General features: G+C 40.7%; 2 protein-coding genes across 3 annotated transcripts; one reads left to right on the top strand and one right to left on the bottom strand.

The window, feature by feature from the left end:
- The first annotated feature begins 10,017 nt into the window (after positions 1-10,017).
- On the top strand, positions 10,018-165,153 carry ano2b (anoctamin 2b). 2 transcript variants are annotated; one of them, XM_059654660.1, is made up of 26 exons: positions 10,018-10,122; positions 15,625-15,824; positions 16,882-17,220; positions 24,913-25,011; positions 34,115-34,263; positions 35,117-35,171; positions 36,046-36,097; positions 37,952-38,007; positions 39,461-39,502; positions 45,684-45,748; positions 46,485-46,619; positions 49,374-49,534; positions 53,774-53,856; positions 61,285-61,356; positions 61,713-61,799; positions 80,430-80,504; positions 81,038-81,239; positions 85,007-85,118; positions 92,438-92,495; positions 92,636-92,736; positions 95,003-95,154; positions 99,003-99,155; positions 99,271-99,323; positions 102,237-102,415; positions 103,515-103,620; positions 165,041-165,153. In XM_059654660.1, the coding sequence occupies exons 1-26, from the start codon at positions 10,095-10,097 to the stop codon at positions 165,080-165,082; spliced, it is 2,856 nt and encodes a 951-aa protein (XP_059510643.1). In that variant the 5' UTR covers positions 10,018-10,094; the 3' UTR covers positions 165,083-165,153. The 2 variants fall into 2 exon arrangements, with proteins under 2 accessions (XP_059510643.1, XP_048409619.1); XM_048553662.1 differs by lacking the exon at positions 165,041-165,153 and adding an exon at positions 117,957-118,794.
- A 30,902-nt stretch (positions 165,154-196,055) lies between these two features.
- On the bottom strand, positions 196,056-231,466 carry ntf3 (neurotrophin 3). Its single transcript, XM_048553689.2, has 2 exons — positions 230,996-231,466; positions 196,056-202,745 (listed from the first exon to the last, which is right to left on the bottom strand). The coding sequence occupies exons 1-2, from the start codon at positions 231,011-231,013 to the stop codon at positions 201,951-201,953; spliced, it is 813 nt and encodes a 270-aa protein (XP_048409646.1). The 5' UTR covers positions 231,014-231,466; the 3' UTR covers positions 196,056-201,950.
- Between the last annotated feature and the right edge of the window lie 10,909 nt (positions 231,467-242,375).

Here is a 242,375-nt window from a genome sequence, read left to right as displayed (position 1 = left end):
TTATTTATGGAGCTTTTCATACTTAAAGGTCAGTAATAAGATAATTTACTGCATTTAGACTCCATGTAACATGGATTTCATATTATAGATCACAGCCTACTCAGAAAATAAATGTGCTTTCTCTTTCATTGCTATCTATTTTGGTAGACACAATAAAAATGCAAAAATAGATGAATTAATAAGCCCATTTAGTATTTCTTTTTGCTCCTGACAAGCATGGAAGGGTGATGCACACCAATGAGCTATGTGCCAACACTGTGGGATAGATTAGACTTTGTGATCTTTGGGATGTCGCTGATGAGGTGTATATGTGTCGGACATTTCTAGAAAGATATCTGGTAAGTAGGATCTTTTTCTTTGGTGAGGTGTATTTGTACTTTAGACAAGGAAAAGAGACAAAACAATGAAGTGGTAAACTGCAAAGGGTCCTATTAAAGTAGACAAGCAGGGATTTTTAGACAAATTTGTTTGTTGCCTGGACCTTATGGCATAATTTAAAAATTGGTGTGTTGGAAGCAAAATTGGAGCCAGCATTTGGCCCATAGCCCTCTAAACCCTTCCTATCCATGTAAACATCCAGATGCCTTTTACATGTTGTAATTGTACCAGCCTCCACACTTCCTCTGGCCTCTCATTACATACATGTACCACCCTCTGCATGAAAAAGTTGCCCCTTAGGTCACTTTTAAATCTTTCCCTTCTAACCTTAAACCTATGCCCTCTAGTTTTAGATTCTCCCACCCCGGGTTAAAGACCTTGTCTATTTACCCTATCCTTGACTATCATGAATTATAAACCTCTATAAGTTCACCCCTCAGCCTCTGACGCTCCAGGGAAAATAGCCCCAGCCTATTCGTCTCTCCCCATAGCTCAAACCTTCCAGCCCTGGCAACATCCTTGTAAATCTTTCTGAGCCCTTTCAAGTTTCACAACATCATTTTTATAGCAGGGAAGACCACAAGTGTATTCCAAACGTGGCTTAACTAATGTCCTGTACAGCTGCAACATGTCCTCCCAACTCTGTACACAATGCACTGCCTAATGAAGGCAAGCATTCTGAACACCTACTTCACTATAACAAAGTGTGAAGCTGGATGAACACAGCAGGCCAAACAGCATCTCAGGAGCACAAAAGCTGAGGTTTCGGGCTTAGACCCTCTCTGATGATGCTTTTGTGCTCCTGATATGCTGTTTGGCCTGCTGTGTTTATCCAGCATAATACTTTGTTATCTTGGATTCTCCAGCATCTGCAGTTCCCATTATCTCTAACCTACTTCACTATTCCATCTACCTGTGACTCCATTTTCAAGAAATTATGAACCTGCACTCCAAGGTCACTTTGTTCAGCAATACTCCACAGGATCTTACCACTGAGTGTATAACTCATGCCGAAAATGCAGCACCTCCTACCTAAATGAATCTGCATCTGCCAATCTTCGGCCCATTGGCCTATCTGATCAAGATCCTTTGTACTGTGAGGTAAACTTCCCTGTACACTACACCTCCAATTTTGGTGTCATCTACAGACTTACTAACCATAACTCCTATGTTCCCGTCAGATCATTTATATAAATGATAAAAAGCAGTGGACCCAGCACCGATCCTTGTGGCACAATGCTGGTCACTGGCCTCCAGACTGAAAAACAACCCTCCACTGCCTCCCTCTGTAAAAACTTTCAAGCCAGTTCTGTATTTAAATGGCTAGTCCTCCCTGTATTCCATGTGATCCAACCTTGCTGACCAGACTACCATGAGAAAACTTTCAAATGCCTTACTAACATTCACATAGATCATGTCCACCGTTCTGCCCTCATCAATCCTCTTTGTTACTTCTTCAAAAACCTCAGTTAAATTAGTGAGACACGATTTCCCACACACAAAGGCATGTTGACTATGCCTAATCAGTCCTTGCCTTTTTAAGTACATGTAAATCCTGTCCCTCAGGATTCCCTCCAAAAATTTGCCCACCACCAATATCAAGCTCATCGGTCAATAGTTCCCTGGCTTTCCCTTGCCATCTTTCTCAAATGGTGGCACCATGTTAGCCAACCTCCAGTCTTCTGGCACCTCACCTGTCATTATTGATGATACAATTATCTCAGCAAGGGGACCAGCAATCACTTCCTTAGCTGCCCATGCGTTTTAAAACATTCAGCACCTCCTCCCCTGTAATATGGAAATTTTTCACGGTGTTGCTATTTAGTGCTTAATTCTAGTGTTGAAGTTATACAATGCACCAGAAGATTTCACTCTACATGTTTACATGATTGACCATGGATTTATAGTGTGAAAATTAACACCTTGCAGAATGGTTCGATGACAGTCACTGGGCTTTGGAGTTAGTTTGGTAATGATATGAGACATGATCCCGAACATTGTGAAAGAACCTAATTCCAGTTTAACAATAGTGGATTAATGTCAGGATTTAGATATCTAAACCATAATGCACAAACTAGGCTTAATTTCTCACATTAACATTTGACTTTAAGGGTTATGGGTTTGGCTTTCTAGGCCTCAAGAAACTTGGTCAGCCAAGGAAGGCAAGGAAAGTCAGATTTACCATATCAGCATTTTAAACAGTGCTGCTGTTAGGAGCGTGTCTGTCATAATTTGCCTCTCTTTCAATGATCATCCCGCCCCTTTGATCTCTTACTTGTTGCGATTCTTCACTTCCTGCTATGTCTCCCACTCAGCCATCATTGCTACCTGTGATTCCTCTTCTTCTGAAAGGGTGAAGTAGTTTCAGTTAGAAATATTTTTCAGCAAATTAAGATGTAATTGGAAAAGAACAGAATAGGAGATCAGCAGATGTGCACTAGACTGGATAAGGTATGACACTAGGCAAAGGACAAAGGGTCAGGCCAGGGAGTGGGTGATAAGAAAAAGGGTATAGCACAGACTACAATTAGCAGGTGAGGGGGCTGGGAGTCTTGGTTGGATAAAGAACAATTCCCGATGCAGGTGCCAGATCAACTGATGCTGGAGCATTTGTTCAACATATGATTGTAGACTGATAAGTTTAGAGTCGAATAAAGGTATCTTTGTAAATTTGTATATAAGTTGTGAACACTTGTGGCTTTTCAGCGTGCTACCTAAATCTGGCTCTCCCTGTGTAGATTTAAATAAACTATTATAACTTTTACCCGAGTAATCTGGTGATTTGTTGGGTCACTTTGTAACAATATTGGAATAGTCAGCAGGATCTCGTCAGAACTGGCATTGCAAACTGATGAGTATGTTTTAACTGAGATAACAAGTTGTAGAGCTGGATGAACACAGCAGGCCAAGCAGCATCAGAGGAGCAGAAAAGCTGATGTTTTTGGCCTAGACCCTTCATCACAAATTGGGGAGGAGAAGGGGGTTTCTGAAATAAATAGGGAGACAGGGGGAGATGGATCGAGGATGGATAAAGGAGAAGATAGGTGGAGAGGAGACAAACAAGTCAAAGAGGTGGCGATGGAGCCTGTATAGGTGAGTGTAGGAGGGGACGTAGGGTGGAGATAGGTCAGTCCAGGGAGGACGGACAGGTCAAGGAGGTTAGTAGGTAGGAAATGGGGGTGTGGCTTGAGGTGAGAGGAGGGGATAGGTAAGTGGAAGAAATTGCTGATAGTAAAGCAAAAGTTTCACATCCTCTGCCACTCGGATCTCAGGCATGACAGAGCAAATGAACAGGACATTAAAGAGAGCATTAGCTAAGACTGGGGAGGAATGAACTAAACCGTTACCTAGTGATTGGACTCAGGCCAATGCCATTGTCCCCCCAGTAAAGCAACTGGAATGATTCTATATGAGCTAATAACAGGAAGCGAAATGAGATTCCTAAAGGATGTTGTGGCCAGTCATAAGGTAAGTAGGAGCCATGTGAGGGAGACAGTTAAATGTTTATTTAAGAAAGAAGCAGCACTCGCACAGACTGAGGCAGGAAGTTCAGGGTTATCAGATCATAGATGGCATGGAAGTAGAGACAGCACCGGAACAGGCTGAGGTACTCAGTATAAGAGATAATACCTCAGTAAATGTTGCATTGAAGAAGGCCGGATTCACCAAAATGGATTGGGTTTTATGATGAAACCATAATCCTTGATATGTAAGCCTGTACAATGTAAAGATCATATCCCTTTATTTTTCTCTTGTTAATTGTGAACTGAAAAAAAACACCATTTTAAATTCAAGGATTATGGTAGGGATTACTGCACTTTTTAAGCAAATTACTGACCCATGTTGTAGGTGTTGTTTGTACTGCTGTTTATTAAAGTATTGGGGGCAAGTTGAGTTGTCGATGAATTACAGCTAAGGGTGAACATGAATGAGATGTGGCCAGCAACAAGTAACTAATTTTCATGAAATGATGATCTGCTGTTGATGTCAAAAGCATTCTGCCTGCCAGGCATTATGTGCTTGGCTCCCAGGTCGCTGTACAGCTTGTGGGTGTGAATGATTTCTCGGAAGCCATAAGAACCGTACAGGAAAAGAGCTGTCCTTTGTCTGCACTAAAACAAAAACAAGCACCTGTAGCCTCAACAAAACTGTCTGTTTCCCCTCATCAGTTGTGGTTCTAAAGCAATCAGCCAGAGAGAGGTTCTAAATGTGAACCAACTACCCTATGCCTCCTGCAGGCAAATGAAAGTAGCTGGAGAAGGAAGATCAAGGACATGACAAGCTAGGGCATCATCTCAGCAAACTGCATGCCAGGGATTGCTGAGCTGTCTTTTCATCTGCCAATTTCCCATGTCTTTTATTTGTGTCTATCTGCATGCAAGTGTTTGCTGAAGGAGAGTTTTCTAAGGTAGTTAGAGTTTTAACTGGTAGAGTTATGTATTGACAGTTCATAATTGTTCATCTGTATCTAGATTCTGTCCTATTTTGAGCCATGCAGTCCATTTACACTGACAGATACCAGCTAGCGTGGGTAAAGTCGAATGGATGGAGATATACAGGAGAGCAGCAGTTAACATATAGCTGAAAGAGAGCATTAAGGAAAACCTGAGACAGTATCTGAGCCAGTAATCATACTGTTGTTTGAGCATTTTTCATATATTCAAGATGATGTGCTGTGAGTGGACGGATTGTTTAGAACATAAGACACTTTGCAACAACAAGATAGGGCATTGGTTGACAATGGCAAGCAAATAGATGCCACCATTTGGTGGAAGGACCTTTGGAATCGGCGATCAAATGGATTAGGATCATTTTCCATGTTTTGGTTATTACTGCATTGGTATTGGTTCTATACTTGCAATACATGGGTTACTGCAGCAGAAGGGGCCACAAAAGGGATTAAGAGACTGCAGGAGCTGGGCAGAAGAAATGAGTCCCTGTGTGATCAATACAGACTGTATAATAAAGTGCCTTTACAAAACCCAAGATCAATATCTGGCCAGCATCTATAGGTGTTGAAATGTAAGGGAAGCAACATTCCCACTAGTTTGGTAACCTTCAGCTGGACCAAGGGCCAAAACGGTGGACAGCAAGGTTTCAGTTAGAAGTATCTTTTAGTAAAATAGAATGTAAACAGAAAAGGGTGGAATAAAAGATGAGCAGCTGTACACTGGAGAGGATTAGAAATGAGATTATAAAGAAGAGCCAGATTAGGAAGTGAGTAACAGAAACAAGATCACAATTTACACTGCATAATCAAAAGAATAATGGGAAACTCTGAATGGATAAAAAAAGTGCATGATGCGTGTGCTTCAGGAACTAAGTGCATTTTGTCAGGATATCTGTTCAACATGTGATTGTAAACTGACAAGATTAGAATTGAGTAAAGGGCTTGTGTGCATGACTAAAATTGCATATAAGGAGTGACAATTTGTGGCTTTTCAGAGTACTGTCTTAAACTGCCTAAGACTGGTGCTCCCTGTTTGTGTTTGAATAATTGATCATAACCTGTACCCAAATGTGCTGGTGATTTACAAAGTTAACTAAAGGAAAAATTGCAACCCCAGCTCTCCTTAAACTTTTCTCCGTGACCTCTCCCCCTTTGTTTCTGACTCAGCAACTTTCCCCACTATCACTCCTCTTGATGATCTCACCTTTGGAATTTTGTCCTCCCAACAAAACTTTTCCACTGTGCTATTTTCCCAATGCTCTCTCCCTACACTTGGTCACTTCCCAATGTTAAACACTGCCTACATCTTATCCTTCCCACAATCTCTTGCTTCTTGCGATCTCTCCTCCCCCCAAGGTTCTGCCTCCTGAGACCTCTTTGTCTTTGCGCTCATTCTTCCCCTGTGTTCCCCACTCTTCCAGAATTCTCACCTGTAAACTCTTCTCCTTATGGTTTCCCTCCCACAGTCTTTTCCTCCCTGTGACCTAGCTCCCATTGAAACATCCTTCTCTTTAAGGTTTCTACCATGTAATCTCAGTCCCCTCATTACCCCTTCCTTGTGAACTCTCCTCCCTTTATCCCTCTGGCACTCCTTGTGTCCCACTCAGAAGCACTCCACAAGGCTCCAATCTCCTCCAATTGTCAGAAACCACTGAGGGTGTGGAGGGCAACTTTGGTTTGGCCTTAGCTGTTAGCTACCTTCTGGATGATGGACGTCCCTATGAGACAAATGTTGGGTAGAAATAGTTGAAGAATTATTCGTGAATCTTTTTCATTAAAATTCAGCAGAATCTTTATATTTCCAGTATTCCCTGTTTCCTAATTGTAAACACTCTCTTGTTTCCACCCCTTAAATATTAGAGTCATAGTATCTAATGGTGTATTTCTGCCACCTGTATGCAAATCAGATATCAACTTGCTGTTGATATTTAATGCCAATGCTGGTCTTGGGCTGATAAAATAGATAAAGACATGCTGTATCCCTCTGCTATCTCTCAATGTTGTAACGTGTGAGAGCTTCCTGTGCATGCATCAGCTTCTATCATTCCTTTACTGGATGCTGGCTCTTCAAAATGCCATCATCAGCTGAACAGCACTTTGAGATTTCCTGCACTCATGAAAGCCACTATATAAATGCAAGTTCTTCCTTCCTTTCTTTAGTGAGCCATTTGTTCAGAGATGTTTATGGCTCCACCAGACTTATGATTCTGTTCTACACTTTTCTTTTGTGTCTTCCTGTAGTAGGTGGACTACAATCGTTTCCCCTCAATGATGAGTGACTGCTGCTTGACTGTTTTTGGTTTCTGCAAGTTCTTTTCATTACACTATTGTACATAATCCTGTTCTCCATGAGTATATCGCTCACTAGTACAGACCATTCCATGTGTTCTTCACAGTGTCTCCCTCATGACTGCTGATATCACTGTTACATTCTGATATATGGCATCTGATATCTGGCATTTAGTCAGAGAGTAGAGATTGTGGGAGAGAGATTGCACAGTGGAGGAGGCTGTGTGACATATACTCCCACCCCAACAGCATTTTATGTGGCCTATAGCTGCATCAGAAGGCACCTCAGGACCACCTGCTCAAGGGCAATTAGGCATGGGTAATAAATCAGCCCCATTGCCCAGCCAGCAATACCCACATCCTGTCAGTGAATTAATATATATTTCTTAGCCATTCTTGTTACACTGCAGTGTCCTAAGGTCAATGATTCACCATTCACTCACATCTTTGCCCTTTTCTATGGGAAAAGTCTGGACCTCTATCAACTCTTCACCCAGAGAGTTGTAAGTGCATGGAATAGTTTACCAGTGGTAGTCATGGAAGCGGAGTCATTAGTGACATTTAAGTGACTGCTGGGCATACACATGGACAGCAGTGAATTGAGGGGAGTGTAGGTTAGTTTATTTTATTTTTGGATTGGCAATATTCCACAGCACAATATCGTGGGCCGAAGGGCCTGTACTGTGCTGAACTTTTCTATGTTCTATAATACTTGACTCCTAAACGGAAATTAGCTGACTACATACACTTTGCACTAGAGGGCATTACAGTACTATTATTTAGATTACAGATAACATTTTCTGTAATGTAAAGATTTTGTACATTGACCATCTATGTGCATTGTGTTGTTTAAAACCAATCAAATATAAGGCAGCTGTATTTAGTGACGGTAAGATGATATACGCATTTAAAACCACAAACTGCTCTGAAATACACCTTGCTGGGAATGTCACTTTGTACAGATAAGGTATTATGACAGCTACCTGGCCTGCAATACCATTGGCTCTCAAGTGTGTAATGATTATGCTAATCAGCAATGGCATTATGCAAGTAAGAATCTTTAGCCAGCAAAGCCTATTAGGCTTTTGTCATTACTCAAACCAAACTTTGTCCAGTTTAGCAAATGCTGCCTTAGCTTCAAGCAATAGTGCTTCAGAGCATCTTATTGTGTGTGAACACCATTGGAGTGTTCCCCTAGTTGATTAATTCCTTAATGTTTGTTTTATTTGTTCACTTTCATGGAATTTAGGAATTCAACAGTAAAATCTTCCTTTTGGCAACCTATTCTGAGGAATTATTGTTGGATCAGGTTTATGTGGGCTGACAGAAAACATAATATGAACTTCAGGTTTCCATCAGTTGGCATCTTTTATTACCTTGATTGGGATATGAGAAAAAGGCATTTCTATTTTATACATTTGAGGAAAATCAATTTTGCATTAGTTCATTTCATGAGTCCAAATTTTGTTCTCAGTGGTAAATAAATATCAAACTGGCTGTCCAATGAATTGGCGTTACCCAGAGACTGCTCCAGCTCTCTGATTTTTTCCTAATCTAAGATGCTTCTTAAAACATATCTTTTGATTAAATGTTAGAACATCCATACCAGTACTAACACCACTTTACATAGAACAGTACATGTTCTTTGGTTGTTGTGTGTTGCCAGACTCTTACTAGACCGTAGGGTTGCTCTCTCATTGGAGACAGAGAGAGAGGCAACTGGTGGTGGTTTAACCTGAGAGCCACCATACCTCAGGTGAGGGAAGATGTTGTAAAGGAAAGCCCTTCATGGTAACCTCAGCTGGTGATTGGAATTGGACCCACACTGTTGGCATCACACTGCTTTGCAAACCAACTGTCCAGCCAATTGATAACGCTCCTGTAAAATGCATGAAGCATTTAATTCTATAAATGCCAGTTTGATGTTATTATATTGCAAATAACCTGTACTGTAGTTACAGTTTGCACACTTCCCTCTGGCTATAATTAGCAACCCAATGTAATTATGCTGGTATTCTTGTGAATTGACCTGATTAGTGCAAGACAAATAGCTTCGACAAATGTGTCTTTTTTTTCAGCAAGAATAAGATCAATTTGCAACTGTTTTTAACAATCGACATAGTGATGAAATCTTCTTGACATGTAGTGTGTAAATCAAACAGGTATTTTTATCTTCAGATAAACCCTTTATTTGTCCTTGTAATGTATTCCTAATTCATTTTATACAAAGCTTCTTGATCTTTCTATGACACACGTTAGCGGTATACCAAATTAACTCAATCCTTCTGGAAAAAGATAGGAACCGGATGTGGGATTGAAAGTATATATTTATGCTATTTTTCTTTCATCCTTCAAACCATAATCAGAACGGTAAGACATCTCAAATATTTTTGTGCACAGAGTTGAAAGTAGGACTGAGATTGACAGATTTTTATTCAGGAAGGACAGCATAGATTTAGGCAGAAGTACACTGAATGAAGTTCTTGATCCGAATTTTTACTCAGGAGCGGGCCATTCAACATGATGATTGATGTTTACCTTAATTGCATTTAATTTCATTAGCTCCATATCCACTGGTATCATTTTCCAACAAAAATCTATCCACTTCAATTGTGAAAGTCCTCATAGTATCTGCGTTGGTGGGATTCTTTGAAGAGAGGACTACAGGTTTCCTCATGGTGAGAATGAGTTCTTTTTCGCTTTTATTCCTGAAATGGCATTTAAAAGCGCTCATGTCCCCTTGAAAACTGACAATGGGGCTGCTATTATCTCCTTTAGCGTTGCCTTAATTTTGGGCGATGAATAAAGTGGAAGGTTTGCCATTTATGTTTCTGTCTCTGGCACACTACTAGCTTGCAAAGCCTGTCGCAGATTAAGCCAGTGCACAGACAGCACAGACAGAGACAAATGCACAGAGAGACAGTTTAGTCGCCTGACAGATCAACTCCACACACCCTCCCCTGCACCTTGTGCCAACATGGCAGATCACGGCCGGTCAACACCAGGTAAGTGTCTTCTTTACATTCAATGTCAAAGACACCAGCATGAAGGATGATTAGTTTTTTTTTGGGGGGGGGGCGTTGAGATTGTGAGATCGGGAAACCTAGTAAAACATTTGGGATAACGAGCAACCTGAATAGTTATTTGCAGAAATTAATAAACGCTTGGTCAAAACCAGTCAAGGGAGGCTAATAGAATGAATAAAATACCCCTTAAATTTCTCAATGAAGTTCTGCGCCTTTAATACAGGTCAGCCTTGTCAAATGAATCTAAAGATCTACGAATATCCTACGTGGCTCGCTGCATTGGGGGGCTGCAGATTGGCATTAATTCACTCCTCATGCTTATTTTCCTTAGTATAACACCAACCACAAACTGACTCCTGTAAGATACTTGCAATTAATCGGTTGACTGCCCGGGTTTATCACAAGGTGGACAGTATGCTGAGTTTACAGATGAAGCGTCCTACTTTTTAGTGGCGAGTTTGGAAACTTCACATTGAACTTTGTCTTTTTATTATCTCAGTGTTCCATGGTCGGTATTCATTCTGTGGGGCAGTGATAGAGATAGGCAGTCGATATATAGATCTAAATGATCCATCCATGTGTAGATGATGTGGAACCTAGCCATATATATATATATATATATATAGAGAGAGAGAGAGAGAGAGAGAGAAACTCAGCTTGGGAGTAATTCCACTGTAAGGTTAGGATGAAGTGAGGAGACAGGACCTTCATAAAGTGTGAGAGCTTTACAGAGAATGAACTGCTGTTTGCTTTAGATTGCATTACACTCGTCATGTGGTGAAAAGTGCAAACTGAGTCTCCAGGTTATGTGTAGATGTCTCAAAATAGGCACTTTTATTTTCTTACCTCTTCCTTTTTGGATATAAAAATGATTTTTAAAAATATTTTACATGAGAAGGTGAATGTGAGAATCTTTCTGAGGTGCGTTCAGATGAGATGTTGACACATTGGTGACACAATTGACTGTCCAACCTGCTGGTTGAATTATAATATAAGTCTTGCTGCATTTCAGATATGGTTTGATTAGTACCATTCTCAGTTGGGAGGGTTTAAGCTGTGCTTTGGAGAGGTGAGCAGGTCAACCAGACCAGTACTGTAGCATAGTGCACAGGGAGTGTTGCACTGTTAGAAATACTGCTAAGACAATGGGAAATTAGACCAACCACCTTGCGTGCACATAACTGATCCCATAGCGTTTTGCGAAGATGAACAGTTGTATTTTTGTTTGATATTCATCCCTCAAGCAACAGCTAGAGCAGATTATCTATTCATTAACCTCATTACTGGCTGTGGGACCACACTGTGTTTCCTACGTTAGGGATGTGAGGTTTTAGAAGGTATCACAGGGTTGATTCAGAGTTTTTCTATGAAGAAGCATGTCATGGCACTGCGGTGGTGCCACATTGCCATCCCTGGTGCCATTGCTGAAATTTAAACACAGACTAACTTATTGGAGGTGCACCTTTGGGCCTGTCCCCTGACATCAGCAGTGGAACATGAAGTCTGGAGTTTCATTTGGTACAAGGAAAAGGAAGGAACTTTTTGAGAACTTTAAATAAACTGACCATGACAATTTGCAAATTTAGCTCCTGTTGCAAATGCAACAGTAAAAAACATTTACACCGTGTAAAGGAAAACTACCAAACTGACTGATACTCTTCAAACTCTATTAGTAAAGGACAAAAAGAGACTTCCACTTTATTAAGGTGGACTGGACCCTCATCCAGGACACAGAGGCGAAGCAAACACTGACCCCATGTACCATCTTTTACCCCCCTCCCCCATCTCCAATTAGAATGCTTGTTTCAATGTTCTGCTTAGTTTGTGATTCACTTAGTTTACACTGAATGGCAGGTGCAACTATGTCATCCTTTTAGTTCCCGTGTCTAGTCAAATTTATTGCAATATAATTCTCATCTGATTTACAAAGAGCTTGTACCCTGAAGATGTTTAAATTTCTTATCTGGTTTTTTTGCAGTTTCAATTTGCTTATAATAGACTTGATAATGAGGAATACTACATACTGTTGTGCTTTCATTAAATGCATGTGGTAAAGGACAAGGCTATAAAAAGATCTTTTTAATCCCTCAGCAAGCAGATAGCCTTGTAATCCTTTCACATTGCCTGCACCAAGACTGCAGCAGCAACATTATAACAGAACACTGGAAATCACTGTCTCTCTTCTCCAATGCCACTGTTTTCCAATGTAGCTTGTAACTGAGCTACATGGTGCAGGAATGACTCTGCCTTGATCCTCAATCAGTACTGAGTTAGCTAATTTCAGAAGGAGTGCTAGAAGGGCCCATTCATCACCCTGGTTTTGGGAAAAGAATATTGAGCAGGTTTCACTCTCGAGACAAACAAAAACAGAAATTGTTGGAGAAACTCAATAGGTCTGGCAGTGTCTGTCAGGAGAGAACAGAATTAACTTTTCAAGTCCAGTGATCGTTCTTCAGAGCGAAATGGTAATTCTGCTTTTCTCCATGGATACTGCAACCTGCTGAGTGTCTTCAGCAATTTCTGTTTTTGTTTGTTTCAGCCTCTTTGTCTTATTTTATTCTCTCTTTTCATCCTGTGTTATATACAGGTATCTAGGCATTTTTGAGAATCTAAAACATGACTACGTTCATCTCTATTACCTTTACATTTGGGTAATCTAACAGTTTCTTTCTGTTAGCCACATATTCATTTAATGGTGTTCAGGACGGAACCCTACAACAATGAATCTGCAACTCCCAGTAAACTAACAGCCTTGGATGAGGAAATACCAATGTAGTGAAAACAACAAGGAAAGGAGAAGGGGAGGCAATGGTTTAGTGGTGTTATCGCTGGATTGTTAATCCAGAGACCCAGATAATGGTTCAGGAATCTGGGTTCAAATCCCGCCTCAACAGATGATGGAATTTGAATTAAAGAAAAACAACTGGACTTAAGAATCTAATGATGACCATGAACCCATTGTCAATTGTCAGGAAAAACCCATCTGGTTCACTAATGCACTTTATGGAAGGAAACTGCCATCCTTACCTGGTCTGGCCTACATATGACTCCAGACCCACAGGAATGTGGTTGACTCTGAACTGCCCCCTGGACAATGAATGCTGCCTAGCCAGTGATTCCCTCATGCCGTTAAAGAAGAAAAAAATTAAAAAGAATAGTTATGAGAAAATGTTTCTTAGGTTGCATATGTCCTATATTGAAGAATAACTGGGAACTTGAAATAATTAATGCTCTTCATGTGGAAAATACTTTAATTAAACAATGCAGAGCTGTCATTCTGTGTGTTAAAGTTGGAATGATTGGATTGATTTTTTGGGGCATTTGAAGCTGGCATAGTAAAGGGTCTGAATATCACATCGGGTGTTGAAGATGACACGTGAAGAAATTTAGAGCACAGCAATGATACAGTAACATTTCTTCTGGGATAAAAATAAGAAAAAATTACATTTGTGTCATGTTTTTGTAACCAATAGAAGTGTCAAACTTCTTTACAGATAATGAAATACTTTTGAAGTGCTGTCATTCTTATGGGCAGCAGGGTTGTTTGAAATATCAGGAAACACCTCAGGCAGTTCACCAGTTGCCCCAGGCTTAGGTAAGTGTTCCACATGCTCGGGGTCATGAGCCCTGGCCAGTGACTGAACCAATGAATCTTTGGTGATGATGGGGCAAAAGCTAGGACCTTAAAGGACAGCTGTTTTACAAGTAGAGGATCCTTCAGGAAGAAGATTTATGTTTCATTTAAGCACACATGTGGAGGACAATGTTCTTTCCTCCTGTCATTGATGATTGTTCTGTAAAGGTAAAAATCAACAAACAACTGAGGAGGAGAGAGAATAAGCAGATCACCAAACACAACATTGTAACGTAGGAAATGTGGCAATGAATTATTCCACAGCAAACTTGCGCAAATAGGAATGTGATGATAGACCAGATAATCTGGGTATTTTTATTATGATGATTGATGAATAAATATTTGCTATATTGTATCTCTATGAAGGAGTGACAGGGAATCTGGCAGGTGAGGTCTGTGCCATTCAAAGGCAGAGTCTGTGATGGTGCCGCCCTGGACAGACAGCCATAAGAGCATAAAGACATGAGGGTAGAAGTAGACCATTTAGCCCATCAAGTCTGCTTTGTCATTCAAGATCGTGGCTGATCTGATGATTCTCAATTTCACTTTCCCATCTTTTCCCCTTAACCCTTGATTCCATTTCTGATTTAAAATCTGACTACCTCAACCTTGGAGATACTTCACAACCCAGCTCTGACAACTCTCTGCAGTGAAGAATTAAATAGACTGACTTGCTGAGAGAAATTCCTGCTCGCATATGGGTGACCCCATACTCTGAAATTATGCCGCCTTGTCCTAGAATGTCCCAGAATGTGAAGTATGGTTTTTGTGCTTGTGTCTTGGTCTGGGCCTCGAACGTAGAACCTTATAACTTGGAGGTGTGAGTGCTAGCAATTGGACAAATGTGGCTTAATACAGCAAGTGCATGTACTTACTCTAGTTCATGTAGTTTTATGGGATCTTTGATATCCACCCGTGATGGTAGAGCGGATATTTAGTAGCATCCTACCTGAAAGATGGTTCTTCAGCCTTGTTACGTGTATACTGCACTAAAATGAGACTGAAACTCTTAAGATCTGGCTCAGATGCAAAAGCATGATCACCTAGACAGAAGTACCTTTGTATGGGAGATAGTTATAAAAGAATTCCCCTGGCACAAGTTGTTAAAGAAGCAGAATTTCAAAGAGTTTTAAAACACAAATTAGTTGATTGAAAAGATAATTATTAAGCATGTTGAATTGGTTGAGATGTTAAAGTTCAACTTTGTAGTGGAGAATTCTTTATTTATTAACGGGATTAGGGTGTTGCTGGCTAGGCAGCATTTACTGCCCATCCCTAATTGCCCAGAGGGCAGTTAAGAACCAACCACATTGGCTATGGGTTTGGAATCACATGTCGGCCAGACCAAATAAGGATGGTAATTTCCTTCCCTAAAGGACTTTCGTGAGCCAGATGGGTTTTTCCAACAATTGACATCATTAGATTCTTAATTCCAGATATTTTATTGAAGTTAAATTCCACCATCTGCCATGATGGGATTTGAATGTGAGTCTCCAAAACTTTATCTGGGTCTCTGGCTAAACAGTCCAGTGATAATACCACTAGACCATTGCCTCCCCTATATGCAGAAAGAAATACCTTTTCTCGAGCATGTTCAGATTTTATGTAACCTATTTTGTATTCTTAATTGAAGAAATAAACTAATTTAAAAATAGTTTCTTTCTAAACCTGTCCACTCTTATATTTGAGTAATGTAGTCCATGCAAAAATTTGATCTGCTAAAGTATGTGAGGTGTAATATGGTTGATAGAAAATGTAACAGCTTATGTTCTATGTGATAGATTGTTTCTCCACAAAAATGTTGCAAATGGGATGCCTTTTTAAAAGAGTTATTTGTATTTTCTTAGTGGCAGGTACACCTATAATCCTTTCACACCATGCGTATCAAGAGCCCAGAGAAGCAACAACAAAGGCTAGAACAAAAGAGTTTGAGAAGTATCTTACAGTTCCACGATGTTCACCTCAGGCAAATTTCAACTTGGCCAGTGGTGCGTCAGCCAATGTGGTCTCAGCATCACACAGTAAGGAGGAGCTAGAAAGCCCACTGGTAAGTATTACATGTGTGAAGCTGACTAAAACAATGGCTTGCTACCAGGCTTGTCATGGTGACCCTCACTAGAAGATTGCATCCCCTTGACTCAACAGTGAGTGGGGCACAACACCCACATGGAGCACATAAGCCAGAATAAAACTATCTTTAATGGTTGGCTCCTTGTATCATTGGGTGCTTACTGCTTTGCTCAATTTTTGCACCTTGAGCACAGTGAACAAAAAGCACATCAGTTACTTTGCAATGGCGCAACAAAGATAACTGGGAATAAGTGGAGAGTTATTGCCTTTTATTTGCCTTTGCCAAATAAAAGATGCTGAAGCTTCCTGTGCCAACAACCTTAAAGTTGGTTTTACAACCTGACTCATGAATCTTGTGATTCCTCTTGGTCATCCAGTGAGTATCTCAGCAAAGCATTGGCTTTAATAGTTGCAGGTCAGGCCAGTCACAGCTCTATCTCTACCTCTACATATTCCTTGTTTGGCTCTTTTTGAATGTATTTGATATTCACTGGTACTAACGACTAAATTGAACAGTCAACATTTTTTGTGGAGAATAATATAATTAACATTTGACCTACATCTGTAGTCCAGTTTGATTGCAGAAATTCATTAGATGGCACAAAACCATACAAATGCTTTTCAAGTCTGATATATTATGTCCCCCATACTTAGTTCTACTATAAGCAATGTCAGTGAACAATTTCGGTTATGATGAATGGCTAACACATTACAAATCATTTTTCATCTTGCCAATGCCCAATTTCATCCTCTTGTCTCGAATAAAAGACATTTATGGATTGCAACTATAAGATTGGATGTTTCTGATCTAAAACTTTCCCAAACTGTAGAATAGATGTTACGGTTGCTAAAACATAGTTTTGGAAAAGTTTTCCATGTGAGGTAAAGTGCAATATTAATAAGACCATCGTCTGTCATGATGTTGGTTTGCTTAGATTTTGTAATATATAACACTGTAACAATTATAAAAATGGGAAGCGCTAGTTTAGACTACTCAACACCCTTTACCCTCTCTCCTTTTTGCTTTTCCTTAGCTTATCAACAACTACTTTGAAGGCGATGAAGAGGGAGACACTAAGAAAGGCTTGTATTTCAGTGATGGGAGGAGGAAGATAGACTATGTTTTAGTCTATCAAATCAGAAAGCTTGCTTCTCAGCCCACCCCTCAGAGTTCTGAAGCCGTTGTCCCAAATGGCACTGCAACAAACCCCCACAGAAGTAAAGCCCACAAACAGTTACAAGGTCCTCTGCAAGAAGTTGTGCTAGATGTTGGCAACACTCATGAATCTGTGGAAGAGGAAAGGAGAGCTCGCAGAGAGGAGTTTGAGAAGAATCTCATGGAGAATGGGCTTGAGATCGAGAAAGACAAAGAGGTGAGAAAGCAAGAGAGATAGTAGGAGCTGCAGATGCTGGAGAATCTGAGATAACAACGTGTGGAGCTGGATAAACGCAGCAGGCCAAGGAGCATCAGAGGAGCAGGAAAGCTGACATTTCAGGCCTAGGACCCTTCATCGGAGAGGGTCTAGGCCTGAAACATCAGCTTTTGTGCTCCTATGATGCTGCTTGGCCTGCTGCGTTTATCCAGCTCCACACTTTGTTATTGAGATGAGAAAGCAAACTATCTTAAAATCTACAATTTATCACCTCTTAATTTTAGAAAATTGTGACAATGCTGCTCAGTATTCTGTGGTAATTTTGCAAAGATAAATATTGAAACAAATTTTAAACATTTTTAAGTAATTATGTTATGGTAGGGCTTCACCGAAACAAGCACAGAAAGTACTGGAGAAACTCAGCAGGTCTGGCAGCATTTATTGGGAGAGAAACAGAATTAATATTTCAAGTCTGATATTTACGACCAAATGGCTCGTCTTTAGAACCTTGGTTAGCTGTGTTTCTTTCTGTACGGATGCCGCCAACCTGCTGAGTTTCTTCATCACTTCCTGTGTTCTTTTCAGATTTCCAAGTTTCATCGAACAAGCTTTTAGTCACCTGCCCTCATGTCTTCTGCTCTAGTGTTTGTCAGTTGTCTGATGATGCTTATATGAACAATGTTTGGATGTTTCACTGTTTTAAAGAAACTGTATAAATGGGAATTGATGCTGTTTTTAATACTTTTTAAAAATTCCTTCATGAGGAGCTTGCATCACTGGCTAGGCCTGCATTTGTGGCCAATCCCTTGTTGACTTTGTTGTGGGGAGCTGCCTTCTTGAACCACTGCAGTCCAGTTGGTACATACACTCACAATGCCATTAAGGAGGGAATTCTAGGATTTTAACATAGCATCAGTGAAAGAATGGCAATTATTTCCAAATCAGGGTGGTGGTTCTTGTATATTTTATCTTATATCGCAGTAGTAACGTAGGTAAATCATTCTATTCAAAGAAAGCTGCCTGAAATTACACATGTTTTGTGAGTCATTTCAAAGTGTATTTGTACTGATTTTCCATTCCCTTACTTTGAATTTCCCTCACTAAGCACTATTGCTGGCTGAGAAAGCAAATACTAAATTCTTGTCTTGATTATCACCACTAGAATGTCATTGGGGTGACTAAGATGTTGACAGTCTGACTGTCTCATTCTCCATTTCTTTTCTGTTGCCCAAGAAGAGATTTTTACGTCCACTCAAAACCTTGTTGTGATTAGACAATTTAGACAAGCAGCAGATCACATGGGAATTCCTATACAAGGGCGGCACAATGACTCTGTGGTTAACACTGTTGCCTCACAGTGCCAGGGACCCAGGTTTGATTCCAACCTCAGGCAGCTGTCTGTGTGGAGTTTGCACATTCTCCCTGTGTGTCTATGTGAGTTTCTGCCAGGTGCTCCAGTTTTCTTCCACAGTCCAAATATGTGCAAGTTAGGTGGATTGGCCATACTACATTGCTCATAGTGTTCAGGGAAGTGTAGGTTAGGTGCATTAGCCACAAGAAATGCAAGACTACATGGATAAGGTAGGGGGATCAATCTTGTGGGATGCTGTTCGAAAGGTCAGTGTGAACTGCTGGCCTGAATGGCCTGTTCCTATGTTTTGGGGATTTTATGGTTCTATGACATGTATCCCATCATTCCGAAGTTGACTGTATGTTGAGCCCCTTGTTGAGAAATTTGTATCATTGATAGTCACAGGCGAGGTGCTAGACGACTGGCGGTTGGCCACTATTCAAGAAAGGTGGTGAGGAAAAGCCAGGGAACTATAGACCGATGAGCCTGATATCGGTGGTAGGCAAGTTGTTGGAGGGAAACCTGAGGGACAAGATTTACATGTATTTGGAAAGACAAGGGCTGATTAGGAATGGGCAAAAGTGCTTTGTACTTGGGGGATCATGTGTCACTAACTTGATTGAAATTTTTGAAGAAGTAACAAACAATTGATGAGGGCAGAGCGGGAGATATGGTCCATATGGATTTTGGTAAGGTGTTTGACAAGGTTCCTCATTGTAGATTGGTTGGCAAGTTTAGATTACATGGAATTGAGGGAGAACTAACTATTTGGATTCAGAACTGACTTGAGGTGGAAGACAGAGCGGGGTGGTAGAGTGTGGCTTTTCAGACTGGAGCCCTTTTACCAGCAGTGTTCCATTAGGATTGGTGCTGGGTCCACGGCTTTTCGTCATTTATATAAATTATTTTGATGTGAACAAAGGAGGTATGGATGGTAAGTTTGCAGATGACACCAAGTGGGAGGTGTAGTGGATAGTGAAGAAGGTTACCTCAGAGGAGTACAATGGGATCTTGATCAGATGGGCCAATGGGCTGAGGAGCGATAGATGGAGTTCAATTTAGATTAATGTGAGGTGCTGCATTTTGGGAAGGCAAATCAGGGTAGGAGTTATACACTTAATGGTAAGATCATGGGGAGTGTTGCTGAACAAAGAGACCTTAAGGTGCAGGTTCATAGTTCCCTGAAAGTAGAGTCGCTGGTAGTTAGGGGTTAGCGAAGAAGGTATTTGGTATACTTGCCTTTATTTGTCAGGACCTTGAATACAGGAATTGGGAGGTCTTGTTGTGGCTGTACAGGACATTGGTTAGGCCACTATTGGAATACTGCATGCAATATTGGTCTCCCTGCTATAGGAAGAAGGTTGTGAAAACTTGAAAGGGTTCAGTAAACATTTGCAAGCATGCTGCCAGGGTTGGTGGGTTTGAGCAATAGGGAGAGGATGAGTAGGCTGGGACTATTTTCCCTGGAGCACTGGAGACTGAGGGGGTGACCTTATAGAGGTTTATGAAATCATGAGGGTCATGGATGAGGTAAACAGAGAAAGGTCTTTTCCCCGGTAAGGGGTGTTTGTTTTTTTCCCCAATGGCAAGTCTCGAGGTGTTTGACGCCTTCTTAAATGCTGGTCCTCCACTTTGGATGGTGTTGGGCCAGTGATTCCCAGGTGTCTGTGGAAATGCTACACTCCACCAGTGAGGCCTTGAGGGTACCACTGATGCGCTTCCTCTGTCCACCTGGGGCCTACCTGCCATTTCAAAGCTGGAAGTAGAGCACTTGCTTGGGGAGTCTCGTGTCGACCATGTGGACAAGGTGCCCAGCCCATCAAGGCGCTCAGTGCCTCAACGCTAAGGATGTTAGCCTGGTCGAGGACGCTGATGTTGGTGCATCTTTTTCCCAGCAGATCTTGTGCAGGCATTGTTGGCGTACCGCTCCGGTGCTGGGAAGGTGTCTGCTGTGGACAGTCCACGTCTCAGAGCTAGATGGGAGGGCGTGAACACAACAGCTCTCTAAACCATGACTTTTTAGTTGGATCTGATGTTATCATTCACAAACACCCTTTTCCTCAGGTGGCTGAAAGTTGAGCTAGTACACTGGAGGCAATGTTGGATATCTTTATTAGTAGCTGCTTTGGTCAACAGGACACTTCTGAGGTATTGGAAGTGGTCAACTTTCTTTATGGCCTCCCCATGCACCTTGATGATAGGGGCTTTGCTCCACAATGCCAGGCCAAGTTGATAAAGGACACACATCTTGCAATTGTTCAGGATGAGATCCATGCTCACTTATGCCTCTGTAAAGATGCTGATGATGGCCTGGGGTACATCCTTTGAGACTGCAAATATGTAAGCATCATCTGTGTACTGTAGCTCAATGACACTAGTTGGGGTGATGTTGGTTTTGGATGGAAGGCAGGAGAGGTTAAATATTTTCCCACATGGTCTGTTAATTAGCTCCATTCCAGCTGGGAGCTTGTTGGTGGTGAGGTGAAGCATTACTGTGAGGTAGATTGAGAATAGTGTTGGGGCAAAAAATGATATCACCTTGCTAACATCCTTAAGACCACTGATCCAGGCACAACAGAGTCCAATGGAAGAGTAGGCTCCAGGTACTTCTTCATGATTCATTCACAAAATAACTATGAAGACAAATTCATGAAGCTAGCTCACTCCCTTAAAGACTTTTGGAGGTCTGAATCCAAAGTTATTTTGTGAGCATAGTTCATGATTCCATTTTTGGCAGGGATGGCGATTCAATTCTTTTGACAATTAAAGAGCAGAAATTATGATTTGGGTGTGAAATAACGTGGAACATCAATGGCAATGACCTCAGCATGTTGAAGTTAAGTACTGCCAAAGCATTTTGAAAGAATTCCACAAAGGCCAGTACCCCATCTCCAAGTCACCTTTCATTTACACATGCATAGTTCTTTACAGTGATCCAGCTCCCTCAGAGCCAGCTCTCAGAGAGAACAGAACCTCTGACTCTCCTGTTTATATCTGTCAGCCAGATTGGAGCAGGTTAACAGTTGAGGCTCCCTCAATCAGGGAACTCATATTTTATGAGGTCCACCTCATAACAGTCATTTAGTTCGTCCCCGTCTAAGTTTGGGCACAAAATCCTGTCTTTTATCTTTTGGCCTGTCCAGGGATATTTTCACACCAGGTCGGGTTCCTCTGATATGCACAGAGTGTGCTGGACATTAGCTCATCTCTTGTGCCCGGTGTGTCTTGGAAGAAATTCATTCTCTTCTTCAGGCAGTAAAGGCATTGAGGCTGTGACATCCACTGTATTCATTTCAGATACTGAGGTTTCTTTGATGCGAGACAGAGGGGGGGAACACGTGTTCTGACAGCCTTTCTGGGAGTGCTGAGGAGCACGGTATATTTTGCTGTTGCCCCATTTGTGGATTTGCAAATTTCCATGTGCTTGTTCAGGACCACCTCAATGAACTGAACTATGGCCTCTTACCCATGCAGGGGCTATTTCTGTAGTTTCGGCTCCAAACTTTGACTCCTAATGTAAACTGTCACTCTCGCTTAGAGGAGTCTTCTGTCTAGCATTGGTGTCCCAGCTGATGTTTCACACCTCCCCTTGACTCAGACTCCAATTGCAGGAAGTTTGAATTCAATCTTTTGTGGAGGTTTAGCCCCATTAGCAACTCAGCTGGAGCACTCCCTGTACTTGCTTGAGGGGTGGCCCTATAATCAAATGGGAAGCATGACTGAAGCCGTAGGCCGATTCCTCAAGCCTGCCTTTGGACTGCTCTTTCCGGCAGACCATTGGATGATGGATGGTATGGAGCTGTGCTTATGTGTCAAATGCCTTTTGACTTTAGGAAATATTGAAATTCCCAGCGAGCAGATAACGATCGGTTGTCTGTGACCAGCACTTCTGGCAGTCTATATATCGCAGCTTTTCTATCATCATCTCTGTGTTTGACAAATGAACTTGATGCAAGCCCAACCACTTTGAGTGGGCATTCTCAATGACTAAGAACATTGAGTTCATGAAAGGTCCTGCATTGTTGACAGCCCTTTTGTTTTCCCCATCACCACCAACTGTTTCAGTTTTGTCAGGACAAAATTGTTTTGCCTTCACAATCTGATATTGTCAGCAGTGACCAGAAGGGTGTCCAGAAAGTTTAAAACCAGAACAGATTCTTCCAGTGGCGGCACTACTGGAGTGGATCAAGGCATCTCCAGATGGTGTTCCAGCTTGCAATTATACTCTCTTAGAATGAGAGCCCACGGCTGAGTTTGACTTGAAGCTACAGTCTTCTTTGAATAACCCTGGCAGGGATTTATAATCTGTCACTATGACAAATTTACCTCCCTAAAAGTATTGGCGGAACCTTCTTCCAAAAAAGGTGACTGCCAAACCTTCCTTCAGCCAAAGTTGGGGAAGCATACATTATTGGAAACATACCAGCAGCAACTACAATGGCTTGCTGGTTTGGATCCTGAGAAAATGTTATCTGTTTGGCCGGTGGGGCGGGGGGGTTAAAATTGTTTCAGAGATGGTAGGAACTACAGATGTTGGAGAATCTGAGATAACAAGGTGTAGAGCTGGATGAACACAGCAGGCCAAACAAAATCAGAGGAGCAGGAAGGCTGACGTTTCAGGCCTAGACCTTTCTTCAGAATTTTCTGGGGCTTGATTTTGTTTTGGGCTTTTGCTGTGGGCTGACCTAGAGTGTCTCTGCTAATGACGTGTCCTGAGTGAGGCTATGCAATTGCTTTCACTGAAGTGGTGTCCCCCGAGCTCAGTCAGCCTGGCAAGGGTGCCCACTTCCATTGGAATACCCTCTAAGTCAAATGCTCTACTTGCTGCATTTTCCAATGGTAAGTTGGAAGATGCACCAAGCGGAGCATATGAGTTGTAGTTCCTGTCTGAAGCCCAGTTAGGCTTCAGCTAGTAGCCCTTTTGCATGGTTACATCTTTAATCCCACATACCAAACAGCCTCTCAGCATCTCATTGAGGGCTAATCCAAAATCACATGCCTCTGCCGGTCATCTTAACCATGTCAAAAATCCCAATATGGATTCCCCTGGTTCTTGAACTGCCAAGTAAAACTGAAAGCATCTCAGTATTAGAGGAGGCTTGGGGTCATAGAATTCCCTAATTAAATCCATCAAATTTGAAAGCTTTTAATATCTGGTGTCTTAGGAAGTGTTTGGCTCCATATGGCAGAATATTCCTCATCATTAATCAGCCATTTTGTTTATTCTTCAGATGTGAAATATGCAGTGATTGGAATGAGGTTAGCCAGGTGAGAAAGCTACAGGTCCACAAACTGTCAGGAGAATTACCCGTTGCTTTTCATCTACCCAAAGTTATTTGCCCAGAAAATATTGGCCCAGTCAGGCTTCCAAATAAAAGCATGATGCCAGAAATGTTTACCCTCAACTTAAAGACAAATGCAACTTAATTCCTCTTTCTACCACTGAAATAACTCCACAAAGGCCAGTTTCCATCACCAAGTCACCGTTTATTTACATTTGCTTGTACTAGATACAGGCCCAGCTCCCTCAGAGCCAGCTCTAAGAGTGAACAGGACTTCTGATACTCATGTTTATACCTGTCAGCCAGGGCTCACTGATTGGACCAGGTTTACAGCCCCGAGTCAGGGAATTCAGATTCCATGAGGTCCACCTGGCTAACCTCATTCCAGTCACTACATAATTCACATCTGAAGAAAAACAAAATGGCTGATTAATGATGAGGAATATTCTGCCATATGGTTGAGACTGCCATGCGTGACATTTGTGAACCATACAATATTCACACTCATCTTCTTCTGACCTGTGCAAACATAATTTTAGTTAGCAGCTGTCATCACCATATAACATTAAATTTCTGTACAGCGTATAGAAAGTCATGCATATGTCACATACCTCCAGTAACTGTCTCGTTTGCTTTCTAGTAACATTATCCCATCACACTTTCTAAAATGAGTAATCTCAGACATACCTTAGATAACATATTGGGGGTAATAATTTATCATGAATTTTGAAGTTGAGTGCTGCGAATGTGTTATTCATAGACTATTAATCCAGTTAATGTGCTGGGGTCTAATGATCACTATGAAACTGTTGTTAATTGTTGGAAAAAACTCATGAGGTTTACTCACGTCCTTTATGGGAGAAAACTATTGTCCTACTTTGGCCTACATGTATCTCACAGCAATGTGGTTGACTCTTATTTGCCATCTGGGAAATTATAGGCGGACAATAAATGCTGCTCAAGTTCTTATGTTTGTAACATTTAAAAGTATTAACTGGTTAAGGGCAAACAATTATATTTCCCTAATTTAGTTCATTAAATTTATCTTTGTTTTCACAGGCGAAAACCCAAGGCATTGGTTACGTCAGGATACATGCTCCTTGGCATGTTCTCAGTCGAGAGGCGGAATTTCTAAAAATAAAAGTTCAGACTAAAAAGGTATGTTTTCATCTGCTGATGGCTTTAATGTCCGCTGGCAGGGTATGGATAGGATTGAGAGAGAACTGAATCTACTGTCCCCTTCTGTTACTGTGCACAGCAGGAAGTTTTCTGAAAAGAAACTGGGTTTTTTTAAGGATCGTTTCTTCTCCAGTAATCTAATGCTGCCTCATTCACAGGCACTCTCTCTCTCTCACACACACATACACACACACAGCCACAATGGCACTATCCCCCATCCCTTCCTCCTCTTCATCGATGACTGTATCGGCGCTGCCTCATGCTCTCAGGTTCATCAACGTTACAGTTCATCAAATTTATTAACACCTTCCACGCCAACCTCAAGTTCAGCTGGACCATCTTTGATACCTCTCTCTCCTTCCTGGACCTCTCTGTCTCCATCTCTGGTAACCACCTGGAAACCTACATCTATTTCAGCCCCACTGACTCTGACAGCTACCTGGAATACACCTCCTCTCACTCACCATTCTGCAAGAATGCAATCCCCTGTTCCCAATTCCTCAGCCTTCGCCGCATCTGCTCCCAAGATGAGGCATTCCACTCCCGAACATCCCAGATGTCCTCATATGTCAAGGACTGCAACTTCCCTACTTCAGTGGTTGAAAACGCCCTTGACTGCATCTCTTGCGTTTCCTGCACCTCTTCTCTCACACCCCCACCCTGCAATAAAAACAAAGACAGAATTCCCCTTGTATCACCCCATTAAATTGAATTTGAATCATTTGAATGATTCAAAGCATCATTCTCTACCACTTTCACGACTTGCAATCTGACCCCACTACGAAGGATATATTTCCCTCCCCACCCTTATCTGCCTTCTGGAGGGACCACTCTCTCTGTGATTCGTTCATCTGCTCCATATGCAGGAGGTGCTACACTGCCTCTACACCTCACTTCCATCCCAGGGCCCAAAAAAACCTTCCACATCAGACAGATGTTCACCTGCACAGGCGCTAATGTGGTCCAATGTATCTGCTGTTCGCGACGTGGCCTCCTGTACATCAGGGAGACCAAGCAGAGTCTTGGTGACCATTTTGTGGAGCACCTACGCTCGGTTTGCAACAAATGGCAACACGTCCCAGTCGTGAATCACTTCAACTCCCCCTCCCACTCCCTGGATGACATGTCCATCCTGGGCCTCCTGCAGTGTCACAATTACGCCACCCAGAAACTGAAGGAGCGGCACCTCATATTCTGCCTTGGAAGCCGACAACCCAATGGTTTCAATGTGGACTTTAGGAGCTTCAACATCTCCCCACCCAAGAGCAACCCTCCCTCTTATCCTCGCCTCTTTGACCTGTCCGTCTTCTCTCCCACACACCCACCTCACTGACCAATCCCCCCCACTACCTATCTGCTATTGCCATCTCACATTGCCTTCCCCAGCCCAACCCCGCCCCTCTCTATTTATTTCAGAGCTCTTTTCCCTTCCCCCATTTCTGAAGAAGGGTCTCAACCCAAAACATCAGCTTTCCTGCTCCTCTGACACTGCCTGGACTGCTGTGTTCCTCCAGCTCCACTCTGTGTTATCACACACAGACTTACTTCCTCTCTCTTGAGAAAAAGTACAGTTAAAGTAGATAGTGCAGGTTTACAAACTGCAGACGAAAAAATAGGTCGCAATCATGTTTCGCATTACTAGCAGGTCAACTTTGTATCCTGGTGGAACAAGCTTGGTGACCTTATGATGTTGTCGATCTAAGGCATAAATGGTATTTATTTTGCTGCTGCTCCTATTCCTTCCTATGTGTTCATAGACAGACTAGCTTCTCCCTGGTTGGTAATAATGTTTTATATTTGTCCACCCAGAATTATTTACATTTCAAAGCCATTGCTACACAATGGGTGTTGAATAGTCATCATTCAACATGGTTTAAACTGGATTCTCTGCATCTCTGTTTGTTAAGTTTCTCGTTCTGAGACAGTGAGTTTAGGGATCCATGGAGTTTGAGTTTTGAGCATGTCCACAAAACAAAAGGAGGTGTGAATTCCACACGTGTTTTTGTTTTGGCATGTTGCTTCAAGAGAAAAATTCCCCCGTGGCTATTCAACGAGGAACTTTCCAGAAACCTGAAATACTTCTGACGCTGTACAAAACTTGTGAGACTCACTGGACTCTCTTTCCACCCTTTTACCGTCCACTTGAATGGGAAAGGCAGATCTAGAAAAAAAACAACACTGATTATATTCCACTTTGAAAGTGATGAATGGGGTATGCCCTTACTGGCACAACATGTCGTGTAAAAAGATTTAGAATTAGCATCTTCTATTTAGCTTCACAGTGGGATAACTCATGATCCTAGAGAGCTAAATTATTTACACTGTTTATACAATGGATTGATATATTAATATAGTCATATAAAGTGCTATAATTGTGCTATTGTTATGAATTGATTAGAGTACTGTAGTATTGGCATATTATGATATTGTTGTCTTATAATATTGTAACATTGGATATTGAGCTGGCGTTATTGCGATATTCTTATATGTGATATCGTATTGTTGGGATATTGTGCTATTGAATAGTGTGTCACGATTTGCAACATTTAAATGTGGGCATTGTCTTAATAGATAATGTAACATCGTATTGGGGTATTGTGTTGTAATTGTTTTGTCAGACAATTTGGGAATTATGAAATGGAAGTTTTGTGATTTAGCACATGTAATACTGGGGTTTTGTAATACTGGCATTGTGGGTATCTTTGTAATTCTAATACATCAATAAGTGTAAATGACACGACATGAAATTGGCTGTCTCCTGTGAACATATTATTAACATACAATGTAGTTTCTGTTTATAATTTGGGATTACAATATCTCTTTTACCAGACTAGAAACATGAATCAAAGAAAATATGTGTGCTAAAGACAGCTGAGATTGTAGATCTACACTCAGTTAAAGCATTTGGTTGTTTATGATGGCCAGCAGAGATGACCATAAACATTATGGATGTGGATTTCTCAGTTTGCAAGAATGTCAGCGTAAAGAATCATCCCAATCTATGGGACATTCATCAGATTTTTGGGGTGAATTCTTAGAGACCTCACTTAAGTTAATATCCTCAGTGATTTTAAGGAGAGTGCAAAACTGATAATGACATAAAATAAAAACTTGTAAAATAATAACTTGCAAAAATAATAATCTGTTATATTATTGAATTATTCATGAATGTCTGAAACTGTTGTTTGTGAGTAAATAATCTGGAGTGCTGAGTGATAATGTATTGGTCCACCAGGGACAAAGAGAATAGCAAGAAATGCACTGAATGAGGGTCCAGCAATTTTGAGTGTGATTATTTATAATGACTGGGAACCAGAAGCCATAACTTGATGACAGTAGGTACGTGTGGGCAGAGAAGCTACATTATATAAATTTCATTGCTGAATTATATCGAACATCAAACCAAATTAGAGCCAAGTGGAGACAGTTGTGTAAAATTAAAATGAGTACAGCAACATGGGTACACCAACACTTTCAAGTCCCCCTCCAAGCCACTCACCATCCTGTCTTGGAAATATATTGTCCCTCCTTGCTAGGTCAAAATCGTGGAATACCCTCCCTAATGGTATTGTGGGTCAACCCATAACAGGTGGACGGCAGTGGTTCAAGAATGCAGCTCACCACCACCTTCTCAAGGGCAACTAGGGATGGGCAATAATTGCTGGCCACCCAGTGACGCCCACATCCCATCAATTGAATTAAAAAAAACCGTGTCACCAACCAGATGAATTGAGAAGCTAATGATATGGTGGAGCTCTAATTTTGGTGAAATTTTTCAAGTCACCATAAAATCACAAAGAATCCTTTAGGAATATTTGTGGGACACTTGGATTCCACGGAACCCTTGGTTGGCTTAGAGAAATGTTCTTATTCTGATCTCTTATAACTGAACATAAATTTTCAAACATACCTAATATGTAAAGACATAAAAACTGTAATAAACAAGTGCTTTCCAGTTCGGGTGAAATATTTCAGTTAGAGTTGCAATTCGAGTCCTGAGCTGGCGATTTATTCATTATTGGATCATGCAGGTAGACCTTTAAACAGCTTGAGACAATTTGTGTAATAAAGATGTAGGTCAGCTCCCATGAGCGATTATCTCTAGGCTGAATCAGAAATCCTTTCCCAGAATTGACCGGAAAATTGCCTGCTGTCTTGCATATCACTTGCAAGTTTCAGCACAACATTTGTTGAATGATTAAATTCAAGTTGACCTCAAAATTTTAAACCCCTCAAAATACTTCTTGAAAATTTTGCCACCAGAATGAATTATTATTATTGAATTTTATTCTTTAAGTGAGAGTGATAGCCAATGTAAAGTAGGGCACTATAGCTGATAGCCATTGAAAAGTTCATCGTATACAGTGATAGATATTGAAGGACATAAGAAGATTTCCTTCCATTAATACAAAAGAATATGGGAGACAAATTAAGTACCATCTCTGTCACCAAAGAAACAGTAGACAAACTAATGGGGATAAAGGCAATTAAATCTCCTGGCCCCATTGGCTTGCATCCTATGATCTTAAAAGAAATAGTTACAGAGACAGTGAATGAATTGGTTGTAAACTTCCAAAAATTCTGCCTTTATTCAAAAAGTGAGGAGGCCGAAAGCAGGTTAATTAACCTAACATTTATTGTTGGATAAATATTGGAGCCAATTATTAAGGAAGTAATAGCAGAACATTTGGAAAATCATACTCTAATCAAGCAGAGGCTTCATGAAAGCTCTTTTCTCGAGCTAGTCTGAACCAGAGTTGATAGGGGGAACCAGTAAATGTGTTGTATTTGGATTTCCAGAAGGTATTCAACGAGGTAGCTCAGAAAAGGCTAAGTCACAAGATAAGAGCCCATGGGTGTTGGAGGTAATATACTGTTATGGCTAGAGAATTGGTACATGGCAGGAAACAGTGAGTGAGGTTAAAGGGTTCTTTTCAAGTAGGTGACCCTTGCCCAGTGAGGTATTACAGGGATCAATGCTGGGTACAGTTAGAATATATATTATTTATTGATTGACTGATTTATTGTCATGTGTACCAGAGTACATTGAAAACCTTTGTTTACAAGAAGTGCGGACAGACTGTAGTAAGCAAGGATGTACAGATCAAAGGTTGTAAAAAACTTGGACAGATGCATACAAATGACATTGTAAAGGGTGTATGTTAGGCGATGTCAACGTTAGTAAGATCAGCATTATTTGAGGCAAGAAAGTCCGTTCATTAGTCTAATAAGGGCAGGGAAAAAGATGTTTCGGAACCTGCTTGTGCATGTATTCAGGCTTCTGTATCTTCTGAACAACAGAGGGGGTTGGAGGAGATCATTACCAGGGTGCGATGGGTCTTTGATGATGTTGGCCACCTTTCCATGGTAGCGAACCATGTAAATGGAGTCCATGGATGGAAGGTTGGCTTCCATGATGGTCTGGGCTGTGCACACCTCCTTCTGTAGTTTCTTCCAGTCCTGGGCAGAGCATTTGCTGTGCCAGGCTATAATGCATCCAGATAGTACGCTTTTGATTGTGCAAATGTAGAAGTTGGTGAGGGACCTTATGGACAAGCCAAATTTCCTGAGCTGCATGAGGAAGAAGAGGTGTTGTTGTGCCTTCTTGACTGCCCCATCTACGTGGGAAGTCTAAGACAGGTTGTCGGTTATTGTCACTCTGAGGAATTGACCGCTCTCCACACTCTCTACCTTGGTTACATTGATCGGGGCATGTTCTCCTCCTTTCTTTCTGAAGTCAAAGATCCGTTCTTTAGTTTTGCTGACATTGAGAGAGAGGTTGTTCTCATTGCAACATGTCACCAAACCCTCTATCTCTCTTCTGTACTTAGAATCATCGTTGTTAGGAGTCCATCCTACTACAGAGGTGCCATCAGTGAACTTGTAGATGGCGCTCATTCGGAATTTGGCATCGCAATCATAGATATACAGAGAGTATAGTTGGGGGCTCAGAATGCATCCTCAATGGGATGGGGGCTCCAGTGTGAGTGTTATTGTGGAGGGGGTGCAGTTATCCATCCTCACTGATTGTGGCCTGTGGGTCAGAAAACTGAGGATCAAGTTGAAGAAGGAGGAGCCGAGACCAATGTCTTGGAGTTTGAGATCAGTCTGGAGGGGATAATGGTGTTGAAGGTGGAACATTTGTCAATGAGCAGGAGTCTGACATAGGTGTCCTTTTTGTCCAGATGTTCCAGGGATGAGTGCAGGGCTTGGGATATGGCATCCTTTGTGGATCTGTTACATTGGTAGATAAATTGTAGGGGATTGAGGCAGGCTTGGAGACTGGAGTTGATGTGGGCCATGACCAGCCTCTCGAAACACATTATGATTATTGAGGTCAGAGCCATTGGGTGGTGTTTTCTTGGGTACGGGGATGATGGTGGTCTTTGTGAAGTGGGTGGGGACTTCAGCTTGTCATAAGGAGAGCTAGAAGATATCAGTGAGCACCATTGCCAGTTGGTCCTCACAGGAGCTGAGTGCTTGGACAGGGACTCCATTCTGGTCTGTTACTTTCCTTGGGTTGACCCCCAGGGAGATGGATCTGATGGCTGCAGTGGTGACAGTGAGTACTGGTGTGTCAGAGGCTGTTGGGTCAGGTGTCACTGAAACATATCAAACATAGAAAGCATTGAGTGCATCAGGGAGGGATGTGTCTTTGTCCTCTATCTTACACTGTTACAATTTGATTCCCATAATGGTGTTTAGACCTTGCCACAGGTCGTGGGAGTCTGTTTGGCAGATTTGAGTCTCTAACTTTGTCCGGTACTGCCTCTTGGCCTCCCTGTTGACTTTGACGAGGTCATATCTGGATTTTAGAGGAAGACAATGAGTGTATTTTAGCCAAATATGCAGACAACACCAAATTAGGTGGGAAGACAGGTTGTGGAAGTGATACAAACTGTTTACAGAGAGATGTTGATGGGTTATGTAGGCAAAAAGTCAACAAATGGTGTTTAGTGTGGGCAAATCCGAAGTCGTTCATTTTGGAAGGTAGAACAAAAGAACAGAATATGTGGAGAAGAACTGCAGGGAGTTGCAGCACTAAAGGATATGGGGGTAACTGTACATGGACCACAGCAAGCTAGCACGTGGTTGCAGCAGGCTAATCAGGAAGGCTGATGGAGTGTTGGCCCTTATTTCCGGGGTAACAAAGTGTGAGGCTGGCTGAACACAGCAGGCCAAGCAGCATCTCAGGAGCACATGCTGCTTGGCCTGCTGTGTTCAGCCAGCTTCACACTTTGATATCTTGGATTCTCCAGCATCTGCAGTTCTCATTATCCCTTATTTCCAGGGGGTTGGATTGTAAGAATTAGGCAGTCTTACTGCACAAGGTGATAGTGAAACCACATCTAGAATACTATGAGCAATTTTGGTACCCCTTACTTTAGGAAAGAGGAGGTAGTTCACCAGGATAATCCATGGTAAGGAGGGTTTTTAAAAAAAAATCATTCACAGGATGAGGGTGTTATTGGCTGACCCAACATTTATTGTCCATCCTTAATTGCCCAGAGGGCAGTTAAAAGTCAGTCATGTTGCGGTCAGTTAGAAGTTACATGTAGGTGAGACCAAGTAAGTTTCCTTCCCTATGCAACAATAGTGATCCAAATGGATTTTTCCTAACAATTGAGTCATGACAATCATTTTACTATTAACTCCAGATTTTTATTGAATTCAAATTCCACCATCTGCCATAGCAGGATTTGAACCTGGGCCCTAATAACATTATCTGGGTCTCTAAATTAATAGCCCAGTCATAATGCCACTACACCATCACCTCTCCATATCTTATGAGCAAAGTTTAAACTGACTGGAGTTTAGAAGAATGAGAGGTGATCTAATTGAAACATGTAGGATTCTTATGGGGATTGACAGGGTAAATGCTGAGAAGATGTTTCCCCTCATGGGAGAGTCTAAGGCCAGAGGAAAAAAATCCCAGTTTAAAGGGCCCCCAATTTAGACTTGAGATGAGGAGGAATTTCTTTTATCAGAGGGTTGTGTGTGTTTGGAACTCTTTGCCGGAGAGATGATGAGGATAACGTGAATGGAATTACAGACTGCCAGTTGTTGTAAGCTGTTTACTATCAGGCAGGTGATGGGCATGTATGGTTCAGACAGTGGATGCTACATGATGTTTGACACCCCCCCCCCCCCCCCCCCCCGACCAAGGTCGAGCAAGTGGGATTTAAAGCAGAGCATGACCATTTCTCATCATAGAATTCCAACAGCGTGAAAACAGGCCATTCAGCCTATTGAGTCCACAATGACCCACTGAAGAGCATCCCACTCAGAACCACCCCCATACCATAGCTCATCCCTGTATCCCTGTGTTTTCCCATGGCTAATCCACCTAGCTTGTACATCCCTGAACACTACGGGCAATTTAGCATGGCCAATCCACCTAACCTGCACCTCTTTGGACTGTGGGAGGAAACTGGAGCACATGGAGGAAGCCCACACAGACACGGGGAGAATGTGCAAACTCCACACAGACAGTCACCTAAGGCTGAAATTGGACCCGCGTCCCAGTGCTGTGAGGCAGAAATGCTAACCATTGAGCCACCGTGCCATTCCAGCAGGTGGGGAACAGTTCAAACTGACCTTTTGAAGTTGACAATCTCAACTGATCCAGGGTCACAGCTGGGTGATAGTGCTAAAGTGGCAATGGGCTACTAGATAAATCCCTCAGGCCAGGGCTTAAAGCTCAGATAGTATTGAGCTCCAATTGTTTGTGAGGTGAAAAGGTTGGATTAATCATATTTTAATGTCGTCTTTTGAGGTCATAGAGAAATGTTTGGAATATTGGCCATAAAATTTGCCCCTGTAGCAGCTGTTGTTTAGGTGCATTGGGTGCTGTTAAAAAGCATAGTTTAATAGGAAAAATGCATTTAAACCTCAAAGCAGTTAAAGTTTGAAAATTGTGTCCATGACATGAGCATATTTACAGTGCAGGCTTTAGGTTGCAGGTCCAAGAAAATGCAGACTGAGAAAAACACTTCATGCCCTGAGGTAGTGATAACAATTGTAGACAGTCCTGTGTGGCTGAAATTAATTTAAACATTCATACTTTTATTTTTTTTCTCAGGCTTTTGAAATTCAACAGGAGGATGGAATCGCAGCAAAAATGAATTCCATCTGGGAAAAGTTCACAAAGCCTTTACAACCCAGAAATGAACAGTCAACCCAGAAAAGCAAGCACCTGTCATATCCCTTCACCAGAGACAAGATGTATTTGTAAGCAATGCATACACACAAAAGAAAAATTCATTGGGAAACGTTTGATAAAGTTTATTATTACTCACTTTTAGATGTTCTGACAGATCGAACATTCAAGAGATGCAATGGAATGATTCTTGCAATGAATGTGGAACTTAGCACCAAAGTCTATTGTTTTAACTTGTGGTTTCTTAAAATAATGTTTGCTTCATTCTAGACTTTGTCATTAATTGTCCCTGGCTATTAATGTTGTATTTGTACAAAGCAGTTCAGCTTCATAGGTCAAATGGCATTAATTTAGTGTGCGTAAGATAGAATGGAGCGTAATAGATTCTCACCCTGACTTAGAAATATTTCACCCTTCCTTAAGAGTTGCTTGGAAATCAGTCCTTAGTGACTTTGTTGATGTACTTACATTTCATGAACTGTGCCCGATCAAGAAGGCAGTTCGCCACAATCCTCTAAACAGCAACCACAGATGGGTAATAAATGCTGGCCCAGCCAGCGACACCCACATCCCCTGTATAAATAACATAAAACTTTGCAGCGCATTCTTTTGAAAGGACTCTTCATGCCTTATTCACCCTCAACATACCCTTGCAATCTAAAAAAAATATTTGTTTGAAAGTACAATCATGGAGGAAATATTGCAATATTACAGATGAGATAAAGTAAAAATAAAAGCATTTAAGAGGTGCAGCGTGGGGCATGATGTGAGGGCTGATGAAAAATGCTTTTGTCCGAGAGGTTGTAAGCATTTAATCAGAGGTTCCCAAAGCCTGAAGATTCTGCTTCCAAGGGCAGGGTGAAGCAATGTGGATGAGGGCAGGGAAACACACGAACCTTTAGCCATATTTCTGCTCTTTCACAGGTACAATGTGACAAATAAGGAAACCTTTTTTGACAATTCAACCCGAAGTCGAATAGTAAGTCACACTGCCAGACTGTTAGGAATATAGTGACTTTTAATTACATTGATTGTAGCATTTCCATTGTGATATTTGCCTGAGACAGCTAACTAGTATCCCTAGAAACCAGGAACAAGTTGGTGTTGCATGGCGTCACTACCTTAAACTGATATACCATGCAAATGTTTAACTGTCCCTGAAACAATGGTGTACATGTCAATTTTTACCCTTTGTCCAAATATAGTGAATATGGTTCACACCAAGTGCTGGGATGAGAGATGATAGCAACCTATAAATTGAATTTAAAAGCCTTGAAATAAGGGTTAACTGAGCTCCTATGAGACTCAATATTTGATTTTTTTTACCTTCTCTTCTGGTTCATTCTCAGCTGAAACACTTTGGCTGCTTCTACAAACCTAGCCATCAACAAAGGATTACTTTTGGTGGGGAGGGTGTTTAAGAACAAATTTATTATAATTATAATTGGTAAATAAAAATTATTGCAAAACTACATATTATTTCTGAATTATTGAAATACAGTAAGCTCCCTCACCTGCTGTACTGTAAATATTTCAGCAAAAATATTGTATAGACTTTATTCTGCTTACCCTTTACATTGAAGTTCTCTGTGTCTAAGTAAAATGGACTTTCAAGACAAAATATGGAATATAAAGTGAAAACTAGAAACTATTACAATTACTGTTTATTTACATGTGCTTATTTGCATTTTGTGAACTTGGTAAGGATATAAGACATGTGAATGTAGTTAAGACTGAATTGCTTGGGGTTCAAAAGTTGCTTAAATCTATAGGTTGCATTTTGGGACACACCTGTTCCCTCATGCAGGTGTAGTTCTAGTTGTGAGCTTTGACTTTTTCTTCATTTTTTGCAGGTTTATGAAATTTTGAAGCGGACATCTTGTACAACAGCCAGATATAACATGGGTAAGGCTATTATATTAGCCAATACAGCATCTTTCAGCATGGTTTTATAGCAATTTTTGAAGTATACACATATGTAAGACATTGCAATCTTTTTGGAGTGGTGTTTTCTCAAGTCAAACATTGGTTATTTATGTCATTCTACAGCTACAGGAGGATGTTTCCAGAATGTATTATTTTAAAAATAGTTCTGTTTGTTTAAACATAGTTCTCAAGGGATAACATCCTTTGAAGAGCAGGGTCAGAAACTGTAGGTTAAAATTCTGATGAAGGGTCTGCGTTAAAGTGATTTAGACCCCCTATATATATTCTCACTGTATCAGAACTGGCAGGCAGTAAAAGTCAGCTTGGAAACTTGTCCATCAACAATCTGCTTTTTTTTCGCTGTTTTTAGTTATTATTTGCCTAATAGTGGAGTAGCTGGAATCTAAACCAGCCTGCGCAGACACGAGTCTTCAATAAGTACACTGGTCAGACCTTAATTTAGATCATTGAGTCTCCTATACTACATTAATGAATGGCCTGGATGTAAGTGAGACCCAAAGAGGTATCTTTGCTTTTTACTTTTCCAGTGGGGTCCAGAGGAACAGGATGGAAATTATTACCTGTGACGAGGGAGCTGAGAAACAAGGGTGCGCTGAATTAGGGTGAAATTAAGGGGTGTGGTCAGGAAGCACTGTTCACACAAAGAGTAATGAAAACCTGGAGCTGTCTCCCCAGAAAGCTGGAATTGTGATGTTTTGGTTGTTTGCAGCATGGCCTTCAGAGTTTCAGATGTAAGAGAAGCTAATGGAATAAGTGTATAAACCATCAAAGGTCTAATTCAATGGCAAAATGTGTTTGAGGTGCTGAATGGTCCACTCCTCTTCTATTGTTGCTTAATGTTGGCTTGTGTCATGAACAAAAGGGACTTCCACACATCATTACTTTAAAATTCCACCTTAAGAAAGCTGACTTGATACAAATTAAAGCTTGGCCCTCAAGAATTTATGATATCACTGGTCATTGGTACTCACACTATTGGTGATACCTTACAATTTCATGTGCAATGAAAGTCCAACTGAAATATCTGTCTCTCCTGTCACCACCAGCTGTAAAGCAGAGAATTGAACGGTTAACAGAGAGCAGCTCATGGCTGTTATAATTGAAAAAGGCCTGTTCTTGAAATTACAATGTGTACATAATTCTATATGACCACTTAGGAATCTCTCATGACACATTTTGGTTAATTATTTTCACAGGGAAAATGGTTATTTGCAATCGAATTCAATGCATTAAGTTTACTTGCAAGTGTATATTGTCAAATCCCCTGTGACTAAAGTTGCCCTTAAGTCAGAGACTAATATCTGTGGAATGCCAGACACTGCCATGAAACTGGAGACATACAACTGACGGTACATTATTCCAGTCGTAGGCAGGTTAGCCACAAATGCTGTCTGTATTTTTGGGCCTGTATGCATTGATCAGGCCACTGTATCCTAATTGCTAATGCCATTGAGGGGAAGAATACTTGCATTCACTTGCACTCACCATTGAAAAATTTATCACAAAGCTTTGTACGAGGTGCTGTGGACACCTAGGACAACTTTCAAAAGTAGCTTCAGCTTCATCTACTGCAAGCAGTGCAGGCTTTTACTCCAACCTATGGGTTTAGGCTGAGATATTGTTGATTCCTGACTCAAAGAAGGTTGGGTGCGAGTGACGTCTTGATTCAACAAAATCATTGTAAGCTGGGACCTGTAAAATTTTTGACTGGAAGTTATAGTTAGAAGATGAGAGTCTGCTCAGTTTTTGATTCTATTATATGCTTGAATTTAGTTGCAAGTTTCTTGATTTTAACTGTAAATTTGTTTTCAGGTATAGCCGCTTTAATAGCAAATGGAGTTTATGATTCAGCTTTCCCTCTTCATGATGTAAGTATGTGTTATGTTTTCATAGGATATCTACAGTGTGGAAGCTGACCATTTGGCCTGTCAAGTCCATACTGACCGTCCAAAGAGCTTCCCATCCAGAGTCAACCCATGACCCTGCATTTCTTATGGCTAATCCATCTAACCTGCACATCCTTGGACATTACAGGCAATTTAGTATGGCCGATCCAGCTAACCTGCACTTCTTTGGACTGTGGGAGGAAACAGAGCACCCAGAGGAAACCCATACAGACACAGGGAGAATGTGCAAACTCCACACAGGTGCCTAAAGGTGGTATCGAACCCTGGCACTGTGAGGCAGCAATGTTACTCGCTGAGCAACCCAGCCATCCAAATTTTTCTAGGATGTCTTGTGTAGATGGTGGCATCCTTGCCTCTGAGCAAGAAGCTCTGAATTTGAGTCACCGCAGGATCTAATGGATAAGGAAGGCACATTCAGAATCTGGGTGGGATGCTCCTCGCAGGGTCAATGCACACTCAGTGGTCTGAATGGCCTCAATCTGCAATGCAGAGGCTGTATGATTCTGTGATTCTATCTGAATACGATTGACTCCTGTCACCAGGGGGCTATTGATTAATCAGATGGAGTTAGAAGAATGGCCTTTCAAGGTGAGAGAAAGCCGTGCGGCTCCTGTTTAATCCTTAAACCACTACTAAATTGGAGTGGTCTCAGGGACGATGGGCATTAATTTGATCATTAATGAACCTAATTGACATCCCACCAACAACGGTCAGAAAACTTATATCAGCCACATCCTCCCTCTGATGTAATCAGAAGAGGTCTCCTTTCTGCTTGGACCCAGAAGTTGCGCCTGTCTGTGATTATGTGACTCTGCGCTATGTTTTCCATCCCAATTGGCTGCATTAAATCCAGCCAGCGTTTGGATGTTTAACTCACTACAGAATCTGAAATGTGCTATGATGGGGAACAGCTAAGGTGAATACCATTGACTTAATTGGAAGAAAGCTAGATAAATGCAGGAGGAGAAAATGAATGGAAGCTTATGTTGAAAAAAAAATTGAGGTTTTGCCATCTCTGGCTGGATTTGTACTTCTTACCCATCAGCCATTTAAGCATCAACTGCACTAGGTATGGAGTCACATGTAGGCGAGCTGATTTCTCTTCTTGGAGGGTGTTGGTGAATGAAGTGGGTTTTCATAACAATTGCCAGTGACTACACGGTCACCAGTAAGCTACCCTTATATTCCCAATTTATTTTATTGAATTCAAACTTCACTATTTGCCTTGGTGGGATTTGTACCAATGTCCCTATTACACTATTAGTCCAACAGCATTTCCACAATATCACTGCCTTCGCTCATGTTGATGAGCGTAGATCAAGAATTGTGAGTATTACTTGTGTGGAGTGGTTGGGATGAATATTCTGTTTACTGGACATTCCATTGAATTCCATGTAAAATTTAATTTTTGAAGGGTGATAATGAAGATACTGATCCAGAAGAAAATGAACGAAAGGTAAGGCTGTCATCAAACCTATTTAGCTATCATAACATCTCTCTCATTTGTTTTCAAATGTGCAGGTGGAAGGATATCAACAATATTGTACTATTTTAGGCAGCTCTTCACTTTATGGCTCTGGGCCAGTGTGTTAGTCATCGGAGAAAGACAACAGCCAAAAGGAGAAGTCAGATATAGCTGAATTGTGCTAACTTTTGGCATCTCTGGTTCCCTGGTGCTCTGAGAAATAGTTTAAGTAAACCTATTTTCCAAGTGGAAAATTGACCAGATTCTCTTGTTGTGGTGAATGATAATTGCATGACAAGTATCATCTTGGACTTAAAATGTTAATTGTTTCTCTTTCCACAAATATCTTTCCAAAGATACTGCCAGAATGAATTTAAAAAACAACCAAGACTGCTTTAGTTGGGAATCTGAAAGAAATTTTCCTCCGGTCAGCCTTAAATTATCAGCCAAGACTGCGCACAGTGTGGATCGGAAGTCTGAACTCATTTCTCTATTTTTCTAATTTGTTGCTGGGCCTTTTATTTATCTATTTTGCTATTTTTTTCCCTAAGGCTTTGAACTTAAAGGATCTGTATCCGGGTACATTGGTACCCAAGATGGCACCATAAGTGGTGACTTCTAAACTTTTCACTCTCTACTATATGAGCACATGTGATAATAAAGCTAATTCTAATTTTAAGGTGAAGGACAGTTGTGTGGAAAGCAGTCAGATAAATTTAAATGACAATCTTTTCTGCATTATTTCTTCCCCGTACACTGGGTATGTAATGTTTTTATTTAAGGGCTGCCCTTAATGTGCATTTGCTTATGGTTCCAATACTTTTACACATTCTGTCTGCAAATTCCCAGCCCATGCCTAAGATGCAACAAAATATACACATCAAACACAGCCATCAATACAGGTCTTTGCTTTGTGTCAAAGCTAATGGTTCTAAAGAAATTATTGTTCATGTTGCAGTAAATTTTACCCAGCCTGGAGATTCTACGCAGACCTTGGGTAGACACAATTAAGTTCTTCATGAATACCTGAAGGAAGCAGATGTATTCTACAGCTCCCAGGAGCCCTTTTTAATTATGACTAGGTAGTTAATGTAAATTGAACCTGTGTTGTCATGCAATAAACAGACTTATTACTGAAGCCAAGTGCCTATTCAGTTTACACTCATCAATGGTCTATCCTCTACCATTGATAATTGAACAAGACCTAGACTCAGCATGGAGAAAGAATTGGTGACAGTTAACTTCCCAAACCAGAAAAACACATGCAGACAGCAGCAGTGTCTGAAAATACGACATCTAACACCTAAAGCCAGGTGCCTAGTTAGAGCAAAGTGAGCCTTAAGTAGGTGAGGGCAAAAGATAAACAGACATAACATACAGAAAAGGAAACATAGAAGGAATGTGAGAAGCATGTCCTGTAGAAAATTCAGAAAAGCTTCTTTACCCAAAAAGTGATCAGAATGTGGAACTTGCCACCATGGAGACCACTCTCTCCGTGACTCCCTTGTTCGCTCCACACTGCCCTCTAACCCCACCACACCCGGCACCTTCCCCTCCATGCCACCAGGGAATAGTTAAAGCAGAAAACACACATACATTTAAGGGGAATCTGGGGAAATTTGAGGGAGAAGACATTTTGTGAGCTTTGTGATCAGATGAGGAAAAATGGGTGCAGGTTCAAGTGTAGCAAAAATTCCACCAATGTTGTAGAGACGATGTAATTCAATGCAAAAACACCAAGAGAAAGACAATCCAGGTTAAATTTACAGAAGGAGACAAGTAGCGAGAACAAATCAGAAACATGCTCAACTTTAAGCAACAGCATATTTTAAAAAATGTTCACATTCTCTTTCAGTCTGTGGAATATAAAATATTTTTCCAATGGCTTTCAATAAAAGCTGACCCACAGCTGGACAAAACATTATCATCACTGTTCACCATACAGATTGCAACCCATTTAGCAAAAGCCTGTGCTACTTCGAACAGTTGAAATTTTTTGGACACTGATTATACACAACCAGAACAGAATATTGGAAATATTCAGCAATACCAACAGTTTTAAGTTTCAGAGATAATGGGAACTGCAGATGCTGGAGATTCCAAGATAATAAAATGTGAGGCTGGATGAACACAGCAGGCCAAGCAGCATCTCAGGAGCACAAAAGCTGACGTTTCGGGCCTAGACCCTTCATCAGAGAGGGGGATGGGGGGAGGGAACTGGAATAAATAGGGAGAGAGGGGGAGGCGGACCGAAGATGGAGAGTAAAGAAGATAGGTGGAGAGAGTGTAGGTGGGGAGGTAGGGAGGGGATAGGTCAGTCCAGGGAAGACGGACAGGTCAAGGAGGTGGGATGAGGTTAGTAGGTAGCGGGGGGTGCGGCTTGGGGTGGGAGGAAGGGATGGGTGAGAGGAAGAACCGGTTAGGGAGGCAGAGACAGGTTGGACTGGTTTTGGGATGTAGTGGGTGGGGGGGAAGAGCTGGGCTGGTTGTGTGGTGCAGTGGGGGGAGGGGATGAACTGGGCTGGTTTAGGGATGCAGTAGGGGAAGGGGAGATTTTGAAACTGGTGAAGTCCACATTGATACCATATGGCTGCAGGGTTCCCAGGCGGAATATGAGTTGCTGTTCCTGCAACCTTCGGGTGGCATCATTGTGGCAGTGCAGGAGGCCCATGATGGACATGCCATCAAGAGAATGGGAGGGGGAGTGGAAATGGTTTGCGACTGGGAGGTGCAGTTGTTTGTTGCGAACTGAGCGGAGGTGTTCTGCAAAGCGGTCCCCAAGCCTCCGCTTGGTTTCACCAATGTAGAGGAAGCCGCACCGGGTACAGTGGATGCAGTATACCACATTGGCAGATGTGCAGGTGAACCTCTGCTTGATGTGGAATGTCATCTTGGGGCCTGGGATGGGGGTGAGGGAGTGGGTGTGGGGACAAGTGTAGCATTTCCTGCGGTTGCAGGGGAAGGTGCCGGGTGTGGTGGGGTTGGAGGGCAGTGTGGAGCGAACAAGGGAGTCACGGAGAGAGTGGTCTCCCCGGAAAGCAGACAGGGGAGGGGATGGAAAAATGTCTTGGGTGGTGGGGTCGGATTGTAAATGGCGGAAGTGTCGGAGGATAATACGTTGTATCCGGAGGTTGGTAGGGTGGTGTGTGAGAACGAGGGGGATCCTCTTGGGGCGGTTGTGGCGGGGGCGGGGTGTGAGGGATGTGTCGCGGGAAATGCGGGAGACGCGGTCAAGGGCGTTCTCGATCACCGTGGGGGGAAAGTTGCGGTCCTTAAAGAACTTGGACATCTGGGATGTGCGGGAGTGGAATGTCTTATCGTGGGAGCAGATGCGGCGGAGGTGGAGGAATTGGGAATAGGGGATGGAATTTTTGCAGGAGGGTGAATGTCTTATCGTGGGAGCAGATGCGGCGGAGGCGGAGGAATTGGGAATAGGGGATGGAATTTTTGCAGGAGGGTGAATGTCTTATCGTGGGAGCAGATGCGGCGGAGGCGGAGGAATTGGGAATAGGGGATGGAATTTTTGCAGGAGGGTGAATGTCTTATCGTGGGAGCAGATGCTGCGGAGGCGGAGGAATTGGGAATAGGGGATGGAATTTTTGCAGGATTCCTGCAAAAATTCCATCCCCTATTCCCAATTCCTCCGCCTCCGCCGCATCTGCTCCCACGATAAGACATTCCACTCCCGCACATCCCAGATGTCCAAGTTCTTTAAGGACCGCAACTTTCCCCCCACGGTGATCGAGAACGCCCTTGACCACGTCTCCCGCATTTCCCGCGACACATCCCTCACACCCCGCCCCCGCCACAACCGCCCCAAGAGGATCCCCCTCGTTCTCACACACCACCCTACCAACCTCCGGATACAACGTATTATCCTCCGACACTTCCGCCATTTACAATCCGACCCCACCACCCAAGACATTTTTCCATCCCCTCCCCTGTCTGCTTTCCGGAGAGACCACTCTCTCCGTGACTCCCTTGTTCGCTCCACACTGCCCTCTAACCCCACCACACCCGGCGCCTTCCCCTGCAACCGCAGGAAATGCTACACTTGTCCCCACACCTCCTCCCTCACCCCCATCCCAGGCCCCAAGATGACATTCCACATCAAGCAGAGGTTCACCTGCACATCTGCCAATGTGGTATACTGCATCCACTGTACCCGGTGCGGCTTCCTCTACATTGGTGGAACCAAGCGGAGGCTTGGGGACCGCTTTGCAGAACACCTCCGCTCAGTTCGCAACAAACAACTGCACCTCCCAGTCGCAAACCATTTCCACTCCCCCTCCCATTCTCTTGATGACATGTCCATCATGGGCCTCCTGCACTGCCACAATGATGCCACCCGAAGGTTGCAGGAACAGCAACTCATATTCCGCCTGGGAACCCTGCAGCCATATGGTATCAATGTGGACTTCACCAGTTTCAAAATCTCCCCTTCCCCTACTGCATCCCTAAACCAGCCCAGTTCATCCCCTCCCCCCACTGCACCACACAACCAGCCCAGCTCTTCCCCCCCACCCACTACATCCCAAAACCAGTCCAACCTGTCTCTGCCTCCCTAACCGGTTCTTCCTCTCACCCATCCCTTCCTCCCACCCCAAGCCGCACCCCCCGCTACCTACTAACCTCATCCCACCTCCTTGACCTGTCCGTCTTCCCTGGACTGACCTATCCCCTCCCTACCTCCCCACCTACACTCTCTCCACCTATCTTCTTTACTCTCCATCTTCGGTCCGCCTCCCCCTCTCTCCCTATTTATTCCAGTTCCCTCCCCCCATCCCCCTCTCTGATGAAGGGTCTAGGCCCGAAACGTCAGCTTTTGTGCTCCTGAGATGCTGCTTGGCCTGCTGTGTTCATCCAGCCTCACATTTTATTATCTTAGTTTTAAGTTTCATTTCAGATTTCCAAGATTTGCAGTATTTTCCTTGAGTATCTGGTGGGATTATTGGATTGGCCCAACAGGGTTATAGTTTTTAAGCATATCTGAATTAAGGTGGAGACAGTTTGGACTCTGCAGCCCACTCTGTCTTTCACTAAGATTAGATTAGATTCCCAACAGTGTGGAAACAGGCCCTTCAGCCTAACAAGTCCACACTGCCACTTGAAGCATTCCACCCAGATCTTTCACCGTATAACCCACACACCCCTGAACACTACGGGCAATTTAGCATGGCCGATCCACCTAGCCTGCACATCTTTGGACTGTCGGAGGAAACCCACGCAGACATGGGGAGAATGTGCAAACTCCGCACAGACTGTCACCCGAGGCTGGAATTGAACTCGGGTCCCTGGTACTGTGAGGCTGCAGTGCTGACCACTGAGCCACGGTGCCACCCTTCAAAGATCATGGCTGATCTGACAGTCACCTCAACTCCACATTACAGGCTGTCCTAAAAAAATCTTTGTCTCCCCTATAAATCAGGAAGCTACCTCATTCCACTTTGAAAATATTCAATGATCCTGCCACCCCTGCTCTTTCAGAAGAGAGCTCCAAATATTCAGGACACAGCAAGAGAAAGAACATCTTCCTCATCTCCATCTTAAATGGGAGAACCTAACTTCTAGACTTTCCAATAAGGAGAGACATCCTTTCAGCTTGCAGCTGTTAAATCTTCTCAGATTCTTATATCCTTCATTAAGATCACCGGCCTCTGTAACCCCAACAGACACAGACTCAGTGACTCATTTCATGTCCCTATCTAACATATCTCTATATTAGAAACAATGCCTCTCACTATTTAATTTCAGTATCTTAACACTGGGCACCAAAGTACCTGACTTCACGATTATTACTGGGCCAAAATCCTGGAACGCCCTCCCTAAGGGCATTGTGGGTCAACCTTCAGCACATGGACTGCGGCAGTTAAAGAAGACAGCTCACCACCACCTTTCAAGGGCACTTGGGGATGGGCAGTCAATGTTGGCCCAGCCAGCAATGCTCACATTCCACAATGAATAAAAATACCATCACCTTACAAATAAAACACAAGAATGGACTCATTCATTTTGGGAACAAAACTCAAACTAATTAACAAGCAGAAACTTGAAGCCATTGACTTTGTGCAAATTGAGCCATCAAGATTTTGAATCTACCATAACCATCTGTTTGTGAATATACCATAAAATTATGCTCATAAAATATTAAAGTATTTGATTTACTTTACAGGTGCTGTATCAAGAATGGGCACGATATGGAGTGTTTTATAAATACCAGCCAATTGATCTAATAAGGTATTTATTTAAACATTTCTCCTTCAGAAATTCCTGATGAAGTCTCCCTAATTGTAATGACAATGTTACTTTAGTTACAACACAATTATACGGTTTGGTGTTTTAGAAAGTGATAGTTCATTGAAAATGCTTTAGTATAAATGTTATAATTATGTGTGACCACTGCAAAGTTTCATGGCAGCACATATCTAGAAATGATTTATGGAGCTTGATTTTACTATTTCTTGGCTGACATAACCTTCAGTTCATGAGAAGTAATTACTCATAAATGGTGTGTCCAGTAAATCAGGAATTCTGAATATGCAGTCCCATTGTTTGAAGGTCTACAGTAGGATCACAAGCCAATGTGTTTTCATTTGTGTCCTCTTAATCATGTGGTTTATAATTATTGAGTAATGCACAGAATAATGTTTTGTGAATTGCAAAATTGTGCATTAGGTCATAAGTTAACATGAAAACTTGTTTGATTGATGCTATTGTTCTTGGATCAGTCAAGTAAAATCAGATCTGAGTGAATGCTCTGCTCCGTGTTCCCATCAGTGGACCACTTAAACACTGGGTGAGGCAGAAATAGGTCTACTTTTGCCATAAGGATCCTTCATTGCACACAGTTCATACCTGGAGTGTTGGCCACTGAATTAATCTGGGCAGTTTTGTCTTGCCTCCTAAATCAGTCTAATTCTATTTCAATTTTACTAATTGTTTAATACTTTGTTAACATTCCCATCTTTCATAGGAAGTATTTTGGAGAGAAGATTGGATTGTACTTTGCATGGTTGGGACTGTACACGCAACTCTTGATGCCAGCGTCACTGGTTGGGATCATAGTGTTTTTTTATGGTTATATTACAATAGACAGTGATATACCAAGGTAAAGTCTTACTAAATTTATAAAAAAAGGAATATTGTTCATAATCTAATTTTTAATGACCATAAATAAGAAATGTTAATTTTACTGAAACAACACAACTGCTATCTATTGTATGGTCTTAAAGCTTAGAAATAATACTTTAATATACAGAATTAGAATGTCTATTATTAAATACTATTTATTGTTATTGCTCAGAGGTACAATTTATGGAGTATTTACAGCAAAGAAACAGACTGTTTGGGTTAACTGGGCTTTATACTCCATATAAGTCTTCTCCCACCAGACTTATTCCCACCCTATCAGCAGAGACAGTGTCTTTTGACATGGGCATGTGCGCTTATCTAGAAACACACACTTGCTTGATTCCAGATCTAACATGTCATTAAGTAAGATTCATGACTGACATCTTGCGCAGAGACGAAGCGCAAACTTTTAAAAGAGGTTTAGCAGTAGGCGGTAAAGGCAGAGGATGATGGCAACATAAGGACAGGGGAGAGTAAGTACAGGAGGGGAGTGAGTATCGGAGTGGAGATAGGATGGGACAGGAATGAAGACAAGGATAATGACAATGTGAGGACAGGGGAGCGAGAAACAGGAAGAAAGTGAGGATGGGAAGGAAGATGGGGGTGACGACAATGTCAGATGTGGGACAGAGAAGAGTGAGGACTGGATGGGAGGGGATTGAAGATGGTGTTGGAGGTAGCGAGGTGGTGAGAATGTGAGAACAGTGGGTGGACAGTAAAGATGGGGTGGAAATGAGGATGTGGGAGTTTGTCTCCTCCCCATCCCTTCCCTTCTTCCACTGTCCCACCCCCCTGCTCTCATCACCTCCTCTCTTAAGTCCCGGGTTATGACATCTCCCATCCCCATCCCCTCCTGTGTCCTGGGCTGCACCCTCCAAACCCATTTAAATGCTCCTGCATGCATTTAAGTGGTGCATAGCGTAAAAGTGCTGGTAGAGCAAACACATAACCTTATTTCTCTCTTCTACCTTACACACTTATTGAGCCTTTTTTAAATATATCTCTGCTTTTTCCTTCACAAAGCCTGTTTGGTGTCAGTTTTCACATTGGCATGACTCTGGATAAAGAGGTTACCACTGAATTCCTTGTGATCAGCAAATACAAGTCACTGCTCGTGCTAGTTAGTTGTACCTAATGGTCCGGAAATTGGTTGGCTCAGCATTTAGTTTTCAGGTCCTCCTCAGGGAATGAAGGCTGCAGTGTGATAGGCAGTGAGCACATGCACTTACCCAGATGGAAGTGTGCTCACACACTTAGTATTTCTGAGTGTGTTGATACTAGCTGATCACAATACTCTTGTCATTGATCAAAGAAAATAATGAAATTAGAAATCACATTCTTAAGTGCAGGAGCATATACCAGAACAAAGATATAACAAAATCAAAGATCATTCATTCAATGAAGCAAAATTGGATAGGGTATTGTAGTGTAGTATTTTCAGGCACAGCAAATATAAATCATGTGTTTGAGTCATTATGCTGTTGGCATTGACAGAAGATTGTAATTATAGTATGTACTTTTAAGGGAGGAAGCTTTTAGAAAATAGATTCAAATTTATCATAGCCAAGTTGACAGCAGGAAGTGAAATTTTGTCGGCGTTGTTGGGTTATGATCTTCTGTCCTGTATAATTTATCTATGTTATTTTAAAAATCTGTTGACTACATAAATGATTTCACTGTGAAGTTACAATAGATATAATATCTGCTATTTACTTATGGGGCTTTATTACTTTGCTATTGTAAAATATGGGCTCCGATTCTCAAAGGTTGTTGAAAATGCTTTCTGCCAATTAATTTTCCCTAGTAACTTAATATAAATATGCAATAAATAATTATACATTTAACAACAACGCAATTGCATTGAATTGTCTTTTAACATCTTCTGACATTATAATTGGGAGTCCCATCTGTTGAAAATCTAGGCTCTGTCTTGATTATTTTGCACAGTTCATCATGTAGTAGCTTTTGAAACCTCTTGGAGCCCCCCGTTCTCTTCCTGATTACTCTTTTACTGCGTGTGTGGTAGTCGTCAAACTGAAGATGACACTTGTTAACGACAAGAATGGGGCCAATGAAGCCTTTTAATGTTGGGTGGGTGGGGGGTGGGGGGGGTGGGGGGGGGTGTGGATGCTGTTGCGATGTAGTAACCACATGGGTCTGGCTAACCAGAATACCATCTCACTCTGACTAGCTGCTACAGAAATATGGAAAGAATTTATAGATTGAAAATAAGACACCTGATTTGTAACCATCAATTCCTGAAGTGGGACACGGACTGAGCTTTTGGTCCAGAGGTAGGGACATAAATACTGTGTAACATGACCATCTTCTTCCTTTAATAGTTAATGAAATTAGCTTTCACACGGGCTGTTGTCTTACCATCCTCTCAAACAAGAATTAGTGAGTATCAAAAATGATGAAATGGACTAAAACATTACTTTTAAAATGAAGGAGGTTAAAAAGAATTTCCTTTTTATGCAAGTGGAAGCGACACCAGAGAATTCCTATTTAAATTAAACTGACATTTATGACTCAACAGAGATTTCCAAGATAATAAAATGTGAGGCTGGATGAACACAGCAGGCCCGGCAGCATCTCAGGAGCACATGCTTGGCCTGCTGTGTTCATCCAGCCTCACATTTTATTGTCTTGGAATTCTCCAGCATCTGCAGTTCCCATTATCTCTGATATCAGAGATTTCCAATATGCTTTCTCTTTTGTGTCACTTCAGTCTAGAGATGTGTGATGAGAAGAATAACTTCACCATGTGTCCGCTCTGTGATAAGTCCTGTGATTACTGGTACCTCAGCACTGCTTGTGCAACAGCACGTGCCAGCCATTTGTTTGACAACCCTGCCACTGTCTTTTTCTCCATCTTTATGGCTCTCTGGGGTAAGAAAAATGTTTGATCTTGGTTTAACTTCTGGTTCAGTATGAGAGAGCTGATTTTTGGAATGTTTCTTCTTGTCATGTACATTGGTATCTGGAAGTGTGAGTTGAGGTGTCATGAGCTGTATGTTTGACACTTCCTCATCAGTTTTCCTGGGGGAATGAAGGGGCATGGATCATTTATTTATTTAGAAGATTAGCCTATTCCTAGCTCTGAAGAAGGGTCATTGGATACAAAGCATTAACTCTGCTTTCTCTCCATAGATGCTGCCAGACCTGCATGAGCTTTCCTAGCAATTTCTGATCTTTAAGCCTATTTTTATAGTAATTATTAAATTTCTATTGATTAAAGGCTTTCTGATAGAGTATTTCAATTTTCAGCATTCTTTGTTTTCTGTTTAAGTTACTACTCAGGTAATGATGTTGAAGCTTAACCCCTTCTAGCATGTAGAAATCTTGCACTGACTGACATTTGTTCATGTTTCAAATCTCACATATTGCTTTGTTGAGTCTATTAGTATGGCTGAGGGAGTGATTTCTTCAATAAGCCTCTTGATATGAGATATTTTTACAATTGAAAAGTCAACCAATCAAAACATATAGAAGTAAAGTTCAAAGAAATCTTGGCCAAAGCAAATATTGATTTGCATTTATAAAAATGGTTCTAAAGATGATACAAGATAACATGGTGTAGAGCTGCATGAACGCAACATTGGCAGTTCCTACTATCTCCCTAAAGATGATACAGTTCAGTTATCACGAAAGTTTGGAGGTGTTGGGGCTGTTTGCCTTGGAAAAGAGAAGATTTGGAAGAGATTCGATGAAAGTTTTCAAAATCATGACTGATCTCAACAGAGTGTATAACAAGGAACTGTTTCCACACGTAAATAGATAGAGAACCAAAGGACACACTTTTAAAGTGTTTTGCAAAAGAAGTAAGTGCGAGACAATTTTTTTTTCACACTGTAAATAGTTAGTGTATAAACTGCCTGGAAGCGTGAGAGAGGGAGTTTCAACTGAGGTATTCAAGAAGGCGGAGAATAGTTACTGAAGTAGAAACAGGGTACAGGGTTATGGACAAGAGGCAGGAAATTGGTACTCAGTCAAAATGCTTGAAGAGCCAGTGCAGACACAATGGGCTAAAATTACCCCCTTCTGCACAGTGACAATGATGTGATTCTGTGTTAACTGATACTTCGTCTATGATCAAGTAATTTGAAATTCTGACTCAGGTATCATGGGAATGGAATGTTCTGCTTTATATTTAGGATTCAATTAACCAAGTAATGGGCCCTCTGCCAGACAAGTAGCTTTACCAGTTTATCTTCTAAAGTAATTTGATTTTCCAGTTGTTCTGAGAGGTGGATTGGTTTATACATTGCCAATACTTACCATACATTCTGCTTGTGAAGGGTTAATAGAAACATAGAAAGTAGGCACAGACGTAGGCCATTTGGCCCTTCGATCCTGCGCCACCTTTCAATACTATCATGGCTGATCATGCAATTTCAGTATCCCATTCCTGCTTTCTCTCCATAGCCTCTGCTCCCTTTAGCCACAAGGACCATGTCCAGCTCCCCCTTGAATATACCTAATGAACTGTCCCCAGTAGCTTTCTGTGGTAGAGAATTCCACAGGTCCACAACTCTCTGAGTCAAGAAATTCTTCCTCCTCTCGATCCTGAATGGCTTATCCCTAATTCTTAGACTGCGACCCTTAGTTCTGGTTGGCACATGATGGGGAATTCCTGCCTGCCAGTGGCTATCTATGGGTCTTCTGACTTGGAAGGTTTGATCAAGCAATTTATTCACTCTGAAACTGCAAAACATTGTTCCTAGGTTGGTGTCCCCATTGTATTGAAAGCCACTCAGGGAAACATACACAGAGATCATCAGATCTGGCATTTCTAATTTTCCTGATGCTCGTTTTAATGACTGGAAAGACTGGAGCTTTGGAAAGTGGGCTTTCTGTCCTCTGTGTCAAGATTCTCTATGTCATTGACACTGTTCTTCAATTTTTACTAAAGATGCTTCTCTAATAATGTTGTTAAAAAATATATTTCATACATTGTATCGACCACAACCAGCCCTATTTTAAAGAAAAACTGCAGTTGGTTAATCGTGTTTTAAGATTCGAGGTAGTAGGTCAATGGTCGGCAATTGAACACATCTGCTTACATCACGTACTTGACTATAATAAACTTCATTCACACTTTTGTTAAGTATTGAAAGAATGGAGAGCATCATAGTTTAGCATAACATTTCACAAGGTCTAATTTGCCATTCATGCAGAGAATGACGTTGATTCATAGAATTTTAAAAGTTTACAGGTTTCAATGCTGCACTGTTTCAACAATAATCGTCTATCTTTGGAAGTTCCAATTTCATTTTTGTTAGCTCCAGTTATTTTGTGCTTTGAATATCACATCCCTCTTAACCTTCATATTTGAACCTGTCTAATCAATTTTTCAACCCTGCTGAAATACTGCAATTGACCTAATCGAAGTTGCAAATTATATTGTCTGTGATTGTAAGCATTTTACTTGTTTATCTCACCTGTTCTGCAGCTTTTGATATGATCAATTTTCAGTTATCTCCAAAGCCCCTCTGCCATTTCCAGTTCAGAGATTGTGCTCTCAATTCATTTCACTTTCACCTCTCCAATGACAGCACTTCTGATGCTTGTTTCTCCTTCCGTATGCAGCATTCAGATCTATGTCTCCAACAACTGTCCTGATCCCTCCACTGTCTCCATGTTATGTTGTTGCTTATTTGAGCTTCAGTCCTGGAAGAGCAGTGAATTCCTCTGGTTGAATATTACAAAGACCTAAGCCATTGCCTTGGTTCCCTGCCACCAATTCTGCACTGCTTTTCTTTCTCCTGATGGTGGTATCTCCAAATAATCCGGATTCTTCACAAAATTAGTATTCTTTTGTACATACGCTGAAATTGCAAGTCCATATCTCCCTTCATCTGTCCATTGCAACATATTTATCCATTCCTTGATTATTTCCAGACTTAACTATTTGAATATTCCTCTAGCTGTCATAGCGTGTTCCACTTTCCATAAATTTTACCTCATCTGAAATAGCACTCTCTAAATTTTAAGTCATACCAGGTTCTATTAACTTATCCATTTGATCCTCTAATTCAAAGTTCTCATCCTTGTATTTAAAGCACTTTAGCCCTGTTCTATCTCTGTAACTTCCCCCAGCCTGCAATAACTTTGCATTCCTCTGATACAAACCTTTTGTGCATTTCTTACACACTTCATCCCAGTTGTACTTTCAGTCTTGAAGGATAAACAGATGGGAATTTTCTCCCGAACGAATCTGGCTTTGCAGCTCCCCTTGCTCCTTTAACAACCTTCTTGAAACCTTCCTCTTTCATCAACCATTCAAACTATTTCATTAAATTACAAACAAAAACAGAAATTGCTGGAGAAACTCAGCAGATGTGTGCAGACAAAGCATAATCAACTTTTTGGTTCCAGTGCCCCTTCTTCAGAACAGTTCTGCCAGACCTACTGAGTTTGCCCAGCAATTTCTGTTTTTGTTTCAGATTTCCAGCACCCTCAGTTCTTGGTTTTATTTTGGTTATCAAATTGCAATTCTGTGAAGCACATGGAACTTTGTTTTTTTTATTTAAAGTTTAAAATTCTTGGTTTCATGAATATACATTGGATTTTCTTTGCGCTTTTGAAACTCATAAAAGAAATTTGTTGACGCAGATTTCTCAGTAACTTTTTCTGCATCAGTTGTCACAATGTAATCTGATGAAAAACAATGTATGAGGAAGTAAGTAGGAGTTTTGGTAATATTCAAATTGACATTTGAACACATGGCTTTCCAGCAGTCTGTCCTGCATTGAAACAACTTGTGTTTGGGTAATGCTTAAATCATACCAACAGCATGCCAGAGAACATTGCAAGGAGTAATGTTTAATACAACAGTTTATTTGCAGATCGGAATGATTATTCCACAGACATGGCCTCCAATGTCAACTGCCCTCCAAGCTGCACTCCTGCATGTTCATGCTCCTTGACGCAGTTGGTAGTTACAATGTGCACATTTATTATCAATGCCACAGCCAATTTACCATGAATAATTAAATGACAAGTTGACCTAGCTCTGTTGTGTAAGGTTGAACAAAATAATGGTCATTTTGAAACTGATTTGTAGAATATGTTTCCAATTTGAACACTTAACATTTACGTCTTACATTAAAATATTTTTCTTCGCAGCAACCTTGTTTCTTGAATCCTGGAAACGTCGACAGATGAGTTTATGCTACCGATGGGATTTAACTGGTCTGGAGGAGGAAGAAGTGAGCAAACATTAGCATATTTTTTGTTTGCTTGATATATATTTATAACTTAAGACAATGCTTTCCACACTATTTCTCAATATGACTCAATTTTAATGCCTCAGACATCATATGACCTGGGAGTGAAAATTTGGGGCATGGCGAGTGTGAGTGCTTTTGACTGGGGGAAGAGCGTCAGTTGCTAAGCCTAATCTTTCGATCTTGCCTGGAGTGGAATGGATTTGGGTTTTAGATTTTTAGGGGTTGGAGGTGTTGCTTTAGTTCTTTACTGGAGTTTGGGGAACAGGAGTTAAATGTTGCAGCAATAGCAGAGTTTCTCCAAGAAGAAAATGCCTATGTATTCACTGATTTCATTTGCAATAGCAATCAGTCTTCCGGGAGCAGTCGATCTGTCAGGAATCAGTCTGAGCAATGTGCCAGCCATCTTGTCTCACATCCCCCACTGAAAGGCTTGCAACTCTCACACTTTGAGAAATCCTGATTTAAGGCATCTCTGAAGATATTCAATAATGCCACACTTCCCAGCAGAGGCTTTGCTGACAAGAATGTAGCCAGAAATTCAGTTAGAACACAGTAACATTGATTGAACTTATTGAGCATGACTTCCCACTGGAAGAATCTACATATAAAGTAAGTGCCACGTGCGCACCCTGTAACTTATGTTTCAGAGTGCCCTTCTCTGTCTAATAGTGACAGCACTGATGGAAACTTATTCCTAGTGCTACTGTCTGTCATCTCCTTCCATTTACAAGAGATGATGGATCGGGTTATCACAAGCTACCCAGCACACTTACAATGCCTTCTCACACAGTGTGGGAATACTGAGGGTTCAGGTCTCTGAGAACATGTTTAGCTCCATGAAGGAGGTAGCTGCTGCCCTCTCTCAGGGTATCAGTCCTCCTTCTTTCTCCTGCAGCTTTTCAACCAGTGTTTCCTGTAAAATGTTGTGAATATTGTACTATAACAAAGATTTGGAGGGGATGTAGATTAAAGATTAACACTTGAATACATAAAGACAAAGCCTATCAGTGTTAATGTAATAAATCACATGATGCTAGACTCTGAAGAGAGATTCAACATCCCAGACCTTGTGCCACGTGTGGGTGTAAATATTTATTATATTATGAATAAAGAGTTGCTTTGAAAAGGCCTTAGGATTCAGCACCCATTCTTTACTAACATAGTGCACCCAACCTCCTTCATGACCCACATGATAGCAGTAGAACCTTGTTGATGCCATACAGCCAGCTGGGCTTGGCAGCCCTGGTCGAAACTGCGTTTCATCGGGCTGCAGCCAGGTTATCAATAGTCAAAGTGTTTTTGAGGCCACCTACCATCCACCTCAAGTTCCCTCAACAGTAGTTCTTATCTCTGTCTTAATCTAAGTTCTGCGGAGAAACCAGAGAGCCATCTCCTAGAAACACCAGACTAGGTAAAAGGTACACACAATGGGGCCCAAGACTTTTCACAAGGCATTTGTAGATATATGGTCGTCATATTTGTATGGTCAATAACGTATCTACTGAAAGTATGATATGTGTTTTTGGTATAGCTGTTGGTTTTTAATAATCTTTGCAATCTAACGGGAACCTTCATAAAAACGTATTCTTTGGCATATCACTAAAATGGATGGTAGGATTAAATGAAATGAAAGGAGGCAGTAGTTAATGCTTTGAAGTTAGGAAAGCTGATTATACAAACCTCTGTTCAATAAGATACTGCTTTACAACTGAAGGATCTTAATGTGCTGCTGTGCTGTGCTCTATTCTGTAAAACACTGCTCCTCTTTCCCACTGCATCACAAAACCAGCCCAGCTCTTCCCCTCCCCCCACTGCATCCCAAAACCAGCCCAGCCTGTCTCTGCTTCCCTAACCTGTTCTTCCTCTCGCCCATCCCTTCCTCCCACCTCAAGCCGCACCTCTATTTCCTACCTACCACCTCATCCCGCCTCCTTCACCAGTCCGTCTTCCCTGGACTGACCTATCCCCTCCCTACCTCCTCACCTATACTCACCTCTCCACCTATCTTCTCCTCTATCCATCTTCGGTCCGCCTCCCCCTCTCTCCCTATTTATTTCAGAACCCTCTCCCCATCCCCCTCTCTGATGAAGGGTCTAGGCCCGAAACGTCAGCTTTTGTGCTCCTGAGATGCTGCTTGGCCTGCTGTGTTCATCCAGCTCCACACTTTGTTATCTAGGATTTATAATCATCTAGCAAGCAACAATTTGATTGGAGATAATCAGCATGGATTCGTTAAGGGCAGGTCGTGTCTCACAAACCTCATTGAGTTTTTTGAGAAGGTGACCAAGCATGTGGATGAGGGAAGGGCAGTTGATGTGGTGTACATGGACTTCAGTAAAGCCTTTGATAAGGTTTCATATGGCAGGTTATTAGCGAAAATACAGAGGCACGGGATTGAGGGAGATTTAGCAGTTTAGATTAGAAACTGGTTTACTGTAAGAAGGTAACGACTGGTGGGTGATGGAAAATATTCAGCCTGTAGTCAGGTCATTAGTGTGTGCCTCAAGGATCTGTTTTGGGACCATTGCTGTTTGTCATTTTTATAAATGACTGGATGTGGGCATAGGTGGATGGGCTAGTAATTTTGCAGATGACACTAAAGTCGATAGAGTGTTGAACAGTGTGGAAGAATGTTGCAGGTTGCAAGGAGACTTGGATAAGCTGCAGAATTGGGCTGAGAGGTGGCAAACGGAGTTCAATGTGGATAAATGTGAGGTGTTTCACTTTGGGAAGAATAATAGGAAGGCAGAATATTGGGTCAATGGAAAGATTCTTGGTCATGTGGATGTGCAGAGGGATCTTGGTGTCCATGTACATAGATCCCTGAAAGTTGCCACCCAAGTTGATAGTGCTGTTAAGAAGGCTTACGGTGTGTTAGGTTTTATTGGTAGAAGGATTGAGTTCCAGAGCCATGATGTCATGCTGCAACTGTACAAAATGCTAGTGCGGCCTCATTTGGAATATTGCCTGCAGTTCTGGTAGCCCTATTACAGGAAGGATGTGGAAGCATTGGAAAAGGTACAGAGGAGATTTACCAGGATGTTGCCTGGTCTGGAGCACAGGCCCTATGAAGAAAGGCTGAGGGACTTGGGTGCGCCCTCATTGGAGAGAAGGAGGCTAAGAGTGGATTTAATATAGACATACGAGATGATCAGAGGATTAGATAGGGTGGACAGTGAGAGTCTTTTTCCGAGGATGATGACTTCAGCTTGTACAAGGGGACTTAGCTACAAATTGAGGGGTGATAGATTTAAGACAGATGTCAGAGGCAGGTTCTTTACTCGGAGAGTAGTAAGGCGTGGAACATCCTGCCTGCCAATGTAGTTAACTCAGCCACATTAGGGGCATTTAAACAGTCCTTGGATAAACATATGAATAATGATGGGATAGTGTCAGGGGAGGGGCTTAGATTAGTTCACAGGTCGGTGCAGCATGGAGGACCGAAGGGCCTGTTCTGTGCTGTATTGTTCTATGTTCTTTGTTCTATGTTCTATAAGTTGCCATAGCATAGTGTAGGAATATGGGCATGGGCTTACAGGAATTGCTGGCCAACAGTGACAAACAAGTCAGACACTGAGTGAATGGAAGCCTTCCTTGTTGACATTCGTAGTTACTCACTGATGGAGATCAGGTAGTGTGTGCAGTCTTGGAATCATAGAGTTATTCAGCATGGAAACAGACCTTCAGTCTGAATTTTCCATGCCAGACAAACATCCAAATCTGACCTAGCCCCATTTGCCAGCATTTGGCTTATATCTCTCTAATCCCTTCCTATTCATATACCCATCCAGATGCCTTTTAAATGTTGTAATTATTCCCACCTCCACCACTTCCTGTTACCTGTGGGAATCTAAACCATGCAGCAAACCTCAGTGCTCTTTCTTTAGCCTCCACAAAAAGGATAAGAAATTGCTGTTGCCTTGGAAATTGTGCGTCAGTGACCTGCTGAGCAATCATGAACAGAACAAACTCAGTTTTGTCTGTAATATGTACCAGGAGCATGTGTATTATGAACTTGCCTCTTATCAAAATTATTGAAAAAAAGTTCTTAAAATTCATTCTGGTGAGAAAGCGTATTCATATAGATAAAGTTCTCACTATATCTCAAGAAAACTAAATAATCTTCACTGTGTTCATATGAGGAGAGAGAAGTCCATCTAATGAAATTGCTTTAACATGTCGGGTAACTCAGAAAGGAGACTGTTCACATCATATTTTTTGCTTGATTATTTGTATAAAGCAACATTGGAAGAGAGCAGGATCATGTTTCTGTGCCCCAATAAGGCAAGAAACATTATATAACAGGAAACCAGCAGGTTCTTTGGAATGGCATTAGTATCATTGAAGTTTTAGTTATTCTCCCAAAGGATAAACAAACCAATGTGAGAAGAAAGCTTGAACTTGCATTTTGTATTGCGCAATTCACAATCTCAGGACTTTTCAAGGCACATGATAGCCCTAAAGTATCAGCCTTGGTTAGGTACTTACTCAGGATGGGCCTTTAGCCTCTGACCTTCTGACTCAAAGGATAGAGTACTAATTCCAAGTTGAGACTGATCCAAAATCAAAAATAATCAAAGGTCACTTTTGACAACCCCAATAATAGAAGGAAGATAAATTAGTGAGATTTTCAAACAAGTAACAAACTCTCAAAGAATGACTTTGACTTTCATTGACTTTGTGACATAATCTTCTAAAGCTGACTGTCAAGAGTTGGCATGTGAGTGTTTCTATCAGAAACACTAAATTACTTCAATCATGTCTTTCAAATTTATGTTCCCTCCAATATTTAAAACTGTTTCATAAATCTGAATGGCTGAGTAGAATATTATCACTTCAAATCAAAGAAACTCAAACTATTCCAGACTAATAGAATGAATGTATCTTGTCTCAATCAGATAAAAAGCTTTCGATATAAAATGAATCTTAATCTAATTCCTAAAGGATGTAGATTCCCATCACACAGCTACACATACCGCCATACCAAATGACAGTAAATTGATGCTAGGTTACAAGAATGATGGTATTAGAAATATGAAAACACAAACATAGCTTAATTAGGGTAAGCTGTTCCAGGATTAGCTTTAAACTATTTGCTTCAATGCAGTGGGGATGGCTTTAGTATACGCATACTATATGTACATCTATACAGATGTAGCAATATGCCTCAAGCAGTTGCTGGTCTGAGTGGGTGTGTTCTTTGTTTCAGCACTGATATTCACTTTAAAGATGACAATAATCCATCAACAATTAATTTACAATAATATTTTAGAAATTAGAAGAACTTCTGCAATTATTTATTTTTTATTTTGCTCTGCAAGTCTGTATCCTGATCGCAAGAAATAAACTATGCTGTTGATTCAGCTGGAGTATAACTTGTTGCAGCAAGTGCCAGCTAAATATTACAGAGAGTTCAAAAACTGATTATATCAGCAATCTTATAATTCAGCCAAGGACATATAAGTAGAAGTTTTGCTTCATGTATTTGTGATACAATTCATTATTTGCATAAGTATTGATCCAAACAAATTAAAAGTTGCCTGAAAATAACACATCAGGCTTTAGCATGAGTGCTTGAAATTATCAAATAAGTTTCTATTCTGTGGCTTATTCATACAAAGTAAGTCAGTGTTGTAGCCAATTGCATTCTTGAAAGTGCTACAAATAGATTATTGTCTTATGCTCAGAATGGAAAATAGATTTAAACTTTTTGAAACAAAGGCAGAAATTGCTGTAGAAGCTCAGCAGAAAACTTCAAACCTAAAGATAAATCTCTGAACTCAAAATGTTAACTTTGCTTGGTCTCCATAGATGCTACCAGACTTGCTGAGTTTCTTCAGAAATTTCAGTTGTTGTTTCAAATTTCCAACCTCTACAGTTCTTTGTCTTATTTAAAACATTTTAAAGGTCTGCTCTAATACATTTTCCTTCCTTTTTTTATTGCCAATAATACATCAAGGAGCGTATGCAGGTTTGACATACTTTGAATACAAACATCAAGATTGGCTTTTTCTGCACTTTAATGCTTACTTCAACTGATGAATAGTATCTGCCAACATTTAACTATGAACAACATACTGGAGTACCTGTATTGCAATTCTCCCTAGGCTCATGTATGCTTTCCAAGATGCATACCAGGAACTGTATACAGTACTCCAGATATAATCTAAGCAAGGCTTTGCGTAGCTGTAGAACATCTTTCTCCTCTTTATATTCTAGCTATTTTAATATAACTTTATATTAGCATTTTTGAAATTGTCCACTGTATTTCAGTAGTTTTTTAATGGACCTCTAATGTTCTTTGGCTCTTCACTGTGCCCAGCTTTTATTCATTTTAAAGAAACTTTTGAGAAAGTCCACCCATTTATAGATGAGAATAAATAGACTAGAGTATAGTCTATAAATAGATAAAATAGAATAGACTCACATGCTTGGAACCCATATGACACTAATTTGCTCTGTCATTTAGTCTATCAAAGTATTTTTGTCATTTTATACTGTTGCCTACACATTATTATACCACCCATCTTTGTGCGATCAGAGTTGGACACACAGTTCTCTAATGTGTATCATGTCGTTAATATATATACATTGAATTGTTGAAGCCTCATCATAGCTCGATATCTTCTTTATTCATTTGTGAATGTGGGCATTGCTGGATGGGCCAGCATTTTTGCCCATCACTAGTTGACCTTGAGAAGGTGGTGGCGACCTGCCTTCTTGAATCTGTGGGATTATGGTAGTCACTTTGAATATATATCGATTACACCAATCTTTCACCACTGAATCAATCTCCCAATCTTGTCAATCATTTGCATTAAGTTTAAATTTAATTCTTAATTCAAACCATATTTAATGCTTGATAGAAGTCAATAAAAAATGCATCAATCATTAAGCCCCAGTTCTATAGTTAATTCCTGGAAAATGTAATAACATTTTGCAAACATTACCCAAGCTTTTAAAATTGAGCTTGTCTCTCAATCAGCTCAAATTTGTATGAGTGCTTGGTCTGTTATTTCTTAATTATAAATTCCAACAACTTTGCCATGAAAGATATTAGGGAAGAACTCTTTGATTTCCTGATTCTTCTGGCTCGCCATTCTTCAATATAGAGCTACTTTTGCAATTTTCCAGTCTAAACCCCTGAACCAATAGAACTTTGTAAGTTCTAACTAAAGCATTTATAATTTTTTTCACCAACTTTGCTTGAGATTCTGGAGGTTTACCAGTCATTACCAGCACTTTTCTTTAACCCTATTTCTTGCTTGCTTTAACTCACTTTTTGCGACATTTAAGTGCTTATACCAGGAAAAAAAAACACCTGGCAGAGTTTTAGTGTTTATATCAGAAGAAGAATCTTCCATTAATTCAATCTTTGTGTCTTGTTTGTGTGTGGTCTGCTTTTAGGAGCATCCAAGACCAGAATATGAATCCAAACTTTTGCAGAAGAAGCTTTTAAGGGAAGAAAAGGATCGAAATGTGAGTTATTTTATAATATTTGTGCCTTAATTATGTTATGGTTGCTGTCGATTTTACATCTGAGCATTGTGCTAATTAATGTCAGTGTTTATGTTATTATAAAATCATAAAATGAATCAGAGCAGAGTTACACTTAAACCAGAGGCCATTCAACCGATCAGAGCCATGCCAGCTCACCACAAAAGCATCTCAGCTACTCCCCATCATTTCCATAAGTTCAATATTTGTCGTATTTTGATCAAGATTTATCTGGCTATGATAAATACTTCTCTTATTGCAACCAAAGTTTAATGTACTTGTACTTCTCATTACTGTGATCCTTGTTCGCCCTAATAATAACAAACATTATTTTATAGCAACTAAAGAAAGAGCAGGAAGGCTTTACACTAGGCAAAAACAAATGGAAAGATGAGGTCTTATCAGCCATGGGTGGGGTAAATCTGGTAAGTACAATTCTTCATAACGATCTGACACTGCTTAAACCATGAATTGCTAATCAAAATTCCAAAATTCATTGAGTTCCAATTGGAAATTTTGTCTTAGGGTTTAAAGATCTGAAAGGAGTACATTTGGTTTTTGTTAAAGCCCACCATTGGTAGGTAGTGGCCTATGACAATATCACAGAGCTAGGAGTCAGAAGCCTTCGCTAATTGTCTGGCTGTGTGTTTAAATCCCACAATGGTGGCTGGCATAATTTAAATTCAGTTCATTTATCACCTGGTATTGTATTGTGACAACTTTGAAACAAATGTCACAAAAGCCTGAAATAGTGGGAACTGCCGATGCTGGAGAATTTGAGATAACAAGGTGTAGAGCTGGATGAACACCGCAGGTCAAGCAACATCAGAGGAGCAGGAAGGCTGATGTTTCAGGTCAGGACCCTTCTTCAAAATAAGTTTTCTGAAGAAGGATCCAGACCCGAAATGTCAGCTTTCTTCCTCCTCTGATACTGCTTGGCCTTCTGTGTTCATCCAGCTCTACACCTTGTTATCTCCCAAAACCAATCTGGTTCACTAAAGTCCTTTTATCGCATATCCGGCCTAGGTATAAATCCAGCCTCAAGGGAATGTGGTTGGCTTTTTAGTGCTTTCTGAATTGTTACTCAGATGTATCAAACTGCTACACAGTCTAAGCCAAGAAATTAAACTGGAAATATCATCCAGCAATGACCGAGGCACCAAAGAAAGACATTGGCATTCCCAGGCCTGCTAACATTCCAACGTCCTCTTCATTAACGTTTGAGGGGCTTTTGCCAAAATTGGGGGAATGGTTCCACAGATGAGCCAAAGTACAGCCTGACATATTCACATTCATAAAATTATGTAGTTACTACCCTGACCTCCCTGCCCCTACCACTGCCCTATCCTCTTCACTTAGTGTCAAATCAATCTTCCACGTTGAGTACCAACTGGAAGATGTCTGATGGTAGCAGGGGTACAGAATATACTAATGCTGGCAGACCTCCATGTTCACCACCAAAAATAGCAGCCTGCACCACTGCAGACTAGACTAGCCAAGTCCTAAAGGACATAACCACTAAACTGACTGTATGGTTGTTTGTGAGAAGACTGTCAACAGGGAAAATCTTAGTTGACCTCATGCTTGCCACTCTACCTGTCATAGATAGATCTCATGTATCTTTCCATAAAAGTAATTTATTTAACTCTCTTGTGGGAGGTAGGTACCTGTAGCTGTGCCAGCATTTATTGCCCATTCCTAATTTCCCTTGGGAAGATGGTGTTGAGATGCTTTCTTGAACCATTGCAGTCCATGTGATATAGGTAGGTTCACAATACCCTTAGGGAGGGAATTCCAGGATTTTGACCCAGCAATGGAATGGTGATATATTTTCAAATCCGGATGGTGAGTGGCTTGGAGGGGAACTTGAAGGTGCTGGTGTTCCCTTGTATCTACTACCCTTGACCTACATGGAAGTGGTCATGGGTTTGGAAGGTGCTGCCTAAGGATGTTTTGTGAATTTCTGCAGGCCATGTTGTAGATAGTACACAGTGCTGCTACCCGGCATTAGTGGTGGAGGGAGTGGATGCTTGTGGATGTAGTACCAATCCACCGAGCTGATTTGTCCTGGATGGCATAAAATCTCTCAAGTGCTATTGGAGCTACACTCATCCAGGCAAGAGGGGAGTATTCCATTACAATCCTGAGATGTGCCTTGTAGATGGTGACCAGGCTTTGGGAGTCAGGATCTGAGTTAATCACTGCAGTATTCTTAGCCTCTGACCTGCTGTTGTAGCTAATGTCTTTATGTGATGGGCACAGTTGAGTTTCTAGTCAATGATGACCCCAAGATGTTGATAGTGAGGGATTTTATGAAGGTAACACCATTGAATGTCAAGGGGCAGTGGTTTGATTGACTCTTATTGGAGACGCTCAATGGCTTTTGTAAGGCCTGAATGTTACTCACCATATGTCGGCCCAAGCTAGGATATTGTCTAGACTTTATTGCATTTGAACATGGACTACTTCAGTATTTGAGGATTTGTCAACAGTGCAGAATACTGTACAATCATCAGCAAACATTATTACTTCTGACATTATGATGGAGAGAAGGTCATTGATGAAGTATCTGAAGATGGTTGGGCTGAGGACACTACCCTGAGGAACTCCTGTCCTGGAGCTGAGACAACTGACCTCCAACAATCAAAATCATCTTCCTTTGTGTCAGGTATGACTTCAAACAACATAGTGTTTGCACCCTGATACCCATTGATTCCATTGTTGCTGGGCTCCTAGATGCTATACTCAGTCAGCTTTGATGTCAAGGGGAATCACTTTCCCCTCACCTCTGGAACTCAGCTCTTTTGTCCATGTTTGAGTCAAGGCTGTAATGAGTTCAGGAGCTGAGTGGCCCTGGCAGAATCCAAATTGGGCATCGGGCATCACTGAGCAGGTAATTGCTGAGCTGCTTGATAACACTGTTGATGATACATTCCATCACTTTCCTGATGATTGAGAGTAGACTGATGGGTCAGTAATTGGCTGGGCTGGATTTGTTGTGTTTTTTGTGAACATGATCTACCTGGACAGTTTTTCACGTTCTCAGACAGATGCCAATATTCAGACTCTATTGGAAAGCATGGCTAGGAAAGCAACAAGTTCTAGAGGACAAGTCTTCAGCACTATTGCCAGAATGTTGTCAGGGTCCATGGACTTAGCAGCACCTACTACCTCCAACCGTTTCTTGATATCATGTGGAGTGAATAGAATTGGTGAAGACTGGTATCTATAATGCTGGGGACCATCAGAGGAGGCAGAGATGGATCATCAACTCAGCACTTCTGGCTGAAGATTGCTGCGAAAGGTTCAGCCTTATCTTTTGCACTGATGTGTTTGGCTTTTCCATCATGAGGATGGCGATGTTTGTGGAGTCTCAAAAAATATTCCAGTGAGTTGTTTAATTGTCCATACCATTCCCAAATAGATGGGGCAAGACTGTCAAACTTAGGTATGATCTGTTGATTGTAGGATTGCTTTGCTGTACATATCACTTGCTGCTTACGTTGTTTGGCATGCAATTAGTCCTGTTTGATGGCTCCGCCAGGTCTACACCTCAACTTCAGATATGCCTGGTGCTGCACTCTCCACTGAACCAGGGTTGATCCTTTGGCTTATTGAAAATGGTCGAGTGGGGAAATGTCAGGCCAAGAGGTTGAAGATTGAAGGTGTGTTGGAATACAGTTTTGCTGCTGTTGATAGCCCACAACACCTCATGGATGCCCAGTCTTGAATTGCTAGATCTGTTTGAAGTCAATGCCACACAACACAGTGGAAGGTATTCTTAATGTGAAGGTGGGACTTCAACTCCGCAAAGACTATATGGTAGTCATTCTTACTGTCATGGACAGAAACATCTATAGTCAACAGATTGGTAAGGCTGAACTCAAGTCTGTTTTTCCATCTTGTTGATTCCCTCACGACCTGCAGCAAAGCCACTTTAGTGGCTATCTTCTTGAGGACTCGAGAAGCTTGATCAGGAGTACCGCTGTCAAGCCATTGTTGGTTGTGGACATTGAAATCCCCAACCCAGAGTACATGTGTGTTCTTGCCACTTTCAGTGCTTCCTTCAAGTGTTGTTCAACATGAAGAGTACTGATTTATCAGGTGAAGGAGGATGGTATATAATAATGCTCAGAAGGTTTCCTCGCCGATGTGGTGAATAGGACATTGTCTGTAAGGTATGATTCCATGAGTATGACTACATCTGACTGTTACTTGATTAGTCTGTGAGACAGCTCTCCCAGTTTTGGCACTAACCCCAGGTATTAGCAAGGAGGACTTTGCAGGGTTGACAGGGCTGTTTTTGCAGTTGTTTTAAATGCCCGAATTAATGTCAGGTAGTCCGTGCAGTTTCATTTCTTTATTGAGAGTTTGTAGCAATTGCTACAACTGAGTAGCTTGCTAGGCCATTTCACAGGGCAATTTAGAGTCAGTCACATTGCTGTGGGCCTGTCACTTCTGTTCACAGACCAGTTGAGGATAGCAGATGCCCTTCTTTAAATGATATTAGTGAACAGATGGGATTTTCATGATCATTAGTAGATCCTTATTTCCAGTTATTTTACATTGAAGACAAATTGAATGCAGCACAGTGGGATTAAAACACAGGTCCCCAAAACATTAGCCAAGTACCTGGATTAATAGTCAAGTCATAATATCACGAGGCCATTGCTTCCCCCTAAATTAGTAGGAGTCATCTTTGCATAGTCATTTTGAGATGCATCCTGAATTGCTGAGTGGATGATCCATCTTGGCCTCGTCCTGATGTCCCCACTTTGAGACCCAGTCTTCAGCCAATTTGATTCTTTCCATGTGATTTCAAGAAATGGTTGAAGGCACTGGATACTGGAAAGTTACAGGCCCTGATAATATTTTAGCATTAGTATCCAAGACATGTGCTCCAACCTTGCTAAATTGTTCAAATCCAGCATAACATTGACATCCACACAACAAGGTGGAAAATTGCCCAGATATGTCTTGTTCACAGAAATCAGGACAAATCCAACCCAGCCAATAACTGCTACTTCGGTCTACCCTCAAATCATTCATAAAATGATTTGGTACATGTGACAATCAATCAATCAACCAATCAAAATGATGAAAGCGGTCATCAACCGTGCCACCTAGCAATAATGCTCAGCCATCACCTGCTCGCTGCAGCCCAGTTTTTAGGGTCTGCCTAATTCTGTCATGACCTGAACACGTTGCAGCCTTGGTTCAAGTGTGAACAAAACGGCTAGAGGTGAAAAGAGATTGACTTAAAGGCAGACATTGACCAAGCATGGCATTAAGGAGCCCTAGCAAAACTGGAGACAATGGGAATCGGGGAAAAACTCCCTACTTGTTGGATATATACCTCACACAAAGGAAGTCAGTTGTGATTGTCAAAGGTCATTAATCACCTCAGTCCCTGTGGGATTTCCGCAGGTCCTGGGTCCACCAATCTTCCTCTGCTTCATTAATGAGCTGCCTCTGCCATAAGCTGTGAACTAGGTACATTTGCTGACGTTTCCACAATGTTCAGTGACTCTTTGGATGCTGAAGCAGCTCATGTCCATAGGCAATAGGACATCCAGGATTGGGTTGATAAGTGTCAAAAAGAACTTGTGCCACATAAGTGGCATGCCGACATCGCCAACAAGTGAGAATCTGAGCATATCATCCTTGGAGCTGCACAATCATCCAAGTAATTCACCCTCAGAGATCTCTCCACACTCAGTTTTCTTTGTCAATTGATTTGCAGATTATCATTACTCCAGGGCAGCAATGAAAGGCCAGTGTTCCTTTTTGATTAATTTAAACAGGGATTCTCACCTTTACAAAGTTGGTCCAGATAAATATTCAAGGCAGATCTCAAAGCAGCCTGTTCAAATTGATCTCAGAGAATGAACCCACGTAAGCGTTCTGAAATGGCTGTTGACCACGTTTTGCATTTATAACTTGAAATGCAAGTTTGCTGATTTCCGAAACTTTCTTTAACAAATGTAATGTGAAATCTGATAGAAATTACTTAAAAGATGGCAGAATTAAGATTACTTAAGTACCTTTCGGTCAGCGTAACTTTCATGTTTTTATATTTTTCATTTGGATAATCTGCAAAATTTGTCATTAAAGTATACACACAGTTCAATTATAAAAAAAGCTGTCAAGTCAACTGTGAACCTTGCTTTTGAATACCACGAGTCAAAATGTAACTGCCTTTCTGCAACACAAATTGATTTTATTTTGTGCAGCATAGAATACACTTTTCTGAAATTAGGAGAGTAATTTCCCTGGACTCTTCAGTATGTGAGGACTTGCTGCAATGTGACATGAAACCAAGAATTGCCAGAGAAGTTGAATAAGTATATCAGTCTTCATGGTAGAGTGTGTGAATAGCAATAAATACTTAACAATCAAAGAACCCAAGGGTGGAGAAACATTGGTAGTGGAAAAACTATTACTACTTGGGAAAGTAATGGGGGCTAAAGAATGATAACTCCCCTGGACCTAATGTAATGCACAAAGAATATTAAAGGAATTAGCTACAGAGATAATCAATGCATTGGTAGCAATCTTCCAAAAATCATTGATTCAGGAAATGTCCTAGGGGATTGCAAAGCTATCAGTGCAACACTTTTATTTAAAAAGGGTAGGATACAGCAAACAGATAATTAATTGGCCAGTTGAATTAACATCTGTCATAGGGAAAATGTTGCAATCTATTATGAAGGATGTAATAACACAGCACTTAGCAAAGCAGTAAAAAAAATGAAATAGAGGCAGCATGGCTTCATAAGGAGGAAATCATACCTGACAAATGTATTACATTATTGAGGCATCAGCAAGCAGGATAGGTCAAAGGGTATGAATAGATATAGTATATTTGGGTATTTTTTATGTATTTCCTAACTGTACCCGATAGTCACTGTACATGTAGCTACATAATTGAATAAGAGTCCATGGTGTGAAGATAATGTATTAACATCGATCGAGGAATGGCCTGTAATAGAAGACTTGTAACTCATGGAAAGCCACTGGGATCAGTGCTGGGACCACAATTATTTATAGACAATAGACAATAGGTGCTGGAGTAGGCTATTCGGCCCTTCGAGCCAGCACCACCATTCATTATGATCATGGCTGATCATCCACAATCAGTATCCTGTTCCTGCCTTACCCCCATAACCCTTGATTCCACTATCTGTAAGAGCTCTATCCATCTCTTTCTTGAAAGTATCCAGAGAATTGGCCTCCACTGCCTTCTGGGGCAGAGCATTCCATATATCCACCATTCTCTGGATGAAGAAGTTTTTCCTCAACTCTGTTCTAAATGGCCCCCTTATTTTTAAACTGTGTCCTCTGGTTCTGGACTCCCCCATCAGCCGAAACATGCTTCCTGCCTCCAGAGTGTTCAATCCCTTAATAATCTTATATGTCTCAATCAGATCCCCTCTCATCCTTCTAAACTCAAGTGTATACAAGCCCAGTCGCTCCAATCTTTCAATATATGATAGTCCCGCCATTCCGGGAATTGACCTTGTGAACCTATGCTGTACTCCCTCAATAACAAGAATGTCCCTCCTCAAATTTGGAGACCAAAACTGCACACCATACTCCAGTTGAGGTCTCACTAGGGCCCTGTACAGCTGCAGAAGGAACTCTTTGCTCCCATACTCAATTCCTCTTGTTATGAAAGCCAGCTTTCTTCATTCTTCATTTATAGCACATATTAATGACTTGGATGATGGAGGTGAATGAATTGTTGCCAAGTTGACAAATGGCACAAAAATAGGTGGAAGACAAGTAGTGAGGGTGACACCGACAGTCTACTGAGACTGTATACACAAGTTAGTGAATGGGCAAGAATTTGATAATTAGAATATACTGTGGAAAAATGTGAGGATTTGTCAGGAAACATAGAATAACTGAATTCTTTACCACAGAATGGTATAGATGTTGTGTCATTAAATATTTTCAAAGCAGAGGTTGACAGATTTTTCACCAGTAAAAATATCAGTAAAGGAGTAAGGCAGGTGAATGAAGTTGAGGATGATCAGATTACCTATGATCTGATTGAATGGTGGAGAAGACTTGATGGGCTGAATAGTATACTTCTGCATTTTATGGTTTTATGGTCTTCCCAATACACTAAAAGCAAAATACGGTGAATGCTGAGATCTGAAATTAAAGCAGAAAGTGTTGGAAAATTTCAACAGGTTTGGCAGCATCCATGGAGAGCAAAACTAAGTTAACCTTTCTAATTAAATATGAGTCTTCATTGTATCTAAAGGGAGCTTGAAAAGTGGTTGGTTTTCTATCATAAAGAAGTGGAGAGGAGCGTGTAGAACTTGCGGAAATCATACCTTTTGGGATCTTTTTGGGAAACTGTTTATGATAGCAGAGAAGTAATATTGGTGAAGATAAGGTGTTCATGGTATGTGTTAATAGCAGAAAGTAGAACAACACCACTGATAGCAAACCCATACAAACAAAGTGGTGGTGCAGAATAAAGGGAAGGGCTTAATAAAAATGGAAATCAGTGCTCATGCTCTGATGTTGTTCAACTCATTGTTGATCTCTGAAGGCTGAAAGATGCATAAGTGGAAAATGAAGCTTGCATTGAGTTTCACTTGAATACTGTGGCAGGCTTAGGATGCAAATGTCAGCATGGCAACAGGATAGCCTATAGTGGAAGTGGCCAGGAGGTTGTAGACATTCGTGCAGAATGGTGGGAAATGTTAAGCAATGTAATCAATTAGTCTACATTTGGTCTTGCCAATATAGGGGAGACCACATTATGAGAACTGAACACGGGAGACTAGATTGAAAGAAGTGCAATTAAATTACTGCTTCACCTTTAGTGTATATTTGGAGCCTGGGACAGTGAGGAGGGGGTAGGCAAAGGGACAAGTGTAATGCCTTGTGTGAATGCAAGGGAAGGTGCAATGGGTGAATCAGAAGTTGCACTGAGTCACAGAGCAAAAGACCAGGTTGTCACAGACGGTTCCAACAGAATGCTAACAGGGAGGGGAGGGGAGGAAGGGGAAGATGTGTTTGATGTGTAATCCTGCTGGATATGACACAAATCATGGAATATAACCATTTGAAGGGGGAGGTTAATGAGGCAGAAAGTGAGGATAAGGGGCACCATATCACTGCTTTAGAAGAGGATAAGGGGCACCAAATCACTGCTTTAGAAGGAGGGTAGGGTTGAGTGCCAAAGTGTTGGAAATGGGATCAGACATGGTTGAGAGTCCTTGATCCAGAGAGTATCATCAGAACCAATGAGACAGTGAAACTGGGAGTATGTTTCTATTTCTCGTCAGATTCAAGGGAATTTGAAAGTGAATTCTGTTTCACCCTTCACAGTTGCTGTTAGACCCCTGCATCTCTCTAGACTTTTCTGTTTGTAATTGAGTTCTCCCCAGTGTTCTGAATTACATTTAGCCCTCAACCAACATCACAAAGCAGACTATGTGGTGATTATGTTATTGCTGACTGTGTGAAATTAGGCTGCTGCATGGTGACACTTCAAAATAATTTTAAATTGACTGCAAAGCACTTTGAAGCATCTTGAGGTTGTGAGGGCAACCCCTGTTTAAATGCAGGTAAGATATTTGAAGAAAATACTTCTTAATAGGAAAAATAAATGAGGGTGGAGTCAGAACTGAGAAATTCCACTCCCAACCAGCCTAGGAGTGAGTTACGTTCCAGACATAGTGAGCATTTAAGAAGCTTAAATATAAACCAACTCACTAGCTTTAATTAACCTTCGAGTATTTATCCCTCCATCTCCAATCCAAATGCTTGCTTTCCTACTGTACTTGATCCTTCGTGGCCCATTTCAGTTCTCACTTATCCCCTGTCAAATTTATCTTCAAAGCAAGAAGCACAATCAATTCTTATTAAGTTTGCAATTTCATTCGCAAAAGTTCACCCCATGGATTTTAGTGAAAAATGTAGTTTAAAAATGCCTTTTGAATTAGCATTGGCTAATATTATTACAGTCAGAATGACTGTCACTCAATCTTTGAGACAAATACTGCTTTCCTTCTGATTTATGAATATACTTCCTGCATTATTTTGATGCATGTGTACAAATAAACACAACTGCAGGTCCTTGATTGGATCTGAACCAGCTTTACTCTCTGATTACAGATCTCTCACCTTATATTTTTACACAGTTGACAGCTTTGAACTCAACATAATCAGTAATGGCTTTTATTTAAAACCCATCCTTTGTGTGTATTTTTTGATAATGAGTTGAAAATCCCTTACAGGTGCTGTAATTCCCAAGGATGAAGTGACATTTTCACCTCACTGAGGAGTACAGCAGAACAATTAGATCATGGTTTATAATGTAAGGAAAATGAGAAATAACTGTTCTTAAAAAAAAAGTTGTGCTCCTTTACACTACCTTTACACCCCTGCCATTCTACCAATAAATGCATCATCAGCATCATACACCAGGAACTGGAAATTTATCTACTGTAGTTTTTGCCCTTTCACTATGTGCCAACATTGGTTCTGTTGCAAGTGGTAGTACACAGTCTTGATACTCCTATCTGATCACCACTGATTGTAAGAGGGATTGAACTTCCTTTGTTTCCTGCTTCCTCGGCATTTACCAGGATTTAAAACTGCATCGAAAGCCCCTTAGTCAGTTGGCACGCTATTCCCAAAAATACCCAGTTTCTCTTAAAGAGAAGCTGCAGTGAACATTTTATTTTGTGGAATTCAGAATTTGGTAAATTGAACACCAGTGCAGCGTGGCAGTTCCAGGGTGATGGATACGACATTAATGTTAGAGACAGACAGCAAGAACAAACGCAGAATTCCCCAAAGAACTACCCAAAGAAGGAAATGGGAACAGGTGACCACCAAGGTCAAACTTCAAAAGTTTGGACCCAATGGCCTGGCTGCAGGACTATATGAAATTTAATGGCCTCATGAAGGTTGTCAATGTCAGGGAATGTGCCTTCTTATGAAATCACCTATCCCCTGCTCTGACAATCTCTTATATTATTCAATGATTCATGTTCTCATCACTTAACCATAATCAGCCTGAACCACTCAGGGGAGCCAGGCCTTACATCCAAGCATTCTGCCTCAACCTTTTGATCTCACAATATGACCATTTCTTCAGCCACACAAATAAAAGAATAGCCCACATAAAAAAAAGCGATGATGCCAGCCTAATATTCCTCTATCCCTGCTTACGCAAACCTGTAGCTATCCCCTCAGCCTATTCTCTGTTTCCCTGCCATTCTGCAGAGCCTGAGACCTTCTGGAGCTAAATCCTTTGTTTGCACAGGTCACCTGATGCTCTGGGTGCCCTGTGATGATGTGGCAATGTTCTACAGCAAATACAGCGATTCATCACACTACCTGCAAAAAAAAAATCCAGGTATTTGCAATAGCAGTCATACTTAGAAGTTACTTTACCTGAAATTTGGGTGACTGGTACTGAACTGTAAAGTTTCAATCTCCAGTTTAGTGCTTATTGCCTGAAAAGATATTTTTTGGTCTGGAACTATTTGGCTTAGATTGGATATTCTGGTATTGCATTAGACAGTTAGATTATATTATCTCCTGGTAAGGCTCCTTCTCAGTCTTTTGGCATGAGTCCGTGGCTGGAATGCTAGTGTCTTGAGTATGGTGAATTACTTGGGGGTTGCATCAAAAGTGACCCCATCAGAATAGTGCTAAAACAAGTGGCACTAAGCAGATGCAATTTTAGCCTTCTTTTACTTTAGTACATTGAGGTACATCTTGGAAGAAAATTATTGTCACAGTATTTTCATACTGTCTTTACAGCAATGAAGGTATAGATCTCATTGAAATTATAACTCGTACAATGGTAGAACAATACGGTGATGCTGAACGGTCCACTTTATACCTATTGAAAGGGAATATGCAACATGATATTAATTTCTAACAACACACTTTGCAGAAGCCTTGCACAACAAAGTACTTGATGTTATAATTGACTACATAGGATAGAAATAAGACAGGATGGCATGTTCTAATAATGCAGAGCCTAGGGGTGACCTCTTGCAACACCTGTCTGTTCTCTACCCTTAAATCTGTAATATCCATCTATACAGGCACCAGAGATGGGAAGCTGACCTCCTGAGCCAGCTTACATGCCAGGTTGGATGACAGGGGAGCAACATTTTGTGATTTTTAAGTTTGAAGGAACATGTATTCAGAAGCCATCCCAACATGTAAATGTGATCATTGGGCATGTACCATTGCATAAGATTTTGTTGGAAGTGTTTCTACATAGAAGCGAACAAACAAAAATTACAATGCATAAGTGACAAAAATCCTGGACTGCAGTTGCCATTGGTAAATGATAGGTATTACAATCTGGGCCATTAATGTCTTGCTTGAAAAGAGTAGCAAGTCTGTCTCAGTATCTCACAAGCCACTATTGTCAAGATGTAATAGTTTGAAGTGAACATTTTATGATGAACACAATGAGCCTCTCTACTTGATACAATGCAGTGCTGGGAAGCTATTGCCTCATTGGATTTCTTTATGGGAGCATTTTATTTCACGTCTGTCCCCAAGTCCTGTCAACATGTTGGGTTAATATTAACTCTTTGTGTTACTTCCTCCTGCAAGGAAGTCGTGCAGAGGCTGGCTGTTCTTTTTCTTCATGTCTAATGAATAAACCCCAAAGCCAACTATTCCATTGCCAAAGATATCTAGATGGCATTTTAATATTTCTTAGTAAAAAAAGACCAAGTTCCTTTTAAATCGTTCATGTGACTGCTATTCATTGCTCCCAGTCTCCACAACATCCCATCCCTGCATCAAACCCTCAACTCTCATCCACTGCTTGGAAGATCCAATGAATATTCTGACAAGGAGGAATTAGGTTTGATCCAGATATTCTGGTACTCCATGCAGAATGATCACAACCAATATTAGAAACTTTGCTGTAGAAGGGTGACCATGAAATAAATAAGGTTGAGACTTTTAGTTCAGTTCTCTAATCAGGTAGTGCCATGAGGAATGTTCAAGACAGGAAGACTAACTTATGGACCTCATCCACTTATTTAAATGATTGGATATTCTGGGGCTGTGGCCTGTAAGTTCCCAACCTCTCTGAGAATGAGACTGATCAGTTCCAAAGAGCTTGAGAGCTCCTATGGTTTATCCACATTTCACAGACATTCGTGTCTACTTATAACAAAGGGGCATTCAATTTCTCCTGAAGTGGATCTGATATTTGGGGTGGCATGGTGGCTCAGTGGTTAGCACTGCAGCCTCACAGCGCCAGGGACCCGGGTTCGATTCCTGCCTCGGGCGACTGTCTGTGTGGAGTTTGCACATTCTCCCCGTGTCCGCGTGGGTTTCCTCCGGGTGCTCCGGTTTCCTCCCACAATCCAAAGATGTGTAGGCTAGGTGGATTGGCCATGCTAAATTGCCCATAGTGTTCAGGGATGTGTGGGATGCTCGAAGGGGCAGTGTGGACTTGTTGGGCTGAAGGGCCTGTTTCCACACTGTACGGAATCTAATAAAAAAATCTCCCAAATGGCATCTAGGGTCTCCAAGGGACACATCTCATATCCAGAAAGGGTCCCTGGACTTGCCAACAAAGGAACCGTAATTCTTCAAAAACTGGAAGTTTCAGGTCTTATCCCAAAAAGTATAAAGCACTCACACGTAATTTGGATATCCCACTGGTGAAAACTGGAATTGTTTAAAGGAAGCATCACTTTAGCATGTGCTGCTGCCTCTGTGAATGGCAGATATGTAAAGGATAACCCATTCCCTTTCACCTGTGCCCTCAATAAAAATTATGGGTATCAGGTTCAGGTGTGGGGCTTTTTATTCTCTCCTTGGACATGGACGTCACTAGCTTGGCTAGTATTTATTCCCCATCTCTAGATGCCCCTGAGAAGGTGTTGGCGAGCTGCCTTCTTGAACTGCTGCAGTCAACCTGCTACAGGTTGACCCACCATGCCCTTAGGGAGAGAATTCCAGGATTTTGACCCAATGATAGTGAAAGGACTTCAATATATTTCCAAGTCAGAATGGTCAGTGTGTTAGTGGGGAACAAGCAGGTTGTGGTGTTCCCATGTATCTGCCGCACTTGTCCTTCGAAATGACCATGGTTTTGGAAGGTGCTCTCAAGGATCTTGGGTGAATTTCAGAATTGGGGCTCCAATACTACTTTAGCTACGATGGAGACCTCTCTGTCTTCAGGCTTTAATCTGTAGTCAGTCAGGACATTGAAAGAAGCAACAGTGTAGAAATGAGGAAGCCAAGCCCCCTAGAGACACAATTCTAACTTCATTTATTCCTTGGATCAAAGCGAGCCTTAATGATGTGTTTACAGTCACACGTTGGATAGCTGCATGTACACAAAATGAGTGCATGAGAAATGAATAATGTGAGACCTGTCTTTATTGTTTTCCTTTGCAGTTTGTAGTTTGTTAATAACATTTCTCAGTAATACTTTACAAATCACAATATGATGACTAGCTTAAGATGTCATCCAACTTCACTCCCTGACATTTGTGAAGTATCAATTGAGTAGCTTAAGACTTCACAACTCGAATTGACTTGGTTTTCACACATGGCATGTCAAATTTTGTTTTTTGGCTGCTTTCTGCCAATCGACTGTGTTCTTATATTCAGATCCTGCCAGTAGGGGGTATGTGTGATTCAGAAATTCTTTCCTGTTTGTGTAACAACAAAAGAACTGACCTGATTATACACAGCTACTCTCGGGGCAGTGCACTGTAATTGGCTCTACCTATTGGATGAGAAGCTGAGCCTTTTGCTTGATGAGAGAGTGGTAAGCAGTCCCTTGGGCGGAATCTTATAGAGGTCTCAGCAACCTAGGGTGTGGCTAGTCATGTGGCAGAATTCGATGAAGCTGAATGAGGCTTATGTGAATGTCAAATTCATCTTTTAGGTGGCAAAATGGGATTCTTGCCAGGCAGGAGTGAGTTGCCAATTGATTGAAATTAATGTTTGTTACGGTGTTTGTTGACAGCCTGGTTTGGCTCATGAATATTCTGGTTATGATCTTATAAATTTGCCTAGTAAACTGGCTGTTGGGAAACCTGACATGGAAACTGGATTGATTGTGTAGTAGATTGAGCTCAACACTTCCTCCAAACAGCTTTGCCTCCTCAGCCATCTGTCGAAACAGTCTTCAAAGCTGAGTCAGGGTAGCTTCCAGATGCCCGTGCTCCACATGGTTCACAATGGGCTTTCAAAGATGGCATGGATGCAAGAGGCATGCTGGTCATTGGGCAGATACCTGCTGAGCGGCAAACTTTTCTGGGAACAGTGCATGGCAAGATGGGGCAGAAATCAGACATGATAGAGACCGTAGGGGTGGGAACAAGAATTAATTTGCTGAATTTGGTAAGATACAGTGAGAAAACTTGCTTGGCCTCGTGGTGAGAATCCCTCCAACAATGTAACTCGCACTCAAAAAGAAAACTAAAAATGCATTAGGATTCAGCCCAATGGCACCATTTGAAGAAGGAAGAGCAATGGTCCGCATGTCTATCTTGCTGCTTATTTCTCAAACATTAGTGCCAGCAAAATGCCTTTTCTTTGTTCATTCCCAAGATGAGGGAATTGCAGGCTAAGCTATTGCTTCCCTTTACTTACTGTTTAAGACATCGCGCTGGATACAAGTCAACAGTCATGTTTTCCCAAGGAAACAGAACCAACAGCACCTCAGAGGTAATTCATGTGGTATTAAATACATGGGAGCATTTCACAGGCATGGGTATGTACCTCACTTTATACAATGCAGAACTGAATTTTAAACCTATTTATTGACCTACAACTCAAAGGAAAGAAGTTCTCCTTTTTGCTCTAACAAAAGCCCCCGTGATTTGACATACCTCAATCATATCTGTCCTTAAACTTGCCTGCTTTAAGGAGAGAATTTCCTGCTATTGTATCAGCATGCCAGTTCACTACTCTGTATGTCACCAGCCCCTTTTAGCTGTGTGAAATTACAGAATCTGATTGGCCTTGTATGGCAGAGGAAAACCACTTCTTGGTTCAACTAGAAAAGATTTGTGCAGTTAATAATATATAGTGTTATGTTACGTGTTAGCAACTAGTTACTTGCTACATTGATCATGACAGATGCTGTTACAGAGACTTTGAAGAGGACCAGATGTTCAGTCTTACTCTTTCAGGATTCCAAGCATCTCTGTCATTGTGTTCACATGACGCTATAATGGGTGGTGCTTAATTCTTTCAGATTCATATATAGCAGCGGCTTCTCTAGTTACTTCACACCATTGAAACTCCTCATCCCTGACATTATTCTGGTAAACGTCCTGTACTCCCTCGCAAAGCCCTTGACATCCTTCATGATATGTGGTGCCAGACTTGCGCACAATACAACAGCTGAGGTCTAACCAGGGATTTGTGAAGATTTGGCATGACATCCTTGCTTTTGTAATCAGTATCCCTATTTACAAAGCCCAAGTGTTGCATACATTTTCTTAATTGCCTTAGGAATCTGACCTGTCATCTTCAAGGATGTGTGAACATGCATTTTTAGGTTGCTCTATGCTGTATTTTATCCAAATCTACCACCCATCCACTCTGTCCCCTCAAAATATTACTATAAGATTAAACCATCTTCTTGTTCCCCCTCAAGTGCATCGTCACCTACTTATCCAGACTAAATGCACACGCCATGTGTCTGCCCATGTCAACAATCTGTCAGTATCCTCTTAAATGGTGCCAGTGTTCTACCCAAAATGTGTAAAGTTGTCTCGCTTTATATTATAAACTCTAAAATTTTAAAATTATCCTGCAGCCAAGTGCAGATCATTTACCTGCAGTGTAGGGAAGAACAATAATTGTCCCAACACTAGTAGTTTGTTGTGGGTTGAGGGAGCAATAATATGCTTTATTTAGCTTATTTATACAAGGCATGGGATGAGCAGACAAGTCATTATAGCCTTATGGAGTCAGGTTGCAGTTCTGTATGCTCTGACATCAGTACGTCATAGATCCCCATGCAAATGGCCAGAGGCTATCCTTAGAGATAAGGTGCAATCAGCCCTTGACTTACATTGCTGAGGGACATTACGCCCCCACCCCCATCAATCACTGCTACTTTTTCTCTTCTACCCCATGAACACTTATGCATCCAAGTTGTAAATATCCATTTAACTGTTGAAAAGGAAAATGTTAGAATATGGGGCTAATTCAGAGAAATAGGAATAATTAGAGAGTTCTTTCAAAGATCTAACACGGCAATGATGAGCTGAATGACATCTTGCTCTGTGCTGTGTGATTCTACAAAATTAGTTCTGCATTAATTCCCCTTTACTGGTTGATTAATTAAAGGCACCAGCAGCTCAAAAGTGGTTAGTCAAAGGATTGTCTTGCCATTGAGACCATGTACTGTATTCAGTGCAAGTAACTTGAAGTCAATAGCTGTAATTGAATTTTTTTTACTGGGTCGAGATACCAAGACAAACACTGCTTGTGGCTATTTGTGGGAACAGCCGTACTTGTAAGTGAAGAACAGGCGATGTAGTTCATATATTTAGTTAACCAAAGGAAATTATTTCAGCTTATTTGGTTATTAATTTTATCTGACTTTGCAGCTTTCTTTTAGGCGAGGACTCTAAACTGTGATGAATAAAAGGCCAGTCAAAACTTTCTTGCTCTGTGTTAAGCAAAAAGAAGTTTTGTTATAGCTATACAAAGTTATGATTTTTCACTAAATAGATTGTACCAATGTATTTAAATCAGCTAAGTACCAAATTTTTGCAGAATTTGGTTGTGTAAACGTACACGTACTCATATTTGTTTTAATATTGTGCAGTGCCTGGAAAAATAAAACAAATATTTTCCTTCATATGTATCCTGTAATTCTCCTAGTCTTTCCTGAGAAGGAAAGAGGCAGCAAGGAAAACCCTTGGATTATGAGTGTCTGAGATCAAAGTTAAACATCAATGGGATTTTGCTGCTAAAGACTTCTGAAATTTCAGAAGCCATTTCACTTAGTGTACCCATAACTTCCTGTGAAATAAGAATTCCATTATCTGATTTCAAGTTGCATGTAGGTCTCATTATCATGGTAAAAACATTCCCCCATTGTCTATTATCTGCCAGTCTCAATTAGAATCTGTCCCTTTCTGCATCTCATTCTGCTTGACACTTTACTTTTGTCCCCGTCCGTGCCTCTTAAATGAGGTTCTTGAAATAAAATGGGATTTTCATCGACATTTGAATTGTTTCTCTGTGTCTGTGGTCCTCTTCTTTACGTTTAATCTCCGAATTACAGCCCAGAACTTTGTCTCTGCTGTTACCACAAAAACTGCTTTATTTAATTGTGCGCCCCTTAGCATTTTGAAATACCCCAATGCTTTGCAGAGCAAATAAAAGTACAGATGGATGAGTAATGAATGTATTGTGATGTTTGAGTGAGGATAGGTAGTCAAAAGCAACTTTGAAAAAATTAGATTCTGAGAGGCATTTGAAGATAGCAGTGAAATAACAAAGAAAACCTTAGTTTTGGAGAAAATATCTCAATAATAGAATAATAGCTGTTACAATATTATATTTTAATGTTGCGCTGCCCTTGAGATTGTAAATTTGAGTCTTTACCTCAGTTTTTGTATTATCAGTATGGTTTAGCTATAATTAACTAATAAGTTATTTTGTGAAAAACAGCAATAGATGTACAAGTGTTTATTGATGATTAGACAATGGTAGAGCCACAGAAATAAAGTTATAGCTACAATGATCCACAGCTGTAGTCTGACAGATAATGTGAAACAAACAGCCAATGACTTCACACTGTGCTTTAAAATGTAACTGTTTTAATATTTCTTAATTGATTCAAGGACAGAGACTGTGCAGCACTGCTGGCAGTGTGAGGACTTTCCCAATTGTGAGTATGAATAGGAGGTGGAGTTACTCCACTGTAAACCCAACATGGTGTCTATCACTCCAACATGCCCCCAAGCCAGCAGCATAGCATCTCAAAGTCAGCCCTGTGCAGCATTCCATGCTAAATACTTCCTTTATTTCTTCCCATGCCCCACATCATACAGGAAGAAAATGAAAAGCTGACCTGGAGGGATCGGGTTCCTGGCTATCTGGGGAATTTTGTGTCAATTCTGTTCATGGTAAGTTTGCTCACTCCAGTTGAGGTTCAAGGAAGCATTGTGTTTGAGGGCAACCTGACTTTCAGTACTTGTCAAGTTTTCAATGATACACCTAATTGTGGATCGGTAATCTGGAGATGGTATGCACTGAGCCTATTTATCTCAAGATCACTGGTAAGATCTAAATCTGTTTCTTTTAAATAGGCTCCCACAATCTATAAAAGGAACAGAAATGCAGAAGTATACCCAGACAACCATAAAATTCAAAACAGACAATGGCAGTTAAGCACATATTTTTGCAAAACGTTGAAAGATTTCATGATTCTCACAAGCTAATCAGCTTTGTAGAAGAAGATCAACACATGACATTTCTCTTTGCAGTGTCAATTATAATCTCAGAATCTTTTATTCACAAATAAACAGTTTTCTTTTCTAATGTTTATCAAAAAAGCAAAACGCCTCAAGGTTTTACAAAGGAACATGTTATTTAGAGTCATTATTAAACACAGAGATTTGTGAATGCAGCTAATCCTAAAGTGGTTCCTTCACTGCAGATTGGCCTAACATTTTCTGCTGTCTTTGGAGTGATCATGTATCGAATCTCCATAGCAGCAGCCATGGCGATGAGTACAAATGAGAGCACAAAGTCAAATATCCGGGTCACAGTAACTGCAACAGCCGTCATCATTAACCTTCTGGTGATTATCATCTTGGATGAGATCTATGGTGCTGTCGCCGAATGGCTGACCAAAATGGGTAAGCCTATGTCATAAGATAATGGCATTTGGAGAAGTGTTTGTGAGGACGTTGTTTATGGCTTTTGTTATGGACCAGACCAAACCCCCTTCAAATATATCAAGGACATAGCCTAGACCCCAACATAAAGGCAAGCGTCGGTTGCTGTGCTCCAGATGTAATTCGACTGGTCACATTACTCAGCTTTAAGCAAAACACATTTTATTATCGCCCTAAAATTAAAATATAAACAATAGAAAGGGGAATTGTTCTAACCTTAACTCTGTTGGAAAACTTAACAGAATAATAGATTATCTAGCTACTAAAGAGCAACTGTCCCAATATAGTAACGCCCCATAAACATGCTCTTGGCAAAGGCAAAGTCATTAAAATAGATAGTGTCATATGCAATGTTTCTCCAATCCAGAGGGAAAGAAAGTCAAGAAAGCAGTGAGGCTGAGAGAGAGAATTCCAGCTGTTAGCTGTAACAAAGAGAGAGATTGGGAGAGAGACAGCTTCCATAGACAACTTGAAAACCCTAACAACTACTGACAGCTAAACTAAAACTCTGAACCTATGGGAGCCTGGTCGTATCCATTCAGGCTGCCTCTATTGTTCCAACTTTTAAAAAAACTCCAAGGCCTCGAAGGCTGTTTACTTTATTGACTTGGAACAGACCACTCTGTCTCAACCTCTTTTCGTAAACAAAAAGTACAAAATACACCTCTTTAAGCCATAATATCATCACAGTTTCCATTGTTATGTGACCTTTCATGTCAGTTGTTATCATCTTAGCTTGAGCAGCCATTAAAAAGACAACAAGAAATATTGTGTCAAAAGTGCCTGCAGCTGATGTTTTGTGAATTTTCAAAACTGTAGCAAAGCAAGCTGCTGTAAGAAGCAGCAAGGAAAAAGAAAATGCAGCGTGTAACTTCAATGCGCTGGATAAGCCAGAGTGGCTATGAATTTTTCAATCCCTGGTGCTATAGAAATGAAACACTATATGTCATTGTAGTGAAATTTCTTCCAGTCTCAATGGCACAAGGTTGAAACAGGTACAGTATTAAGCAAGAACTCTGAAATAGTGCCACAAGCCATAATGCAGCTAGGCCTCAACTAAGAACAGAAAAAGCCAGACTGGAGATGTTTTCCATGCCTTAAAGAAACACTTTGAACCCTCTAATAATTTCAGTTATGAATACTATGGGTTCAACTTCTGATCTCACAAGGTTAAGGAGACTTTTGATCAGTATGTGATAGCATTGCGTATCTAGATAAGTCTTGAGAGTCTGGAAAACTGAAAATTTATTTCATCAAAAATCGGGTTGTCTTAGAGGAAAAAGAGCTCCTGTTTTGAGAGTATGTCTGCTTAGAGGGCAGAAAAGTTTTCTCAAGAAAGTTGTCAAGAGCAAAAGCTCTAAAGCTATCAATCATTAGCTGGAGTGTTTGAATGCTAGAAAACTGAAGTTTTGCAAGACCCGGAGAGTTAGTCCAAGCTTAGCAAGAACAAATGAATGGTGGAAAAGAAAGAAGAAAATCTGCAGAAAGGCCAGCAGATCAGAGCAAGAGTACAAGATGTAAATATTGCCGAGGACAACAGACAAATGAAAAGGAAACATTTCCACCATGGGAAGGCGGTGCTCCAATTGTGAGAAAGTCACTTTGCTTGCATTTGCTTAGCCAGATCGAACAAAAGCAACTCTGTAAAAATGGCTAATAAAATGTGAGGCTGGATGAACACAGCAGGCCAAGCAGCATCTCAGGAGCACAAAAGCTGACGTTTCAGCTTTTGTGCTCCTGAGATGCTGCTTGGACTGCTGTGTTCATCCAGCCTCACATTTTATTATCTTGGATTCTCCAGCATCTGCAGTTCCCATTATCTCTGTAAAAATGGTTACTGGAGAGATTTCATATGATGATTTCGATAAATCACTACACAATGCAAGAGGTTCACAGAATTATGTCCACATAAATGGTTGAGAATATGTAGAAAGAGTTCGTCAAGTGAATGTGAAACACCAACTGTCACTATTGATTACTTTATAAATATTGCTGGGACTTTGACCAGCTCACATCAATGACCATTAATGTCACAATAGAATTTCTGAAAATGCACTTTAGTTATTACAGCATTCAAGACAATGCCTTGAGCGACAATGATAGACATGTTCACAAAGGGAAGAATTCAGTGACTTCATGAATGAGTGAGAGATTATATACCAGTAATTTGTTTACGCTATTCTCCGTAAAACAGGAAGGCTGTAGCATCAGTGAAAATTGTCAAAAGAATCATAAAGCAGACAAGCAAATCTAGCACAAATGTATACAAGGTAATCCTTTAGTGGAGAAATACATTTACTGAGGGCATAGAATGTAGTCCAGTCCAATGTCACCTAACACTTGTGCTACTGTTCCAATATCTTACAAAACTTCTGCAACCAGTAGCAGTGACAGGGTGAGCAATTAAATCAAAATAAAACGATAAGCAAATTTCACTTTATAAATCTACCAACCCATTGTTAAAGCAGCCAACTCATTGGCAACACTGAGGATTGGCAAACTAATCACAGTGCAAACAGTAAATACTCACAACATGGGTCAGCCTATGTGGCAACTTTGGACATGTGTAGAACAGTTATCACTTCACACTTCAGTGGTGAATATGAATGACCTGCTGTCACCACTACAGATACATGCATACAATTGCTCCTTCATTGCATACAGCTGGTGAGAAGGGTGTCACCAACTGTACAGACTTGTACAGACTGTCCATAGATGCACCATTCCCTAACAACAGGAATGGATAAGCAGCAACAATTTAGCATGGCACAACAGACAGTATGGGAACAATACTCCCTGGAGAAAGGACATTGCCCCAGGAATGGCCAGCTGCCAGGTAAACAGCCAACACCATTGTGCATGTGTTACCATTCGAAGACCTGAACAATTTAAATACTTTGTATGCGTTGTGTATACCAACACTGGGCATGCAATTTGTTTAGCACTTTTGAATGAAAATAGAAATTTGTTTGTATGAATGCTGTACAGTTGTGGCTTACCACAGTCATGTGACCTCTGTTACAATTTGTATTCAGTTTGGTTTGAGCAGTCATTAAATGCATAATTTGAAACAAATGGAAAGCTTCCAGCAAATAGGTAAAGAACCACTGCTATATTAATAGCATACAGTTCCCTGTTGAGATATTGGATAGATTTCATTGTTATGTCTCTCTTGGCAGTTGGTGAAAGAAGAGACCAGAAATCAATCTTTGCTCAATTTTAGATTTATTTACAAAGTAAGCATGACCACTTAAAGTGTTCTTTTATGTTTGTTCAAGTAATTTTGCATTGGAGGCAATGCCTTTTGTGTGATATCCTAACTATTTAATTAGATACTGTATAAATGCAAACCCACCCTTTTTTGTGTGTTTGTGGAATGTGGTTTATGTTGCAAACTATAGCGAAAAAGGAATGAGATGTATTTGTGTAAGCAGGGTGACAAAATTTACTGCATTTTTTTTGTTACTAAAACAAAATAGTTAAGAGTGGGTAGTGTTTACCACTGGTTAGCAATTTGGAATAGTAAGAACACTTGCTCAGATTTCATTGAACTTCCAAGAAGTTTTGTGTGTTGCTTATTATCCTATTTTTGTCTAAACAAGGGAAATCCATGAAACTTGACAAGCTAAGAAACATTCAATCCATTTGCAAGTACTGTTCTTTGTTTCAATAGTTCTGGTTTGCTTGGTTAATATACTTAAAATCTTATTTTTGTGTTCCTTTTACAGAAGTTCCTAAAACAGAAAAAATCTTTGAAGAGAGATTAATTTTGAAAGCATTCCTATTAAAATTTGTCAACTCGTATGCCCCTATTTTCTATGTGGCCTTTTTTAAAGGACGGTAAGTTTGAACAAGTTACAATACTTCAGAAAGTATTTTGAAGCAGATCTTCTTCCAAATGTAAACAGGATGAGTCGTTTCTACACTGTAGTAGTACCAAAGACTGGTAGCTTATGGTTGAGATAAAATGCTGCTACCAATCCTGCTCTCAAGCTATTTTTAATCACAATGTTTGGACAAGTTACGACATAGCTTTGGGTAGATTTGGCTTAAAGTCTGGAGCTTCTGACCCAGAGGTTAGGAAACTACCACTATACCACAAGAACCCTTTCAGTCCTTCTTCCTGTATTGTGTTCAAGGGCCTATCTAATTTGAAATGGTAGAGGCCAAGAAAACTAACTTGTTTAATACAAGATGTGTTCATTCTATTGTAGTAATATTTATAAGTTACTTGACTAATTAGGTATAGTTTCAAAGACTGCCAGGAGCCAGAGATGACATGCTCATTTCCATTGGGACGCCATGTGCTATATATTCTTCTTCATGCAAAGACTGTGTGACATGATCAGACTGGGTGGATTAACTCTTTTAGAACTATTACCTGATACAACATCTGCCAAAGAGTTTTCTTCCCCATAGTTAATATTCATACATTATCATGGAGACCTTTCATAAGTTCTCTGAATTGAGTCTGAGGTATTATAAAGATGCCTAGATTGTTTTATTCTGAAAATGGTCAATTAAATTGGAAGTTTTTTTCACTTTTTGTGATTGCAAGAATTTTTTAAACACTACATTTTATTTGCAACACATAATTCTATATAACTGCTGGTCTTTGTTACTCACTTAAGGGAAAATATGCAAGTGTTTAATGACAGAACTTATTTCTGTCACATTTGAGCAGATTACATTTTCTGGTTGAGAATTTGTGTGTGGATTTTTTGGTTTAAAAAAAATCTTCTGAAGAACAACCTGCTTAGCTCATGCCGTCTGTTTCTAAAACTTTGGCTGCGAGATTAGGGTGAAATGTTTCTCTGGAAGAGTGACTGAAAGAACTTTTCAATATCATATCTCCTGAGCCAGCTGCATCTGCCAAAACCCCAGAGTCAACCATGCATGATTGGTACCGTGAGCACATCTGCAAAGATACCAGATTGGCATATTCCACAATCTTCTACATCTTCTCCTTTTTGCCTCTTAAAATAGCTGCTATTGGCCATTTTATAAAAAGTGGATCTTTGCAGAGATAAGTCGATATCAGTCTCCTGATTGTAAGCACCATTGCGTTGGGTAGTTAAGCAGTTTGTCATATAATATTATGAAATGTGTTTATCAAACTGCATGTTAACTAAATGGTGTTTGTTCTTTAATAAACCAATAATTTGGTTGATGAATCGTTTCATTCTAAGTCAAACATTGAGCAAGTGTACAATTATCCACTTGGGTGTGATTTTTTTTATTCTATGTTATGGTGGAAAAGTGTGACTTGAATGACTGTTTACTCTTCCCATCTCGGTCATTTCAACATTCTTTTCCTACGACGTTGCGGGAATACAGTGGAATGCTGGAACACAACTACTTGCACTTTTGCCATTTCCCTACAGCTCCCAAGTCTCAGACCTCACAAATTAAAGCAGTCTAGAGTTTCACAATTCTTCCAGAATGTGCTGTCATCAGATTAGGAAGATTGCTAGGTTTTTGGCTTGAGGCCTGTAGATTCTGATCAGCTGAAAATCAGTCCCCTGCTGGAAGATCGTTCTCTTTCAGTGCTTTTCACAGCAGATTCCTGCTTCGCCCAGTAGTTCGCCTATTACCTTTACTGGAGGATTGTTAGTCACCCAAATTTATTTTGTTGAGGAACTCATCCACGCTGAATGAGGCAGTTGCCCAAAAGGCTCATCTGGGAACCTCTAATCTCATGAATGTACATCATGGAGATATTTCATCCTCACAGTACACTGGTCTTTCAGACCAGGCCATTATTTTTCTGCAGTAACCTGGATTTTTAGATAAGGCGATATCATCCTTTTGACTGTGGCCTGAATCTGTGGTCATTGATCTCGCTCCCTTAGAATTTTACAGTGCTCCTCTCCATTTTGTGCAAGCAAATCATCATTCAATCTACTAATACATTGGGTGTTGAAGTATTTGTTGATTAATTTAATTTGTTGATTAGTTTGGACTTCTTCATTTGCCCTCTGTGATTATTTTACTTGTGACCAAAACATTTCACATCCTCAACAGTTGCTGGAGGACTGCTGCTTATTAGAACTATATTTTTGTTTGAATGACAACAGAATAAAACGGCAGTCTTGAATTAGCACAGGCCTGTCATCTTGCTTCAAAGTTTGAACAACTTCCTTTATGATTCATAATTTACCTCAAGTGGGTTGAACATTTCATTCTTGTTCTCAGTTTTTTTTAAGCAAACTTTGCTCATTACAGATTTCTGAAAGTTCTTCATTAATGATAGGAATCCCAAACAATTCCACAACTCCTGTAGAGTATGTGACTTTCTTCTGTTGACAATATGAAGCAATTTTCTTTGCTGATTCAGGTGATCTCAACAGATTCTTGCATAAATTTTAGTTTCTCCATGAGCGTAGGAAGGCTAATCAACCAGTTGGCACCTGGACAATTATTCAGCAATGAATTGTTTCTGAACCAATTTTTTTTCTTGGAATAGTTGAACTCCTTCAGTTCCCACAAGCATGTTGAAGTCATATATGCAGACTCAAAAGTGAAAAGTGCTGTCTGAATTACACAAGTATTTTCAATTCCCTTATGCTGTTTGTGTTCCGAAGTTTCTTCTGGTATATCTATACTCTTAACAGATTTTCCACTAATGCTATTTAGTTGCATCAATGAGGGCTACAAATTTTGTTTCTTTAGCCATGGTATTTGATCTGATAGATCAGTTACCCTTGCGTCTGTAATGAGATTTAAATGAACAGGATGATTATTAACATGCAAAAGTTTTGTCAAATGTGAATTGGTTGGATTATCACTTTTGTCTTGGAATGCCTTAGATGTCTATATCTTTTGGAAATATATTGTCTAATGCAGATATCCTTTGTAAATGATGCAGTTCTATTATTTAATTTCTCTCCAAGAGTACACATTTCAGTTTTGTTGCTCAAAAAAGTGCCCTACTTGTGTAGATCTTCTGCAAGTGATCTGTAATTTTACAGATACAGTATTTCTGCTTATGTCTGGGAGACCTCATGTTCCACAGCACTGACTCTTCGCATGTGTCAGCTTTGCTCTATGTGTTGGTTTATCACATGGGTGTGTCAAGTTCATAGAGTATATACCTGACAAAGGTGTGTGTGTCCAGTTTCTAGCCTGCAGTTAGCTTGTATTACTCCCGAAATGTTTTTCCAACTCTTCCTGATTTCTACTCCCAGAATATTTTGAGGAGTTTTTTCTAAAGTCAAATCTTCTTTGGAATGCAACAAATTCTGACAACCTGACAAAGATTCATCAATTGTTTCAGTGACAATTCTGTCTCTTATGGAATCTGATTTCAAAGATACATCATCAGTTTTCCACTAATATGTACAGATTATCAATTAATATAATACCAATTCCAATGGATGCTAATTCTGGTAAAACTGAAGCCATCTAGACTTGAAACATTAGCTTGCGTTCACTCTGTAGATGCTGTCTGGCCTGTTGTAATCTTCAGCATTTTTTGTTTTTCGTCATTCAAGAACTTTATTTGCTGTAAGATTGAAGTAATTATCAAGAGTTAGAATTTCTTTGAAAAGTAACTATGCTTGCTTTGGCAATTCATCATGACGTCTCCTTTAGTACTTATTGAATTCAATAAAATATGTAGTTCTCAATTTGAGGCTTAGCATCTATTTTTGAATCAATTCTACACAGTTTAATATTATTGTGATCTAAGATGTCAAATTCTCTTTTTTTTTATTTGTCCCATCTATGAGGTTAAAGCTTAATGACATGAATACTTGTCTTGCCATTTTGGCTCAACGTAGTTACTTATGCTTATTCCTTTAAATCTGTCTAAAAATTGTAGAAGCTCAATACTGCTTTGTGTCATTTACCTCAAAGCTTTAATTATTTTGCAATATATAAATGCTGCTTAGTTCAAAGTTTCCAATCTTACATTAAAGAAATGCTTTAATTTTCTAGTCTTGAAGTCTCTTCAGATCTTAAAACCCTGTTATAGCAATTATGCAGTATTCTTTTTATAAGCTCTTCGGCTGTATATTATGGCAATGCTGTACTGTTTTCTTTCACTCAATCTTTAAATTCTGGATTTTGGCAATAGTTTAATACCTAAATTTCCTTAAAAGCTGCAAGATTGTTTTTAACAACAATCGTGTTTCACTGCAATATTTACTGAGATGATCCTGTCCTTTTTCAGTTTCTGTAGCTTTCTTCCATCTTCTGCAGTCCAGATAAAGGTTCTCCCACTGCTTCACAGACAAAGTAGACACTTTCTTGCCTTTCAAGGCCTAATACACAATACATGTGCCCTTGCAAAATTTTAAAACGAATTGCCCTGGTGATAGTTTAAAATAAATCTTCAAAGTAATTGTTTAAGTAATCAATGCCCCAATACTATCATAATTTTTAAATTCTTCCATCTATCATCTTCAATTAGATTCTGCTTTAAGAATCTTTTAGTCCTTTAGTCACCTTGAATGTACTCGGTGATCTTTCCCTACTGCAGCCTCAACATAAATTAATTTTCTGGCCCTTGCTGTAGCCATGCCTCATGAAGCCTGCTCACACTGCTAGTAACATTCATTTTGAAGGATACGTATTCCTTTTTACAGCCTATTCTTCCCAGCTCAGTTCTTCGCACAATATTTTAATTTTATTTTTATTTTACCTGAGCATATTTCTAACTTTAGTCTCTGAACTGCTCTCACAAATCTTTCTTTTCAAAGGACTGGTAAAGTTTTTACTCTCTTCATATCCCATACTAATTTCTCTATCTCTCTCACCAACTGAGGCGAAGGTTTTCTTCTCTAATACTGTCTGCATCCTGCTGTTGCTTCCACAAGCACTGCTGCCTGCTTGTCTTTTTTCGTGATTTCAGGTGCTGCCTGACTGAGTCTTCTCAAAATGGTGGTGACCTTAAATTGGTAAATTGACTTTCTTCTGTAGACATTTTTCTCCTTTATCAAATGCACTTTTATTCCCTTTCACCCCTTTGAGAAATTTGTGCAATGAACGACAGTGCTAATCACCCTTTTCTATGTTATGGAACTGGTGGCTTGTATTTGGGTAGAGTGCTATGTCTATCTGATTGACCTCTACCTATGTGACATCATCTGACTGGGTGGAGCTTAATGCAGCTTCGACATTAACTCTTTCAGGACCATTATCTTATAGTGCAGCTTCCTGATCGGTCAGAGAAATGTTTGTGGCAATTCAATGCAAGCCCCATCTACAGTGTGTTTCCAAGATTTGCATCAGTTCTCAAGTGAAGTCACAACTAATCCAGATACCCATTGATGCAATGTGTTACAGAAATGAAAATCTGTTAAAGCGTCTTCAAGTTCATGGCTCCTGTGGTGACGCAGATTTGGACATTTTCTAATGAACTAAATTGTGTTATTAAGAAAGAAGTTCATGGGACAAGAGCATATGCTTTAATTCATACAATCATCATTCTGGTGCTATACAATTTTAACTATTTTATATAAGCCTTCAGAAATATAAAAAAACAGTTACATATGCTTTGAGCAGAAAAGAAAATAGTTAGAATGTTGGGCATATAAGTCTGGGAAATGGATAATGGGAACTGCAGACGCTGGAGAGTCTGGAAGTCTGCCTTGGTAAATGTAAATGGGCAGAATTGTAAAGTCCAACTCTGAAACACCCTAAATGATATTCAGCATGATTGAAGTCAGTGGAGTTAGATATCAGAATGGAAGTAAAGATGTAATACTGCCTGTTTTGCACAACTGGCCACGATGACCATCCACTCCGCTGGGGTAATAGTTTTCATTTTTAGAAAGAACATAAAATTTAATTCACCCAAAACTGCCTGTCTCAGTGAGGAATGGCTGTGTGTGAAGAGGAAATGTTAGCCCTGATAATGCGATGGCCAGTTGGTCTTTGGAACAATGCAGACTGGAGTTACACATCAGGATCTGATGCAGCGACTCTGTGTGAAATGCCTACAAAATTGAAGATCCCAATTCCCTGTGTTCAGAACATCTGGCAAAGCCCATAACGTTGGGAAATTCAGAGGGTTTCATTTTTAGTTTGTTAGCAGCAATCCATGAAATGTGTGAAATGACAAACCTAGTCTAACTCCTGGGTAACAATTACACTGATCCCCTCCCCGCCAACCTACCAAATATATCCCCAACACAGCTCCTCAACCCATTCTATTCCTCCTCTCAGGCATGAAATCCTGGGACCTGACACTCCCTCTTACTGCCAACAAAAACAACCCCCTCGCCCTCCGGCCATAACATTATCCCTGCAAGGCCCAACAGCACCCAGTGATGCAAGGCACAACTCCAAATCATCATCCTGACACCAAGCTTCCACCACCAGTCTCAACACTTCCTCACTGATCTCAATACCTCCTCACAACCAGCACTGACATCCCCCTGCAGGAATCGATATCCCATTTCTGCCAACTGCCTGAATCCCCAGGACCCGATCTGAGCTCCCCCTTATCTTTCTAGCAACAATCCCACATTGCAGCTGGACCCAACCCAGTTCTTTCCCCACCACCCCACCTTGCTACTGGCCTTGACACATCCTGCTGCCCACACAACCAGCTCTAACACACCCATCAAGCTTCCAACCTACAGAAAGCACTCCATCACTTATTTGGCACCTTACCTACATGGCACCCTACTCATATGGCACCCTACCAATCTGGCACTTTATTCCCACCCTTGTCTTATATACTCACCCTTCCACAGCAGCTGTAAAAGTTTGTGGCTATTTAAATCTCAGAACACAACATATTGACTGCTACAACAGGGAGACTGATTAGACTTTCCTGGACTTTTCTGCTCGATGGGGGAAATGCTGTTGATTTCAGCTATGCTCTGCATTTCAGAAGGAACCAGGATTTGAACCCCTGGCTAGAAAGATGGTGCTCAGTACTCAGAACAAAAAAAAATTTGGAGTGGCAATCTGAACTGATTGCTGAGCCTTGGAATATTTGAGCCATGAAACTGTCATAGTTGGTTTGATCTCAAAGTGGAAACATATCAGTGGACCAAAGTGGAGAATCTTTCCATCTGCTCATTCTCCAACTGATATGCTCAAAGCAGCTGCTATTCTAACCTTGTATGTTATTTTAAAGTAAGTAAATAACTGACCAGCTCCAGAGTTATGTTACTGTTATGATTAATCGTCTATTTTCTTGGCAGGTTTGTTGGCCGACCTGGAAGATACGTTTACATCTTTCATGACTATCGGATGGAGGAGGTAAGGAGAATCAGGATTAAATGTATGAGGTCAATGTAGCATAGACTAATTCTGTTCTAGTCAACATTTTGTCATGTTTAATGATTTAAACATTGTGAGCCACACTTTGCTATTCTTATTTTCTGTTTGTTTCCATCCAGTGTGCCCCTGGAGGTTGCCTGATGGAGCTCTGTATCCAGTTGAGCATTATCATGCTCGGGAAACAGCTCATTCAAAACAACCTCTTTGAAATTGGAATTCCGTAAGTTCTGTAACAGGATCTGTTTGACTTTCATAACTTTCTAGCTAAAGAAATCTGTCAGACTGTGTTTCTCTGACAACCTGTAATCTACAATTAGACGCTACCTCATGCATCTTCCAGATGTTTTGAATCAACATATTTAAGCATGTTAGGATATACATCTGGAGCAGGTGGGCCTTGAACTCCTGGCCTAGAAGTAAGGTTATTACCACTGCACCATGAAAGTACAGTTCATTCATCAAATACGCTGCAACCAAACAGCTTGAAGCAGTTTAAGATTCAACTTGGTGAGATTATCTAGTGACCAGTTGAATTAAATAGTGCTTTCCTTTATCTTTAGTATCTTTGACATTAGCTAACTTTTTAAAAAAAAATCATTGATTGGACATGGCCATCATTGGCTCGGCCAGCATTAAATGGGCAACCCTAATTGACCAGAGGGCAGCTAATTGAGCCTAGGTCCCCAGTGCATGAACCTGGGTCCCTGTTTTAATAGTCTGGCCATAGTATCATTAGGCCATTGTCTCTCCATGCACAGGCAGTGCTGGAGGTTGGCTTTCAACATGCCATAGAAACTCCATACTACTAATATTTGAAGATGCATAAATAAACAAGTTGATTATTATGTCTTTTTTTACCCAGAGTCAGAATGAACCCCCAGAATTCCAAGTGTGAAATCTCATATAGATTCTCACTTTCTTATTCAATATGCTCTGCGATGTTCTAATTAAATCCTCAACTAATAGCATTTTATTCTTTGCAAAATGTACATTTTCACATTGCTGACTTTTATATATAATCCACCTGAAGATACAAAAACTGTGTTGACATGATACTATGCGCACAGGAAAACATGAGTTAACTCTTTGACAACACTTTCCTTTGCCTGGTTTTGTGTGAAATGATTAGGGTGATTGTGATCCCCATTCACATTTACATGGTTCTCATTGGGGCTAACAACCTTGGGCAAGTATGTGGCTTTGAAGGTGTTGAGTTGTTGTCCATTACAACGCCATGCCTAATCTTCCCCTGCCTTGCCAATTACTTATTTGGGTTTCTGTTCGGCTGGAATATCAGAAGTACAAGAGGTGAAGGAGAAGGATCAAAGGTTTGTGAATTATTATTCACCGAAAACCGTTTAGAGATCTTAAGTACGAAAAAAGAAGGGATATTAACAAAATAAAGGCTGGGATTTTGCTCCAATTATAACAGATAGGTGAATAATGCGGTCCATTATTTCAACCTGACAGCAACTTCTGGTCCACACACTTATGCCATTCAACACAAAAATCCAAAATTTGCCACCAAAGATACTTTGGTCTTTCCTGCAGTTAGGAATAGGATGTATTAGGGTTGGGGGTACTCTCACAATTGACGGGAGAAACCACAATAATTACATAAAATTGCTATATTGAAGTTGCATTAAGTTAAAAATTATAAAATACATATTAAGGTTGTATATTTAGAAGGAAGTGAGTTTTAAATGAAATTAATTATTATTGTTTTGGGGAAGCCTCTCTGTCTTTGTAATATTAAATTTTACAAATGTAGAGTCTCATTCCTTCGTAAGAAAGTTAATGTGGTGGCTATTAATTTAAAAAAAAGTTTTTTTGTCCTGTTTATCTAATTTAAATCTCTCCTGTAATTCCATCTATATTTCTCAACCAGTGTTACATATCTTTCTTTACTTGCTGGATTGAGATCCGCATGCCACAGTTTACTACAATCTGATTGGTTGAAAAGGCTTTCCATTACTTGCCTTGTTCACATATTCCACAGAACCCGTGCAGAGGATGCTGGACTGAAATAGACTCTGGATTAGTCAAAATCCCTGTTGCTAAAACTTTGTACACCAAGTGAATGACAAATTCCATTCATTGCCACTGACTGCAAAATCCAGCCCTATAATAAGAAGCTGTTTAATGAGGTGAGGCAAGAAGGTTCAAGAACATTCACAACCACCTAAACTTAATAGTTGAGGAATAGCTTGCATAATTGCAACAATCATCAAGACATGAAATTTTCAGATTTTATTTGATTTGTTCTGTGACAGTCTATACTGCAAACTGAAATGATTTTCATTATGGAGTGCCTGTTATTCCATTTACATTCAAAACCATTTTCTCATCAATAGAAAGGCTCAGCTTCCCCAAGGTGACATTTCTGGCACTTCAGATGTTGTATATTTTAGACATGATCTTGTTAATCAGCAGGTTCCTAGAATGGGTCCTTTTTGTGATATTATTAAATTGGGCTAACTTTACAGGAGAATAAAAAAGTTGTTCAGGAAATTGAAGGACGAAAGGGCTGATCCCAAAGAATTGAACAATTCTGGTCCTACTCGACAACCACAACAGTGGGAATTAGACTATAATCTGGAACCTTTTACTAGCCTGACTCCTGAATACATGGAAATGAGTAAGTTGATACGATATTATCTGTGCATTTAATTTTTCATAGATAGCTTTGAGTAATCTGTTAAGAAGTGGCAAGAATGCTTATCTCATAACATAAGCAATATGTTAAAAAATTGTCCTTGGGATACAAGCACCATTAGGAAGGGCAACAACTATTTTCCCATTCTGAATTACCTTGAGAAGGTAGTGGTGAGCTTCCTTATGACTGCTGCTGCAGCCCATGTGGTGTAGGTGCACTGACAGTGTTGTTTGGCAGAGAGTTCCAAGATTTTAATCCAAAGACAAGGAAGGGACAGTGTGATGTTTCTAAGTCAGAATTGAAGGGGAATGTTGAGGTGTTCGCATGTGTCTAATGTGCTAGCCTGTACAGTGTTTGAAATAAAAACAGAAATTTCCAGAAAAACTAAGCAGGCCTGGCATCATCTGGCATTCACTAGACCCGAAACATTAACTTTGGTTTCTTGCCACAGATACTGCCAGATCTGCTGAGCTTTTTTCCAGAAACTTCTGTTTTTGTTTCTGATTTCCAGAAACTGCGGTTTTTGATTTCTTGTTTAGGTGCTAGAAATGACAATTTTGAAGATGCTTTCAAGGGAACTTTGGTGAGATACCACCGTGTACCTTGTAGGTAATATACAGTACTGGTGTGGAGGGATTGAGTATTTAAAGTATTAAATGTCTGAAGGTTCTTAGAAAAGATTGAGACCTGTGATCAAGAAAAGGGGCCAAATTATTATTTTACAAAATCATTCAAATAAATTTAATGGGAGAAAACACATCTTTTTGAAACTGAGTCTGATTTAAGGCACAAAATAGAGTCATTTTGACTTTACATGAATATAAAATGGTCATAGCAAATGGAGACACTGATTTATACTCCTTCCTCCCCACTATTATTTTGATTGTCTTCGATGGAAAGAGAAATCATAGGAGACGTGAAATAGGCTGCTGACTCAATGTCATATATTATGAACTAACACAGAAGGTCAAAAATACTCCCAATGAAGCCACAGGGCACAAATTAGTAAACTTGAAAAATAATTGCATTGGAATATCAAATGCATCATATCTCACTTCCTTAAATGTTGCCATAACAAAGGATTAAAATGATAAGGAAATTATTTGTTTATCAATTTATCCACCTGCACATCATTTTAAGGTGAGCAAGGAATTTAGGGCCAAATTCTCATGATAGACCAAGGAATCCCAAGTTAAGACATTTCACACAGTTGCATTACTAGACTCTGAATGAAAACACATGCACAACATACACACACATATACAATACACATAACACATATATAAATAGACATATGTATAAATAAACACACATATTATTTCCCCTTAGGAAATGGGGGGACCTATAGTCGTGATAACTGATCCACTGATGGAAGTCTGAGTTAGGAACAGAGGCTGACAGGTTAGCAGGCCCACTTCTATTCACTGCAACTCCAGTCCTGTAAAGCCCCTAGTCCTCATTTCCTACTCTCCACACCCATCCTCCAACCTAATTCATTTCCCAATGTCCCCCATGCGTCCCTGACCCCTTCCATACTTATATTTCCCATTCCGTCTCCTTCACTACCACGAATCCTGTGTAATCAATGTCTCAGTGACAGCACTCATGAGTCCTAGAACAACACTGGATAATCTTTTGTGAGGCTGGATGAACACAGCAGGCCAAGCAGCATCTCAGGGGCACCTGAGATCTGCTGGGCCTGCTGTGTTCATCCAGCCTCACACTTTGTTATCTTGGAAATCTCCAGCATCTGCAGTTCCCATTATCTCTGGATAATCTTTTAAATGCTTCTGAGGTAAACAAACACTCAACAAGTCAATCCTGACTTGAAAAGTATTTCTTTCCTTAAGAGTTCAGAAAACTGCTAATCAAGCCTATAGAAATTCAAACTCTACTTAAAAAAGAACATGCTCTTCTACAAATAGTCATATAGCTATGAAAATGAGCAAACTGAAATTCAAAACTGTTTCATCTTATTAAGTGTTCATATAACTATCAAACAAAGCTTGAAGTCTACTTCACAGTTATGTAAATAATCCATACTGAGCTCCAGTAAATTTAGGGATTTGGAACTCGCCAAGCATATATAATGTGATTTTATTGCACACCCAGCACAAAGAATCCCTCCATAGCTCAATACAATTGCACATTTAAACTTGCTATAGCATATGGCTAACTATCTGTTGGATCCTTTAAAATTTTGAGAGATGGACTTGCAAGCCGAGAAGTCAGGCACCTTTTCTTTAATTATTTTTTCAAATGTTAAAACAAAATTCTGTTCTCATTTAAAATCAATGTAAAAATGAAAGTATGTGATCAAAATGAAACATAATTATTTGATTCTAAATACTGCTGAATTGAGCATAACACTTTATCTACCTGAGAAATAACTAATTCATTAGTACACTTGCACAATGATGATCACTTATCTTCTAAACACAGAGGTTTATAATCGGTCAATAATCACATTTTACTTAACTTATCATTGACATCTAAGTACGACATTTCAAATTGACGAGACCTATGAAACCTCCACAACATACTTCTGCTAAGCTTCACACACTGATTGACATGACATGTTTAACACAGATTTCAGGAATTAACCCATCTTGCTGAAGATATGAAACTCAGGGAACTTCACAACAGAGGGACCCACTGAAAAGTTTGAAACTAAAATCTCTTTGAGTGCATGTCACATTGAGTGAGTGCATATTTCCCATGCTGGTCAAATGTTGTGGGGAAAGCTGTTTATGGTCTCTGCCTTCATTTTGATGACCAAACTATAGCCTTTGGGATCTACTGTTAATTTTTTGCAGCAGCTGCCAGGGGTATATATTTCAGTGTGTATTTACTTTAAGTCTGTAGGAATATTGCTAAGTATGAATATTAACATGCAAGAGATTTATTTCATGGATTCTGTGCATTATGATGTTATTAGTGCTTCCCAATTATAGTTCTGTCTAGAGCTTCCAAATTACATCGATGTCGAACGGCATACTCTGTCAATTTAAGTACCCTACAAGCTAATTGTAGTTCTGTATCTGATAGGTTGGAACAGTCATATCGCTACCACTTGTCTATTGACACCATTGACAAAGGGTATAACCAATGCCTGCATTAAAAGTGGTAGCTATTAATAAAAGGAATTGATACTGATCAAAACGATCCCAGCAGTTTCACACCTTGGAAACTAATGGCTATTCCTGAATGATCAACAGCAACTTATTTAGGACTTTTAGATGTTAATGCTGCAATGATCAGTATGAGACCTGGGCTGGGGCCAATCACCTGAGGGTGCTGGGAAGATATCTTCAGAAGTTTTTGAAACTTTTATTGAATCAGTTTATTTCTCTTGCTTTTGGGGCTCCCCATGAATTGCACAGCTGCTAGGCTAGAAGTAAAAATTGTCTATTCCTGTTGTTTTGGCATCATGACTGGTGAGGAAGCTTGATAAATGGACTACATTTCTGGCCCACTTTTTTCATATGCTTCCATCTTGTGCCCCTAATGGGAAAACTTCCTTGAAGTGAATGTGGCTGGAGATTGACTTAAAGCATTATACAATTCACTGACTTGGACTTCTTCCAAGCTTTCTACTGGGAGAGTAGAATTGTGGAGCTAGCTCTGCAGATTTCATCACAGAGTCTGACAGCCAGAGTGAATTGTTTAAGGTTGGTTTTGTGGTTTGTGATGTGGCCCAGTATCTCTTATGAAACTGTTGTATTAGATAGTTATTACTTAGTACAGTCACTCACAGACAATTGGATTACATAGAGATACATGACTGTGCTCCTTGTTAGCATGTTTTAATGAATACTGCTTTCCCCCAGTTGTGCAGTTTGGCTTTGTGACACTCTTTGTCGCATCCTTTCCCTTGGCTCCCTTGTTTGCTCTTCTCAACAACATCATTGAGATTCGGCTGGATGCAAAAAAATTTGTTGCTGAACTCAGAAGACCAGATGCAGTACGGGCAAAAGACATAGGTATGTCAGCCACCTCAAAATATTCATCAGCATTTCAGTCAGAATGATCCACATGAAGTTGATTTGCATTAAATGTCTTGCATCTTCATTGATGTGTGTCTTCTTTGTCCATTAGGAATTTGGTATAACGTTCTCAGTGGCATGGGGAAGTTTTCAGTGATCATCAACGTAAGTGACTCAGCTTTCTAATATCTTCTTTGAATGCACAGGATCTTTATGAAGTAAAGGGTTCAGGCATAACTAAAGTTATGGGAGCCCTGATGCAATCAGACGGTTAACAAGCTAAAACTGGCCTCCCATTGGATGAATGTGACACCAGAGTGAAAATCCAAATCCTAGGAGCTTCTGGTCAGTCAGAGGTGGTAACTCTCTATTGCTAGTAATAGCACTGGGACTGTAGGCTACTAATAATAGCATCTTTCACCAGGAATCATTACTGGAAACTTGGAGATAACGTGAATATGGACAAGGGTTTTGGACAGGAGAGGGAGATGGGTTTCAGTGGTGCCTGCTATCCATCACTGGATCCATTGATCAGTCACTGAGTGCTTGTGTTGTAGTCCTGACTAGTATCATTACTAGACAACTCAGATCAGACACTGCAATCTCACTCAATAGATTATATTCTAGTTTTTGTATTTAACGAGATGGTCTACATTGAAACACCCCACACAATGCTGCAGATTTTAATAATAAAATAGAAGTTTATTGTGCAAAAGAAATGAAACTAAAGTAGAATAAACCAAACTACTTACATCTACCATAATTTGAAAGATGTTAAGACACAAGACAAAATGCAATATCTTCGATCTCAACACTGTCTCTTTATAGACCAGGGAAAGTTCTTTTCTCAATTAGATTTATAAGTTTGACTTAACTGTTTCTTTCAATTCCTGTTCCTAAGAGTTTGTTAGCCACTTTCTTGATTATTCACACAATTGAGTTTAGACTTATTCAGCTTGAAATTACCACTTCATGGTTTCGACTAACACTTCTGGTCTGAAATTTTCATCTAAAATCTTTACACTGAGGCAACCTATGTCTTAATTTTTTTTAACTGCCTCCTCCTTTTAGGAGAATCTCTTTCCCATTTAACCTCAAGTCAGGATTTCTGCAAATTAAAAGCAAAAGCTTTCAATCAAAGGGGTATTCCCTAAGCAAAATAAACATAAAACAATTCTTGATTCTGCTAAACCAAAAACGTTTGAATGATTATTAATATTTATTCTGACTGATGATAAAATTTTCAAAAATAATTAAATTCCCATTATCAATCCAGTGACTCTCCCTGCCTTTCCCACATACTGGTTTAAACAAAACATGGCTTCAGAGATACTGACAAATTAGTCATTAAGCTCTCTCATACATGCAGACCAAAACCCGATGCCACTAGTTCAAACACCAAACTCTAAAATAAATGATGTTAATGTGTGTATTTATAAATCACACGCCTTATATCACACTTGTTAATGAGGGTGCATCCTGACAAGGTTCTAAGCAAACCCAGCAGGGTTTAGCCATAACTGACAGGGTTTGCCATGTGACCCTAAGGACCCATGGTGGACCGGTGTGAAGCTTGTGAATTCCTGCATCACCATTAAATCCTGTTGGGGGAGGTTCAGGGATAATTAGTTTAAGTGGGTTATTGAATAACCTAATTGACAAGCTCACCAGTCGGCTCAATTCCTGTCAGAACCTTCCTGCCACTCAGTAAAAAATTCTCCTTTGTCGTCATGGTATCCCCTCTGACAGGCTCAGCCATGTTCAGCCTAAAGATGCACTTACTGTCGAGAGTTTGGAAAAAATAAATCAAACTGATTACTTTTTTTTTCTATACTATGGCTGGAAGATGATTTTATTTTTACTTATATAGCCACTTACATAGCAGATTTAAGTTTATAGGTTTAGGCATTTCAGATTCATATTTCAGCAATAATTAAAATGCACAACTATGTCAATTTTCTCATAATTTAAGATCAATTAAATTTAACACAGTTTTAACCTGCTTAGAGCTCGTCAGCTGTGTTTTTTAAGTGGTTATCAAACACCAAACACAGTTACTGAAGTTGAGGAATGCACCTTTACAAATCACAAATATCCATCTCCAAAATGTTGAGGCAATTCTGTGTTCTGCTGATTTAAGTTGTGCCGCAAGGAATTATTCCCTTGAGGATGCAGCATCGGCAATTTGGCAGACTTCTTTGGAAATGTACTGGTGGAAAAGTGAGGTAAATTTGGTACATTTTGCAAAGGGTTGAGATATCCTGAAGCACGTGATGATTTGGGAGACCTTTTCTTTCAAAGGGAGGTCAAGCACAGGAGTCAATTAATAGGAAGCACCTTTACCCATTAGATAGTGGCACTGGTGTTTTGACACAGAAGAAGAGGTTTGTTTGAAGCAGAAGGATGGCATGAATCCCAAGTTGTTCAGACATACAGACTCTACATCAGACTTTTCAAGGTCCATAACATTCACCTATCATCAGTCTGGACCATTGCGCCAGTTTTGCAGGAAGCCCTGCTAACAATTAAAGGAAATGTTTGTACTTCACAGGAACAAATTTTCAAAAGTTGTTATATAGCAAATATGTATTGTTGAAATGTATATTCTGTGACTTATATCTGCAGTGCAACATTCAATTTACAATGATTTCTCCATAGTGGAGGTGCCGGTGTTGGTCTGGGATGGACAAAGTCAGAAGTCACACGACATCAGGTTATAGCCCAACAGGTTTATTTGCTATCACAAGCTTTTGGAACACTAGTCCTTCGTCAGGTTGATGAAGGAGCAGCTCTCTGAAAGTTTGTGCTTTCAAATATACCTGTTGGACTATAACCTGGTGTTCAGTGAGCTCTGACTTTATCTTATTAAGAATAACTGAAATAGTTGAGCAGCTACTGCTACTGGTGATTTGTACAACCTGTTTCTCGAGACCTTAATGGAGAATTGCTTCATATGTTTGCTTTTCCATCCTCTGTTCACCATTTAGCAGACAATTGTCCCAATGTATATTAACAGTTCATTTTTCTTCAAGACTCTTGATTTCCAGTGTTAATACATCTTCTTTGTGTGTCACCCAGGCATTTGTAATCGCCATAACGTCTGACTTCATTCCACGCCTTGTTTACCAATACATGTATAGTGATGATGGAAGTATGCATGGGTTTGTGAATCATACCTTATCATACTTCAATATCAGTGAATTTCTACAGGGTACTCATCCACAATCATCACATTTCAACAATATTAAAGTCTGCAGGTAATCATATGCTAAGTTATTGCTGTTGCTTATCTTTAATAAAGGCTGTTCAGCCTGCGGAGTTCGAGTAATTAAGTCCCTGCTTTCCTTATTAATGCAGAAACATAGGATCTTCATCTGGCAGGAGAAATGCTTTTGTGCAACATTTTAGACGCAACTAGATTATAGATATGAGTGATAATGGGAACTGCAGATGCTGGAGAATCCAAGATAACAAAGTGTGGAGCTGGATGAACACAGCAGGCCAAGCAGCATCACAGGAGCTCAAAAGCTGACGTTTCGGGCCTAGACCGCTGATGAAAGGTCTAGGCCCGAAACGTCAGCTTTTGTGCTCCTGAGATGCTGCATGGCCTGCCGTGTTCATCCAGCTCCACACTTTGTTATCTTAGATTATAGATATGTCCCTTTGACCAAGGCATGATGTCTCAGTGGTTAGCAATGCTGCATTACAGTGCCAGGGACTCGGATTTGATTCCACACTTGGGCGATTGACTGTGTGGAGTTTGCAGACTCTTCCTGTGTCTGTGCGGGTTTCCTCTGAGTGCTCAGGTTTCCTCCCACAATCCAAAGATGTGCAGGCTAGGTGGATTGGCTATGCTAAATTGCCCATAATGCTCAAGGATGTGTAGCTTAGGTGGGTTATAGGGCAATGTGTCTGGGTGGGATGTCTGAGGGTCAGTGTGGACTTGTTGGGCTGAAGGACCTGTTTCCACATAGTAGGGATTCTGTAATCTATGATCAAATGTTGTGGAGATAATCCAAGTTCACTCTGTTAATAAAACAGCATGATTTAAACCAAGCTTGACTCAGACACATCAGTTTATACAGTTGTAAATAAGATTGCATTCAGTACAGAACGTGATCTTAAGGAGCACCATTTGTGGTTCTTTCTCCATAACTCAATTGTTCACAGTAGAGTCTTATTCAATTAAGTAACTACATGATTGGTTTTATTTTCAAATGTTTTTCTGGAAGCCTTCATGATCTGGGGAGGTTTTTCATGCTTTATTGCAATGCTGCAGAACTAATTAGTCATATTTTTACTTCCTATCATCCCAAACCCTCCCCCACCCAACCCCATCCTGACGTTTTACCACAGGTACAAGGATTACAGGGAACCACCATGGTCTGACCATGCCTATGATTACTCCAAGCAGTATTGGGCTATCCTAGCTGCACGCTTGACATTTGTTATAATCTTCCAAGTAAGTGAAGGGCAGTGGTAAGCAGAGCAACATCTGTGAACTATTAAATGGAATTGACATTCAAAGGTATTTCAAACAAAATCAGTCCTTGGATAATTTGGTTTGCATATCACAAATGCTGCTTAATCGAAGGCTAATACACAAGTGCCATAAGTTTAGGAAATTGTAACATTGCAGTTGTGCAGTTAAAGAGCAGATCATGTCAAACACTGAAAGACAGATGGAATAGATTAGTGCAATACTAATCAGCACTTCATCAGTTTCGTGCGATTATAACAAAAGTATGTTATTCAGTTGCTGACAGCATTCTGCATTTGACTATATGAAGGAGATAAACTCTACATCTCTCCATTGTCCCCAGATACCGTCCCCATTATCAGAGCAGATAATGAAGGTACAACATTTTTTTAAATTCGCTCTGGAAACTAGACAATAAAGCAATTCTTGTATCTTCTCTTGAGACTGAGCATCAATATAGTGGTGTCTAACAATTGCAAATTTAAAATCTCTATAAATTCATCACAGACTAATGAGATCTTAAAGCATTAGTGTTGTCTAGGGGCTACTTTTTTGCCCCAGCTGTAATTTGCTACCAACATTTGACTTTACAAGGGGTCTAGTTCTGAAAGATTCAGACTGGTTTTAGCCAAACCGATATGAATGAAGCAAAGATCAAAGGTTTGAAGCAATATTGAATGGGATGGTTTGGATGTGTCAAGGCACTATCCCATACTTCAGCATTGCCCAATTGTTAAGCTTTGCCTTGTTTCTGCATATTTACCCTCCCCCCCAAATATATAATATGAGCATCAGTGCTAATTTTTAAAGTTATTTTTTTAAAAAGTGGGCCTCACTGGCAAGGCCAGCATTTTTAGCCCATCTCTAACTGCCCTTGAGAAGGTGATGGTGTATTGTCTTATGAAATTGGTGTAGTTTAGCTGGTTTAGATACTCCCACAGTGCTATTAGGGAGGGAGTTCCAGGATTTGCACTCAATGACGGTGACGGAACAGTGATACATTCCAAGTCAGGGTGAAGAGTAGCTTGGAGAGGAACTTGCAGGCAGTGATGCTCACATGTATCCACTGCCCTTTTGTTTCTAGATGGCAGAATTTGTGGATTTGGAAGGTGTTGTCCTAAGGACCTTGGTGAGCAGCTGCAAATCAAGTTGTAGATGGTGCACTCTACTGCCATTGTACCCTGGCACGAAGGAAGTGGATGTTTAATTTGTTGGATGAGGTGACAAACAGGCAGGTTTTTTTGTAATGAATGGTGGTCAAGGTCTTATGTGTATTTGGAGTTGCACTCATCAGTCAAGTGGGAAGTATTCCATCACGTTCATGACTTGAGCCTCGCAGATGCCTGATGTCTTTTGGGAGTTATGAAGTGAGTCGCAAACCACAGAATTTCTAACTTCTAATTGTTCTTACAGCATCATCGTGAACAGTAACCTTCAGGATGTTAATAGTGAGGATTCAGCAAAGATAACGTTAGTGAATGTTGAGGGACAATAGTTCAATTCTGTTTTCTTGGAGACAGTCATTGCCTGACACTTGCATGGCACAGATGCTCCTTGCCACTTATCAGCTGAAGTTGAATGTAATCCAGGTCTTTCTATGCATTCATACAGATTGTTTCAGTATTTGAAGAGCGAATAGTGCTGAACAATGTATAATTATCAGTGAACGTCGCCTTTTTTACCCCATGATGGGTAGGAGGTCATTAATGAAGCAGCTGAAAGTATTGATTCCAGGACACTCCCCTGAGGAGCTTGTACAATGATGTCCTGGGACCAAAGTGATTGGCTTCCAAAAAACACTATTGTCTTCCTTTGTGACTCCAATAAGTGGATCCCCCTCCCCAGTAGATTTCCATTGACTTTAATTTTGCCAGGGATCCCTTTTGGCATACTGTATCAAACACTGCCTTGATTTCAAGGGCAGTCACTCTAACCTTCTCAATTTCTGCTCTCCTTTTCCATGTTTGGAACCAAATCTGTAATGATGTCAGGAGTTGTGTCATCGCAGTGGAATCTACAATAAATGTCAATGAGCAGGTCACTGCCGTACACGTATTATTTATGGAGCTTCCTCCTTCTCCTGTTAGTTGTTTAATGTATCACCATTGTGCTATGACAGCAAAGCTTTGAACTGGTTGTGGGATTGTTGAGCCCAGCCTAATGCATGCTGCTTCCACTATTTGGCACATTGTATTTCATGTGTTTTAACTTCATTGAGCCTCACTTTTTAGGAATGCCTGATGCTGCTCCTGGCATGCACATCTGCAGTCTTCATTAAGCCAGGATTGATCCTGTGACTTAATCTTAATGATAGATTGAGGGATATATTAGCCATGAGGTCATAGTTTATGGTTGATTACAGTTCTGTTGCTGCAGATAGTTGGCCCACAACATCCCATAAATGCCCAGTTTTGGGCTCCTAGATCTGTCCAAATCCATTGATTTAGCCCAGTCGCAATGCCGCGCAATGCAATGGAGGCTATGTCATAAGTGAAGATAGGATTTGGTCTTCATAATGATTCTGCTGCTGTCACTCCTACTGATCCGACATGGTTAGGTGCATCTGCAACAAACAGATTGGTCAGGATGGGATCAGAGATAATGGGAACTGCAGATGCTGGAGAATCCAAGATAATAAAGTGTGAAGCTGAATGGACACAGCAGACCAAGCAGCATGTCAGGAGCACAAAAGCTGACGTTTCGGGCCTAGACCCTTCATCAGAGAGGGGATGGGTGAGTGTTCTGGAATAAATAGGGAGAGAGAGGGAGGCGGACCGAGGATGGAGAGGAAAGAAGATAGGTGGAGAGGAGAGTATAGGTGGGGAGGTAGGGAGGGGATAGGTCAGCCCAGGGAAGACGGACAGGTCAAGGAGGTGGGATGGAGGTTAGTAGGTAGGAGATGGAGGTGCGGCTTGGGGTGGGAGGAAGGGATGGGTGAGAAGAAGAACAGGTTAGGGAGGCAGAGACAGGCTGGGCTGGTTTTGGGATGCAGTGGGGGAAGGGGAAATTTTGAAGCTGGTGAAGTCCACATTGATACCATTGGGCTGCAGCGTTCCCAAGCGGAATATGAGTTGCTGTTCCTGCAACCTTTGGGTGACATCATTGTGGCACTACAGGAGGCCCTTGTTGGACATGTCATCTAAAGAATGGGAGGGGGAGTTGAAATGGTTCGCGACTGGGAGGTGCAGTTGTTTATTGCGAACCGAGCGAAGGTGTTCTGCAAAGCGGCCCCCAAGCCTCCGCTTGGTTTCCCCAATGTAGAGGAAGCCACACTGGGTACAATGGATACAGTATACCACATTGGCAGATGTGCAGGTGAACCTCTGCTTAATATGGAAAGTCATCTTGGGGCCTGGGATGGGGGTAAGGGAGGAGGTGTGGGGGCAAGTGTAGCACTTCCTGCGGTTGCAGGGGAAGGTGCTGGGTGTGGTGGGGTTGGAGGACAGTGTGGAGCGAACAAGGGAGTCACGGAGAGAGTGGTCTCTCCGGAAAGCAGACAAGGGTGGGGATGGAAAAATGTCTTGGGTGGTGGGGTCGGATTGTAAATGGCAGAAGTGTCGGAGGATGATGCGTTGTAATGGATGGGATCAAACTGGTTTTCCCATTAATCCATTTCATCACCACCTACTACAGACCCAGTCTAGTGACTATTCCCTATGGTATCAGCCAACTCCTTCCTTAAGTTTGCTGTTGAGCCACTATTGTTCATTGACATTGAAGTGACCCCAGGCAGGGTGCATTCTGCCTATTTGCCACCCTTCAGTGATTTCTCCAAGTGGCGTTTAATATGGAGGAGTACTGATTCATCAGGCATGGGAGGGGTGTGTGGTAATCAGCGAAACATTTCCTTTGGCCATATTTGACTTTATGTCAGGAAACATCATGGGGCCCAGTGAATATTGATAATTCTTCAGGATAATACCTTCCGGACAGTGAACCACTGTGCCTTTGCTGAGTGTGTCCTGCCAATGGGAAAGAACTCTGTAATGATGACAGTGACTAGGACATTGACTGTAAAATTTGACTCTGAATATAATTGTATCAGGCTATTACTTCACTTGGCTGTGTGCTATTTATTGTTTCCAAAACCCAGAATCCTTTGGCAAGCTAGTCCCTCAAGTTTAATTCATTTTTTGATTTCTTTTTGTAGTAATTTTAGTGGAGCTGAGTGGCTTGCTAAATTATATCCAGAGAGTAGTTAAGAGTTAGAGTCAAGCAAATCACTACAGGCCTAGGGTCACATGTCGGTCAGCAAAGGCCAGATTTCCTTCCTAAAGGACATTAGTGAATGCGTTGGGTTTTTACAACAATCAAGGATAGCTTAGTGACACCACGACTGAGATTAGTTCAGTACATTCACCTAGTGTGGCGACTGGCACTGCTGTATTATCAGCTATTAGTATCATTCAATCCACACAGCTACTATAATGCTGTCTTTTAATGATCCCCTTGAAAGTATTGGTATTTTGATATGTTTTTAATATTATCTATAATAAACAATGTTAACTTTACAAATGTGCGTTATCTTTTGCTTTAAGACAATGACTTTACTGACACATTGAGACACTGGTCTGGAATACCTCCAACTGTTGGTGTCTGCAGATACATTGGCCTTGAGGCTGCTTTCTCCTTGTCATTAAGGAAGGCACTTCAGTTCCTTGTGTACTGTAACACTCCTTCATTCACTTCTCAAATACATCTCTCTAGTGTAGTGTCTAAGACCGCTCTTTTTTCACATGCATATTCAAGGCTGGTGTGATCTCACTGATTGATGTCAGTCACGTAATCAGTTACGCCATCATTATGATTTACACAAAAAGGAATGTAAAAGGGTCTTTCTTTACATACTATCAGGTGCGTATCCACTGTAGTATTGGCATTAACGTATCTGAGAATAGGAACTATGCATCATCCTGGCTTTATTTATTTTGTTCACCTTTCTCAATATTCCCTAAGTGGTTCCTAACCTACCGCTGTTTGTTATTGATGGGAATGTTCAGGCTGATAATGATGCAGTGACAGCCACTTTGACATGTTGCTAGATGGCTAATGCTGAAGTAAAAGATCTCTAACTAGAGTTATCAACTCTTAGTTTATTTCCCTCAGAAATTACAGCAGACTCAGAGGAAAACAGGACAGAGTAGGAATTGAACCTAGGAAATCCATGGACCTTGGAGCTTACAAGAAGGCCAAGCAGCATGAGAGGCGCAGCAAGGTTGACGTTTCAGGCCTAGATCCTCCTGCAGATTTTCTGAAGAAGGGTCTAGGCCTGAAACATCAGCCTTCCTGCTCCTCTGATGCTGCTTGACCTGTTGTGTTCGGCCAGCTCTATACCTTGTTCTCTCAGATTCTCCAGCATCGCCTACGGTTCCTACTATCGCTGGAGCTGACAAGAGCACGGTTTTGACACTGTCGTTCTTGGCTTTTCTGGAAATTAGGCAGATACCGAACAGCAAATTCCTCATACAATCAATCGAGAAGAAATATTTCATTACCCCTGAAAAAACACTCATTTAAATGAAAGGGCAATTATGTCCCAAACAAATGTTTTCACACTCCTTTCAGTGGCCATGTTGGTTCTCATGACCCCAACATACGCATATAAAAGTTCAATTTAAAGTGCAATAGACATGTGAAAACTGTCAATAATTTCAAGGTTAACAAAGTGTGAAGATGGATGAACACAGCAGGCCAAGCAGCATCTCAGGAACACAAAAGCTGACGTTTTGGGTCTAGACCCTTCATCAGAGAGGTGGATGGGGAGAAGGTTCTGAAATAAATAGGGAGAGAGGGGGAGGCAGACCAAGGATGGATAGAGGAGAAGATAGGTGCAGAGGAGAGTATAGGTAGGGAGGGGATAGGTCAGTCCGGGGAGGTGGGGTGTGGGGAAGGAACCGTTACAACCCGCGCCTCTCCCCCAGATACACTCACTCAACCCGCTCCCCAGAGCGGTTCCCACTGCCCAGCCCAGGCCCTTCACTCTGCTCCGTGTCTAGGCCCCACCATCACCCGGCAACTGCCCCCAGACCTCCCCTCCTCCCTGGACTGACCTATCCCCCTCCCTATCTCCCCACCTATACTCTCCTCTCCACCTATCTCCTCTTCTATCCACCCTCGGTCCACCTCCACCTCTTTCCCTATTTATTTCAGAACCCTCTCCCCATCCCCCTCTCTGATGAAGGGTCTAGGCCCGAAACATCAGCTTTTGTGCTCCTGAGATGCTGCTTGGCCTGCTGTGTTCATCCAGCTTCACACTTTGTTATCTTGGATTCTCCAGCATCTGCAGTTCCCATTATCTCTAATAATTTCAAGGTTAAAAGGCACAGTACTTCAGCACAAGTGCAACTCACCTATCTTCAAACACCTGCTTCTTTCTCAAGTTCTCAGTTACATTTTTTTTATCTTTGAGCTTGAATCACAATTTCGCCACCTGCCAAAAGCAGCATTCAGCAGCTGTCTATTGTAAGCTATGATTGAGGCAACACTGTTCTAGCTTTGGCCTCTCCTGAGGTCTCTGTGATCTCTGTTTCCAACCATGAAGCATGTATGTTAGGCCTGAGTGCATCTGCCATTCACACTGTTCAAAGTTGCTGTATCATCTCTTGGCCTGACTTTCAAAATTATGTTGATTTCTAGATACCTTCTGGACCATTTCTCCACAGTTGATTCAGAAGACCTTTTCCAGAACCTGATACCCAAACTAAACAATTATAACTGTAAACTTATTTCTGTGGCTACTGACTTGAAATACAGTACACAGCATAGAGATTGAATGTGTCAATAAAAGGATACATGTGGAATCACAGGAAGGAAATATACAGAACAATTAGAACACAGCCTTGTAACAAACCATGAATTTCAACATTACATTTTTCACAATTATTCCATGTATCCTTAAAGGGTTCCTTTTGCATGGGGCGTGCATGGGTGCACAATGTTTGTCTAGCAAAGCCATTGGCTCTGTGCAAGTGGCCTGCTATTGGTGAGATTAGTGAACTAAACTGATCTAGTCTGTTTGTTTGGTGTTCCAAGCTCTTGAAATAGGATCACCCCAAGTATGCGAGGATTATAATGGTGCATTCAAAAGCACACACCATTGTTCAATTATAACTACATCAGTGATGTGTGAGGAGAAAGGGAAACACACATGTTGCAAATTGCTGGCTGATTTGCATTGTTCTAACACCCAATGAAATTCAGAGTTCAACCTATTCTCCTTTTTCGTGGCAAGGAGTTGCTGAATTTTAGTTGTAAGGAACCTTCAATATGGAGATTTGTGTTTCTACAAAGATACTTACTCCCTCCAGATCGCAATGGAACATTTGAATCTATGGTCTCTCAACCCTGCAGATAGTAAACCATCCAAAGAGGTTCATAAAATCAATTTTTAAAATAAATATTTCTTACTTTTTCCTTACATTATTTACTTTCTCTCAATTTAATCCTGTCTTCAATTTCTCTATTTATCTTGTACCTATTTGATTCTATTTCACATAATTTACAATTATGTTATTCTGTTATACCATAGGACCATTAGACCATAAGACATAGGAGTGGAAGTAGGGCATTCGGCCCATCAAGTTCACTCCGCCATTTAAATTATGACTGATGGGCATTTCAACTCCACTTCCCTGCACTCTCCCCGTAGCCCTTGATTCCTTCTGAGATCAAGAATTTATGGATCTCTGCCTTGAAGGCATCCAACGTCCCAGCCTCCACTGCACTCCGTGGCAATGAATTCCACAAGCCCACCACACTCTGGCTGAAGAAATATCTCCTCATTTCCGTTTTAAATTTACCCCCTCTAATTTTAAGGCTGTGCCCACGGGTCCTAGTCTCCCCGCTTAACAGAAACAACTTCCTAGCGTCCACCCTTTCTAAACCATACATCATCTTGTAAGTTTCTATTAGATCTCCCCTCAACCTTCTAAACTCTAATGAGTACAATCCCAGGATCCTTAGCCGTTCATCATACGTTAAACCTATCATTCCAGGGATCATCAGTGTGAATCTCCACTGGACACGCTCCAGGGCTAGTATGTCCTTCCTGAAGTGTGGGTCATACCTTTCCAATCTTTAAGTAAATAAATTGCAGGTAATGTTGTCAATCAATATCCCTTCACCTTACCATGTCATTGTAGACGCACATCATTTTTTAATCTGAAATGGGCAAAAAATTTTCCTCTTGCATGTTAGATCTGTAGCTCCAGCAAAAGCTGTGTCAACATTGTTTACAAATCAGGGAGATAGCGAATTTATTATTGTAGATTCCTGCTGTCATTAAGGAGACAATAGGACAGCTGCAATTCTGACACCCTTCACCAAGTAAATGAATCACCAGACAGCTACTGAGCTGCTGTTTGGTCTATGTACCCAAATAGTACAATTGATTAATAATATGGCTGTATGCCTAGTGGCTGAGGACTATTTTGATGGTTGGCACTTTTCAAAGCAGCCTGCTTATGATTCAAAGGGGGACAAATTATATCCTAGGATGTTTAGCCTTTTCCTTTTTTGTCGGTGCCACGTTAATGGAATGGGAGGAGCTCCACAAAACAAAAGCAGCCATTTTATACCCATCAAAGAGTTTTAAAATTCTTAAATCGGATTCTCAGCTTTTATTGTCTGCAAAACAATGTGAAGTGTTGTGTAAGTCAGGCATTAATCCACTAAATATTAGCAACATTTTATGTCATCATATATTTTTGCTGACTATTATAATAGTGTGATCGTTTTCACTTTTTTATATATGAATGAGAGACCACACAATTTATAATGTAGAAGATCACAATTAAAGGATAATTGCTCATCCAGTGGCATAGCATTCAGCTCATCGAAGTACATTTGTTCATGGCAAGCTCACACAGACGACATTATGATAATGACTAGGCGATGTGTTTTTATGATTTTAACTGACAAATAAATATCAGACAAAATCCTGGAGAAAACTTCCCTCTTCTCCCCCAAAAAACCCTCTTCAATAAAGTGCTGTGACATGTTCAGGACAGCCAGGAGGACTTCAGTTTAACATTTCACTCTAGAAGTGCCGTGTACCCTCAGTACTACATTGGAACAGAAAATTTAATTTTTGTTCTCAAGTCCTGAATTCAGAATAAAACCTTCTGACTCTGAGGTTAGAATTTTACCAACCGAGCCATAAGTAGCACAAAAGATGAATGATTTTGCAGTGTCTAAGAAAGCCTGGTTTGAATGACTGAAACAATGTTTAAAATAGAACAGGAGACCTGGATTGCCTCAGCGTCTCCTTCTGGTGAAAATTTTGCCTGCCCTGAGTATTAACCATCCGGTAATTCACAGCTCCTTGAGGTTTCTGTAAATTAATATTGAACTGCTTAGGAATAGGAGGTGGCCATTTGGCTAGCAGGCAATTACTAGATATTCCACAAACTGTCACCACAATTAACAACAGTCAAGTTACAGAGAGCAATAATTGAAATCTGATTGAGTGTTGACACGATAAGGAGAAAACAAAAACAGTTTGACCATTTCAGTTTGCTTTTCATTTACAGAATTTTCAGAGATTTTACTCAATATCAACTAATTGTGGTGAGCTGCTAGTTATAATAGTTAGCAGCTCATTTGTAGCAGAGAGTTACAAACCTCTACTAGACTTGGCATGTAGAGGTGTTTCTTATCATAGCTTTATTCCTAAATGGGCTGACTCTAATTTAAGGCTTTGCCTCCAAATTCTAGATTCCCTAACTAGCAGAAATACAGTAGATGGGCAGAAACTATCAATTCCCTTTAATATCTGGAAAACTTTAATCAAATCACCCTTAATATCCTTAAGAATGTGGGAACAGGAGTAGTTCATTCAATCCCTTGAGTCTTTACCACCATTTAATGAAAACATGGCTGAATTGCGATATGACACCATATAAATTTCACCCATTTCCTTTAATCCTTTGAAGAACATATCCTCTACTTTAGTCAGCTCTTTTAAAAACATATATCAGACCTTGCCTTTATAGATCATTGCTGACTGTCACATTCTGCGAATCCAAGATGAATTTATAAACTTGAGTAAATTCCTGACAACAGAAGTTAGGCTACCTGCCCTATAATTCCCTGGTTTCTCTCCCTTCACCTTCTAGCTCAAAAAGTACCAGAGTTCATGGATGCCAGCGCTTGTTGCTTTCAAATGCACTATTAAATATTTATTTTTTCTAAAGGTCAAATCAAATCATTCTGCGCTGTAGTATTGCAACCATAGTGAAAATGTTGTTTAGAGTTAGCCAGCTGAGAGCAGGAACCGGGGAAGAGATTATTTCAATAACAGAGTGAGAAAACTGGACACTAAGCTGTCTGTGAAGATTGTTCACCTGTTGTAGAACACACATGGTCTGCACTAATAGTTTACCATCCAAGCTGCAAAGGTTAAAATTGCCCCCAAGTCTAAATTCACTGGAACAAAGAATGTTAAACTGGTATCTGACAGAGGTATAATGTCTGTAAGATGTTTGAAGAGGTCAGATTACAAAAGATTATTTTCAGTGGTCAGTGAATCACATTGAAGGAGACAGAGACTGTGAATCAGTACAAAAAGCATAAAGGAGAGGATGGATTCTATGACTGAAAAGCACTTATTATTATTGCTACAAGTGTCTATTAATCAATCAGTAAGCTGCAAACTATCTTCTAGTCAAAAAGGTGGCTTTGAACGAAGCTCAGGTCACAGATGGAGCACAAAGATTGTAACCCTTCATACCTTGATCCATACTTTCTCCATGTGCACCTTTTCAGTAGGAGTTCCAGACTGTAATTAGTGCTTAGAGATATGAAGAAATGAAATATGAAAAAAGTGTGGGAAAGAACAAGGAGTTAAGTGGGAAGAGAGCATTTCAAAATATAAGTCACAATAACACAGATACAATGAATGAATAGCTCCTTTCCGAGCTAAAAATTCCATCATTATGAGAACAGGATATCTTAAGTAAGGACAACTTGACTGAAGAGGCAAACCTGCAGAGTCAACCTCCAGTCAGCTTGCCTATCCTCAATTTCATATGCTTATCATTCTCCATTACTACTGATTATTTCAAATGGGTATTGCAGGCTGCAGTTCATTTTATAAAACATGTAGATAACCATCTGATTTCTTTTGAAGATTGGAAAATTACTTGCAAACAGAGTCTATTCATTCCTTTAAAAAAATGTCATCCATATTACATAAGGCATGTTCTCTCAGTTGGGTGAGAGGTTCCAATAACCACAGTAGGGAGACTGCAGTAAAATATTATGGTCACTGGTCTAAAAGCTCAAAGTCATAGGCCCAGGTTCAACCCCTATAATTGCGGCAGTTAGATTTTGAAGTTTGATGAACAAACCTGAAATTAAAATATAATATCTGTAATGGTGACAATGTGACTATCAATGATTGTTCTAAACATGCCTTAAAGAAGGAAATCTACCATCCTCACTTGGTCTGACCAAGATATGGAGATGCCAGTGATGGATCGGGGTAGACAAAGTCAGAAACCACACAACACCAGGTTATAGGCTGACAGGTTTATTTGAAATCATGAGCTTTCAAAGTAATCCAAAAGTTTGTGATTTCAAATAAGCCTGTTAGACTATAACCTCGTGTTGTGCAATTTCTGACAAGTCCATGGCTTCAGATTTGCACTAATGTATGCTTAACAGCTTTGTGAAATGACAGAGCAAACTGGTCAGTTAGGAATAGGCAAAAAATGCTGTCATTGAAGAACGCAAAGAAAGGTAAATGTGAATAGTTGCTTGTCTGTCAAACAACATTATTCAATGAATGATAATTGCACTTTGGCTTCATGTACAAAGGGAGACAACTTGCCTCTTTGTTATTCCTCCAAAATAAACACTAAAATTTGCATTTTCCTGCATACAGTCATACAAGTCAGTCTGTTCATGTACTCTTTTCTCCTCACAATCATTTATTTACACCTGCCCAGACAGTGAGAGCTACAATGTTAACATAATACGATTGAATATTTCACAAGGTGGATTCTGGGAAAACTGCTCAGGCTGACGATCTTTATACCAACATCTGGAAGTCTTGCAGAATTCTGTACTTTTTCTCAAAAAAATCTGCTGAAAGTTTCTAATTTTCAAACGGCTGTTGCCTTTATTTTGTGAACACAACATCCCATTATGCTTCCTTGGACAGATTAGTGAATGAGGGGGGAGTCTGAGCAGGCCCATTGTTACTGATCTGGTCTTTCTTAACGTTTGAAACATGCTGCCGGATAATCTACAAGAAGGAGCATGAACCAACCACCGAAGGAATTAACAAATGAAGCAATCAAATATACCCAGCAAAGACTTTCCACAGGTGAAATAGGAGGTCAGGAGATTGGAAATAAAAACAAGGTTTTTTTTAAACAATTGAATCCCTACAGTGTGGAAGCAGGCCATTTGGCTCATCAAGTCCATACCACCCCTCCAAAGACCCACACACCCTCCATTTCCCATAGCTAATCCATCTAGCCTACACATCACTGTACACTGTGGGCAATGATTATGGCTAATCTTTAGATTTGGATGGAAACTAGAATACCCAGCAGAAACCCACTCAGACACAAGGAGAACATGGAAACTCCACACAGGTAGTCACCCAAGGGTGGAATTGAACCCAGATTCTTAGCATTGTGAGGCAGCAGTGCTAACCACAGCCACTGTGCTGTCTAAAATTGTCCATTGGTTATGTGCTAATGGATAAATCCTGGATAGGCGACATTGATGTTGATATCTGGCTAACTAGCAACTTCTGACTGTTGGAAATTAAAAAATGAGCTATCATCTATTAAATTTTTGTATTTTTATTCTCCTTGGTTCAACCTCACAATCTGTCCCTTACTTGTGACGAGTTACTAAATTTGCCAACGAACAGATAGTTTTGAGAACAAACGCTGAAAGAACTGCGGATGCTGTAAAATAGGAACAAAAACATAGGCCGCTGGAAAAGCTCAGCAGGTCTGGCAGCATCTGTTAAGAAAAAAATTAAAGTTAACATTTCAGGTCCAGTGACCCTTCCTCTGTTTAGAGGAAGGGTCACTGGACCCAAAATGTTGACTCTGATTTTTTCTTCACAAATGCTGCCAGACCTGCTGAGCTTTTCCAGCGGCTTATGTTTTTGTCTCTAGTTTTAAGAACAGTCCATTTTCAATGTGTTCAATAATTGTAAGGAAAAAGAGTGACAGCGAAAGCATGACCACAGCAGTCAGAAGTGCTGCAGAAGGTAAGACAACATTCAAGTGCTGAGTAGCAAGAAATTGTAACCTGCCTGGATATCTTTGAGGTAGTGTTGGAGGAAAGAAAATAAATGAAACAATGAGATCAGACATCAGCTGTAGCTGTGGATCTGGTTATGCAATGCTTCTTAATCCTTCAAAATCAAAGTTATGAAATATATGGTCAGGTCCAAAGATGTCTTGGTGAAAAGAGACACCACAAACAAATAGAAATGAAAGTTATTACGAATGTGGGTCTTTACAACATGGGTGTGTTATGAAATCTCTCCTTTAATCATAATGTGCACCAGTTGTTCTGGAGAGGGGGAATGGAGGTTAAACTAAACCTCTTCCTAGAGACAGTCCTATTTCAGCAGGTAGTCAGCAGGAAAGGAAACCAAAATGAAACCAATTGAAAATTAAGTGAATCCTTTCACACCTTGACACAGAAAATGGACTGGGCTGGATTGTGCGCGGCATAATTCCTTCCTATAGTATAGCATTGTTTAAAATTCTGCCTCTAGTAATTTACAGCTTTGTGCAAGTGAAAACTAAACTTTTTCCTCCCTCCTTCCTCCATTCGAAGCCTTATACAATCAATACAGAGTCACAGATTCCCACATCACAGAAATAGACCCTTTGATCCAACTAATCCATGTCAACCATAATCTCAAATACAGACTGCGCTTGGCCCATATCCTTCCAAACCGTTTTAATTCATGTACTTTTCGAACGTCTTTTAAGCTTAGTAAATATACCCGTATCCACCACTTTATCTGGAAGTTCATTCCACACAGAAATCACTGTCTTTATAAAAGAGTTGCCCCTCATCCTTTTCAAATCTTTCTCCTCTCACCTTTAGAAATATGCCCCCAGCCTTGAAATCTGCCACTATAGGAAAAAAAAACAGCTGCTAATCACCTTATCTGTACCCCTCATGATTTTAAAAACCATTATAAGGTCATTTCTCAACCTTCTACCTTGCAGTGAAAAACAGTCCCAGTCTATCTAGCCTCTTCAATAACTCAGGAACTGTCTAAGTATCACAGATGATTCTTGCCATCATTCTGTGTTTCATTCATTGAATTTCAGAACCTGGTGATGGTCTTAAGTGAGGTACTTGTTTGGCTGATATCTGACGTTCCCAAGGACATCAGCATACGAATGAAAAAGGAGAAAACCCTGTTCGTAGATGTGCTGCTGAAGGAAGAACAGGAGAAGTTTAATCTGATTGAGAGCTTTCCAGCGCAAGACAGGCAGAAGCAAAATCTGAAGACTGAAGTACAGAAGAGCCGAGCATCCAGCTTCACTCAGAGAGCCAGAAATCAGCGAAGCAGTTTCACATCATTTAGCTCACAACACACAGATGTCTGAGCTTCAGAAGCACAAGAGGACTAACCACATGTGCCCTTGATACTAGCAGGAACAAATCCAAGACTCACTGCTCAGAGTAAGCTGCAATTAATAATGTTCTTGCCCAAAAGCAAAGAAGATATGAGCTATGCCATGCATAAGCAGAACGTCAAAACCACAGAATGAATGAAAATTGCAGTGAAACGCAATTGCAGATTAATATGCACTTATGTAAAGAGTGGGTAGTTTTCTGGGTTAAAATCTATTTGAAAAGTAAGGTGAAGGCCTCAATGTACGCCAGGGGTTATCTACTGAATGTGGCTGAGACATTAGGAAGGACATAATGGAAACTTGATATGATCAGAATGAATAGGTTCAATTGAACTCAGTCATATTATATATGTAAATGTTCACTACATCTGTAAAATACTGTGCTCTGCTAAGTTAAGGGGGACAAAAACAGCTGTTTATGTTTTTAAAGATGATATTTTAATATTGTATGTGCAGTTTACTGTGTTATTTTGTGTTCAGGTACATCACTGTAGTTGTAAGATGGGGTGTTGTGAGATATACCTGCTAGAGCAATTCGATGTTGGAAAAAGAATAAACAGAAATTTTATTTCAACTTTTGGTTTAGAACTTTATTTTTTTAAGCATCAATTTTGGAAGGTGAAAATTACATTTCTAACTTCAAGTCTCCTCCACCTGGAGCACAGAAGGGAATAGCTACTCTCCAAATCCCCAGCACAGACAGGGATTGTGAGCAGTATGTGTCCAGATTCCTGAAACGTAGGTGCAGCTCAATGGAACAGCATAGCTTCACATGTTTATCTCTATGGAATGGCTCAGTGTAACTGCTTTAAATATTCATCCCAAGCTCTCTGCTATTTCAGAGGGATATATGAGTTGTCCATATGTGTACTGTCCCGCGGATAGCTTTCTGGAGAGTTGATTTAATTGTCTTACAATATTTTTTTATGGCTGATGAATGACTCAGCAGATGCTAATACACACTTTTGTGTTTGTGAATGAAAGAGTCTCAATGATAGACCTCAATGTTGAAAATTGGAGTTCCCTTGCAACTGATTTTTTTATTCCCTCTGATACTTAGTGCATAACAAGTGATTTCCTTGAAATGTTGTTACAGCAGTAACCAGCTTCCAAATTTCCAGGATCTTGAAAACAAAAAGGACAGGTCATAAGAATCACTGAGGTCACAATATCCCATCAAACCAGTGTCAGTGGTTTGTCTGCAGCTATTTATATTCTATTATCAATGTATTGTTTGGGAAAATAAGAAGGTTTTGTTCTTACAAAGAGTGAGATGAAGGTGGGTAAGGGGAAACTGTTGATGTAACGTCATGAGTAGTTGCCTCAAAAGGGTGCAAACAGCTGATAGACACAGCATGGTTTGCCAACCTACAAAATAAGATAAATTAATGGGGGAAAAGGGCTCTTGTGGCACAATGGTATTGTCCCTGCCTCTGATTCAAGAGGCTCAGATTCAAGTTCCATCTGCCTCAGGTGTGTAATGCCATCTCTGGACAGGTTGATAGAAAATATCTGTATTAACAAGGTAGGTAGGAAGTGAGGGGTGGGGGAAAGAGAGAGAGAAAGAAGGGATCCCAAGGAATGTGGGAACACCTTCTGAGAAGAGCAGGAGTTACCCACCAGGTGAAGAGAAGAACAAAGATTGTAACAATCAAAGAAACATTAGGGATAAATACTTCATCACTTCAAAACCATTGGGAACTGACACCTCTGCCCCTTCATTCTACACAACAGCTTTGGGATGAATAAAGCATTCTCATCTGTCTCAGATCATGTATTTCTTTATCTAATTGAATAAATGCATCATATCTAAACTGCTGCTTATTAACAACTCAATAAACTGTCTGAAAATTGCCTATAAATGTTTGACTACCTACATCACTATGCTCACAACTATCAAAATCTAACAAGTAAATGGCTTTTTTTTTGAAACCGCTATTTCCCCCGAGCAGAGCATTTTGATAAACATTTAGTTTGGTTCCTGTTTTTCCCATTTGTAATTTATTTCTTGCAAGTTAGCTGTAAAATTGACATATAATGTTCTCTATATTAGTATTTCCAATAAAACAGCTCTGATCACAAGCATAACATGAGTATCCACTTTAAAGACCCAGCACAATAATGTGTCTGTCTGAATTTTAGCTTCAGTGGGAGTTCCCGGTCATTAAGAAAGTCTAGACAAAAGTTTTACATTTATATTGAGACATCTGAAAACTGGGCAGGAGAAGAATTAGGGAGAGGGAAGGGCATTTACAACATGTTACCAAAATCATCAGGTTCAATAATCAATGAATTACTTGTCAGATATTGTCAGCCTTATTTACTGATAGTTGCAACAATGTGCAGATTTCACAATCAGTAGGAGAAAAATAATCAGTTTGTTTTTTTTTTGAAGACAGTTTGTTATCAAATATATTAGATGTGTCTCCTTGAAAAACTGTCAAGAAATTGGTATTTTGCTGAATGGGAAAGATCTCCTCACTAGCTCCTCCAAAACCATTGTATTATAGAACTTGAATGGAGTTGACCTACAGTGTTCACAGAATTCCATTTATTCACAGCACGTGTTGATGAACCCTGCCAATCTTACAAATTTTCTACATCAAAAATATCACAGAGATTAAAAGGACAAAACCAAGTGAAACTATTTGCAACTTACAACTTGCAGCAATTTCTAGGCTGTTATATATTGCATGTGTGTTTGAATGTGTGGATATCAATATAATTTTGTGCATTCATAAAGAGTGAAATAAATGAGGAAAGGTTGTGTATGCTTGGGGTACTCTCAAGTTTATGGTTAAAAGCTGTTTTGAAGTATAAGTTAGCAGTTCCCTTTTAAATGTAAATTGATGTAGACATTTTTGTGCTGTGTTCACACTTCTAAAGTTAATGCTCCATTTTAGGACTGCAGTACAAGTAAGGCATTTACTAAGGCAAATTAAAAAGAAAGCAAATTCTGAGCATGACATTCTGGAATATGATACTTTAGAGAATACTTCCTAAAGGAAACATAAAGAATGTTAATGAGCTTTTGAAATGAATTCTTTCAGTGGCTTTGTGCAATAAGCCTTTGGCTTTCATCTAATTCTCCCAAAATAAGTGTGGATTGAATAATTTTATTTTGCAGCAGAGTTAACATCTGTTTCCAGGGAAACTCACTGTTCTGTTTACACCGCAGACAACAATGGAATTTCTTCTCAAAGGAACTAGCCATTGTATGATGCATGCTATCACTTTCATCAAAGGATTTGCTTTCAGAATGTGTAGTCCAAAATCTGCGGTAAAATGGCTGTGCAGTGTTTTGCACAAACTCTGAGTATATTTAATACAGCATTCTATTGCAAATATCTATATTTCATAATTCCCATACAATAAGAATTGATTTTAAATGTTAGGCATTGTTATAGACAAATGCTACACCTTTGCAAAATAGAGGGTGATTGTTGATGAGATATCAGCCCCTGAAGAGTTATTTTACCTGGAATGTTGATTCTAATGGATTCAGTGATGGCACTACTAATGAATATCGAAGGGAAATGGTTTAATTCTCTTTCATTGCAAATACTCATTGTTTGGTATTTGTGCAGCACAAATGTTACTTGCCACTTATCAGATCATTGTTGTCTGTATTTTATTGTTTATGGAAATGGATAGATTCAGTTTCTGAGGAGATACAGTTGGCGTTGAACATTGTGCAAAGATTATCAATCATGCCTACTTCTGACCTGATGATTGAAGTAATCATTGATGGAACTGCTGAAGATGGTTGGATCTAGAACACGACCCTGAGAAACTCTTGCAGTAATGCCCCAGGACTGAAATCAGGGCAGGACCAGTGAACCAGAATCCCAGGCTACTCTTCCAGGGCATGGATCTGAATCTACCATGATAGATGATGAACTTTGAAATTAACTAGAAATCTAATCTAATGATGACCGTGTAACACCTCTTGATTGTTGTTAAAAACTCATCTGGTTTGTTACTGTTGTTTAGGAAAGTAAATCTGCTGGCCTAGTCTGTGTGATTCTAGACTGACAGCAATGTGATTAATTCTCAACTGCTGTCTGGCAACAGAAGCTCAGCCAGTGATGCCCATATTCCTTGAACGACTTTTTTTTTAAAAAGACATCCTCCAACTACCACAGCCATCTTTCTTGAACTAGTTATAACTCCAACAAATGGAGCACTACATTTGACACGTGTTGCTAGGACTCCTTAACTTATTATTTGTTCAAATGCAGTCTTGATGTCAAAGGTAATAAAATGTGAGGCTGGATGAACACAGCAGGCCAAGCAGCATCTCAGGAGCACAAAAGCTGACGTTTCGGGCCTAGACCCTCTCTGATGAAGGGTCTAGGCCCGAAACATCAGCTTTTGTGCTCCTGAGATGCTGCTTGGCCTGCTGTGTTCATCCAGCCTCACATTTTATTATCTTGGATTCTCCAGCATCTGCAGTTCCCATTATCATTGATGTCAAAGGTAGTCACTTTGACCTTGCCCCTGGAATTTAGCTCTTTTTGTCCATATTTTTATGAAAATGAGATCAGGAGCTAGGCATTCCTTAAAGAATCTAAACTGAACATCGCCAAACAGATTGTTGCTAAATGCCGCTTGATAACAAAATCACTAACCCCCCCTTCTATCACTTAGCTAATTAGTAGTGGACTGATAAGGTGGTAATTGACCAGGTTAGATTTGTCCTGTTTTCACACTCAATTAATGCCTTTTATTACCTTTAATAGTCAACTATTCCAGTGCACTTCTATCTAGTCCTCCACATGCTACCTGCTCTAAGCTTCTAAACTTGAGGCCATCCAAAATTCTGATACCCATGGCTTTACTTGCAGCAGGTCCAGTTCGCCCTTTTACCACTGTGCTTGTTGATCAGCAACTGGCTCCTGGTCAAGTGACATTTTGATTAATAAATTGCCATCTTCATTTTCAACCCATGTGGCCTTGTCTCTCCCTACCTCTGTAATTTCCACAGCCTCACAAGTCTCTGTGACATCTATACACTTCTATTTCAGGCCTCTTGTGTCGCTCTGATTTTAATGACTCCAGCTTTGGTGAGCGTGGCTCCAAATAGAAAAAGCCCCACACTCTAGACTATCCTCCCCACACTATACTTCATTTTCTTCCTTTAAGATCCTACTTAAAAGGTACCTCTCCGACTAAGCTTTTAAGCTTATGCCATAATATTGCCTCCTGCAGATCAATGTCATACTTTAGTTCAACGGTACTCCTGTGAAATGTCTTAGTTCATTTTACAGCATTAAAGGCATCACATACGAGTCGGTTGCTGTTTTTAAGTTTGACAGAGGATTTCTGGTAATGACCAGTTGCTTAAGCTTAAATTAGGACATCTGAAACTAAACTTTCACATCAACACTTAATTGTAAACTGTTCTTTCATTTGGTATAACAAATCAACACAAAGTATTGCTCCAGTACAAAACATAAACAAACTGTATCTTTATTGTAGAGGAGATAATGGGAACTGCAGATGCTGGAGATTCCAAGATAATAAAATGTGAGGCTGGATGAACACAGCAGGCCAAGCAGCATCTCAGGAGCACAAAAGCTGATGTTTCGGGCCTAGACCCTTCATCAGAGAGGGGGATGGGGGGAGGGAACTGGAATAAATAGGGAGAGAGGGGGAGGCGGACCGAAGATGGAGAGTAAAGAAGATAGGTGGAGAGGGTGTAGGTGGGGAGGTAGGGAGGGGATAGGTCAGTCCAGGGAAGACGGACAGGTCAAGGAGGTGGGATGAGGTTAGTAGGTAGCTGGGGGTGCGGCTTGGGGTGGGAGGAAGGGATGGGTGAGAGGAAGAACCGGTTAGGGAGGCAGAGACAGGTTGGACTGGTTTTGGGATGCAGTGGGTGGGGGGGAAGAGCTGGGCTGGTTGTGTGGTGCAGTGGGGGGAGGGGATGCACTGGGCTGGTTTAGGGATGCAGTAGGGGAAGGGGAGATTTTGAAACTGGTGAAGTCCACATTGATACCATATGGCTGCAGGGTTCCCAGGCGGAATATGAGTTGCTGTTCCTGCAACCTTCGGGTGGCATCATTGTGGCAGTGCAGGAGGCCCATGATGGACATGTCATCAAGAGAATGTCCCCACACCTCCTCCCTCACCCCCATCCCAGGCCCCAAGATGACATTCCACATTAAGCAGAGGTTCACCTGCACATCTGCCAATGTGGTATACTGCATCCACTGTACCCGGTGCGGCTTCCTCTACATTGGGGAAACCAAGCGGAGGCTTGGGGACCGCTTTGCAGAACACCTCCGCTCAGTTCGCAACAAACAACTGCACCTCCCAGTCGCAAACCATTTCCACTCCCCCTCCCATTCTCTTGATGACATGTCCATCATGGGCCTCCTGCACTGCCACAATGATGCCACCCGAAGGTTGCAGGAACAGCAACTCATATTCCGCCTGGGAACCCTGCAGCCATATGGTATCAATGTGGACTTCACCAGTTTCAAAATCTCCCCTTCCCCTACTGCACCCCTAAACCAGCCCAGTGCATCCCCTCCCCCCACTGCACCACACAACCAGCCCAGCTCTTCCCCCCCACCCACTGCATCCCAAAACCAGTCCAACCTGTCTCTGCCTCCCTAACCGGTTCTTCCTCTCACCCATCCCTTCCTCCCACCCCAAGCCGCACCCCCAGCTACCTACTAACCTCATCCCACCTCCTTGACCTGTCCGTCTTCCCTGGACTGACCTATCCCCTCCCTACCTCCCCACCTACACCCTCTCCACCTATCTTCTTTACTCTCCATCTTCGGTCCGCCTCCTCCTGTATCTTTATTGTTTTGGATACAAATGTATGAGAGATCAGTTAGGAAGCAAATATGAGTTATAAAAATGCTAAAGCATTCAGATGAGATTCACATTAATCTTTGAGTTTGGAGAACTTTTTTTGTATAGTAAACATAATTAAAGATTGAATCCAAATATACTTCACTAAGAAGACAGTGATACATATATGAATAATATACCATTTATTAATTGTGTAATTACTAATTTATTTATTATTACAACATCTTTTAAAACATATTGATTTCCATTTGTATCAAGATTTGCTGCAAGTCTCAGGGGTCACTGGTTCTTCTTTGAGTACTTTCTTTTGAAATTCCTACAAAATAAAATGAGAAAGATTGCACAGTTAAACTGAAGTATCCCAAGACGAAGACACTACAGCATAGAACGAAACAATTTAGCTGATTATCAGTGCTGACCCTTCAAAGAATAGTGAGGAGACATATTATCACACAATAATAATTTTAATGGCATATTATTTATTGTGTCATATTTTTGATCCATTGATGTCAAGCATTGGTGGTGACATTATATTAAAGATACTGCCATACAATTTGTTCACAATTTTTCGTATTCCTCTTTATTAATATATGACATCAAATGGAAGAAGGCACTGCTTTGCTGGGGTGAAAAATCAACCGCAACTCAAATAATTTCTTTAACCTATTCCATCTGGGATCAATGACTTGGTCATAACTTTTTTTGGGGCAAGTTGTGCTAAAATTGGGAGAGCTGTCACACAGATTAGTTAAGCAGCTGCTGGTAACCAAGTCATATCTATTAGTTAGAGCTCTAGACTCCTCAACCTTTTCCACCGACTTCTGTTTTTGTTCTTGATTTACAGCATCCGCAAATCTTTCGGTTTTCCTTAACCTCAATGTCTGGGCATGTCTTGTTTCACTGATAGCAAAGACTAACTAAAGGTGTTGGCACTGTTATGAAGTAATAGCCTTGGGAGCCCTCAATGGTCATTTCATTTTTCAGATATGAGGCCAAGCCTCCAACTGATCGTTCACCAGCCTCACTCTGGTGATTAATCAGCACTCTTCCATTTTGAGCACTAAGATACATTGAGGCATCTTCAATATCTGTCATCAAGTGGGCCTTGGTAGCACCATTGCTGATAGAGTTTGAAAAAGCCTGAAGTACAACAGCTAATGGAATGAATAATTGGCAGGTTGATGGGCAAAATGATGTGAGGGCCAAATGGCCTTTTTGACCTCATCTTACTATTCTACTTCTCGCAAATGCACTTGTCCATGACAGTAGCGATAAGAATGTCCACAACACAGTTCTTGGGGAGATAAACTCCTGTCTCCAACAGCTGCACTCTCCATTGTATCATGTGGCACTGCTACTATGCAGAATAGGATAGATGCAGAACAGATTTTGCTGGTCAAACTAATCTGGGCAGGCATGAAGCTAGATGAACGCAGCAGGCCAAGCAGCATCTCAGGAGCACAAAAGCTGACGTTTCGGGCCTAGAGCCTTCATCTGAAAATCCCTTTTCCAATGGAGGGTCTAGGCCTGAGCTGTCAGCTTTTGTGCTCCTGAGATGCTGCTTGGCCTGCTGTGTTCATCCAGCTCCACATTTTGTTATCTCGGATTCTACAGCATCTGCAGTTCCCATTATCTTTGGGCAGGCATGAAACTCTGTAGCCCATCAGGAGCAATTGAAACATATTTCCCCACCACCCATAGCCAAGTAATTTCTTTACGGTGAACTCTGATTCAATGAACACATACCACAGATAGCACTGGTTATATCTAATAATGCAGTGTCAATCCAATGAAGCTGCAACTCAGCAGACATAGTATATTACAGACACAGCCAAGTGATCTCAGAGCCAATAGACCAGATCAGAGTTCTGCGGTGCTACCACATTCAGTCATGACTGATATCGGACAAGTAAACAGTCAGCAGAAGGCAGAAGTTCCTCAATATTATCATTCTCAATGATAGTCCAGCAGCTTAAAAAACATAAATGTCTAATTGTCTTTTTGGTGGTGGATATTGACTAAAGCACATCTCAAAAACTTGGCGAGGAATTTATTCAATTTTATACAAAGGTCTTTCAGCAGCTCTTTGGTAGATATTAGCAGAAACATTGAGTAAAATTTCTTGACGGGGCCCCTACCTCAGATTGCCTGGGAAATAACCTGATTTTTGCTCAAAGGATAATGCACTCTCAATGTGAGTGTTATGATGAATATGTTGAAGCAAGGGCTAGGTATGCTCCTTACCGGGATGGTGAACAATATCATTTAGAAATGTTTAAAAAATGGCATTAAAGGAAAATGGGAGCAATCTCTTGTACTAGTTTGGATGATGCAGGGCAGCAGAGAAAAAAACTTTCCAGAGCTACTTGCCCAAATGGACTTTTCCTTTTTTTTATTTGGATTTTTACCTCTCTTAGGAGATTATTATATTTTGGTGGAATACTGACTGTCTATTTTGTGGCACATAAGGTTCCACAAAAGTATGGAACAGACTAGATGGAGAAATAGATCTTTACTTGTTTATCGTTATTTAACTTGGATCATGTGAGGAATTCTTTAGATCCCACATCGGTAACATCAGTGCTAGCACCTGTAAGAAATGCTTAACAGTTCAATGTAAACCACTTCCCTTTAATCATTGAGCCATGATGAATTGAATTGAGTTAATTTTATTGTTACACGTACTCAAATGTGTATGGTGAAAAGTTTACAATCACCTCATTATTGTGCCATCTTAGGCACAAGGTACCCATTTACAGATATGCAAGATCAAATTGATGACCTATTTACGACAAGCTAAATGCTTCAGCAGAAAATGAAACGCAAAAATCACTAAAAGGTGCGCCACAGGTTATCAAAGCAATGAAAAAGAATATCAGGGAGTAGGCTATAAATTGCTGAAGTAAGCCTTGGCATAATGACACAAAGAAAATTGATTGTAGCCTAGTGATTATAGAGGCTCTGGAAAGGGCCCAGAAATTTACAAGATTGATACCAAATCTGCATGCGTTTCCATATCAGGCAGAGATTGACAGTCTATCTCTTTTCTTTTGAGAGAACAAGGTTGAAGAGTGGCCTAATTGTGATTTTAAAGTTATGATAAGTTTAGGTATAGTGATTACAGAGATAACGTTTCTTTTTATAAAGAAGCACCTAATTAGAGACAATGGGAACTGCAGATGCTGGAGAATCCAAGATAACAAAGTGTGAATCTGGATGAACACAGCAGGCCAAGCAGCATCTCAAGAGCACAAAAGCTTTTGTGCTCCTGAGATGCTGCTTGGCCTGCTGTGTACATCCAGCTCCACACTTTGTTGCCTAATTAAAGACCATTGTTATAGTTTACTCTCCAAGAAATCCATTTGGAAATTTAAAAGAAATGCTGTTACACAAATAGTAGTGAAAATAATGCTACCAGAGGAAGTGGTTGAAGCAAATAGTATAGATGCATACAGAAATAAAAGTTCCTGGAGAACCTAACATTTCTGGTAGCATTTAGGAGAGAAAACAGTCAACATTTCAGAAGGGTCACTGGACCTGAAATATTGATTTTGCTTTCGCTCACAGATGCTGCCAGACCTGCTGAGGTTCTCAGACAACTTCTGCTTTTGTTTCAGATTTCCAGGATTCACAGTTCTTTGTACTTTTCTTTAGTATGGATGCATAAATGGGGAAACTAGACAAGCAAATAGGGGAAAAGGTTGGGTTGAATGACTTGTTCCTGTGTCATATATCCTACATTAACCTGTGAAGAATTTGTAATTCCTTCACATATTAATGAACAAACATAGTAAATTATATGAATGGCCTCTAATTTTCAGTGTAATGAAGCTGAAACATTAATATATGGGACATCAATTATGAGGAAATCAGGAACTCTCATGAGATGAAAACATTTCACGCAGTGATATAATAAGGGCAAGGAATATAATAAGGGCAAGACATCTAACTCTGTTAACTGCTAACTCTCTGAAGAAGAATATTCACTGAGTACTGTGACAATGCATTGGCAAGATTTATTGTGAACAAAAATAGGCTTGTAAATGTTGGAATAGTATCAGTAGTGCAAATTGAAGGTTTATCATTGAAGGAATTATACCTGATTCTGTTGTCTAGGTGCTTGTCTAGATTAACCAAAGTATAAATGTTTATCTGAGCTGTGCATCTCGCATGTAGATAATGGAATAAATTAGCAGCCAAACAGACTTGTTAGGAATATAAGATCATAGGGAGTAGACCATCCAGCCCATCAATTCTGCTCTGCGATTTAATACGATCATTGTCATAAAAGAGTACAATACAGTACAATGCCTCCGTCACAATGATGCTGGTTACAGGACGTTCTGGGGCAGTCCTGATTTTAATAGGGCACAGACTAAATTTAAAAGAAGAGTATTTCAAGAAGCAAAAGGTACCCTTAATGCTACCTGCGATATACTGTATTAAAAGTGCATTTCAGATAACTATATTTCCAGGATTGTCAGAGAAGCTGAAAAAGAGCAACCAGTTGTTAAATTGAAAATACAGCTATGATACATGGAGAGCTGTAATTAATAGTTAATACCAACTCTGTCTGCAACCATACCGCAGGGAAATTGATACAGGAAGCAATTGTTCTTGTGGGGTTCGAATTTTGATACCTCATTCAGGTTCATAAATAGATCATTTACCCAGTAGAGAAACAATTAAACCTAATAGAGTTTCACTTGTGCTTAGTGAGAAAAGGAATGGAGATTGGCAAGATACTTGATGAGTTTTGTGCAAGATGAGAGTGGGGTGCTTAGTTGTTTCCTATATGTTAGTCTATACCACTCACCACAGGGAGCCGCGTTCTTGTTGGCACTTGAAGCTTATTAAAAACACAATTTACATGGTTAAAATGTCACAGACTTACATAGTTTAATGTTACTGTTCATTACACACATGTAGCTCACTGACTGTAAATATTCTCTCCATTACACAAAGCAAGTGACTGAAGATGAGGTGGGCATCTTTAGATTGGAATGTCACTGTCATGGTGTCATGTAGCAATCTTAAAGGTAAAGTGTTTGTTTGGTCTGGGATCTATGTCATAAACAGCAGAGAGTTCCCACTAACTTGGCAGTGCACCCTTCTCCTACAGCCTTCTCCTTCCCAAGCATTTGTCGACTGACCCCATCTGTACCTTGAAAGTTGTCATAACCTCACCGTGAGACATGGAGGTGATCTGTGGGAGAGGTGGAAGGGGGTTCTCCATTGTTGCCCCAGACATGACCTCACTTTGAGTCCTGATGTCTACTTTAGGAAATGCTGTACTACAACACCAAGCAACAAAGGATTCAGGCTTCACTCCCTTAAGATACCAGGAGCATATAAATTAGAATTCTGGTTTAATACCAGAAAATAAGTAATAACTACATTTTGCACTGATTATATTAATGCACTGAAAGTAAGATTAAAAGAAAACAAATATTCTAGAATGTAAATAAGCTTTCAGGGTCCTGAAATACATGAAATAATATAATTATCTTTCCACCATAAATCTGAATAAAACTAATTGCACACACTTGATATTCTGGATCTTGGTTGATTATATCCACAGTTCAATAGAATGAGAAATGGTTGAACCATACACGCCAATCAATGTGATCTCTCAGATTTCCACTTAGCCTTCCAAAGGTGTCCTTCAAATTCATACAACAAATTGTTACAAATGCCTCATTGAACAATGATTCTCATGGGAGTTTGCTGATTGCCTTTACCAATTTTGCATAAACTGATATATCTCATTAAATTGTCTGGATCTCTCAACGATTATACACAATGTGGTGAAACAAAGGAAGCACACCTGGCCACTGTGTAAAACTCACACGGTTTCTGTTGACATGGATGCAGTTATGTGTCGAGTCAGCTGAGGTTTAACTACTGGAGACAGATGCCAATAATGACTCTGATGTGCAAGCAACCTGATCAGAGGCTTCATTTGGTTTCAGGGGAATGAGCTTAATGATACTCCTCACCTTAACTCAGACAAACACCTCATTCTCCTAGCAGGATGAATGTCAGCAGTAAAAAAAATAAGTAGACATACAAATTTGTCTTTGCTGGCCTTTGCTGGTACACATGACATCTCCTTGAGCAAATGTTTTTGCCAGATTCAAAGGGACATTAAAAAGAATTTATTCACCAGGAAACATCTTCTGCCAACAGTGTTCAAAGATATGCATTGCACGTTAATGTCATCATTGGAAAACTATGTGTGGTGTGTCTGTCCAAATTTCCAATTTGTACTGTCAGTATGTCCCCTGTTGGACATCAGAAAATTACCATTTAGGTGAAATTATAGCAGCAATTAGAAAGCAACTGCACATTTGTCATTACTGAAGGTGCATTTTGTTAGCAATGAATCTGGATATATCATCCTGGCCCTATTTATTGGTATTAATATGTATTATTATGACATTCAAAGAAACTAAAACATTTATAGCAATTTTGAAATGTCTTCCCTTACAGTGTAGATTTAGTGTTTGGAGATTACAGGCAGGGAGATTTATCTGAATTCAGAATTTGTACCTTATGATTCTCAGCAAAATGCAAAAATTCAACATTTGTTGCTCTGGCAGGCCTGAAAGATTCAGCTTGCATATCAGCCTGAGGAAAATCACTTTAATGTTGTGGATGCGAAAATAAATTCGACTACTTTTTTATTCATGTCATAGGTGCATTGAGATTCATTTCCTCTGATCTCGTAATTAGGGAAAGTTCATGAAACAAGATTCACTTACACACAATGAAGAACTTTAAGCAAAAATACTGGAATAGCTATTTCTTTGAACTTTAATAAAATACCAGTCCCAATACGTCTGCAGCTGTTCTAGCTGTATAATAGTCAGCTGTTTATCATTAATGCATTTTCAAGTCTTTACTACCTTTTATACCTAGATTACTTCAGCTCTTGTAGCCAAAATCTCTCTGATGGATGAGTGCAGGCTAGCTTTCAATCTCACACCCATTACTAGAAAAATGAAGCCCTTCTTGGTTAATTAGTTTTGTCTCCTCCATTTACCAAATTGCTTCTTAGAATCCCTTTTACTTTAGGTGAATGAACCCAGAAATAAATTTTCAGACCCTGTTTTATGTTTGAGGCTATGAGGCAAATTAATGTAATAGAAGACAACAGCCAAATTAGTAACAGCTGTATAATACAATTTGATGTTTCATTTAAATTATTTAACCTAGAAACCCTGTGGGAAAAAAGCATAATGAAATGATAAATCATTCTTTAAACACAAACTTAGCAAAGTACAAACTGATGGCCAGGTAAAAAGAATCTCTCTTTCTTGGGTATTGCTCCGAAGCTTTTTGTCCTTCATTCATTGGGGCAATTTGCAAGAAATACCAATATGATGGAAACTTACATTGTTCTGAAGAATGGTTGCTGGATTCAAAACATTAACTCTACTTACTCTCCACAGATACTGTTAAACTTGTTGAGTTTGATTTGATTTGATTTATTGTCACGTGTACCTAAGTACTGTGAAAGGCTTTGTTTGTGAGCAGTACAAGCAGATCATAGTAAGCAAAGGCATACAGATGTAGGATGAAAAAAAAATTTGGACAGAGTAAAGCATACAGGTTATACTGCACAGGACATGCGCTAGGCAAGACCAGCATTAACAAGATCAGCATTATATTAAGTTAAAGGGTCTCTTCATCAGTTTGATAATGGTAGGGAAGAAGCTGTTCTTGAACCTGTTGATGCGTGTGTTCAAACTTCTGTTTCTTCTGCCTGATGGAAGAGGTTGTAGGAGAGCATTACCAGGGTGGGAGGGGTCTTTGATGATATTGGCAGCCTTTCTGCAGCAACATGACATGTAAATGGAATGCATGCCTGGGAGATTGGCTTCTATGATGTTCTGGGCGGTGCACACAACCTTCTGTACTTTCTTACGGCCCTGGGCAGTGCATTTGCAGTACCAGGACATTATGCACCCTGATAGTATGCTTTCTGCAGTGCATCTGTAAAAGTTGGTGAGGGCCCTTATGGACATGCCAAATTTCCTGAGCTGCCTGAGGGAGAAGAAGCATTGTTGTGCCTTTTTGATTGTCATACCTACATGGGAAGTTCACGGCAGGCTGTTGGTTATTGTCACTCCTAGGAACTTGATGATGTCAGCCCTCCAGTTTCTCCAGCAATTTCTGTTTTTATTTCACATGGGCATTAGGTCAGATGACTAAATGCTTGGTCAAAGACATGAGTTATAAGGAATATCTTATTGGAAGAAAACAAGATAAAAAGGCAGAAAGCTTTGGGGAAGGAATTGTAGAATTAGGATGTAGCGAACTAAAATCACAGGCTCTAAGGATAAAGCAAAACTGGGGATGTTTCGAGGCTCGAAGTCAATGGGCACTAATATTTTGGAGGGCTCGGGAACTGGAGTGATAGAAAAGGGGTTAGGCCGCGGGGAATTTTGACAATAATGATGGGAATTTTAAAATCAAGATTTGATTCAGTGGGAGTTAATATCTGCAGCAAGCACGGGGTTGTACATGACCTGTGCAAATACTTAGAGAGTACACTGTGTTGAAATAATCAGGTCCAGAGGTAACCTAGTCTGACTTAGTTTAAGGCAGTTGCCAGGGAGAAGGATGAAATTCAGAGCAAGGAATGGAGTTTGCAACAGGGAAGGTAAACCAGGGCTTCACTCTTCTCAATATTTTACAGAAGGAAATATTTGCTCATTCAGTACTCCAAGTTAGATGAGCAGGCTAACAACAAGAGTTTCACCCTACAAAAGCTCTACACTCCTGATTGCGGGCATAGCTGACTTTGCCAAGTGTGTCATCTTTGCAAAATTTCATTACATCACCTTCATGTCCTGTTACCTGATAATGGCTATACTAAAGCTGTCAGTAAAATGAGCACTTACCTTAAAAAAACACTGTTCAGGTTTCCACAGTTTATTCAGCGAGTTCCCCAGGCTTATTAATAACTATATAACTAGACATTCAATGAATTAGTTAACATCGTCAAACAAGAGCATTTTCAAAATTGTTCAAACTTTTTGTTGCCAAATGTTGTCACTTCCCTGAAGTGGTGAGCGACTATGATTTTGTGTGTGAGTTTTGATTTCAATGAAGCAATTTGGCAGTTCTGAAGAAGGGTCACTGGACCCAAAACAGTAACCCTTCTTTCTCTCCACAGATACAGCCAGGTCTGCTGAGATTTTATGGCAATTTCTAATTTTGTTTCTCATTTCCAGCATCCGCAGTTCTTTCATTTTTTTTGTTCAAAACAGTTTGGCTGTCAACTAAAGGGATTGGATTTTGATATTCCGTCACCAGAAACTCTGACATTACTTGTCAGTTGTTGGGCAAACCAATTCACTTTTTAATGGATCCAAGAGTTAGCTTTATTGAATATTTTACAATCTATTCAGGTTTGTGTTTTCAGGGGAAACTATGGGCTGAAGGTGGACAGTTTCACAAATTGTGCTGGCAGGAATTACCAGCAGTGAAGAGGGGAAAAGTTAGCATCCTGTGATTCTGCAACACATTACTTATTCATATCTCCTGACAACTTGGGTGTGACCATATTCTAGGTTAAACCACAACTTAACTGAAATCTAACTCTCCTGTGTTTACACATCTGAGTTAGACCAGTCTGTGCAAAATAAGAGAGGTGGCAGCTTCTGGAAGAATGGTAACAGGGCTGCAGAAGAAAAGCTATCTTGGCATATTGGCTTCAACAATCCCAAAGTGGCTCACAGCCAATTAATTACTTTTGACATATCTTCATTGGCAATCCAATTAGACATAAGATCTCAAAAAAAGCAATAGGTGAAATGTTATAATAGTGTTGGGTTTTGAGGCTATATATGCCCTCTGCTTTTTTTTCAAATTTTATTATGGATCTTTAACAAACACAGGAAACAGCAAACAATTCCTTGATTTCATTCAAAAAGTACCACATTTGACAATGCAATATTCAATCAATCCAACACTGACCACTCATGAATTGAACTTGTTATTGACAAAGTTGGGTACTGAACAATTAACTCTTGTTCCTTGTCATTTCTTGGCATGCGAACCTCGGACAAACATGGTTAGATGTTCATGTTCTAGAAAAGACAAAACGAAAAATACTTGCAAGAAGGAACTATTTCTAAAATGGTTCCGTCAGTGCAGTAATTGGAAGTAAGTGAATATTTTTAGATGTTTTAGAACATGATGGCATTACTTATACACTTTGAGATAATTGGTGGTCGCATCAAAAATATATCAGCCATGCATTTCAGTTCAACAGAATGTACAGTTTTAGTATCCCACTTACTGTTTCGGAGCCAAGATAGTGTTAGTGACACAAGTGCTTACTTCTGGAATTTGGTGCCATCTTGATGAAGATATTAGTGTGGACAGAACCAAGCATGTGTCAGAATTGGTCGATGATGGGGCGGAATATTTCTTCCCTGGTATAGAGTAAGCAAAGGTAGAAAAATATGAAGGGAATGACAAAAACAACGTTGAGAGAATCTTGGAAAATCTCAGCAGGTCTGGCGGCATCTGTGAAGAGAAACTCAATTCTGACAAAGGGTCATAGAACATTGAACATAGAACATTACAGCACAGTACAGGCCCTTTGGCCCTCGATGTTGTGCCGACCTGTCATACCGATCTCAAGCCCATCTAACCTACACTATTCCATGTACGTCCATATGCTTGTCCAATGATGACTTAAATGTACTTAAAGTTGGTGAATCTACTACCGTTGCAGGCAAAGCATTCCATTCCCTTACTACTCTCTGAGTAAAGAAACTACCTCTGACATCAGTCCTATATCTTTCACCCCTCAATTTAAAGCTATGGACCCGAAATGTTAACTCTGATTTTTTTCTTCACCAATGCTTGCCAGGCCTGCTGAGCTTTCCAACAGCTTCTGGTTTTGTTCCTGATTTACAGCATCTGCGGTTCTTTTGGTTTTTGTTGAGGGGGTCTTTTCTGATTTTTCCTGTGAGCCTTAAATTGCGACTTTAGAATTTCACCATCACACAACAACTATCTTATTTTGATGCATTTGCCTTTAATTAAAGTGCAACGCATCTTTTTTTACACCACTTCCGGTTCTCCTCTACTTCTCTGGGTAACTGTACAGCCCTAAAGCCCTGTCATGTAAAACTACAACAGGTGCCTGGTGGCTGCAGCTTGCCAAATGCTCACCTTGTCCATGTCAACTCCAATACTACCTCAGTCCTTCAACACTTAACTTTGGAGTTTAGGAACACCTATGACTTCCATGCTTCCATCAGAAGAATTTGCGTACTTGGACACACACAATTCATGCATATGCAAACGATGAAATGAGTGTCTCATTATCCATTTGATTGTGTGTGCTTGATACTTTGTATGATCCAACTTTCAAGTATCTACACATTACATATCTCATCGGCCATTAGAGAAAAGGCAATGAGGCAGTGCATTAACATTGCTAGGTGCGAAGATCAATTTGTTCTTAAGGCATCTGTCGGGAGATCATGTACAAGTGTTGTGCAGTGAAGCCTATGTGATAGTAGGGAGGTTGAAAAACATCCTGACAGATCGACTTTCACCTTCCCTTCACTGGTAACCCTTCAATGGTTCAGAGTCTGAGTAGATAGTAAGTCACAGCAAAATGCAAGAACATCATGTGGTAAAAGGGATGGTGATATCTCCATAGTGAGTAAGGAGGAAGGTTGATTAGCAGCTTGGGAGGATGAGGTGGCTGAGTATGTTGAGTGGACATGGTACAAGCAATCATGAGAGTTGGAACCCATGAGCTTTGGTGAGAGGCATATGCAGTGGCAGAGTTTGAGTGATTGGTGACCATGTGAGTGTGAAGTAGTGAGGTAAAGATGGTGGCACTTAACCTTGAGGAACACAGAAGATTCTTGACCTTCTTCATGCAATGGTGTGTGTCCTGCAGCAATGACCTGGTATGCAATTTGGAGTCTAGCTAGCTTGGCCTGGTGGTATGATTGTCCTGTGGCAGTCCACAGGAAAATGGATTGCTCTCCTTTCCATGGCCCCATTCACCAGCACCTCTAGGTCCCTCTCTGTAAAGTTGGGATTAGTCTTTCCTTGCCTATGGACTATATCTGCATGAATAACAGTTGTACACCATGGAGAAGGGAGGATTCCTGACTTGGAACATCTGAAGTGGTGTGCAGTTTGCCACTAAATTATTGGGCGGCACAGTGGCTCAGTGGTTAGCACTGCAGCCTCACAGCGCCAGGGACCCAGGTTCAATTCCAGCCTTGGGCAACTGTCTGTGTGGAGTTTGCACATTCTCCCATGTCTGCGTGGGTTTCCTCCGGGTGCGCCGGTTTCTTCCCACAGTCCAAAGATGTGCAGGCTAGGTGGATCGGCCATGCTAAAGTGCCCGTAGTGTTCAGGGGTGTTTGGGCTATAGGGGGATGGGTCTGGGTGGAATGCTTCAAGGGGCAGTGTGGGCTTGTTGGGCCGAAGGGCCTGTTTCCACATTGTAGGGAATCTAATTTAATCTAATCTAAATATAGCATCAGCCACGTGAACGTTAGAATTTCCCAGCAACAGTGAACGCCTCTTCCGCCTCTCTTGCTGCTCAATTCCCCAAGAAAGATGCCCAGCTGCATTGTTAATGGAGTGAAGGACAGAAAACTGTATAAGAAAAGTAACTCCGAGTCATTTCAGACTGGGTACCATGAATGTCACTTGATGGAAAACCTTAATTCAATATTAGAGAATTTTATCCATACCGTCAGTCACCATGCAGTGTTGATTTGATGCTTTGCTGCCCAATCAAGCTTGCCCTCTCTACGTGACATTTTCTCTTCACAGGCAGAGTCACACACAGGCTCTATAGCACGAAGACCTCCTCATTAAGGTTATTAATGGGTTTAACAATAACTTGTAGGACACTTACTCCACATTTTCTCTGTTTGTAGTAGTGGAAATGTCAGAACTTTGGAGGAGTTAATTAAAGTTGAAATCCACAGGGAATGGTGTTGCAGAAGTGATTGCAAGAGCTTTTACCAGATACTTGCTCTGACTCATTTTCACCCTAAACTCACAATTAGGTGTGAACATTGGTAAAGAGGAATAAACTTGTTGGGATTAATGATAATTTCCTGAAATATTAGAGTTGAAATAGCTGATCTGCATCCCAAAACCTTTTTCTCATCCAGATCAAAGCAGGGTTGGTCATTGAATTCTGGAGGTATATTAAGTATTTTTAAAAAATCAGTGTTGTCTAAACGTGGATGAGTGGGCTGTCTAATACATACTGTCAAAAGTTTACACCTCTTACAGTGACCAGTGAACACAAGTCCTATTGAAATACTCATGCCTGTCATGGTCATGATAATATTGATATGTAACTGGAACTTGAAAGATTGGACCTTACAATGGAAAAAGTCATTTCATTGTCATTCAATAGAGGATTTCATTGAGTTTTCAATATTTTAAGGGAATGCAGAGTTGAACATTACTTACACACATTGGGAAATCGATAAACTGTAGTTAGGCCCATGATGATCTCCAGAGAAATGCAGGAGGAATGAGAAAACTACATTTTCACGCAAGTTTTAACTATAACATGAAATGTTTTACACATGTGCCAATGGGGGCAGAAATGGAAAATAATTTAAAGGAAATTGGATACATGTTTTGGAAAGAGCAAATAGAAGATAGGATGGTGAATCAGAAGAGGAATGGTTTTAGAGGAAGTAGGTCTTGTTGAAGAGTTCTCACTTGTATGTTGAACTAAGTAATCTCTCTCTGTGACATTATTTCTGTAATTCTATGTGAGCATGTTCAACATTGGAACTTATTACCACTGTAGTCAGTTCCCATGTGTGAATTTACATGGAGTCTACTAATTAAGAATTAGACTCTCAAATAAATAATTCTGTGAGCTATTCAATGCTGGAAGTTGCTGCTTTCCTTAACATTTATTCTGTATATGAATTTCCATAACCCAAGCTTACCTGAAGTTGATTTTAATGTCATACAAACTTCAAGAAAAGCACGGCCATCTGCTTAGGCACTTTCTACAATAGCCCCATCTTATGCAATCTCACCACGCAAATATTTGTATATTTTCATCAGCTGGAGAGTTCTCAATTTATCACAGACCGTAGTTACAAAGTGTATTTGTTTACTTCATGGCATTAAATTATTGTTTTGTTTCTGCAATCCAGGTATTATTTTATTGAATATAAGGCAGACACTATCAGTCCATACCACATACCGCTAGATTTATACTTAATTTTCAAGTAGAAATTAAAGCCTGATGGATTATAGCACTGAATTTGCCACTGTGCTACTTCAAATCATCCACCTGTCATGATAAAATAATAGTTTAAAATATAAATCAGTTGCTTATCAGGAAGTGATTAACTCCGTGGTTAGAGATAATGGGAACTGCAGATGCTGGAGAATCCAAGGTAACAAAGTGTGAAGCTGGATGAACACAGCAGGCCAAGCAGCATCTTAGGAGCACAAAAGCTGACGTTTCTGGCCTAGAACCTACATCAGAGAGCCTCTTTGATGAAGGGTCTAGGCCCGAAACATCAGCTTTTGTGCTCCTAAGATGCTGCTTGGCTTGCTGTGTTCATCCAGCTTCATACTTTGTTAACTCTGTGGTTAGTTTATTTAAGATCAAAAACCAAGGCGAGGGGTCATGTTAAGATCTCTCCTGACACAAAGATAGTGTCTCTACCTCTGAGCCAGGAAGCCCTGGCTACCTCCCCACCTACACTCACCTCTACTGGCTCCATCCCTGCCTCTTTGACTTGTCTGTCTCCTGTCCACCTATCTTCTCCTCTATCCATCTTCGATCCACCTTCCCCTCTCTCCCTATTTATTTCAGAGTCCTCTCCCCTTCTCCCTTTTCTGATGAAGGGCCTAAATCCATAACGTCAGCTTTTGTGCTCCTAAGATGCTGCTTGGCCTGCTGTGTTCATCCAGCTCCACACTTTGTTATCTTAGCCTGGGCTTGTGTCCTGCCTACTCCACAGATGTTACATCATTGAACAAGTTGATTTAAAAAAATATTTACAAGTGTTCTTGTGATGCAGTTGTCATGTCTCTACCTCTAGGCCATTGGGTCAAGTTCAGTCCCACCTACCTCAGAGGTACGTCGTAGCATGTCTGACCAGGTTAATTAACATAACTAAAAAATAATACGTTTTATGAAGCAGATGTAACAGCAAAACCCTTTATTTGTAGCCTGCAAGTCCAAAGCCTGTGAACTGACAACACTGTATACATGGCATTTGGGGTCTGTGAAGATGAACTCTCTTGAAGGCACAATACACATAGATCCTCATTTGCAGCTATTTACTTCTGTTATCTGAAAGGCTACATTTCTTTTTGAAGTTGGATGATGTCAAAGATACTTATATGAAATTGTTTCAGTCTTTCTGCTCTCTCCCGCGGAGCTTGTTCCTGCATTTGTTCTTTGTTCTTTCACTTCTCCATTGTTCCTGTTTCTTGTGGATTACGTGAAACATTATTTGGATCAGATGCTAAATCTCGAGATTTTATTTGCAGGAGCTGACAGTAGTGCAGCCAGTTTGTTATTGAGAATATTTTTCACTGTCACAGTAAGAGCCAAAATATTTTCAATATTTACCTACTCAAACCCCACAGCAATGAAATTTTGACGCAGTATAAAGTTTTGCTTCTATTTTAAGGCACTGCGTGTGATTTGCAACAATCAAACACCAATATAATCTGCAAAAGAAGTAAACTCTATCATTATCTTTAGACAGCTTGCTTATATAAACAGTTGAAATGTATGTACTCAGGAGTTTAGATAAAAGTTAAATCTATTCATGCATGTCATCTAGAAAGCTACTGCTGCCTTGCTTTAGCATCTTTGATTGCCGGCAAATAAGAAACTTATTAGTGGTTTGAATTGAACACTCAACAGTCCAAAAGGAAACAGTCTGTTTTTCACTGTGTCTGTTAAAATTGGGACCTTTTGGACAATTGGATCTGTGCTCAGTGTTTTCATGTCAGATACTAAACTAGGTTATGAAGCATGTGGTTCAAACTTGCAAGCAGGCTTATCAGGGTTGAGCATATTAATTGCTAATATACAGTAACTTTGGAGAAAAATGGTTGACATTATCGCATTATTTCTGATTGCTTTTGGAAGAATTGCAGAATGATCTATTCGTTATAATTGTATTCACTCTGACCTAAATTAAGTATTCATCCAGGAAATCAATCCAACAGAGAGGAAATTTTGAGGAATACCAGGATCAGTATTCAGGAATAATTCACAATAAGAGTCTGGTCTAGAAGCAACACTTAAACAAAACTGCAAGACTAACATTAGTGATGATTTGGGCATAAAGAAAACGGCTAAAATATTCTTCATGACCTCATTGATAAGAAGAAGCCAACTCAATTTTTATAGAATCATATTTTGAAATGAATACTCTAGACTTCCATTGTGAAGTATACCAAACATGTCAGTGCAGTATGTGTCTTTTGCAGTTTCACATATGTTGCACATTTTCTACATATCAACTGGAAAAATCAGGTGATAAATATTGATAGAACGTTTTCATGACAGTTTCCTCAAAGAGCACATTCTGGAGCTGACCAAAGAAATTATGCAATCAGATTGGATTAATTTAATGAAACTGGAGGGAAGGTGCCCTTAGGTAGCAGCATTCAAAATATGGTTGAATTTTATCTTGGAGCTTGAGGTGGAGAATAGTTGGTCCAAGGCATTAAAGCAGACCTCGCTGAAGATGAATTAGCAAATTAGGCTAAAGGATGAGTCAATCGAGATGCAGTGGCAGATATTTACAGGGATATTTCAGTGTATACAGAATTGATAAATTCCAAAGGACCCACATCTGACATGGGAAATCCATCTGCAACAGGCTCAGAGCCATGTTCTGGCCTCGGCTATCCTCTGTCACACAACCCTGCCATGCTGGAATCAGCAGCATTATCCATATGGTTTCACATCACCTTGCCCCATGTCTTTGTGATGTAGATACCAGGAGCTGTGAAGGCCTTTGCTTGGCTTCTCGTAGGCCAGACCCCACTGCTGCTCGCGTTGCTGAGTATGAGTCGCCCTCAGCTTGGAGTCAGCATGCAATCTTTTATGTATTAATTGCTCAGACAACTTTGCTTTTTTATGTTTTTTTTTTCTTTTGCTCTACACACATTCAGATTCTAGAACTGCACAGGCTCTTGTGCATTAGTTTTCTCCTATCTCTCTGAGGATTGTGAATCTGTGGAGTTCATTTGTCCGGAGTGCAGTGGAGGCAGAATCAATCAAGAAAGAAAATGATATATTTCTGATAAAAAATGGGATAAAGGGCTATGGGGAGCAGACAGGAAACTGGAGCTGAGACCAGGATAAGATCAGCCGTGATCAGGTTACATGATGGAGCAAGCTTGAAGGGCTGATAGCCTACAACGCTCCTAACTCCTACATTCCTATTTCTACAAGGGACTCTGTCGACCCAACCAAAACAAAGAAGCATGAATGTACATTTTCTTTTGACTCATTCACCCTCAAACCTCTCCCCTCTGATCTGAACACTTTCCTACTCGTCCATCTCCATAACTCCTGCCATATCGTCTTTTTTATATCATTTAATTTTCCATCATGCTTCAATCTCGGCCTGCAACTGTTACACAATTTAGTATTTCCATCAAGCTTCCTGATCTTCCCGCTGAGCTCACACCCATCCAGCTTCCCACAAGCAACATGAGCATGGCATTGCTGCATTCAATTCACATGCTCCTTCACCCTCACCAGCACACATCCATTACCCCATTGTATTCTTCACTTTCCATTTGCAGCTCTAACTATTCCTTGCTCCTCAGTCTGACTCACCCCTCAGGATCTGTCTGCCACCTAACAACAACACTCTTTCAGTTTAATGCCTTGCTTCATGTTCCTACCCCTTCTTTTTTTTATTTTGAGTCCCTCATGTCTGCCTGTGTCCTGACATCCGTAAGAATGGTTTTCACTTGCAAGTATCTCATCTGTATCAAATAAAATATTTACTGTTTGATAACTTCTGATCATGTGGATGGAGTTCGATGCAGTGTCATTTATGTGACACTTCAATCATTCTATTTTAATACAACTGAATGGAGCCATTGGGGTCCCAGAATCTTTATATTTTAGTGAATGGCAGTGTGTGTTCACAGTTCTGCACTCTTAGTTAGACATTTTACAGTCCATTAGCTACCTTTCAGACTGCTATTTGTGCCCTGATATATTTTGTGTAAAGAATTATTAAAGCAGGTAAGATTAATGCCTGAGATAACAAGGTATAGAGCTAGGTGAACACACGAGGCCAAGCAGCATCAGAGGAGCAGGAAAGCTGACGTTTCGGGTCAAGACTATTCTTCAGAAATTCATCTCGACCCGAAACATCAGCTTTCCTGCTTCTCTGATGCTGCTTGGCCTGCTGTGTTCATCCAGCTCTACATCTTGTTATCTCAGATTCTCCAGCATTGGCCATTCCTACTATCTCTCTAAGATTAATGCCTTTCGGCTTTTTATTCGAGTTTGCAATAACCTGCACTTTTCAGAATCAGTTTGTACCCCACTTAATTTACAGGTTGAGTGTGACATGCTAACAAGATTTGTTCCTTTTTTACTCCATTGAATGTGGCAGTATCTATTTCAAATGTACACTTATCTAAGAATTTGACTCTTTACAGATGGAGCACTCAATCATATTAAAGTCGGTAAGAGTCTGAAAATTACAAAATGATTTGCTGTGTCATTTTTCAAACTGACAATCATTAAAAAGCAATCAGTCACATGCTTGGAATTCTCATTTTGGATGCTCCATCATTGAATTCATTTAAGGATGGGATAGGTAGATTTTTGTTCTCCCAGATTTTTTATTCTATTTTCATTCTTGCTAAAATTGGTTCGAGCAGAAATTTGAAAAATAAATTATTTTCTTAGCAAAATCAGAAATTTTGAGAGTAATTTACTCATTAGCCATATGCAAAGCAGGTACTCTTGGCTGTTATTCCTGTAGGTTTAGTACTGTTGGCTCTGTGTACTCATAAACCTTTGTGGACAGTTCAGGAAAGGGTTATTACATTGATAGTATGAAAAACTACATTTACACCAGCATACTGTGAACTGTTAGCACTGATTCCAAATGTTATTTAGTACCATGTGCAGTTCCTGATTCTCAGGACAAATGCTTTTTTTTCTCTGATCAAAAGAACTTTCTAATTCTGTTAAACCTGAGACTGCCTGGTAATCTTACTTCGGTTATTTTTGACATCACTTCCTGTCCCTTGCATTAGGCAAGGTGCTCTGGCCTTCACTGTTAACTCTGGGAAGTGGAACTCCATAATTCATCTTGTTTGCCGGATAGTTGACTATTCAGTTGGAGAATAAATGCAGGAGAGGGCAATGTTTAGCTCATTCTGAAATAACTCTACAAGGAGGCCAATATTCTGTCACCAAGTTACCCTTTATTTACATGTGCATAGTTCGTGACACTGGTCCAACTAGCTCAGGTCTGGCTACTAGAATAAACAGAACCCCAGATACACCTGTTTATATCTGTCAGCTAGGGCTCACTAAATGGATCAGGTTTTAAGCCCTAGTAAGGGAGCTAATATTCTATGAGGTCCACCTGGATGACCTTGTTACAATCACTGCACATTGCTCTGAAATCCAAAGTGACAGTTATCATTCCAAACAATATTTGGACATGGATACCACTTTTGCCAAGCTTTTATTTACACTATCCTTTCTTTACTCAACCTAGCAGAGAATGGTGCAAGGTATTTGCTGTGATTCATGACAAAAGAAGAAAAATGCAACATCGAGCAATCTGCAAGAAATGCAAACATGTGGTCAAGTGCAATTTACACAGATGTGTTGCATTTTCTGTAAACAAGTAGAGAAATTATCAAACACATTTTTATGATAATGTTGCCTCTTTGAAACTCAAGTTGAAGCAGGAGGGTAAGATGGAAGGATAAGATCACTTAAATTTAAACAGAGCTTGTGAAAGCTTACCAGTTAAACTGATTCATTATTTCACAGACAAAGGAAACATTTCCAAGACCAGATCTCCTTGGAACAGATTAATTATATTGCAACATACTAACTGAGGATTAAAAATAGGTTAAAGTGTCCTGTTAATTGATTGCTCCAATGCTTTGAATGCTGCTTCAAATAGGTGACCACTGGTTGTGAATTTCCAAAGCTACCGGCAAGATAAAAGGGGGAGAAAAAAGTAAATGACTGTCCATAAGACCATAAGATATAGGAGTGGAAGTAAGGCCATTGGGCCCATCAAGTCCATTCTGCCATTTAAATCATGGCTGATGGGCATTTCAACACCACTTCCCTGCACTCTCTCCATAGCCCTTGATTCCTTTTGAGATCAAGAATTTGTCGATCTCTGCCTTGAAGGCATCCAATGTCCCGGCCTCCACTGCACTCTGCGGCAATGAATTCCACCAGCGCACCACTCTCTGGCTGAAGAAATGTCGTTTCATTTCAGTTTTAAATCTACCCGCTCTAATTTTAAGGCTTTGCCCATGGGTCCTAGTCTCCCCACCTAACGGAAACAACTTCCTAGCATCCACCCCTTCTAAACCATACATTATCTTGTAAGTTTCTATTAGATCTCCCCTCAATCTTCTAAACTCTAATGAGTACAATCCCAGGATCCTTAGCCGTTCATCATACGCTAAACCTACCATTCCAGGGATCATCAGTGTGAATCTCTGCTGGACACGCACCAGGGCTAGTATGTCCTTCCTGAGGTGTGGGGTCCAAAATTGGACACAGTATTCTAAATGGGGCCTAACTAGAGCCTTATAAAGCCTCAGAAGTACATCGCTGCATTTATATTCCAACCGTCTTGAGATAAATGTCAACATTACATTCACTTTCTTAATTACGGACTCTACCTGCAAGTTAACCTTTAGAGAATCCTGGACCAACGCTCCCAGATCCCTTTGCACTTCTGATTTGCGAATTTTCTCACTGTTTAGAAAATAGCCCATGCCTGGATTCTTTTTTCCAAAGTGCAAAACCTCACATTTACTCACATTGAATTTCATCAGCCATTTCCTGGACCACTCTCCTAAACTGTCTAAATCTTTCTGCAGCTTCCCCACCTCTTCACTACTAGCTGCCTGTCCACCTACCTTTGTATCAATTGAAACATTAACTGGTTGTCACGTCGGTACATTAAATTTAGATGGAGCTTACTTTAAGGCTTAGAGAATTCTGTAAGAGCCAAAGATTCTTTCTTTTAGAGCTGAGAGCTGTTCTCTTTGCAGATGACAGTTGGCTCTCCCTCAATTTTCTAAATGCCCTCATCTTTCATACCCTTGTTGACATATCAATTTCTTACAACAGGATTGGTCCTACGTTGTCAAAACCATCAGATTTTAGTTTAATTGGTCTTTGGTATCTTGTGGCCATGTTTAAAGTAATTGGCTAACTTCAACATCTGTTTTTTCAGTAAATATGCTGCTTTGCCTGCTAACACTGCAGCCTTTTGATACAAATATTTCAATTCAGGTGCTCCACAAACTCATAGACATCATTTTTAAACCTCTAAGCATAGAAAAAGCACATCATCTTTTAAAAAGACCACACACTGCTTTCCATGTAGCATTTTACAAACAGCAAATTCTAACATCCTGCCTTCCAACCCATGAGTACTCTACCAAACTTCTCAATAAGGCACATCTTGCAAAATGTTCTCCATCATCCGCTAGGTATTAATTGTAGCATTTTTTTGGGAAATCCTCATTTAAACATAATTGCAGGTAAGCATGGATAGTGTCCATCTTTAAGAAGGACAGCCCTCCTACCAGCTTTGGAAATAAATCCTCTACCCGAGGGACTGGGAATTAATCTAGCTACCGAGCCATTAACTGACCCTTCAGGATTTAAAATCTGCATTATAGCTGCTGCCCATTCTACAATGGGAATGATTCAATGATTCCTTTGTTTTCTAGCCTCCTGATTTCTATCTCTACTTTTATCAGTACGGCAAAGTGTTCTGGGTGGGTCTTGCAGAATCATCGAATTGCTTCTTGGTCCATATGCAGGGTGGCCTTCGCTCCTTTGGTAGTCCCCAGATCTTCCTGAAAAATGTCTGGGTATTTAATTAGGACTTCACTCAGGCAGGTATTTTCTAATCGAAAAATGATGAGGCAATCGAGGCGAATCTCTTGCATTTAATCAAGCTTGGATATGAGCCTTTTACTACAACGCCGGTAACTGAACCAACAGCTTTCCATAAGACACCAGAAATAAAGTTTTACCTTTAATCTGTAAAGGTTCCCCGGCATAGGTTCTCCCTCTAGCTGAGGTCTTGCGCAAACTTAAGCATTGGAGACCAGAGCAAATTTTGTTAAAACTCGTTCTGCAATCATTGATATTTCCGCACTGGTGTTGACCCTCAGTAGAGCTGATGACTATTTAACCAGACATTTATTTTGATCGGTTCTGATTTGGATGTTGCTCAGCAATTTAACAGTTCCAAACCAAATGTAGATGGACTTTCTAGGGTGTGAGCTCTCCTCGAAACCGACCTATGAGTTATCTTACTCAATTTAGCTCTACAGGATTCTTTAGCTGTCTCAAGGCCACATACCAGCAGCAACTCCAATAACTTACCTGCCTGGACCTTGAATAAAATTTTAACCATTTGGCTGAGGGTTTGAGCTTGTTTTGAGATTTTGGTATGGGCTGACCTAAAATCCCTTTGATCAGGATATGTCCTGAGCAAGGCTATGCAATTATATACACTCAAGTGGTGTTCCTTACGCTCAGTCAGAATGGCGAGGGGATCCACTTCCATCGGCATACCCTGCAACACCACATGGACTCCATCTACTGCATTTTCCAGTGAAAAAAGCTAGGTTTAGTACCTGTTGAAGTCCAGCTGGGCTTCGGCTAGTAGGCATCCTTGCATAGTTACATCATTAATCCCAAATAGCAAACAGTCTCTAAGCATCTCATTAAGGGTCAAAACAAAATCGTAGGCTTCTGTCAGTCTTCTTAATCTAGACAAAAATGCTGATATAGATTCCCTGGTTCTTGATTTGCTGAATAAAAATGGTAGCATCTCAGAATTAAAGGAGGTTTGGGGGTCACAATAATCTTTAACTATGGTCCATCAATTCTTAAAAGGTTTCAGTATCTGCTGTCTCAGGAAAAGTTAGGCTCCTAATGGTAGAAAAAAGCTGCAGCTCCATAGCCTGTCAGGAGAATTACTCATTGCTTTTCATTTGTCACAATAGCACTTGGCCAGAAAACAAAACATTCTTTCTACATATTTGGCCCAGTCCTCGATGGCAGGATAAAGCGAGTCAAGCTTCCCAATGAAGGCATGGAGTAAGAAACGCTCACCCCAGGTCAAAGACAACTGCTGCAAGAGAGTTTCTTCAGGATTGTGTGTTACTCTTGTCACCATTCAGGCCAGGTGATTCCACAGAGGCCAGTATCTCATCACCAACTCACCCTTTATTTACATGTGAATAGTCCTTGACTTTAGCACTGCCTCTTCACAGTCAGTTCTGAGTATCAGTGTCTCTGGGCATCCCCTCTTTATATGTCAGCTGGGGCTCCCTGTTTGAACCAGATTAACAGCCTCAATTTGGGAACTCATATTCTATAAGGCCCACCTGGCTGACTTCGCCATAATCCTTATGTTGATTAATTGCAAGATTTTTATCTTTTGACTGTTTAATTTATTTCTGTTGCTAACTTTATCTCATTTATGTGCCCATATCTTTATTTTGCTCTTTGCATTATATTTTAAAACACTTTGACTATTGGCGCTTTTCATTTTTTGCATTGTTTTCTGTAAGAATTCTTTATTGTGATTGGTTCTTTGGTTGTTTACATCACTGCAAATTTATGCTGGGAATCTCTGTTAACCATTTTATCAATCAGAAACTGCTTGGCCACAGAAACTGCTGGGCTTTTTTTTAGTTTCATGATGGGTGCCTTTACAAAGTGTGGAAAGGTGGCTCAGTGGTGAGCACTGCAGCCTCACAGTGCTAGGGAACCAGGTTCAATTCTAGCCTGAGGTGACTGTCTATGCGCATATGCTCCCCTTGTCTGAGTGGGTTTCCTCTGGGTTCTCTATCTTCCCCCCATCAGTCCAAAGATGTGCAGTTTAGGTAGATTGGCCATGCTAAATTGCCCTTAGTGTCCAGGAATGTAGGTTAGGTGGGTTAGCCATGGGAATGCACAGATAAGATGTGATCTTTTTGGAGGGTCAGTGAAATTCGATGGGCTGATTGGCCTGCTTCCACACTGCAGGGATTCTACCCAATTTGCTGCAATGATGCTATGGTATGAATGGGTAGAATAATGGGCAGTTGATTCATGACAACACCTCCAGTGAATATTTCATCGCTGGTATCACTGTAATATATTGCTGAGGGGCAATGCAAAAGTTTGCTGTTATATTTCCTTTTGAATCATGTTTTTGGGCACACAGGGGCTCCAATTAACAAAAAGCATTCATAGTATTATCATTAGGTCCTATTTCAAGATCTGTCAGAATTGGGCATGTGGGTTGATTGTAAAGCCATTTCAGCCATTAAAAGGTTGTTGATGGGCATAGATAAAGCCGAATATTTTGCTGCCAATGCTGTAATACGATTGGTGTGGGTATAAGTCAGAAGGCCATTTTTTACTTTGCTGAAAGGATGGGGAGAAAGAGATGCTCATCATTTGGAGCGATGTCCAATTTGCAGCAAGGACACCCCACCCACAAAGTAGCCCCTTCTATTGTTTGGCCTCACCTGGCCTTCAAACTTCATTTCTAACCCTCTGGCCTTCTCACCTCGCTAGCCTCCCTGAGCTCACTTACCCAAAACATTGCAATTATCTCTGTCCAGACACCATGGCTGTTTTCACCCTTGGGCCTACTTGCAGTTCCATTTCATATAATGACGGGTGCCCAAACTTCCAGCAGATTATAATGGTGTGACTGAGCAGCTATGGGTAGATTTAATGCCATCAGTCGTTTTTGTTCGTATTAGTCTTAGGTGCTGATACCATATGAGGAAGGATACCCACAAAAAAAGCCTTTGGCAGAATTAGGGTTCATCTTGCTAAACAGTAAAGATTAATTACATAGTACAGAATAGCTAGTTAAGCTATATCTCAAATACGTGACTTTCTGTCTCTTGTGAGACATTGGGCTCAATTAAAAATTATTGCCGTTACTGAAACATTCTGGTACACAATCCAGAGAGTTCTGGTGCTGCTGTGACTGCCAGAGTTGCCCGATGTCAGGGGCTGCGCTTCCTCCTGTTGATGATTGAACCTTTTCAAAGCTTCTTGCGGTCAACCATGGCCCTGTGTTGACCTCGTTGAACCATTCACTCTCCTTTTGTCCCCACCATATAAAATTCAGCTCAGCATTTCTGACAATGTAGCACTCCTCAGTGCACCACCCAGATTGTGTGCTCAGGAATGAGGAGTGGGGTTTAAACCCACAGCGTTCTGGCCTGACAGAAAGTGTGTTATAATGAACCGGGGTAACCCTAATAAGTCAAGGAAGCATTTTTGTTATTACTGCTGCCATTGAACATAGGAATAGTGATTTTCTTAAAAGGTATGCGAACATGTTGCTGATTGACCAATGATGAGGATAAAAATCAAACCCATGTGTACTTGTGGCCCAATCTTGAGATATCATAGAACTATATCAGAGATAAGGGGAAGTGCAGATGCTGGAAAATCCGAGATAACAAAGTGTGGAGCTGGATGAACACAGCAGGCCAAGCAACATCTCAGGAGCACAAAAGCTGACGTTTCAGGCCTAGACCCTTCATCAGAGAGATGATGAAGGGTCTAGGCCTGAAACATCAGCTTTTGCGCTCCTAAGATGCTGCTTGGCCTGCTGTGTTCATCCAGCTCCATACTTTGTTATACCATAGAACTGTCAGTGCTTTTATTTGTTTACACTCAGAAGTTGTGTTTTCACTTACTTCATAAAGTATGTATCCTTACCAAACACTTTGGTTAATGGTCTGAAGTGATCTGAGAATGGCTATCACCAGTTAGGGAACATCCTTAGAGAATTTAAAGTTGGTTTATTCTGAAGGCTTTGAGCAGTGTATGTAGAGCCATATATGACCAAAATATTCCAATTAACTAGCAAGTTGATAATTGCTTCAGTGCTAGCTGTTATGGGCTGGGTTAAATCTCTTCAAGATATATTTACAAGATTTTCTAGACCCTAACTTTTTCTTATTTTAAAGGTAATTGTAAGGTATTGCATTCCAGAAGTAATTTGATTGGTCAAATAACTCAATTTTAAGCAAAATTCACTACTTTTTCGCAACTGTTAAAATATAGACAAAATAAAAAGAATTAGCTTAACTGCAACTCCATCAAAATGCTTAACAAAATAATGTATATATTAACTACTACCAATTAGCTGTTCCAATAGAGGAACATCTAATAAACACACCCATGGAAAAAGGCAAAATTCAGTAAAATACATTGTCTCACAGACAATTCTCTAGTGCAGGAGGAAAAACATCAAGAGAAATCTCTGAGAGAGAAAGTAACAGAGAGCGACACACTGCAGCTTCCAAACCCAGCTTCAAGAGCCCAACTGAGAAACTAAAACTAGAAATCCTGGTTCTGTGTGACCTTGACCTCACCCCTACTGGCAGCTTCTATTGTTCCAACTTTAGAGCAAAAGCCCCAAGGCTTCACAAGCTTTGACTCTTTGAAACAACCGAGTGGTACCTCTGATTTCACATTTGCAAAAAAAAAGGACAAAATACATCTTTTAAAGCCATAGCATTGCCATATAGCTAAAGATAATGTCATCCATGTCCCCTGGAAATATAGTGTATTAATTAAATGCAAAATATCCATGTAAACCAAAAACTGGTTCAAATATATAGGACAGTTGATCCATATGCAGACCTTGAAAGTCCCAACATCTCACAATAAACTAATCTCACAATGAACGCAGATGTTCACTGCCATCCCAGACCTGTGGTGAGCCAAAATGACACTAATGGGTTATTAGGTAGTTTAATAGCCAAGTTAATGCTCCAGAATGTAGCCAAGAGTACACATACGTCCAAGAAAATATTGTTCATTATTTAAATTCATCTGCACTTTAATTTCACTTGATATATTTGTCACACTTCATTAGTATCCCAAGATAATATCACACATTTTTGACTTTCAGGTGATCTTTTTGAAAGGTCAAAAGTTGGGGCTGGGTTGGGACAGTGTGGGGGAAGGCGCCTGCATATTCTCATCACTTGGTCCCCGTGGTCCAGGTGGTGGCTAAATCATCCAGAGTTAAACTGTTTTCTAATGGATTCGTTTTCTGCTACAGAACATTGAGACCACTAATTTTTCAGCACACACCATTTCTAATGGTGAAGAGTGCATGATAGATTAATTCATGTTTTTAGGGGTTGCTAATTACAGTGCAGCAGTCAATGATTTATTGCAATTTTTTGGTAGTTTATTGAGTTTATTAAGAAGCAGAACTTTAGAAATAATATATTAGATGTTTTAAAAATGTATACAACAGTGACAATTGGGGTTGGCTCCCTAAAACAGAGGACAAACAGGCTGTCATTTCAGTGATAGTGGGAACTGCAGATGCTGTAGAATCCAAGATAACAAAGTGTGGAGCTGGATGAACACAGCAGGCCAAGCAGCATCTCAGGAGCACAAAAACTAGCAGCATCTCAGGAGTGCAAAAGCTAGCAGCATCTCAGGAGCGCAAATGTTTTTGCGCTCCCGAGATGCTGCTTGGCCTGCTGTGTTCATCTAGCTCCACACTTTGTTATCTAGGCTGTCATTTCAGTTTGTTAAGTCTCAGTCTTCCTCTTCTCTGTTTGGTCCATCTTGCATCTGCGTGGCAAGAACTGCTCAGTAACTGCTCTTTGGGAGAAACTCCTCTCTGCCTGAGTCATCTCTATTCTTGACCCCTGTGCAGATCCTTCAGTATGGATCTGAGTGAGCCTTGGCACAGCTACTAAGTTTTTGTGCTCTTTTAGCCCAAGATAGCCTTTTCATCAAATAATTTTACATGTCCAACATCTGTTCTTCAATGCATTACCATGACGTACTCCCTTATGTTTGTTGCTTCAGATGTAGCAATCACTTCATCACACTTACATCAGCATCCCAAGGTGATGTCACACATTCTTGACTTTCAGGTGATCTTTTTGTAAGATCAAAAGTTGGAGGTGGTGTGGGACGGTGTGGGGGACGGCGCCTGTATATTCTTATCATTTGGTCCCAATGTTCCAGGTGGTGGCTAAATCATCCAAAACTCAGTTCTCTTAAAAAATGCACGTAGCCAAGGGTACACGTGTGTCCAAGAAAAGCTGGTCATTATTTAAATTAAGCTGCACTTTAATTTCACTTGATATATTCAATTTAACTACGTCTAAATGAGCCACTGTCATTCGATGTTGTGTTACTTTTTCCCTGTAACTTCTTTTATTTTAAGTTGTAACCCATTAAATACTATTCTATCTAATTCAGGACCTCTGGACTCATAGAGCCCCAAAGTGTGGAAGCAGGCCATTTGGTCCACACTAACCCTCTGAAGAATATCCTACCTAGACCCAGTAACCTGCATTTCCCATGGTTAATCCACCTTGTCTGAACATCCCTGAGCAATTTAGCATGGCCAGTCTACCTAGCCTGCACATTTTTGGACTGTGGAAGAAAACTGAAGTAAGTGGATACATGAGAGATAATAAAATGTGAGGCTGGATGAACACAGCAGGCCAAGCAGCATCTCAGGAGCACAAAAGCTGACGTTTCGGGCCTAGACCCTTCATCAGAGAGGGGGATGGGGGGAGGGAACTGGAATAAATAGGGAGAGAGGGGGAGGCGGACCGAAGATGGAGAGTAAAGAAGATAGGTGGAGAAGGTGTGGGTGGGGAGGTAGGGAGGGGATAGGTCAGTCCAGGGAAGACGGACAGGTCAAGGAGGTGGGATGAGGTTAGTAGGTAGCTGGGGGTGCGGCTTGGGGTGGGAGGAAGGGATGGGTGAGAGGAAGAACCGGTTAGGGAGGCAGAGACAGGTTGGACTGGTTTTGGGATGCAGTGGGTGGGGGGGAAGAGCTGGGCTGGTTGTGTGGTGCAGTGGGGGGAGGGGATGAACTGGGCTGGTTTAGGGATGCAGTGGGGGAGGGGGAGATTTTGAAACTGGTGAAGTCCACATTGATACCATATGGCTGCAGGGTTCCCAGGCGGAATATGAGTTGCTGTTCCTGCAACCTTCGGGTGGCATCATTGTGGCAGTGCAGGAGGCCCATGATGGACATGTCATCAAGAGAATGGGAGGGGGAGTGGAAATGGTTTGCGACTGGGAGGTGCAGTTGTTTGTTGCGAACTGAGCGGAGGTGTTCTGCAAAGCGGTCCCCAAGCCTCCGCTTGGTTTCCCCAATGTAGAGAAAGCCGCACCGGGTACAGTGGATGCAGTATACCACATTGGCAGATGTGCAGGTGAACCTCTGCTTAATGTGGAATGTCATCTTGGGGCCTGGGATGGGGGTGAGGGAGGAGGTGTGGGGACAAGTGTAGCATTTCCTGCGGTTGCAGGGGAAGGTGCCGGGTGTGGTGGGGTTGGAGGGCAGTGTGGAGCGAACAAGGGAGTCACGGAGAGAGTGGTCTCTCCGGAAAGCAGACAGGGGTGGGGATGGAAAAATGTCTTGGGTGGTGGGGTCGGATTGTAAATGGCGGAAGTGTCGGAGGATAATGCGTTGTATCCGGAGGTTGGTAGGGTGGTGTGTGAGAACGAGGGGGATCCTCTTGGGGCGGTTGTGGCGGGGGCGGGGTGTGAGGGATGTGTCGCGGGAAATGCGGGAGACGCGGTCAAGGGCGTTCTCAATCACCGTGGGGGGGAAGTTGCGGTCCTTAAAGAACTTGGACATCTGGGATGTGCGGGAGTGGAATGTCTTATCGTGGGAGCAGATGCGGCGGAGGCGGAGGAATTGGGAATAGGGGATGGAATTTTTGCAGGAGGGTGGGTGGGAGGAGGTGTATTCTAGGTAGCTGTGGGAGTCGGTGGGCTTGAAATGGACATCAGTTACAAGCTGGTTGCCTGAGATGGAGACTGAGAGGTCCAGGAAGGTGAGGGATGTGCTGGAGATGGCCCAGGTGAACTGAAGGTTGGGGTGGAAGGTGTTGGTGAAGTGGATGAACTGTTCGAGCTCCTCTGGGGAGCAAGAGGCGGCGCCGATACAGTCATCAATGTACCGGAGGAAGAGGTGGGGTTTGGGGCCTGTGTAGGTGCGGAAGATGGACTGTTCCACGTAACCTACAAAGAGGCAGGCACAGGGAGAATGTGCAAACTTCGAACAGACATTTGCCCAAGGCTGGGATTGAACTCAGGTCCTTGTTTGTTTTGCTTGTTTGTTCTTTCTTACAAAAACATTACACATAATTTTCTCAAAATTAACTTGCTAAATTATACTCAATTTGTCCTTCTTTAAAAATTATGTCAAATTCATATCTGACACTAGACTTAAGAGTTTCATTTGTGTAAAGCCTCAGCTATGTCGTTTGTCTGACACGTTTCATTAGTGGTCACTTAATTTCTTCTGAACAATCTGTCCCATTTTGTTTGATGTAAAATTCAAACCAACTAAGCTATTTCCATTGTATTGTTCTAAATTGCAACTGAAAGATTTAAATGTATTTGCCCTTTAAACTTCAATTGAATTTTTTATTGCATGCTCGACCTGGCAACTTGCATCAAGTAATTTTATCAATCTCAATACAGAAGCAATTACACCCAGGCTCGGTGGTTTTAAACAGTGCTTTTATTTTGATTACTTAAGTGATCCTGTGTAGTTTAGTGTTTCCTGTTCGTAAACACTTTGTCTCTGCAAAATTGCCACTTCTTGCTTTAAATCTGTTCAAAACCTAGAAACAAACAAACTCTGCTGGGACTCCGGAAGAAGCCCAGTGGGTTAATAGTGTTCAAATATATGTTTAAGTTTGGAAATCCAAAATATAGTCCTGTCCAAAATCTCACATCTCAGCCACGGAAGGTGGGTGATAAGATTTAAACACCTGTCAACAGAATAAGTTAACTCTCTGGTCCAAGGAGGGGTAGGGCTCAAGTCACCATGTGGCATCACATTGTACTTAGAGCTACACTGTTTAAGAAAACATATGAAATCTTCTGATAATTTTTAAACAAACTTGTAAAATTTCTATTGTCTTAAGGAAAATCTTTTTCAAGATTTTTTCCAAGACCAACCTTAATAATTCTCATTCCAAATTCTGAGTTCAAATTGGATATATTTCAAAAACATAGAACACAGAACAGTACAGCACAGAACAGGCCCTTCAGCCCACAATGTTGTGCCGACCATTGATCCTCATGTATGCACCCTCAAATTTCTGTGACCATATGCATGTCCAGCAGTCTCTTAAATGACCCCAATGACCTTGCTTCCACAACTGCTGCTGGCAACGCATTCCATGCTCTCACAACTCTCTGTGTAAAGAACCCGCTTCTGACATCCTCTCTATACTTTCCTCCAACCAGCTTAAAACTATGACCCCTCATGCTAGCCATTTCTGCCCTGGGAAATAGTCTCTGGCTATCAACTCTATCTATGCCTCTCATTATCTTGTATACCTCAATTAGGTCCCCTCTCCTCCTCCTTTTCTCCAATGAAAAGAGACCGAGCTCAGTCAACCTCTCTTCATAAGATAAGCCCTCCAGTCCAGGCAGCATCCTGGTAAACCTCCTCTGAACCCTCAACAAAGCATCCACATCTTTCCTATAATAGGGCGACCAGAACTGGACGCAGTATTCCAAGTGCGGTCTAACCAAAGTTTTGCAGAGCTGCAACAAGATCTCATGACTCTTAAACTCAATCCCCCTGTTAATAAAAGCCAAAACACCATATGCTTTCTTAACAACCCTGTCCACTTGGGTGGCCATTTTAAGGGATCTATGTATCCGCACACCAAGATCCCTCTGTTCCTCCACACTGCCAAGAATCCTATCCTTAATCCTGTACTCAGCTTTCAAATTCAACCTTCCAAAATGCATCACCTCGCATTTATCCAGGTTGAACTCCATCTGCCACCTCTCAGCCCATCTCTGCATCCTGTCAATGTCCCGCTGCAGCCTACAACAGCCCTCTATACTGTCAACGACACCTCCGACCTTTGTGTCGTCTGCAAACTTGCTGACCCATCCTTCAATCCCCTCATCCAAGTCATTAATAAAAATTACAAACAGTAGAGGCCCAAGGACAGAGCCCTGTGGAACCTCACTCACCACTGACTTCCAGGCAGAATATTTTCCTTCCACTACCACTCGCTGTCTTCTCTTGGCCAGCCAATTCTGTATCCAGACAGCTAAGTTCCCCTGTATTCCATTCCTCCTGACCTTCTGAATGAGCCTACCATAGAGAACCTTATCAAATGCCTTACTGAAGTCCATATACACCACATCCACAGCTCGACCCTCATTAACTTTTCTAGTCACATCCTCAAAAAACTCGATAAGGTTTGTGAGGCATGATCTGCCCCTCACAAAGCCGTGTTGACTGCATTTGATCAAGCCATGCTCTTCCAGATGGTCATAAATCCTATCCCTCAGAATCCTTTCTAACACCTTGCAGACGACAGACGTGAGACTTACTGGTCTGTAATTGCCAGGGATTTCCCTATTTCCTTTCTTGAAGAGAGGAGTTACATTTGCCTCTCTTCAGTCCTCAGGTACGACTCCAGTGGAGAGCGAGGATGCAAAGATCTTCGCAAGTGGCGAAGCAATTGCATTTCTCGCTTCCCAAAGCAGCCGAGGACAAATCTGGTCCGGGCCTGGCGACTTGTCAATCTTAATGTTTGACAAAATTTTCAGCACATCAGCTTCCTCTATCTCTATCCATTCCAGCATGCACACCTGCTCTTCAAAGGTTTCATTCACTACAAAGTTCGTTTCTTTCGTAAAGACAGAAGCAAAAAACTCATTTAGGGCTTCCCTAACAATTGCTCCCAGTCCATGCTTCCTAACTCATGTCTAATCGCATCATAGTTTCCTTTTCCCCAATTAAATATCCTCCCATTTTGCCTAATCCTCTCCTTCTCCATAGCTATGTAGAATGTGAGGCAGTTATAGTCACTATCACCAAAATGCTCTCCCACCACAAGATCTGATACCTGCCCCGGCTCGTTTCCGAGCACCAAGTCTAGAATGGCCTCTCCCCTCGTCGGCCTGTCAACGTACTGCGTTAGGAAACCCTCCTGAACACACCTTACAAAACAGCTCCATTCAAATCTTCTGCTCGAAGGAGGTTCCAATCAATATTAGGAAAGTTAAAGTCACCCATTACAACAACCCTACTGCGTCCACACTTTTCCAAAATCTGTCGACCTATGCTTTCTTCAATCTCCCTGCTGCTATTGGGGGGCCTGTAGTAAACCCCTAACGAGGTGACTACTCCTTGCTGTTCCTAATTTCCACCCATACTGACTCGGTAGGCAGATCTTCCTCGACAATGGAAGCTTCTGTAGCTGTGATACTCTCTCTGATTAGTAGTGCTACACCCCCTCCTCTTTATCCCCACTCCCTATTCTTTTTAAATGTTCTAAACCCTGGAACATCCAGCAACCATTCCTGCCCATGAGAAACCCATGGTTTCTGTTATGTCCACAACATCATAGCACCAGGTACTGATCCATGCTCTAAGTTCATCACTTTTATTCCTGATACGCCTTGCATTAAAGCAAACACACTTTAACCGATCCCTTGGCTCCTTCCCAGGAAAATCCTTCCCACTAGCTGGTCTACCTCTTGCTACTGCCTCACCTGCATCAACTCTCACCTCCGGTATACAGCTCAGGTTCCCACCCCCCTGCCATACTAGTTTAAACCTTCTCGAACTACTCGAGCAAACCTTCCACCCAGGACATTGGTCCCCTTCCAGTTCAGATGCAACCCGTCCTTCTTGTACAGGTCCCACCTTCCCCAGAAGGCATCCCAATTATCTACATATCTGAAGCCCTCCCTCCTACACCAGCTGCGTAGCCACGTGTTAAGCTGCGCCTGCTCCCTGTTCCTCACCTCGCTATCTCGTGGGACCGGTAGTAAACCAGAGAACACAACTCTGTTCGTCCTGCTTTTTTGAAGAATAGGTGAAATCATTTTCTTCCACAGAATTGTCTTTTCTACAACAGTCTTAAAAAATCCCCTTTAAAAGTATTCAAAGAAATAAAATCTGAAAATCTTGAATCTACGATGTTATCAGACTATTTACTGTTTTAGGGCTGATTACAGTCAAATGTAAGTGATCCTGTCATGGGGATTCTCTGTGAGTACAATCCGATTTTCACAGAGGCTCCTTGAACTTCACTGGGGGAAAGGGACTTGTTGATCTCTTCCCTAACTGTGCCTAAGTGTCCTACTCCTCTGTCCTCCCATTCCGGCTCCTGGGTGACATTACACACCAGCTTTCTCTCAGTACATAGAGATGGAACAGTGAGAGAAACAATGTCAACTACATTCTCAAGGTTATCTGCCTTGTCTAGCAAGATAATAGTCCCAGTTGCTGTCTGTTCATGGATTTCTGTCTGGTGTGTTTTGATTTTTGCTATATCAAGGGAAAAGTTGATTTTATCATCAATTTTAACATCAACACCCAGTTTGCCTGTCACACGCTGGGCCTACCTGCAGCCATTTCTTTTATTACACATAATGGGTACATTGCTTTCCTTATAGTAATCATTTTTATCCTGCAGCTGTTTTACTTTTTCTTTACCAACTGTAAAGCATGCAAATGAGCACTGTAGGCTAACTTATTCTGAACTGTTCCTAACTCAGTTGTTCCTTTCATCACCTCATTCGAAAGTCTATCAAGGACACAGTCATAATTACTATCACATATTTCTATAGCATCCAGTACAGCTCCCATTGCCCATGATCTTAATTTCTCGATCAAACTACCTAGTAGTCACACATTAGCACATCCCCGTGACATGGTGACTTCGATCAAAGGACTAAGGCTTCTCACAGCTTCTCAAACTTAAAGCCAATTAAACCATGCCTCCTGCGATCCCATCCTTGTCATCAATTTTGTTTTGGGCTTTGTGATCACACAGTTACTTAATATAGAAAGCTCGTAATTTATTGCAATTTGCAAATAGCTTATTGCATTTCTTTTAAGAAGCAGTAATTTCGATATGATATGTTTTAATTAATTAAAGAAGTTATACAACTATGACAATTGGGGATGGTTCACTTTCATTAACTTTGTGCGGATAATATCCTGTTCTCTCAGCCGCGGTGTTAGGGATCTCTTTCCTCAGTCTTCTTCCTCTCTTTGTGGTCTGTCTTCCATCTGCCTGCTGAGAACTGCTCATTGGTCAAAACTTCCCTGCGCCCATGCCTACTCTATTCTGGGTTCCTACATGTGTCCTCCAGTGTGGGTTTGATGTGGCCCTAGTGCATGGAGCTTGGCCCCTTAACTCTCCTAGCCACTACACAGCTTTCCCAGTATGGAGAGAGATAATAGGAACTGCAGATGCCGGAGAATCCGAGATAGCAAGGTGTGGAGCTGGATGAACACAGCAGGCCAAGTAGCATCTTAGAAGCAGGAAAGCTGATGTTTCGGGCCTAGACCCTTCAAACCCGAAACGTCAGCTTTCCTGCTCCTAAGATGCTGCTTGGTCTGATGTGTTCATCCAGCTCTACACCTTGTCTTCCCAGTGTGGATACAGCTTCTCTAACGTCCACAGTCCCAGTGCAGTTATTTCAATGTTACATTGGCTTTGCCTCTGTGGGCTTGCATCTGGTGCTGCCTGTCCTCTATACTCCTCTCAATGAGCCTGGCATTTATTGTTTTATCATCTTTATAGGGGTAGGTTATTTTCTCAGTGTCAGTCAGTGATCTGAATCCTTTTGGTCAATAGCCATGGGACAGTCACTCTTGACATCAAATTATTGTCACCCCTTTGTCCACCCACCTCTGAGGGCTAGATTTCCATTCCTTCTTAGCTCAATTTTCAAAAACAATGCACTGATCATAGAGTGTGTTTGGCACCGGATGATTTGTTAATGCTAATCTCTTTTTTGTTGTAATTCTCTCCTTTGTTTTCATATGCTAAAACTTTGGAAAGTTGCTTATCTTCTGTAATAAGCTGTTAAATGAAATTTCATGCTTCATAGTGAATACTAGGTAAGGTCACCTTTTAAGATATTCAACCCAGTATTCAACAAGGGCTGTTAAATAAAAGTTGAAGACCTCTATTTCATGTCCACATTCAACTTACCTTCCTTCCAAGCAATTGCTAGACATGATTTTTGCTACATACAATCATTGACAAAGCCGAAAACTACATTGCTAATACTTACAGGAAAGGCAGGATTTACCATTGATTTTCCACTTACTGTTAAGTAAAACCAGAAAAATTTTAAACTTGAAAATTTCCATGAGTAAGTGGTTAGAGTTAATGTCAGGAAATTTGAGAAATCTAATAAACATAACATCATTGAGTGTTACACTTGACAGTATACTCCATGGCCTTGCCAACTCATCAAAGATTCTCCCTAAAGTTTAGCATGAAGAAAATGTGTTGCATATACGTAGCACCTTATAATTAGCACCATTTTGTTTTAATATAATATCATGCCTAGTACCATCACATCATATTCTCAACTTCAAACTAATTTTGTACAGTAAAACTGTAAACAAAAGTTGCTGGAAAAATATGGTGTTCCTGACGTTTTTGTGCATTTGGACCATTCCTGTGTCTCAACAAAATACTGATGTAACTCAAGGGTTTCAGGGAAGGGCAAAAGACTCTGATCACATTGAATGGGTTGTTATATTATCGATTTGGTTCCAGACCTGACGCTTTAACTCTAAGGTAGTTAAATAACTTCATGACGTGTGATGTTCTAGTATAAGGGAACCCCCTGCCTCATGTTCAGTTGTTGTTGTAGTTGCAGTAGCAGTAGTAAACACAATACACAGGCTGTGTAATATGACATTTTATTTTATTCATTCATGGGATGTGGCTATTGATGGCTCATTGGTACTTATTGCCTGTTCCTCATTGCCCAAAGGACAGTTCAGAGTCAACTGCATTGCTGTGGGTCTCCACAGGCCAGGCTAGTTAAGGGCAGGAATAACCTTCCATAAAGAACATTTGCAAACTAGATGGGTTTTTCTGACAATCAGAAATGGCATTCTTAGACTATTAATTCCACATTTTTTATTGAATTCAAGTTCCAACAACCTGCAATGGGAGATTTGAGCATGATTGTCGAGACCATTAACTGGGTCTCCTAATTAGCATGTTAGTGTTAATACCACTAGGCCATTGCCTAGCAATTTTTTACAAATTCATTCATGGGATGTGGGCGTCACTGACTGGACCAGCATTTATTGCTCATTCTGAATTGCCCAGAGGGCAGTTAAGAGTTAATCATGTTGCTACCAGTTTGAGGTTATATTTAGGCCAGATTAGATGAGGATGGCAGATTTCCTTCCTTAAAGGGCATTAGTGAATCAGATGGGTTTTTCCTAACAATCAGCAATGGTTTCATGGCCATCATTAAGCTTTTATTTTGAGATTATTATTAAATTCAAATGTCACCACCTGCCATGGCAGGATTCAAAGCCAGATCCCCAGAAGATTACCTAGGTTTCTCAATTAATAGCCTAGCATATAATACTACGAGACGGTCACCTACCTGTATGTAACTAGTTAGTGTTGTTAATAAACTTCAAGGCATTTGTTGCAACAAGAAATCAGTCTTTGTGATGTATTTAAGAAGGGATATGAATAGGTACTACTTGGACCATGTCATTCTAAATGTGCTGTTTCACTAGAAACCCCATCATGTTTGCAGGTTTCCGCAGTAAGTGATGATAGCCCCCAGGTATAGGTCAGCAATATCAGTCCATTATTTTCAAATGGTGAATTATTGTAAGTTAAGATTCTAATAGCTGCTATGTGTTGTCTAGTCATTCAACCTGGACATAATTACATGTGTGCATGTTCATCTGCAATTTGATAGAAATCTACATCTAAGTTAGATGCATGCACTGCAGAATCAGATAAATTAAAACATAGGTAGGAATCATTGATAACGGGAACTGCAGATGCTGGAGAATCCAAGATAAGTAGGAATAAATCATTCACCCTTTATACCAATGCTCATGTTAATTTTTTAAGTAATGCTTTCTACTCTATCCTTACTGTCTTACCATTTTCCATTATCCACTTGTAGTCTTCATTTTCAAGTGCATTTCCAATTTCAACTTAAGTGACTTGATAAGAAATGGGTTTGCAAAAGTAAACTCTTGCCTTGAAGCCTCTTTGATAGGGAGCGTGCATCAAAAATCTGGCTTTTATGTCTGTTAAAATGAATGCATGTAAAATGGAGGGGAGTAAGTGCCTGAATTCCTCATGTGTTCTCTCAGCCAAGAGCACTTTGCAGCTACACTCCAAGTGGCAAAATTAGCAAATATCCTCAAACTCAATATCTATTATTGGTGAAACATTCCATGTTCCAACAGCCTTTTGACTGACATAACTTCACAGAGCTCAGTGTTGATAGCATGTGCAAGCAGCTACAAAGGATCTGATTGCAAAACCATGAGCTCTAGTATGCACTGTTGAATTAATGGATCGGAAAAGTAGTTTGAAAGGTCAACGCTCATCAATTGATTTGAAATGTGTGTGTTAAATGGTGTGCACATTTTTATGGTACTGAGATTCTGTCAACCTTGTAGGCAGCCCCAGATTCCATTTTTTTTTCTGGTGGCCTTGAAACAATTTTGCAGGATTGTAGCTCCTATATGTTTTACTAAAATTCCTGTCTGTGCTATTTTAATCTTTCTTGTGAAGGAATTAGCAACTCCGCAATGTCAGAAACAATGTCAGTCAAGATCAATGAGGACTTGGATATTGTTATTCCAGAGTGATTTCTGGCCCTGCTTTGATTCAAACATTTTTTTCTTTTCATCATAGTTAATGTAACTCCATAAACTTCTACTATATTGTGCATTCATTTTATTCAATGTATATTAATTATTTGATTTAACCATTTTTGTTGTTACTTCCTTCATCTGATTACTTGAAGACATATGACATTCTAATATTTATCATTTAATAGTTCTTTCAACTTTCAACAGTTTTGCCTATGAAAAATAATGCAATTCAACCTATAGGTGCAAGGAATGCTCTGAGATAGGAACATAAAATGGTGGGAAAACTCAGCAGGTCAGGCAGCATTTGTGTAGAGAAACTAATTAATGTTTCAGGTTGATGAAATTTTAACAGAATCATGAAGGGTTGGAAATGTGAGAGTTCTCAAGTCAGGGGAAGTGGTAAAGAAGAAGAAAGAACAAAGCAGATGTTCTGGGATATGGTGAAGGGCAGGAGATGTTAAAGTCAATAGCCCATGATGTAGCAGTTAAGAAGAGTGGCAATGGATATAGTGAAGAAATAGCAGTGGTTTCCAAATGCAGTGTGATGGCTGCATAAGAACAATTTGAATGCAAATTGAATGGATAATGGAAGAAATCAATGATGACTAGCCCAACTAAAATAAAAGTAACGTAGGAATAAATGACTCTTTTTGTGGTTGGCAGGGTTGGCACTTGGTCTAGAGGAGTGGGCAGGAGGAGGAGGCTGAGACAGGCAGTAAGCAGCAAATAGAGGAGCAGGCTGGATGTTGACCCTGAGAAAGGCAGTCAGCAGCATCTAGAGGAGCAGAAGTAAAGAGGTGCTATGAGAGGACATCAGCAGCATCTTGAGGTACAGATGAGTGGAGGACTTTAAGATGGGCATTATTGACAAAGTTGAATCCTTTCAACATAGTGCGCCTGAGGTGGCTGAGAGACTATCGTCCATCTCTTTGTTGAATATGCCTTGAAAAAATGATCTAGAAAGATTTTTTTTTGTTGCAGCTCATCTCAAGTCAGTCCATGATGGAGGATTCTGCTATATGAGCGTTCCCCAAAGATGTACCCCAAGACAAGCATCGGCTCTGGACAATCAATTTGGTGAAAGACACTCTTTGATCTGCTTGAAACTTGCTGATCTTCCAATGCAACTACAGACTGGCACATTCCAAGGTCCAGGACAATGTGCTGAACCTTGGGAAAGCTGCCGCAAAGCCACAGTAGGAAAAGGTTGCTGGGAAAAGTTTTCAAAACTGCTGCTTTTTAAAAAAATTGCCTTTTACCTATCACCTGGTTGCTATGGGCTGCTACAAATCGCTGCCAATAGCTTTAGTATCCAACCTCCGTCTCTATGATGGGGTTTCCTGGATCAAATATCACTGTAGGCATGACATGGCCTATGTTCTTCCTGGACTATGTCCTTGTGGCATATGTCACAAAAAGTGGGTTCCTGTTGAGTTCGATATATTAATATTTATTAACAACTCTAATTATTGATACTGTTATCAGATCACACACACACAGTCACAGTTCTATGCTTATTGCTATTATGGCTACATTAAATATTTGTAATAGTAGAGAAGACTGACTGACTGCTCACTACTGTGATACTGAAGGCATCTTTATATTGGAGCATCACTTGTTGCATTGTTATCCAACTGCCTTAAAGATATACTGCGTGGCTGGTCTGGAATCTACGCTATAATGCAACATATAGAAATAGAGGATTGATCGATTGATAATGTAACTGGAAAAACTGGTGAATGAAAGATGGTATCAGCTTACTAAGACATTGAGACTGTTTCTGTGGAAGTTTCAACCTGTGTAAGTTGGACGGACTACATTTTGTTATGATTGGAATGAGAGCTAGGTGGATCTCAGTGACTATGAAATCCTTGATTGGTATGGTTAACATGCGCCAATCAGGGAGCCCTGGCTTACAGATGTAAGCAGGAGATACAGAAGGTCTCCTCAGCCTAGGGACTGGTTTTGACCTGGCTGTTCACAGCTGATGTACTGCATACATGTAAATAAAAGGTGACTTGGTGATAGGATACCGGCCTCTGTACAGGTATTTCAATTGGCACAGGATCAGGACAGACGTCCTGATCAGAGAGATTTCTCCATGATGTTGGGGAGGGCTTAAGCTAGTTTCCGGGAGAATGGGGAGGTTGTTTCCAGGAAACCTGAGGCTAGATTCAAATATTACAAATTCAGAACAGGGAACGAAGTACAGAAAACTGGCAGTTTTGAAAGGAATGTATGTAAATTCAAGAGATATAACAAATAAAGCTGAAGGGCTGAGGACACAGATACATGGCAGCATGATATAATTCCTCCAATATAAACTTGGCTTCGAGCAGAGCAAAAAAATGGAAGCTCAACTTCCCCGGATGTAAAGTTTTCATGCAAGCTAGAGAGGTTTAGTTTAATTGGTTAATGAATCAATTACAGCTTTAAGGAGAGATAATACACTAAATACATCCTTAAAAGAGAGTGTAAGGATTGAGCTCAGAAATTTTAAAAAAGGAGCAGGCCTACAGCTAGGAGTGTACTGCAGACTTCATAGTATTGCGAGGGAGATAGAATAGCAAATATAAGGGCAAGCTTCTGAGTACAAAAAAAGGGCAATAATAGTTGGAGACTTCAGCTATCTGAAAATTAACTTGAATGCAAACAGTGTGAAATGCACTGACAGCACAAAATTCTTGAATGCTACAGAAGACGACAGTTTTTATTACCAGTATATAATAAGCGGCAGTTCAATTCTAGATTTAGTCTTAGGAAATGAATTTGGGGAAGTGGATGAAATAGTAGTGGGTGGCCATTTTGGAGATACTGACCAGAGTGCAGTTCCAGTTATTATGGAAAAGCACAAAGATAGGACTGAAGTAAAAATTCTGAAGTAGCAAGTAAAACAAAATTTACGAAGCTGAGATGATCTGGTGAACGTAAACAGAATACAAATACTTGATATGAAAATCAGTGGAAGGCATTCAAAAGCACAAGTCTATGAGTAGAATGTAGACATGTTTCCACAAAGAAAAAGGTTGGTACTGTCAAATCTAGTGCCCAGGTGCAGAGGGAAGATAAATTAAAAAAAAGAAATCTTATGACAGTCACAAAAAGTGTTATTCTGTAGAAAGCCTTGTAAAATAATAAATAAAAATAGGAAACTAAAGAGAGGATTTGAGGAAATATTGTTGGGTAAAATCAAGGAAACCCAAAGGTGTTTCACCAGTACATCATGAGCAAGTGGACAACAAAGCAAAGTTTCAGGCCTATTAGAGAAACCCAAGCTAACGTATGCTTTGATAAGAAAATGTGAGCAGCTCTCAGACTGAGTACTTTGTTTCCATCTTCACTCGGGAAAACAATGATGTCGACAATCTAAGATAATGGGAACTGCAGATGCTGGAGAATCCAAGATAATAAAATGTGAGGCTGGATGAACACATCAGGCCAAGCAGCATCTCAGGAGCACAAAATCTGACATTTCGGGCCTAGACCCTTCATCAGAGAGGGGGATGGGGAGAGGGTTCTGAAATAAATAGGGAGAGAGGGGGAGGCGGACCGAAGATGAATAGAGGAGAAGATAGGTGGAGGGAGAGTATAAGTGGAGAGGTGGGAAGGGGATAGGTCAGTCCAGGGAGGACGGAGAGGTCAAGGAGGCGGGAAGAGGTTGGTAGGTGGGAAATGGAGGTGCGGCTTGAGGTGGGAGGAGGGGATAGGTGAGAGGAAGAACAGGCTAGGGAGGCGGGGATGAGCTGGGCTGGTTTTGTGATGCAGTGGGGGTAGGGGACAAGCTGGGCTGGTTTTGGGATGCAGTGGGGGAGGGGGACATTTTGAAGCTTGTGAAGTCCACATTGATACCATTAGGCTGCAGGGTTCCCAAGCGGAATATGAGTTGCTGCTCCTGCAATCTTTGGGTGGCATCGTTGTAGCACTGCAGGAGGCCCATGATGGACATGTCGTCTGAGGAATGGGAGGGGGAGTTAAAATGGTTTGCAACTGGGAGGTGCAGTTGTTTATTGCGAACCGAGCAGACGTGTTCTGCAAAGCGGTCCCCAAGCCTCCGCTTGGTTTCCCCAGTGTAGAGGAAGCCACACCGGGTACAGTGGATACAGTATAGTACATTGGCAGATGTGCAGGTGAACATCTGCTTAATATGGAAAGTCATCTTGGAGCCTGGGATGGGGGTGAGGGAGGACATGTGGGGGCAAGTGGGGGCAAGTGGGGGCTCCCTCTACATTGGGGAAACCAAGCGGAAACTTGGGGACTGCTTTGCAGAACATCTCCACTCAGTTCACAATAAACAACTGCACCTCCCAGTTGCAAACCATTTTAACTCCCCCTCCCATTCCTCAGACGACATGTCCATCATGGGCCTCCTGCAGTGCTACAATGATGCCACCCGAAGGTTGCAGGAACAGCAACTCATATTCCACTTGGGAACCCTGCAGCCTAATGGTATCAATGTGGACTTCACAAGCTTCAAAATCTCCCCGTCCCCCACTGCATCACAAAACCAGCCCAGCTCGTCCCCGCCTCCCTAGCCTGTTCTTCCTCTCACCTATCCCCTCCTCCCACCTCAAGTTGCACCTCCATTTCCCACCTACCAACCTCATCCCGCCTCCTTGACCACTCCGTCCTCCCCGGACTGACCTATCCCCTCCCCACCTCCCCACCTATACTCTTCTCTCCACCTATCTTCTCCTCTATCCCTCTTCCGTCCGTCTCCCCATCTCTCCCTATTTATTTCAGAACCCTCTCCCCATCCCCCTTTTCTGATGAAGGGTCTAGGCCCGAAACGTCAACTTTTTTGCTCCTGAGATGCTGCTTGGCCTGCTGTGTTCATCCAGCTTCACACTTTGTTAGAATGTAGACAATCTAGCCTACTCTCTGCAGTCCGGCACACTCCACTCAAATATTATTACAGACAGCATAGTTTCATTAAGAGATGATCGTGTCAATTTAATTAAATTGCACTTTTTGAGGAAGTAACAAGGAGAATTGATGATGGTAGTCCAATGGATATTGTCTACATGGATTTTAGGTAGGCATTTGACAAAGGTGAACATGGAAGTCTGGTCAGAAGGATAAAAGCATAGAGGATACACCAAAATATGGTCAATTGGATACAAGATTGCCTCAGTGATAGGAAACAAAGTGTAATGATTGATGCAGAGATAGTAGGAACTGCCGATGCTGGAGAATCTGAGATAACACGGTGTGAAGCTGGATGAACACAGCAGGCCAAGCAGCATCAGAGGAGCAGGAAAGCTCGATGTTTCTGGTCGTGACCCGATTGATGGTTGGTTTTGTGAATGAAAAGAGATCTCCAGTGTCTTTCCATAGGGCTCGGCTTTGGGCCGCTTGCTGTTTCTTGTATATATCAATAATTTATACCTGAAATGTGTGAGGCATGGTTGGGAAATTTATAGATGATTCAAAAATATGTTGATAATGAAGAGGATAGCTGTCATCTCCAGAATAAAACTAATATTTTTGACGAGTGCGCAGAAAAGTGACAAATACAATTCAGTCCAGAGATATGTGAGGTTTCGCAATTAAGGATGACAAAACAGGGCTTGAGAACATACAATAAATGGAAGAATATTGCAAAGGACAGAGGAAGTGAGACCAGAGGCCCCAATAATGATCTGAGGACCCTGGATCAAATTCTACTGTGGAATTTAGGTTTAATTAAAAATCTGGAATTAAGGGTCTAATGACAACCATGAAATCCATCTCACTTGTCAGAAAAACCCATCTGGGTCACTAAAGTCCTTGAGGGAAGGAAACTGCCATTCTTACCTGATCTGGCCAACATGTGACTCCAGGCCCATTGTAATGTGCTTGCCTCTCAACTGCCCTCTGCGCAATGAGGGATGGAGAATAAATGCTGGCCTAGCCAATGATGCCCTCATCCAGTGAATGAATAAAATTAAAAGAAGAGGTCAAATATCAGGGCATAGATTGAAGTTGAATGTTCGAGAGTTTAGAGGGGATGTGGCAAGAATTTTTTGGAACCAGAGGGTGGTGTGCGTTTAGAATTCAGAACCAGATGTGGTGATGGAGACAAAACTCCTCAATTTATTTATAAGATGACTGGATCTGCACCTGAAATGTTGTAACTTGCCAGACTATGCACAAAGTTCTGTAACATGGGATTAGACTGAGCAGTTGGTATTCTTTTCTTTATCAGCTTGCACAGACCCAATGGACAACATGGTCTCTTTCTGTTCCATAATTCTATGGCAAGATATAATATGTGAATCAGCGCTGCAGCCTCAACCTTTACAATTTATTTAATTTACTTGGAAGAAAGGACCAAAGATATTGTTATTAAATTTGTTGATGACACAAAATTGATAGAAAGGTAAGTTGTGAAGAGACTAAAAGGAGGATACAAAGGGTTACATACAGGAGAAGAGAGTGGAAAAGGATCTGGAAACCTGAGTATAATGAGGGAACATGGGAAAATGTCCATTTTGTAAGAAAAATAATGAAGGATATTTCCAAAGAGTGAGTGATTGCAGAGCTCCAAGGGGAAGAGGGATTTAGGCATCCTTGTTCATGAATTGCTTGACATTATAGTGCAAATGTAGAAACTAATCAGAAAAGCTAACAGATTTTATCATTTAATGTGAGGGGAATTGAATACAAAAATACAGAAATTATGTTGTACAAAGCACTGGTGAGACCACTTCTGGACGGATTTTTGTAGGATTTGTCTCCTTATTTTAGCAGGGTGTAAATGCATTACAAACAGTTCAGAGGAGGTTTTCTACACTAATATCACGAAAACGTGTTTTTTTAATGAGGAAAGATTGGACAGGTTAAACGTGTATCCATTGGAACTGAGAAAAGTAGAGGTAACTTGTTTGAAACCCACAAGACCTTAAGAAGTCATTAAGGGTGGGTATGGAAAGGATGTTTTCTCTTTAGGGAAGGAAATCTGCTGTCCTTACCCAGTCTGACCTACATATGATTCCAGGCTAATAGCAATGTGAAGTTTGAAATAGCAGTCACCATTTAAAAATAATATTTCACCCATTTCAGGCAGAGGAGAAGGTTTTATTTTCACAGAGGATCAGGAGCCTTTGGAACTCTTTTGGAAGAAATCTTTGATAAAGAGATAACAAGGTATAGAACTGGATGAACACAGCAGGCCAAGCAGCATCAGAGGAGCAGGAAAGCTAATGTTTCAGGTCTGGACCCTTCTTCAGAAGAAGCGTTTCTGAGGAAGAGTCCAGACCCAAAACATCAGCTTACCTGCTCCTCTGATGTTGCCTGGCCTGCTGTATTCGTCCAGCTCTACACCTTGTTATCTCAGATTCTTGACCATCAGCAGCTCCTACTATCTCTAAGTCAGAAGAAGTCCTTGATTGTTTTTAAAACTGAGGTTAGTAGAACCTTAATAAGCAAAGGGATGAAATGTTATTGGCAATAGAAAGGAATGTATAATTTAGTTTCAATCAGATCAGCGAGGATCTATTTAAATGGTTGAAGAGGGCCCAATAAACAACTTCTGCTCTTAACTCATGCATCTTCATATAAATGTTTCAATGTGACAAAGGGGAGGTAGCAAAGAACATACCAAATAAGGTAAAGGCAGAGATAAAGCTCATAATCAAGGGTAGGGAATAAATGACTTCTTGCAAATTTACAATGTCAATGTTTATTGTTTCTTCAAGTTTGCTCCAATTATCCTTAAAGGTAGAGACCTAAAGCTGTTGAACACATTGTTGAGCCTGGAAGGCGGTTGAGTGCTGAGTTGAAAGAGAACATGCTGCTTCTTGAATTTACGTTGAGCTTCATTGGAACATTGACACAGACCATAGACAAAAAGGTCAGCGTGGGAACAAAGTGGAGAATCAAAATGACAAACAACCAACAGCCGGGGTTGTGCTTGCATACTGAACAAAAGTGTCCCACAACGTGGTCATACAGTCTAGAAATGTTCAATACTGCTTTATTCATGTTAGCGAACATGTCACTAACATGTTATTCATGTTAGTGATACATATGTATGAACTGACTGATCACTTGACCATTTCAGGAATGATTTTCAAAAATGTCTGTGATACATCCTTACTCGGACTGACAACAGATCATTTTGCAACATTCCCGTAATATGTAAATTTTCACTCAAGCTCATAATCAAGGGTAGGGAATAAATGACTTCTTGCAAATTTACAATGTCAATGTTTATTGTTTCTTCAAGTTTGCTCCAATTATCCTTAAGTCATTTCCCAACTGTTCACTGTTAGTACAGCAAAGACAAGCAGTGTGTCTGCTTTTATTAGCTCATTGCCTTTAGCAATTTATCCAGCATCAATTATATTCACTTTTCTCAACATCATGTTTTCTTTTGTACAAGTCAGGTATAACCTCCAAATTGTTCCCTTGTCTTTTATCTTGCAGACTATGGCAAGTTTTATCAAGCTATCTCCTTCCCTAAAGTGCTAAAATGATCCTCAACTTCTGTTTGACTTCTATGGTTCTGATATGACTAGTCCCTGTGCAAGTGTCCCAAATCTGTTACAATTCCAGATGGAATACTATGATTTAGTGTGTATATGTGTGACTATATATATTTTAATGTAATTTCTTTTTAAGTTTGGATGTTGGCATTTTGAATGAGTGACGTATGGGCTTTTCTGTGTTAGAAAGGCTGAAAGATTAACTTGTATGTATTACTGCAGCCAGGCTGATATATTTTAAAACAAAAAGCCTGTTCTTCCTCTCACCTATCCCCTCCTCCCACCTCTAGCCACACCTCCATTTCCCACATACCAACCTCATCCCACCTCCTTGACCTGTCCGTCCTCCCCAGGCTGACCTATCCCCTCCCCCTCCCCACCTATACTCTCCTATCCACCTATCTTCTCCTCTATCCATCTTCGGTCCGCCTCCCCCTCTCTCCCTGTTTATTCCAGAACCCTCTCCCCATCCCCCTCTCTGATGAAGGGTCTAGGCTCGAAACGTCAGCTTTTGTGCTCCTGAGAAACTGCTTGGCCTGCTGCGTTCATCCAGCTCCACACTTTGTTAACTTTTAGAATGAATGTGTTTTTGCTTACTTTAGGAGCATTCCCAACTGAGTAAGATAAACAATTGTGCATCAGGGTTTCTCTTTTAAAAATCCTGAACTTTTTTTTAAGCTTATGGTAAGTATCCATTACCCAATTTTGTTTTTTCTCTAGTTTTGGTTTGAGACAGTTCTCCAGAGGTCCTTGGGTGAAGATGGATGCAAAAAGTAGTACTCCTGAGAAAGAGAAAATAGTAAAAAAAACTTTAAAGTAAGGTGTTTATTAATAATTACAGAAAAGGAATTTTAAAAGGAATCTAATTAAATTGGCTTTTCTGAGTTAAAGAAAGATTGACCGTATTAAGTACTAACTGTAAGAGCATTGCACATCATCTTTTGTACATATATCCTCTTGTAGAAAACACATACTGTAATTAAAGTTTCACTCTATCCGTAAGAAATTCAAAGTAATACTCCACTGTCCTCTCAGTTTGTAACAAACAAAAAGAGGGGTGACAAAGGTAACTTTGACTTTGAACAGCAATATAAATTAAGCCATACTGAATCAGCTTTCCATTACACATGCTCCCATTTTTATTTCCATTTCCAATATTTCAACCTTTTTAGCAATTTTTCCTCTGAACGCTCTTTAATCTATTTTAATGCCTGCATTGACATGTTCACACAACGGCTTTTCTCATTAGCTTAGACCTGAACATGACATTATAGCCTGACACTGTTACTCAATTTGCTATGTGTAGTGTCAGCTTGTATGATGATTCAAGTTTCCTCAACTATGCCAGCACCATGAGGTCAGTGACTTTCCTGTTCAGTTGCTTTTCTGCAAACAGCTTTGAAGAAACACAAGGACAAATTTCATAAGTTTAAGTTTAGAAGGACAATTAATATTAACTTATTTTAAGTACATCTGATAAGGATAAATACATTTATGCCGGGAAATGGATCTGGGCCACATGGTGCAAAAGGTTGGGAAAGAATGTTCCAAAATAGGTTGTTAGGGTGGCCTCATTTTAAATTCTGGGTCGGCATTGCACCGCTTAAGGCAGACAATCTGTGCAGAGCTACCCAGTACCTGGTCATATGCCTCAGGCAATGTTCCCAGAGTAAGTGCAAAGTTGAGTGAAGCACGGCTGGAGTGCGGATGGAAAACAAGAGGGAGAAGCTAACAAGGACACGCAGAGCTCCACAGAGACTAATGTAATTGCTCTGATTTCCACATTTTTTTTAATGTTGGGTGCTGTCTGGTAATTTCAGTTTGAATAAGTGCTCCATTCAGAGTAACACAGTACTGCAAAAGGTTCACAAAGAGATGTTAGCCTCTCATTACAGTCCTTAATGGGTTGAGGACCCATTTAACTAATGGCTGTCTTCATTCTGCCTGCTTTACACAAACAAAACTTCACAAGGTCTAATTTTTAATCTTGATTGTTTCCTTTTGTACATGAAAATGAGGTATGTTTTTAAAAATCCTCTGTTGTACGCATTTATTTTGTGTTCTATACATTTCAGAGAGTCCATTAGCTTAAGGAAGTTGAGGTCGGAGACTAGAATGACAAAGACTGTGGATTGGAGCGAATGTTAGAGGAGAGACATAAATGATAAGTGGCATCTTTTTTCGTATCACTTTTAATACACCTTTTAAAAAAAATCATTAAATTTTTAAGCAAGAACTATCTCCCATGCGCTTTCTTGACAGTTTTCTCCCTTGCTGTGTGTGAGATGGGCTGATGAGGAGTGCGGAAATGCATAGATCATTGGGAATGGGTGTACCCTTGCTGATATTCCACCCCTATCTGCACCCAAGAAGTGATAAGGTGTATTAGAAGCAGATGAGGATAGAGAGTCAAGTAAATAGATTTAGAGAAAGAAACATGTAAGAAAAGGAGCGACACAGAAACAGAAGAAAAAGAACAAGTGCAGTGATGTAAAAAGCAATTTGAGGACAAGATCCAGGTAAGAGAGAGAATAAACTTTAAACGCCACGTCAAGTCAACTGATCTTCGCTTCTTTCTTTTCAGAAGAGATTTACCAGGATATTGCCAGGAATGAAGGGTTTGAGTTATAAAGAGAGGCTGGATAGGCTGAGATCTTTTCTCACTGGAAGGTAGGAGGTTGAGAGGTGAGCTTATAGAGGTTTATAAAATGATGAGGAGTATAGATAAGGTGAATGGCAGGTATCTTTTCCTTAGGGTGGGGGTGGGAGATGTCAAGACAAGGGGCATATTTTTAAGGTGAGAGGAGAAAGATTTAAAAAAAAGAAATGAGGGCCAAATGTTTTACACAGTGATAGACTTGTGTATGGAATGAAGTGCCAGAGAAAGTGATGGATACCAGTACAGTTTTAACTGCAAAGAATGTTTAAAAGACATTTAGGTAATTGCATGAATAAGAAATGTTTTGACAGCTATGGGCCAAGAGCAGGCAAGTGAGACAGGTTTAGTTTTGGATTATCGTTGGCATGGGCTGGCTGGACTGAAGGGTCTGTTTCTGTGCTGTATGACTCTGTGACTCGGTTTTAGGGTTTCATAGATTTGCATGACCTGAGGCAGCAAGGATTTGCTCACCAGCTGCTGACAACAGCTAAGCAAACTTGAGCCCCTGATTTATTGGTCTTTACTTGCCACCTGATCTTGCTGGCATGGTGTGAGGAGCTATCAATCAGCGTGCTTAATATTTGAAGCAACACCAACCTGAGTCATTTTTTTAAAAACCTAAAGAACTGCGGATGCTGTAAATCAGGAACAAAAACAAAGTTGCTGGAGAAGCTCTGCAGGTCTGGCAGCATCTGTGAAGTAGGAAACAGAGTTAATGTTTCTCATCCAGTGACCCTTCCTCAGAACCATTCCAAGTTCTGAGGAAGGGTCACCGGATCCGAAACATTAACCCAATTTTCTCCTTCACAAATGCTGCCAGACCTGCTGAGCTTTTCCAGCAACTTTGTTTTTGTTGTGTCAAATTTTTGCCTCTCCAGGTAATGACAGAATGGTTTGGCTCACCGTTGCTGTGAATTTTCTAATCTTCAATGTGATTCAAGTAGAAATCAGAGACAAGCGTTCAAGATGATAATTATTTTCACTGTAATCATAATAGGTGGTCAATGCTACCTGCACCCCTACTCAACAGTGATGAATGGCTGCTGTTAATAGTTTTATGGTTCTCCAGGAAGACAAGTTCCAATTACCCCGGGAACAATTACTCTAATAGTTTTCTTTTGAACATGCTGTTCAGTTCTTTTGATGTCTTTGCAGGGATGCTCTGGTAAAAAAGACCAATGTTTCTGTTGTACCTGAACATACCATTGGAAACTGTGCAGAAAATTATTGGGCCAATGTCAAGCATTTTCAACACTTTTTGCCAGGTTACCTTGAGACACATTAGTGCTGGCTGTAAGAAATTACTTTATTAAACCATGCTATTAATATTTAGTTACCCCCTTAGAAACAACTTCTTTTCTGGTAGCTTCATGACAGTGCTTGATTTCATCGGCAGATTTCCCTTGAAGAGTAGAATTTCCTAATGAAAAACACTCTTTTAGCAATTGCCAATATAATACAGAATAAGAATGCCACACATCTTTTTGATGCAGAATGACAGGTTGTACTGTAATATAATGAAAACTTTGGACCTGCAAACTTTACAACAAGTCTCTTGATTTTGGGTTCATATTGCACAATGAATTAATAAAAGTACTACAATAAACAGGCAAATCTGAGTTTTATTTAGGAAAACAGCTACAAGCAAAGCACTACGCAGACATGCTGATAATTTGCACAAAACATTATGACTTTAATCATTAGTGTTCTAGGAGTCAAACTTTATATTCTTAGAGCAATTTTGCATTTTATTAGCTGCATTCTTTGAGAAGGATTAGCAGCACATGTTGACATTTATTTGAGGCCCTTTTTTATCCTCTTCGCTATCATAGAATTTTAAAGATAATGATAGTCAATTAGATGTACTAAAGTACAATTCAGCAAGTCACTTTCACTCTGCAGAATTCTGAACCAGTAATATCAAGCTTGTAGCAAGCAGACACTAATATATCCATGATAAATTCACACCACTGTCAATCTTGTTGTGGGAGCCATCTGAACTATTGTTAATCATAGGGTAAGATTATTTTGACCATTCTCCATTTACAGGCCCATTTTGTATAATTTAGAGTCGTAGAGATATATAGCATGGAAACAGACCCTTCGGCCCAACTAGCCCATGCTGACCTGATATCCTATATAAATTGAATTCTATTTGCCAGCATTTGCCCCATATCCATCTAAACCCTTCTTATTCATATGCCCATCAGATGCTTTTTAAATATTGTAATTGTACCAGCCTCCACCTTTTCTTCTGGAAGCTCATCCCAAACATGCACCACCCTCTGTGTGAAAATGTTGCCCCTTTATGCCGCTTTAAATTTTTCCTCTTTCACTTTAAACCTGTGCCCTCCAGTTTTGTACTCACCCACTCCCTGGAAAAGACCTTGTGCATTTACCCCATCCGTACCCCTCATGATTTTATGAACCCCTCAGCCTTCGATGCTCCAGGGAAAATAGCCCCAGCCTGTTAGTGTCTCTCTATAGCTCAAACCCACCAACCCTGGCAACGTCCTTGTAATCTTTTCTGAACACTTTCAAGTTTCACAACATAATTCCTATAGCAGAGTGACCAGGACTGCACGCAATATTCCAAAAGTGGCCTAACCAGTGTCCTGTACTGCCATAACATGGCCTCCCAAATCCTAATCTCAACGCACTGTCCAATAAAGGCATGCATACCAAATGCCTTCTTCACTATCCTCTCTATCTGTGACTCACTTTCAAGGAACAATGAACCTGCACTCCAAGACCTCTTTGTTCAGCAGCACTCCCCCGGACATTACTATTAAGTGTATAAGACCTGCCTTGATTTGCTTTTCCAAAATGCAGCATCTCACATGTATCTAAATTAAACTCCATCTGCCACTCTTCAGCCCACAGAGAAAAAACACTTGGGTGTTTATTAATAAAAGTCACTTGTTTTAAACAGGATTAAGTTTTTTGTGTAATCAGGTACCAGTTACTTTGTTACAATAGATATTGTTGCAAAGATTGCAGGCTGAATATTGCATTCATTTTGGTCAAATCTGACTTACATTGAGATTTTTGGCAAAATTTCTGTTGTGAGGTCTAGTAGGTTTTCTCAGCACATCTTACCAAACCCTCTTCATTAACTGAGATAATGGGAACTGCAGATGCTGGAGATTCCAAGATGATAAAATGTGAGGCTGGATGAACACAGCAGGCCAAGCAGCATCTCAGGTGCTCCTGAGATGCTGCTTGGCCTGCTGTGTTCATCCAGCCTCACATTTTATCCTCTTCATTAACTACCTACCCTGCCCTGATGATGCTCATCAGCTTCCTACCATTCACTGATATCCCTTATGCCCACGCCATGTCTGAGGGTCCATTATTCACTGGACAAGCTCCATCAGCCCAGAGCTGCCCAGCACTGTTCCTGGTGTTTAGACAGGACATGGCAGACAGGAGTGGAGGGCAATTGGCATCCAACTGTGTGGACAGTGAACTGAATGTCCTGCTGGACAGTGTGATGTAAGGCAGGACTTAATGCTTCCCTAATGACTAGAGTCCTAAGAGGTAAGGCAGTTAATAAAAAGCAATAATACTTGGAAAGGAATAAAAAACTGGTCGCACTGGCACAAAGTTCTTTGGGATATCAGACAAGTTGGATCAGTATGTGTCATTTACATGTTTCACTGGTTTTCTTTTTGGTACACTAGACTGTGCCAGCCTGGTTCAAGTTTCGCAGCCATCTGGATGAATGCACAGCAGTGTAGGAAGAAGGTCAATGACCATCTCCATTCTGCCAGTATAAGTGCTACCATCTTCCCTCCAATACCTTAGTCTATCGCTGCTGTTGTACCCACCTCCCACCAAATCTTATACTCTATCACACTCGTTATTACATACAGCATCTTCTCCGTTCATTCTCAGCCATCACCCCGACACTATTATGCCTTCTACACAGCATCCTTACTCATTCGGGACATCTTCCCATCTCTACCTACAGTAACAGCTGTGTTACACCTTTCATTCCTTCCTCTTTCTCATTGCATGTGAGAAACAGCCCAAAATATGGCAGAGAGACTCAAGACTGGCCTGACTTCAACTCCTCAATTCTTAAGTGGAGAACATCTTGACCCTACCTGCTTTAAGTGGTTGACTGACCACTTACAAGCCTCAGGCCAGTATCGGAGGTACCCTTATTGTTCTGGGACCCTCTAAATAAATGCTGTTCCCCTTGACTTGGCTGGGCTTGTATGCAACCATCCTTGCTTTGTGTCTGTGCTAAATGGCACAACAAGACAGAAGTAATATGGGCCTTCTAACTATAGCTGAAGGGGCAAATCACAATAAAGACAAGGCACAGCAATGTAAGGGAGGGATACTGTGAGTATCCAAATAGGCTTAGAATGAGTGCAGATGCAGCCTGATCCAGTCCATGAACTTGGTGCATGTGCCTATCTGCAGTAACCTTGCTGCAGCATTACAATGAGAGTTTCCAGTATTAAAGTAGGGAAAAAAGTGGAGATGTGACATGAAGGTTCTCAGATGCTGGTATGTATCACATATCAATGCCCATGGATGTGGAGTGTATGTGGTCTGTGCCCATCAGGCCTGTCCGCTGCCCAACATTGAGGTTTGCTTGGAACCAGCTGAATTCACCAGCTGCTCTGATCTCCATGTCAAATTTTCTACACATTCAGCTTGTTTGGCAAGTTTGCTAAGATAGAAAATTGATTATTGATGAGCTGCGTTGGGACATCAACAGGACGATCAACAAACAATAATCCCCCTTAAATGGTAACTCCCTGCTGCCTCGGGAACAGCTTGTGAACAGCATAAAAGTTGCAGCAAGATGCTCCCATTGGGATGAACCTTACGAAACTTTTCATCTGATTCAGTCACAATTCTCACCGCTGCCCACATCAGTCAGATTCCACCCTATGAGGGATATATCAGTATTAGGTTTATCTCCTTCGAGACCCAGGACTGCTCCCCTGACCAAGTTCATTAGATGTTGTCACATTGGGTGGTTCTTAATGCTCTCATCCCAGCATTAATCCTTTCAGAGTCATTATATACAGGGCTGAGGCTAAAATTACACACACACTTGGTTATGTTTCACCTACTGCACAGTTGGTAACTGTTTCACTTCAAAATGACTAGATTCTGGTTTCAGGTCCCACTCCAGGGCTTCTCTCTGAAAACCAAGGCTGAGGGAGTGCTGCACAATAGGAGGTGTTGTCTTTTGGATGAGATGGTAAAGCAAGGCTCCATCTGTTTAATCCAGTTTATGATCCCAGGGCACCAATTTGAAGAAAAGGAAGGGAGAATATTACAAGAGATAATGGGAACTGCAGATGCTGGAGATTCCAAGATAATAAAATGTGAGGCTGGATGAACACAGCAGGCCAAGCAGCATCTCAGGAGCACAAAAGCTAGTATCAGAGATAATGGGAACTGCAGATGCTGGAGATTCCAAGATAATAAAATGTGAGGCTGGATGAACACAGCAGGCCAAGTGCTCCTGAGATGCTGCTTGGCCTGCTGTGTTCATCCAGCCTCACATTTTATTATCAGGGAGAATATTACAATATACGATTATTATCATATTGCTCTTTTGGAAGCCTGCTGTGTGCAATTTCACAGCTATCTGTCCTAGACGACAACAATGACAACTGTTTCAAAGAATTTCAGTAACTGAAATGTGCTTTGAGATGTCCAGTGGTTATGCAAAGCACCATATAAATGTAAATAACTTTCTTTGTTCCTTGTTTTTTGAATGTTTTGTAAAATGTTATATTGCCAGCAATGTTTTTCACACATGTGGTGCATATTTTTGATATTTGATCATTGACAGTTTACAGTCCATGATTTAATGGATTTCAGTGGACAGTAAGACACAGGCCAGTGATTATCGAATAAAAACTGAGAGAACTGTGGGTGCTGTAAATCAGGAAGAATAACAGAAGCTTCTGGAAAAGCTCAGCAGCTCTGACAGCATCTGTGAAGGAAAGATCAGAGTTAATGTTTTGGGTCCAGTGATCCTTCCTCAGAATTGTTCGGAGGGAGTGTCACCGGACATGAAGCATTAACTCAGATATTTTCTTCATAGATGCTGCCAGACCTACTGAGCTTTTCCAGCAACTAATGTCAGTGAATATCCAAATATGTGCTGGCTATGTGTAAGACCCTAATCACAATATATGGCCTTACAGGATACACTTTATGAGCGCAAAGCTTTCTGAAGCAGACTCAAATATTGAAGAGCAACAAGTTGAGTTTATGAAGCACCTTTAATGTTGTGTTGAAGAAGGAGAGAGAGGCATAGAGGTGGAAGAATCTTAAACATATGAGGCAGAAGGCACTTCTAGGAAAAGGGTGAGGAAAGCAGGAGAGGGATATGCGCTAAAGGCCGGAGTTGGAAGAGTTGTTGAAGGCGTGTAGGGTTAGAAGATGTTGCAGAGGGTAGGTCAAGGTCATGTAGGGATTTGTGTACACTCTAAAAAAGCTTGATCCCGCTTTCAGATTAATCGGTTGACTGTCTCGTTAATATTTGTGGTTGCATTGCTGGGTGCTGAATGGATAGCTGACAGAATGTGTGCAACAGCTCATGAAATGATTTTTGACATTACAAGTTCAGGTTTTTTGGCTGTGGTCCAATTATTTGGAAATGATTAAATGGAGTAATGCAAGTATGATTGTGGATTTACACCCCTCTGAATATCTCATGAATAAATAGCTACTTAAGGACATCTTACCACCCTCGTTGACATTTAACCAGCAGCTGGGGTGTGCAGTGGAGTAAGAAGTGGGATGAGGGTGGTCTTCTGTATTGAGAGGCAGTCATTACATCCGAGCAGATCCCAGCAGATTCTGCCGGAAGTGGAGGGGAAGATCCCTTTCAGACACTCTTTGGTCTAAAGAAGGTGGCCCTGCTGGCAATGGCCACAGCTGTAACAAGTGTACCCTCACCAGCCCACCTCCACTCCGTGACTGTGCTCGGTCCCCTCAAGTTTCACTGACCTCGTTGTAAGGGCCATTCATGTGGCATCTGGCAGCAGTGATCCATATTCCTGGAGGTGTGCCTAGCCCTTGGAATGGTTTGCTGCCTTTGGGATCAGATACTGTCACCATGCAGCCCTGGATCCTGCTCAGCACTGAAGATGATTCATCCTCTCCTTTCGATCTGGCAGTGGAATCTCTGCTGCTACCATAGGTTCCAGCCCACAATGTTTTTGACTGTTACTTGATGTAGAATTAGTCACTGTGGGATTGAGCTTTCAGCGTTGTGTCCTCTGCATATATTTAAGCAGAAAGTCAGCTTTTTCCAACACTGTGCTATTTAAGCATGTAATAAATGAAACTATATATCAAAATCTGTTCTAGTTTAAAAGTTAACAGCTCCTTGATTTCCTCAGAGTGATTAGGCTTTATATAGAAAGTTGGATTCAGGCAATGATTGATTACACAGCAGTTTTTCATTTAAGAGTTCAGATAATTTCATAAACTATGAGGTTATAGACTTGAAATCACTCCAGGGCATAACTCATTTTCTGAAATATACACTGAAAAGCTTCTGGGCCTGGGATTGGGTGTCAACTTGGCCTGTTTACCAGCTTCTCAGATTCTAATCCAGAGGTTTGTGGCTTAATATCCCAGCCCAGGATTACAGCACATGGCTGACACATTCGTCCACTACTGAGGGAGTCTCAGCTTTTGTTCACTTTGCAGCATTTTCATCTCCAAATTGAAAGGAGACTTGAGCCCAAAAGATCATTGTCTGGTGCATCACTGCGGGAGGTCTGTCCTTTTAGAGATGCCATCATTCAAAGGAACATTAAATCTGCCCTCATAATTGGATACAAAAGATTCCATGGTCCGATTTCAAAGAAGAACTGGAAAGTAACTCCACTGTCTTGGCCAAAATGTAGCCTCATTTAACAAATTATCTGGTCACTATCATGTTGTATGTGAGAGCTTGTTCTGTGAAAATCGACTGTCATGTCTCCGAATGATGGGGTGCGAGAGGCCACCATCATTTCAGCTGGAGGCTAGCCACCTTCCAAAATAAGTAAAGAGAGAAATGAAGTGTTTTACCCATGACTGGAGCAAGCATTACTTGCATATTCAAGCGAGGGGTCTAGCTGCCTAGTTAAGGTTTCCACTGCAAGGTTCGTTTTCTCTAAGGCTCATCGCTGGCTTCACTCTGGGAACCAATTCTGCAGAAGTCAGGAACAAATGATATAAAGCCAAGGCATCATAGTCCAACGGGGCCACAGGGCTGCTCTGTCTCTTTCCAGCACTGCATCCCCATTCCACAAGGTTCTCTGGGTCTGGTCTCTGATCTCCTTTGGCCCTGTGTCTTAAATGGAACATGCTTAATGCTTCACTGCCTGACCTTCTCACACAGAGTTGTAGATGGAGCCTGGGCCCAGACTCTGGGTACTATACAATCTTATCAAGGTGACAGAACCTGCATGGGGTGAGAAAGCGGGGGTCTTCAAATTCCTAATTCAGTACTTTGCAGAAGTGTTCATTCTAACCATGTTTGTGCAGATGTACACCTCTATTTGTCAGAGGCTGGGCAAGAGCAGATTTGTGATAACATGAAAAGAGCGGAGCTGTACAAAATTGAGACTTGAAAGAATGATATTGAAGTGACAATGGCAGAGGTAGAAGTAGTTTTGAAACAGCAGGCACTGAGATTGATGCAAAAGAAAATCTGAAATTGTAGCATCATGGTATTACATAGAGAGTGACTCTGGGGACTGAATAAATTGCTAAGAGTAAACAGGAAATTATTTGCTCTTTTAACAAAAGTTGTCTGCTTAATTTTCACACAGGTCATCAATAAATAAATAAATTTTTTAAAAGGTATGAGATGACAGGACAGACTATGTGTCAGGATTGTGGCATTTGGGAAACTGAGGACTGACTCTCCCAGTTTCCCACATCTGCAGGAAATGTCTCAGCCCTGAGTCATTCTAGCTCCCAGCTATTGAACTGTGGAGTCAATTAGAGACATTCCAAAACAAAAGGGATGGGAGGAATTTCGAGGTTGTTTTATTAGTCACACACCGAGGGACAGGTCGAGAGAGGGATGTGAATAACGAGTTTTGAAAAGATTTGTAGCTCAGGTTGAGGTTCTGGATGTGAGTTTGCTCGCTGAGCTGGAAGGTTAGTTTTCAGACGTTTCGTCACCATTCTAGGTAACATCATCAGTTGTCATTTCCTGTTCTTTTTCTCAGGGGATGGTAGATTGGCTCCAAATCAATGTGTTTGTTGATGGCGTTCCGGTTGGAATGCCATGCTTCTAGGAATTCTCATGCGTGTCTCTGTTTGGCTTGTCCTAGGATGGACGTGTTGTCCCAATCAAAGTGGTGTCCTTCCTCATCTGTGTGTAAGGATACGAGTGATAGTGGGTCATGTCGTTTTGTGGCTAGTTGATGTTCATGTATCCTGGTGGCTAGCTTTCTGCCAGTTTGTCCAATGTAGCGTTTGTCACAGTTCTTGCAAGGTATTTTGTAGATGACGTTCGTTTTGTTTGTTGTCTGTATAGTGACAAACACTACATTGGACAAACTGGCAGAAAGCTAGCCACCAGAATACATGAACATAAACTAGCCACAAAACGACATGTCCCACTATCACTCGTATCCTTACACACAGATGAGGAAAGACACCACTTTGATTGGGACAACACATCCATCCTAGGACAAGCCAAACAGAGACACGCACGAGAATTCCTAGAAGCATGGCATTCCAACCGGAACTCCATCAACAAACACATTGATTTGGAGCCAATCTACCATCCCCTGTGAAAAAGAACAGGAAATGACATCACCAATGCAGAAAATGACATCACCAACCCAAGGAAACCTAACCAGATAAATAGAAAGCAAGACATAACACCAGCGCTTCGTCGGAGGCTCACTGATGATGTTACCTAGAATGGTGACGAAACGTCTGAAAACTAACCTTCCAGCTCAGTGAGCAAACTCACATCCAGGGATGTGAATGTTGGAAACATAGCAGTGGGGACACAGGGAAGGCAGAGAAGGCCCATCAATGGTTTATCCCATCCAACAGGTACAATGTCTGGGAAGCCTATGATGTAGTCTGCCCAAGTAGCTGGAAGACCAGCATAGTAATGTGGTAGTGATAGGGTACCGTATAATTGAGGGTAAAGATGGCTCCATCTGCATCCACAGATGAAAGCTCTTTGCCACTTGATGCCAGGATCAAGGGCATCTCAAATAGCAGGAGATGGTTTGGAAGTGGAGGAGGAAAATCTGGTTGTTCTGTTCTAAATTGATCAAACATATGGTGTTAAGAGGGAGACAATGCTGCAGAGGGAGTATCAGTTGCTATGAACTAAATTTAAAGGCAGAGTCTCAAGCGTAATAATCTGGATTATTGCCTAAACCAAGTGTGAATTTGTATACAGACAGATAATTAGATAACATATGGCTAAAGAGCATGTTTCTTTCAATAGAACATCAGCAGCAGCACTGAGACACGAATGAACATTAACAATGAGATGGGTTCTATGTTTTTTGGAATAGGAGCAGAGTCCAATTGGAAAGGTAAATAGGGAAGACGCAAGGGTTTTTAATTTTCAAATTTTCAACTTAAATAGAAGCTTGGTGTGCTTTTTCAGGTTGATGTAAAAATCCCCATGGCACTATTTTGAAGAAGAGTGAGGGAGTTGAAGTAAGACCATAAAACAGAGGAGCAGAAGAAGGTCATTTGGCCAATCAAGTCGGCTGTACCAATCAATGAGATCATGACTAATCTGATAATCCTAAACTCCACTTTCCTGCCTGATGCCTTGATTCCTTTACCTATTAGAAATCTGACTTCGCTTTGAATATACCCTGTGACCCAAACTCTCCAGTCCTCTGTGGTAACAAATTCCACAGATTCATTACCTTTTGACTGAAAAATAAACCTCCTTACTTCTGTCTTAAATGGAAGGGTTTGTACTCTGAATCTTGTCCGAAGGTCTTCCAAAAGGGAAGCAACCTTAGCCTCTACTCAGTCAAAATCCCTAAAAATGTTATATGTTTTAATACAGTCATCTTTCATTCTCCTAATCTCCAATGAGCAAACCCAAAGTATTCAATCTCTTTTCATAAGAAAATTCCTCTACACCCTGAAGCAACCCACTGAGCCTTTTTCTGGACCTACCTCCAATGTAATATATCTTTTCCTAGATAAGGAAATCAAAACTATTTTTGGAACTCCAGTTGTGGTCTGATTATTGTCTTGAATAGTTTTAGTGAAACTTCCCTGTGTTTATACTCCATTGCCTTTGAAATAAAGACCAACAGTCCATTTGCCTTCCCTGAAATTGGATGTTATATTTCTGTGATGCCCAAATCCCTTTTCTGCAGATTTCTGCAGTCCTTCTCCATTTAAATAATATTCAGTGCTTCTATTCTTCCTACCAACATGTCTAACTTCAAACTTTTCCCACACTTTATTCTATCTGCGAGGTTTTCGCTTAACCTATCCATAATCCTCTGTAGGCTCTTTGAGTCATTCTGATCACTTGCCTTCGCATTTACTTTGATGTCATCCACATACTTGGCTATATTATATAACTTCTGCCATCCAAGCCATTTACTATAGATCATAAGTAATTGTGGCTCAAGTGCATCACTCCAACAGTTACATGTTGTCATCCTGAAATATCCCCTTATCCAAACTCTTGTCTTCTATTTGTTTGTCAATCCTCTATTCATGCCAATATGCTATCCCCAACATCATGTACTCTAGCTTATTAAGAAGTCTTATGTGCACTACCATATCCTTTTGGATGTCCTTAGCTCTTTTGGAAATCCAAATATATTATTTCTACAGGTTCCATTTAATCTATCCTGCTTATTTCCCCCTCAAAGAGCTGTAAGAAGTTTGTCAGGAATGCTTTCTCCTTAATAGTGCCATGCTGATTCTGCTTAGCTCTATTATATATTTCTAAACCTTCTGCTATTGCATCATTTATCATAGACTCAAACCTTTTCCCAGTGATAGATGTTAATCTAACTGCCCTATAATTACCTGTTTGTTGTCTCCCTCATTTTTGAATAAGAGTGTTATGTTGACAGTCTTCCAATCCTCTGGGATTTTTGCCAAATTTAGGGATTTTTAGCAGGTTACTACCAATGTAACCATTATCATTGTAACTACTTTATTTAAAATCTTAGGATGCACCCATCAGGTCAAGAGGGCATATCAATCAGACTATCTTTAAAATACTAGAAATAACAAGGTGTAGAGCTGGATGAACACAGCAGGTCAAGCAGTATCAGAGGAGCAGGAAGGCTGATGTTTCAGGCCTAGACCCTTCTTCAGAAATGAAGACCCTTCCGAAATGTCAGCTTTTATGCTCCTAAGATACTGCTTGGCCTGCTGTGTTCATCCAGCTCTACACTTTGTTATCTTGGATTCTCCAGCATCTGCTGTTCCTATTATCTATTTGCTATACCGTACTTTTTTTTTCAAATGTATTGTATCCGTAACTTCCTTGGTTAACCATAGTAAGTTTATTCCATTCCTCAAACTTTCTTCCTCACTAGGATGTCTTTGCTGTGAACTATAAACTATTTTCTATAACATGTGTCATTGTTTCTCAACTATCTTTCCTCTTAAAGTTCTTTACCAGTCAATTGCAGCCAACTCAGCACCCATCTATATGTAATTACCTTTACTTAAGTTTAGGACAGCTGTTTCTGACCCATGTTTCTCACTCTCAAACTAAATGCTAAATTCTAGTCTTACACAGCCTTTATTCCCTTGGGGATCTCCTACTTTGAAGTAATTTACTAAATCTGCCTATTAACTACAGTATCTGATTGAAAAAAACTGATGCCCAGGTGAAGCCACAACTCATTATTCCGAGAAACTGTTCTGAATGTATTCTACAAATTCTTCCTCAAGGCTACCTTTTCCAATTTGATTTTCCCAATCCACATGAAGATTAAAGTTAACCTGATGTCCTATTCCTCAAACAACATCACTTAACAATAGTTTCTGGACTTGTAACATGAATTCTGTATTTCAATCCACAGATATTGCTACACCTGTTGCATTTTCCAGCACTTTCTGCTGTTATTTCAGATTTTCAGTAGTAATTTGCTTTTGTGTCACTGAAGTAGGTATTTGATCGGTATTATATCATCATTTCCAGGAGCTTTCTGTGTGCAAATTGACTGCCAACTTTACTAAATTACATTACATTTTGTTAATTGTAAAGCAGTTTGTCACCTCATGTAGTTATTAAAAGCACTACATAAATATTAGTTTTTCTTTCCCAAGACACGGGCGATGGAGAATATTCAGAAGAAATAAAATCAATCTTAAATATAATGTGAAAGGAAAGTATGGAACACACTAATCTTAAGGAAGACATAAATAGATAGGGAATAACTAGAGTTATCAGATGTAAAAAGATGGATAAAAATAAATTAAAAGGAACTACAAATAAAGCTGGGTTAAGATAATCTGCACAATTAAACTTTATAGTAAAACTGTTGAACTGAAGGCAGTATTCCCAAGTCTGGGCTTATTGATTTCTTCTGGTTAATGAACAGGCAATTCTTTCATTTCCAATATATGCAGTGTAGCCATAAATGTGCAAATCAAACAGGAGCTACAGATTTGACTGTAATACCTTTCAAAAACATTAATTTTGGCTCAGGCTGTCTTTCTTTATCACATTTTGGTTTCTTGCAATTGGGCCAGCATGTGGGTGGTCAGCTGGTTGCTGCGCCCATTTAAGGTCTGCGTTTTACTTTTTAAAACCATTTTAGTCCATGAAAGTCCATGATATTAAAAATCAGCTGAAGGGTGTCAAAAAGTAATGGTCCACATTTTATTATGATGATGGCAACCACCATGCCCAGCAACATGGCTCCTCTTCACTGGGGACTTCCTGTAGTTCCAGCAGTGCCAACACTTCCAATGGTGCTGCTGGCTCTAGATAGTTGCTGGCCATTGGCTGGACATTCTACCCTCAGCTAGTTTCTGGCCTGAGGAGCTTCTAAATCACTACAGGACAAACCCAGCCTAGCGGAAATGAACTTATCTCCTTTCAACTACAAGTATGTGTCACCGTCTGCGTGTAAAGTTCTGTTCAGTGTATCTACGTGTGGAGAAAAGCAAAAGTAAAGTTCATTAATGGAAGATAGTCACCAACAAACCAAAACGGGAATGCAGAAGAATTTCTTTATCCAGAAAATGATGTGAATATGGAGCCACAGCAAGTAATTGAGATAAAACATATAATGGCACTTGAGGGGATGGTAGCTGAGGGAGAAAAGGATACAAGGTTTGGCCAATTAAGTTAAATGCCCAAGGAAGGGAGGATATTTGAGTAGAGTATGAACACTTTCTTGGACTGGTTGTACCAAGCTATTTTTTTTCTGCATTACACATTGAATGCTATTCTATGCTAAATGAAATATTGAGCATAACTTGAGTTTATTTAACCTTACCTATTCTATTTTAAACCAGAGACAGATATTCACTTTGTACAGATGCTAGAAATATGAATCCAATTTGAAAGAAATGCTAACAATATTATAGAATTATGTACAATAGAATGAATTAATGTTATAAAACTCACTTTAATATTTACCGATTATGAATTATAACTTCGAAAATCAGTATGCAATAATTTTAAAGGTTTATTTCTTAATGGCTTAGAATGACATTTCTTTTGTGTAAGTGGTAAAGGAATGACATTGGTCCTATACATGACATCTAAAAGCCTTTAACATACTGAGTACATGATCAGGCACTGACACTAATAGACAGTTAAGTATGTCAATGAACCCAGAAAATGCAGAGTCAATATTCCAACACTGTCTCTCTGATGTAAAACCTTAATAAATTGAATTCAACATGTAGCACATGCTTGTGAAGTATGGTAACTTATTAGTTTTTACAGGAGCTGGTCCTATATTACAGCATCACAGCCTTCAGTCTAGAGCCATAGAAACTTACAGCATAGAAGGACTACATTCTGTCATTAATTTTACAAATGCTATCCATCTGTTCCCATTTCCTCTGTGTTTTACCTGTATCTTTCAAAACTTTTATTTTCAAAGACTACTCCAGTCTTTTTAAAAGATACAAATATATCTCCTACAAGTGTAGATCAGGTAACAGGACCAACTGCAGTCTTTGGACAATGACGAGTTAGAGGGAAGACAGCAGCTGATAAGTGGACAAGTGCTCACCAAATTATCCTGCTATCTTGATGTAACCTAGTCTGTCACTTACGTATAATACCTTGGGTTTAGAATATTAATTATTGTTGAGTGGAAAAAACTTATCATAAATTAGGAAAGAGGCGAGTACAGTTCGTCAGAACATAAGTTTCTGGGTAGAACAGGAATAGATGTGAGATCAAAAATAGCAAGTCTCCACTTTGTGAAGGTGTTACAACATGACAGCTTCCACAGGCAGTCTCCATTATAAATATGGACAAAGAAATGCCTACTGGAAATCTTTACAAGGTTTTTAAATTTTTAAGATCATTTTGTTTAGTAATTTATTCAATTTAAGGCAAAATGAAGGAAGTAATATTGTCTGTCCTGACATCTGCCTATTTAGCATTGTTTCACCTGACAAATTGCTTTCTCCTCTTTACTTTATCGAGTCAACATATTGCAAAAGTATAAGGTGGGGATATAGCAATGTAAGAAACAGCGGGGAAGGTAATTAAATAAAAAGGGACATCTACCAAAATAAGTGGATTTCCTATGCTAGTGTATGGTATTTACTGTTGCCAAAGAGGGTAAACCATCTGCTGATGCTGTCAAGTTGGATGAATGTCAGTAGTGTTAAAATGACTGGGGAGGGAAAGCAGACCCATGTGGTTTCTAACACCCAAACTGATTCACAGATCGTGAAAATCCTTCTCACACTCCACCCATTGCTTTATCAGTCAAGCTGATAGAAAAGTTAGCAGGATACCCACTGACCACTGTCTGTAATAGTACATTCCACGAATAAAACTTTAAGACACTTTGAACTAAAATGGAAAGTTAAACTCATTACATCAGTTCATTTAAGTGTGTAACCCACTCCACAAGGCATGCAGATGTTTTGCTCAGCAGTACCCAGTGTGTAATCAGCCACATCTGCTGTGCAGTGCAACTGTCTAAATGTTTTATGTTTAATCTAATATTCAGCTACGCAGTGAAAATCTTTAACTCAGTTTTATCAGATCTGGGTAATCTCATGCATTCAAAACAGCAGTCAGAATCCTATTGTTGCCATCATGCATTCTGGACCGGTCACCAACCATAAATGTCATTCATGATTCCTTTCCAGAGACTGTTGGTACAATTTGTGGGAGAGTTGGGGGTTGACTAAACTTTCTTGGCAATTACGAGGGTTTTTGGCAATGCAAAGAGGTTTGCTGATCAATACACGTTGCACTAATACTCTCAAGTGGATACGTAAAGACTTCTCACTTGACCAAGCTAGGTACCAGAATGTTTCTAGCTCCTGTAGGATTGTACCCTAACAAAATAAATCATGATCCCATGTCTTTGAGAGAGGTTTTGATTATTCTTCCTCATGTCCCTTGTTCTGGTTTAACATCCAATCTACCCCTAAACTTCTGCCATAGACTTTGCAATTTCATTACGTTACTATGGTATATAAGCACAGGTTATTTTTGTTGTGCTTTTATACATGATAAAAAGGACAAGGAAAGGAGGCAGAGATAGTAAGAACTGCCAGTGCTGGAGAATCTGAGATGACAAGGTGTAGAGCTGGATGAACACAGCAGGCCAAGCAGCATCAGAGGAGTAGGAAGGCTGACAGTTCAGAAATTTTCTGAAGATGGTTCCAGACCTGAGTTGGATTAGATTAGATTAGATTCCCTACAGTGTGGAAACAGGCCCTTAGGCCCGACAAGTCCACACCGCCCCTGTCAGCTTTCCTCCTCCTCTGATGCTGCTTGTCCTGCTGTGTTCATCCAGCTCTACACCTTGTTATCAAGGAAAGGAGGCATACTTGATATCTCCCTTCCTGCCTGATCTGTCTATGAAAAACTCAGCCAAGCGTGATACTGTATATAGGTTTATAAAATCATGAGAGGCATAGATAAGGTGAATGACAAAGGTTTTTTTTCCCATGGTTGGGGAGTTCAAAACTAGGGACATATTTTTAAGGCAAGAGGAGAAAAGATTTACAAAGAACATGACAGGCAACTTGTTTACTTGGGAGAGAGTGGTTTGTGTGTGGAATAAACCACCAGAGAAAATGGTGGATGCTGGCACAGTTACAACATTTAAAAGACATTTGGATAGGTTCATGAATACAAGAGGCTTGGAGGGAAGTGGTCCAAATGCGGGCAAGTGGGACTAGTTTAGTTTGGGAATGTGGCTGGTATGGACTACTAGGATTGAAGGGTCTGTTTCCATACTGTATGACTCTATGCATAATGAAACTGGACAAAAGCTGAAGCTTCACATCTTTAAAAAATGTTAATGTGCCAGCTGGTTATTGACAATCTGGCAATGTTGTCATTTTTATGAGGCTAACCTACAAGTAAGAAGGTTCTCTAAAATTAATTTCAAAATTGCTTCCCAATGCCATAACCACTGGATAACATCTCTCTCTCTCTCTCTCTCTCTCTCGCTCTTTCATTTATTTTTAGACATGTTTTATTGTATATACCCATGCTCGCTGTTTATAGAGATCACATAAAGTAATTAACTTAGCTATGAGTCTTAAATTAATGTGCTTTGATTAAAAAAAAATGAAGTTATCTGAGTTGGCAATGAAAAGTGATCTCAGGGAAAACTGCAGAGTATGATAGATCCTGAATTTTTCTGGGGGGTTTAACTGGTAGACAGGGAATACAGATCTGACAGAGCAGGTAAAAAACACTACCACACAAACATGAGAAGTAACCACTTTCCAATTCAGACCATTGCAGAACAATTTTCCAGCTGGCATGTGCCCATTTTATGTATGGTTTAGAAGGAGTGGATGCTAGGAAGTTGTTTCTGTTAGGCGGGGAGACTAGGACCCGTAGGCACAGCCTTAAAATTAGAGGGGATAAATTTAAAACTGAAATGAGACGACATTTCTTCAGCCAGAGGGTGGTGGGCTTGTGGAATTCATTGCCACGGAGTGCAGTGGAGGCTGAGACATTGGATGCTTTCAAGGCAGAGATTGACAAATTCCTGATCTCACAAGGAATCAAGGGCTATGGGGAGAGTGCAGGGAAGTGGAGGTGAAATGCCCATCAGCCATGATTTAAATTGCCCAGTAGTCTTGATGGGCCGAATGGTCTTACTTCCACTCCTATGTCTTATGGTCTTATGGCCTTAAAACTAAATGGACAAAATCTCAAATCAGTAAAAAGTATGCAATACCAAACATGACGGCAAAAAAGGCGCAATTGTTCTTCATGAGTTCATAGGGCAACGTCAGATGAAAGGATGAGTTGTGACTGAATGTGCTTTTTCTCATGTTTAAGCATTTTGTACTCATGGACATCAATACAACCCTCAGAACCCTGAGTAACAAGGCTAGGACATATGGGGAAATTCAATGGCCCCGCTTTATTTCAAACCTGTGGTCCCTTTCTGCATGACTTCCTCACTGATTTCCAAAAGCGCTAAGTTAAAACGATAGCATATATATTGGAACACACTGACATTTTACTAAAGGGGTATGATTTAAAACTCAGTTGCAGCTGAATCACTGCCAATGACTATATTTTTCCATACTGTGAAGCTGCTACTGCTGAAAGATGCTCCAAAGTCAGAGGAAACAATTTGCTACTTTTTGAATTCTTATAAAGCAATGTTCAGGTTGCAGCAAGATGATGCAAGCAGAGTTCTCCCATCTAGTCAAAAGTGTGAAAGTCTGCAATTAGCTGCTTGCTGAGGTATCTCATTGACAATACCATTGTTGGCACACACACACTGGCATGAAGTTGAAGACTCCTCAAGCAGTCACACTGGAAGCTGGTTGCTTCATGGGTTAACTGCAGCTGATCTGGAGTCTGTCAATAACTGCATGTTGTTAATCCAGAAGTATTAGCTGGATGGTACTTTGCAAAATACACCTAATTATGACTGCTTTTTCGACAAAGGAATCTTTGTCAACAGTTCAGAAAAAAATGCGATGAATAATCTTAATGAATAGTGTCAAGCCGAACCATTATTTCAAACCTCATCTAACGAGTCTATTCAGTGAGTATTTCACATTGATCCTATACCTAATAAATTGATGATTTTCTATTTTGTTTGCAATCAGTTCTGAAGCAGTTGACAAAATATGATCGATTCCCACTGCAGCCCTTTTAGTTGTAACCCAGACTTTGTTGACTTGTGCGTCTGGAAAAACATATGTGGTCAATTTCCAACATCTGTTCAAATATCTGCTCACACGAAGACAGCAGGCCAAGCATCTAATATCTGCTTCCAGCAAAACTTAAGTAATTAGTGTGGTGATAAAGAGGGGGGAAACACTGCCAAATGAAATTAAAATTTAGAAAGCCCTGGAAAAAAGTGTTCAGGCATTCAGGGTGGCCAGAGAAAAGGAGCATGCAGGTCCCATTGCTTTATTTTTGACATCTTCCACAACACACAAACATACAAAGTAGAAGGAGAAGGATGCCATTCGGCCTATCATCCTGCTCCACTATTGGATAACTCATGACTGATCTGGTTGTTGCCTTAATCCACTTTTCTGGCTATTCTTTATAATCTTCAACTCCCTTGCCAATCAATAACCTAGTAAAAATATTTAAAGATATTGCTTCAATTACTTTCTTGGAAGAGAGTGCTACTGCCTTGAGACCATCTAAGGAAAAAAAAACTCCTCCTTCCCATCTTAAATGGCAGGCAATCTTTTCTAGTCTCTCTTGCAAGGGAAAACTGCAGCAATTTCCCTGCCCTGTCATATTCCCTCGGAATCTTACAGGTTTTAATAAGATCACCACTTATTTTTCTAAGTTCTAAACATTACAGATCCGACCTGTCCAATCTTTCGTCATAAGTCAACCTCTCAACTCAGCTGTGGGAATCTTTTCTCAACTGCTTCTAATGCAATTATGCTTTTTTTCTGAAATAAGAGATCAAAATGGTAGATAGCATTGCACATGTGGTATCACCAGGGCCCCATACAACGGTAGTAAAATGTATGAATAAAATGAAAATACTGTGGATGCTGGAAATGTGAAACGAACGCAGAGAATGCTGGAAAAAACTCAGCAGGTCTGGCTGTATCCATGGAGTGAGAAATAGAGTTAATAGTTTGAATCCAGTATTGCTCTTCTTCACAACAATAGAATAATGATGTCCCATTAGCTGCATGTTCAGAGGGAAGTTGCTGGCACAAAGGCAAAGAATTTAGAAAATTGAAACGCTGAATATATAAATTGTTACATTTACTTTGCAAGAAATATTTCTCAAAGTAAACTTGCCTTTTACCATTTCCAATTGCCGGGGGATTACAAGTTACTTGGACAATTACCTCACAGAAAATGAAAATAATGTACGCATAGTACTGGCTATTGTTGGCAGGAAAAATGATGAAAATCGGAGTATTTGGTGTAGGATTTTATAACAAGACATTAAAAGTTGTACTGCGTATATTTCTGTTATGTTCTTCTAGGTATCTTGAAATTAATTTACTCCTGTCTGATTTTCATTTAGGCAATATCCTTCAAATCTACTGCATCCAAAAGGAGCCAAAAGATTTTCAGGTGCAAAAATATATCCAATTTAAATTAGACCACATGAAATATAGTCTGAATGGGAACATTATATGAACAGTCTGCCATCCATAGAGTTTCTTGACACTATTCACACGGGGCCACTTAGAATTTTTTATTTCCGTATGGTAGATATAAATAGTGCAGTTACTTGGAGTAGACCAATAGACAGTACACCAATACCAGGATGCTATTTGTTTTCAAAGTTACACGAGGTACTGACATTTGGCTTTTTGTACAGCAATTGGGCTAAAGGTGCATATTTTCCATAAACATCACAACCAAGTCTTAATTTCTTAAATAGAAGAACATTGATTATAAACAAGATGTGCCATTACTTCACTTGTTTTTTTTAAGCAGAGGTCTTGGTACCTATGTTTCGTACTCCACAATGCTTCATCATGAATGCCAAGCTTCTTTCAGGCTCACATTACAAGTGATACTTTATTACATGTTACAAATCAGGAAAACAACTGCAAGCAGGCAATACATACAAAATAGAGAACATACAACTTCTGTACTAAAATAAAGGCTTTCAGTTTCTCCAGACACTGAAAAAATAAATTACAATTTTAATAAAAGCTATTTACATACTTCTTTATTATTTTGCACTTAAACAATTTGAATTTTTTCAGCGGGATTACTGTATCGGGATTAAACTAAATTTCTACACAGCAGACCACATTCTTTGACCAATTTACTCATTAAGAGAATACCAATCATGATTTTTGGAAAAAAGTAAAAGTTAACACATTAATTCATTGTCAATAAAATGATGTGTTTGTTTGTATATTGTGGAATGTTACAGAACAGTGTAAAAAGAAACTTTCCAAAGAAGTGTTCTGAGCCATGCTCCATTTTAAATTTTATTATGTTCGATAAAGAGAATCTAAAGTCATTTCAAAAGTGACCAGCAAGTTTTGGATTTAAACAGTTATTCATTTTGCTTTAATATTAATTCTGCAATGGTTAATGGACCAAAATGCAACACAAATAAGCAGTTTTTAAGAAAAAGGTCTTGGTTTACTAATTGATTAAATAAATTAAAGTTCCAAAGATTTTTCCTTAAATGTACAGGTGCGGCTACATGTGCAAAGAATGTAACAGAAGTATTTGTCGTTTTTGGCAATTCCTCGACAATAGTGTAGCAAGGCTGAATTTTGTACTCATTTGGGGCATTAAATGGGTGACATCACATTGCCAGTCTCGTTGAGGTAAAATTCAATAATTATCCTTCTCATTGTATTCAACCTACATTTTGTCCTATGATAATGTACAATTGCTCTGTGGTTATGGTTGCATGAATTATTAAAGGCTATTATATACTAGTGAGGGAGCACCCCAGTAAAATTACAGCTTTTTGTCATAAGGTTACATTACAATCATGGTCAAGTATTCTAGTAAAAAATATACCCTTGCAAATAACACAGATTTGAATGGTAAAGTAGCTGACTGGACTGCAAATGATTGTCAATGGAAAAGGAAATTATTTATAAACTCACACTGGAATACCTGAAGAGCAGAGCTCTTCTGTCAACAAAAAATACTTGGTATTATAAAGAAAAAAATGAATTTGAATTCAGATTAGATTCATAAATCCCTTAGCTTCTGCTATATCAATGATACCTGAATCACATGGAACTCACTTCATCACATCTCTTGATCTCCATGTACAATGGTTTACATTTAGCTCACAAGGGAATCAAGTACAGTAAAATTTAAGCAATACATGTGCTTATTAAGAGAATGCTATTGAAAAACGTGCACATCATATGATCATTTAATGGCTTTTTCCATGATCTTATTGTTGCCAACTAAATTTCTTCATTTGATTGAAATATCCTTTAGTTTATGAAAATCAGCTTTGTGGCAATTTACAAATCTGAAAAACTGAAGAATGTTGTCCAAGTTGATAAATTAAACAGGAATTGAATTTTGTACAGCTAAGTGATTTGCAAGTTCCTGGTAATAGGAATGGAAAAGCCCCTCGAGGTTCTGAACAACTTGTCCATTGCCCAAAGCTAGAGAAATGCTGCACTCTAGTGGTCCTGTCTGTGTTTGATGATCAAATGCACCAAAATCATTAGTCCGTAGTAATTAACAGTGGTTATATCAAAACTATCACCTCAACCAGTTCTTTCACTGGTGTCAAATGCCTTCTAATCAGTGTATTTTTAACACATTCCCTGATCTTTCAAACTATGTCCCAATGATAAATAATGTGTTCTCTCCTCTGTGCAAAATCTGTTATGAAGTGGATTGAAGGGGTATTGAAGAATGATCTGGTGATAGATTCAAGGAAACTTCTCAGCTACACAGGGGAATGCCTGTCTCTGCTCAGCAGCTCTTTACAAAGATGTGTTTGAGATTAAGAGCATGGTGTTAAAAGATGTGAACCTATGGCACCTAGTTCTACATGCTGGTACTAAGTCATGCTGCCTTACTGTATTGTCAGCCATTTCTGTAGTGTATAAATCTGCCTTAAAGAAATATTCCTTTTCCAAACTCTATACTAAAGCAATTGTATCCATGTAGAAGCTGATTCTATTAAACAGGGCTATAAACCCATTAATGACCAATGGCCATAGGCTTGTGACATCTGCAGGAAATTTTCTTCCGAAGTTTAGGTACAACTAAATGTTTTTACTTCTGCCTTTGTTGATGTAAAATAGTTATGAGAGTGAAATCTCATACTCATCTGAAATGCTGGAAGAATGGTCAGGCTCATAATTTAACAGGAAATATGGGGTTAGTGGTCAGGAAGGAAGTAAATAAAACAGTGAATCAGATCTTGCATTTGGACCCTCACAACATGGTGAACTCAAGAGACTGAGTAACTGTGCTTTTATAGTTTACTGTGGTACACTTAAACTTCCCCATTTTTATATCTGCAAAATCTATTCACCTTATAGAAAAATCATTTTACATGAAACACTCAGGTTATTACTCATGGAAGAAGTTAAGAATTACAACCACCTTGAAATCACTGTAAGTCTTGCCTGTGTCTGTTGTGTAGTCACATTACAAGAGTTACATTTAGCAACACTCTCTCCCAGTGCATTGAAATTTCAACCCAGATGATGTGTTCAAGTTTCTGGATTGGAACTTCAACTCCTGATCTTGGGGACATGAAGGTGAGAGGGCAACCACAGATCCAAATTTGACATATTTCCTCTGACCTTGACCCAGGACTGGTACCAATGTCTATAGTAGGGGGAAACTGGAACTTGGGAAAGAACAGAAAACACAGACGAATGCTTTATTCAAAAGTAAAGACTACAGATGCTGGATAGCTGTAGTAAAAACAGTAATGATGGAAACACGCAGTAAGTCGGGCAGAGTATGCTGCCAAATCACTGAGTATTTCCAAAATTTTCTGTTTTTACTTAAGGATGGTTCACTCTGATTTAGAAGAGACATATTGAATGTATTAAAAAAATTGGCTGCAACAATTATTCAAAAATTGTCATCTACACTATTTGATGTGATATTAGTAGTCATTTCCGAAAGGAACTCAGCAATTCTGTCTATCCCCTGATATCTCTGAAAACCAATAGCCAAGTTTTTCATGGATTTGTTCCATCCATACTGAAGAACAAGTAACTTGAAACAATGCCTCAGCCTATTCTAGAATCTTCCTGATCTCAGTTACTAAATTCTTCAGTGGGGAATCGACCTAAGAAACAAGCCAACAAACAGTGAGCTGTGTCAAGTTATATATAGTTTGGTCATCTTTTATACTGACTCTGCTTAAGGGCGATGTTTGAAGTTTAAGATTGAGCGCTGAGTTGAGACATAATTCAACATATATCCACAGCAATGTTTGATTCCTCCACTTTGCTCGAACATGCAAACAAGGAACAAGAGTAGACCAGTGGGCCCTATCAGCCTGCTCCATCATTCAACAAGATTGTGGCTTAATTGATTTTTACCTCAATTCTACATTCCTGCATATCCTTAATAATCTTTCATCTCCTAGATAATCAAGAATTTATCTACCTCTCCCTTAAACAAATTTAAAGATTCTACATCCATTGCCTTTTGAGGGAGGGGATTCCAAAGACTCGGAACCCTCAGAATTTCTTTTTGCCCTCATTTCTCTTTAATGTCTTATTATTAAATTATGACCCCTAGTTCTAGATTCTCCCACAAGTAAACATCCTTTCAACTACCTCCTGGTCAGGATCTGTCAGGATCTTGTATGTTTCAATTAAATCAGCTCTGAATCTTCTAAACTCTTAGCCTGTCTAGCCTTTCCTCATATGGCAATCTACTCATTCCAGTTATTAGTTTAGTGATAATGTGTGTTGATGAAGAGTACAGTTTAACCACACAAGCTGAACTAATAGATACACTCTTCACATTTTCAGTGTGGTGTTTTCAGTGCTTCACCAGGCAAAGCTGGCACTGCATAATCATCCATTAAGGAACCATTCTATTGCATGCACGTAGAATTCTTTTATTTGTAAAGGTAGGCATTCACTGGCATCTGGCGTTTGTGCTTGACCGAGAGATCCTAGGATCAAAGTTAAGTCATCGTATTGTCTTAAACAAAATCCATTTTACTTTCAGCAGCCACAGTCAGTCTGCTCTAATGTGAGGGGAGAATACATGTGCCTCCTATGGTAGGTTTTGATTGCATTTTTCTGCGGGAGGAATTTGAGAAGGTAACATTTCCCACAAAAATCTCCAGGCCATAATTATTATTTAAAGAACAGTTAACAAAGTGTACAGATGGATGAACACAGCAGGCCAAGCAGCATCAGAGGAGCAGGAAGACTGACATTTCGGGTCTAAATGATTTTCTGAAGAAGGGTCTAGGCTGGAAAACGTCAGCCTTTCAGCTCTACACCTTGTTATCTCAGATTCTCCAGCATCTGCAGTTCCTACTATCTCTTAAAGGAGTTAATTTTTTTTAGAGATCTTGTAGTAAGAGACTGTAACACTGGATGCTTGGCAGAAGTTCAAATTACATGGAATGTAAACCTGATTATGATAGTTCAGACATGAGTGGGAAAGAGAAATCACCATTTTGGTGTTATAAGTCAGCTAACATTCTGACACATAATAGGAAATTTTTACTTTGTTCCACAACCAAGAGCTTCATTGGACAATTCATTGGCAAGTATTGAACTTTTTTGCAAAAGGAAAAGTATTCAAATGCATAGCACCACAGAGAAGTTTCTTTTCCCCATTCTAGCATAATTAATGGGGGCACTCACAGGCTGGCTAAATTTGTTGTACAGTAAAATAAAGGGAATTGACAAAAGAAGAAAATGGAATTCAGTTCTCTCCAGATATAATTCTGGCTAATGGAGTCTTCCAGTTTGAAGAGGATTTATTAGAACAAGGGTCTAATTTAGTGAATACAGCAAACATTAAAAAAATGAACTCGGTTGCTGTGCAGAGTAATTTTAAAATAGTACCGGTAGGAGGGAACGAGAGAGAGAAAGAGAAATCTCTCACAGCAGTCTTTTCTCCAATGCTGCAAAGATCTTATTTCCAGAAAGAGCAGCTCTTGGGGAATGAGTGAAACATATGGAAGAGCTTTATCTGCACAGATGGTGTTGCCAGCATTCCCTCTGATCTAGCTTCCTTCTCTCAGTCTCACAGCAAATGTCATTCACCGTGCTGTTAAGGATAGACGTGCACTTTCAAGACTGGCAGCCGTGGCTTGTGGTTGGGTTTTACATGTGCCTTCCCAAATCCCATTTATAAATCACTGACAACAATACTGACTTCAACAAGTAGCTGCGAGGAAATAATCATGGGAGGTAAACCCTTGGACCAGTTACTAATGCACAACAACACTGGTCCGACGACTTTTAATGATGCTGGAAGCAAGGCACAACTTTGCTATCTTGTTTTGGCGAGTTGTAAGAAGCATTTTTTTTGTCTGATGAGTTGACCTTTTTGTTAATAAATAAAAATCGTGAACTATACTATAATATAAACATTCATATGCTACATGCAAAGTCACATAATTTAAAGTAATAATTTATATATTCACATAGAAAGAGGAGAAGGGGATGGGGCGAGGAATCACGATTTGCCTAGTTTTCTGGATAATGCACAGAGGCAGGAGGTGTCTATCCTAATCCACCTCCAGCCTACATATTTATTGTTCTCAGTGCTCAGTGCCCTAACGTAGGTCTGGCTGGTTTTACATTGCGAATTCCAATGTTTGTCATCAATGCCCCTGCAGCCATTCTTGACCGGTTTCGCTTCTCTGCACCGCGTCTCGTAAAAATATTGTTTGATGGCAGAGTTGCCGGTTTTAATCTCTCCTAGGACGGTCACCTGCTTCCCTCGGATGTCGATCGCCGCTGTTTTGTCCGTCACCCAGCGGCTCTCACTATCACACACAGAGTATTCGCCGCGATGCCCCCTGCGGTCTGCATATCGCTTCCGCCTTGCTGTTCTGTTGTCCATCTCCAAACTCTCTGCAAAATCCTCAATTAAGTACAAAGGGGGCGGCTGCAAAGGTGGCCGATCGCTCAGCAGCACTCTGGGTGAATGGTAGCGCTTCTTCTGCCTTAGTAACTCAGCATTAACCGAGACGATCGGCTGGAAGTCAGATATCGTATTCCCCACTGAGTCCGTATCGCTCTGGGTGTCACCCTTCTCTTTGGTGCCCTGATACTTCTCCTTCAGTTCCTCACTCTGCTTGGAGAGTCGGCCTTTCAGGATGTCCGCCTGGAGGATTTTGATGATGAGTGAGTTCACAGAGTCCTCGGACGAACCTCTCTTGTCCATGGTTGCAGCCTGGATGCCACTGAGATAAGTGAGAAGCATGCCGTAAAAGAGGACAGACATTACTTTGTTCACCTGTAAAATCTGAGGGGAGAAAAGGCAGTCTTAGTTAAGGTTCATCCAGAGAAATAGTGCAGGTCACCAAGCCTTACAACACAATTAAAGCAGAAATCACAACCAGGCCATCACATCAAACATCAGTCCTCCCCCAGTCACACCATGCATTTTTTTACGTTATTCTCACAATTAGAGTCATGTTGTAAACCCAATTGTTCAGATCCCCTCTCTGCCGCACGGTGTGCACAGTATTGTATCGACGGTTGCTTGTGCAACCTGGCATTGAAGCATTATTTGCATTTCATCAATTTCATCGTAGTTGAACACAAAAATAGGGGATCCTACTGTGGAAGCAAACTCATGATCCACATGACATTATCATTTAATATAAGCTACATAAAAATCAACATCTTTCCATCTCTCAGTCTGATTATTTGCGTAACTTGAGCTATAAATGGCATTTTACCAAGCGCATAAATTATAAATTGTTCCCCAATCCAGGCACTGCTGTTAAACCATGGAAATAAATTGCAGCTTGTTGACCTTCAGATAACCGTTTCAAGGTTAGGGGGTTATGTTGCTGTCAGTAATTCTCCGAGTTGTGTTCTCTTCACGTCTAACTTTCCAATGATTCACAGAAATGCCTTAAAATTTATTATATCAAATATTTTCTAGAGATTTGGACTTCAGAAGTTTTTTGCAGAAGAAGCCAAATAAAAATGAAACGAACAGTTCCAGCACCTGACAAAAACATGATGATGGAAGCACAGGAAGAGGAAGGGCGGATACAATGCAGTTTGGAAAGAGATTTCACTGACTTCTGAGCCATCGATTTCAGTTGTCACCCTTGCTTGCAGCAGATGTGCAATGCTGTAGCACAGCTGTTACCATGACCCCACCAAGGGAATGACCATCCTGTACACTGCTACAAAGAGTCCGGCCTCAAAATGATAGAGGCTTTTAAAAGTGCTTCTTTTTCTACTCAACCACATCTGTTTAGATCAATGATGGGAAGATGGCTGTTTGACTGCACAGGGCAGGGGAAACACTCTAAGTGTAATTTTTCCCTTTGATCCAGTCATATAGCTCACTGCAATTTCTGTCTGGAGCTTAATGGTTTAACATATTTTATTCTGTAGTGGTTCTATGTGTGTGCATTGTGAGGGAGGCAGAGGTCCAAGAACACAGCTAAATGTAAACTTACTAACTTAGACTGTTGTAAAGGTCCTATATTCCTTGTGACCATTAAGCTGCAGAAGACCCATGTGCTCCCAGAGAGGCCAGGTAAAGACACTGAGCCAGTTTACGATTTCAGGAAGAATGCGTTGCAATGTCACAACATGAGATTGTTGCAGAATCATCTGGTTATCAATATGTGGTTATTAAGCTTACCTGCACAGGGCTTGTTCCAGGCATCTGCCTGGATATGGAAAGCTGCTCGACTTTAATAGATTAACACCCATTCACCAGCCTCCTAAGGATTGAATTTCAAGCCTAATGTCAAGTAAAAGCACCTTCCGGGAAAATAGGTGTGCTCAGCAGACACACTGACAGATATATATATATATATATATATGCACCTCATTCACAAGTATGCATTACTTACACGGCAGTGCGCGAAAGCCAAAGAAATAAGTGACATCTGTAGGATAATACTTCTATCTCTCATGCAATTCCCTTCATCAATAAATGAACAATGCCTGTAACAGAAGCAGGCAATCTATAACATTTCTATACAGTGCAAGGAAACAAACATATATATTGAGAGCAGGAATAGCCCATTCGGTCCCTCAACCATGCTCTGCCATTGAACAAGGTCATTGTTGATCTCAATATTCCATATTCCCAACTTCCTAAATAACCCTCCATCCTATTGCTTCTCAGTGGTCTGTCTGACATTGCCGTAAAGATATTCGGAGAATCTGCCTCCTGCACCTTTTGAGGATCAAAGCTTCAAAGATTTATAACCCTCCATGACATTTTTTTTTGTCTTCTTTAATTCTGTTTTTAAATAGAAAACCCTTTATTTTGAAACGGTGACAACATGTTTCTGTGGTCATGGTTTTCCATTTTTGTGACTCAGGAGTGTTAGTTGGCAATGCCAAGATGACCCAATGTATCATGCACCAGTCAGTTCGAGAGAATTGCTCAGTCTGTCACAGGCTTCAACACTGGCATCCTAGATCGCCAGAAGCTGCCGGCCAATCAAAGCTGACATCTTCTGGGTGCTGAAGACTGTTGGTTGAGGCTTACTTTTCAAGGGATTTAGTGTTGATCACGGAATGGGGGTCATGGGGAGAAGGGGTCAGAGAGACTGGAGGCAAGTTTTAGGTCCATGGGTTCCCTACTATCAATGCCTCCAACACCCAGTCTCCAAATTAGGCAGGCAGATTGCCCTGGTTTTCTGTAGCCACTTTTCTCACAAACGATGGAGCCAGGAAATTGAGGAAGTGGCGAGTTGAGGCCCTTGCTTGACCATTAGTTGCCTGCTTTAGGGGCTTAATTTGTTGTGGTTCAATAAAATCTCCAATGGATCTCGTTGGCTAGCACTTAATTGGTAAAGTGGCAAGGAGGAGGTAAGCATCTTACCAGGACCAACTCACCGAAATATTTTCCTTATTCACCACCTCACCTGCCACCTCCAAGGAGGGGAAATTATACCCCATTCATCTAAGCAATATGTAATATTTCCTGGAGTTAGCAAATCATTTCAAGGAGTGGTATATCAGAAGTAGCACCAAGGAAACCCTTGCTATCCCATGACAGGTCAAGCAGAACATACAACTAACAACTTATCCGAAAGATGTCAACAGAGCATTTCCTCTAAAAAAAACTTATTATGTCAGAAAGTGTTAAAATCTATCCACTATGTACACAAAACCTTGTCAGAAGATGCATAAACAACTGTTAACTAATCAAACATTTAGTTTCTGTGTACTTAAGTAGTACGAAAACGTGATGGGGGTAGTCAAGTGCATACAAATCACTTTAAATAAAAACTTTTCAGAAATATTTGCATTTTTTTCTGTTACCAGATTTCTTTTTTAATTTTTTGTGGATAAACTACAGTGTAATCACTCCTGCCTTCAGAAAACAGATCTGTTTGAACAAGCTTTTGGTCACCCCTCCTAACTTTGCCTTCCTTACCCCAGGGGTCTAATTTTCTTTCCAGCTCGGTAAAGCTGCTTACGCGGTAAAAATACACCTTTCTGTTGCTATTTGTTCTTGTTGTGCTTGATGATCCTCTGGGCCAATGCTTACAGTAAAATCTCCTCTGAAACCTGCATGTAGCAGATGCAGGAATGCAGCTGCCTTCCAGTTTTGTTTTTTGCTTGTGACAAAAGAGCTGTACCCGTGATGAGTAATTTACCTGGGAGAAGTAAGTTCAGAGACAGCTAACTTTCATAACAGCTCTGTCAATGTGTGCACTCAAATTGTGATCCATCATGCTGAGAAGTATGAAAGCATGTGGATAGAATGCACCAAAATGGATAGAATGCACCAACATCAATACACAGTCTCCACATAAATGCCCATATCATGCAAAGCTCTATGCAGGAGGATCAAAAGAGAGCAGCACGTAGCCTTAAAGTAAAGCAGAGAAAATCTTTTGCAATATGCGTGGATCATCATGTGTGTGGGTTACATCACGATGTGAGATTTACACCAGTCACCGAATTGAATCTATTTTCTCAATGAGCTCCTGGCAAGCAATTTGTGTGTGACATGGTACTCAGATTAGGGGAGTGTTATAAATTTGGCCCAGGTGAAGTCTTTTTCTTGTCCTTTATTCCTTCATGGGATGAAGGCATCTCTGGCTAGGCCAGCATTCATTGTTCATCCCTAATTGCCCAGAAGGAAGTTAGGAGTTAATCACATTGCTGTGCATCTGGAGTCATATGTAGGCCAGACAAGGTAACAAAGGCCGTTTCTTTCCATAAACGACATCAGTGAATTAGATAATGAAATGTGAGGCTGGATGAACACAGCAGGCCCAGCAGCATCTCAGGAGCACAAAAGCTGACGTTTCGGGCCTAGACCCTTCATCAGAGAGGGGGATGGGGAGGAGGGTTCTGGAATAAATAGGGAGAGAGGGGGAGGCGGACCGAAGATGGTGAGAAAGGAAGATAGGTGGAGAGGAGAGTATAGGTGGGGAGGTAGGGAGGGGATAGGTCAGTCCGGGGAAGACGGACAGGTCAAGGAGGTGGGATGAGGTTAGTAGGTAGGAGATGGAGGTGCGGCTTGGGGTGGGAGGAAGGGATGGGTGAGAGGAAGAACAGGTTAGGGAGGCAGAGACAGGTTGGACTGGTTTTGGGATGCAGTGGGTGGAGGGGAAGAGCTGGGCTGGTTGTGTGGTGCGGTGGGGGGAGGGGACGAACTGGGCTGGTTTTGGGATGCAGTGGGCGAAGGGGAGATTTTGAAGCTGGTGAGGTTCACATGGATACCATTGGGCTGCAGGGTTCCCAAGCGGAATATGAGTTGCTGTTCCTGCAACCTTCGGGTGGCATCATTGTGGCACTGCAGGAGGCCCATGATGGACATGTCATCTAAAGAATGGGAGGGGGAGTGGAAATGGTTTGCGACTGGGAGGTGCAGTTGTTTATTGCGAACCGAGCGGAGGTGTTCTGCAAAGCGGTCTCCAAGCCTCTGCTTGGTTTCCCCAATGTAGAGGAAGCCACACCGGGTACAATGGATGCAGTATACCACATTGGCAGATGTGCAGGTGAACCTCTGCTTAATATGGAAAGTCATCTTGGGGCCTGGGATGGGGGTGAGGGAGGAGGTGTGGGGGCAAGTGTAGCATTTCCTGCGGTTGCAGGGGATGGTGCTGGGTGTGGTGGGGTTGGAGGGCAGTGTGGAGTGAACAAGGGAGTCATGGAGAGAGTGGTCTCTCCGGAAAGCAGACAAGGGTGGGGATGGAAAAATGTCTTGGGTGAATTGACAGTGGATTCATGGTCATTATTCGACTCTTAATTCCAATTTTTTAAATCAAATTCAAATTCCAACATTTACTGTGGCCGGATTTGAATCAGGGTCCCCAGAACATTCTTTGGGTCTCTGCGCCAGTAGTCTAGCGATAAAACTACTAAGCCATCATCATAGAAAGGGGTTTACCTGTCTACAAAGGGCAGGACAGTTTTGTTTTAGTATTGATGGGGAACCGGCTTACAAAAGGACTCACTACACAGGAGAGACACATCAAAGTAAGAAATCTTCTCCCATAACCCTTTGACAGTCTTTGACAGACCATGAGGCACAACGTTTAGATTTTATTTCAAATTTTATACTGAGGATGTCGGAAATCTGGGAAAAAAAACAAAAATGCTGGAAATATCAGAAAGTAAGACGGCATCTGTGGAGAGAAACAGAATTAACATGAGATGCCCATTCATCATAACTCATCTGTTACTGCAGCAATTCTATATCTGTGAGAAATGAATGAAAAGAAGTCTTATCAGAAGTACATGTCCCTTTAAGAGCTACTTTGTGCATGGTGCTCCATTTTGCACGCCCTTCAGCGCCAACAATTGAGAACGATGGAAGAGCACATTCACATTAATTTGCATACATGATCTAATTATTTGAATGCTACAAAGAAATGGCAACAATGCATGCACATTAATCCTGAAAGGAAAGCTAACGCATGGTATTTGTGCAAAGACCAGGTGAGATTACATACTGCCCAGTTTTAAGATTCTTGAGGGCTGAACATCCCCAGTCTGAACAAAAGGACATATTTTCTTCTCAAATGGGTGCAACAGGTTAGTTCACTAATATACAACAGCTGGGCTTTTTCAGCTAGATACTTGATGATACAGCTTTTGTTGTAGCTTGTACTGAAGAACTCTCTTAACCCTTGCAATGCTGCAGATGACTACATTTGCATGACAGCTGCAAAGAAGCTCACTCATTACTGTTTTGCTGCTCCCTCAGTATGTACACATTGTGAACATTAGAGAGTGACCTTGTCACACCTATTAAGGGGCCACATTAATCTAACAAAGCTTCACTGGCTGCTAAACTATTCATTTTCTGTCAAAATATACATTTTTTGAAACATGGGTTGCCAGTTCCAAAATGCAGTGGTGAAATAGGTAGAACAGAAAGGTACATATTCAGAAAATAAAGTTAAAAAATATATAATCCTTATAATTTTTTCTTTACTATGTGTGGCTTGTTTATTGCATATCATGGCTTGCATGTTAAGGACTGTGGTGAAGTGCATATGCACAGCTTGAAGGTAATGCTGATTGTAGATAACAAAGTGTGAAGCTGGATGAACACAGCAGGCCAAGCAGCATCTCAGGAGCACAAAAGCTGACGTTTCGGGCCTAGACCCTTCATCAGAGAGGGGGATGGGGAGAGGGAACTGGAATAAATAGGGAGAGAGGGGGAGGCGAAGATGGAGAGAAAAGAAGATAGGTAGAGAGGAGAGTACAGGTGAGGAGGTAGGGAGGGGATAGGTCAGTCCAGGGAAGACGGACAGGTCAAGGAGGCGGGATGAGGTGTTAGGTAGGAAATGGAGGTGCGGCTTGAGGTGGGAGGAAGGGATGGGTGAGCGGAAGAACAGGTTAGGGAAGCGGAGACAGGCTGGGCTGGTTTTGGGATGCAGTGGGGGGAGGGAACAAGCTGGGCTGGTTGTGCGATGCAGTGGGGGGAGGGGAAGAACTGGGATGGTTTTGGGATGCAGTGGGGGAAGGGGAGATTTTGAAGCTGGTGAAGTCCACATTGATACCATTGGGCTGCAGGGTTCCCAAGTGGAATATGAGTTGCTGTTCTTGCAACCTTCGGGTGGCATCATTGTGTCACTGCAGGAGGTCCATGATGGCCATGTTGTCTGAGGAATGGGAGGGGGAGTTAAAATGGCTCGCGACTGGGAGGTGCAGTTGTTTATTGTGAACCGAGCAGAGGTGTTCTGCAAAGCGGTCCCCAAGCCTCCGCTTGGTTTCCCCAATGTAGAGGAAGCCATACCGGGTACAATGCATACAATATACCACATTGGCAGATGTGCAGGTGAACATCTGCTTAATATGGAAGGTCTTCTTGGGGCCTGGGATGGGGGTGAGGGAGGAGGTGTGGGGGCAAGTGTAGCACTTCCTGCGGTTGCAGGGGAAGGTGCCGGGTGTGGTGGGGTTGGAGGGGAGTGTGGAGCGGACAAGGGAGTCACGGAGAGAGTGGTCTAGTGGTGATCTCGCTGATTGTAGATAGTCTGTTTGTTACACTGTGCAGTGCATTCCAGATGAGCACTTCAAGGGAACAGACTACACAAGTATGTTGATTAAAATATGCAAAACAAAATGCTTGGTGTGATGAGAAGTCTGTCCCAAGGTCTGTTGTCAATAGCAAGGAGGAATCTAGACCCAAGATAACAAAGTGTGAAGCTGGATGAATACACCAGGCCAAGCAGCATCTCAGGAGACCCAACTTGGTACAAGGCTTTGCCCAGAGCATGGAGCTGATCTTCTCTCGTATAGACATAATGTCCAGCTCCATTCACCTGCCTCTCAATCCAACCATGATATAACATGTGAAGCCTGATGTCCAATCCATTGCAATACAACAACAGCCAGTCAAAGTTGGAGTGTTCTTAAGGGACTGTTTCCAACATGACTATGGAGTGCAATAGCACTGAGTAAGATTGCTATGACACCACCCTGTGGAGGAGTGTCGGTGGGCTCCTTGGAATTAAATCCTGTGTCCTCTCCTAGGAAAAAAAAAATTCACCCTCCCAACCTTGCCACTCTACTGGTAGCCTTACTGACACTTAGCAATCAGATGGCCCACACAGCTTCCATCTCCAACATAATGGTGCATTCCACAGCTGGGTGCCCAGTCAGTCGGAGGTGTTTCCCAGTGAAAATCAGCAAGGTTCCAACAATGCTGCTACAACCGCTGCGTGCAAACATGAGGACAGACTATTACACAAAGAGACAGGAACTAAAGGAATGAATAAAGATATAAAGGTAGTTGGGTGACTTATGTTTGCAAGCTTTGAATTGTAGATTTACTTCAGATTGTTTCTTATGTACTGATCTTTATTTCTGCATTATGGTCACACAGAAGCAGTGATGATCAGTGACAGAACAAAGACAAGGTGGAGGACTGTTGGTGAATAGGGAACTGGACTTGAGATTTCCCAGAACAGGAAAGTGAAAGCAAGGTGAGAACACAGCCCCAATTGACAGGGTTGAAGGCCTGACAGGGAAACGTCAATAAGTACTGCAATATCACAGTTGCTTTTCTGCCTGATTCTGAGAAAGACTTTGTTTGCATGATGAGTGAGTGCTTTAACAACTTTGACGATTTTGAAGGCACTAGTGGCACAGACAGGCCTTCTCACAAATAACTCCACAGGAGTGAAGTGATCTGCTGAGTAGTGCAGCTCACATAATGCCATATCTGCCACACAGAGTGTTACGGCATCGGGTAAACATCCCCAAAAATGTGGAAACATTTATATCTCAGGATCTCATGTCAGATCATGTGGAGCCTGCTGGAACAAGACTTTTACCAAGAGAACCTGGTAACCATGCTTCACCAGTGGCTGTCAAACTCTCCACAGCCCTCAACCGCTTGTCTCTGGGTCCTTCTAGGGCTCTGTGGAGCCATTTGCAGGGTCTCACAGTCAGTGTATGTCAGCTGACTGATGGTTTGGTTGCCAGGGCTGTACAATTATGGAAAGTTTGCCTGTGATGGTGTCAGTCACAATGAGCTAACCCTCAGATTTGTTGCTCTAACCGGCTTCCCACACACGCAGGGTATGGCAAATAAGGTAACCCCAGACCACCCAGAACTTCTCAACAACTGCTAGGACTTCCGTTTCATCACCGTACAGCCTCAAAATGGTGTTTATCCCAGAAAGTGGCAGGCAGCTGCCATGATGTTTCCATCCTGCTGCAGTCCACCTTCCCTGACACCACTCGGCAGTGTGAAACAGACATACAACCAAATGCTTGTGGATAAAGGGTACCCAACTTACAACGAGGCTGGTGACACCTGTGAGGAACCCAACAAATGAAGCCCAGGAGGAAGGAAGAAAGACTTTCATTTATCGAGCAATCTTTGCAACCACCAGATGTCTGAAAGTGTTTTCAGTTAATGGCATGCTTTTAGAAGTGTAGTCACTGCAGTTACTGTTGTAAATTGGAAACACGGTAATTAATTTGAGCTCAGCAAATTCCCAGAAATAATCCAATGATAATGATGTGTGACAATAAGATTATCTATTAGTGATGACAGTAATAACATTGCAGTTCCCTGAAATAATATCACACATTCATTTACATCCATCCAAACAGAAAAATGAGGCCTTTGCTTAATGTCCCATCTAAAAAACAGCACCTTCATTTGAGCAATGTTGCTGGATGTTCCAACCTATGCCATCCCCCAGAGTCGGACTTGATCCTGACGCATTGCTTTCAGATGTTGGTGTTACACCAACAGAACACAGCTGACATTAGAACATAGAACATAGAACAATACAGCGCAGAACAGGCCCTTCGGCCCTCGATGTTGCGCTGACCTGTGAACTAATCTAAGCCCATCCACCTACACTATCCCATCATCATCCATATGCATATCCAAGGACTGTTTAAATGCCCCTAATGTGGCTGAGTTAACTACACTGGCAGCCAGGGCGTTCCACGCCCTTACCACTCTCTGAGTAAAGAACCTGCCTCTGACATCTGTCTTATATCGCCCCTCAATTTGTAGCTATGCCCTCTTGTCCAAGCTGAAGTCATCATCCTCGGAAAAAGACTCTCATTGTCCACCCTATCTAATCCTCTGATCATCTTGTATGTCTCTATTAAATCCCCTCTTAGCCTCCTTCTCTCCAATGAGAACACACCCAAGTCCCTCAGCCTTTCTTCATAGGGCCTGGGCACCAGATCAGGCAACATCCTGGTAAATCTCCTCTGCACCTTTTCCAATGCTTCCACATCCTTCCTGGAATGGGGTGACCAGAACTGCGCGCAATATCCCAAATGAGGCCGCACTAGCGTTTTGTACAGTTGCAGAATGACATCACAGCTCTGGAACACAATCCCTCTGCCAATAAAACCTAACACACCGCTAACCTTCTTAACAGCACTATCAACCTGGGTGGCAACTTTCAGGGATCTATGTACATGGACACCAAGATCCCTCTGCACATCCACACTACCAAGAATCTTCCTATTGACCCAGTATTCTGCCTTCCTATTATTCTTCCCAAAGTGAATCACCTCACATTTATCCACATTAAACTCCATTTGCCACCTTTCAGCCCAATTCTGCAGTTTATCCAAGTCTCCCTATAACCTGCAAAATTCTTCCACACTGTCCACCATTCCACCGACTTTAGTGTCATCTGCAAATTTACTAACCCACCCACCTATGCCTGCATCCAAGTCATTTATAAAAATGACAAACAGCAGTGGTCCCAAACAGATCCTCGAGGCACACACTAGTGACCTGACTCCAGGCTGAATATTTTCCATCAACCACCACTCATTGCCTTCTTACAGAAAGCCAGTTTCTAATCCAAACTGCTAAATCTCCCTCAATCCCATGCCTCTGTATTTTCTCCAATAGCCTACCATGTGGAACCTTATCAATGGCTTTACTGAAGTCCATGTACACCATGCCCTACCCTCATCCACATGCTTGGTCACCTTCCCAAAAAACTCAATGAGGTTTGTGAGTCATGACCTGCCTTTGACGAATCCATGCTGACTATCTCCAATCAAATTGTTGCCTGCTAGATGATTATAAATCCAATCTCTTATAATCCTTTCCAAAACTTTTCCTACAACAGATGTAAGGCTCACAGGTCTATAATTACCTGGGTCATCCCTACTGCCCTTCTTGAACAAGGGCACAACATTTGCAATTCTCCAGTGCTCTGGCACTAAACCTGTAGGCAATGAGGACTCAAACATCAAGGCCAAAGGCTCCGCCACCTCCTCCCTGGCTTCCCAGAGAATCCTCGGAAAAATCCCATCCAGCCCAGGGGATTTATCTACCTTCACACCTTCTAGAATTGATAACACCTCCTCCTTACTAACCTCAATCCTTTCAATTCTAGTAGCCTGTAACTCATTCGTTTCCTCTACAACATTCTCCTGTTCCTCAGTGACAACAGATGAGAAATAATCATTTAGCACCTCTCCGATCTCCACAGGGTCCACACACAACTTCCCACTTCTGTCTTTGACTGGCCCTATTCCTACCTTAGTCATCCTCTTATTCCTCACATACCTATAGAAAGCTTCAGGGTTCTCCTTTATTCTAACTGCTAATGTCTGCTCATGTCCCCTCCTTGCTTTTCTTAACCCTCTCTTTAAATCCTTCCTAGCTAATCTGTAACTGTCCATCGCCTCATCTGAACCATTTCGTCTCATCGTCACATAAGCCTCCCTCTTCCGCTTAACAAGAGATACAATTTCTTTAGTAAACCCCGGTTCCCTTACCTTATCGCTTCCTCCCTGCCTGACAGGGACATACCCATCAAGGACACGCAATGTCTGTTCCTTTAACCAGCTCCACATTTCGATTGTCCCCATCCCCTGCATTTTGCTAACCCATTCTATGCCTCCTAAGTCTTGCCTAATCGCATTATAATTGCCCTTCCCCCATCTATAACTCTTGCCCTGTGGCATGTTCCTATCCCTTTCCATTGCTAAACTAAACATAACCAAATTATGGTCACTCTTTCCAAAGTGCTCACCTACCACTAAATCAACCACCTGGCCTGGTTCATTACCAAGTGCCAGATCCAGTGTGGCCTCCCCTCTTGTCGGCCCTTCGACATACTGTGTCAGGAAACCCTCCTGCACACATTGGGCAAAAACTGATCCATCCGACGTACTAGAGTTATAGCATTTCCAGTCAATGTTAGGGAAGTTAAAGTCTCCCATAATGACCACCCTGTTCCTTTCACTCCTGCCCAGAATAGTTTTGCCGATTCTCTCCTCCACATCCCTGGAACTTTGCGGAGGCCTATAAAAATCTCCCAGCAGTGTTACCTCTCCTCTCCTGTTTCTGACCTCAGCCCATACCACCTCAGTAGATGAGTCCTCATCAAAAGTTCTTTCAGCCACCTGTCCTTGACTAACAAAGCCACACCTCCCCCTCTTTTACCACATTCCCTGATCTTAATGAAAGATCTAAACTCTGGAACCTGCAACATCCATTCCTGACCCTGTTCTATCCATGTCTCCGAAATGACCACAACATCGAAGTCCCAGGTACCTATCCATGCTGCAAGCTCACCTACCTTATTCCAGATACTCCTGGCGTTGAAGTAGACACACTTCAATCCAGCTTGCTGTCCTCCAGCACACTCCTGTGACAGTGAGGTCCTGTCCATGTCCTCCCTATTCTTATCCTCCTGTATACTAGAACTACACCTCAGTTTCCCATCCCCCTTCTGAGCTAGTTTAAATCCACTCAAATAGCACTAGCAAATTTCCCACCCAGGATATTAGTGCCCCTCTGGTTCAAGTGGAGACCGTCCTGCTTGTAGAGGTCCCACCTTCCCCAGAATGAGCCCCAATTGTCCATGTACCTGAAGCCCTCCCTCCTGCACCATTCCTGCAGTCACGTGTTCAGCTGAAATCTGTCCCTGTTCTTTGCCTCGCTATCACATGGCACGGGTAACAAACCAGAGATAACCACTCTGTTTGTTCTAGCTCTCAGCTTCCACCCTAGCTCCCTGAAACCCACATTCCTATCCCTCTTTCTACCTATGTCATTGGTGCCTATGTGGACCATGACTTGGGGCTGGCCACCCTCTCCCTTCAAGACCCCAAAGACACAATCTGAGACATCACGGACCCTGGCACCTGGGAGGCAACACACCAACCGTGAGTCTCTTTCGTTCCCAACAAACCTTCTATCTGTCCGTCTAACTATTGAGTGCCCAATGACTAACAATGACATTCTAATGCAATACAATGAAAGTTACATTCCAACCAAAAGTGTAATTGGGCAAAGCACTATACTGAAGATGGATAGATGTCAGCATAAAGTCCTCCAGCAGCTGATTATCACTCCCTGTAAACTTTTGTAACAAAAACATACTATTGAAAGTACCAAATACTTTAAAAGAAGGATATTAACTGCCCAAAGGAATCAACTAGCAATTAACAAGCAGGTAGCTGTTGACCCTTTTAAATAATGCCAGCAGGGGATCCATTCAACTGCTGAAAGCATGTTCTGCTGTGTAAGTTGAGGAAGGGCATTAATTGGTGGGTTAAAATTGCAGCACTAGAGTCAAATCGCTTTTGCTTGCTGATTTCCAATGTGATCTCCATAGTTCCAGCAGACATTCACTGCATGCACAGTAACGTCTGCACCAATATATCATCTGGCACAATTCACCTATGAATATGCTGAAGACTCCAGTTTGGACTTGGGCTAAATGGGTCCAGCTTATAAGCCTACGGTCATGAGCAGCCCACGTGTCCAACAGATCTGACTTCAAAAGCTTAGGTATCTTTGTGTATAATTCAAATTTGTTGCTTTGGCTTGATTGCATGTTGCATACTTAAAATGTTATGGTTGGATATTTGCAGGATAAGCTTTAATAATGCATGACATTAATGATGCAATGGTAAATTAGATAAAGAGGGGAATGAATGATAAAGGGAGATGGGCCTTTTGCATTGCACTCAGGATTATTGTTTAGCTTGTTATGTTGTCCAACGAGTAATACTTGATTTAATTCCAGGTGATGAATTATCACAAGTTGATAAAGTAAGGGTTGAGAATGTGTAGGAAATAAATATACACTCAGTCTTATTACAAAAATTAAACAAGGCCAGGAAACAATTTTTTTTTAAATGTGCTGAATGAAAGCTATATTCAACGAGAAAGAAGTGCATAAATTAGCATGAACAGATAAGCAGGCAGACCATGTGCAGACATGAGACACATTAAATGAGAAGACGTATAGGATTCCGATGATGCATATATCCAAACAAAAAAATGGTAGTACAGCGAAGGCTATTGCTTCTTAAAGTAGTTTTGAAAATAAAATAAGCCATCATAATGAAAAATTCAGGGCAAATGATTCAAATTAAAGTAAGCAAAATTTAGAAGGTATCATAGGAGAAGATAAAAATGATCACAAAGACTGAGGCAGATATCAAGAAGTACAGACAGGTAACATAATAGAAAATCGTAAAGAATTTTATAAACACATGGACTGCGGAAGGATAATTGAACAATGGGAACAATTGTGATGAAAAAAGAAAATCTTCTAGTGGTGAATAATGTAACAGTGTAATTGATACATTGCGTCAGTTTACACGGAACTGTCCACTATTTCATGAAAATGATAGGGGTCCAGGCAAAAAGATGGAACAATCGAATGGAATAATAATTGATAAGGAAGCAATATTGGAAATATTTTTGCAACACAAACTGGAAAGGACAGCATACACTGGTAGAATCCTAATGCTGAGGCAAATTAGAGGAAATAGGAGAGGTTGGACCACAATTATTGATTTAGTACATTTGAGTATACAAGACTATTAAAGCATTGTCAATGTATCATCTCTGTTCAATAAGGAGAAAAGTAATAAACCATGCCATTTCAGACCGTCCAGCCTTATGCTAACACATGTTAAGATTCTGCAGGCCATAAAAAGATATAAAACTACTGCCTATGAGAAAGACATAAACTAATTAAAGACTGCCAACAAATATTCTAAAAGCTAAGTCATGTCTGGTATATTTAATAACGCTCTTTTAAAAAAAATGGACTGTATTGATTTATAAAAACCAATGGATGTATATAACAGATTTTCAAAAGAACTTTATAGTGCCAAATAGGAAATTCATAAAATGTTCCACGAAACTGAAGGAATGAAACAATATTGATAAAGCAATTGTTAAAGAAAAATAGACAGAAAATAATTGTCTGTAATGTTTTACACTTTGGAAGAATATATAATGATGCTTCCCAGTAGACAATAAGAGGACTATTACATGCTTTAGCAATTTAGGTCCAGGTTAAAGGTGAAATATTAGCATTTGTACATGATGTAAAAATAGGGTAGAAAATCACTCGTGATGAAGCCAGTTAGCTAAGACAAGAAGTCATGGGCAGATGAGGAAGTTGGGCAGAAGAAATTTTGTGTGCAAAACTGTAACACAACACACTTTGGAAGGAAAGCAAGAGAATCTCCAGGTCAGCAATCCTGCAGAAAGCAATGGCAAACAATTGCAGTATTTTGCCCATAAATGGACCATTCCAAACAATGTCCATGGACCGAACCTCAGAAAGGAGAACGGGAGAAGACAGGTACAAGATTAGATTAATAAAGGCATCAAGGATGGGTCTAAGTGGACAAATCCTGCAGAAAGCAATGGCATACTCAATGGAAAACATTTGCTCCACCTGGGGTGCAAAATTCCATTTTTGAAAGAAGGAATGACAGGAAGTTTACATGAAATTACAACATAAATGGAAAAACAGAGTTTCTCAGGGATTCAAATACACAAATCTTCAAAATCAAAGAGCCAAGTTGACAAAATGGCTAACAGTTATGTGCACACCTACCTTTATAAATAGGGTCACAGACTACAAACAAGAGAAATAATGCTGATAATCAAGATAATGCTAAAGCAATATAAATTGTTGATTAGGTTACCATTAGAACATTAGGACACAGTTTGTGATATGATATCAATCAGTGCCTTCATCTAGAGGGCTTCTCACATGTTTAGGTTTTTACATTCTTAACATAAGTTCCTAAAGGTAAATACTGTGCTAGTAAGGGAAACAGACCTGGGCTTGGGTGAACAGTGAAAGCAATTGTGCATCTCTGTAGATAGTCAGATTGAAAAATCAATGACATAAGAGAAAAAGAAATATAAACTAGAATGGATACATTCAACATCAAATCAAGTAAAATAAGGAAACATAAAGAAAGAGGACAAGAAAGGTTAGAAAAGAAAAAAGCAAGAAAAGTGAACTTTTCATTTTTAAAATCTCCAACACTGATTTACACACAAACAAATGAGACTACATAAAAACTATTAATGTTCAGTGCTGGAGAGCTTGGCTGATAGTAATTAGCTTATATCATGCCATTAAAAGAACGTTTTGAAATGGAAAAATCTCAGCTATCCATGGTTAGCTTAGTTCATCTCTACAAAACTGAAAAAAAAACTTCATTCTATTCAATGGCAATTCATTGCTGATGCAGCAACAAGAAACCGTTTGGATGAAGCTAATGTTGGGGCGATACATGCTGATCAGGAAACTTTGAATACTTGAGTTTGCCTATTGCTTAATGTTGCTGTTGAATGTGTCCAGTTTTGAGCATCCTTCTTTAGGGAGGAAATCAAAGCTTAAAATACTTATGAAAACCAATCATTGAATTATTGACAGAGACTAGAGAAACTGGAACTCTTTTCATGAGTGAAAAAAAATTAACTGAACCTCAAAGTTAAAAGAATTAATGGTGTATAAATGAAGAGAAAAATTCCCATTCGCCATAAAACAACATATCAGAAGAACAAAGTGAGAGGTTTAAAGGATGTTTTCCATTCAGAAACTGAAAGCAGCAATCATAACAACCTTTAAACATCAAGTGAATAACTTCAAGAATGCTTGCAAGGATGACATGAAGATACAAAATACTCATTCTTTCACCTGGGAGCCATTTGCTGAGCATAGAGGAAAATGGTAACATCACCTGTGGCCCACATGTGTCACTATAATGATCACGGACTACAGAAGTGTGGCAACAGGCAACAACAGCCAGAACAACGACCCACAGTGATGCTAGAAAACCAACTCGTATCTGGTACTGTAGCACAGCCTGCCTCTCACAAATTGGTTTCTTCACCCATTAGTCGAAAGCACCCTTTGAAACTAGTCCAACCCAAGTGGAGTTGATATGCTGGATGCCCATAATCTTACACAAATAGCAGGATGCCACCACCATCACAAATTAGATTGACACAAGCACCAACAATGGGACTAAGTAGATAGATAGTGCAAAAAAGCTATGGCAAACTCAATAAGTATTGTTCTGTGCTGCAAAATTCTGTGCTGCTCTTTTGCCTCATTAGTAGCTTAACCTTAAAATCATGACATTTTCTGCGAGTATTAGCAAATTGAAGTGCATGTGTCTTAAAGTGTCAGATATTTACAATCGCACACTCCAATAAAGTCCAAAAACAACAAAATAAAATCAACACCCCTAAACCTGGTGGTTCTTAGTGCCATAAGATGAAATTTATTTCTGGATTCTTCTTATAGTTAAATCTAGATTACTTCCTATCGCAAAGAAGGGGAGTTATAATCCTGAGAGTGAAAATAGAATGATTGCTCCATCTTGAACAAATTGTATCAGTTATCATGCACCCCAACATGAAATGTATGGAATGTCAGGATCCAAAGGATTTTTTTCTGCTTTTAGGCCAATAATTTAAGTCAATACATTTTGCAAAATATCTGCGTCCTAGCCAATGCATTAAGTTGTAAGATATAACTGATGACTACATTTTATATCCATCAATATTCTTTAGCTCACATTCTGTTAATGCAAATAGGGTTCAATCCACTCACAATGATCTTATTAAATCAATCTATAGCATTTTTTCCAATGCACGTTAATGGGTCAATTTTCTTCCTTTAACATTTCTTCAAAGATATTTTTTCTCACACAAATCTATCCAATTGTTTAGTCTGAATTCAGTTAGTGACATTTCCTTAAGTTTTATGCCTCTTTTTGTCTCAACAATTCTTAACTGGATCAGTCCAAGGCATGATTAATGCCCTCCCTGCACAAGTTTTCTCTTGTACATTTGAAAAGCTTTTAAAACATAAACTTGGCATTGTTTAATCTCCAAGTTAGCTCATGTTAGCTCACCACCTAAGCTTTGGTACAATAAGCCTGGGCCCCTGGACTTTGATTCTTCAATTTTAAACAAGATAGTGCCAATTTTGTGTATTTTTATGCCATGCCCCTCATCCATTAAGAGTCAGTTACGTTTGCCTGAGTAAACCTCTCATAAGTTTATTGTTAAGGCTAAATTCTCTGGTTACTTGATATGGGTGCAGTATATCAGAGAGGTAATGAGGACATTTGAAAAGGATTACAGCAGAGTACAAACAGAGACAAGAGAAGTAGCAGCTGGAAAGAATGTTGATTGCCCATAGCAAAATCCAAACAAGATTGAAGCTATTCACTTGTCCTCTCTGAACTTCATGCAGCATAGCACTTCACATTCCAATCTCCTGCACCTTTTGGCCTCACCATTACCCACATAGTTCCTCTCTTTCAATGTACAGGATAAAACTGCATTTAATTTATGCCACAGGCAGGCACCTTGATGTAGCATGCCCTATATGAAGCTCTTATGCCCTATGAATAGACCAGGATTGAGGTTTAGGTTCAGAGGCATTTTCTGGCCTAAGGGCACTGTTTGTGGTGACAGTACAACTGTTCTGTCAACGAATAATGTGTGTATGTTCACTGCAAAACAACAAATTGCATGTAAAGTGCCACTAATCATTAGTACTTGCTATCTTTATCAAATTAGGTTTAGCAACAAAATCACATTTATAAGACTTCCCTTTCATAGAAGATGCATGAGCTGAAGAGAAGGAATACAAAGAAAATAAGTAGGAGGAAACCCATAACTCAGCACATCAACTTTTGCCATGACACTCTGAATATGTGTAATGTAACAATTATAACATGTCACTCAAGGACTGAATGGAATTGCAACCAGGAAGGTGAGGTAAATCACAAGGGGTTAGAGAAGTCAAAAAAGGATTGCTCATCATCAACACTGAGAATCTCTGTCACCATGAGTTACTCAAGAATTTTGTGATTCTTGGATCACAAAGAGAAAAGAACATGAACAAATGAAGAAGTAGCTTGTTTCAATATTAATGTGGAGGTGCCAGTGTTGGACTGAGGTGGACAAAGTCAGAAGTCATATGACACCCAGGTTATAATACAACAGGTTTATTTGAAATCACAAGCTTTCTGAGCGCTGCTCATTATCAGGTGAAGTCACATGACACCAATGTAAAGTTCGACAAGTTTATTTGAAATCACAGCTTTTGGAGCCCCGCTCCTTCACCAGGTGAAGTCAGTGAAGTCTTAGATGGATAGCAGCTTGGATTACCTGAGCTGGCAATAGAGCAGTATGAAAGGTGTTCAAACCCCACAGTAGGAACAGGCACACTGACAGTCTGCTACAGACAGTGAGAACTGGCTAACGGACTCCTATGATTCACAGGAATGTTCTGGTGCAGAGGAAGGGTGCCAATAGTTACTAACCCATAAATAGAATAAAAAGTACCTCAATACACGAAAACAATACATGGTTCTGGTAGTTCTTTTCTTCATAAGCACTGGTAGCATATGTAAATTACATGCAAAACCCTTAGAGCTTCAAAATCAATATGCTGTTTGATCTGAACGTGAAACAAAATTACGATCAACTACTGCATTCTTGAATCAAAATCTATTTACAAAGTTCAATGCTGTGAATTTGTTACAGTACAATTATCTGCCATATCTTTACAGTTTTACCTTCAGTTTAATGCCTGTTTTTGCATTGCTTTAGTTTGAGTCAATTCAATTTATCATGTCAATCTTATCCCAAAATGCGTTTCAATAATATGATCAGGAAAACAAGCAGTCAGACTTTTTTTGTTACTTGCATACCATTTAAGTTTTCATTGTGTAGATCCCTTCCTGATAACAAAAAGACAAGTCAGTGTTCTTACTCCTGGATTGGGAGACGTGGGTTCAAGTCCCACCTGGTCCGGAGGTGTGTGATAATATCTCTGAGCCAGTTAATTAGAAAAATAAGTAAAAGGCAAGTGCATCACTGACTAGTGCTGCAAGTAAAAAAAATTCTGGAAACGTTACTAGGACTTAGTGGTAATAGACACCTTGGACCTTGTGACCTGTTTTCTAGGCTTTTAAATGAGGTAACTGCAGGGATAGTGGACGCATCAATTTTGATCTTATCTAATTTCTTAAATTCTAGAACGTTTTGGTGAAATGGGAGATAAGCATACCTCTGCTATTTAAGAAAGTAGGAAGTGAGAAAATGGAGAAGGATCGGCCTGTTAGCCAGTAACACCAGAAGTCCGCAAAATGTTCAAATCCATTAAGAATCCGGCAACTGGGCACACAGAAAGCAGCATATGATTGAGAAAATTTGAGGCTAATTTATGAAAGGGAACTTGTGTTTGCCAAAACTGTTAGTATTTTTTGAGAGGGTAACTAGTAAGCTGGATATGTGGTAATCAGCAAATGTAGTCTATTTGAGTTCTTAAAACTTGTTTTTACTTGCTACATGTGAAGTTATTGCATAAACGTAGGATTAACGGGAGTGGAAAAACTTTATTACCTTGGAATAAGCATTGATTTTCTGACAGAAAACACAATGGTTGTAACAACAATTTATACTTAGGATTCAACTGTTTCCAATCCATATTAATGGTTTAGGTGAGGAGGTTAATCATCATGTATCAGCAGTTGATGACAATGAAAAGTTTGATAGGAGAGAAAGCAATGGGAAGGATGCACTGAAGCTCCAGAGGAACACAGACAGGTTGATTGTGTGGGCCCAACCATAACTGAGAATATAATTTAGAAAAATGTGCAGTTTTTCACTTTAGTAGGAAAAACATAGAAATCAAGTTGATAAGTGAGAGGGTGGGAAACATTTGCATCCCAAGAAAGCAAATTGTCCTTGTATAAGTTTCATAGAACATTTATATACCATTGGAGCAAACAATTAGGAAATAAGTAGTATGTCAAATACAGTTTGAAAAGATTTGGATTATAAGAGCAATGGGGCCATACCACAATAATACAGGGTATAGATGAGGCCCTACATGGAAAGTGTTGTACAGTTTTGGTCTCTTTAATAAAGAAAGAGCTTACTAGTCCAGAAGAAAATATAAAATGTTCACTACTTGGGCTTCTGGAAGGGGAAGTTTTTCTATAAGAAGTGATTGAATAGGCCAACTTTTCTTGGAATTTAGAAGCCTGAGAAGCATTGTATTTTCAATCTTTAGATTCTTAAGGTACTTGGCAGTTCAGATATTGAGAAAATGCTTTTCTTGTTTGGGGAATCTAGAACACAGTCAGAGTCTCAAATAAGAAGTCAGCCATTTAGGAACTAATATGAGGATAAATATCTTCACTAAGAAGATGGTGAATTCTTGGAATTCTACACCCCAGACAGCTGTGGATGCTCAATTATTAAGTAGGGCAGAGCATTGATATATTTTATTAGGCGCAAAGGGTATTAAAAGATATGGCAGTCATGCAGGAAAGCGGATTCAAGTTAGGCAGTTGTTGACAAATGCTATAGGTTTAAAGGCCAATTGTCTTACTCCTTTTTCTAAAGTTTGTACATCCTGGAATTTGACGAATGCTGCACAGCTCAAAAGTTTCTCTGTCAACTTTATCAGATGACCACATTTTTAGATTAGCATAATCTAAACTAGTATATACTGAAGCAGGATGTAGCTCCTGAGATGCTGCTTGGCCTGCTGTGTTCATCCAGCTTCACACTTTGTTATCTTGGATTCTCCAGCATCTGCAGTTCCCATTATCCCTGTAACAGTTGGTACAGTTGAATACATAACTATGTATGATTTTCATGACAATCCTGCAGTGAATCCAACTGTTAGAAGTTCAGAGCAATGTTACCATTGATTTCTGTATTCTACATTGTGAATTTGTTGCAGGAACTGGCAGAAACCTACGATTTCTTCCTTGCTGATCTGCAACTTCCTGCCATTAACTTAAAGTAATGGGCTCGTTTATGATATTCAAAATGCATTTTGCAGAATGAAGTGTTGAGGTTGCAACTTTTGTTCCCTAAGCTGTCTTTGGTTTTCTCCACTGTCTTTTCCATTAGTTGTTCAGCAAATAAATGATAATTCTGGGGCATGTGATGCAAAATTCAAAACTGATTAAGCCAACATTACTTTCATGCTATTTATCCTTTAGATTTTTTAGACGTGCTCAAGCTCTTTTAACAAGGTTTAAGTAAAACTATACTTATGTTAGAAAGATTGAATTGATAAATCATGATATACATTTTCTCAGCATATCTCAGCCTAATACTTCACAACTAATCAGTTACTTTTGAGACAAGAACAGAAAGTGTCTGGTAACACTCAGCAGATCAGACAGCATTAAAAAAAGAGAAACAGTTAATGTTTCATGTCAATCACTTGATGAAAAGCCAACAATCCAAAATGTTAATTCTGTTTTCCTATCTACAGATGTTGGCAGACTGCTCATTGTTTTCTCTGTTTGCTGTTTAGATTCCAGGTTTTCAGCATCCAGTTTACTTTGCCATTGCTTAGTTACTTTAGAGGTGCATTTGCTGTTGTTTTTCTAGATAAATGTCATAGTGACTCAGCACATGGCAAGTTCCCATGAAAATATGTCATACATAATCTGTTTTAATCATGAAAGTGGAAGATGTACATTTGTGATAAAAACTAGTACGCTTTCTTCTCTTTGCCAAGTAAGTGACCTGAAAGGATAGAAATTACACTTTGGCTTTGCAACTTTCACTCTAATGACCTGAACATCACAGCCAAATGAATACAATAGGTGTACTTTCTACCCTGTTATTGTACAAGCACCTGAACAAGATTAACATCTTATTTGAAACCAGGTGCCTCTGATAATACAGTGCAGTTGTCTGTTAATGCAGCGTATACTTTCAGTTAAGGTGAATACGAACTGAGAAGCATGCAGTTAACATATGACATTTTCACTTCAATAATGCTAGCTCAATAATTCCATTGAATCATAGAATGGCTGCATATGTAAGGAGACAATTCATTCTAACATGCAAGTGTTAGTTCTCTGCTAGAACTATCCTCTTTCCACATTTTCCTGTTCAAATGTATATGAAGTCCATTTTGAAAATTACTACTGAATTTACCTCCAAGACTTCTTGACAGTGCTGTTCAGATCATGCCAACTCACTATGCAAAAAATCTCCACTTTCTCCATAATCCTTTTTATCTAATTAACTTAAATTGCTGCTGTCTGGTTTTGACCTACCTGCTATTGAAAGTAACACAATTTCTCCCTAACGGCGCAAGTAAAATCCTTCATTACTTGTAACATTGCCACTAATTTACCCCTGACCTTTCCTGCTATAAGGAGGACAGCTCTTGAGGTGGTGATGTCACTGGATCAATACTGCAGAGGCCCAGACAATGGGGTTAGTTCAATATTTTGAAAAATCAGGAACTGAAAACTAGGTCCAATAATGACGATCATGCAACTATTGTCATTAAAAATCCATCTGGTTGACTCACTCTCTTTGTGACCAAAATTGACTGTATTCACCCAGATTGATCTTTATTGTGACTTCAGTCCCACGACAAGGTAATTGACTCTTGATCGCCGTCTAAAATGGTCAGCAAGGCACCTTTTTTCAAGTTCAATTAAGCATGAACAACACATGCTGGCTGACCCTAACTTATATACCATCAAAGCATTAAAAGTCTCAGTCTCTCTGGTCCCTCCACACAATTGACATCCTCATGCCTGGTACCATTCTAGTAAATCTCCCTATATTCTGTTCCGTTTTCTGCAAGTAAGATACATTTAATACAGTCAATGTCAGCCACATAGTGCAATGTCCAATGATACTTCTCCAGGGAGTTAACTGGGTGGGAGTAGTATTAGAAGTAGTTTTTTAAAACTCATCAGTCTGGGCTGGGCTCAGAAAACAAAAATTAGCATCCATAGATATGCCATCACTCAATCTGAAAAAAAAACACCGTGAAATTAAAGGGGTGTAGCTTGCCTAAGCGTCCAATAGAAAGATTCAGTTCGGAGCAAGGGTCACCGGACCCGAAACGTGAACTTTTTTTTCCAGCACAGATGCTGCCAGACCTGCTGAGCTTTTCCAACAACTTTGGTTTTGCTCCTGATTTACAACATCGGCAGCTCTTTCGGTATTTTTAGAAAGATGCATTGGTAAGTTAAAAGTATTTCGGCCTATTTTGCTAAAATTTTGCAAGTGTTTGGAATATTCTGTATGATCAAAGAGGAGCATGTTTAGCGAGGTGCTTTAAAATGATGGAAATCGAGTCAAGACCAAGTGCTGAGCAGGATCCTAGGACTTTGCTCAGTTCATTGGCACCGGTATTGTGTAGAAAAAAAGGTGTCAGGTAAATAGAGAGAGCTTTTAATAAAATTACATTTAAGGAGGAAGCAAAGCTATCTTGGTCTCTGAGTAATTGCCAAATGTAACCGATTAGCACATGTCATTTATGCTGGAGAACAAACGTGTCCTCATTTTTGCGACAGATCTGAATCCGAATTGAGCTGATTGTCGAGAGGTGTCGCTCTTATCCATAGAAACACTCTTTCCTACCCAAAATCCAATTTTGAACAAATTTTCTCAAACTGGGAATCTTAACATTCTCTTACGTATTAAACCATTGAAGTTGCTTATGCAGGTGATAAATTCTTAAAGCGAAAGACGCTAATGGTCCTTCTCACCCGAAGAGGCTACGCAGCTTGTAGTCTCATTTGCTTTTTATTAACACCTTTGCTGAAGTATTTGGTGTTTTATGGTCAAATGAAAGGAGGAAGAAGCAGTCCGAGTCTGCAGGAATACTGACGGCGCGTATTGTTTTGTGGAATTGAATCTGCTTTTCATCGAAATCACTCGGAAGCAATTTTACAGAATCACAGATGCAAAAAAAATCAGTTGGGGCAGCTTTAACAGTGTTGATTGATTCTTCCTGATGGACGCGCATTCTGCAAGCTAGGGAACTACCAACTATGCTTAACCCTCAGGATTCCTCATTTTCCTCACCAGTATATTAGTAATTAAGCAGATAAGAACATTCAGCTCCCTATCATTGGGATTAGTGTGCTTTTGGTGAGGGATCATAGTTTCTCCAGGTCCTATCCTGCCATGTGGCCTTCCCTGGCCACAGTTCACCCACTCCTCTCCAGTCATGGTTCATTGACATCTGCCAAACTGCGCTTTCATATAATTTTTGTTTTGAGCACTTTTTCCAGACCTGATGTGGGGGCTGGAGGTGGGCGTGGAATTCTCGATCAATGTTTGGTACAGGATTACAGAAGATAGATGTAAGTGTGTGAGAGACAATGCGTTCTTCTTCATTCAAAAGGGAGTTTTCTTTTTCGGAGTTTGAAAGCCCAAAGTTCCTCTGCATTTCGTGTAGGACCGCGGGTAATAAAGCACAAAATCCGGCCTCTGGCTGTTTCCATCCACTTGCTCATTCTCTTCGGCAGATTTGGGGTTTCGGGTTGTCTTCACAACGAAGGCATTTTTGCGTCGCTATGTAACAACTATACGTTCGCTCATTTCTGAGCTAGCCCTCCCCAGTTTAGAGCTTCACTTGACCCGGGGAGGTGGAACTTCCGGGGGTCCTGCACTGTCAATATCACTTGTGAACCTGATTCTTGGCCTTTTAAAAGCCCCTCCCCGTCCATGTGGAACACCTCAATGCACACACTCCGGCCATACCCAGTTGTACAGGGACATTAAATTAGACCATTTACCTCAAATCATGTTTTGAACAGTGTGGTCAATCCGATTTCCCCTTGTCTGTCTATCCCGAAGCCATCATGGAGCTCCCAATATCATGTCCAGGCTGACCTTAACTCTGGTGTCCTAATCTGACAGTCTCTGTAAAGAGACGCAGTCTTTCGATATGGTGATTGTCAGAACTATCACCCACTGCGGTGAGTTTGCTCACGTCGGTCCAGGATGTTGGCACGTTCTGACTCCAGGGAAAATGTTTCTCTCTCGGTCTCACCTTCATGGGAAGTAGGTGCTCCTCTCGCATTACAAATAAGACAGAAGCGACAGGACCAGTCAATCAGAGCTACGCTAAACCTGCTCACTGCTACAAGAGATAACAAGGTGTAGAGCTGGATGAACGCAAGGCCAAGCAGCATCAGAGGAGCAGGAAGGCTGGCGTTTCGGGCATAGACCCTTCTTCAGAAATTCCCATCTTGAAGGAGGGTCTAGGCCCTAAACGTCAGCCTTCCTGCTCCTCTGATGCTGCTTGGCCTGCTGTGTTCATCCAGCTTTACACCTTGTTATCTCAGATTCTCCAGCGTCTGCAGTTCCTACTATTTCTGCTCACTGTTACCTCTGGCACATTGCACTCTCAACACTTGTGGCACGATGACAATGACTCTTCCTCTGGGACAGATGGCTGGGTTGAAGTCTCCTCCTGCGGCCGGAGATGTGTGAGCAGTTTATTGGAGCTAACGACACGGACCAAACTGTGGGAAAGCTGGGAGGCGGAATGAGGCCAGCCTGGAGCTCTGAGGCCACTTCCAGGGGACTAAACCTGGGACAGCCTAACACGCTGAGAAACAGCGACATCATCATCAAAGGGCTGTGTGTCTGGTACGTGGGAGAGGGAAAGGGTTGGACCATGCCCAAATGGGGAGGCATTTGGTGTGATACTCCTGTCAGCGAAGTTGACAGGGGAGATGAGATGGATAGAAAGCTCTTTTTTCCTCTCTGCCTTAAGCTGAACCACCGCAGTTTAATGTAGCTGTGTGCATGTGGCTTAACGCCTCAGGTACCCTGAATGACTGAGCTTGGCCCAGCAGAGCCTGGTTTCAAAGAGGTGTTCAGGGCAGAGTGGACAGCTGTGTCGAAAGTCGAATGAAAGGTAGTCCGGAGAATGAGGTCACCCTTCCTTTCATGTTTACATCTCCTCCAAAGTGTGAATTACTTTCACAGAGTCCAGCACAAAGCGTCAGCCCTGCCTGCAAACTGGGATCAGCACACTGTGTTATAAAGCCTCAAAATCACCCTCTAAGACAGGGTGCTGGTCAGGCATGTCCAATTTGAGATTAACTATCCGAAATACGATATGCAATTATTCCTGCTTTCTCAGACAAATAAAAATGAAGCGAAACCGGCTGCTAAGGGGTTCGCCAGCATGTGTGTGACTGAGCTGACTGCAGTTCAAGTCACTTCGAAACGCCGTGAACCATAAATCAATGTTAAAGCGTAGAAAGAGCTCGACCCGGTAACTGACACAGTCCAACAAAATGTTCCAGATACACGTCAAACTGATGGAGCACGTTTACTAAAAGAAAAAAAACTCTTTAACGCACGAACAAGGGCTGGACTGTAAGGAGAGGAGTGGGGATTCGAACCACGCTATCTGCCGCTGATGGGCTCGGGTGTTTGGGGGGGGGGGGGGGGGCGGTGGTGAGTTGGTGGGGCGGGGGGAGGGTGGTCACACCAACTTTCGGTTTCAAAGGACGCGTGCAACTTCCTTCCACATACCAGGTTCCCCGACTGCAGCTCAATTTCAGTCCAAGGCTGAACTAATGATGCTCCCGAGTGAGACTGGGATCTGTGCTGTTCACACTATTCATTAAAACCACCGCCTTAAAAAAAACCTGCCCGATTTGTATTTCTCTCAACGATTGCATAATGTAAAGTTGCAAGAAAAGCAAGGTTTTGAAGCCCGCTTCAACATTTGCTCAGTTTCTGTTTTGTTACAACACGTTAGTTTGAAATGTTCCTCCCCCCTCCCACTTTTAAGTTGTTGGCACTCAAACCGACTTCATTGTCTGGGAGTGAGGTGCTGGGTTCCGAGGGTGAGGGTTGTTAGTGTCTGCAAAAAACCTTCCCTCCAGGGGTCTTCCTCATTCGTTCTCCACCCAGCCCGTCCTCAGCAGATTCTCTGATTAACTTAAAGCGTGTTATCTGGGGATTGGGAGACTTTGTGTCCCTCTCTTTGTGTGTCTGTGGGTTAGTGTTTCGGGCGGCTTGTGACAGTGGCACAGCCTCTATTTTGCCAGTCTCTGTTCAAACCTCCAAGCTCTCAGGATTCTAGAGAGCAGCGTTTTGCTCCCGGACGCCTACTTTTCACTGCAGTCTGCCCCCTGCAAAACCCCTCTCCCACTTTATATTTTGGCTCCAACGAACGCCCCTTCTCCTTTCTTTAGCAGCACATTCTCCTGCTCCTAACCCCCAGCCCCCAGCTGCAGCAACCCTGCAATCTGAGAAGAAACTGGAGCTCCCTTTAATGCAAACCGTATGTCTGTTCCCCCTTCTGCACGAACTGCCTTCTATATATTCCAGACGTCTCTTCCAACTATTCGCGTCGTAAAACTTCACTGTGCAACTGTATGAAGGAATAAATATTTGCTCCATCGATTCACTTTGAAGCCCCTTTATTTTCTTTCAACTTTGCCCCACTCTAGGCTACAGACTTAAACCCACAGAAAGAACCTCCTTACCGTAACAGAGGTGACCATGGCATCCGTATGTTCCCGTGGATACACGCCGACATGAAGCTGTAAATATTGACTGAATTATATGTATTCTTCTTTAAAAAAGGAAAAACTTCAATTCTCTCAGCCGGAGCTGAACTGGCGACGGCTCATCTCCGCGATGAGTTTCAGTGACTGGATGAGTGTGAGTGAGTGAATGTGAGAGAGAGGCAGAATGTGCAGCTTACAAGTAGCCAGTCAGATTGCCTCTGTGCTCTGAGCATTAACACACAATCTGCCGTGACCTCTCCTCACGTTTGGCACCGGCTCCGACTGCCTCCAACTGGTACTGTCCTGGGTACTGATCGGCCGCACTGTCCCCCTCCAAAGGCGAACACAGCCACTTAGCTTTCCGGGCAGTTTTGATCATCCCAGAGGCAGCAGCCCGGCCGCGCTGTCACTCGGGGGCTCCGCCAAGGATGAAGCGCCCTGCCTTTTCGCGAAGTTCCGAAGGTGCATCTGGAACCCAGTGCTGCCGTTCAGCGCTGCAGAAATGCGGGCTTTTTTTTTAATGGTTTTAGCAACCACACAATGAGAGAAACATGCAGCTGCTCAGCGAACTGCTGTCAACTAGCACATGAATCTCTACGTCATTAACTTTATACCACAACGCTGAAGGCTACAGGGTTTGAGCCAAGTTATTCACACAAACTATTATCCACTAGCATTTTCCGTGCTCTCATTCTCAAGCTACAATTCTCTGGTTTTCTTCCTGTATCTGTCTGTGTCTTTCTCTCGGATTCTCTTGCTATCTGGCTCTCTGCCTATCTCGGTCTCTCTTTCTCTCTCTCTCTGTCTGTCCCTGTCTCTCTTCTTCAGGTGTACTTCCTGTATCTGTCTCCGTCTCTCTCTGGATCTAACATTATCTGTTTCTTTCCAGCTCTGTCTTCCTCTTTCTCTGTTTCATCCCCTATCTGTGTGTATTTTTCTTTCTCCATCTCTCTTGCTAGCTCCCTCTTTCTGACTCTTTCCCAGTCTGTTGTCCATCACCACCCCCCCCCCCCCACGTCTGCCATACTGTTTGTCTTTCTCTCTCTGGCCCTCTCCCTAACCCTGTCTGGATCTGACTCTCTCCATATACCTATCTCTCTATCTATATCTCTACCCCCATCCACTGCCCTCCTACCGGCTCTCCCACTATCTCTCACTCTCTTTCTGGCTCTCCATTGCTCTTTCTCTTTCTCTGTCTCCCCCATCTGGTATCTGTCTCTCACTATCTCTGGCTCTCTGTCTCTTTTTCCCTATTTCTCTCTCTCTGGTTCTCCTTGTCTCTGTCTCTCCATCTCTATCTCTCTCGCTGAATATTTCCCCCTCTCTGGCCATGTCCCCATCAGCCCCTCTCTCTTTTTTGTCCTCTATCTCTGTGTCTTCTTTTTCGGTCTCTCTGACTCTCATGCTCTCTCTCTCTCCCCGTCTGTTTCCCTATCTCTGTGTTTCTCTGAAGCTCCCCTTACTTCTCTATCATTTCTGCTTGTCCCCCTGTTGGCCTCCCTGTCTGCCTCTCTCTCTGGCTGTGTCCATTCTCTCTTTGGTCCTCCTTATCTCTGTCTCTGTCTGTTTGTTTTTCTGTATCCTTCTGTTGGTCTCCCTGATTCTCCCTGGATCTCTCTCTCTCTGTCTTTCCCTCTCTGGTTTTCTTCCTCTCTTTCTCTCTCTCTCCCTCTCTCTCTCTGGCTCCTTTTCTCCAGCTCTCCCCCTGAGTCTCTCTTTCTTCTTGACACTCTCTCCCTCAATGTTTTTGTATCTGTCTCTTACTGTCTGACTATCTCCCTGTCTCTGACTTTCTCAATCTCTCTCACACCATCTCTACTTTCCTCCGTCTCTGGATCTCTCCCCTCCCTTTCCCATTCCCTTTACATATTTCCTCCCTGTCTCCAGGTCTCTCTCACACTCTCTTTCTGTGTCTCTCCCTTTCATTCTCCCACTCTCTCTCCCTCGGGTCTCTCTCCTTCCCTTTGCCTCTCTATCTCTCTTTCTATTTGGTTCTTTCCATCTCTGTCCATGTCCCTATCTCTCTCTCTCTCTTTACTGTTTCTTGGGGTTTCTCGGTATCTGTCTGACTGCTTTTACTAACCCTTTTCTCCCCTCATTTTCACTCTTGTTTCCTATCTCTCCCTGAATCTTTGACCTCTCTATGCCCACTTCTTACTGCCTCTGTCCCCCTCTCTCTTTCCTTCTCTTGCTCACACTCACAAAAGAAGTCTGATTAAGTGGCTCGAGACAGAGAGTGAATGATCATCCTCATTGATGTGTAGCTCAGTGCAGAAATATTGAACTTAATTTGGTGCAGCCATACTAGCCCCATCACCACCTGCAGCACTGAGCAGCCTTCTCATTCTGCTGTGAATGGGTTTTAAAAGCATCACTGAACAGCCCTTCACCTTCTGGACCTTCTGTTTCCATTTTGCAGTTGGTGCTCGACTCATTTAAACTTATCATTTTACATCAGCTGTCCTAAGGTGATATTGAAATCTAATTTAAATAAGACCAAAAAATGCAGGAGCAGAAGTGGACCATTCAGCCCATTTGAGCCTGTACCACCATTCAATGAGATCAAGGCTGTTCTGATAATATTGCCACTGCACCATTACTTAATAATTCGAAACCAGTCTATTACAGTCATGAGTAGGATTAATGACCCAGCCTCCACAGGCCTACAAATTTATTGCATTGAGAGCAGAAATTTCCCCTCAACTAATAGATTACCTTTACTTAGGTTATGCTGTCTCTTCCTGGACTGTCCCACGGGAGATCAACATTCCTGCATTCGCCCTGTCAAGCCCCATAAGAATCTTACATTTTAATAAAGTCTTTTTTTCATTTTTCTGACCTTGAGTGGATATACAAACCTATTCGACATCTCTTTGTGCAAACTCTATCCATACTCAGGATCAACCTGGTTCTTTTTTTCAGCACTGCCTCCAATTCCTGAATATCTTTCATTGGTCAAGAGGACCAAAACTGTTCACAACATTCCAAGTGTGGTCTAACCAATGACTTGCCTAGTTTTAACAAGATTCACTATTTTATCGGAAAAGCTCAGCAGGTCTGGCAGTATCTGTGGAGAGAAATCAATGTAACGTTTTGGGTCAAGTGACCTCTTCCACAGGGTTGTGAGGAAAGGATCACCTGACCCGAAATATTAAGCCTGATTTCTCTCCATAGATGCTGCCAGACCTGCTGAGTATTTCCAGCAATTTCTGTTATTGTTTCTGGTTAACAGTATCCACAGATTTTTCAGTTCTTTTTCCTTACTTTTTCACACCATTCCCTTTGAAATAAAGGCCAACATTCCACTTACTTTCCCTATCACCTACTGAATTTGTACATTAGATTTTCATAATTTATGCATGAGGCCACTCACATGCTACAACTTTCTGCAGTCTTCCTCTATTTAAGTTTTTTTTTTATTTGTCTTGCGAAAGTACTTTATTTCCCCAGTCTAATTCTCTAAGGGCCCTAAGTTCACATGGCCTCTCTCTTCCTTGTAAATGTATTTAAATAATCTCTTTTTGTCTGATCTTGCATTATTTGTGAGATTGCCCTCAGAGTTTACTTTCTCTCTTTTTTGGGTCGTCTTTTGGTTTTTGGTTTTTAAAATATTCCCAATAACCAATTCTCAACTTTCCCATTGCCACTAATCTTTGCCTTATTGTATGTTTTTGATTTTCAATCAAATGTTATATTTATCTTCCTTGGTAAACCATGATTGGTTTACCACTGTTCAAGCATCCTAATCCTTGGTGGAGTTTTTTTTCAGAGAGTCATGAACTATTTTCTTAAATGCCTGTCATTGTTCCTCAACAAACTTTTCTGCTCAACTCGCTTCCCAGTTCACATAAGCCAACCCTGCTTTAATTACTTGAAATTACCCATACTTAAATTTAGCAGAATTGTTTTCAAACCAACTTTCTTGTTCTGAAACTGAACGCTAAATTCTACTTGAAAAGCAGAAATTGCTGGCGAAACTCAGCAGGTCTGGTAACATCTGTAGAACAAAGCAGAGTTAGCGTTTTGAATCCAGTTACTCTTCCTCAGAACCTCTACCCTGTAATGGTCACTGTTTTGTAGGGAATCGTTTACTCTGAAATCATTTATTAAACATAACTTATTTTACATTAACAGATGTAAATTAGCCTGATCCCTGGTTGGATCTACAATATATTGTTTTAGGAAAATGTCTTAAACACATATTACAAATTTTTCCTTAATGCTTACATGGCTACCTCTATGAATTTGATTTTCCCAATCTATGTGAAACTACTTACACCCATGATCAATGATTGATGCCAGTCTGGTTTAAGTGAAGCCCATCCATCTGGAATGCCTCCCTTATACCCAGTATTGGTACTAGTGCCCTTCAGGGAGGTATTAACTAAAACATATTTCTCTCATGAACCTGGCTCAGTGAAAAGAGGCAGTGGATAGTGTTAGAATATTGCTTGTGTGACGAGAGGCCAGTGTCCAATGGGTTACCACAGGGATCGGTTCCTTATTGTGCTTAATACATATAAATGGTATAGATAAAAATATGGGGGGTCAGCACAGTGGGGTGTTGGGGCTTTGGCAGTGATAAGTGAGTTGGGAAATGACACAAAGGTTGGCTAGATGATTAATAGTGAAGAAGAAAGTTTAATGTTACAAAAGGTATAGATGGGTTGGTCAGATGGACAAATCAGTAGCAGGTGGAATTTAACTCTGATAAATGTGAGGTGATGCACTTTCGAGGAAGTAAAAAGACAAAGGAATATTCAATAAATAGCAGGACACTGGAAAGCTCAGAGGAACTGAACAATCTTGGGGTGTTTGTCCACAGATCCCCAAAGGCAACAGGATAGTTTAATGGGGTAGTTAAGAAGGCATGCGCACAATTGCTTTCTCAGTCATAGTACAGATGATAAGGGCAGGGAGATTATGTTAGAGTTGTACAAAATCTTGGTTAGGCCACAGCTGAAGTATTTCATTCAGTTCTGATCATTACACTGTAGGAAGGATGTGATTACATTGGAGGAAGTGCAGAAGAATTTCAGCAAGGTGAAACGTTTTAATTATGAAGAGAGACTGGACAGGCTCGATTTGCTTTCTTGAGAGCAGGGAAAGCTGAGGGGGGATGTGATTAAGGTGTAAAAGATCATAAGAGCACGGACTGGACGCCAATACTTGAGCAATAAATTTAACTCCTTGACTTATTTACTCTGTGCTATTTTTCCTGTGGCTCAGATGGTAATCTTGATATTATTAACTTGATGGCTCTGCTTTTCAACTTAATTTGTAACTATTCAAAATCTTTCAGCAGAGCTCCTTTCTAGTCCTACCAATGTCATTAATATCAAAGTGCATGACAACAACTGCATTCCTCCCCTCCTTTCCAAGTTCCTTTTCAGCCCTGAGGAGATATTCTGAATCCTGTCACCAGGTAGGAAGACATAGCTTTCAGGACTCATGCTCAAAGATGCAGAGAACAGTATCGAACCCAATAACTATACAGTTCCCACTACTTCCTATTTCCATCACCCATTTGCATAGCTCTCTGTACGATGGTATTGTAGTCAGTTCACTCAACCTCTCTGCACTCTCATTGTTACAGCTTGTAAATACCTTGTATCTGTTGGACAATTGTAGGGGCTCAGACTCATTGTAATCTATATAGACCATTCCCCCACATCCAGCATCACCCCCTGCACCCCCACCCATGCTCCCATGCCTGTCTCACCTTCAGTCACACTTTCTTGTTCCTGATCACAGATCAAATTTGAATGATCTAATCTGAGGGGTGCAACCATCTCTTGGAATCCAGGTGACTATACGCTTCACTGATGTGGCAGTGTTTGAAGATCAGACTCCAGCACCTCCAACTTGGATCTAAAATCCCTCAAGTTGCAAACACTTACAGCAATGTGTTCACTCTCAGGGCTCCTATATGCTGCAGCAGCAACACATCATCCATCCTGCTATCACTATCATATTTAATTAGTGAATTAATTACTGTAGAATACCTTCTCTTTAAACATCAATGTAATTAAGTTTACTTAGCTATGCTTAAGCTATTTCTAAGAAGAGGGAATAAAATTACTAGCGGCCTTAACATAAACTGAAGATCCTACTTTAACGCTGAAGACATGAAATACTCACCAATCAGTTGCTTTCCTTGCGTTCACATCACATTGGGGTTCATGCTGTCATTCTTCTGCAGGTATGCCTCTGATTTGTGGCCTATTTCCCCTTCTGGCTCACAGCCACTCTGGAGATTTTATGTTTTGCAATAAACCCTAATTAAAGCAACTTTTCACCCCTCTGCACGAAGTGCCATTTTGAATCAAATTCCCAAATATGCTTACTAGGTCATTGTATCACTGAGACAAAGTCTTCACTGAAACTAACTGTCTTTCTTACTGACACTAGAAATAGCTTCACTGAATAAAAGGAACAGTTCTTCAAAAGCCTGTGATGTCAAATAAACCTGTTGGACTATAATCAGGTATCGTGTGACTTCTGACTTTGTCCAGCCCAATCCAACACCAACACCTCCACACCAGAAATGGCAACAGAAAAGGTTTCTGTCTTCACCCAATCCAATTGAACCATAAATTTTAAGCACCAAGATCTTATGAATGAACTTCTTTCCTGTATTAATTGAATGCAACTTCAAAATACCATCTTGCCTTTTGTGCAAAGCAAATTTGGACTTGCAATGTCATATAGCAATCCTTTCAATAATCTGCATCTTGATTTCCATTAAGTTCTGAAGTGCCAGCTTGCCTCAAGGAAATAGTTTAAGATACTTTGGCCTTTGTGGAATTCCATTCTGGCAACATCAAAAGTCAGGGGCAACAGGTCAGGTCAACAATAAACCAATGGATCTACAGGTCTATTGTATCAAGTGATCAATTTTATTCTGGATTTTCACTTGTCTAGCATAACAAATGATTTCATTTTCTGCTCAGTTCCTGTTTCAGCAGGAGCATCTTAGAGAAATTGACTGATCATCTTTCCACATACAGATGACATTAAATATTTTCACCTTCAAATGGGAATCCTATTAGATATAAATTGATTTTAATCATCTCCAGATAGCATGACTGAACAAAGAAAAAATAAAACAGAACACCAAAATTGAATTATTAATTTAGATCATGATCATGTGAATCATTAGCTAAAGCCAACATTCAATGCAGATAACACCAAAACTGGTGGTATGGTGGACAGTGAAGAAGGTTAGTTAAGAGTACAACAGGATCTTGATCAGCCAGTGAGCCGAGGAATGGAATTTGATTCAGATAAATACACAAGGTGTTGTATTTTTGGTAAGACAAACCAGGGGAAGGACTTGCACAGTTAATGGTAGGGCCCTGGCAAATGTGGTTGAACATAAACACCCTAAGGGTGCTGGCACATAGCACCATGGAAGTGGTGTCATAGGTAGTGATGAAGGTGTTTGGCATGCTTGCCTTCATTGGTCAGAACACTGAGTCCAGGAGTTGAGATGTCATGTTAAGCTGTACAAGACTTTGGCATCACCATTTCTGGCATACTGTGTACAATTCTAGTCACCCTGCTACAAGAAAGATGGTATTAAACTAGAAAGGGTGCAAAGAAGATTTACAACCATCTTACCAAGTCTGGAACGTTTGGTTATCAGCAGAGGCTGGGAGCTTTCATCCCGGGATCATCAGAGACTGAGGGATGATCTTATAGTTTATAAATTCACAAGGGGCATAGATAGAGTGAACAGCCAACTGTTTTTTTTCACAGTGAAGGGGAGTCCAAAACTTGAGGCCATAGTTTTTAGGTGTGGAGAAAGATTTAAAAGGGACCTAAGGTCAACTTTTTCACTCAGAATATGGTGCATATATGGAACAAGTTTCCAGAGGAAGTGGTAGGGACAGATACAGTTACAAAACTTAAAAACATTTGGACAGGTACACGTCTAGGAAAAGGTTAGAAGGATATGGGCAAAAAGCAGGCAAATGGGAGTAGTTCTGTTTGGGAAACCTGGTTGGCATGGATGAGTTGGCCTAAAGGGTCTAGTTTTGTGCTGTATGACTCAATGAATCTAAGGGAATATCTTACTTTCACTAGGAAGAAGCACACTTTCCCCTCAGCCAATTGTTCCTGCTGCATACTGAGATCCACACTCAATGTGATGTGTCGCCATATGCACACTCCCAACCCCTCCCACTATGAGCACCACTTCACCCATATTAGTGCTGCCGTCCCCCAAACTCCGTCTCCCTTCACTCTAGTTCTAAGAAAAAACACCTTTTCTCTTCCTTTAAGGCATTAAGGAATTCAAGCTGGAACAACTCAGTGACACCCATACCCTTCTGTATCTTTCCTGCCCTACTCTTCCCTCTAACTCCATCCCTTCTAACCCCTAACTGCACTCAAGTATTCACTATGCCTTCTGACCTTCCACTTTCTGATACTGGATGTCGTGTACTCAGCAAAGGTTTCAGTTTTATCCCCCTGAGTTCCCACCTTAATGAATTTCAGGCAAGACCTGACTTTGAACTCTTCTTCAATCAACTTCGTCTCCATATCCATTTCTTTGTACAAGAGACTTCTCACCATCCTACAGACCCTTTCACCTTCCACCTAGATCCCTCCCTCTAGCCTTTTACCTGCACTTGACTTGTTCATTGACAATTGTCGAGGTGGCATTCGTCACCTTAATTTCTCTGCCTCTTATCCCTCTGCCTTACCCATTTGGACCTATCAGCAGTCTGTGCTCTCAGATCCAACCCTGGCCTTGTCATTTAGCCTGCTGATAAAGGTGGTGCTGTTGTTGTCTGGTTCACTGACCTTTACATTGTGGAGATTGAGTGCCAGCTCTTGGACAGCTCGTGTTATCTCCACCTGGTCCATGACCCCACCATTGAATGTCAGGCCATTGTATCCATGACTGTCAACAACTTCATCTGATTTGGGGATCTCCCACCCCACTGCCTCCCAGCTCATAGTCCCCCAAGCTCATACAGTCTGTATTTTCTTCTACCCAGAATCCACAAATAGGGCTGCCCAGAGCCTACCCACGTCCTCCCCATTGCCTTGTCAGTATTCTGCAGGGACCATGCCCACTAGAATACTCTGATGCACTCCTCCTCACGACCCCACAGCACCTTCTACTGCAATCACAGAAAATGCAACGCCTGCCTGTTTCCCTCCTCCCTCCTCACTATTCAAGGCCTCAGACATACCTTCCAGGTAAAGCAGCAATTTTACCTGTACTTCACTCAATGCAGTCTCATTTACTGCTCACAATGTCTTCACTGAAGCACAGACTGGGTGACCACTTTTAAGAACACCTATGTTCTGTCTGCAAAAATAACCCCAAATTTCCAGATGCCTGTCACTTCAGCACATCACCATGTTTAGGGGCCAACATCTCTGTCACAGGCCTGCAGCAATGCTCCAGTCAGCCTCAGCACATCTTATATTTTGCTCACAAACCCTGCAGCCTCTAGGACACAACATCAAGTTCATTAACTTTACAGCCTGATTCCATCCTTCCATGTTTTTTACCTACCCAACACATGGTCTTGCCATGATACACATTTGCACTTAGCACAGGCACCCACTCCCAGTACTCCTAGGCCCTTTAACACATTATAGGGGTTTGTATTCAGTACAGCTCACAAATTTTCTCCTACTCTAAGCTCTTATTATCCCTTGTTCAGGTTTTCTTCTGTCCTGACCTGCTCTCAAGGTGTCCTTGTTCACCTACCCCTTTCATATCTCTCTCGCTGGGCTCCATCTCCACCTATCTGCTCACCTCTCCCCATATCCTGAAACCCCTGTCTTCGGCTTCTGCATAAATACCACATTTTCCCAGCTGCAATGCATTCGGATGAAGAGTCACTGGACTTGAAGCATTAACTTTGCTTTCTTCCCACAGATGCTGCCAGACCTATTGGGTTTCTCCAGCAATTTCTGTTTTAGTTTCACCTAAGGGACCTGGGTTCTGGTCTAGTTCATTGTCTTCTGTTGGCCTTAAAGATATTTCACAGAATGGGGTTTGGCAAATTTCTAACTGATTTTCAGTGGGCACATAACACAAAATTGCACTTAGTGCTGCACTAATTGGAAGTAAGTTAACAAGCTTTGTCAGAGTCGCCAAAATATGAAAGTTTAGGATCTACAAAATGCCAAAAACATTTTTGGATGTGGTATTTTGAGAATGATGTTGGGATACATTATTGGGACAGGGTAAAAAAAAACGCATTATCATCAGCCTGTACCTGATGGCAATACTGAATGTTTGATTTGGGGAACCTCCATTTCTAAACATAATATCCTTTGACTTAATGATCATGACATTACAAGAGAGAAAGAAATGGGTTCTGGCCCAGGTCATGGACAAAAGCTGAAGCTAAAGTCATCTGTGTAATTGGAGGCTTAATGATTTTTAGAATTCCAGGAATGGAGAAAAAGAAAGTAGTCACAGTAACAGCAACAGCCATGTGGTTCATCTAATTCTTATTCAGCTGAAACCTTAGCTTAGATGTCTTCCTGGAATTATCAAATTGTTTAATGGATATAATGGATTGAATACCTGGTTGACAAAAAACTCTATCAGCAGTTACAATAACTGGTCTGAACCTCACACTCCTGTGGACTTTATTAGCCCTTAATTCCAAAATACATTTGTAAAAAAGAACTGCTACAGAGATGATAACTGCAGGTGTCAAAAATATATTCTTTTTAATACAGGACTAATGGAATGTAACAAGTGAAGGCACTGAAGAAATTTTAAATAGACTGAACTGCGATCTCTTGTGACTACAAAGAGACAACTCCAGCTGATGATCCCCTGCTAACAGCAAGGCACACACTCCCGTGGTTTACTGCCAAATATTTTGTGTTTAAAACCTACAGGAGTGGATAAGTGAGATTGAATGCCCTCATGTGTATCAGTCTGCATTCAAATGTTATCATGCTGTAAAAGTCACAGCTGAAGGGCTATCCCCTATTTACTCCTATGATGTAACCTCTCTACCTCCAAGTGCTGCAAACCACTTGAAAAGGAAGCAAGTAAATAAAAGGGGTTAAAATTGTATCAGAGATATTGGGAACTGCAGATGCTGGACAATCCAAGATAATAAAGTCTGAAGCTGGATGAACACAGCAGGCCAAGCAGCATCTCCGTAGCACAAAAGCTGACGTTTCGGGCCTAGACCCTTCATCAGAGAGCTCTCTGATGAAGGGTCTAGGCCCGAAACGTCAGCTTTTGTGCTCCTGAGATGCTGCTTGGCCTGCTGTGCTCATCCAGCTTCACACTTTATTATCTATAAAGTAAATAAAAGGACCCTCTTTTACTCTGATTGCTCGAATTCAATCATGGTCAAAA

The sequence above is a fragment of the Stegostoma tigrinum genome, chromosome 25, assembly GCF_030684315.1.
Source record: "Stegostoma tigrinum isolate sSteTig4 chromosome 25, sSteTig4.hap1, whole genome shotgun sequence".
In the NCBI taxonomy this organism is placed as follows: Eukaryota; Metazoa; Chordata; class Chondrichthyes; order Orectolobiformes; family Stegostomatidae; genus Stegostoma; species Stegostoma tigrinum.
Note: the sequence above shows the minus strand (reverse complement) of the source record. Positions and strands in the feature narration are given on the sequence as shown.

Bases quoted from the DNA above. Each gene is read 5' to 3' on its own strand.
- ano2b (XM_048553662.1), top strand. From the start codon at position 10,095: ATGGCAGATCACGGCCGGTCAACACCAG. The intron at 46,620-49,373 runs GTAAAGTCTTAC...GTGTCACTTCAG, and splicing joins ATAGACAGTGATATACCAAG to TCTAGAGATGTGTGATGAGA. The intron at 99,156-99,270 runs GTATGTCAGCCA...TTTGTCCATTAG, and splicing joins AGTACGGGCAAAAGACATAG to GAATTTGGTATAACGTTCTC.